This window comes from Rhea pennata, chromosome 5 (assembly GCF_028389875.1).
Source record: "Rhea pennata isolate bPtePen1 chromosome 5, bPtePen1.pri, whole genome shotgun sequence".
NCBI lineage: Eukaryota > Metazoa > Chordata > Aves > Rheiformes > Rheidae > Rhea > Rhea pennata.
The window spans coordinates 35,242,914-35,469,814 of record NC_084667.1 but is presented as its reverse complement, the minus strand read 5'-3'; the positions used below and the strand labels follow the sequence as shown (position 1 = coordinate 35,469,814).

Genomic DNA, 226,901 nt, shown 5'->3' with positions numbered 1-226,901 from the left:
AAAAAGAATATACAATAATTTAACTTGAATAACTAGAATCTCTTGTACTGTACATAACAGAAGAGTTTTCATTTGTTTTAAACAAAACAATTTCAATATTTGGATGCAAAATTAATCTTCTTTTTGGCTGTCTTGATTTATGGAGAAGAGTTGCTTTTGTTAGAAATGAAAGCTGGATTTTCAGTTTCATGATAATCTGAAAGAAACAAATCCAGAGTTACAGGTATGTTGATAATGAGTATTACTGATAAAATGAGCAAGTATTTCCAAATTGTTGTGTTTAGTTAGTGCCCTGTGAAGCTAGTTATCTCAGTAGTATATCTGAAAGCTCTTTTCCACAATTTAAATAAGCTACAATTTATTTTTAGCACTTTGTAATGTTGTTACTTGTCCAGTTTTTTTGGAGATGATCACCATAGGTCTGTTACTCATCCAGTAGAACTAAAATTCTACCAACTCCAAAGGCTGCAGATTCTGTGCATTTTGCAACATATTTACCATCTTCATGTCAGTATTCAGCTGCCTACATTTGAACACTTCTTCTTCGCCTGCCAAAGGCCTTGGACCCCACGTTGGTTGGTACAAAGTTGTTCTTGCCAACTCCTCCCGACCGGCTCAGGAAGTCCGCCAGGCGATGGGTTACGCAGGTCGCTGTGTTGCATGCCCTCTTCTGTGCTGTCACGCTGCTTTTCAAGATGAAAGCAAAGGAGTTAATTCCCAAATATCTACTTTGAGCGCAATCAGACTTCAGTAAGGGATGTTACACTAGGAAAGATTTTTCGGTAAGAGAGCAAGCAGGCTTACTGCACTGCCAGCTTCAGCCTGCTCAGCTTACAAGCTCTGAAAGGTGGGTTGGGTTGGGTTGGGTTGGGTTGGGTTGGGGTCCCCCCCCACACACACCCTGCTTTCCCTCCCTGTCAGACACAGTTTGTGAAAGGAGGCTGAGCCCTCCCATTCTTGGGCAATCAGAGTGAAGACTTTAAACCAAACTAGACCTTCAGCAGCACCTGAGCTCTACCCTGCTGCCAGCAAGTAGCTGTGACAAACAGAGGTGCTGAGGAGCTCCAAGCCTGAGGCTTTTAGCCAGTTCCCATTTCCTCTGGAGTTTAGATCTGTGCTTTGTTTGCACTGCTGCTGCTGCTGCAAAGCAGTAACAGTTGTTCTGACTTCTCAGTTCAGCACCTAAATCCCATAACAGCCCCCCCAAAAACATGAAATCCTAGAGTGCTGCCAAAATTCCCATAGTTGTCAGTGAACTTGCAGGGCTGTACCTGCACACCCACTGTTCGTTTGGTCTCTCAGACTTACTTTTCAGAGCTGGACCCCACAAGCATACTTCCACGTACCTAATGGTTGACGCCCTGGTTGAGTGCAGTACTTTAACATGCGAGTTCTGTGCCTACCACTAGAGTGTAACTATTTTGTTAGACAGGGAACCTCAGGACATACATGTTCATACTATCCCTGCTTAGAGTTTTCTGCTATTTTTTCTTCTTGGCAGGGGGAGGGGGAAGAAAGGGATTCTGTTTAAATACACATTACAGAACCGAGCTCATTAACAGTAAGGATATCGCTCATAACATCAAGGCTGTTTTTGGAACAGGCCCCTGATTACAGGAGAGCTGCTGCAAAAGAACAGTAAAGTAATAATCTGCGAGGAACAGCCAAATGAAAACGCCTTTTCTAAATACCAGCTAACATATAATGCAAGTACTGCAAGAAAAATCCGATTTTATCTCCTAGCTTACAGTTCACCCATGTGGTGTTTTTAAGATATTTGGATTTTGAGTATACTAGTGTAAAGTCCTACCATAAAATGAGAAGGAAAAATGGAAAGAGTATTAAGTTCTTACCTGGAAGTGTTCGGTACTCAGTTTTAAACAGGACTATATTTCAAGTTTGTGTGAACAGCTCTCTATGAGCCTCTCCTGATTGCTTTGCTTCTCAAAAGCCTTCCTAGCAGAATTGTATGCAAGCCTGATTACATCAATGCATATGAGTGTGTGCATATGTAATTCCAATTATAAGTTCTCTTTGTGCTTTATTACCTTACTCAACTATTCTAGAATTACCGATATTGTACTGCCTCTCTTGAGCTTTAAGACAACTTGTAAAGTCTTCTAGCCTTATCTAGAAATCTCACGATCTAAAACAAGTAATTAAAACAAAGATCTAATCCTTATAGAAAAATAGGTTTATTGAGTAAGTGCGTGAGCAGGCACGAAAGAAAAAGTCTACTTGTACATTTAGTAGCCAGGAATGAAAAGCCTCATTTAGTTTTTTTTAAGTGAATGTCTTTAGAAAAAAAAATCATTTGAAATCTCAAGGCAATGCTGTTCATTCTTATTTATTTTTTCCCCTAGCCTGATATGAGTGTTATGTACTCTGTCTTCCTAACATTTGGTCCACCTCAAACATTCTCTGTCGAAAACAGAATCAAAAGAACACAGCAAAGTTAGCAATCAAAGTTAGATCCACATGCATCAAGTTAAAAAAAGGGCAGAAGGGCAGAATTAAGCACGTCTAGTTGTCTCCCAGGGGCTCCCCATAGTTTGCATAGCGTTCACGGTCCAGGTCACTCAGCACACTCCGTTTCTTGCCAGGAGTTCCAGCCCCGACGTCAGTGCGAGGGTAAGTTTGCAATTTGTGCAACTCTTGAGACAGTTTGCCCAGCACACAAGTACTCAGACTGGCACAGCGTTTGGAAATAGGTCTATCCAGGCTGCAGGGGGAAAGAAAACATGCCCAAAAGAAGAGTAGTCTCAAACATGCATGTTCATGCATTCCTTCTCTAGACAGATAACTACAGTTAAGAGGTAAACAAAAAGTTGAAAGAAAACAACCCCTTCACATCACATTCCATGCAAGGAAGGTCCATACAAATGCAGTCAGAAGGAATACACAATTCTTCAGTCAATTCAATAAAATTTCAGTTCAAAAAGCAGGTTGATAAGCCTTTTGGATGCTGGTAGTTAGGGAACAGGGATTTTTTACTTTCAATATACTCAGCATGCTATTCAGTCCCTCATTCATCATCATCATGCTTCGCAGTACAAGACCTGCTAGGGTAACACAAATGCTGTGGCATGCCTTTGCCCTACGGGAAAAGGGGCGCTGCGTGCATTGGGACGAGTACCTTGCTCCTGCTGGTGGCTTTCCATGCCCAATAACAGCATGCACTTGCACGACAGAGAATCCAAGAGTGACTGAATGGCCCCTAGCGCTCCCACTAGGGAAACATACCTTTCGCTGCCATATTTTAACACAACCCCCTCATTCACATTCAAATCGCCTACCATTTTCAGTTGCGAGAGATGGATAGAAGCAGGTTAACGGGTGGAAACCTTTCTCCCAATAGCAACATGGGAGACATCTCTGCAGCATCATACTTTTCCAAGTCAGTGAACAGTTAGCCGTAACCCCAGAGAAGGGGAAGTCTTAGCCTACAGAGGGTCTGCTCAGGTGGCTCTTGGTGGAGAGCAGACTCATGGTCCCCCCCACCCTCCTCCCAGCCCCAGACCACAGTCCTTACCTATTCCCCTCAGAGGTTTGCTCCAGCTCTTCTGCTGTCATCTGTATGAACTCTTTCACCAGTGCATTTAATAATCTCCGAGCTTCATAATCACTTAGTGTCACTCGATCTGTTATGGACTCTAAGCCAGGTCTAGGCAGAGGCAAGCAAAACAGGGTGAACATAACCTGGAGCACTACAGAGGACTGGAGACGAGAGGTGTTGGGTCATGCATGCTGTTGACAGTATCTTTCACGGGTGTGAATACACACGTCATGCTCATGCACAGCACTAGGTGTTATGTCATTTAGGAAAAAAAACACATCACAAGTAATATTAGAAGAACTCAGCTTTCTCATTTACTATTGTCTGTTTTCTTGTATCTCTTCAGAATATTAAGTGTTCTCATAGCATTCAGATGAAGTGCTCAGCAACAGGACCAGCTCTTTGCTTCTTACCTGACTGGGACTGCCTGGAAGCTGTCCATCTGGCACACAACCAAGGCATAGACAGCAAGGAAAGATGAAATCTTCAGCATAACCATGATTCCTCTCTACAACAAAGAGGTACATCAAGCAATTACCATTTACCAACCCTCTCAATCCTATAAGATCTGCTAGAGAGGTCATCTTTTCTGACACACAAGCAGCACAAATGCTAACAGCCTTTTCTTGTATTACCTTTTAATTTCTTTTGATCCTGCTATTTTACTTTGATTTCTTCAGAATTTTAAAATAACTTAGAACTGTTATAGGTGATTTAAAAAAAAAAAAGCAGCTTTTTAGAGCTGCCCTTCTGTAGTACTTTTTCAACTTAACACAGAATTACCCTCAGACTGATACAAAAGACATTCCTCCGACTCTGCATACAATATCAAATTCACCGTGTCAAACAAACAGGCACAGTTACAGGGATAGTCACACAAGAAAGCGGTGCTCAGTATTTTTAAGAATTAAGCACTGTTGTTAGCACTTTACCTGAAGCCACTTGTTTCTTGGCACCGTTAGCACACTATTATCCCATCTCAAACTACACTATAAAAATTAAGTAAGTTCTGTTTCAAAAAAAGGCATCCTACTCTGCGACCAGAAAAGGGTGAGTGCAAAAGATTAATTCAAGGACGGACAGAGTTCCCGAAGACCAGCACCGAACAGTTTTGCCTCGATGCGCACCCTGCTCCTCTCCGCATCAGCGGTGCGAGCGCACCCTGCGCGCCACCGGCCCCGCAACCTCCGCGGGCGCTCGAGTCCCCGCGCCGCCGCAAACTTCCCTGGCCCCTCTCCGCTCCCTTTCTTGCGGGGCCTCCCCGCACGCACGGGCGAGGGGAACGGCGCCCCGCAGAGCAGAAAGGAGCCCAGCGCGGAACAGCGTCCCGCTGCGGCGATGCTCCGGGGCCGGAGAGGTCAGGAGCGCGGTGCTTACCGGGGTGCGGTGCGGTGCGGTGCGGTGCGGTGCGGTGCAGGAGGCCCGTGCGCGCCGCCGAGCCGCGGTGCCGCGCGCTGCCGCCGGCTCCGCTTTATACCTGCCGCCGGGGCAGCGCGCGTGGGCGCCCGCGCGGCCTTCGCCAGCCAATGGGGAGCTCCGCCGCCCGCCGGGACCCCCCCGCTATTGGGCCCCGACCCCCAGCTCCGCGGTTACGTCATCGCCCATCCCGTGAGCGCCCCATTCACAAAACCCGGCCGAGACCGGGCCGGGCGCGGCGGCCCATTTGCATTGAGATCACCGCGCGGGGGGGCCGGGCCGGGCCGGGCCGCGCCGCCGCGCCCGCGCGAAGCGGCACCTGCTGCAGAAGCTCCCGCGCTGCCGAGGGCGCGGGCCGGCGCCCGGATGCTCCCGCTGCGGGGCCACCGGCGGCTCCGGCAACGCTGCTGAAGAGGCGGGGAGCGGCTTCAGCGGTCCCCTCGCACAGTCTAGTAATGCCGGTCAGGGTTTCCTGCGGAGACCCCCGGCCCCGCTCCGCCGGCTCCCCGCTCCGGCGCCCTCCCGTTACTAATCGCACTTGCCCGCCGCTTGCAGAAGCCCAGAGGCTGAGGAAGCGCCTTGCGCTTCGGGGGAGCTGCCCGGGGCGGCCCGGAGCCTGCTGGCGCAAACGCTCCGTCCCCTCCGTGCGGCCGCGCTTTGCCCGGCGGCAGCTCTCGGGCGGCCGCAGCGCCCTGCCCTCGGGGGCACGTCCCCGGGAAGCGCTCGGGCGGGCAACGAAAGCGATGCAAGTGCCGTGCGGGGCGGCTGCGGCGTGTTTGCGCCGCGCACCGGAGGCGCGGGGCGGATCCCCAGCCTCAGCGCCGAGGCGCCGCGCTGCCCGCCCCGGGGCGGTGCTGCCCCCGGCGGCTGCCCGCGCCCCCCGCGCCGGGCCGCCGCCGCCCGGGAAGGAGAGCTGCCGCGGGGCTGCTCCCCGTCCCGGCGGCGGCCCGGCGCTGCACCCGGGGCGGCGCGACGGCTCAAACGCTTCCCGGTTGCCGTGGGACCGGCGCTGAACGCAGCTCTCCTGAAATCCAGAACTCTCGTTTGGTTGCCTACAACGGACGGGCGAGTTTTCCTACTGACTTCGGGGCTTTTCTTCGTTTATTTTTTTACAGAGCTGAAGATATGGCTAACTCCTGATGGTAAAAATAGTGTATTTCAGCTGGAGGTGAATGAAGTTCCAGAAAAGCGCAGAACAGGTATTCTTTTGTTAATGCGATTTTAGCTTTTAAATGCATAAAGAGGAACACAAACATGCTGAAAATACGGGCAATTCACTGATTATCCGAGGAAGGTTTCTGCTTTTCGCTGCTGCCCTCGGGGCTCCTGGAGCCCTCTGAGCGAACAGCCCCCCTCGCTCCTCGGGGGCCGGCGGCACGACGCGCTCCGGCCACTCCAACAGCGCCTGCCCGTCCGCTTTTTGCACAAGTATGACTGCAAAAATGCCAAGTAATTCTTTTTTTCGCTTTAAGTTTTCCTGCGTTACGGTCCCCGGTGGAGGGGGGGATCTTTGCGCTCTGCATCCTGCTGCCGCGTCGCTCCGCTCCGCTCACCTGCAGCCGGCAGCGGCGAGAGCGAAACCAGCGCGGAGCTGCGCCGGGGCGGTGGTTCAGCGCAAGCTGCTCGCGTTACGCTGACGCGAGCGAGCTCGGTGCTACGCGCGGTACCTGGTGGCTCCCCCGCGCCCGCGGAGCCCCGCGCGGCCCCTCCGCTTGCTGCAGCCGCAGACTCGCGGCAGAGGCTCGCCTGGTCTCCGCGCATCTTGAGTCCTCGTTTCAAGTAAGGGGTCTGCTGCGCTCCCTCCCGCGAGGAAACCTTTAAAGCTCCTGGAAGAGGGAGTTGAAGTGTTTGATTTTCGCTTTTCCGTGAATCCTGTGCCGCTTTTTAAGCTAGTATTTCAGAGGCTGCAGTTTATTCCTTAGGTTATGAACATTTAACGTCCCAAAGCAGCATCTAAAGAAACGATTCGGCATTACTGTCACTGCTTCAGACACCACTATTCTTTTCCCCTTCCTCTGTTAACAGTTAATCACTCATGTTTCTTTGGGGAATTTACACCTTGTCTGCACAGAACATTCCTGTTTTAACCTTAAAAACTGCAGACGATTCTGTTAGAACAGTTCCATGGGGGGGGGGGTCTGTCTCCTTTCGTCTCGTAGCTGACTCCAGTTGATGCAAGTACTTTTCTTGCCAGTGCAGCTCAGTCTCAGACTGGAGCCTCCAGGCTGCGGTGATTACAAGATTTCAGATGCCAGCATTTCCACTTTCACAGGAAGAAACGTAAATTTAAAGCAACAGGTATTAAAGCCAATAGATAGATAGACTTCTGTGCACATAGGCATATACAGATGAAATAGTACTTGGAGGCTGGCAAGCGCTCTGGCTGCTTCTTGCCAGAGCTAATGCAGGGACTCCCAGCTGGAGTGCTTATCCTTTTGCCTCTCAACTATGTGTCTGTTAGTCTCACCAAGCACATTTTCGCCTTGCAAATCTCTCTTCTCTTGTACGTAAGGTGGAGAAGAAAGTATACCAATTACAAAGAACTCTAAAGTCTGGTTTGTGTATATTCAGAAGTTGTGAAGCAGATACAATAAAGGGATGTCACAGGATTATGGTCTCCTGTTGCTAGATAAACCCAAAACTAAAGGTTAAGCATTCATGGAAAAACTAGCACAGAGGGGTATTTATGAGCACTCCACGAGAAAAGCATGACACTTCCTAAAACAACCTGTTTCAAGGAACTTATATATCAGGTAAAATAACCAAAGGGTATGAGTTCAAAGTAGATGAACTTGAAGAGTTACAGAAAGACTGCATTTTTTAAAAAGAAATCAGATTATATGAACAATGTTCAGCTTCAACTATAAGGAATCCCCATTCAAAAAAATCAGTTTAAGTTTCTAGGAAGGAAGAAATAGCTGTCCTATTTTAAAATAACTTTCCTTCTCTGCACTGGATACAACTCCTGCTTAAATCATGTCAAACAGTAGAATGTTTTAACAAACACATTTTAATAAGGGCAACCTTCTTCTCCTACTTTAAACATTCCCATTATATCAACAAGCTGTAGACACTGCAGTGAGGTTCTTAACTGTTACCAGCTGACATGATGTTAAACAAAAATATTGTATCTACAGGGTATGGTGAGATTTTCATTCAACAATAAAATGCAGTTCTTCAAGACAGACAAGACTGAGCTGCACAGACACAATTTCCATTCCCAGTAATCGCTGCGTATCTGACCACAGAGGACCGTGAAAGGATAGACAGGGACAGTGCTGCAATCCAGAGATACAGCAAGTTCCTCATGATGGAGGTGACCATGATTCATGTCTCTGCTCTCTCTGAGCTTGATCTTCCTAGTACCCAATGAAGCCTTTTACAGATGAGGACATTTCATGACAAAACCAGCTGTAGAAATCAAAAATCCTGCTTCTACAAAGAGAAGCCTGAGAATTACTTTTCTGTGTTTTGGACAGACCCATCAGCTCCTCGGCATCCTGTCTCCAACAACGGCCAGAAAGCTGTTCCACAGGAGGGGACCGTGCAGAGCACCCCCGGGACAGGCGAGCGCCCATAAGCCCTGGGAAAGCACCATTCTAAGCTGGGTGCAATCAGCTCTATGGAAAGCGATGTACGTTGAGCCAGAGATAACAATGCCATGCTGCTGGAAAAGCAAGTTATGTGTTAACATGTTTAAGACATAAGAGGTAATCCTGACGCTCTACTTGTCATTGATGAGATCCCAGTTGGTTGCTCTGTTCAGTATATAGCATGCCATACCTCAACACAGGTGTGAACAAGTGGGAGAAACTCAGGAAAAATACCAGTAAGAATTATCAGAGATTCCATAACATGATTTAGGAGAAAATAAGATGGAAGAATGGGGGAGCATTTAGCTAAGAAAAGAAGAGAGAATGGAGAAACATGATAATAGCTTTAAAAATATAAATATTTGCCATAAAAAGCAGTAATAATCTGCACTCTGTTACTATGTTAAAAAGTGAGCATAGTAACATATAGGCTTAAAAATCAAGAACAGATATGCCACACATTAGAACGAGCTTTATAAAATTATGAATAGTGACATATAAGAACAGGTTGCATTGTAGTTACAGCATATATATTGCTGGAGGATTTTATGCTGCAGTAGTCTAACATCTGTCAGGAATGACACACATATAGTTGATCCTGCTTTGAGGAAGGAACATGGTTTACTAGATACACTCTCACTCTCTTTTGCTTTTCCATTTTCTGTGATACTATAATCTTAATAATTTAAACTCTGAAATATAACATCATATATATTATCCAAACTTATTAGCATTAGCTTGAGCAAAGCTTGCATCCTTAAAATGTCTACTCCCTTGTTTTATTCTGTTTCTATACTCTCCTCAAAGGTCATATTTAGATTCTGAATAAGTAGGCTTCAAGCTTACTCACCCAAATAACATTTCACACATTCTCCTTGTAGTTTGGTTTAAATCTGGCCAACGATAAGAGCCTGCTTTTATAAAATGTAGTTGTTTCCTGAGAACCACAATACTGATCTAGATCTCAACACTGCAGGTTCCCTTTTTAACACAGATCAGATCTGGATTTAGGTTGCTTCAGTGAGGGCTACCATCTCAAGTGTGGAACTGCTATTGGAATTAATTACTGAAAAATCCATGAATCAGTCTGGAATCAGGCTAAGTTCTTCCAAAATGCCTTTAAAAAGCTTCTAGGCTGACCATCAAAAGACATTTTCAATGCATTTTCAAAAGACAAGTTCAATGCTAGATTGCTTTAATTTCATGGAAGCATTCCTACTGAACTTTCGTTTTGCAGAAGTTTTACTGTATATGTTCAAAATCTGGTGCAGAATGGTCACATTCTGTCTTGCATGGAGGTTTGCTTGGCCAGGGAAAAGGGACAGGCTGTAGGAAGCCGTCTGTGGCTGTCTCCTCTTCCATCCTGCATGACCATATCTCAGCTTCAGAATCGTGTAGCAGAGGCTCCAGCCCTAACTCCTGTCACCTGGCAGTACTCTCCACTCCTTGAGAACTGGCAAAACTCGGCAGCGCTTCAGCAAGACCCGCTTTGGTCTCGGGCTGTCGCTCTGCTACGCTGATGAGGGGAGCTTGCAGCTCACCAGACACAGCTAGCATCAGCTTTGCAGCATACCCAGGGGAATGCAACACAGACTGACTGCGGAGAAAAATCATTTTGTTTCAAGTTCAGTACCTATTTCTACTTCAGTTTTATACATTCTCCAGTTAAGATAAGAGACGAACAAACTCCTTATCTGGTAATGACCTCAGAACACAAAACTAACCTTGTGAAGCAATAGCTTGGTTATAATCCTTGATTTGATTGTCAGCAAAATATGGTAAGAGATATATGCTAAATCCTCAAGTTAATCTAAAGTTTCTTCTTGACAGGACATAAGGATGGTGGAAGATCTCATGTCATCATTTTATTCTTGGTCTTGAGAGTGAGTGAACAGTGAGGTCTGATTAGAGTGACAGGGTAACTTACTATTTTTATCAGTCCTCTCCAGGACCATTCAGTTGCTCCAGCATTACAAGACCGTACAGCTGTACATCCCTGCTGGTTCCAGTAATGCCATCTGCATGAGGAGGACCGGGCACGGTTATTTCTCAGCTGACTGTTCAGTTGTTGATCACTTGACAAAAGGAACTTGTGCAAGGGCAACAACATAGACTGCACCCTTCACTACATGAGAGAGTGAGAAAGATCTCTCTCCTTACAGAGCTGATAAATAGTACATAAAGGCAAAGGCTACTATGATCATATTTGCTGATCTACTTACAGCACAGTTTCTGGGAACCAATAGTCCTAGGAGGCTATCAATTAAAAAGATAAATTCCTAAGTGAATGCTTGGAATTGACCTAAGGATACCCTGAAAGCTCAGAAACCAAGCAGCAACTAAAATATGCCAGAAACATTTTTGAAATTATAATCTTGAAGTCAGTGTCATCATTTTCTGAGTTTGTTTGACAATGTTAAATGTTTAGGCACAGTAGAACTGTGATTAAGGAAATGTTTATTTTCAGCAAGAGAACAAACTCTCAAAGGAAAACTGGGCTTTTCTGTTTTAGCAAATCTATAAAGCTCCATCATCATTATAGGCTTATCTAAAGACATGTCGTAATTCAGAGCCTGATAATTTGTTATGATGATACAGGTGTGTTAAAAAGAGCTATGTAATTGTAATAGATAAAATCTGCCCGTGACTCTAAGCTTCTCAATGGGCTTATGAAATGAATTTCTTCAGGGTGTTCAATGCATGTGTATTTTACACGCGTCTAAACAGATCTCTTTCTCTCTCTTCCCTCCTCCCCACCCAAGAAAAAGAGCAAAATCTTTACATACCGGTCTACAAAGAAGTTGTTTTCTTGTATGATATTTTATAAATAATGGTGTGACTTAACTGGACAGAGAAGTCACTGTAGGAAGAAAAAGAACTTTAGCTTGATAAATGTTTAGCTTATTTTTTTTCCCTAGAAGTACAGTAAAAAATATCAGTGTAAAGAAAGCAAAAGCCTGTTCAGAGAGTAGTAAGTATTGTGGCTGTAATACAAGTTGGTGAGCTATTTAATGGACCTTGGACACTATTTCACTTTTTTTTTCCAAGAGTGTAAAAGAAGCATCATCAGGATCTTAATATTGTTATTAAAAAAATAGTCACGTGTATCAGTATATTTCTTCAAATTCCCTTGAAGTACAAAGCTGCCCAGAGCTGTGTAGTCACTTCCTGTCAATGGATCACTTTCTGCTTTTCTTGATGAGACTTAGGAGCACAGCCATTTCCTGTTACTTGATTGTCTCCAACTTCTCCTTATAGAATTTATAATGCAAAGTAATTGTGAATCTTGATGACTAGACTGTTTTAGAAGAATTTAATAAAGATACATATTTTATTCAGTTTCTTTATTCAGCCATCATTTTTATAGTTAAGAAAACCTATTACTCATCCTATTAGTTTGCTCAGTTGATCATCAATGATTAAGATGAGTAAAACCTTCCAAAAGCAGCAATTCAGCACAAACTGCTTCACCTCCCTCCAGCAAAGGAAAAAAAAAAGAGAAAGAAAAAAAAGGAACAGTCAGAGAGTAGCAAGGAATCCTGCCCTTGGGTAGCCCACTGGAGGTTGTCTGGCAGCCCAAAATCCATATTCGTAAGTGATTTCAGCTGTTCACAAGGATTTTTATATCACTTATTTCTGATGCAATTTCAATTGCATTTATCCATGCTAGTCCTTTCTCCTCTCTGTTTAATCACATATCCGTTAGAGGTTTTCAGATCTTTAATCTTGGCTGATTGACTGGTTCTTCGCGTTTGGCTTAGCCAAAACTGACTTCGCTGTTCTGCAGTAGCACTCTCCATTTCTTCATCCTGTGTTGCAGTGAGTAATACCACCATCTCTTCTGCATCGCCAAAGCTCAAATGCTGTTTAAGGGCAGTTTTGATTGTTCTCTCTCCTGTTTAAGGATAATAATCAAAGCTTGTCTCCTTTCCTTTCCATAAAAGTCTATTCCTTCCTTTATAGTCAAACATTCACATTTTTCTTCTGTATCTTATTTTCCTCTTCTTGGATCTTTCCTGTGCTGGTTTTGTTTGTGGCTTTCTCTTCAAAATGCTCGCTGCCAAAATTGTCAATCTCCTTTCCTTTCTTTTCTTATACAGATGCAGTAGAACACATGATTATTAAAACTTCGGGTGCATATTAAATATTACATATTTAAATAACAAGAGTATTGAAGATAAAATGTAAAAAGCAACAGTACTTCTTCCTGTGTTTCCACAGGCATTTTGAAAACTATTCAAGTATCATCTTATCTATAGGAATCAAGCAGGAAAAAAAGTATCAGCCCCTTTTTGCTTTCCCCAAAGACAGAGGCTTATATATGTAAGTGGTTTACATCTGTATAACCGACACTGCTGTAACACCATATAATTATACACCAGATAATTGCACGATGTATCTGTGACATAAATGTTCTTCCTCCCATTATAATCAACAGTAGTATCATTATGCAAGTTAATCCTATGTAATTGTCTCTAGGCTGTAAATCAGTCTTTCTCACGCTGTTCTGAGGTGTTTTCTGACCAGCCAGGCAGTGTGCCTCGATTCACCTGCATATGCTGAGCTGAAATGTTGGACCCCCTTCTTTGTTTAAATATGTGTAAATACTTAGGTTCAATTCAATCCATTTGATCTCGCATGCTACAGCACAACTACTCAAGCACACTGCACACCTCGTTTGTCCTGACTCTTTTGCCCTCTTGTGAGAAATCTTAGGGCACTGACATCGAAATGCTGACGTTTTTGCAGATACAGTTTAGTAACATCAGAGTCAAGATGGTAGGCACTGTCACATTGAAAGAAAGCATGAATAAATAACTTAGAAGAAGTAAACGATGAGAAACGCACCCCCAGCAGTGCTCAAGACACCTTTCCACATCCTGACAAACTGGGTGGGATTTGGTATGGGATGTTTACACTGACATACACTTTACAGGCATTTTGCACCTCGGACAAAGAAGGTGCTGAGGCCTGTACAACTAGCCACTCCTTGCATGAAGCTTGCCGGACAGTCAGCAGGCTGCACCTGCCCTGGCCCTGGGAAACCAGTGTGGACCCTGGCCCAGCACCCAGCCAGCCTTCAGTGCGGGACAACACAGGGTACCAACAACTGGCCGAGAAAAGTGGCCGGTATTGTATTGTTGCACTTGCTTTTGTTAAAGGCTAGTTACTGGTGTATCATGCTGTAATACAGACATGACATTTTATCTTTTCTCCTCAATCTGCCCATCCTGGGCAAATATGAGCTAGCTCAGCCAGTCTGATTGCCCTGCAGCCTCGCAGCTGACTTGCTGCCAAATTGCCAGCCAAAAAGCTATACCTTGTCATTTCCCAGCTCCCCGCCCTGTTCTCTGTTCCAGCCACAGCTCTTACCTCTTCTCTGAGCTCTGATGGCCTTCACTGCCTTTGGTTTCTCCATCACCTGCCTCCTGAGCAACATCTGGTGTCCTCCTCAACTTGTGTGCTGTGTACCCTCAGCTCAGTATCACCATATTCAAAGCTGAATATCCCATCACAGAACTGTGCTGAGAATTAAGTATTCAGTAGTTAGATACTCAAATAATGTAGTCCCTTTTAATCAGTTGAGTTATTAATGATACTTATCAGTGTAAGTTCGTTACATGTTCAAATTCTAGCAACCTGTTTACCGGCCTGTATAAAGATGCTAAGAATAATTCAACAGAAACCTCCAGCAGAAAACACATGATCTTAATAGGGCAAGGATGCTTCTATTACGCCTAAAAATCTTTGTAAAATAGCAGTAATGGAATAGAAAAACAGCATAAGCAGAAGCAAAGGAGCATGTTTACGCTCTTTTCGTAAGGCGATACGCTGCAGAGCGGGATTGCTCTCCCCGTGGCTCTGTCAGTAAGCGACCGCGTCCCTAGAGCTGCTCAAGTCCTCTTTCCGGAGGCTTCACGCCGCTGCTGCGGCAGCGCCTGCCCTGCGGTCTCCCCGCTGCTCGCAGAGGCGGCGGCGGCGCGGGGGGCAGAGGCGCCCCGGGCGAGGCCGGGGCCGGGTGGCCGCCGGGGCGCTCGGCCGCGGGCAGGGCTGCCGCCGCCGGGCGGCCCCCGCGGGCCCCCGCGCCGCCCGCGGGCGGGAGCGCCTCTGCCGCGCCCCGCGCCGCGGCGGGGCGGGGCGGCGCCGCCCGCGGCCAATGAGCGCGCGGCCCGTGCGGCCACCGCCCAATGAGCGCGGGGGCTGGGCCGGGCCGGCGCGGCGCGGCGGAGTGGGGCGGCAGGAGGAAGCGGCGCGGCCGCGGCTCGGGGCCATGCGGCCGGCGGCGGCGGGCGGCCCGGCCGCGGCGGCGGCGGGGGGCGGCGGCACCTGCCTCCTGCTGCTGCTGCCGCCGCTGCTGCTGCTGCTGCTGGCGGCGCTGGTGGTGCGGCAGCTGCTGAAGCAGCGGCGGCCGCCCGGCTTTCCCCCCGGCCCCGCGGGGCTGCCGCTCATCGGCAACATCCACGCCCTGGGCGCGGAGCAGCCGCACGTCTACATGCGGCGGCAGAGCCAGATCCACGGGCAGGTAGCGGCGGCTGCGGGCCGGGCCGGGCCGGGGCGGCCGCGGGGGGCAGGCGCGGGGCGGTGCCGGCGGCGGTTTCGGCTCCGCGGCGGCGGCGCCCCGCCGGGCGGGCCCGGCCGCGCCGGGGGAACCCGCCCCGCCGGCGCCGCGCTCGCATCCTGCTGCCGCCGGCGCGACTTTCCCCCAGGAGGCAAAAAGGCCTCGGCGTTAGCACAACGGGCACGGCAGGAACGAACGGGGGCGCTTGAACGGTGCAGTAGCCCGGGATACTCATAAACAGTGAATTGGCATCTGTCCCTGAAAAGGGATTTTTTCCATTTTTTCCATTTCATACTTCCTCATACACCAGACATTTCTTTTCTTACAGTTACTTTTGGTCTCTGTTAGAGAAAAGACTTAAGCAATGATGCTGTCTGTGAACCTCCCCAAATATCTTCTGAATTCCTCAGTCAGCTTCAAGCATCAGATATATCCTTACGAGTTTCATGAGAGCTGAACCCAAACTGGATCTCCCAGCAGGAGAAAGGCAGGCAGGTTTCAGCACTTGTGAGTGTGTACGTAGGTGTACCCACACTTCTTGGTGGCAGCTGGCCAGGCAGCCCACGTGTCTTCAGCATGCCGGTACGGGTGCATCTCCAGATTATTTACAACCCCCTGCGCAGTGGTTTTACTTGGAAGGATTCTCACTGGGGGTCCAGTCCACGAAAGAGTGAACTTGGCGTCCCGCAAAAAAAGTTTGTCAAGAAAACCATGTCTTTCAGACCGCTAGAGTCACTCAACTATGACACCTAACAAGCAAAAAGACAGTTGGTGGAACAAATCTTTCAAAAAGTTTTGTCCAGATCATTTATGAAAGCTACAAAAAGAGTAATCTTAGTTTTGTCATGAATGGGAAGCAAAGCGTATGACTTAAAAGCATGCTAAATAGGGGAAATAAAAGGATAGGGTTATCTTTTAATTCATTTCCTTTTGTTTTTGCAATAGAAAAAAGTGTTTCAAGCAAAATATTAGGATGTATAGTACAGAAATAGGACGAAAAATATATCATCAAATAAATTAAGTTTCCTACTTGCCTGGAATGCTGTGAGCAGTTCTGTCCATCTCCTGGCAGAAAGGAGCCTGCAGAGGTTCAGGAAACTTGAAGAAGGCCGATCTGGATATTAGGGGCTCTGGAAAAATACAACAAAGAGATTTTCAAAAAGAGTATTAAATAATATAGGAAGAAAGAGAAATAAGCTAGATCAAAGTATACAAAAATCACAAATAGTCTGGAGAAATATCAGGAGTTTATTCTTGTCACACAATAAAAGGAACAGAACAATGATAATAGTGAAAAAAACTTGCTGAAAGGAAATAGTTTTCACAGAATGCAAAATTAGAAAAAAAAATTCTTCACATAGTGGAGATAAACTGCTCTGAGAACAAGAAAATTTGTAATTTGTATAAATAAAAATATCAACATTATAATGTTAAAAAAATATGAGAAGGATATAGAATTTCAGTCCTCAGAGTTTAGGATAATTTTTAATTTTTAGAACTTAGGATAGTATTTTCATTTTGTTTATCCTGTATGTGCCTTCTGCAGGATTTATTGGATCTTTCTCCAAAGCATCTAATGCTGGCCACTTTTGGAAATAGGAGGTGGGACTAGTGGGGCTCTGCTAGCATTTGGTGGCTGTCACCACAGCTCTCATGTCTGTCTGGTGATTCTGTCCGGTTTCAGAGATCAGAGGGACTCGATGGAGCTTGTTTTCACAACTGACACCACTTCTGTGTCTGCCATTACTACATGACATTTTAGAACTCTTCATGATATGAACGTGTGGCTTCAGTCATGCTGCCCTTAACCACATGAAGCCATTGGAATTTACATTTAATAAGGAAGAGAGGAGGAGCAGATATGGCAGTGAAACTTTCCTTCCCCCTGTAGAGACGGTCCCAGCAAATTAGAAAAGTAGACAATTAAAGCATTTTATTTCTAGCTCTATATATTAAAAAGAAAACAGTATAGCATATCTATTAATGTTAGGGGAAAATGCATTTTTCTGATATAGGTGCATTGTGGTAGCAAATCACATTTTTTTAGTGATATATGAAAGCATCCTCATTCCTTATTTTGGAGAGCTGGCCACTGTAGTTGCATTGCAAAACACAGAACGTAGTGTGGGCTAATTTACTACCTCTTTTGACAAATTATATTTGACAAATTTTGATAAATTATCTCACAATAGACTCTATGATGCCACAGTTAGATTACTAGTGGAACCTCTAGTTATCTGTATGCTGTACTGAAGTTTATTAAAATCTGTATTTTGCATGAATGTTTAGTGTTGTTCCACCTTTTCGTTACTTGTTTTCATTATTTGGTCTTGAGATTTACTTGTCATAACACTTTACAATCCTCATTATTTGTTTTTCCCCCCACAAAGATTTTCAGTCTTGATCTTGGAGGTATATCTGCTATCGTACTGAATGGATACGATGCAGTAAAAGAATGCCTTGTCCATCAAAGTGAAATTTTTGCAGATAGGCCATCTCTTCCTTTGTTTAAGAAGCTGACAAACATGGGAGGTAAGTGCTACTGTCTTAAATACAAAAATGTATTTTTTGCCCCATAGATGGGTTTATGATCACATGAAACACTTGCTTTATATATTTTCTCTACTTCCTTATGTCCTTGCATAAAATATTTGATGCTTCTTTAAAGATATTAAAAGATTCTTCTGAATTCTGAAAAGAATTGTCACACTTGGACTGCTGTCCATAGCAAGAGATGTGTAATTCTTTGCCTCAAAATTCCCCCCCACAGACACAAATTAGTGGGAATTGATGGGCCTCTCTGTTCCTGGTGATCAATTAACTTTGAAGCATCTGTTAGTTATTTTTTTGGCTGTGATCAGTGAAAGCATCTTCTGAAATAGCTACACTTAATCACCTCTTACTAGATTATTCCAATTGTTCAGTGTAAACTTCGAGTAACATTTTCTTTTGCATCTAGTCTTGCCTTCTGTATAGATTCAGTCCTCATGAGTTGCCAGATTTGCTTTCTGTAGCCTTCTTATTAAAAAGATCTGCATTGGATGAGCCTTTAACTTCCAAAATCGTTTGGATGGGGAATTTCATGAATTGGAGGAATTTCAGGGCTTACAGCTCAAACTAAATTTTTGTAGTTCAATAGTTCAGTATTCCTCCATGGTTACTTTTGCTCTTTGTTTTCTACCTTTTATGCTTGGCATTGTAGCATCTCTGTTGCGCTACCTGTTTTACTTTGTGCTATAAAGCTTTCAGCCGAAACTCCAAAGTTGCACCTGTCTCCAGTTTGGAACGCATATTGTAACAGAGCTTTCCTTTGTATGTTCAATATCCATCCATTTACTTTTCTTAAACTGCTTAATTAATTTAGCTATCTTTATCCTGGACTAATTCTTGAATTCAAGTTTAATAGGTCATTTTATATTACAGAAGATTTCATTCCTTAACTTGTGTTTATCAGATGTATTTTTGAGTAATCACTACGTAAGAACAGTGAAGAAAGGGAAACATGAGCTTCAGCACATGGTAACAGCCACAGTATACACTTTGTGTCCTAGAGACACAAAGAGAGATTTGAGGAGAGATTGAGTTTTGATTACTAAAATGCTTTCATTTCTTTACGGATACACAATACTCTTGATGTACCTGCTCATGTTACAGTCATGCTGCATGTAGTTGTGTGGAGGTATCCTTAGCGACTGTTCTATCTTGGATCCAATTTTCATCTAGATGAAATGAGTCCAAATTGATCTGATTTGTCTTTACACAAAGGTACAGAATCTATTACTCTACTAGGACAGGTTAGGCAAATGTATGTCAGGAGTAGTATAGGTAAACAATTCAGCTTTGAGACAGAAAGATCATTTATATAATCAATCACTTAGTGGTTCTTCCAGGCATCATGCTATCATTTGTAATTTATAATTTACCTTTAGAGTGGACTGATACCTTAAATAGTTTTATTTTCTTATGAGAGAAAAATAGAGTTGCATAAAATACTGTGTCAAAATATTTTTTCAGGCTTACTGAACAGTAAATATGGCAGAGGATGGACAGAACATCGCAAATTAGCCGTAAATACCTTTCGAATTTTTGGATATGGTCAAAGGTCCTTTGAACACAAAATTTCAGAAGAATCTATGTTTTTTCTTGATGCCATTGATACATACAAAGGCAAGCCATTTGATCTCAAGCACTTGATAACAAATGCCGTTTCAAATATTACTAACTTGATTATTTTCGGAGAACGTTTTACATATGAAGATACTGAATTTCAGCACATGATTGAGATCTTTAGTGAAAATGTTGAATTAGCTGCTAGTGCTTCTGTATTTTTATATAATGCTTTTCCTTGGATTGGTTTCTTGCCATTTGGGAAACACCAGCAGCTGTTTAAAAATGCAGCAGAAGTCTATGACTTTCTTCGTGATCTTATTGAACGTGTCTCTGAAAATAGGAAGCCTCGATCACCTCGACATTTTGTAGATGCATATTTAGATGAGATGGATTGCAATGAAAATGATCCAGAATCTACATATTCAACAGAAAACTTAATTTTCTCTGTTGGGGAACTCATCATAGCTGGGACAGAAACCACAACAAATGTTTTAAGATGGGCAGTGTTATTTATGGCTCTATATCCAAACATTCAAGGTAAGGTTTTTGACATTCTGAGGAACTGATACACTTTCCTATTGCAAATTTAAAGTGCTTTTTCAAAACAGTAATTTGGAGTGCTTATCTATAGTCCTAACCAAAAAGAAAGGTTTGTACATATTAATCCATTTTCTAAATATATTATGGGCATAAGTGAAAAGTTTATTTTATCTGCAGATGAAGGAGATACTAAGTATAAACACAATATTTTAGTATATTGTTTTGTGAATAAATTTTTATGAAGCTTTAAAAGTTTTTCAAAATAAAGAATTTATCCTAAAATATGTAAGTTTAGTGGTACGATGCATACTATTGTTGGCAGACACACAAATCATCAGCAAAAGTTACGTAAATCAAGTTTCGGCTAAGTTGCTTGGGTAAAATTTCTCTTTATCCTTAAGAGCCTAAATTCACAATAGACCTATAGAGATTTTTATACTTTTGGAAAATAGCATTTAAAAATTAAAAGATGTGTTAGACTCATTCCAAAGTGAGGTAGCCATATGGATGCCAGCCCAGACATTTAATGCAAAAATTTGGAATTTAGAGGCAGACAGTCATGCTTTTTGTTTCACTGCCCACACTTTGCTTTTCTCATCAAAATCTTATCACTGCTTAGCTCAACTAAGGATTTTCAGTTTTTGGAGAAAAACAAACTAACTCAAACATTAAGGCTTGGAAAATTGTTGTTTAACCAAATAATGGTGCTCTAGTATCAGTTTCGTCATCTGTAGAATGGGGATTACAACACTACCCACGGCTATAATGCTCTTGAGATCAAGTGCTGCATGAGAAGCAGATATTACATATGACTCATTACATTTTCTTCTTATGGTAATAAGTGTATGCCTTTGTGCCTTCTAATTTTCTCAGTTAGAAAAATTTTTAATTTAAAATGGATGGGTAATAAACAGTTACTCTTTTAAAATTCAAGGTCAATTTTTGTATTAACACTTTAGTTAAATACAGCTTTAAAAAATAAAGATTGAAAATTAAAATATGTGATGCTAATTACATATGTTAAGACCTGACACACTAGGAGCAATACAAATCATTTGGATTAAATAAAAAAAATTGATGAGGATTTTTTTTTTAATCACTTATTTTAAGTCCACCAAACTGGTTCAAATACTGGTTAAAATATTTGGCTGAGCAAGTAGAGCCAAAGTTTGCTCAAATATCTTCTGATAGCCCTAACTTCTCACATATTTTTTTATTTCATCTTTTCCAGTTAGATGATTAATTCATTCAACAGAATGAAACTAATTAGAGATTAAAAAACAGAAAAACTTTCTTCTTCTGGCCTACAATTAAAAGCAAGTCTAACAGGATTTTATATGACAGGATTTTAAATGTTAGTTCTAGAAATGTTGAAGAACATATGAAAGAAGTAACTAGCTTCAGTTCGCTAAGTACAACTGATCATTTTTTGTGGAAGCTTAAAACTGCTTTTGCTATTTTTAACCAGTCAGCACATTTAAGATGGGTTACAACAAATGGATTTTTAAAAAATTAAATACTTCTGAGCTTCACTGATTCATCTATATGCTTAACACAATATAATAAGCTATCAAAAAAGAAAAATTTAATGTAATAAAATGAAAAATTTAGAATCTGATTACTTAAGCTTCAGGATGCATATATACATGCTCCATATTTTTGTTAATGCATCTCCTTGTTAAGTGCCATAATTAGTTAAAAGGGTATATGTCTTCTTTACATACGTATAAGAAACTTAAATGCAAAAAAGTTCAGTTAAATCAAAGTTTCTGACCTGCTGATCTAAATCAGTCTGTCATGCCTCACAAACAACATTCAGATCTTAAAACAAGAACATCCTTACTCCTTTTCTATTCTGACCACGATAGTATTTTTGAATGGAGATCAAGAAAACTCTAGTTTTGTATCTCTTAAACATTGGCCAGTTTCACAAAGATCCACTCACCTAAAATCATCTTCCAATCTCAGATTTTGCAGCGTAACTTTCTGAATCAGGATTCAAAATCAGTTCATCTGGGTAAAAATAAAAATTACCAATATGTTTCATTTATTTAGACTTTCTTCATCCAAGTATCGTAATATACACTGATACATGACTAAATTACAAAACATACTTTCACTAAGCTGCTTCTTGTCTCTTTATTCTGATACAAAATACATTAACTTCAAATTAAAGAACCTGGTGATTCTGCTATAATTTCTCTGTCATTGCCCAGCTTTTCATTATTGAACCCACAGGAAGTATAAAAATCTAACCTTATATTAATTAAAGGCTGTTTGACAGTTTCAACAAAGTGTATCAGAAGAAAAGAAAGAGGTTTGAATCCATATGAGATTATTTAAATAGCCTGTGAAATTATTTAAAAAAAACCTTAAAGAATATTTTAATATTATATTTTGTTCTTTTACAGTTAAAATTTAGATGCTAACTACTGCTGTCCCTCTTACCCTCTTTATTGTTACCAGATATTTCAGTTTAAGAATGCATGATTTTATACTGTAAAATTCTAAAGAATCCTGGCAGAATTAAACAAGGGAATGTTTAAGTGACTTATTTCAGAATTATCTATGCCCACTTACATATTTGATGTACTTTGTCTTTGCAGTCTCATGCTTGCTCTCTTAGTTTTGAAGAGTTCCAGAAAAAAAAAAAGTAAAGTATATTAAGGCATCATATTGAAAATAATTAAATTTGAAATGAAGATAACTGGTGTATATGCTAGTAGGAATTCCTAGTAGCAGGATGAGGAAAACAGAATCTGAATTTAAGAGTTTATAAGGTACTATATTGTTGTATAAGATATTTCATGTTGTATAAGATATTTCATGTTTCAGTATTCTTTTAAAAGTATATATTTTATATCTCTTTTTTTTTTAGTTAAACTATTATACAATAAACAGATGTTTTTCTTCCTTTTCCTAACAGGACAAGTTCAAAAAGAAATCGATTTAGTCATCGGTCCACACAAAATGCCTACTTTAGAAGAGAAATGCAAAATGCCATACACTGAGGCAGTTCTACATGAAGTTCTAAGATTCTGTAATATAGTTCCACTAGGTATTTTTCATGCAACTTCTAAAGATACTGTTGTGCGTGGTTATTCTATTCCTGAAGGCACTACAGTCATTACAAACCTTTACTCTGTTCATTTTGATGAAAAATACTGGAGCAACCCAGAAGTGTTTTTTCCTGAGAGGTTTTTGGACAGCAGTGGGCAGTTTATCAAGAAAGATGCATTTGTTCCTTTTTCACTAGGTAAGAGTGATTCCTTCCATTATTCTTTGTCAGAAATCTAGAAATGTACAACATGTAAGTGATGGCAATAGATCAGGAATGGACAGCACGATATGTAATATCCACAGTTCTAATAGCTGTTTTAAAACTATATTCAATATAAAGCTTAATATTATCTTTTATATAGATGAGGATTTTGTTATGTAAAATAATAAAAAAGACAACACTATCTCTTTATCTAAGGGTTTTAGACATTTCATATTATTGTGGTAAATAAGTGATATTTGTTTTGTAATTAATATGCATAGTCCTTTCTGCTGAAGTTACTATGTACACATGATTTACATAACAAGTTTTCAAATTTCAGTACTCAGATCAGCACCAGAAATTGCAGATATTATTCAGAACTAGCTTCAGAGTTAGTATATAGCACTGCCTTGACTTGAGGAAGTATTCTGATGGTCCTAAATCATCTTTATGGATCTGTATTTGGATGCTTATAAGGGATGGGAATCTATTTCATGTATTTTTAGTTACCTAAACATTAGGTTTTGGGCTACCTCTACAATCAGTGGAAAGACATAGCCTTGTCTACAGGATGACTTAGTTAACCTATCAGGGATACTCTTTCTCCAAATTTTAAGAGGAGCCAAAACAATTCCGTTAGACTAGATGCATAACTTCTAAATTAGGATGTGATTCCATGTATTCACACGTGATTCCATGTATTTTTATTAAGCTGCTTTTTACCTTACCTGTTCCAGATTTTGTTATCCATTAATCTGTTTCTTCCACAAACACCTTTACCCCCCGCAACTGGTCATGCATGAAGTGAGAACAAACATTTCAAGGCATTATCCAGACCTGTTTCATATCTTTCTACTTATTATGTCAAGTAATAGTGATTGGCAGCAGGTATAATTAAGAAGATAGTAGAGGACAAAGACAGAAATTCAGTATCATTTGTTTAAAACATTTTCTCTCTAGAGTGGCACTTCAAGACAGGATAAAATGGTAAATAGCTTATCTAAATACATTTGACAGGATTACCTTCAACAGTATTCATGTAGTGAAAACTACCAATTTTCTGAAATGCATTTCTTGCCATAAAGTGCCATCTATCCTTTCTTACAGGATACCAAAATCAAATTCAAAGAGTTCCTCTTAGAACAGAAATGACTATTTTCATTCATAATATGAGTGAAAATCTAATTAAATAATTTTAAAACCATCTTTTCAAATACTTTTTTTCAATCCAGGAAGACGACACTGTCTTGGAGAACAACTAGCCCGAATGGAAATGTTTTTGTTTTTCACTTCATTACTTCAACAGTTTCACCTGCGTTTTCCTCATGGTTTGATTCCAGATCTCAAACCAAAATTAGGTATGACATTACAACCACAGCCATACCTGATCTGTGCTGAAAGACGGTGAAGAGAAGGGTCTAGATTGTGAGGTGGTGTAAAATGCTTGAAGTTGTAGCCACGGAGGATCGACATTGATTTCTATTTTTAGATGTTTTCTTGTCAGAACAGCAAGAATTCTAAGGGCTTGCAGATAAATTCTGTCTATTTGTGCCTAAGTTTGTGGGTTTTATTTACTTGGCTTTCACCAAAAAAAAAAAACAAAAAAACAAAAAAAACCTCACACTTCAACTAAAAATGTAAAACATGTCCTATGTTTAAAGTTGATGTTTTCACTCCTTCAGTCTTTTCTGAATCTAATGTCTGATTCTGGTTTTAAACATGTACTTAGCAAGCCATTTTTACTTTGGAAGCATATTTTTATAAATAGAGAGAATATGGCTCAGAATTTTTATACTTGGACTCATCTGTGAAAATCCCACATAAATTATTTCAGCTAAGCTGTTCTTTATATCCATTGAATATACATAAGTAAAAAAGTTTTAAAGATACCTATTTAAATTTCTGTAACTAAGAATTACCTAACTGTATCTTTTCCAGTCTTGACAAATGATTTCTCAATTCAAGCCTTGTCTTGCCTCATCTTTCCAGTTGGTCTTCATTTTTTTTCATTTTTCTTTCCAAGTTGGTTTTTCATTTTCTTCAACTTACCAGTTCATCTTTTCATTTTTCCAGTTGGTCATTTTCATTTTCACCAGAAACTCTGAAAATGGTATGCAAGTCCCTACTGTATGGAGAAAAGTGGGACCTCAGAACAAGGTTCAGAACAAAACCTGCGCTGAGCAAACAGTTACTTAAGGACAGGGCCAAATATCAGGCCTTGCTGTTTACACAGCGTATGCTTAGACTTGGAGCTGCAAACAGAAAATCTTCAACCACTCTGGGCCTGGAACCTTTTTCTGAAGGCAGAAATGTGACATTTTCTGCTGACACTGAGCAGAAATATTTCCTTTGTTTTGAAACTGCAAAAGAGAAGGATCAAGTGAAGCTAATATCATTCCACATAATAACCTAATGACAGAACAAAGCCGCAAGTCCAGTTTAAATTATTTTCTCTGTCTGGTGGTAGTCAGACTTGCATGTCCCACAGAGCATCTCAAACCCCTATTTCTGGCTGCTCTGAAGGAGATATGCTGCCTACTGCTCTTGCTGAAGAACTGCTTTCTGGTAACAAAACAGACAAAATTCAAAAAGGAGAGGAGAGGAAGGATACAACGATGATAGCTGTGCATTGGGCACTCCATGAAAAGTTGTGAATGAACCACTCCTAAGAGTGTGGCAGACAGTGGGGTGCAGGAGTGAGACAGCTGCTGAGATTCTCGGTGCTGTCAGGATTGCAACTCTGCTGGCTATCTGCATGAGCACATGTCGGGGGCTTGAGGAATATTAATGTAAAAATTGTGGAATCTGCAGAAATTAGGTACATAATTCAGCATACACTTCTTCCCATATCCCACCTACTCTTAGATTGGACAGCCAGGACTTTGTAAGTATCTAAGTTTGCCCCCTGGGTAACAAGAAGTCTAGGATATCCTTAATTTAAGACATTTTGAAATAAATCTCAATTAAAGGAAAGAAAAAAATAGAGCAAGAGAACGTGCACGTGCACCAAGAACCCAAGAACCTATTCTTGTAGTGCTAAGCACAAAACACACCTGACTAGTGATAATTCCATTTTGCTGATGTATATTGAGATATAACTCTTCCCAATCTTTAATTCATTTAATGAGAACTATATTGATTTTGTCATTCTAGTTTCTAAATCAAAATGCCTTATAAAAGCCTTAGAATATCAATTCAAACTTTTGCCATTATATGCCAGCTTACACTCTCATTAAGCAAATACACTTGACAACTGTCTTTCCTATAAGCCTATATCAACTTGTTATACTACACAAGTTTCATTCTGTATCAGTTTTCCTCATTATTTTTCCTAAGATATGACTGACATAGAATTATACTAATGATCCAGTTAAACCATTTAAAATATTGACATATTAGCTGTTTCCAGTCCTCTGGAATTTCTCCATCATATCAGGGTTTTTTAGTAATAACTTCGGTAGCCTACAGACCTCATCAGCCAGCCAGTTCTTCAGAATTTCCCAGTGAAAATTTTCTAAATCTGAAATATCTAGCATAAATGGCTGCTATTTAACATCCTTTTGTGACTAAAGTATTCATTGTGTGATAGAAATTCACTGGTTGGATTTTTGCCCAAATACAGAATAAGCATGCATTGAATAGTTCATCTTTTCAGCATTTTTGCTGGTGTTATTGCATTCTAAAAATCTCTGTGAATCCCATTAAAGAATGGATTGGTATCATTGAAAGGGGTTTCTTTGTGCTGCATTTTTGTTGGTTTGTTATTTTCGTAGTATGCTTAAATGTTTGTATGCTTTAATAACTCCTTATCTTTCAACTCTGCTAACCATAGATTTTGTTTGTCACTTTTATTCCACTGTTAGTTTGCTGTATTTCATAGCTCAAAGTTTAAATTCATTACTATTCTATCTTTCCCTCTATTTGTTATATATAGCATAGCTGCTTATGCTTCCCTGCAAAGCTAGATTGGTTTATTAGTCAGTCATAGCTTTTTCTTGTCATAGAACTTAAAGATGAAAAAGACATTAAGTAATGTAGTTAATACCTGCATCAAGGTCAAATTGTTCCTGTTTGCAGGAGTATTGGACTAAGACAATACATCCAGATACTGATGGAAAGATTTCTTTAAGTTGTAACCTCTCATTTTTTCCTAGTAATGACATGTATTGGGCTCATGGTTTGACAACTTTCCTAAATTTCACTTCCCTAGCATTTATAGACTTCTCATTTTTGCATAATTAGCTCTTTGAATTCATGATGATAACCAAAAAGAAGAAACTCTCAGATACCTTCTCTGTAACTCTGCTGATGCACCCAAATGCAGGAAAGGGCTTCTTTGCTGTCAGTTTAGCTAGGAATATGTATTCAGTTCACCTGAGCTGCTCTCAACCCCTGTGTTAATCCATGACTCCATGGCAATCTTCCTTTTTTTTTTTTTTTTTTCCCCAGCTTGTTCACTTCAGCTTATTTCTGTTTCTGTAAGATTACTGTAGTCTTCTTTGTGTTATTTTTCTATCTTGTTCAGTGTTTGTAAATGCTGACTAGATTGTGCAGTCTGCTCACAGGAATATGAATTTTAGGATTAAGACCTGAATTTATATTCTTTACTTAGTTAATTCTTTTAATTTGTCCTTGAGTTATAACTAGTTGTCTTTTCTGAGGGCAATTACAGACATTGTTAGTTAGAGAGTTTATACACAACTCACCATTCCATTAGTTTATTCCCTTCTATTTACCATTCAAAGATCTCCACAGCCAACTATAGTTAGTACCAGTAGGCAATTATAAGCTGCTGTAACACAGCTAGCTAGTTTATATGAAGCACTGTTTAGTTTTATTTCATTCTTTTCCTACTTAATGCTATATAAATGTATAATCAATTTGGGAAATGATGTGAGGTTTTAGTATTGATAGATATGTAAACCCCTGTTAGTTTATTTTCTGTGCATTCCTCAATATAGTTTACTGTTTCTCTTGCATCCATTTTTTCCATCTTGGTTATGGTTTTGTACATCTGCTTTAAACTAGGTACTTCAGAAATGGTCCTGCTCTTTTGTGCCATTTCTGTCCCATAAGAAAGTTTCCTGCTCTGTTTCTCAGACACAAAGTCTGAGAAATTACCTATACTCAATGCCAGGTTTAAGGCCTAGGGCAAAACATCTTGCATCTGCTGGGAGATTCCTTTCCTAACTCTGGTGCAAGAACTGCAGCAGGTACCAAAGTGTCTCAGTCCTCCTCTCCAAAACTATCCTTAAACTGAAGCGTTGGGTTAACAGTCTTGGCCAAGGAAGTCAGCCTTCCCAAAAACTGAAAAGAGAACACTAGAACCCCACCATGGCCAACACTTAAAGAATGCCGAAGAAATTCTAATTCTCTGTTTCCTGAACTTCCACTAGTTTCTGTGATATTGGTGAATATAAGCTTACTGTGAATCTAATAAATTCAGGAACCTTCCTGAATTTTTGTCTTCAGAAATTAACTCTATGGACTGAGATTTCACAAAAGTTCGACAAGCATTACTGTTTCTCTGAAAATAATTCAATTTAATCCACTGAGATGGAATCTTCATATATATCCATAATGTGTAATGAGAGAATGACCTAGGGGATCATAATAATGCTTATTTGTTAGTTTGCGAATACACACTACAAATAGTTCAGCTAACTCAGACTGTATGCCAGGACATATCTACATAGCTTTTCAGTGAACAATCTCTTAAGTCATAGTTCTCAATTTCTCTTAATAAGGGAATGATGAAATAGAAACTGGGGAAGGTGAGAACATTATAGCTACTTATTAAAATGTAATATCTATTTTAACTCTCACGTGAGTAATGTTTTAACTGGAAGCTAACAACTGTCTAGAGGTTCAGTCATATAATCTGGAAAATGAAAATTAAAAAAAGGAAATAGAGAAGAATGTAAGAGACTAAAAGCAAATACCCAGTATGTTCTAATTTTCACAACTATTTACAAAACATTCTGAAGTGTTAGTAAGTGGTTTATCTGAAAAAATAATTACAGTTTTTTGGATGATGTTTCTGGATTGAATCAACAGAATTTTTCAAACTAAGTACCAAGTGAGCCATTGGTAAAAATCACTGTATCTATAGCAGACAAGGTGCTATTTTGGATTGCAATTTAGAGTCTACTTATTTCACTCTTAAAGTAAATATATCATAGAATTACGGTAATTTTTAATTCTGTACAGAATCGGGGATGGAAAGGAGCAAAATTTGCTCCATTTTTAGGTCAGTAGTTACATATGAGCTAAAAATAAGACTGGAAGGTGTTATCTCCTTAGTCCATGGATTGAGTAGCATTGCAGGAAATATGAACTGGACCTGCAAGACAATTTTCCTTTTAACCAGAAAGTGTCTAATACTGCTGTGCAGGTATGTCATTGTATAGTATGGGTAAAGAGAAATACTGTATCCAGGAGCCCTAGAAATCTTTTAAAGAGAATAAAATGAATATATTTTCTATAGACACAAAAGGATTTAGGTCATGCAAGACCAAAGTCTGGCATTAGTTCAAAGACCTTGCTTAAATGCTTCTGCAGCTCCATGGCAATGCCATCTTTAGCCTGCTGGCCACTGGCAAATAGCTGGTAAATCATTAATTTTGATGTTGAGGATAGCTGCCAAAAACAGGAACAGAAATATCTCCTCTATATAATTTCTGTGGATGCTGAGAAAACAGGCATGGCTTACTCAATAATGTGCTACTGGCAAGTCCAAACCTCCGAAGTTACTCACCATGCCAAGGACAAACTAGGAAACTTTCTATGTAGATGCTTAAGATGAGCTCATTTCTTTGTAAAACATTTTCCACAAGGACTGTTGAAACAAAAGCTCTCCAGAGGATATCACATCAGCTCCTGGTAGTGTCTAAAGCAAACTTTTGATGTTAGCTTTAGATACACATGCTGTTGCAGAATGATTCAGATTAGACAGCAAGGGAAGAAAAGGCTAATGGTACCTGCTGTATAGTGAGCACACTAATAGAGCTTCTCTGCTTATTAACCCAGTCTACCCTTAACCAGTGCTCTGGCTTACCTGAAACACGAATGCTTGTAGCCTAGTTCACGTTTTTTTTTCCTACCGACATGAGTATCTGCTGGAGCTAAATTACTGAACAGATCTGCACATCTTCCTTTTCCCGATACCAGGTTTTCTCTTGCAAAGGAAACTTTGATGTATTCCGAGTGGGAGAGTATTTCACCATCTACAATGTAGGTAATGTGGATAACTGGTATTACAGAACTGCACAGGATGATCTGATGTGCACTGACTTTAAACTGTAGAAGTTTAGTGTATTCAGTGGGATTTGGTGTCTCTCTCCAAATGTTCTTTGCCCCTGACTGGACTCAAGCAGAACACTTAAATGTGGATCTTTCTGTATCTGCTTTGGTGATACCTCTTTAGACACCATCATGGTGCAGGCAAGTTTCCTGTAGAAGATCATTCTGTCTTCTAGTAATGTTGCAGAAGTTGTAGATTGTAATCCTGGGAAGAATTCACTTCATTACATTTATTTCATACACTTACATTACAGTCACCCTCTGTGAGATGGATAGACTTCTTGTTAGCCAGGTCCATTACATAGAAGAAAGGTCTCCCTCTTCTGGACTCTAGCCTTTTTGGATGTATTCAAATATAAATTCAGATGTCTGCAAGCAAATAACAGAATACAGGCATAGGATGAGGGAAGTCAATTCAAAAAAAGCAGGTAATTCTTAAAAGGGCTCGGGATTCATGGTGGATAGTTAGTTAAACATGAGCTTTAGTTCAATTGTGCAGCCAAAAGAGCTCATCTTGACAGACTACTGAGTGAGGATTCAGAAACTACATCTGTATTTGGTGCTAGCACAAGCATTTCTTGAATACCATATACTGTTGTCTATAATTAAAGGAACATTTGAAAAATGAGTAGCATTCTGATAAAGCCATGAGAATGGCTAAGAATATGTTTATGCTACATATCCTGGGTAGCTGCCACATACTCCTACTGATTAGTGAACTGACCAAATAGTATGGGATCATATCAAAGCCAGACCAAGTCCAGACTAATATGCTTCCATTTCAGAATGATTTACTATTTCAGATTTGATGATAACACTAGCACTATTGAACAGCTTTTGGGTAGACTGAAGGCTCAAGCCTCTGACCAGAATATACACCACAGAAATGTACTGTAGAACATACTGGGTAGTGACACATTTAAAAGACTTCATTTGCTTTGTTTACCAAACACATGAGTAAGCACTTTGATTACAATCTACAGCTATCTATTATAGACAACAGAAAGTTAATAAAAGAGATCTCTGCAGTTAGTAGACAAGAACATAAGTAGGAGTCAAGATAAAATATCTTTAAACAAGGAAACAGGTGAATGGTTTGGACTACTTTAGACTAGGAATCAGGTGTATAACTAGCAGTAAGGAAAGCTATCCATGACAGAAATTTTAAAATCACATTATCAGATATTTCTCTTGTGCTCTAGTTCTAACTTGCATTGCCTTCAGTGTAAGAAGTAAACTAGGTCATAGTAGTCTCTCCTGTCTCAATTATCAGTTTAAATAATGAACTGATCTCCCTCAAACCCAAACTTCCACAAGCTATTCACGTGTTAAAGGTGTCTGAGCTTTCACAGCAAGCAGGCCTTTCTTGATACATTTTCTTGCTAACTAATTAGATTCTGATAGTTTGCAAATGATGAAAATTTTAGGCTAATAATATGCATATTATTAGCCTAAATTGAGCCTAAAGGTTTGTACAAGTACTAGTGAGTAAATGAGACAGATTATGTTGTCATTAACATACCACATTCACTTGAAAAAGTAGCAATATCAGAAAAAAAAACAATAAAAAACAGTCAAGCCACCTGAAAAAGTGGTGGAAAAGGATGATGTAAATTTTGTCACAACACATTGAATAGGAAAACATAAGGACTAGGGATAAATAGAAAATAAATCATAATAGTGAAGATTTCAGATCAGAATTTATCTTTGAATAAGATAGATGGAATGATGAAAACATAAGATAACAGCTAAGTGCAGTGGACTATTAAATAAAAGTTTGGAAAGATGAATTCTCAGTATAAATCAGAGAATGATGGATGTTTTTTCAGGTCAGAGCTGCTAGATGTTTGAGGGTTTTTTTGGTTTGTTTTCGTTTTTAGCTAGGCCTCATAATTCAAATCCTTATCAAGATCAAATTAAACTTTTGTTCTAGAAATATTACACCTTATTCTATTCTTCATGCAATACAGCTTGAACAGTCAACAGCTTCTTTCATTTCTAGATCACCTCAGATATTTTTGAAGTCATGTCAACTTTCTTGATGTCGATGGCATTATAATAAAGCAGAGCACAAACTCAAAGTGGTCACCTTTTAGGCAGACTGCCAGGCTTCTGGAGACATTATGCTTGTGACATTCTTCTGAACAGTAACATTCCAAATAGATTAAATCCATTAAAATAATGGAGCAAACCAGGGATGTGCAATCTAATCCAATAGTTTGGTATGACTGCAGCAAAGCAGATGGCTGCTTGCCCAAAATTTTGCATGCGATATATAACAGCCCATGGCAGTATTCCAGAAAACATAATAAACTTACTTACTTCTTTGCTGTTTTCAAATGCTGGCTTCCTTGACTTGGCTAGTAATAAAAATCTTAAAAGAAATGTTCGTTATTTTATATATTATGACATATCAAAAGGGATGAAAAGTAATTGCATACGACAAAGAAGCTTTTTACATTACAGTTGATTTGTCAGGATACTTAACAATATTAATCCCACTGTTTGTTTAGACAACAGCATACATGTGTTATGTCCCATGGACACACTTAGGCCCTCATTAAAATAAGAGGATAAGGAATAGTGAAGACTCAGTTGTTGCTCATGTCCTTCATTAATATAGGGAATCCAGTTAGGGGTTTCATGCCAGGAAGGACTGAAAGTTAGGTAATGGAATCAATATGGACAAAACATCTTAGAGAAGTCCAGATGCTATAAGATAATTAAAGTTTCCTTTCCCTACATTCACCCCACTTTAAAGAGGCGTCCAAATACCCTTTGGTTGTCTGCAGCTTACACGATAAGCTCAATTAAGATAAAAGTGCTGATAAGCATGCACCATAGAAGAACTTTATCAGCCTGATTTTTCCAGGAAAAACATAGGTACTTACGACCCTTCTTGTGCCTACATAAATTTGGCAGTTCATGCAATTGCATTTTTAGATGCCTAAATTCCACAAAACTTACTTTTTAGGTTCATTCAAGGCATCTTCAGATCTTGTGCTGTTGTATTTTATGCTGTATAAAGACATACTAGTTTTGTCCCAAAGACTGAACAGCCTAAACAACGTTAATGTGAGAAGGCAGAGGGAAATGCAACATACCTTAATATCCCATTTATACCATCATGAGTGGCAAACAGTCTATACAAAATTCAAGTTTTTTATATCTGAAAAGACCATTATATGTTTGAAAAGAGACCATAAGAACAGTTTAATTCATTGTCTATTGCAACAAAACTCAGTGCTAAAGGTTAAAATTTACCTAAAAATCCCTGGTTATTTAAACTATTAATCACTCAGCATATAAATTACAAGATTTCCAAAAGCATTCAACACCTCTCAAGGACTTCAGTATGCACTTGTTTTAAATCAAGAGAGAAACATATTGCTTGACAAATAATAAAATATAATAAGCTTTAGCAAATTAACATTCAACAATCATTTTTAACATCTTGACTACTGCATTACCGTTTATTCACAAGCTGACAACCAGACAGAATCTTAAATATGGCTGAGCTTCAACCATTGTTGGTTTTTTTCAGTAAGAATTCTAGATCTCTGCCTCAGCAAATAAAAAGACCATTTCTGGGGAGATGCATCTGACACACTCAGTAAATAATAAACTATATGTATAGACTGAAACTGTTGCAGCTGACACATCTGATTCGTGCTGAATATTATCTGAATATTATCTACCATTGTATGTGTTTTCTTACTAGATATTTAAAGTGATCCATATAGGATCTCATCTCCAGTTGAAGTATTTTCAAAAATAGGCCCCAAAAAGATCTCAGTAAGTTCACTCATCTGATCCAACAATACCAATTTCTGAAAGTTGTTTGTCAAACTAGTTTTAAAAGACTCCAGGGCAATATACTCCAGGGAGTCACAACCCTCTAAAACCTTGAACAGTTTGCAATGTTTAGCCTGCATCTTCCTTCCTGTAATCTAAATCTGCTACTTCCAGTCTTCCTGGACACTGAAAACATTATTCTGATTACTTCACTTAAGTATTTAAAGCTTTAGAGTATCTCACTTGAGACTCATCTTCTCTAGACTCAGAAAAATCCACTTGAAATAACTTAATCTTTCTCCTTCTCTTTAGGCCATGTCTTCTGTATTTCTGATCAGTCTCACTGACCTGTACTGGAATTCTGCAATCTGTCTTATTGGCAGATATTTTTCCTTGAGTGTAACATCTGAAACTAGAAACAGTACCTTGCTAATGCCTTACTTATGCTGAATAGAACAATATGATTAAAAACCCATTCTCAAAAATAAATAAGACTGCTTCTTAGTTCACTTATCTGACAGAGAGGAAGCTGAGTTAATGTACACATCAGATAGATGTGCAATACCACAGAAATTAGTCAGTAGCAGTAAGATCACTGTCATAATAAAGCAGAGCAGCATACTAGGCCCATTTGAATGACCACATATAGGAGCAACTTTTCATGTCTAACTGGCATGTTTGACAGAAGTCAGAAAGCAATCTGCTCCCCCTATGTAATATGTAATGTCAAGCTTACCTTTTTGAATTTTTGGTATAACATATACGTATTAACTCAAACATTAATCTTTGTTTCATAAAGAAGTGAAATTGGTAGACTTTGATCTCATCCAAGGTGCAAAGGATTCTGCTGATCTGGAGAAATGAGTCAGAAGTGAATCATTATCTGGTTTTTTTTTTTGGCAAAATATTCAGAACATGGACAAACCACAAGGTGAATAGTAGGAATCTTTTGAAACACTATACTATGGTACTGTTATTTAAAGGCTCTATTTGCTTAATGTTATACATTTCTACTTTTCTAAAACGTCACATAAAAAGCACACAACAGAAGGTTTCTGCTCTTTACGCATTTTTTACTCTCTTAAGTTTCACAGATGGTAATGTTCTGCCAGGCAATACAACCCACATCATAGTGGAGACTGTCATAGGCACTAGTTGCTCTGACCTGCGATCTCTTGCAGCACAGAATCAAAAGACGACTCACAGTGTGCAGATTCTAGAAGAAATGCTGCTGTCAAAACTTTCCAGTTGTGTTGTACCCTTTTTAAAGGGCATCTCTAGTGTCACTTAGAACCAAATAAGCGTCAATCACACAAATACATTAAGCATCTATTATTCAGTGTTCTGAATATATTACAACATAGTGTTTAAAGCCAGCTAATTTCTGGTCAGACATTTTAATCTCTGCACCAAAGAAAAACACTTTGTTCTTTACTGGAACCATTTTCTTTGGCTTACTGCTATTACCAAGAAAACAAACAACTGCCAGTTATGCTAGAGTATTAGAGACAACAGAAGTGAGACTAACCAGAAATTAGTATAAACCCAAGACAGAAAGGTTTTGCAGAAATGAGAGCAACAATGGAGAACAAAAACATTGAGAGAGATTCCTCAGCTACAGCTCTGTACCCATTAGTTGGATTCATAAGGATGTGGGAGACCTGCATTATGCCAAAAGGGTCACTGCCAATTAGGAATTCAAGAACACTGGAATATTTATGCTGAAGCAGTTTAGTCCACAAGCTTTCTCTCCTGTCTTCTTTGAAATACAAGCCATTGTTCTTTCTCATTTAGTAGAAGACATGAGACGACTAATTGTCCATGGCCCTATTAAATTAAGATTAGATAGGAAACAGACAACAGCTGTGTTATTTTGCCAGGTTCATCTCTATGATTATTACAACAAAGTAAAGGTTCACTTCAGGAGATGTCGAAAGGAAAATTCTTCATTGCAAAAATGAAAGTAATTGATTACCTCATTTGCCTTTACACAAACAAGAAGAAACAAGTTGTTCAGGAACATAATTCTGAGGAAAGCTGGAGGAAAAAACAAAACACTGCTTTGATCATGCTGTTTATACCTCATTTAATCAACTTCACGTATTTATTTTCTCTACATTTTATAACCACATGAACATCTAACTTTTACTGGCCACACAGATCAATTTTCTCAAACTTGCACTAGAACTTGTCACTACCATTGCGTCATCATTACCTGTAAAACTTAATTATCTAAAAACATCCATGAAACATGTTTGACAGAAGCAGATAAAGAATTTATAAATTTGATGAGAATTAATCAATATAATTCAAACTTGAAGGCATTAACTGGGCAGCCTTTCAGATTTTTTTTTTCAGAAAAAATTATCTTGTGGTTTAGAATTGCTTATATTTTCCATTATTTCTGTACTTTAAAGCATGGATTAATGCAACCAGTTTAAGGTTCCTTTAATTTTACTTACTATGCAGTATGTCTTCTTATTCATCTTAACAAGTTGGATTGTAGTCAAGAACTGTAGCTGGCAATAGTGACAGCCACTCTGTCGTGGTGCACAAAAATGCATATACCATGCTTACTTCTCCTTTCCCATTTCTCATCTGCTAAACTGAAATTCCTTCCTCTTACCCTCAAGCTATTCTATCCTTTAACTGCAAATCCTCCCTCAAAGGAATCTTTGAAATTCCCGGCTTCAGACTCGCCAGCATAAGATACACCTCTGGCTCCATACCTCTCTATCTTCTCAGATGTTTTTGGCCAAGAGGGTTAGTTTTGCCCTGCAAGTTTTAGTGCCAGGCTGGATTACCTCAAATTCTGCATATGCTTGCAAAGGAATCTGGAGCCGGGTGCTCATCATGGCTGCCCAGGAGTGACTGGAACTAGAAGTGAGCTTTGGAATTCTGCTGACTCCTTTTATTGATTCACCTGCTGTAGAGGGTGTGCGCACCACTGTTTGACTGTCACATGTCCGTCAGTCGCAATGCCTGTGAGAAAGCACTCGTTCCTTTTCTTTTGAGGAGAGAAAGGAGTTTGAAAAAGAGTGAAGAACTTCTTTCTCAGAATTGGTTATTTTTGTCACCTGATAGAACTCTCCTCCACAGATAGTGATTCCTTTATAGCCCTTTTGTTAGAAGACTGAAAATTCAATGCAAGAATTAGAGAGAAGAAATGGTTCTATACATATAGCAAATCATATCTTACTGAAACTTTGTTAATTTGGACTTCCTTAAGTAATGTTGCATCAGTTCTTTCATTTTTAACCTTAGACTCATCACCTGACTTTGTTGAGGAGGAAGAACTCAGGGGAAGAAGATCCAAGTAACTTCTTTTGACAACGTATGTGAGTACCGTAACATCCAGAGGTCTCCAGAACGCATATAAGGAATTGGGCCCTTACAGAAACTGAACTTTGTAGTCTAGTTCTGTATCCATTGTATGCATGGGAGCAACTAATCTGTCCAACATTGTAAAGGAAGGCAATGAGGAGATGGGGGACTGTCATTTATAGGAAGGGTGCTGAAGACATCACTTCAGACTGAGAATAAAGGCCTAAAAGACGTCTGCTGTAGCAGCACAAACTTTAGCGGAGACTAATTTAGCCTGCTTCTTGACAAAATGATTGGCAAGCATGGCTTTAGGGAGTATTTTAAAGGTGTTCTTCAATGTGCTTTTCCATAGCATCTCTCGGTAGCTGTGAATCAACGTGTGATCGCAGATTTAAATTTAATGTAATTTCTTGACGGCCTATTATCAGAAGTGGATTGTGAGCATACTGATGGAATAAGAACAATATGCCTTACCTGGGTATATATTATTGTTGACAACAGCTCAGTCAACCTTACAATGATCTTCCTTCACCATTTTTGAATGATTGACACCTTCAGTTTCAGTTGCCTCCGCTTCTGCAAAAATGTCCTGATCTTTGATGACGTTTATACCTTCTTTTCCCCCTTGCTCTAAGAATAACAATTAGTCACATATTACGTATACATAAACAACAAACATTTTAAGATAGATTTTGGACTGATTCACAATTAAACATATCTTTAAAGCAAGCTATAACTTGAAAATATCTAACTGGAATTATATACTAGTAGTATAGTTTAACAAACACTTAGGTTTGTTCCTTGTTTTTTTCATTTAAAAACTTCATCCAATTTTAAAGAACATAAGGGACACTTGAGATAAGAAAGTTGCTGGCAATGCTGTCACCAGATTCAAATGCTGCCAATGCTTTAGTAAAAGATAAAATATTATTTATACCTTTTATTCTCTTTTTATAATACTTTTAAATAACTATTTCTTTAAATGAGGAAGAATGGAACATCATGTAAAATACTATCACATACTAAAAGCATTTGCATCCTTTTGTCAGTCAAAGGAAGAATGAAACTAACTAGGATTAAAAGTGTGTTTTTACACATAGATATGTAGGCTAAACATGAAATGCTGAGAATATAGCATATTCAAACAAGCATAATTTCTGTTGTCTTCAAGTGATCTATCAGGGAAATACATGGAAAAAAACAGATGCAAAGTACAAGTGAATGACTGGTAAGTGCCAGCTTCAGTAGTGCAGTATTTTATTATTGACAGAAATGTCTGGTTTTAACACTTGTGTTACAAAAAAATGCAGTGATAGCAATAATGGCAGCAAAAGGGGATTTTTCACTGATTGTATACAACAGCAAAGTATGTCTCAGTGGTCTTCTAAATTGATCCAAGAATAGCTTATTAGTGGAAAAATAAAAAAGGAATTCCTTTTCAGTTATTTAAATTAGCCAGTCACGAGAAGAATAAAAATTCAATGGTGTAAAACAGTGCAATACAATATGCACAAAGTTATCCTCGGCATGTCACCTCTTTTTCAAGTCAACTGACATAAATGTAAACATAAATATGCTAACATACATTTTCCAACTTGCACATGTGTGCATTTGTTTTTATTTAGTTCAACTCCACAGCATATAAATGTTTACTGTTAAAAAATATACTTTTTAAAACAGCTTTATTTATGAACTGTGGCTTGTATAAGGTGATTACATACTTCTAGCCTAATTTATGGACTTTTTTTTCTCTCCTCCCTCCAATTAGGACTACTGTGGTAATGTTCCTAAAATACATTTTTGTGGATTGTCAAAGTTTCTTATTTAAAAACTCAACAATCTATAAAAGTAATATACTACAGTGGTGTTTATCCTCATGTTAGGCCTTACATGAAATTGTCACATTCTGCTCTCTATATGTATGTTTTAGCATGTATATCTAACTTGAAGGCACTATAAGCTATGTCTGTGATGGAAGAAAAGATGTGGGACACAATAAAATACACTAATCATTTTGAAACAGTAATTTGTCTCTTTGTTAAAAAGAAAAAATCTTTAATTCTCCTAAAGTTTTACATACAAAGAAAAATGAAATATAAGATCATATTTCCTCAAAATTTAACAACTAAAATTTATGCAAGGTAAGATGTGGTTGACTTGCTTTTGAACAGTAACCTGAGTAAGGGCAAGAAATATAGCATTAAGAGTAATGGAATAAAATCTCTTATTTTAAGTAGCTGAACCAATTTTTAATGTTATACCACAGAACAGCAAGGCAATAGGTGACAACAGCCTTGTATTCAACGATTTATGATAAACACCCACTGCAAACCTGAATATTTTCTGCAAAAACAAAACATCAGATTATGCGCAATAATAAAAAGCATCAGAATAGATGCACCTGGACTTTTTCTTTTTTTAAAACATACCAGAATTCAGCATTTATGTCACAGTCCTTGAACAGTTGCTCAGAGATGACTACATTAAGCACATTGCTGCACTAAGTAGACACCCCACAACAAGCGTGCACTGCAACAGTAACAAGGTTTCATATATGCACAGACTTGTTCTTATTCATGTTCAAAAACAACATGAAATACACAACTCAAAGCATTATTAAGAGGCATCCAACATTTCCTTGTTAGCAAAGAGTTCTTGCTACTTTGGTAACTGAAGTCGCTGTATGTTTTTAAAAATTGCAGGTACCTCAAGGAAAGTAAGAGTTCCATACTCGGCAAGGCAGCATTATACAGGATATTTTATACCAACTAAGGCATAAAGAACTTTGCATCATGGTGTACAATACTCAACCTTTGAATAAAGTTTCATATTCTATGTGGTGAAAGTGCATAGGAGGGGGATTCCACTAAAATAGAGAGAATCCTCTCACAGTATTAAGGCCTTTCAACTGTATGCAAACTGTCAGTCCAAAGTCAGCACAGTGAAAAAAAAAGAGTATAGACTTTCTAACATCATACTGAACACCACTCTGAAGTTTTCTCAACCTGTCTTTTCTTCTCCTAATTGTCGCTCTTCTTCTTCATCTGCTTCCTCAATAACCTGAATTTCATCTGCTTGAGGTAAGGATGTGATCTCAGTCAGCAGTTTAGCTCCTTCAGCATTATCTTTTTCCTCTTCTTCAATCACTTTCTTCCATATTTTGTGATTTTCACTTAGATGGTGCATTAGTTGGCAAAATATTTGTCGTCTGCCCTTTTTCCTTTCTGCTTCTGTAAAATTGTAAATGTTATATTTGATAGTTTGAAATGCAAAACAGAACAATTGTATTTTACACATACAAAAGACAGTGTTACTTTGTGAAACAGACACAGCTTTGAGTGAAGAACAGCCAATAAGACAGATACTCAGTCACAATATTTAAACATTGACAGGATAAAGTACAAATTTATACTTCAAATTGCAAATCTATAATTAACAAAAATTTTGTAAGTGTACAATTTGTTCATGAAGCATAATCTTAAAACATACAATATTTAAAGTGTACATTTTCAATCGTCATTGCGATGTATGGATCTGTTAAAGCAAACCCATATGTGCCAACTTAAAAATAGACTCTTACTTAAAATGAGATCTTCCATTTCTTCATCATCACTCTCTGGCTGTGGTCCATCATCATCCTCAGCACTTCCAGGATCATCCTCTTCATCGACCCATTGGCCTGGAAGCAACCCAGCTGCATTGTAAGAATTACAAAGGGGGCCAACTATGTGAGTAATGAAGGATTCTTGCAGTTTTGCAAGTTGTGGAGAAGAACGATCCATGAAGGGACTTATAGGCAATCCAAGACTTGCTTCTTCATCCCCCTGCAACAGGGAAAAAATAAAATACAGAACCTCCCACAATATTAACTTTAAAATTTAATTTAGAAATTAAATTAAATTTAAATTAATTTAATTTAGAAGACCACATTAATATCACATAGATTATATCTTTTTAACAGAGGCAATAATAGTATAGATGAAACAAATGAAGATGCAAATAAGACAATTTTGTAAGAGACACTTTATGTGTCAGTCTTGCTCAGCTCATAGTTCTTTCTTCAGCTTTGCTGTAAGATACCCTTATGCACTGAGATCTAGTTTTACTGGGGCTGCTACTCCTCTGCCTTTACAGGATAGCTTCAGGGTAAGCGGAGATTTTACTTCAGTTGTCAAGTCAATGAACCAAGTGTGAAAGTAATCAGCTAGAATAAGGCATGGTGGTAAATAGCTTCTCCCAAAAGCATGGGGTAGAAGGAAAGGAATCTTAATCTTAAGGAATCTTAACATCTAGAATAAATTAATTATTTTTATTTTATAAACTGGAGAACAGTAATTTGGACAGTAGCTAATACACATTTCTGAGCTATAAATACTTCTCCTGACACTTCTGTGGGACCTATACTGTTTTATGAACAAGCTTTGCCTAAAGGAACCACTTAGAATACTAAGAGCTTGCACTTCAGATTATTTCTCCTGTTTAAATCTCCCAAGCATTTTTGTAGTTTGCCTGTGTTTGCTAAGTTTAAAAACATTTTTCAGTCCCTCGTTGCCTCAAGCAGTTAGCTCCTCAGAAATTTGATCAAACACACAAAAATAAGCCAGATAGTAAAAATGTTCTGGAATATATTACAGATATTGTAGATGTAAAGAAGGACAACAATTCTTCAGATTTTTTTTTTTTTTTTTTTTTTTTGCATTAATGATGACGGAGAGGATTATTTATCAAAGTTCTACTGTAAAATCTTTTTTACATTTGAATGTATTTTTAAAATTTATTTTTGAAAATTTGATATACCCTTTGCACTAAGAGTTAGTTAAGTATATGTTCCCAGTCTTGTGGTTTCCATATACATTCTTTGACCTAGAAAGATTCTAGTGAATCTATCTTCCCAAAGTAGGAGTTGTTTTTCTTTACCAGTATTATCTCAAGCAGGGAAGAAAAAAAATAAACTAATATCTGAAAAATGAACAACCTTGGTAGTGAGATTTTTTTTCAAACTTCTAACACAGCTAACAGGGAGTAAAGGACTGTTAGCATGATACCTGTAAAAAAATAACTTGTCAGTATTCAGTAAAAGAAGACAGAAATGCTTTACCTGAAGATAAAACAGAAGGAATAAAACTGAAATATTTAGTTACACATTTGGTCATGGAAAGAATTGATCATCTGCCTTTCAATAAGAAAAACAAGAGCAAACTACACTTCATACCTACCTGCTCATAAAATTCATTGACAATGCCTTCTGTCCATTTCAGATGCAGCGCTCTAACTTTTGCTGGACCATTAATATCTGCCAGTTTGATGCATATTTGACAGACCAGTAGGCGATCATTTTCATTGCTCCATTCTATACCATGACTGTTGATATCATTGGCCTGGTTTGAGCACATATATTTAAAAAAAATTATTAAAGCTATTCATCAAAGTTTTTTTTTCAGGCTTTGCACAACAGACATTGCATTATTTTTTCATATAATTTGCTGCTTTATATAATTCAAAAAGCCATTTTCTATCTTTCAGAGTATGGCAATGTGATATATTATCAAGGTCAGATAATCTCATTGCAATTTTTAAAGATCTAAGGAAACTGACATTTATAGAAAAGGAAATGAGCAACTTTCCCCTCTATACAGAAGTATATACTACAGTTTCCTGTGCATAAATACTGCACTAGCTTATGAACAAAAAGGTACATCTCATTTGAATCTTTAAATACTACTTCTCAGTTACAATGGTTTTCATACTTATTGCCAAGTTTTAAAGGTTAGAATACCCTGCATTTGTACATTTTTTAAATATTTAGGCCAAAATTCTGTTATGATGTAATGCCGTAGTGGCTGGTCTGGCTCAGCTGCTGCTTCAGAAGAAAGTCTCCTGTATATCCTGCGTCGTATCTGCCAGCCCCATGAGATTATTTATGTTTCGGCAACTGAATTCAACTGATAAAAGTAGGACCACAAATATTTTTGAAGACTTTTTCAAAAAATTAACTATGTTAAAATAAAAGGCACTGAGAATCAGGATCAAAATCTATGCTAGTACTTTAGAATACATTAAGTAGTTTAATTACCTTGCACAAATAAAATACTCTACTTGTGGGTTTTGGGGGGGATCAGTTAATGTAAATTCAAATAACGTAAAACTTCAAATGCAAGTTACAACAACCACTGAGTAGCAATACTAATGTCAATATATTATGACCAACTCCGTGCAGAAGCTAAAATATAACAAACCTTGGCATTAAATTCAGCAAGAAAATCAAAATGCTTCTTGAGATCTGTGGCAAGGATTGCTTCAATCACTAGAAAACGGAATCGCTTGAATTCTACATGATTAAGATTTGATAAAAAGTTGTATTCTGGTCGTGATAAGAAAAGATTCCAGGCAGAAGCAGCATGATGATTTTCTAAGACTGATCTGTCATTGTAGAGAACAGCCTACAAAAGGAAAGAATCATAAATGTCAGAGTTAAGCTTTAAAACTGTAATTAAATATTCCGAAGCATAACAGCTAGTCAGTAATATGACTTTTATTTATTTATTTTAATGAAACTACACCAGCAATGATGTTTCGTCTTCTCATTTTAAGGGCTACAATGAACCAAAAATGACCAAAAATGGTACATAAGAGAAGGAAATAGTCTTAAAAAAGAAAAAAGTAGCAAGTGTTTTTTTTCTTAAACGTAATTTCTTGTAAAATATCCATACATTAGCCATTTAGATAGTCCTAGAGCCAGCTCTCCATAAAATAATCATTTAACAGCATTGATTTACATTATTGTTTTCAATTTTGTAAACTGAAAATTATTTCTACAACCAATACACACAAAACACTTCAGAATTTATCAGGACAAAAAGTGTTATACAAGTAAATACAAATTACTTTCCCCATGTCTTAAATTGGGCAAATGTTCCCTAAGCAAGCAACAGCAGGGATATCAGAAGAAATCTGATTTTAGATAGAGACAATTTTCTGGTTAACAGAATTTCTTACCTGAGGTGCATTTGTAGCCACTAGAAAAGCATTTGTACGACCAGGGTGATCATAATCATGCATGGCAGCTGCTACGTATAAAGCCATCAATTCCAAGGCAGGAATGCTTGATGTCAGGCACCCATAGCTGTCATCAGCAATAGAGCAGCTTTTTGAAGAAACATAGCTGACTCGAACTGGGGAAATACTACTAGCTTCATCTAAGAAAATTGGAAGTAAAAAAAAAGATATATAAAACATTTCTTTCATTTATATTTTAAACATATTTAAAATGACTCAGCTAGATACTATTGCCAACATAATCTTAATATAGTTACCATTGTAGTGGTGAAGCTACTCATTTTCAAAGACATTCTTTTAAAAAAGTCATACTATTGCTTATACTTAAACCAGCAATTTAGAAGAAAAGTTGATAATGCTAAAAAGTAATAAATTCACCATGACCACCCAGGTTTTCAAAAAGGGTAGATGCACTGCAAAAATATAACAAGCTCTGGTTGTTTCATGATGTAACACAAGGAGGGCAGAAAATTTCCTACAGAACATCCTGGAGTCTTTAAATCGTGTCACTAAGCTGGAAAGCAGTACACTCCTTTTATAAAACCAATTATTTACCTATATATATATATATATGTATATAAAATATACCTCAGTTACCTTTTTATGAGACAAGATCTCACATTACAATGCTAAGAGATAGCTATCATTCACATAGCAAATAAAGCAGATTTTCAGAAAAGTTGGGAGCATAATCAGAAAGTTTTTAATTCACCACAGCCAAAACTCACTCTTCTTGCCATGTAATTTTAGAAGATGGTAATTAGATGCTTATGAAAACAGTATCAAAATATTAGAGATCTCTGTATTTACACACTATACATAGCTTTAGGGCACTAGTGTTGTCTCAGTATCAACAGCTGCAATTTGGTAAATCTTACGGTAGAAGCTATACTTTTCCATACAGAACAAATTACAAGTGACCAAAAAGGAATGTGGCTATACCAATTGCATCATCTGTGATAACACTCTGATACTTATGTGCTCAAATCATATACAGGAAACACTGTGTGTACGGGAAAGTAATTATTAGAAATGCTTCATACTGCAAGATATGTTCAGGAGGTAATTTAGTATTTTTGCAAATGTTTCTTTTACTTCGCCTTTATAAATGTATGTTTCATTTAGCATGAGCTCTCTTCTATAAACAGTATGTTTGAGGGGATAAAATGTTGAAAATCACAATAATAAATCTTTCCCCAAAAGGAGTTTAATTCTAAGGGCAAAATGTTATTAAACCAGCTAATGCAAAGACTGCTATCAAAACCAAGCTTACAACTGTTAGATCAAAAGATACTACAGATTTTTTTCAACAACAAAAAGGCTACTAAATATTTGTTCATTTAACAGGAGTTTGGCAACAGTAAGGTGGAAACTTCTACATAAGAAACATGTCAGTACAGAATAAAAACTATTTATGGAAGGAGCTTACAGTCTTTCAATTAGTACTTATAACAAAGAGTACATCATCTCTTGTATGTTCTGGAAGTGCTTTTGTGGTAGAAGGTAAAAGCACAGAGAACTGCAACATCCACATCCACTTTTAGAGTGGATAGGAAGAGATCCCCCAATCCAAAAAGCAGCATCTTAAAAAAAAAAAACAACACTCCTCGATTTGGAGCCAATCTCCTTAAATCTCAACAATACTGAAACTATAATTTTGTGATCATTATCCTATAAGTCTGCTTTTCATACATAAGTAGTAAAAACAAATTTAAGATAAATAAAAACTTTAAATATACAGTCTAGAGCTTATGTACAAAAATTACACACAAAAATCTATTACAACATGAAAAGAACATTTTTAAAATTGAAATATGAGATGTAAATAAAGCAGTGCTACACCATAACACAAGTCATATCCATCTGCTGAATATGTATCTAAAATTATTAAAAGTTTCAGATTCTGGTCCGAACTCAGCAATTTGCTGACAACACATCTAAAGAATTGTCCTCTAGGACAAAATATCAAATTTGTTTTGTCAATATTTCATGCATAGAGAGCAAAACAATAAGGAAAACTGCTATTTGAATAGATTTCTTCAATATTTTCTAAATACTATGTGTTTTGACAACCATTAACATCAGTCATTAACTGCAATCATTTAAGAACACTAAAATATAATTTTGATACTTTTTTCCAATAATCTTAAAAAGAACTCACAGTATACTGAATATAACTTTCTCTCCCTTGGAACTTAGCCTATTTTTTAGCAGCATAATAATTGTATGAATGCACACTACACAGTAAATAAGAATATTGCTGATATTTCCTCTTTTAAAACTGTTTAAATGGTTTTACTTTCCACCTCTAATAATTTTTCATATATTGACATCAAGTTACTGCTATTGTCACTTTTTAAAAAAAAGTCATATATTTAGTGTGCTTATATCAGCATGCAAAAAACACAGTGCTGTTGATTAGGTGATTTTGAAAATATAAAGTATCAAAACTACTACAACTGATAAAAACTTTGCAACCCTGGACTAGACAGAAAGGGTGAGATGTCTAGCACCAACAAGAAAAAGATTCAGTAATCCAGAAAGGAAGTCAGACTTAAGGTCTGACAAGTGATCTTGTGACTCTAGTGACACTGAAACCAGGATCACCAATATAAATTCTAACAGCTAAAAGGGTAAGTTATAAATTCTGGTTGTTTCATTTGAAAGTTACTCTTCTCAAGGATCAAAGAGCAATCTGATACATCTCCTTCTCAACTAACTGCCTTTTTTTTCCCCCATAATACCTTACTCACCTAAGAGGGGTTGACACAACTGCTAATATCTTACAAAAAGCTCTTGGTGAAGTAGAAAGATCAAATGGAATGATTGTACTGGTAGAGGTAACTGGCTGAAATCACACCAACATGTTCAACCATAGTTCAACTGTAGTTTCAGGCTGTGTGATCGTTCTCCTACTCTCTGGCATAAAATCCACTGTAAAATCCCTTGCACCTATACTACACTGGAAATGTCTCTACAGTGGGCCAATAGTTCCCAATAAAAACTTGTTTGGGCAGACTCCTGTGAGAAGATTCCCTGAAAAGAAAACCAAGGTAGGGAGGAAGGACAGGGAAGAGAAACGCTCACAGTAGAGTGGAGAAGCAAGCTGGTCTCAAGTCTGATATCCAGGTATTTTGTTTTTACCATTCTGTGTATCTGACTGCAAAGTAGAGGGCAAATAAAAAAAGAAAAGAAAAAGAAAAGAAAAAAGAGAAAAAAGACAGACACAAGAAATGGAATAGGGAGCAGAAAGTAGACCATAGTGCTTGGCCTTCCTTCAGGACTGCTGCTCAAAGAATACTTGCTAATTGGAGGAGATAGAGTTGAATGACATTATTCAATATGCATGGCATCTAAAAATAACTGAGAAAGGTGGAAAAGGTGCTACTTTTGGCCACTGTAAAAAGATTTTAGAATTGAAGAGATTCCTTCTAACATGCAGAGATGAAAAATGTTCAAGAATCAGAGAATTATCCACCAATATTTAGAGCAATGTAGGATATTCACATGTATTGAGCAGAAGAGGCTCAAAGAGCCTTAAAGAAACTTTTATGTCATTTGATACTTGAGCTATGCAACAAGGATGACATAACATTAAGACACTGAGGCTTTATGCTGTATTCCAAAACCACATCCTAGGTATGCTTGACCTGTCAAAGCACAGATTAAAAGTTCTACCTACTATAAGAGGAGAGACTTGAGCAACAAATTTAGTAGCTTCCAGAATGACTTAATTTATGGGCCATGACACCAAAGGCAGGGGTGGCATGCAGAAGTTGTCAACCAATAGATAATCACACACAATTTCCTCACTCAAGAAGTGTACAAAGATATTATTACCCACTTCAGCAGTTCCCGAAGTGACTGCTGATCATCATCATAAACTGAGGCAAACTTTTCTGCCATCTAGAATGATCAGGACTCTCCCACAGCAGAACAGTCCTAGTCACAGTAAGAGTTGCATAATAAGGGCCAGAACAGCTTATCTCTTCTGTAAAGTGTTACTGAACTTTAGTTGTTGGGGAACAAGAACCATCCAAAATTGATATCTGTAGAATAAGAAGATAAAAGCAGTAAGTGAGATCACAGATTAAGATGATTCTGCCACATACTAATTCCAACACTAACATGACATATTGCATGTCCCTGTAAGAGTACTGTATCCATACTTATTGCCCTCATCTGAGAGGAGAAGGAAGAAGAGATTTGCTTTGGTACTTGAAACCATACAGTGCCTCAGAAGCCACAAAAAGCAAGAACTCCTCTTTTTGCAGTTACAGATCACATGTGCCGAAAATGTCTGGTTCAGAGAAATGTTTCAGTAAGCAGAGGAGGCAATCTAGTGGAATAAGGCAACGTTGTTTGGCCATCCAGTCTTGTCTCTTGATATCTGATTGCAGCAGCTGTCATTAAGGTAAGAAAGCAACCATAATAATCTAAGCTTTTAATTACTGAAATGTACTGGTACGTATGCGTTCCATAGGAGTGAAGGCAGAGAAGGAGGGAGACCAGCAAAAAGATATGTCTCGGAGTCCAAACTATAGACTTTAGAAAATCCACAGAAATACCAATGGTTACTTATTACCTTTATTGTCTCTGTCACTTCTGCTTTGCCTTCCCCTTACTGTCATGTTGCTAAAGTCCTCCAGCTGTTATGCAGACTTGGAATTTCATTCCCTTCTTAAAACGACAGCACCAAAAAGAACACGTTAGCTTCACTCTAACCTCAACAAGACCGAGAAAGGATGAATCGGTGTCTTCCTTAGTATGCCTATAATCTGCTACTTCTTGAAATTGCAGACCTATAGACAAAGCTCAGTGGACAATACTGCAAAAGGAACCGACTCCATTAGTTGAAAATATTTTCAAGATAAGGAGAGAGACAATATTGTTATTCTCTTTTCTCTGGGTAAAACCACCACTTTTAAAAAAATGCAATAGTATGCATTTCATCGCTGCTTAATAAAAAGGGGCTCTTTTGCCTTGCTAAATTCAAGGAGGATTAAAAATCATACTAACTTTGACACTGGAAAAGCTTCAAAGCAATAAGACTATAATTTTTTATTTTTAATTTTACTTTTGAGAGCGCGAAGAAGAAAAAAGGGATTTTTATCATTTTTAATTCCACCAGTAAGTCTCCAGCACCATCCCTCTTAATTCTCATAAGAAGAAAATGCAACAGCCTATAACCAGTGAATGTCAATAAACTTGGAGAAAAAAAGAGAAAGGCAGTAGGAGAGGTGAAAAGAAATTAGGAAGAAAAATATTACGGAAGAAATAACATATATGGTATGATACACTACACAGTTCCCAAACTACTTCAAAAAAATTACAGCTTTCTAAAAGCCCCATGACTTGCATCTTGTCTTTCTTTCTGTATAGATGAAACAATGTCAGAGTTCAAGAGTGCTGAATTTCACCCACTGTTTTTTTAAATTATTTTAGCATAAAAGTTTATATTTAGTTTATATTTAGAAGTGTATTTTACATATAACATATACATATATATACATACATATATACAAATATGTATGTAAAAACTACGAAGAATTAATTCCATAAAGTCACAGACAACACAAAAGTAAATTGAAACAGAAGTAAAATCATTCAAGTTTTGAATTTAAATAGTCTTTTATTTCTTTTTTAGGGATTATATTTTTCAGTTGTAATTGGTAGAGTAATTGCATCAATACCTGAATGTCTATATGTAATTTCTAATATAGGATTCTCAGATACTCATTTTTACACTAAAACCATTAAGTCAAACTTGAGTTAAGTGAAATACTTTACTTTGGGTGATTTAATTCCTTAATTAAATTAAGAAATATTAGTCTAATGTATTTCAAATGCTGAAAACATGCTGACTTTACTAGTATACAAAGGCTTCACTCAGCAAATAAAACTTAAGTGAAACAATATCCCTGGCTAATAAACCATGCACTACCACAATTATTCATCTAATAATTATTTTAAAATCAACTGATACTTATGAATGGTGTGTGCTAATACTGTCTTATCTCTCACTGTCTTATTTTAAAATATTAAAAATATTTGAATGATACAAATAATGGGAGGTTTTTTTCCTGAGTAATTTTCAATCCATTCATTTTACCTAGTGTAGTTTCATTAAAATATTCTTACAAGAAAAAGAATAACCTATGTGGATACATACCCACATTACTTTCTATTATATGCTTATTATGAATTTGCTGAAATCCAGGAATAGGCCGTGTTGTTAGATACCATACTGCATGAAGAACATCTGTAGCATGTATACGATTGTGATCTGAAAATAATCAAAATACATGAGTTACTTTCTTTACACTCTTTTGCTCCAGATTTTGTATTTAAATTCCTTAATCAATTCTATAGTAAACTTTTATATTTTTTTTCCTTAAAAAAATACTTATACTTGCAATATTTTTCAAATTTGGCCCAAACATAATACTTCAGATTTGCCTTTTGCCTCTTATGACATTTTATTTGAGATTATATAACTCTTATCCTTTCTTTTTTCATATTTGTTTTGTAAAACTTGCTAAGAAAATTGTTAAGTATTTCCACAAGGAAATGTCATCTAACACACATGCATATTAATTGTATATGTATCTTTTAAAACAAGAAAGTTAATGTTAAAATGTAGTAAATCATAAAATATCAAAACTATGGTCTATGTTTGACTTATATTAATGGTGTAGAGAAACAGGACCAGAAAAATGAAGCAAAAGACAGACAGAAACAATAGAACTAACATATCAGTTTGACTTTGTGGTTTATACTGTACTTCACATGAAGTTAACTTTATTCATCTAAAAATCATGCTTCTTGCTCTAATTTATTTAACATGTAATTATCTGGTTTTGAGTGCTCTGTTTCTGTAGAAATACCAGAGCAACAAATAGTATAGAAAAATCAGTAAAATGATTAGTAAGTTATTTCCAAATTAGTAAGAATTCCAAGTTAATTGAACTTGTCCATATATAATCCAAAAGAGTTAAAATAAAAACAGTTAAAACTATATTTCTAACAGGATCTAATGGAATAATATTGTAAGCATTTTTCCTTAGAAACAAAATAAACTTTTGTGAGACATAAGCATGCATACAGAAATTGAAAGTCCATATGAAACAATAAAAATTGAGTGTGAAAAGATGCATATGTTTGTGCCATACAAGAATGACCAACCTCATTAGGACTTCACATATTAAAAATTAATTGGAATGAGAATAAGGCTGGGAAGACCAAAGCATCCCAGCAGAGACAGTAAGTTTAATCATTTGTCAAGTATGCATAGGAAAATTCTTTACTTTTATGAAGTCTTCTCTTGTGCTGAAAAACTCATTAATAGAGTGGTTAAGTTAAAACTAGTTTGCTTTATTGGTCAGCATATTTGAATATGGGTGGATTGGCATAGAATGCTTTCATGAATAAATTCCACACAAATCTGCCCAAACTTTTTTCTTTTTTTGTTTGTTTTCAATGTAAGCCAACTGTTCATATATATTGAGTTTTCAGTATGTGTAGAATCCAACCTTCAAAATCTTGTGTGTTGCTAGTGGGTGAAAAAATTCTGATATTTGGACAAATTAAGCAGTTATCCATACCAGAAGCAGGAAGAAAATGATATGTGCATGAGGGAGGCAGGCAGGCAGTGAGGGGATTATTCATTTTCTGTTTGTTGTCTTGTTATTGAGCTCCAAAAAAGTAAAATGGTAATGTGTTGAAAATATGAAATCAACTACTACAGGTTTACCCCAAGGAGAATTCTGAGTCTATAAGACACTAGCCAGGATGCTGGTCTTGATTTGCACAGAATGGGAATTTCATGTCTCTTCTGAAAAAGCTTTGAATGGGAATTTTTACAAGTGAGAGATATTTACTTACAGATAAGTGGGGTGTGAAAGAAAGTTTATCCATCTATGAAACAGTTAGAAAAAAAAGAATTTAATTGACTAGTAGTAAATATATTTTGAAAGACAGAAGTAATATACGAAAGATCTTACTGATTTGGAACAATCCAAATTCAACTACAGAACAGTCAATAAAGACAGCAGAAAAGTGCTGCTCTTGGGGACATCAAACAAATGAATACAAACTGGATAATAACTGACCAAGAAATAGTATGCCGCAGAAAGGATTAGGGAGATGGATCACAGACAGACTATAAAACTAGGTATGCTATTAAAAGATGTCAAGCGTGCAAACCTGAAAGTAATTATTCTGGCATTTGTGAATACGGTAAAGCCAGAGAAGAAATGGAAAAATGCTAAGTATAAAACACAACTACTTATGAAGAAAAATTAAAAGAAATGATTCATTTAGAAAGAAGGACTTTGCAGAAACATCAAGAAAACTTCAAAATAGAAGAAAATTCATTAAAAAGTTTGGACAACTGTTCTGTCTATCCATCACAGAAGATGGAAAGAAAAAAAAAATCTAAAAGGGCAAATATTCTGTAAGGGAAACTTGGATTGAATATAATGGAAAAAATGAATTTAAATTGGGAGTAGAGGTTATAACACTGAATGCTTTCAAGAAACAAGTTTGATAAATATCAAACATCTGCTAGGCATACTTCATCATATCTGAGAGTCAGGAATGATTTAAGTGATCTTTTTTAAGTCAGTGATGGTGAGCTGCTAACACTGCGAGTGATCTGGCACCTATAGGACCCTGGCTTGGCACAAACATCTGAGTTGTCTTTTTTTTCTCTTCTCTTTTTTTTTTCCCTAATAAATCTGTCTGCCCTAAACAGAAAGATGAATTATTACTGCCAAAATTCTTATTTTCCTATTATTTTATCAGAGACCTAATCCAAAATTCTGTTAAATCAACAAATATTCTCCCATTGACTTCAGTAGGCTTGACTTAATTTGTTAATGTATAGGTTCAACATAATCTTACAGAATTTGAATGAATAGTTAAGTTTTTGTGTCCATCAATTTTTCTGTAGTACATCAAATCTTTTCAAAATCCTGAAAAATATATGAATTTAAAATATATTTAAGCTCAAATATCATCTACATCCATATTAAACATTAAACTAAAACACATACTAAAAGACATATACTAGTATAAAAGAAAAAATATTTAATTGGACGTTACTTACAGGGAATATCTCGGTAGCCATTTTCAAGTGCACAGAAGTAATTCATGAATTCTTGAGTTGGGATTTTGAAAATTTCAAACAAACCAGTATCTTGAAACAAGGTATAAGTTACCTAAATACATATTAAAATGAACTTTAGTCTGGAAAGTCACAACATCTAAGCCTACTCTCCTTTTCAACTTTAAAAATATTTCTGTTTTTAAAATTTTGCTTGCTAATATAGCTGGAAATTACTGAAATTTCATTAAAGATTACTTGAAAGCTAATATCATACACATATAAGGTTAAATTTTTGGTGTTAAAAACATCATTATTTTTTATTATTCTCTCAAATACAGAATAATAAAGTTTTTATTTCTCTACTGATAAAAGTAACGAGTTGTACATAGGTTTTAATAATATTCTCCAAAACTTTTTCTTAATATGTTAGAGAATTCATGCTTTGTTCCATTATTGATCTAAAAAGAAATCTAAATTCTTATTTATATTATTCAAAATTCAGATTACCCTACCACAGAAACTAAAGAAAAATGAATTTTCTGTCTATTTTTCAGATGTCGATAAAGAAATACAATATTTTATTCACTATTACTTATCTTAACCTTTAATAAAGCTAATTGGCAAATCATTTTCAAAATGTATGCAGACCATACATGTGCAGATACTGAGCAAACATATTTTGGTTTGCAAGTGAACTTAGTGACTGCAAAAAGACCTTAAATAAAAAATCTCCCAAAAACTAAACAAAAAAGATTGCAAAAATTAAGAAAGCCCTTCAAAACAAGACATCGTTTCTCATTTTGTCATCTTTTTCTCACACTTGAGAGAAAGAATATGTTCTGAAGTACAGGAAGTCTCAAAGGTTCACAAGAACAAAACGAAGGGACATTCTTCCTTCCACCTGTCCTGGTCATTCCCTTTACACAATTTGAGAGCCAGAAATAAAAATGTTCCCTTCTGAGTGCATACAGTGGATAATGGTGAAATATACTTTTTCTTCAGCTTTTAACTGAGATATGTATCAGATGCCTTAAGTATAATAGATAAAAGGACAGGGGGAGGAAGAGGAGAACATTAGGAAGAACTGTGCTGGTAGAGATAAGTAGAAACCTGCACATTTAGGCTCTTACAGGTTTGCACTATTCCCTAGATTGCACACCTACTAAATGCAAGCTAATATAGGTCATAGAGCACTAGTACACAACTGCAGAAACACCTCTCAAAAATGGATTGTGGCATCCTGAACTGCACTAACAGTCAGCAACAGAGGTGACAAAAGACCTGGAATGAACAGACAAGATTTACTTAGGAATCAAAGAACTGTGACAAAATATTGTCAGCTTATGGGCAAACAAGACTAACTGAACATTTAAAACAATACCCAGAATATCTTGTATTATGAGTGGGCAGTGGGTGGGAACCAGTGTCCAATGACAAAAATGATGACAAAAATGAAATTACCTGCATTTCTTTTTCTTCTCTTCATGACAGGCACAGGTCTACATTTTGCCCTGCACTTGAGTGTTTCTATTTTCTTTCTTTCTCTTTTATTTTTTTTTTTTTTTTGAGTGCAACTGTTTTTTGCTCTCATCTCCCTTGAACTGGCAGCAATGTGTTCTAATTCTGGACACAAAACTAAATTTCTAGCAAGAAAAATATTTTGTCATGAGACCAGAATCTAATCTAATTCATACTATAGACCTATGATTGTTAGATCCAGTGCAAGGAAAGAGGTAGAAACTTCCCGAGAGCATTGATGGGTGGGAGATGCTGGAGGACAGCAGACAGGATCACCAAAGAGAGCTTTGTAGTAAGTCAGAAAGAGATAAAAGGAATACTACATGCAGAAAGCAGCATGGGGGAAAAAATTGTTTGTAAAATCAAGAGGCTGCCTAAAAGATCACTTCTCTTCCCTCACAGGTGTAGCTCTGGAAGGAATATTTTACTGAAATATATGATGAACAAGGTAGCAATTCTAAAAGCAGGAGACAATTTTTCATAGGAAATGGAACATTATTACAAAACCTATTCCAGTAAGAATGAGTCTAATCCACTTGACAGGGAGAATAAAATGCAGAGGATTTAGTGCAAGTTGTTTATAAACAAGATATTTTTCATGGTTTACAATGAGATGGAATACACGAGGAATGGTATTTCTACTTTTCAAGCTAACATTAATATAGACTTGACTGCCAAACTTCTGTAGAGTTTAAATAAAGTATATAAGCATGACACCTTTGTACAGCCTCCCTCATACAACAGAAGATATCAACAAACCTGGCTAAGGATCCTTCCAGACTGGTCTCCCAATTTTTGCACAAGGTCAAAAATTTGGAAATTCCAATTGCTCATCTTCTCCATTAGTGAATCATGTTCTATTAACATCATTTCTAATGAAGGATCCCACTCCATCTGTATGAGAGTAAGACACTTTAACATCTCTAAAGTAAGTGTAAAAACTAATCTCTGAATTACATTGACCAAAAAAACTACGAAAATGACAAAATATTATTGAATTTACTGTATGCTGCTGTAATTGTGGCTATAAGAAATTCCTAAATCAATGATACAAATAGCACAGTTAGAAGTTGAACTTTTCACACTCTTGGGCAGCAGATTCCAGGCTTTCTGCAGATGGTGCCAGATTTTCACTCTTTCCCTTTTTAAAACAAAGTTAATAGAGCAAAGCAAAATTTTGTGCAGGCTAACAAAACTTATTTACTGTGCTCTGACAGTTCATTAGTTGAAATAGCTTTAAAAAAAAGTGATACCTAAACCCAAAATGTTCGTATAGCTTATTACACAATTTGTCTTCCCTTACTTTCAACATAGTGCATCGTATGAACATTCAGTTGACAGTCTCACTGAATCTGCCACATTTTTTGGTAAACTTCCAAGAGAAAATACTAGCCAATTGGTGTTTGAGCATACTTAAACACATTAAATGTGCACAAATTAATTTTACTTAACAAAAATTTAATACAAATTGCTGTCTTTTCACTTGCTGGTGAAATTTATGCAAGGTAGAAGTAGACAATTACTAAATGAAATTTTGAATTCTAACAATGCACCATTTTCCTTCAGACATTACAATTCTTCACAATGCAGGGACCTCTTTACAGTATATTAGAAATGATAAAGAAATACTGTATTGATTACAATTACTGCCGATACTTTTGCAATTACATGCTTACAAGTTTACTGTTTGGCGTTTGTTGAATCTTTTCCTTCCTTTCCTCTTGTTTCTTCTTTGTACAGTGGAAAGATTCTTTTGAAATATGGATGTTTCCAATTTCACCTTAAAGCAAATATGTCTATAAACACTATCAAAAATTTGTAAATTACTGCAATACAACAAATCTTAAACTAAATACAACAGATTAACAGTTTGTTTCAAAACCATTTTACTTAAGAATTTAACAACGGAAGTTCATAGAAGAAAAATCTGTCAGACAAAAACCTATTTAAGGTTTTAGGAAAGCTAAAAATATCACTAGTACTTATTTTTTCAGTATTTAGTTTAACAGAGGTGGTAGAGAACTTGTGTGACATATGGAGTATGGGACTATAAAGCCATGAGTGGGAGACTATTATAAAATTCTAATTCTGAAACAGGCAATATTTCATATCATTTCACTTATTCTAAATAGCAAACTGTAAGATTTTATATATTTATTTATACATACATAAATTATTTGAAAATATTTTAAAAATCACGTAGAAATAAAAAAAATATAATTGGTTATTAAGAAAATTTAGTAAACATTTGCATATTTTGAAATCCTACCTGGTTTTCTGCTTTTGTATTCTGCAGATTCTGATTCTGGTGTTGGAACAGGCTTGAGTACCTGACATCCACAGCTTACAGAATATGTGAGAAATAGTTAAAACATTCAGTAATTTTCTTCTTTTGCTACCACTGTGGTGAACTGAAAAATATCTGCAAATTGCTTTCTTTTCTTTAAATTAAGTTTAAGGTTCTTACGCAAAGTGACCTTGATATTTTCTCATGAACTATGCACATATGGGTTTACTCTGTGCTTATAAAACAATCATCCATCACCTCCCCCAGACTCACTGTCACGAATTAATACAGTAGAAGTAATTAGTAAGTTTTTAAATAGAAAGAATTAAATTCCTAAGCAGGAAGTCTTCCTCCTCTACGGTCTAGAAAATATTGCTACCCCACAATGACTGCTGCATTTCATATCAAGGTTGAACTATTTCAAAGTAATGGCATACATAAAGCATTCTGTCCCTGGATAAAACAGTTAGATTAGGAGGAGATGACATCCCTTATTTTCAATACTATTAGATACAGGTGTTACTATGTATTTTCATTTGAAACATATGAAGTTACTAAAATTATACCCGAAGCTTTACAGTACCTGTTACACATAAAACCTGCAGGTGTTTTAACTTCCTGCTGAAAATCTGGAGAATTAAATGTGTGTCCCAAAGGCTTATGCACATTAATGCTTGGTTTTGTAAGAAAATCAGCAGTATCAGGAAATTCTACAGGAGACCAACTGACAAGGGACCCACTGGAGACAGATCCATGAGCAGATGAACCCACAGGATTCAGGCCAGGAGAAACACCTTCCAAAACAAAAATTACATCTGGTTCAGATTACATTAAGACCTTTATATTTTAATAGGTCAATGTGCAATTTTTCAAAATATTGTATGTATCTCATGCTGTCAAACATATTAAGTAGCAAGACCGATTCTAAATTTTGAAATCTACAAATATGAAGCACAGTACAGGCCACACATCTGAGTGGCAGACTATGTAATATGTTATAACATCTGTCTTTCAAAGGTGTATGTGGAGGGTGTTGTGTTTTTTTTTTTTTTTAATAAAAAAACAAAACTTTGGCATCATAACCAGTTAAGTTGAAACTTCCCACATTCTTTGTTTGATTCAGGATTTCAATTATTTCCAGAAAATTTCATAAAAAAATAATTCAGCATTGATAACTAACTTAAAAATATTTTAGCTTATTGCTTTGCAATTGAAGAAAAATATGCTTGAGGCATTAAAAAAATTAAAAAGTTGTAATTTTTGAATTGTATTTTTGTATTTACAATATATAATATATACAATATTGTTGTATTTTTGAAGCAACAGATTAAAGTGGGCAGGTCCTGGCCTTTTTGACAGTCATGTGCCTTTTTGTTATTATTGTGATAATTTGCCTAAATTATGCTAAAATGGATAGGCAGAACTGTCAGAAAAAGGTCAGTTTGCCCATTTTCACTCTATATAGGAGAACAGATCAATGATAACCTCTGAAAACTAGTATACATATTATATCAGCACTTTTATTATAATCTCTACTATCTTTAAACATCAACAATGTAAGAATAAAATTTACTCTCACTCCTTCTCCTAAAATGTTATTAAATACTTATCTCAGGTTTCTATCAGAAATTTTAGGTGCATCTAAATTACACCATTCCAATGCAAAAAAACAGCAGTACTAAGAAGGTCATACGTTATGGTAAGTGCAATTTTAATTAAGTATCAGCCACTGAATATAACATTTTGCAGATACACAGGATGAGGAAGATAGTTAAGATTTGTACAAAGTCGACAGTGTTAATTATAATTTTGATTTAAAATAATCAAATCCTTTTAAAATATGTGCTACATGTTGATGTTATATTAGTGTCACATTTATATAAAAAGAAATAATTCTAATACATGACATATTGTCAGTAGTTTGAATTAAATCTTCATATGTTTCAGTCTTGACATCCTGCCACTAAACTATACAAATTACAACATCTTACCTACTCGTCTGGGACCTATATGATGAGTCAATGTCATAGAAGATGATCTTTGTTTTGGTACAGCCAGCAGGTTTGCACTAAAAGATCCATTTGAATTAGATCCTTGGCTAAAAATAAAACAATAAAATATTTTTCTTCACTGTCTTTATTTCATTTTTGTCAAATAAAATGCTTGTAAAATAGCTAGATTGTTCTTATATAGTTCCACCACTATTCAAGAAAAACAGAGCACTACAATGAAGTCAAGTTCAAGATGAGCTAGACAATATGTGAATTATATTGAATAGAAAGCAACAGACCCTATGCAGTTCTAAAAAGATGTAATAAATGTCTTCATATTACTTGCCATAGTTTCCACTTTCTAAAATAGCTTTTACTTTTCCCGAATGTTGCCTAGAAAGCATACAGTATCTTTCTGAGTAATCTGAGTAATTGTTTATTTACTAGCTAGACCTTTTCACAGAGCATTAAACGATTTCTTGTTAATGTTTTTAAAGGAATGTTATGGAAAGACAGATTTTAAAGATAATGAAAGTAATTAAAATTTGCTGAATTGTGTGTTTTGCTGAAGTTTTGTTTTTCAACTGCTAAGTATTACACAGCACTATATGAATTTATTCTTTAGTGATAATATTAAATACTCTAGTTATGTTTTAACAGAAGAGACTATTTTCTAACAAGTTTGAGAACACTTAAAAGCTTGTTATGGTATTTCCAATTTAACCAACCTTTCATAGCTATAGCTTTATTTTCAAATAATTCTTTCATGTTTAATCAACCATTTTATTTATTATCTCAAAACTCAAATAATTTTTGACATTAATGAAGTTATAATATACTTCAGTAGCCACAGTGTAGCTACCTCAATTGTTAAGTTATGCCATCTGCTGTTGCAGGCATGAAATTGCATTCCAAAATTTCATTTCTTTTTGTAAACACAAATGTGATATGTAACCAAAAATAACTGTGCAGATGTACTTGAAAGGGAAATACTAAAATGAAATAATTACTTTTACATGAAGTATGGGGAAAAAACTGTATTTATCCACATAGATTTCACCTTTTTAAAATCAGATTTCAAACACGGGCTATCAAACCAATAAATACTTGACCTACCATCATCTGCTTAAATATACAAATATAAAAAACGCTAGCTAAATTCAAATGTGTGAGCTAAAGAATAAAGACGGACGTATTATTTGGAAGTCTGACATTCACACGTTAAGCAACTTTGATGAACTAAATCTTTCTACTTGCATTTTCTTTAGCTATCCTAACTTGGATGTACTCATTTAAAACACAGAAAAATTCTACACTGGCATTAAGTGAGGCCAGTTCACCTCAAACTGATGCTTGAATGACAAACCAAACCAGGAGTTTGCAGGTAATTAAAGACAAGCTCTTTAGCATTGCATCTAAAACCTGTCCAGATAGACAGAAAATCTTCTGGAACATTAAACCAGTTTTTGTAGCAATATTTATTTATTATACCACTAGGTAATGTCCTATCTTCCTCTACTCAGCTAGGATTCAGTTGAAAAGAAGTCATTTATGTAAATAAATAAAATTAAATAAAAAAGATCTTTGACAAGCTTTCCTACCAGGGAACAGTTTTCTGTTCTGAGAATGGAGGTTCCACTCTCCGTTTTTACGATCTGTGTGTTCCTCCCTGCTTCTCCTCTGACACTTGTTCGGTCCCTCAGCAAGCAGGCTCATCTCCCCACTGCAGGAAAAACTATGCATTTTCTTTTGCTGAATTACATTCTGACAAGTTAAGGGGCTGACTCACAAACCAAAGCCAATGGCACAAAAGGGCCAGGTATGCATTCTAGAGTAAAGGACTACCACTTTTGGCAGCAGGAACAGGTATGCCATTTTGACTATCTCACTCAGCCATATTTGTAATGCAAGTGAATGATCATAGGGAATTTTGAGATGATCAGAGTATATTATAGGTAAAAGGAAACTTGAAAAGAATGATCACTGGAAGATGCCAGGGGACTGGGACAGTATAAGATTTGGCAAGAACCCTGAAGGGAAGAAGGTAAACCGCAAGAAAGGACCCAATATTCTAGGTCTGTAAGGGTTGAGGTCTTAGTCTCCTGAGAGGGGAGCTGAGGGAGTTAACAGGACTGGTGCAATGCTGAGACTGAGGAGGGGACATCCTGGGGGGTGACCAGGTATGAGGGCTAGTCACCAGGGTTGAGGGATAATTTAACAATAATTGACTAAGAATGAGAGTGTTTTCTGCACTGCTGCTTTTAATCAAGTATGTTTGAGCAGGGTCTTTGGTCTGTAGACCCTCCTTCTCTCATAAACCTATAAAGTGTCTGCACCAGAAGTGAAAAACCTCAAACTGAAGTCCCACAGTTTGCAAGTTTAAGGTCTGTTCTCTCGTAATTTCCACTGGATGTAACAGTGGAGACTCAAACACTGAATAACCATATCAGCACAAAAATACAACCTTTAAACTACAGTAATAATTGGCTAATAAGAATTTGTGATACACATTCAGCCTGATTTCATGAGAACAACAGAATCCTGCTGCTGACATGACAGTGACAGCTACAGAAAGTTATCTATAACAATTTATTTACAATTTAATAGCTTAAATTATATTTTATACCTAAGCCACAATTGAGTTTTATTATGTAAAAACTTGAATAGTCTATTTTATTCAAAGGAAAAAGTGTCCCTGATAACTAAAAAATGATTTGAAATAGTTAAAGCAAAATGATTTGCTTTAAAATTAAATAAAATCTTGATAAATTAATTCGTGGACACTTGTTGCACATAAACTTTCATCTGCTCCTAGTACTTATCAAATATCAGTGTAACTCATATTTTCTTTAAAAAAATGTAAAAAATTGTGATGTTTTAGGAGCTATCAGATATGGAGAAAAGAAAAACACACAAAATTTTACTGATTTAAACTACAACAAAATTTCAAACGTTATCTTTTTTACTTTTCTTACAAGACATTATGCAAAAACATACAAATTTAAATAAAGTGTGTGAATTTTCAATCTGAAAGACAACACTGAACACAACAAAAAAAGGTATGTTAATTTTAATCCTAACTCAAGATATAATCTTAATTACGGAAATAAAAGTTTTGTTTACATCGCACTGACTGACAAGAAGAGAGGAGATAACTTTCTTAATCTACCTTATTACTTACTTGATAACTGTACTAGTAAGTGTTGCAACACACAGTAGTTAGCTAGCAAATGGAAAAGAATATATAATCTTCTTTAATTAGAAAAAATTATTGGATATGTGGAAGCTTAGAAGTGATATATATTTAAACAAAAAGAAGGAAGAGGAAGTCAATAATGGTTTAGAGGCTACACGATTGCAAAACAAACTAGCTTATGTTGGATATTTTTCTCATTTCCCATTAAAACTGATAGGCAAGCACTACTTATTATGATGGAGCATGACATTCAACCTCAGAATGACCTGACTTCTAGTTCAGATCAAGCACAGCTACAGAAGTATAGTATATTATTAACCTGAAGTGTTTTCTAATTTATGCTGGCAGAATTCAACAACAAGATTTAGCATTATGTACTTCCCCTGCCAAGTTCCAACATCATAGGCATGAACATTTTAGAAAGACTACACTTATTATTCTACCATTAAAAACTAGTTAGGTAGTTACCTTGATGTGTTATATTCCTGATGAGATCTCTTGTTGTTACTCCGTTCCCATCTAGACGATGGCGTTTCTATAGCTGGAATGCCAGAAACTCCTGAAGCTCTTCTCAGCTGTGGTGTTGGCATGCTACTCCTGCTATGTAGTCCCTGTTGAGTGGTTTAATTATGGTTAAAATTTACATAACTGAAAACAGATACTGAAATTTTATTTATTGGTTCTGAAGATAGGCTATGAATCTATTAACCGCTTACAATGAAACATAAAGGATGGTATCTTAGGTTGACTCTTATAATTTAAGAAAATTTAAAAGATGTATTTAAAAATATTTTGCTTATTAGGATAATTATCCAGTTGCACATCTTTTTTTCTTTCCCATATTTAAAATACGTAAATTTGAAATCCATATTGTCCCACTATTATTTTTCATAGCTTTTAAAATTGGAGATCTTTTAGATATGGTCAGTCACTATAGGCTTATGGATCATTTTTCTACCCCTCTCAGTCATATGACTCCAATCACGTCTCCAGCATCCAGGATAGCCTGAGATTTTGATAACTTGGATACTAAATAATGACAGCAAGTATAGTGGAACTTGTGGGCAAGTCAGCTGCGATTTTTCAGGGCTCGCTTTCTGCTTCTCCTTGTCATCCCACAGCACCTAGGGTGGGGTTCCCAGAGCTCCTCACCACTTCCAAACTGGGAAGCTTTGCAAGTTAGACACGTTGCAGTCCAGATACAAGGAATCATATTGGACATGAACGTGAAGCCTTCCACAATGCAGGGCAATGGAACTCAAATGATTCTGTGTGAACAGAAACACATGGTACTTCTTACCCAGCTCTACCAGAAAGGGAACCAGGAGACTGTATTCTGCCAAATTATATGAAACAGCTTCAATAATGCTGCACTAATGAAGCAAAAAAAAAAAAAAAAAAAAAAAAAATCTTCAGACAGAAGGCAATGAAGATGTCGACTAAGCCAAGTACTCTCAAAGAGTAATTTGTTACACAGGAATTAAGTAATTAAAATCAAAGATCTGAAATCAGTCAAGTACAAAGTGGTATGCAGGAAGCAGCTTAGTAGGTACCAAAGGCAAGCCGTACCCATAAATTATCTGACAGAGATTATTTGGATTGACGACTTGAGACAACTTCCAGGGAAAGAGAGGAAACAGAGAGCTATAAATGTAAAGTTAGGCTCCAACTCCTTCAGTCCAAGCATTTAGGAAAAAAAAAATGCTGGATGACTATGCTTCCTGCTGAACTGATTTCTGCAAATATCCATGTGAGATTCATCCTCTGTATCACTTCCACAGATTAATCTGTGGATACTGATCTTTTTCACCAGAAACATTTGTCTTGACAATGATGGACAACAGACATTTCACCAATTGAATCCTGCTCATGGGGCAGTCTTATCTTCCCCCAAAATAGAGAGCCAACAAGTTGACCACTTTTGTCCAACCAGCCAACTGTTTGGAAATGGAAGCAACTACAGTGCGGCAACTTCCCAGCTAGGCTTCTTGCATGCTTGAAAACAGGAAAAGACTCCCCTGCCTTGGGTAGTTAACAGGTTCCCTGGGGCTGCAAAGGGAACAGCACCTAGGAGAAGCTTCTGTCTCCCCCAGCAGACAGAAGCAAAGCCAGTGCCTGCCAGTCCCTGTGACTGTGTGCACCAGTTACCTATTTGTCTGGGTACCTGTTTTTGTAATGGCTGAGAGCAAGCAGATGGTGCCTGAACTAATAAGTTTCCTTGAGTGCTAGGAAAGGTACAGAGCACAGATAGCTGCAAAAGCCAGCTTCGAGCTGTCAACACCACACTACCCTAGACTTATAAGCACGGATGCATTGCAGCTGAGTTTGTAGATATTTTTGCATTGCATTCCATAATGTGTCTTGCTTACAGTTACTTACTCCAGAAAACAGGGAGCGGTGACAGTAGATATACACATTGGTCCCACAATGTTATGTGCTGCATAGGCAGAAGACATTATTTTTACTTTTAAATATATAACTTGTTTACAATAGTAAAAAAAACAAATGAAAAAGCCACACCAACAATAACTGCTAGACCAAGACTGTAGGAATATCAAGAGCCCTGTTCCTGTCAAACCATGAATATATAACGCTTTGATTTTACACTACTTTCTTTTTTTGCTTGTTTATTGTAATCCTGTGCTTATTTTGAGGAATTTTCTGTTTATTTTTAGAGTGTAGACCAGTGCCCTTCACCTGTCTCTCCTTCAAACATTTCAATTTGTAATTTTGGTACCTACATACTCTTCATTCAGTGTTTTTTCACAGCTTTTTTCTTTTGATCTTAACAGCAGTTCAGTATTCAGTAGAGAAACTACTATCCATACAAAGAACATTCTCTCCAGAAGAATTTTCTTTGACAAATTGCTCAGAAATGGCAACACACTTGTAAATTACAATTATAGTTGTTTGACCTTGAGTAATTTTCGTTCTCCTTTTTCGGCAGGGTCCTCTATTTCAGGACAGGGGAAGAAACCAGGAAATGGTGTAAACGGATTAGCCTTTGGTTTGCATGTGCCTGAGAAAGCACCCATCAAACTATTAATGCTTCGAAGGGAAGAAATCACTTGTGGTGGAAGGGAGGGGTCAGTCAGGAGGTCTGTTAGCATGGTCCGAGCCTCATTTAGCACTGAAAGATCAACTCCATTTCCATTGCCAGTATTCTAGAACAGATAGAAATATTACAAACAATCAAAATTTTTAAACATTTTACTTAGATATGTTTTAAATGAGCATCTTATCCATCACCAAAAAATACAATGCAGTTGATTTTTCTTCTGAAGAAAAAGTACAGGTATATACATACTCACATACTATATAGAACAAAATTTTATGTTCTGAGAATTTTTATAAATAATCTCATCAAAACTAGACCCCCAAATTCTATGTATTTTCAAAACTGAGTCTATAAACAAAATTACCACATTTTTTTACATCAAATATCTTTTTAGTAATGATTATAAGGGTTTTTTTTTTTTTTTTTTTTTTTTTTAAACACACATTAGATGAGTCACTTAGATGAGGGAAGAAAAAAAAGAACAGGGCTAACTAATTTCTGCAAAGTATTTCTTATGCAATAAAAATATATTCCAGAATTCAACACTAGCTATCAGTTTATTCTTGTCCTTCTAAAATAAAGATCTAGGGTCAATTTTTCTTATCTCAATTTTTATTACTTTGTCTTAGAATTAAGCTCAGTGTTCTATCTCCTCCAATAAAATCAACAGAAATTTGAGTGCCAAACTGTTACAAACCCCTTATAAAGGTACAATTTCCACAGCAGTTTAAACCTAAGTTACAGTTGATTCAGTTTCACTGTCTTTATTATCCTTGATTCTGTGCAAATAGATCCTAAAAATTCTGTCAAAAAGTGATCAGATTTTATTTGGCACAACTTCCTGAACAGAAACAGCATTGGCTGATTAGACACCAGTACTGACACAGGAAAGAGAGGGACAAACAAGCAGTCAGAAAAAAAGTGAGATCCTGGTAGCCCTGAGTTTTGCAACTCAGGGAAATCATTCACTGACATTATGCTAAGGGATATTTCAGTCAGCACTCCCTTCTTAGCTGGATTGGAGACCGTTCTCATGTATACTAAGAAAGTACATTCCTGTCAATTTGGTCAGAATTGCTGAATTTCAAGTCTCTGCTACACAGAATTAGAGTGTACTTATGACAACCCAGGTAACCAAGAATTCTCAACAGAAAAAAAAAAAGAAATTTGACAGTTCACAGTGAACTCTCTACTTTGATTACATTTTATTAGAGAATTCATAATAGACTGACCTGGTAATAGGGTTTGTACCATTGCTTCAAATCCCAGTCCCAAAGAATCATCTGTAAAAAATGAAGAGTAATACAGTAGTAGGTTAGTGCTGTTAACACTGAAAAAAACAACAGTGGAATAAATCTTAATCAGGTGATGTAATATAAAATACTTCTCCCTTCATCTTTTGACAGGATGAAGCTTATGTCATTGTCTCAGTTATCACTACCACAGCAAAATCCCTCAAAAGTGCTGAATCTGCATGGAACAGAGATCGCTTGATGACAAAATAATTATACGGCCTTACTCTAATATTTCTGGATCATTGATAAATCATCTAATGTACACTAAATTAGCTGGTGGCAGTGCTTTTCTACTTCTATTCATCCACACTTATAAAAGCAAACCTATCTTAATCTCCAGTATCTTCTATAAAAAGAGCTAAATTGTCAAAAAAACTAGCATTTAGTTAACAGATTCATAACAAAAGAAAAAACAATACAAAATTGTTCTCCATAACTATAAAACATGCCTCAAAATTACTAAGAGATGCTTAATAGTATGTCCTGAAGGTAAATGCACACGGGCTATATCAGGCTTGATAAATCTCATACCAGAACTTCCTACCTGAATTACAGAAGTGTAGAGCAAAAAACTTCATAGAATAGGTGCATCTCAGAATATTAAAGTGGATTTACAGGTAAAAATTTACAGCTAATGCGATAAACACGCAATAAAGTCACAACAGAAAAGCACATAAGTGACAGAATATATCTTGCATTAGCTAATTTTTTAATCCATTTTAAGAACAGCTTAAAAACTAGTATTCTATTTTAATTTAGTCTCAGAATAATGAAACCTAATCACAGAAATCCACTACAACCATTGTTTTAGGAAAATGCCATGCATTAGGACAGAATTCAAACTTTAAAAACAATTTTATGTTTTAGAATCTTAAAAATTTGATATTTTGATTAATCTTACAAGGTTTGTTTTCATAACATTGAAGACAGTTTGTGGATTAAAAAAGGATAAGAAAAGGGAAAAATAATGTTCTCACAAGAATTTCTGGGTTTTCAAAATATCGTTAAAAAAATTGTGAATTTTGCAAATGTTTCTACATATTACTGAAATATAAAGCTCTGTAGGATTGAACCTACAATTTTTATTTATGTTCCCTTATTACCTGAATGCTAGAATCATTATATAGTATCTTTTAGTATCTTTGGGCAAGGATGAATGAATACACTGGAACAAGAACCCTACAAGAGCTGATGCAATTATCCTGTTCTGTAGTGAAACGCATCTTAAGAAAACGTTGCTAAGGAAACAAAACATGTACGGTCAAGCAATCAGGCTCTCTCTTCTTCATAACATTTTGAAGCTACTGACCAGTCTCCATCAAATTTGGGAGACAAACAGAACTCAAAGAATATCCCTTTCCTGTACAATTTGTGGAAGTGAGTGACTGCGACAAGAGAAGGAACCAAACTCATTTTTCCTCTGAGGGAAAAACTAACCAGAGCTCAATATTTACTTGTTTCATTTAGCTTACAAACTAATCAATCACACTCTGACCATAAGCCATTTCTGTCTTAGCTAAGAGTTATAAAATATTGAAGGAAAGAAGACATACTTAGGAATATTTTGGTGTAAAAAAGAAGGACAAATTAAATATTGAAGGTAAAGAAGTTGGAGTACTTTGGCACAGATATAGGATGAAAGGTGGATAAGAAGATTTAGAAACCAGAATATTATTATTTCTGCTGCCCACAGAACAAAAATTTTTTTTTTGAGAGGACAAACCTGGACAATTCATTGTTTTCTTTAACTCCTAAGCAGAAAGGAGTCAAATATGCATAAATATGGATGGGTCCATAGACAGGAAGGAAGTACTGCATATAGCTATTTATGTTAGCTTCTCTGTTAGTACCACTGAAGTTGGCCACTCAAAAGTAATATAACACTGCCACGCTAAACTGTAAAATGAGTGGTAATTGGCAAATAAATGTTCTTCAGTGGAGAAAGCTATGAATCTTTGCCATGTTGCTCAAATACTTTCCCAATATGCAACCCTTGTTATTGAAACAGTCTCGAGCCATCTTTTTATATGCCTTTACATCTTCATCACTAATTAAGATATAAAACGGGTGTTAAATATAACAGTCGAGGCCAAGAAATACTTCCATTGACTGTACTTGTCAGTACATACACTTCCCACATATATTTTTCATATGTACATACAGACCTTGATAAAATTAGCATTGTGAATGATACTGACTTTAAACTGATTTTTATGAGTATCTTTGTTTTTTCCTAAAACACAAAGGCTATTTTTTTGGTAAAAATCTAATACACTGTATCAACTGTTCACCATTCAGAACAGTTGCAGTTCACCATTGCAGGAACTCCATGAAAAAAAGCATGTTATACATATCCAGCATCATTAATCACATTAAGTAACAGACAACCTATTAACTATACACAATCAGGTTACATGCAACTATTATTCTTCCCAGCTCTGTCAGTTCAATGAAATATAGTGTTTATAGTATCAAGGACTAAAAGCTATGTAAATTTCATGGCTTTCTGTAGGAAATCTAAACAAAAAAAAATAGAAATTTTTAATTCATTGATTTGTATCTAATTTAATTATTGTTACTGCATGAACTTTAGAGACTTGTAGTCCTTTATAATAGCCGCATGAATATTCCCCCTCTTAAAAATAAGATAGAGGATGCAATTTAAAATGTTTTTTTCATTTCTGTTTCCAAATTATTCTACGTTATTTTCCAGAGCCAAACAGTAGCAGTACTCTAATATGGCATAGAAAGTACCTACATTGACATAATTAAAATAAATAGGCAAAAAACCTCCCCAATACCTTAGGTTAAAGATCTGTTATACTTTTAAAAGCATTTTCTTGCAGAAGTATTTTTTTAGTTTGTTTGAATATGGTTACAAATCTACATGTCCTCTATAACTTCACAAAAACCACCAGACCCACAGAAGAACGTCAGCAACACAGTCTGAAGATACTATCAGCTTCAAATACGTCAACTATGCTCACTTAATGCTTCTTCTACACTAACCAAAAATAAAAATGTACAAAAAAAAAAAAAGAAAGAAATTCACATATCTGAAGTGGTCAGTGTTTGTGACATTTTGTCAGCCACTAAAAAATACCATAATTGACAAAATTCAACTTTTTCTGTTAAAATGTATGTTATGAAAATGACTGCATTCACACATTAAATATGATCTTACAGCTACAGAGCACAGATAAGATACCCATACCTCTCCTCGGTGCATCATATTCTACAGTCTTTAAAGCCATTCTGCTTATTTTAATCTGGGAAAGTTATATTTGCTTCTGTTCCTGTATGTCTAACACCTCTTTTGGGGAGAAAATAAATGTTCCATACAAAATATGGAACTTGTCCAGCAGGACGCATTGAAAGCGTAACAGGCTGACTTGTTATCTGTACCCAGGCAAGGGTAACATTGGAAGGGTAACATTTTCTCTTCTGTTTTTGTCAAACAGACACCATAAAACAGTGTGTTTAAAGTTAACAGTTGTAACATCCAACTGTTATGAAAACTTGAGAGTTCTAACCATTAAGCACACACATAACCTGGGAGTAACTTATGCTATAGCAGAGGTCACGTTAAATAAAGCAAGATCTAAATGTAAGAATTAAGAATTTAAGAATTTGTATTTTTTAAGGTGATGAACTACCTTCTCCTTATACATCAAAGCTTTTTTATTATTATTTTTTTTTTTTACTTAACGATATTAGGTGAAGGTTAGTATGTCAGTAACAAGAATTAGGATAATGACCAATAGAATCTATCTGGCCAAATCCATGTTGCATGAAGCATTTGGTTTTAGCACAGTCATTGTAAAGATGAAAGCTTTATCCTCCATAACAGCAACTAAAATGAATTGTTCATTTTAATGATTTTGAAATCCAGGCAGTTTTATTAAAAAAACAGCTCTTCTTTATTTCCAAATTTCCCTTTCCAGATTGACAGTTATTTACTGCACCAAAGAGGTAACTCTTTTGGTTTCTCTCTGTCCTCCAAAGCACAGACATGAAGACTGCATTAATCTGCTTCATTGACTATTGACTCAACTAGCAACAAAGATCAGACATACACGAGTCTAACAGTTTTGTTAGCTGTAAGAACAACCTTTGGCACAATGGTCCTCAACCACCATTGAGGAACATGGAAGAGGTTTCTCTTCTTCCAGTTCTTTTAGCATTTTTTTTTCTTTAAACCTGTGGTGCATTAGCTGATTTTATTTATTTGCTGTAAAGAGATCTTAAGAAAGTACTCATGCACTTGCAAACTCCAGAACTTTTCTGAAGCAAATCTGTAACTGCGGATACTTTCAATAGTGCAACTTCTTTTATTCAGCACACACACACAGATGCACATAGTCTATACTGTTATAATTTTGGGGGTCAATCTATAAGACTAACAAATTTCAATCCTAGACTCCTGAGTGACCTCATCTACATTAGAGAAATAGGCTTCAAGTTGCAGAGAGAAAAAAATACTCATTGGTAAGTGTTATGAGTTGATAAAAGCTGTTGGCTCAAAGTAACAATCTCTTCTATTTGGCACAAAATGTAGATCACTACGTAGTGAATATTTCTCCACCGTAAAGACAAGTTAGTAAATCTCTTCAGTAATTATGTCCTTACAGGGTAATAATTGAAGGGGGTTTATTACATTTTCTTGGATGCTTATACTAGACCACAAGATGGCATTCAAATCCAGAAAGCCTCCCCACCACCTCCCAAACAAACAATCACTTCTCACTATGAAAGAAACAGAAACCAGCATCATATTCCTTAATACATCTACTGCAGAATAGGACTGGTCTGAGGGGTAGGTGACTGTTTTAAAGGTCTCAGCTGATAAATTGTGCTTCTTTACAGAAACATTTCTCTTTCAAGAATGTACTCCTTAACATGTGATTCTACTCAGAAACTACCTCTAAAGAAACTGCACTTTGTTTCTCAGTACCTACTAGACTTAGCTTAATTAGCTTAACTGCATGCCTTTTAACTTCACTCTGAAACATTTAAAAAATAGTATTTCTGGCATTATTCTTTTGTGAGACAGAGATGTAATTAATTACTGTGGATCATCAATAAAAGTTACAAAATATTCCCAAAGCTGCACTTATCCTACAGCAACACAGGAGTAAAAAGGAATATAGATTATTTTAGTTTAAAGTGAACAGAGAGATTCATCTTAAAATAGGTCTTAGGCAAAGCCTCAGCAGTCTTTGATTTTGAAACCCTAAGATGTGTTGCAGAAAGACCTGTACTCGGCAACAGCAGGATTTTGTAACACACTTGCACATAACATTCTTCCTCACCGTCTCCAAAAAGAAACACCTGATCAAGGAGTGACAGGTCTCAAAAGTTCCAAGCTACAAGCTTCTGCTCAAACTGTTGCTCAGCAGCTCACACACTCAGTAGCTCCTGAGCATCAGCTTCCAGTGCCAACATCTCAGCGATCATACAAGTGGGAGCTCATTTGGAAATGAAGCTGCAATGAGCTCTGATATTGCAGATGAACTGAGGTGAGGAATCCAGCCTTCCCCCGTAAACATTATACTGAATTACCAGTAGGCATAGAGAAGTTCTCATATGAGCCTGACTCTAATTGTAGAGTTTCCCAGTTCAATTCACTGTGAGTCATCCAAAGAGCAATGAACACAATTTCCTATTTTTAAAAAATTGCCTGACAAGCTGCCTTGGGTTTTGAACACAGTTGTATGCCTTGTTCATCAACAGTCAGGGACTGCATAATATTTAAGCTTAGGAATTGAACCTATTTTGCATAAGAAATAAATATCAACACAGTTAAGATGAGCCACTTTACAAAAACTCCTGAAGTACAAGATTAAAACGCAACAATTTTCCCATGGCCATAATTCAGAAGAATGATATATTCTATACTATATATATGCTATATTCAGTTCAATATATATTTTATATATATAATACATGTGAAAATACATATTTTCAGTTCAAAATATAAATATATGTATATATTTTTCAGATATATACTATATTCAGTTCAACAGATGTTTAGTCAAACCTAATTTTACAAAATTTCAGCATGCTTCATTTGGAAAGCATATACTGTTAGTAATATCAGAGACACTTGTTAAATACACATGCATTTGTCTGCAGTAATATAGACCTCTCCTAATATGGTTTACGGTTCAGTCAAGGGGTACAAGCAATATTATTGCAAAGAAAAAGTAAGGAAATAAGCCCTCCTCTGACTAGCTTGTAGTCTAAATAAACTAAAAACAGATGAAAAATGGGAGAAAATAGTCAATGAAAAAAAAGTAAACAGCATAACTCTGGAAAAAAAATATTTTTCTATGTAAAAAAAAGTTATCCTGGTACAGTGAGGGCCTGTGATAAAACTGTATCTGAGAAGAGTGCTAGTGATGGAGAAAGTGGAGTTCCTTTGCATCTTCTTTGCACAGGTGTCATAACTCCATTTGGCTCAAGCTGTGTTCAAACTTCTGGAAGTTTAAGCACATTAAAAGCCTATGGATTTTACTCTTCTCAAGAGCACTGAAATTACTGTAGAAGTATACTAAGCATTTTAATTTCCTTTAAAAACCTTTTTAAAAGCTTGACAGAATATATTTGGACAGATAATTACATAAGAATATTTTCAAAAGAATTTAACTTAAGGTAAAATAAAAAAACATAATATCTTAACTACTCAAGAATCACTCACTTCTGTACATTTGAAAGCCTAACATTTCCAAAATTATACTAAGGATAATATTCATATTTATGCAGATACTCAAAATACATGGCCAAAAGATTGTTTCATAGGTTATGATTCTAAAAAGAAATTTCTGAACTAAAATAAAACTAATAAATAAGCTACACATCTTAAGCTGAAATGTGTAATCCATACGAAGGCATACACAACATTATGATTAGTAACATGATTGTTAGATTACCTAAACTAGGTAACTGAAAAGTTTCAATGGCTGTACTATTTAGGAAATTCAGCATGCTTTTTAATGTGTTCTTTAAGAAAATAAAACTTGATCTATTTGGCATCATCCACTAGCATTCCATCACTCAAAATATTAATGAAGAAAAAATGAATACATAAAATGAGTTTCTACTTTTGATGAAGTCCTTCATTGGTCAAATAGAAAACATTCCTAGCTGCTAGTAGCATCTGTTCGACGCTGTTAGGCATTAGCTCCGTAAATAAGTACTTCCATAGCAACCAAGCATAGAATTAACTAAACAATGAAACCAATGCCATAGCAACTCGATTCAGAAATCAATTCTGTAAAAAATCACCTAATTCAAAAGCAAAAGTCTACAACCAGATGTGAAACTAATTTCTTTTAAAATATGAAAAGGGTTACAATACACATCAATTTCTTTTCATTATTGTCTTTCAGCCAAGACTAATGCTAGATTAATTGCTTTTAAATTAGTCTGTTGGAACAGTTTACAATCAGTTAGCTTCTTCAGTTTCTAATTTAATAATACAAAATCAAATGCTAAAGCATAACCTACAAGTCCTATTTCAATATTTTTAAAAGATCTCTCTCCCCCTCTGTGTAGAAGACAGATTTTGAAAAGGGTGCTGTTAAGCATGTCTGTTACATTCAGTGTGATGCTAAAGGTGATGCAACTAAAGTTTGACTTTGTCAAAGTAGAAGTAGCATTATCTAAATAGGTTCAGCTGTGAAACCTTGTGGGCCAAAGCAGCAGCCATTTGAGTAGATAGATTATCATAATCAAAACATGATACTAAGGAAATATTGAATATGGTATTTAAGGCATTTAGAATCAAGATGATACTTCACCACCCACTAAAGCTTCTCATAAAAATAAATGGTACTGGAGAAAAAACTGGCATACTTTTAAAATTCTAACACTTACCAGTTCTAGACTCTGTACAATTTCCTTATGCAAGGTGGTAAAATGACCAGGAGGTTGTGAAAAATGCAGATAGACAGTCTTTTGTGCTTGTGAAGTCCGAGTACTCTCTAATGAAATTAAACATTTATCTTCCCTATCACGGGCTCATTCATTGACTGTTAAACTCTTCCATAGAAGGCATTGTCCTCACATAAAATGAAGTGCTCACCTTTGTAAGAAGTTTAAAATCTTCCCGCAATGGAAAACACTTGCTTCTCCTTAACTGCTTTAGTAAATACCTATTCTAAACATTAAATAGTACCTGCAGTATCTTTGTTTGGATATTTAAAAACTACAGGTAAACATACAGGTGTCTAGCCACTACAATACTTTCACCAGATTTCACAGTAACCTGAGTTTCCATCTAAACAGACATCTTCCAGAGCTGCAGCTAAGAAAATTCTAATGAGTCATCTTTAGAGTCTAAAGATGTTTAAGTATTGTTTTCAATAAGTTTGTCCACAGTATAATCACAAAGACAGAGCAAAAACACTCCGCTGTTGTACTAAAGACTCAAATAAGTCTTCAGTATGCTTATTCTTAAAGTCAGTATTAATCCCTGCAAGAAGAAAAACAGTATTTTTAGAAGGCATTTTCCTTCTGCTTTTAAAAACAGGAGAATCAGCAGGTCAGCTTCCACTTTGTCTGCCTTAGAAAATTTTCCGTGTTCTTATTGCTTGTTATGTTTGCTTGGACCTCCCTTTTCTATTTTATGAGATCTTCCAACATTTCTAAAAGGTTATAAAAGGTATTTTGTCTATCAAGGGAAAGTAGGTTTTTCTTAGGCAGGTAATGAAAAAAACCTGGCGAAAACCACACTTAGGTCATTTCCTGTTCCTTCTAGGTTTTGTCAGATTCATACTTCAGAGTAAAGGCCAACAGTAATTTACAGCAGCTAGGGGAGAGAGAGTGGAAGAAAAAAGTCTGCTATGTGCAGATCTTTTAATTGCCCATTATAAGCCTTTTCCTTCGGTGCATATGGTTCTAATCACCATTAAAGCAAAGAAATAGTGTTAGGTGGATTACTGCTCCAACCCAGTAGAGTTGCTCTGGTGTTCCTGTATTCTGCACTCATCTTACTGTCATCTGAAAACTAAAACCTTTTTATAAAGTTGTGTTATTTTGAAAAAAAAAAAAAAAAAAAGCAAAATCTAGAAATTGTTTCTAAACCATCATTTTCACATTTACCGTTTGATATTATTTTAAAACAATATATAATAAAAGCTAGAGCATTTACTGGAGTGTTGACGCCAATAATCTACCACGCAGGAATAAAATAGAGCAACCTTAAATTTCACCTTTCTGAAGTAGATGGTTATGCAAAGATCTTACCTACTTTTAGCATTTTTTTATTGTATGCTGAAATATTCTTAATGCAGCAACATATTAGAGTATAGCTAGAATAACTAAAAACTCCTTAGGGATGAACTGATTTCCTCTATTTGCATAAATTTTTAACAGAGTATTTTCCCACATATTACACTAGAGATATCAGGAGTAAATTAATCTCAGATTTTTTTTCTTTGTAGAAAAGTAATAATCTAAGAGGAATCATTTCATACAAGCACTAGCTTTATTTAGTACTGAGCAGAAGAAAAGGAGATACTGAATTTTTCATAAAAGGTTTATCACAATTTTTTCTGCAGAAGTCTCCTAAAAACACTAACATTTCACCTCTCTTGTCAACTCTCCCTCTAAAATAAGCAGCAGAAAGTCAAGCCATATAGCTCTCAGCTAAAAATTAACACAGAACACGAAATGGCCCAGGCCAAACAAATCCAAGCAAATGACCATCTAAGTCCAGTATCTTGCCACTGATAATAGCAGTTCAATAAAAGAATATTCTTAAATAAATGGTTCTACTTCCCAGAAGATTCTTTCAGTCTCAGCAATATGGTTCAAGGAGCCATGTGTTGGATGTCTTTGTATTTTACAATGTCCAATAGATTTTTCATCTTTGAATTTGTCTGATCACTTTCTCAGCATCCATTGTAAACATTTGACAATTATAATATCATATGCAAGGGGGCTTCACAACTTAATTATAAATTATGCAAGGTTCCTTTTAACTTGGAATCTGACAACCTGCTTCATTCAATGCCCCCAAATACCAGTAGTGAAAATGTAAACAATTAGCACAACTTTCCTGCAGTCTACCCACTGAAGGATTTTTTTTGTTTTGCCAGAAAACTCTGGCTAACTCAGGCACAAAATACAGCATTCTTTTGGACTAAGAGATTGTACTTCCAAATCCCCCAGCAATGACTTGCTCTTGATTAGGTCATTCAAAGACACAGCGCTTTCAGAGGTCTAGAACTTCTAATTCGCTAAACACTTCCACTTTTTAAATGATTGTATTAACTGTGTCTTAACTATTTTTATTTGCAGAATTGACACAAGGTGCAAGCTTTACGCAAATCTGTTTGTTTTTAAATAATTCATCCTATTAAGGAAGATGATGACCCAATGAGTGACATTACGGCGATTCCAGTAAGGGAAGTAAGCTGGAAGAAAACGATCAAGGAGCCTAAAAAGAAGATACTATGCCATGAAGGAAAATAAACATTGTTGCAGTGCTGTAGTTGGAAGTTATACACAAGAATTTAACTAACTACATTCTCAATTGCTCAAGCTAACGAATTAAAAGCAATAATTTCAAAGCAGATGAAAGACTAATTATGAGTCTGATTACAAGAGTAATTGCATTAGCACAAGTTAAATCAATATTAAAAAATATTTTAATGGACAAGTTTCTGGACGAAGTGCCAGGAAGCTCAGAAAAAGGTACCTCTTTCAGTGGAAAAAGAAATACATATTGAAATTCTAAAGAATGTACTACAGATAGATTGCTGTCAGAAACAGAGAAGAATATCAGAAGTTTCAGTGAACTCAAAGACACCTAGGTTAACAAAAATAGTTTTTTCATTTTGGTAGCATGACTTAGATGAAGAAATTAGCACCAAAGGAGGAGGCCACAAAGAGTCCAAATACCTTCTGGTGATTGTACTGTAATAAGAATGACTCTCCAGCCTTTTTCACCAAGTAGAGAAGTATTGGGATGTTCTTTTAAACTCCAAAACTCTTTCACAAAAATGTCAACACAGTGAAAATTACAGAAATATCCGCAGACTACATTTGTACCAGGGACATCATTTGCCACTTGGGGCAAGTAATATTTCAAACGAAATTTCAGAGTAGCATAGTCAAAAATTTATCAAACATTGAAAACAAATGCAGAATAACTTTTCCCCAGTGAATACTATTAGTTCTTTCCCTCCTCAGTTTGTTTCTAACATCCTTTTATGTCTGCTATGAAGTCTCTATCAAACTATATTTTCTAAAATAGCTATTAATAAGACTAACCTGACAAAAAGTCTACGCTCATCTGTGACTTCTGCATTCTTACCAAATTCAACTCTCAACTATCTTTTCCTATAATTTATATATTAATTTACAAAATGCTTTGATCTTTTTCTATTTTAAAGCAGAAGAGGGGAACATCCCTAGAATTTAAAAACAACACTCAGTATAGAACATCCAGGGGATGCCAAGATTCCCAGCAATTTTTGACCAGAAAAATACTATCCCAATGAGAAATGAAGAAAAATTTCAAAAAAAGAAATATCTATCAGACCATTTCATTTTGCTATTCCACTATAAAAAAGACTCATTATCTTCATGTAAAATGCAAATAGTTGTGTAGCTACTCTTTTTTTTTTTTTTTTTTTGATTGAAAGCTATATACCTTATGCTCTAAAAGGACCATTTTTTCTTATTATAGAAGAAACAAGTTTAATTCTAAAATTAATACCTATAACAGATATCTTCTACAGCATCTTAATTACACTCTTCGCTCTGAAATGTGCCATTTAGAATTTTTTTCTCTGTGACAGGATATTAAAGGTATCAGTTAACTTATGACATTCAAAACGTGTATGTTAATCAAATACCCTTGTAAAGCACACATAAACTAAACGAGTAGGAAGACTGGCCAAAATAAATAATCAAATATTTACTCAATCCTGATTCAACACATGCAAGATAAGATTTTATTCTAGTAACCTTCAAAGGAATAAAACCTATATAATGTGTTATAACCAATCATAAGCTTAATTTTGTACCACAGGAACAGAAAGTAGCAACTATAATGTGAACTTTGAAGAGATCCAGAAGAACATGGGGAAACTGTTTGAGGGAATTAACAAAAACTATGAGAAAAATTTTATAAATGCACCATTTAAATGAAACAGTGACAAAAATCAACAAGACTTTTGTACACAGATATCATGTTCCACAAATCTGTTGGACTCTCCAAAACAGACTGTGAACACAGATAAAAATGAAACAGTTAACTGACGTACTTTGATTTCCAACACATTTTGACAAGGTCTCCCATGAATGCTCTTGGGAAAAAAAAAATCACATTTGCATGGGATGAAAGGGATGGTTTCTTCTGAATTTGGAATCTGTTAAAACAAAGAAACTGAAGAATAACAGCAAATAGTTCACACAAAGGCAAAAATTCACTAGTACAATCCTTCTCAGAGATTCAGGGCTGGGATCTATACAAATCAACCCATCCATAAAATGATCTGAAGAGGCAATAGAAGACTGAAATGACAACATTCACTGATAACATAAAATTTATGAGTATAGTCAAAAGTAAAGGTGATTGTTTTATTGCCTATTTACTTATTAAGAACCTTTGGTTTTTTTCACATCAATAAAATTCAGTCTTAACTAACATGTAAATGCTGAGAACAAAATAAATCTTAATTATACAGAAAGTTGGACTCTTATTTCATCAGTATCATCAAAGAGAGAGATCCTGACGAAATCATTTGTCCTCAGAAACTTCAGTCCAATCCTCAAAGATGTTAAATTAGAAAAGAAACATCAAATAATACATTGTATTTGCATATATATTGCATATATGCAATAACATTGTAATTGCATAAATTCACTCTACATCCCCAGTCTGAATGCTGCATATAGACAGAGAAGCATAGAACAATTTAAAAAATGTACAAGCTAATGAGAGAAATCAAAGACACAGAGTAGCTTCTAATGAGAGGAGCTACACAGACTGGGGCCCTTCAAGTGTGAAAAAAGTAAAGGATATGACAACAGTCTGTAACAGTCTATGAAGTTATCAATCTAATGCAGAAGGTAAATAAGGAACAGTTATTCAGTACTGTTCATAAGCACAAGAATGAAGGCCATGTAATTAGATCATCAGGCAGCAAACTTAAAACTAGCCAAAGAAGGTGTTTCTCATATACTACATAATTAAATTGTTGCGCTTATTGCTGAAGTATGTAATAGAACCCAAATATAACCAAAGATGATAAAAAATTCACAGACGGATAAAGCCATAGATACTGACCATACTCTGAACACCTAGGTAAGGATGGCCCAAACTATAAACTGCCAGAACTCAGCCGGGAAATTCAGTGTGTGGGGGGGAGAGGGAATCCACTTCTGAAATTTATACTACTACTGACTATTATCAAAGATAAAAGACCTGGGCTGGCTGGACCAGTTGATATCATCTCCAAATAATGTAAAATAAATAATTATAAAAATGGATGAGGACTCCTGAAAAACAGAAGCTCAATATCGAACTCACTTATTGAATTTGTAAAATCATACAGACAGCTCAGAATATCTGAGTCAGCGAAAGTTTCCTTTGCAAGGAAAGCTGGCTAGTCTTCCTATGGCATATACTGAAAAAGTATACCAATTAGTCTCATTTTCTATAAAATGACAAAATGTAATATGACAAAACACTGCATCAGCCAGAGCTTTGAGGTTCCTTCCCCATCATATTTTTAAAAAACCTTTTTGAAACAAGAGACAAATTCTCCTAGAACATGGATGAGCAAGGAGCTCCTGGCAAAACTCAGACAGAAGAAGAAAGCACACAGAATGTGGAAGAGGGGACAGGCTACTTGAGAGAATTATAGGAATGCAGCCAGAGTATGTAGAGATGCTGCGAGGAAGGCTAAGGCCCAGCTGGAATTGAGTCTGGCAAGGGATGTCAAGGACAACAGGAAGGACTTCTTCCAATACATCCGTAGCAAGAGGAAGACTAGGGAAAATGTGGGCCCGCTACTGAATGGGGCGGGGGCCCTGGTGACGAAGGGTACAGAGAAGGCAGAGTTATACTGAATGCCTTCCTTGCTTCAGTCTTCACTGCTAAGGGCAGCCCTCAGGAACCCCAGAGCCTGGACATGAGGGAGAAAGTCTGGAGAAGGGAAGACTTTCCTTTGGTTGAGGGGGACAGGATACCTTCTGGGCAAGCTTGACGTTCACAAATCCATGGGCCTGGATGGGATGCACCCACGGGTACTGAGGGAGCTGGCGGATGTTGTTGCCAGGCTGCTCTCCATCATCTTGGAAAGGTCCTGGAGGACTGGAGAGGTGCCCGAGGACTGGAAGAAAGACAATGTCACTCCAGTCTTCAAAAAGGGCAAGAAGGAGGACCCAGGGAACTACAGGCTGGTCAGCCTCACCTCCATCCCTGGAAAGAGGATGGAACAGCTCATTCTGGATGTCATCTCCAGGCATATGGAGGAAGAGAAGATGATCTGGAGTAGTGAGCATGGATTCACCAAGGGGAAATCCTGCTTAACCAACCTGATAGCCTTCTATGATGGAATGACTGGCTGGGTAGATGACGGGAGAGCAGTGGATGCTGTGTACCTTGACTTCAGCAAGGCTTTTGACACTGTCTCCCATAACATCCTTCTAGAGAAGCTCAGGAAGTGTGGGTTAGGCGAGTGGACAGTGAGGTGGATTGAGAACTGGCTGAAAGGCAGAGCTCAGAGGGCCGTCATCAGTGGGGCAGAGTCTAGCTGGAAGCCTGTGGCTAGCGGAGTTCCCCAGGGCTCAGACCTGGGTCCCATCCTGTTCAACTTCTGTATCCATGACCTGGATGAGGGGACGGAGTGCCTCCTCAGCAAGTTTGCTGATGATACCAAGCTGGGAGGAGTGGCTGATCCACTCAAGGGCTGTGCTGCCATTCCGAGAGACCTGGACAGACTGGAGAGTTGCGTGGAGAGGAACCTCCTGGGACTGACCCTCTGGAAAGCAGCTCTGCAGAGAAAGACCTGGGAGTGCTGGTGAATGACAAGTTGACCATGAGGCAGCAATGTGCCCTTGTGGCCAGGAAGGCCAATGGTATCCTGGGGTGCATTGGGAAGAGTGTTGCCAGGAGGTCGAGGGAGGTGATCCTGCCCCTCTCCTCAGCCCTGGGGAGGCCTCATCTCAAGCACTGTGTCCAGTTCTGGGCTCCCCACTACAAGAGAGACATGGAGCTACTGGAGAGAGTCCAGCGCAGCGCTACGAAGATGCTCAGAGGGCTGGAGCACCTGCCTATGAGGAACGGCTGTGAGAGCTGGGCCGGTTTAGCCTGGGAAAGAGAAGACTGAGGGGGGATCTTATCAATGTCTGTATGTACCTGAAGGGAGGGTGTCAAGGGGATGGGGCCAACTGAACTCTTTTCAGTGGTGCCATGCAAAAGGACAAGAGGCAATGGGCAGAAATTGAAGCACAGGAAGTTCCGCCTGAGCGTGAGGAGGAATTTCTTCCCTGTGAGAGTGACAGGGCCCTGGAACAGGTTGCCCAGAGAGGTGGTGGAGTCTCCCTCTCTGGAGATATTCAAGGCCTGCCTGGATGCAATCCTGTCCAACATGCTCTAGGTGACCCTGCTTGAGCAGAGGGGTTGGCCTAGACGATCTCCAGAGGTCCTTTCCAACCTTACCCATTCTGTGATTCTGTGTAACCAGCACAATTGGTATCTTAATTCCCATAAAAAGTAGTGGTGACCACCCATTTTTTCTTCAGAGCCTATTCTGATTTCCTATCTTCTAAATACTTTCATTGTGATACACAGCTGCCAAGACAAGCAAGGAGTGGCTGTAAAATGTATTTGCATTTAGCAGTGATTTGTACTCACTTTGCCTTGATGCACAACACTAGGATCTGAAACTTGGTGTTTTTTTTTAAATAATGTTCTTTCTGTTAGATACTCGAGAAACACTTTCATGTATCAACATTACTGTTTTCCCTAAATATATGTATTTGTTAAAAGCTTCAGGAATACTGATATAATTTTTTTTCTTTTTTTAAAAAACATGAGCCATTAAAAATTAGATATAGAACACTACTCCAACTAAATTGTTGGAGTATGCCAACCTGTATTCAATAAGGAAGGAAAAAAGAAGTTGTATTTATGCTATTTAAATTCTCCAATTTAAAATTGGAGACTAGAATTGGAACTAGAAAGAAAAGCATTGACATACAAGCTTATATATCACAGATACAGTTCAAAATAAAGATAAATTACAGATAATGTCTCAAACAAAAAAACAGAATTAAAATTGGGCAGTCAAACTCAGAAATGCTAAAATGGGTTGACAGAATCTTGTCTGAAGTATATAAAATGAGAGAATCATTTCTCTACGTTACCTTTTCTTGCCCCTCCTGTTATTTTTTTCTTTTCATTCTGTCTGTTCATACTATTCAAATTTCTAGTAATTGTTTCTACTAAGGAAAGTTAGATGCCCTATGAGGGCAATAAGACATAGGCTAAATGCTGTAAGTACTACCGAAGACTTTGACCTAGAAATTAATCAGGAGGGAAATAAATGGCAGGGAAAAAAAAGAAAAACAAAACAAACAAACAAACAAAAAAACTCTCTATCAAACTTTGGAGGAGACAGTCTTGCATAAAACTGAGAAGTCCTAACAGCTTTTGCTGTTAAGTTTCTTTTTTTCTGCCTTCACATTTTTAACTCTCCTACACAGAGTTTTGACTTCTGTTTTTCCAAGTCTACTTCATTGCAGAGGTTCTTTCCTGCTCAGAGAAGAAAGCTATGGCGGTATCAGCCATTAATGGTAACACTTATTAAAATTCTATTACTAACTCCAGCTAAACATACACAGGGAAGATTCTCTTTTTCTTATTTTGGAGCTCTGTGATGATAAAGTTTCCTCTGCTTCAATTGTGCCACTAATGGCTGAAAGTTTCTTTTAACAGTGAAGAAGGAAGAACAGTCAGGTTAAGGCTAAGCTTTAAAGGTAGAAGATAAAAAGGGAGGCTGACTCAAAGACATAGAACATCAGGTCCAAAGGGACCTTTTTAATTCTTTATTTACATATGACATAAAATCTAATGTAATAACTTCTGCACCCAGCCCTTAACTACTGATTGGTCTACTCTAGTGCCTATTTCTTCTAGAAAAAAATTTCTGAGGATTTTCACAGAAGGTAATTTTAGTTGAAAGAGAGTATTTATATGTAAATGAATGTTTTAGCTATTTTCTCTTGATTATGTCATATGCAGCCAAACTCAAGTACTCTAAATCATCTCATCTCTATAGACTACAGAGGAAGTACAGAAAAATCCATCTGCCCCAAATTAATGTTAATAGGAAAAAAAAACAAAAAAAAACAAAAAAACCCACTTATTTCAACACTCACAACAAGAGATAGCTCATATCTATCTTCAGATTCTGATCTCCTCTCCCTGAGGAGAATATGCATATACCCACAGTATCTTTTACACATACAAAGAGGAAATACATAATGAGTTTAACAGAGCAGGAAGACCATCATTACTTTTGAACATTTCTTCTCAACTACTAAAATGAGCAAATCTGGCTTTTGGAGAAAGTTAAATTGTAAAAAATAAACTAACAGAAAAAAAAAAAATCAACAGATGTCTCTCATCTAGCTCACAAAAGCTAAACCATTTATTAACAACTAGAAATAAATTTATAAAAAATAACATGATATAGACCGATAGACTTGGGTTCTGTGGCCAATTTGTGAAAATTCAGAGATGTTCCCAAGGACTTCTTCACAGTGAGAATGGAAGGCAAAAAAGCACAGAGATGTATTAATTGTCCAAGTGTTAAGACAGCTCGGACCAATATTGCAGGAGACGTGCAGCTCTGACACACCTCTATTGAACAGGTTTATTTCCCCAGGAAAGAAGGGAAAACTATCTTCTCTGTGTTATATTTGGTTAGAGATCAATTCTTTGTCAGAGCTTATTTTTCTGTCCCTTAGTAATGCGAGCCCTATCCGGGCCTAAGCTAGACTTAGAAACCTTTCCAAATACTTTACAAACTTGTCATCAAGTCTGAAAACTTAGGACTTCCACAAGAGGAAGTTATTGATGTTTCCTCTAGTAATCCTAGAGTGTGAATTCAATTCAGATATTATATTTCTCAAATGCGCACAAATATACACTTAGAGATATGAATTTCAGAAACAGTCTTTATGGTAAACTTAGCTCTTGAAACCCACTGGAGGAGTAGAAGGCATGGTTAACAGTAAGGGAGAATCCCTGAAGCACAAACTGGAAAAGGCAAAGTAATTTGCTTTAAAAAAATACAATAATACAGAACAGGAGAAGAAAGAGATATCAAAAGAAACAAAATGCTGTGGTTTAAAACTGCTATGCAGTCTTAAGTAACAAAGATTAAAGGGTAAAATTTTTGACTTCTGCTGGTGTGGAAGGCAGGATTTGTGTATGTGTCTACAGATCCTGCTAATGCAAGAAATTTTCCAGCCTCCAGAGCAGTGGCGTATGCACACCTACAGAGAGAACATATAGCTGGATAAGCATTCTAATAGAAATTACAACTGCTAGGAAATTGCATACTGCTGCTTAGGAATAGCTCTCCAGAAGTCTAGCTATTAAAGTTCTACATAGGAATTGTAGATATGAAGTCCAGAACATAAACATTATTTTAAATACATGTCTCAAATTCTTGAGCAGATCATTAAAATTTTATTAACATGCACTATTGCATTTCCTCTCTAGTTGCTATCCTTAAAAAATACTTTTACTCTCAAAAAGGCTCTCTCCCCTCTTTCGGATACTCAATCTTATTTTCAGAACTTTCTTTCATATACCTATCAATAGTTCTTAATATAACTGAACATTTTCATGCTGACTTTACTATAGTGTTTAAACTTCTCTAGAATTATTTTTTAAAAATATTACTATAAAATGTATTATTTCAATATAAAGTTTAGTAGAGAAAGAAAAGAAAACATTTCAAAATGTCATCTCATCAGGTTCTCTCTCTCAAAATGATTTAAGAAAAGTAGCAATGCCATAATTTACGGGTGCCTCTCTTACAAGCCATCTGCCTCAAGCAAAACAGCTGCCAGTGATGCAAGCTGGGAAAGTAGCCAATCTGGCTCACATGCAATGATACACCCAGGAGAGCAATAAGTCACAAAACAGTACCCAATTATGCAAGCATTTTTGAATCTTGGGGCTCAAAACAGGGCTGAGGCAGTATGACACAGTCTGCAGGAACTCTCGGTACTCCCATACAGTGTATGAATGCTGCTACACCACCTGATCATTCCATCTTACCAGCTTTAATATAAGAACAAAGTGGTAAATTCAATTTTACCTAAAAGCTAACAAGATTTCTTAAAAACACAGTAACCAAATTATAATATATAACTTGCAGAAAGATAGCTTAAGTAACTGCTTAAATCCCAAGACTCATGCAATAATACTTTTCATTCAAAAAGCATGAGGTACTTAATCATTCAAGAAAATATAGTCAATAAATATTTAGACAACTGACATTATTTTGCCCCACATATGAGATAGAATTAAACCAAACATTATTCCCTATTGTTATCTTTCAAATATTACCATTTGAATTTCACATGTTTTGTTCTTAAAAAAAAAAAATAATTTAAGAATGTGATAAAGAAATCCTCTCCAGTCAAACTGAAAGACTAGGGTGGGACTTGAATTTTTTTTTTCCCCTCCTGGCAGTTAGCCAGTCAGAGTCAAGCTGAGCACATTGAGTAAATTTTGACAGTTGTAACATATCAATTTTTTCAATGCTCTTTTGTTTGTAACAAGGTTTTCGCTAATTGCCAGAATATATGAAAACTAAAGTCTGCACATGTTTCAGTCTCCAGGGACCTTCTCTTCTCTAGGAAAACGTAGACTATGGTAGAGCTAAAATATTAATCTACACAGAACACTTTACATTTTGACATATTAACTGGAAGAATTGACAGTTAGTAGACAATTTCAAATAATAATCCTAATTCACATGCATAAAGGAAAAAAAATTCAAAACAGCACCATTATTAACCATGCAAATACATCTTATTTGGAGGTGCTGCCTTCTGTTTTGTTTCCTAACATAACAGGAATAGTTTTTTGCCCCCAAATTACTACAGTTTCACTGCTTGATAACCCTTATAACAGTAAAAGATATTCTAAAATTAAGAAAACAGCTATACCTCTACTATAAGCCCCTCCTTAATTGATTCCCTCCCCACGCAAGGTGGATTAAAAAGTCAAATTTTGGTTTCAAAGCCAATAAATTTGAAGAGATCTCTAAATCAGTCATCTTTTTACCTCCCTACTTTTTCTCTCCTCCTTCAAAATAGAGAATTAATTATTCATAAAAGCCTTCTAATTTGTTGGTGCAAATTAATTCCAAGAGGTTCATTATGAAATATTTTATACAGTATAGTAGTTTTTATTTTATGAAAACTATTTGATAAAGTTTGATTCCAAAAAAAGTGAATACCTCTACAGAGGTTTGTACCTGTCCTACACCCACAGAAACAAATTCTTTAGTTCAGCAAAATACGTATAGAATAGATGAGGTGCAGTTGCGGTAGAACAGAACCTTAAGGAATTCCACATCCTTAGAAACATTAGCAGACCAAGGGAAAAGAGAAATTTGTGCTTGCAATGTAGTTAAAGACTTACAGAAAGGAACTCTGCTGCTCATAATTTTAACAAAACTTTTAGAAAAAGCTCAACTATTAAAGTGGTAAAATGAAAAAATAAACTTAGGATAAAAGCCCAGAAAATTCATTTCATAAAACATTTACTGATAAAAAATAAAGCAAAAACACATACCTGAAAGTGGGAAGAACATTCCATTACACAAAATAGCAAAAGCCCAATGCAAGATAATCTTGTAGCAGCAGTTATATTATTCATGATAGTGGAAGAATGACTTTATCATTGCATGAAAAAATGTTACTTCCTCAATATGCAAACCTTTATGAAAAAGGCAAACAAATAAACCTTCATTCTTTTTCACAAGAATCCCCCCTAATTCATTAATCATTTTGAACTGCTGAATACCATGTCCCTGAATTGCCATTTGCAAATATTTCAAACTTCTGGGCAACAATATTAAAATCCTGTTGCTAGATTTGCTTAAATTAAGTGATACCCACTTTGTGAAGAAATTAGTAGGAAAACACAGGACAAGTGACACAATGTCACATATAGAATTTAATTAATATAAACATACATATAAATCAAAGATCAATATCCACCACCACTACTCAAACTTTGCAGATTTTTTCACTTTTTCACTTTTTCAGTTTGACGAAAAATACACCTTACAGGGTCAAGACTTCTCACCATACACTAGACAAACATAACTGAGGATATAATCCCTACATAAATGTTTACAGTACTTCAAAGTAGTAAAATGTACAGAAAAAAATAACTGCAAAACAAGAAAAGCAGTACAACGCTGATATCAGGGCATAGCGCTGAAGATTCTGAACTATGACAAATACCTCTTTTCGATTGCAAAACAAAAATTAATAAATACAATCAGTAAATTAGATCTTGCACCACAAATATAACAATATGGAGAACAATGAGGAAATATTTCAATTTTTTCACAACTGCAGAGTGAGAAATCATGCAAAGGTAATAAGGGGAAGGGTCTTTTTTATACTTGAAATTAATTTAGACTGAAAGAGGGCATAAATTTCAGAAGAGCTCCCATTTAAAAATCCAAACAGGCAGCTCTGTTTTACTCAGATCTATCGATCCAAGTAAAAATGTAACATTTCGTTCAATATAATGCAACCAACCAGCTTAAACAATGGCAAGGAAAACTCTTCGCTCTTGGTACAAACTGTTTGCAGGAACTCCTTACGGATCCAATTTCTCAGTAAGAAAATGCATAGATATGTATACACTGCAACAAATGGCCATTGCTTTCCTATGGGTTTGTTTCTTCTGTTCAACAGTGGTGTCTAAATGAAGTTCTCATACTAAAACAGTTGTGTTGTAAGGTCTTTATCCCATAGGTGATCTTTATCAAGTAGTGTAGCTTGCACAGAAGCCTACAAAGAACATCTACAATCACGAAACTTAAAGGAACTGGATTGCTACCAGATCTGTCTGAAATGATGCAACAGGCTCCAAAGCTAGTAGAAAAAGAGAAGCCAGACATACAGGCAATTACACAACACGAACACTCTCCTGCACCTTCCTCCTCACACAGCAGAATCACATAAGCCTCCCTTACTTTGGAAACTGAGCTAAAAAAATACCCTTTACCTCAGATAGTGTTTATTGAATAAAATCTATTCCTCTACTAGAATCATACTTTCTGCTCTATTAATTTCTAAAAACTGAAATATAAGAATCTAAATGCATCTGTTGCATGAACCTTGAATGTTAAAATTGTGAATGGTGTAATGAAGTGTCAGGCAACCTTCCAGGAATGTTTAAGGGAATAAGGAAGTTGTAGTCTCTCCCCTGCCAGTGCATGATGTTGGCATTCCTGTATTACATGGAAGTGATGAGGCCATGCATTTACCCCTCACATTCAGATCAGGATGATAGCTATCCCTGACCTCAACTACAGTATAATTTTGTTACTTCTACTTTAAACTTAGCTTTGCAAGTTTTTAATACATTTTGACACAAGGGGCACTGTCAGTAATTAGAAACACATTTGCCACCTTTAAATAATGAAAACAAAACAAACAAATCAGAACATTTAAACACATCATCTACATGGATAATAAGCCTTTAAACTTATGACACAAGATTTACCCACCTATTAATTGGCTTAAAAAAATTGTCTATAGACTTATTATTATTTTGTTATTTATACAGTTAGTCACATGAACATTTGAAATATCCAGGAATGGCAAACATTAAACTGATTATTGAACCTAGCAGGACACAGAAATATATACACTGAGATGTGCCATTTCCTTAACAAAGTAATACTGATAACAGAATCATGAAGCATAAGCTGAGGAGTGAACATTTTAGACCCTCTAGCAAAAGATAAGCCATGTGTGTCAGACACTAAGACATTACAAATGCTGAAGAGCTTGAAGAACTTTTCCAGTCAGTGTTACTGGCCTCACAGATATGGGCTTTCCCTTGCCCTTTGCAGTACTTCCGTTAAACACATTGTCCAAAATTATCAGCAATCTAAGTACATAAATACTAATTCTATATAATAATCACACAAAAGAAAATGTGCATTTTGTGCACTATAAAAGCATTCTGTATGTTTTGCGAAAACGTAACATTTTGACAGTTTTGTAATGATGTCCGTTTGAGCAAGGATCCTACAGTGTAATGAAGTTTCACTTAAGGAAAAGAAAGTTACAGGATTCAAATATAACTGTATGAAATAAATAAAATATACCTTACTAATATTTCTCATCTATAATAATGCCAAGCTCCTTTTTGATCAACGTTTCCCCCTGTTCCCACCACCTCCTTTGATGGGTACTTGTATATTTAAAGGAGTTAAAACAATGACAAACATATTTGCAGGAAAATTAAAGTGCTACAAACTGAGGAAAGTCAGAAGTATTGCATCAGAAATGAACTTTATTCCACAATGGCACATTTAAGCCTTAGTGTGACATTTCAATAGAAAAGCTGAATAAATTTTATCAGTTTTTCAATGTAATTGCTAATATATCAAGAAAATGCTTTAAGTTTTGCTCTATCTTTTCTATAGTTTAAGTTGCACAATATTCCTAAAATACAACTACAAAAGTTGTTTTAATATCTCTTAAAATAAAGACTGAAAATATTTAGTAATTCTACTAGCTTTTCTAGCTATGTTTGATCTTCTTAAGAAGTCATGAGTAGAATAAAATCTACTATAGAAAACTCCACAACAAAAATGTGTTATATTTTCCAGATTAAAAAAAAAAAGTTCACTTTAAGCAACCGCACAATTAACATTAGTGCACATGTCTGTAGTCCCAGATTACACAAAAATGCTTTTTTTGTTTTTTGTTTTAATAAGCTTTGGGCAAGTTCCCTTTTTTTTGCTTCATCATATCACTTTGTGGAAAAGTTATAATAATGTGTGGAAATGCAGATTTAACACACACACCTGAACGTGCTGAATATCTTTAGAATTAAAATGGAACTTATTTTCTTGAGTTATGATATTCTGGAAGGACAGTAACACCACCACTTAAGAGGTCACATCATGACATACAGTCATCACTTGATTAGTAGCTTATATCTTGTTTTAGATGTTTTTTTGACGGTTTTGCTTGTTTTTAGGAGAGGCATTATATTATGCAATAAAAAGGGAATAAATAAATACTGACTATTAAACACAAAACAAATGAAATCAAATATTTCCAATGGTATAAAAATATACAGAGCACGCCTACAGGCCAATTTTTCCATCATCATTAATAAAAATTCCCATACCTTCTCCCATCATTCTTCTTCCACTACTAGTTGAATGGATCCAAAATAGTTTTCAAAAAAATACTTGATGTTTCATAGCTATAAGATCCACATCGTTCACATTACAGCTTTTCATCATTAAATAAACTTTCTTGGAAAGAGGCTATCAATGCCCTTCCCAAGCAAGTTCCTGAAAAACTTCCCTCTTAAAATGATGACAGCTTCTAACATTACTGAGATTAGTGCCATGCTGAGATATCCATGCTAGTCATAACCATATACACAACTACTGACTTAAATTCAAATAGAGTTATCACTGGAAACTAAAAATGGCCTAAGGATGTATTTTATACCATTACGAAAAACTATTTTAGGTACTAAAAAATCAAGTAACTAATAAAGTACCTTAATGTTCTTTTGGGGCTAATGAGTAATTTAGTAAAGCCAAATACTGTTCCTGCCTCCACTTCATCTCAGATAACAGAGCAGATTATGAACCAATCCTTCTCCGCTGCAGCAGAAGCTGGACAAGTTTCAGTCTTTTTACCATAAATCTATCATGCTTAGTCATATATCAGCATGCCCATTATCCTTCTAATTGACAAAAATTCATCTGAGTCAGATGCATAACTTCTACAGAAAGATAAATGTAGCTTATCAAAAGGTAATTTAAAAGTAATTTTTAAAATTTCCCAAGTTTATATCTCAATACAGTTTTAGACTGAACTGCAACATAAAAAGTCTTGAATTTGTAAGTGGGTAAGTACTATACTCAAAATCGGTGATGTTCCAGGGGCAAGGGGACAAAAGGCTTGATTTAACATCAGCTGTGATAGCTAATGTTCTATAATTTCGATATTCAAGCATATATTCAGCAACTCCACTTTATGATGTTATTCTAGGCCGAGTATGTATAATGACTGTCAAAAATAAAATACTTGTTCAGTGAATTACAAGATTGATCAGTAATAATTGAAAAAGTTTACGTACTCCATCAGTTTAACATGCTGAATATGGAAGGAAAATTACTGTTATATGCAAGAGAAGGGAACTACTGTGTTCCTTCAGAAAGTGCTCACTACCATGTTCTTTGGCTGGGGTGTTCTTTGGGGCAATAAGAAATAGTTGTGTCATTTTGAGTTGCTAACTTACTATTATTTTTATTTTAAAGACAGACTATTCTTTTTCCCTGAAGAGATTACATTCAAGACTGTTTGCTTGAAGTCTAGCACTAACCTAAGAAAAGAATTACATAAAGCACTATCCTTTTTGAAGACTATAGACACGTATTTTTCATTCAGATGCAATGTTTTGCATATTATAAAATTATGATGACAATGACTACCTGAGATTGACAGAAAAGATAAAACATTTTTTTTTTCAGAAGACACTAGGCAGTGTCTTAGACAACACCAAAGCCACTGCCAGGCATAAACAAGTTTAGAGATCAAGAACAAGTGCCAGTAGCACTACCTTGAAAAATTATCACCCAGCCAAAGAATGCTTCTGCTGATACACTAATATTACTTCTGCAAAGGGGAAAAATACAGACAGAACCTCATAAAATTGTCAGATGTCCTGTATAATTAAGATGTCATATTTTAACGGTCATATCTGTGCCTTATGAAGAGTATGTAGGATATGGCTTTTCCTGTATTTCTGTGGTAACGTTTTTTTTTTTTTCCCAAACAGAAATCAAAGTCATGGGGCATTCAGAAAGGTGATTATTATGCTGATAAACTGTACTTTCCATGCACAGTTAATCAATGTATGCACAATTTAGCTCTCTGCCGTTGTTCCAGATTTTAGCATCTAAACTCTGGCAACTCTCAAACACTGCCAAAATCCTACACACAAAGAGCGAGCTTGTTTCAGTTCCAGACGTGATTCTCACTAGGGAGCTACTTCTGACTTTCCACCCTTCTCCTGCCGATCTTGGCAAAACACTTGTAAAATGGGATTATTTATAAGTTGCCTTCTCATAAGTAGTTCATTACTGCATCATCAATCTACATAGAAAACAATTACTGGTGGATTACTGATGGTAAAAGATGCACATTTGACTTTCTTCTTTTTTATAATGTTAACATGTAAATGCCTGAATTAGACTGCGAGAAGCTGGTGGGAAAGGAAAAGAAGTTAGACTGTTGAGAAATCAGCATACTATATAGTAAGCAGACAAAATACATCATTCTATATGGCATATTTATATAGACACAGACAATGAAGAGTCAGAAGACCTGTCTTTCCCCAAAATTTAGAAAAACTTGAAAGCTGCAGGAACAAATAATAGAAATTGCATGCTGCTCCCCAGTTAGTGATTACTTGGACTTCAGCAATTTTCACTTTTCAGAATATATTTAAAATGGTGAAATCTTCTGAAGAAAAGAAAACAGCTACAGAGCTATTCATCATCAGTTTAAAACTGTTTGTTAGCATGTCAAACTAATGGGTCAAATCAAGTGGACAGATACTATGTTAACTGAACCTGTACTCAAATCAAAAATAGATGCTGAGATTCCTAATATTAATTTTGTGATCCATTTAAGTAAACCCACTTAACAAGACCAGTGCTTACCCTAAACAAACAGTTTTCAAAAGCTTCTTATAATGCAGCTAACTATGTATTTGACTTGTGCTTTGATGAATATTCATAAAATCCTTTTCTAAGAAATCTGACAAATTAGGAACATCTACTTTGGACACATGGCCATTGCTTCATTAATCTCTTGCTGAGACAATCTCCTACCTTTAAAAGTTTGGAAGTAGCTTTAGAATAGCAATGAATTGTCTTCTATCCCAAACCTTTTCCACTCCTGAGACCTACACCAAGTTACAACATAAATCAGCTATTTTGCACTACTGCAGAGAAGTGTCCTTCTAGCAGACAACTGCCATATTCTCAGCAATATTCTGATTTTTTCTTTTCTGAAATAAAAATATGAGTCTTTCTAAATATTTAGGACTTGGAGGTAAAAATTGGAGAATGAATGGAAGAAGAACAAATGAAAGGAGAATAAATATCTACTCTCCTCTATAGGAAAGAAAAAGGTGAAAATGAACAAGGTGAGTTTAGCAAATGTGCCGAGTTTGTAATTTCCATTTTGGAGAAGGGAGGCAACGAGAAGTTAAATTATGATTTAGAAATCAAGTTACCAGTCCATTTTGGCTAAGACAGACATGACAAAATTTTGCCTTCATGTCAGAACCCTACATCTAACCAAACAAAAGTTTCCCTTCTATTTGCAGAATTAAAACCAAATCATATCTTTTTAGACTTAAATATTCAATTCAGGTTTTGCATTTTTTTTTTATTTAGTACTATATACTGTGAAAGGAATTTTAGGTATTTGAGCTCCTCAAAACAGGCTCCATGCACTTATATTTACAAAAATAGATGAAATAAAAATAACTCCTGCATCAATCATCAATACTTCCTGGAGTACTGTCACACAAATTAGATGCCCCAGCCTTTGGCATCCCAGTCAGAATAGATTCTTGTAAGTCCTTAAGCTCTCAATAACTGATATTTGGGGACATAAAATCAAAGATGCACAATCAGTATGAATACTGAGAATCAATTCTAAGAACTCCGATTGGAAGAAGGTAACTTTTGTTTTTTCCTTAAAAGTTTCTGTCATGGAAAGATTATACACCAATAAAGACAAAAGAAAACCATGATGAAATAACAAGGGAGGAAACATTCAACAAAATTAAAAATTAGCTCTCAAACTTTGATGTAGAGCATAGTATTTTGTACAAGTACTAATAGAGTTCTTGCAAGTTTACAGTAACAGAGAATTATGTATGTCTGTAGTATAATTTTGAATTCACTTTGGTTCTGAGAGAGCAGCTAGTAACTATTAGGGATAAAAGTCAAAAGATTATTTATATTTATGTTAAAATAAGGTAAGTTTGTAATAAGAATTTAGTTATCATGTTCATTTATGTAACTTCAAAAATATAATTGAAGTCTAACAACATCAAAATCTCTGATTAAGCAAAAAATACTGGGTAACATGTTTTTACAATTTTAAATTTACCTTTAATTTGTTTCCTCCTCTTCTGTATACAATTGCAAACAAGGATATTCAGTTAAATTATAAAAGAAATAAAAAACATTCTCCTACTGGTTTGTATAAGAACGTAAATCAGCTACACTGAGTCAGACTGAATATCTCCCTATCTTTGTGTCCTGTCTTTGACAGGTTAATAGAAGACTCCTATATGGAAATATGAAATCTGTTCTGAACACACCCAGTACCCAGCAGTCTGCAGTTCAAGTGCATCCTGAAGCAAAAGTGGCTTTGTATTGTAGTTCTCAGTGGATTCTTCTTCCTTAAATTTCTGGCCTCTGCATCATCTCATGGTTCCTTACCTTAAAACACGCACAATCTAAAGAAGGCTCAAATGTCTGATGCCCCTAGGCCAGAAAAGAAATGGCTTTCTCTGTCATTCATGGTTTTACAGACTATCATATCCTCCTCAGCTATCTTCTTCCACATTGCAGAGCCACAAGCCATAAATGTTTCATTGTATGAAAGCGATCCCAATAGCTTTGATCAGCCCTGTTACCTTTCTTCTATTACCTTTACTAGTTCTGCTTTTCAGAAGTCCAAGCAGACTATCAGATGGATCTCTTACCTACAGATTTATTCCTTTGAAGAATTCATGCAAGTTTGTGAGGTATGACTTTCATTAACAAAAGCAGGGTTGACTTTGCCCCCAAATACTATATTTTTCTGAAACCAGGCATTCTGATATTTATTATGACATCTATCAATTGCCTGCTACAAAGATCACGATTACTGGTCAGCAGTTCTTCAGAGATCTCCTGTGAACCTTTAAAATGTGACGTGACATCAGGCAACTTCCATTCTGCTGGTACCTAATCAATTTTAAGTGAAGAGTTGCACATCACACTTAACAATTTGGTTATTTCATCCTTAAGGTTCTCAAGAACTTTGAGCATACGCTATCTAGCCTTGACATTTTGCTGTTTTTCATTTTATCTTTTTTTTTTTTTTTTTTTTTTTTTTTTTTTTTTTTTACACAACACTTCAATTCTAATTAAAACCTCTGAAGCACTGCCTGTAAAATAAGCTCCCAGTATGGGAATTTTCCCTAGGTCCTCCCACAGTTAATTTATATATATATATATATATATATATATATATATATATATAAAAATTTCTTTCTCTTCCTGCAATAGCCTTATCTTATATGGGCACTCCTGTATCTTGAGAACTTACTGGTCCTACAGACACTCTGTTAGGCTTCAATCTTCTAATGTATTTAAAAAGAAATTATTACTGATTTTTATACTTAAAAGTTGCTCTTCAGATTCTTTTTTGATCTGCTTTGGGCTTCTATATTTAATCCATCTATTCCAGACTCAAGTTCAACTTTTCAAGAATGTCTTCTTGTTTCTATGAGGACTCCTTTACAATTTTGTTTAACTATAGCATCTTTCTTTTTACCTTTATCTCTTCTGTTGGTAAATGGCACGCATTTGCCTCAAGTTTCCAGTATGATGTCTCTGAACAAGTGTAGAGATTTTACTCACTTCTCCTTTCAGTTTAACAAACTTTCTAACTGATTCAATTGTCATTTAAGCACAAATGCAATGCATCTTTTGGTTACCATTGCTTCAGTATGAATGCTGAAAGCAAGTACCTTGCAATCATTGTTACAGAAATGCTCTTTGATTGCTATTTTGATGCAAATCCTAAACACTCATCAGGAAGAAGCTGATAACTGTTTCTCCTCTTCTGGATTCCCAGATTGGCTGCTTCTAGATACCATCAATGATTGTTGATTGAGTCTAAGCATCCCACACTCACATAAAATATAACCAATTTACATAAAGATATGTTTCATTAATGTAGTTTCAGAATTAATAAAGTGCCATAAAACACATGATCTCTAATTGGAGAACTGGTTTCTTGTTGAAACTTAAAAAAAAAAAAAAAAAAGAAAAAAAAAAGCTATTTCACAAGAAAAGTGATGGTAGGGGAACAGACAAGTGGCTAGAAAATTTACTTCTGGTAAAACAATCTAAGCATAATGCAATTTGAGCAAACTGTGTTTGCTGAAGATTAAATCTAATTGCAGCACATCACAATAGAGTAGGACTAAGAGTTTCCATAATTATCCATATATGTATTCCATTGAAGACGTATTCATATTATCTGTAAAAAACAGTTACTGTTTTAACTCAGAAGCAGTCTACTTCAATATTCAGTAGTAACTTTTGATGGTATCTACATTGCATAATAGTTTCATGAAGAGATATTCATTCTAGCTTCCAATATTTTTATATTTTTACTAGTATTAAATGTAAATCAGTCTACACATAACTCAGTCTTTATCTAACAGTTAAAATTATACCAGATCTTACTATGGTACCAAACGTCTTACAGCCAATCTTCCAGATTCCTTAAACCCATAAATTTTTCACTAATCTTAAATGCACAGATATCAACTTGTAGAAATAACAATATTATTCTTTCCTTTGTTCAGATTATATTATATTAAGCAGAAGTCCTGCCAAAATTTAATGAAGCATTTCTTTATTGAATGGTTTCGAAGACAGTTTTTATAGAGTTTGTAACTGCTTTATCTCTACTCATAACGCTACTATTAATTTGTAACTTTCTTGACAAAGCCTGTTACAAGGCATTACCCAATTTTACCCTACGATACTAGCTAACATCTAGTATACTACTGATGCTATGGGAAATTTCTGTAGATCTTAGGAGCACTTTTTTCTTTTAAAAATGTTTAGTAATGCATTTCTTGTGGTTTAGTCCACGAAACTATTGCTTCAACACATTTAATAGTTACTGAAATTATCAGCAAACTTTTTTTTAAAAGTCTGAAAAGAGACCAGCTCCTCGAACCAAGAGAAGAGAGTGACTTCTAGCAATAGACTAATTCTAGCAAGTGATTTCTATCCTGCCAGATATTAACCTGTTTAAGCACTGAGAACTCAGCTTGTTGTGTGATCTAGCACTTTTCCTGTTCCAGTTTCTTCTGCTGCATGGTTCTTTACTCTCAAAAAACAAGATTTACTAGTTAATAAGGAAAACATGCATCTCATCTTTCTTCAGCAACAAGTCTACAGAGTACTAAGGCATGAGAATCTCCACAGTCATCTGTAAGTTTACATCCCAATAAAAGATGGGACAAGTAATTGGCCAATGGTCATTTTATACTAGCACAGAAGAGCTGTGCTAATTCTGTGGTACTGTGATGTTTCTAGTTCATTCATATAAGGTAGCAAGTAGCATGTTAGAAAACCCTTAGCAAACTTCAGGCTGGCTAACTTAGGTAGTACTAGCTCAGTAGCCACAGTGGCTAGAGTTCTGCATTGACTCTGTACTTCAGTATTTGCTCAGCTCCTTGCCCAGGATCTACAGCCTGGGCAGAATTCTGTATTATTACAAATACATCTTTAGCAGTACCTCAACTAGTTAGCTATGTCTACACAAAATTGCATACCAAGAAGTACAAAGTCTCACAGAATAATTCAGTTTGGAAGGCACCTCAGGAGGTCATATAATCATAACATGCCAATAGTAGATGTTTTTCTATGGAAAAATAAATATCCTCCATCTCCACCCTTACCTATATTCCAAAACTACTAGTTGCAGATTTTATTTCCCATCTTGTGATAGTTTCCATTTTAAGCCACATTTCTGTAAGGTTTACAACTCCAGCAGTTAAGTCTCATGTCAGGTATAGAATCCCCTTGGAACTGCTGTAACACAAATAGGGATAGCAACTTTTAGTCATCACAATTAGTTTGGGAACCATTGCTCTACAGCAAGCAAGAGACTCAAATGTTTGATCAAAATAACTGCTCAGTTTCTTAAATAAGGCAATGAAGCAAAGCTATCGAGGGCAGAAAGAGAATGATTAGGGTTCTTTAAATATGCTATGCTATTTATTCTAGGTACAAAATGTTAAAGTGATTGTGGTCGACAACGAACAACTCAAAAGGAAGTCACAATATAAAGCCAAACTACCTCTGAAGACTACTATACTTCATCTAAAACTAATTCTTTCAGACATCATGCCTCATTTATTCACAAACCTTTCCTTTTTTGGTAGCCATACGTGAACTAGCCCTCATGTAGGTGTTTATTGTGACCTATAAAGACAAAAAATATCTTCAGCGTCTGCATCCAAGCATATTTGATTTGTAACTTTATAAAAGCATCTTATCAGTCAACACTCCTGTTAATTTTATTACAATATTTTAGTACAATACACATTAATAAAAATGAAGCTATATCTATTAAAAAATCCTTTCCTTCCAGAACATTTCTGAAGACATTAGTTTCATGTTTGTTTAACTGTACATCTAGAATAAAAGCAAAAGTCACAGGAGAAGTGGGGAGGAGAAATTTACACGATCGACATTAAAGTTGTAGTTTCATAATCTTTATATAAACAATGGGCAAAACAACAAAAGCCTACTGTCAGCCAATCATCAACCCAGTATTACTCTCTAGTATATCACATTTCTTCCCAATTTATTCCAGGTCATTACTAAAATTTCTTATGCAACTCAGCAAAATAATTCTGAATATTTCTGTTGCCTGTACACTGCTTTTCAAAATTTCACCATTGTGGTCACCAGTTTAAAATCTATTGAAAACCTATGAAAAAACCCTAGATAATAAAATAATGAAGTATTAATGTTAGAATGCTACACTGAAAACATCATTTTTTGAAAAATAACACTGGACAGTTAATAATAATCCAGGAAATAACATACTAAAAATTTAAAAAGAATTAGCATTTGTATTGCTGTTCCAGTGAGCAATTTTTCTCAGATTTTCTAATAAAAATTTACTGAGACATGCTTTTGCATTTGAGCCATGCTATAGTTTCACAGACTGACAGAACATAAATGATGGTAACAAAGGAACCTGATATCAGAACAGTTACTGTTCATTGTACTGCAGATTTTCTCTTGGTGTTGTGCTCCTGGAAACAGTGACATAATAGGTAGATGCAAAGGGTAGATCCAACAAGTTCTAATATGTTTTACAATCCCAGAAATCCATTTAACATGGCGTCTTCAAGTCAAGGATGTAACAGATACTTAGTTGATAAGAACAGATGTTGAGCTCCATCTCAATCAGTGTTCTATTAGAAACAGAATATTAAGGATCTTGGTCTGAACCATTTTTACGCTTTTATACAAATGAAATTCACAAGTAACTTCACCATTTGTTGAAGAATAATTCACTGAATTAGATACCATTTCCTAACTCTTCCCTTTTTATCTTTAATATTGAAAGCAGAAAAAAAGATTTTTTAAATAAGAAAATATGGTTAAAAGGAATGAAAATTCAATAAAAAAACTAGAAAGAATTAAAGGCAAATCAGTCATAGCACCTGCAGCCATTTAACTCTTTTACCAACCAGAATTCAAGTCTGCTATGTTCTTCTGAATAATAAAAGTATTGCTTTGCAAAACATGTTTGCAGATGACACCAACGGGGAGGGGGGGGGAGAGAACAGGACCAGCTGATACACTGGAGAGCAGGGCTGCCACCCAGGGGGACCTAGGCAGGCTGTAAGAATGGGTCAGTAGGTCTCTGATGAAATTCAGCAAAGACAAATGCAGAGCCCTGCATCTGGGAAGGAAGAGTTCCCTGCAACGATACAGGCGGGGAACAACTGGCTGAAAAGGACCACAGATTGCTAGACAGCAAGCTGAACGGGAGTTGGCAGTGTGCCCTGGCAGCAAAGAAGTCCAGTAGCCTCCAGGGCCATTTTAACAGAAGCATGGCCAGTACACCACAGGAACTGATTATTGCTTGCTACTCAGCACTTATGAGACCAAACCTGAAGTACTGCAACCAGTTTTGGGAGCCCTGATGCAGAAAAGATATCAATAAGCTGCAGCTCAGCAAAGGGCCACTAAGATGGTGGGGGCCGGCGCACCTGCCCTGTGAGAAGAGGCTGAGGGAGCTGAGCTTATTCAGCCTACAGAAATGGCAGGTTCAGGGGTGACCTAAAACCAGCCTGCCAATCTCTGCAAGGATGTCATCAAAGGACAAGAGACAATATTGAAACAAGAAAGCTTCAAAATGGATATCAGGAAAAACTTTTTAATCAGGAGGACAGTTAAGAAGTGAAACAAGATAGAGCAAAGTGCCCAGAGATGTTGTGCAGCCTCCATCCTTGGAAGTTTTCAAGATCAAACTGGATAACATGAGATACCAGTACAGAATATGTAGAAAGATTGAAATTAACTTTGAGACAAGTGAGACCATCACATCAACCACATTCAATGCAGACCTTATTCAGCCTGATCTCTTCATCTTTATACCTGCTAATATTCTCCTACAATACATAGCAGAGTTGCAATTTTTTCACATTGTCTAGTTTATGTTAAATTGGAGCAGTTACTCTCAACTTTTATTTAGTTCTGAAAGTTGTTGCTTCTACTCCTCAAGTTGAAGAAGAGTTTCTATGCCCCAAAAATTGTTTTTGGCAACTGTGCCTTAAAAATCATCCAATGCTACTACCCCCTATAAACTTGCTTGTGTCTCTCTTTGAACCACCGTGATTACAATCCCACTACTAATTCTCTAACATTCATACAAAGATCTTTTTTTCCTTAAAGGCAATTTTTTATTCAGTGTGGATGTGTTGCAAGTATAATCAAATTAAAAAAAATTATAAAGGTTATTAAATCAGCTACACTCAAATTTTAATTAAACAAAAACATACAGCAATTAGAATATTCTGAGTTCACCATTCCAAATTTTCTACACGTATGTGCTTAAAAAACTCTTAAGTAAACCACATTTCACTTTATTTGGAAATTGTATGCCTGTTTTCATATCTGGTAGTCCTATTTCTAACCTTCAAATCTTATTAGGTACGTAAAAGCTCTAGATTTTGACATTTATGTTCCTTTTGTATAGTGTACTTAGTATGATAATTTGAAAGAGGAAAAAGACTACCTCTCTAAAGCAATAGTGGAGAGAATATACACCCTTCTGTATGGTCTCTTGCAAACCAGACTCTGGCATATGCAATAGATACAACTGCTAATCAAAATAAAATTGAAAAAAAAGTATGATATTGCAAACAGTATGCATGCTCATTTAAAGAACCAATGTCTTTGGCCTAATCTAACTAAATACTTTCATCTTTTCTAGTAGTCTGCCCAGAACAGATAAACACACAAACCTTCTTGTACTGCACCAGCTGACGTCAGCAGTCGCTTAGAAACAGTGTTTGGTGCAAAAGTGGTAGTACCGAAACTATATTTACAATTGAAAAAGAATGACAGTATGCAGGGTTCACCGTAGCTTCAGGAAAAGGCTTACAAAATTAAACAAAAACCACAAAACATCTTATATAAAATCTTTTCATTTGGATTTTCAAATAAATGTTGATATGCTTAAATACCTTGCAGCGATTGCCCTACCATGAGTCATACTAATTTATTTTTCCATATTTTTAATGGTACAGTTTCCCCCATTCCCCCCCCCCCCCCACACACACACACCAAAGTCATCAGTTTTGGAATGCAAACTTAGAGCTTCTTTTGCTTCTGTTTAATCTGTAAACAGAAATTCAAATCCAGTAACAACTTCATTGGGAAACTGTTTACAAAGACAAAGCCCTGTTGTTCCCACAGCAGGAAACAAAAGATCTCACAAAACAACCTGCAGCAGTTACTAATATTTCCTGATATTAATTTTAAACAGTCAAATGTTTAACATGTCTACCATATAAGGAACTTAATGTTTTAGCTGAAGTAACTCAGGACAAAAATTACTTTGATTAACTTCAAAAATAAGCAACTTAAAAGTGCAGAGCTACAAAGCTGTTTCCCAGTTTATCAAATAAATGTTTGATTTTACCACTAGAGGATTTTGATTTTTACCGCCAGAAAAACATTTTATAAAGTTTATAGCCATTTCCAAATTATAAAACACTTAAATTTAAAATTTCCAAAACAGATGCCAGCTGTTCTCCTTACTTTTAATTTCTGTGAAAAGTTCAGCTATTCTTTAGATTAATTTTAAAGGAAATACATTTCACTTGTATTGAAATTACATATAGTATGTTATGGCAATATGCTTTGGCACAAACTCTTGAAAACTGAGAGCAAGGCACAGGTTTGTTACACATGGCAATCTATTGAAATTGAAAAAAACTTTGCATATTTTATACATGTTAAAAATTGTTGTTAAAGTTGAATGGCAGATTTAAATATTACACTTGTAGTGGAAGTTCTCCACCTTCAGGCTATAGAAATAAACAGTTTTCCTTAAAGCTGAACCTAATAGGGACCCCTGTGCGCTGTAACGTTAACAATTGCAACAGAGTCCGTACCTCCTGCGCTCACTGCTTTCTCCCACTGGCTCTAAGAAAACATTAATAAAAAAGCTAGAACTAGAATGGCCTAGAAAAGGCCACTGCAGAGAAAACAACTGAAGAATACGAGTCAATATTACCCCTCCTCCTCCCCACCAAAAAAAGAATGTTTATTTTCATATTCTTTTGATATTTTTCTGAGATGAAACCTTATATTTGACAATACTCACTTTCAGTCCTTAGCTTTAGTTTCTCTGACACAGAAAGTCATATATATATTTATTACAGGTTTCTTTGCTATATCCAGCACCAATTCAAAAATTGCACAGGCAGGGATTGCTCAATCTCCCTCTTCCTTTAGGCCAACATAAAAATTACTATAAATTTCAAAAGGATTGCTGGCACACATACTATATAAAGTGGAAGCAATCACAGTCAGAAACAGACACACAGCCCCTTACCCCTCTCTCCCCAATATCCACCATTCATATGTAAAACAGAAAAACCACCTGAAAAACAGTAACCAGGTATAATCCACACTTTCACATACCTGGAATTCAATATTTGAAACAGTCTTACACAGTTCATTCCCAGCTCTCTAAAACTGAAACAGCAGCAAGTAACATCAAGTTGATATGAAGCAGATAATAGATGGTTTCATTCATCTCATAGTATTTTCCTGCTACTGGGAATGGGACAAAGCCACTCCTATGATTCCAACGTATCTCTGTGGAAAATTGTCTCTGGACTACATCCAGAAGTCATTTGCGGCAAGAATAGCCATTTGATCCAAAACTGAAAAATTCTGAGAGCAGTCAAAGGTCTTAACCCAAGTAGTTTATCTGGAAGTTGAGCAGAGAGATCTGAAGAAAGAAGTGGCTTTATTGAATTTGTCAGAGCCACTCTTGTTGATTCTGTTATAGTTCAGAAATTGCTTCAGCTTGCTTTCTGACTTATATCCCTGCACCTGGACAATGCATGTCAATAGATTGTTTTCCAGGATTCTGAATTTTCTTCCCATCACACCTCCCACCATGACAACTGAGAACTGATTTGCCAGATTTCTGATACCACTGGGAAATAAAACATCAATTTTCTGCTATTGTAGCTGGAAATAACCAAGGTGCTGTAGAGAACAACTGCCTTCCAACTGTTCTATACTTGGACAATTTTTGAGGGGATGGAAAAGGAGTTCAACAGTGCTTCGATGGGCAGCACCATCAGAAGATTCTATTGTCCAAGGATAAATCTCCCTGTGCAACTGGTAAACCTCCTATGCAAAGACATTGAGAAGCCACTTGGATATCTTTTAAATGTAATCTGTGATAAGAAGTAGAGATCCAGAAGCAAATACCCGAATTCTGCCTTTACACAGACTGACAGAGAATCTATCAGTCAATACACTAAGCATACACTTGCAGACTCCTAAGTTAGAATCATGCTTCTACAGTACCAACTTGATACCTTATAAGGAAGTAAGACTTACTGAGAAACTGAGGTGAGCAGCTATTCATTTTTTTTAATTGTTGTTCTGATATCTGGTCTTGGGAAACAGCAGAGTTTTGAATAAGTGCCTTCTTCAAAAAAGTTAACTAATTACGTTAAAAAAGAAACTCGCTGCTGAAATACCTAACACTCAAAATCTAAGCATATATGCCACATCACCTGCTAGCAAAATAAGAACTTTAAGATACAATGACAAACATACATCATTCACACATAAGTTACTTTTCTTAAGAGGAAAAAAATACCTTGGAATATCAGAAAAAGTCTGTGGAAAAAGTGGGCATCATACTTTTATTAATAAAACTTTCCTCTCTGGCCATTCTGAGAAAAGAAATTCAGTAAATTTGCATCCTTTCCCTAGGAAGCAACTTTCTTTGCTACATCCTTATCTTTGATCTCCATTTTACTATTTAGGGCTCCAAAAAATAGGTTGTGACCTACTCTTCTAATTCTTGATACATACAACATAAAATAAAAATGACACCGCTTGCTTTTATGTCCAGCAACAGCAGTGAAGCATGCTAAGTCAAAAATTGTTCAAAGGCCGCCTCGAAACAATGGCCATTGCCCATCTTAATCAGTAGACTAATTTGGTTACAAACAAGAAGTTGCAGTCTACTGCAAGAGCTCATAGCATAAACAAGCTGGCCAATAAGAGAGACAGTATTTCATTTATCTTGGAATCATCAACACTAACTGGTTAAAGACTGAAGAACAGTAAACTAAGTCTTATAAAATGATAGGAAATACACTGTCACTTTGCACTGTATAGAAACTCATCTTTCTAAAACATTAAGAAAGTATCTCAGTGGCGAATATCAGAAAAGCAAATGTGCTTTTTTAGAAAAAGGGGTAAACAGTTCTTTGAAAAGCACAATTGAGGAAATCCTTGTAACTTGTGTCTTATGACTAGATTCCCTAGCAACTTAGAGGTGCAAGCTGTAAATGGCCCATTTTCCTACTTAGGTACTCATTCCCTCTTCTTGTGTGGCTTCTTCTGCCTTTCTCTTAATGAGGGTACTAGAATGCTCTCCTCTTCCTGACTTCAGATTTTCATGAAATTTACAGGAAATTTATTATTCAAGATCACTATTCTCTGTCAAAGTTCACTGAAATAGTGCAAAAGATAGAGGGATGATTACCCGACAAAAAGGTACCCTGAAACAAACAGTATATGTGATAGTGTGCACCTATACACATGCAGGCATGCTCATATATCAGTATGTATATAATTTAGTAGTGACAAAACTCTCACAAAGGTATTTATGAATATTTACAAAATGTTAGGCCATAAGTTAATAGAGCATTATACTGTCAGTAAACCTCTAGAGGTATCTCCAGTTCAAAAAGATAGAATAGCCACCTTAAGTCACAAGGAAAAACCTAGATTTCTGTGTTAAGGGTATAAAAATTGCTTTAAAATTAAAAACATTTGACAAATGAGATGATGTCTTTTATTAGTACTTAACAGGAAGATAAAATAGAAGATAGAAAATGACCTCTTACAAGCTTTTTGTCTTGTCAGGTAGTCATTTACATAGCTAACAGATACTTTATCTTCTTGAAATGACTGTACTTCCAAGATGTAGTCCAAATTCAGCTCTGAAGATTAAAGAAAAAACAAATATCTAAAGAAAACTCAGTCTTGAGCTTCTAAAATGAGCTGATTAAGACCAGAAAAAGCTACTTAGAAAAAAAGGCTCGCTCATTTACAGAATGGAAGAGTTGAAATAAATTGATTTACTCTTCAATCAACAATAATTCATATCAATGCTCCAAAAAGTAAGCGAGACTAAAACATATTATAAACACTGTAAGACTGACTCACGCTATTAAGATTCTAACTCTCACTATCACACTTGCACAGTCCTAATTGCCTCAGGATACAGAAAATAAGCTCCTACGTTTGCAAACCAGAAAATGCAGTTTCTCAGTATGTATAAATGGTTATTAAAAATGGCTACAACTGATTAAACAACGGAGCATACATACACTTTAAACAGATCATAAAACTAATCAGAATACTATGCAACGTTTTAAATGTTAAATGATAAAAGCTGTAAGTTAAGAAATTAAGCTGTACATTTCAAAGGTTTTGGCAGGTATTTTTAACACTAATGATAGTTTTGCTAATTTTAAAAATGTTCTGTAGCTAGTTTGAAGTTATAAGATTTCAGTGTGAACATACACGCCATTTTACAATATTTAAATGCACCATAACAAGTCAGTGATTAGATCCACAAATCCAAGAATGGAGTGGACAAATACAAACATCTTACGGACATTTTACATCTTACTCTTGAGTGAAACACTTGAGAGACTATGAAATCACTTCTGCTTCATGTATGTTTGGGACCCACAGATAGCAAGGTAATCTTTACATTTCCAACCCCCCACAAGACTGTAACTGAGCAAAAAAATGAATACAAATCAGTGCACAGTACATTTGCATGGGGAACAAAAGCTTTTAACATATAAGGAAGAGAATTTTTTGACTGGAGACTGCTAGATAATGCTGCGTACAGAGGAAAGCAGGAAAGCTCAGATTAAAATTACTTAGTCTGGGCTTGATTTGATTCTTTGCCTTAATGCATTTAAAGAAAACCACATTTCACAGAACACTTCTGACAGTTCACCAGCCACAACAGAGTTTTGGCAAGTATTTAGGTATCATAGGCTACTTCTCCAACAGTTTAATTAATCTAAAAAATTAATGGCAGAACAAAAATCAACAAAAACTATCCAGTCATATTCACCCAATTTTATGAGTGAATTGCACAGTATGCTACAAGCTGTCTCAGTTACAGTGTCAGCAGTATTAGATATAGCTGTTTTAAAACTATAGTCACTACATCGCTTTTCTGAAAATGACAGAGTCATTACACCTTTCTGCAGTCATTATAATGGATGACTGCTAAGGACACTAAGGCTCTTAAAAAGTGGCTCCCCAAATTTCTTGATCAATTAATAATTGCCCTCTACCATTTCTAATATTTTCAATTAAAAAAATTTTGTTCTAACCAGAACAAATTTTCTAGTACATTTCTGACAGCAAGCTTTATTTATTTAAGCTTTACAGGCAAAAGGTTAGAAACGACAGCCACAGGAGGACCCTGCACATTCTTCATAATTCACACAGAACTGTGAAGAATAGCTTATCTTGAACTTTGTTATGTGTTATCTATTTGTCAGCAACAAATAGATAAAGCCTTAAGCATTTCTAAACTCTCATTTTGACATTATCAGAAAAAGCCTTTTGACACCATCTTCTGGCTAGGCATAATTGGTATGGAAGATTGAAAAAAAAATTATTGATTACTTTAGCCTGTTTATTCAACTTATACTACATCAAAATTGATTCACCTGAAATAACACTTCAGTGTTACTAAGCAAGCTTAAAGCTTGCTTTTTGTTATCCAGGCTTGTTTCTTCGTTATGTAATTAAAGCTCTCTCTCAAGTTTATCATTCTTTTCAATTTCCTCCAACATCTCCTGTGTTTTAGAGTTTAATCTGACACATTCATAAAGTAAGTACTTTTGTTAATATTTTGATTTAAAAAATGCAAACTTAATCAAGGGCAGATTTCTGCTTCATCTTCTTGAACATTATGTAAAAAAAAATTTAAATCAAATTAGGTGATCATAAACTCTCCTTTGTAGCAGAAAATCATTAATAGTTGCACAATAAAGGATTCGATATTTCAGATTCCATGAAAGAGTAAAGAAAAAAAAGGAAATTTCAAAGTGGCAGGACTGCAAGTGTTTTTACAAGATTTCATCTCTGAGCACAAACATCTAGCATAAGGCAAGACAACACTCAAAGTTTGCAGTAGAAGCAGATATCTGAAGTCATTTGTGTGTATTTATCAATAAATGAATTATTTTAAAGCTGAAATAGGAAGAAAGGTGCATCTGCCTCCATCTCTCCATGAAGAAATTATCTCTCCAGGAAAGAACATGCAAGTAAACACCTCTACACAGTAAACCTGCCACAGACTGACTATAAAAGGAATAAGTGACTCGTGATTGGACTGCACAATTCCAAATTATAGACTATTATAAACCTGATAGGTCCCATGACTTTGTTCCTGCCAGCTTCTATTTGTCTCAAAGTTCATTCCAAGCTTGAACCATTAATATGAAACAGTGTTTTGGTCACATTTTCCTTTTTCTTTCTGCCATATACCTGAATTTTGGCAACAAGGAAATTAAGAGCCAAGGAGGATTACTGCAAGCAGTTAGACTGAAGTTTCCTTACTCTAACAATTTACTTTATTGGAAGCTTCAACTATCTGCAAAATGGGCCGAAACATAATCAAAATACCTAAAAGCATCAATGATGGACTGCTGTCCTTCCTGACTCACTGTAAGAGGGCCTCTTCTTCAACATTCTAGGATAATAGCTTTTTTCCATTACCATGTTACTGTAGATTGAAGTACAATGGATAGTCGAAAGTAGAGGACTCACAATAATATTGTTACAATTTTACAATGTTTTCATTTTATTTTACTCTCTTTGAAAATAATTAAGAATTTTCAAATGTAACAGTATTTCACTGCTTTAGCACTGTTTTAATTGAAAACCCAATATTCAGGAAGTATCTGATTTGCATGTGTTCTTTACCAGTTCATTCTGGACCCACACATGTATATAGTATGATTCTTTTACCATATAATCTTAAATTAATATTCAAAAGATCTCTCTGCCCTATTTACTGTGCAAGTCTTTACCTCAAACATCTAAAGTAGACCTTTCAATTGAAGGACTTTGTGAAAACATTGTATATAATATTAGACACTGCACATTTGGTATCCAGCTGACTGAAATTTGTTGAACTGCTTAATATTTTATATTTTTAAGTACCTGCTTGCCATATTGCAGCTAACCAATATTGAAGTATTCTGTTCTTCTTTCTTTTCACAGAATCATAGAATCAGTAGGGTTGGAAGGAACCTCTGGAAATCATCTAGTCCAACCTCCCTGCTCCAGCCGGGTCACCTAGAGCATGTTGGACAGGATTGCATCCAGGCAGGCCTTGAATATCTCCAGAGAGGGAGACTCCACCACCTCTCTGGGCAACCTGTTCCAGGGCCCTGTCACTCTCACAGGGAAGAAATTCCTCCTCACGCTCAGGCGGAACTTCCTGTGCTTCAATTTCTGCCCATTGCCTCTTGTCCTTTTGCATGGCATCACCCAGCTCTCACAGCCGTTCCTCATAGGCAGGTGCTCCAGCCCTCTGAGCATCTTCGTAGCGCTGCGCTGGACTCTCTCCAGTAGCTCCATGTCTCTCTTGTAGTGGGGAGCCCAGAACTGGACACAGTGCTTGAGATGAGGCCTCCCCAGGGCTGAGGAGAGGGGCAGGATCACCTCCCTCGACCTCCTGGCAACACTCTTCCCAATGCACCCCAGGATACCATTGGCCTTCCTGGCCACAAGGGCACATTGCTGCCTCATGGTCAACTTGTCATTCACCAGCACTCCCAGGTCTTTCTCTGCAGAGCTGCTTTCCAGAGGGTCAGTCCCAGGAGGTTCCTCTCCACGCAACTCTCCAGTCTGTCCAGGTCTCTCGGAATGGCAGCACAGCCCTTGAATGGATCAGCCACTCCTCCCAGCTTGGTATCATCAGCAAACTTGCTGAGGAGGCACTCCGTCCCCTCATCCAGGTCATGGATACAGAAGTTGAACAGGATGGGACCCAGGTCTGAGCCCTGGGGAACTCCGCTAGCCACAGGCTTCCAGCTAGACTCTGCCCCACTGATGACGGCCCTCTGAGCTCTGCCTTTCAGCCAGTTCTCAATCCACCTCACTGTCCACTCGCCTAACCCACACTTCCTGAGCTTCTCTAGAAGGATGTTATGGGAGACAGTGTCAAAAGCCTTGCTGAAGTCAAGGTACACAGCATCCACTGCTCTCCCGTCATCTACCCAGCCAGTCATTCCATCATAGAAGGCTATCAGGTTGGTTAAGCAGGATTTCCCCTTGGTGAATCCATGCTCACTACTCCAGATCATCTTCTCTTCCTCCATATGCCTGGAGATGACATCCAGAATGAGCTGTTCCATCCTCTTTCCAGGGATGGAGGTGAGGCTGACCAGCCTGTAGTTCCCTGGGTCCTCCTTCTTGCCCTTTTTGAAGACTGGAGTGACATTGTCTTTCTTCCAGTCCTCGGGCACCTCTCCAGTCCTCCAGGACCTTTCCAAGATGATGGAGAGCAGCCTGGCAACAACATCCGCCAGCTCCCTCAGTACCCGTGGGTGCATCCCATCCAGGCCCATGGATTTGTGAACGTCAAGCTTGCTCAGAAGGTATCCTGTCCCCCTCAACCAAAGGAAAGTCTTCCTTTCTCCAGACTTTCTCCCTCATGTCCAGGCTCTGGGGTTCCTGAGGGCTGCCCTTAGCAGTGAAGACTGAAGCAAGGAAGGCATTCAGTACAACTCTGCCTTCTCTGTACCCTTCGTCACCAGGGCCCCCGCCCCATTCAGTAGCGGGCCCACATTTTCCCTAGTCTTCCTCTTGCTACGGATGTATTGGAAGAAGTCCTTCCTGTTGTCCTTGACATCCCTTGCCAGACTCAATTCCAGCTGGGCCTTAGCCTTCCTTGCAGCATCTCTACATACTCTGGCTGCATTCCTATAATTCTCTCAAGTAGCCTGTCCCCTCTTTCCACATTCTGTGTGCTTTCTTCTTCTGTCTGAGTTTTGCCAGGAGCTCCTTGCTCATCCATGCAGGTCTTCTGCCCCCTTTGCTGGACTTCCTCCAAGCTCAAGAGCCATGCCTTCCAAGGAGAAGGAAATGATGCTTGAATACTCACCAGCTCTCCTGGACCCTCCTTCCTTCTAGGGCCTTAACCCACGAGATTCCACCAATTAGGTCTCTGAAGAGCCCAAAGTCCACTCTCCTGAAGTCCAGGGTTGCAATCCTGCTTATTGCCTTACTTCTTTCCTGCAGGATCCTGAACTCCACTATCTCATGGTCACTGCAGCCAACGCTGCCCCCAACCTTCACATCTCCAACCAGTCCTCCTTTGTTGATTAGGACAAGGTCCAGCAGGACACCCTTCCTCGTAGGCTCCTCCACCATTTGTGACAAGAAGTTATCACTGATGCACTGCAGGAGCCTCCTGGACTGTCTGTGCCTTGCTGTGCTGTCTTTCCAGCAGGTATCAGGGTGGCTGAAGTCTCCCATGAGAACCATGGCCTGTGATCGTGAGGCTACCTCCAGCTGTCTGTAGAAGGTCTCATTGACTTCCTCTTCCTGGTCAGGTGGCCTGTAGTAGACACCCACAACAGTGTCCACAGTGTTAGCCTGCCCTTTGATCTTCACCCATCAGCTCTCAGCTGCCTCCTCCTCCTCCGTCCCTAGGCAGAGCTCGATGCATTCCAGTTGCTCTCTCACATGAAGAGCAACTCCACTGCCTCGCCTTCCTGGCCTGTCTTTCCTAAAAAGCACATAGTCATCCATGACAGCATTCCAGTCATGCGAGCTATCCCAAACATTGAATATGTCTCAGGTTACCTGTAGGTATTGCCCTACATAAATGGCAAATTACTGGACATAGACTCATGAAATCACTTGATCTGATAACACCACAATCTCCATTTTACTGCTAGGAATTAAAAGGATAAAGATTAAAGACAAAATTCACACTGATTTCAGATTTCCACATCCTATTTTTCAACACTTAGGTTACCTGTTTATCAGCCTTATAAATTTAAATTTCAAAGTCATCAACTTCAATACTAAGACTTCATAAATTGCAATTGAGCTAAACATGAATGCACATCAAATAAAGCACATACCAAATGGTGGACACACGTGATGACATATATTAGTGAGGCTAGACAAATCAAACATATTTATTTATTACCATCACCAGATACGGTTGTTCTTTCTTTAGAATGGCATCCAAGCGCTTTAGCCATAAAAAACAAACAAACAAAAACAAAAAATCCACAAAACCCCAAACCCAATCCTTCATGAAAAGATTAGTAAGAATCCTGCAGAAATATCTCAGGCTGGGTAGGCAGTGATTACAATTTGGAATGCAGTCTGAGTTACCAGCTAACCATAGATGATAGTCTAGGACAACATGAAAAATGCTCCCTAAAATACAAGATGTTAAATGCCACAGCCAAGTTAATCTATCATAAATGTGCAGAAACCTAGAATACCAAGTGCAATCTTTCCAAAGCTTGTATTCACTTTTTTTAATAGCTTTGCATATAAATTTCAGATACTGACACAACTCTAGCTTTTGATTTGATTTTTTTTAACAAGAAAACATGATTTGAAATGGAAAAAATCCAAATTAATCTGATAATCCCAATCTTAATTAAAATATTTCAAAAATCCTAACTTTTTAAGCTTCACACAGGAATATGCATGTATTTTGTATTTACCTTGACACTTCAAAAAGTTTAGCTTGTAACTATGCACTATAAAAGTAAACTGCTAAGCTCTAAGTTTATTCATCTCTTTGACTGTATTAGATACTTTTATTTTTTTAAAGTAAAAATGCAACGACAAATATACTTGGTTTAATCTATTGGTCACTGTATAATTTTTTCCTAAAAAAATAATTTAGCTAGCTATAAGCTCTTTTACAATGTATTAAACCAGTTACTGTAAATTTGTTTATAGTTTTGAAATTAAATGTAGAATAAATCATTATTTTCTGAGATAAAACACATAACTGCTTTCAACATGACCTAGTTTATATTAGTGGCTAGGTAACCACTGGATGTTACTGAATTTTAATCATATATATGAAAGTCTTCAGAAAAAGATCTGTTATTTTGGAGGTTACACCTCAATATTCATTTTGAAAACCATGTTTTAATAAATAACACTTTAGAATACACACAAATACTTCAACATAATTGCTAAAAAGGTGGTAATGTATGAAGTGATGGTGAAACTTACACAGAACTTTATTCTGATAAATAGGGTGAGCATTTTTGCATAGATAAGAAAAATTCTGTTGTACATCTTTCAGAATCAAGCACAATTACCAAATTCTTTGTAAAGGTAGGCTGGAGAGTTTAAATACTTCCAGTTTAGAAAAAGTAATATTTTGCAAATTCTCATGATCACTGTAGCCACAGCCACAACATAATAGTTTGAGAAGCAGCCAGACTCTTCCTTTGTAACAGTCAAGTTCAGCTTGCAACACTATCAAAAATAAAAGAACTGTAAGCTAATTGCTAGCAAGTATGACGCAAGCGGTTTCCTTGGTAACGGCCCAAGTTGCTGAAGTGCCTGATCCAGCATTTCCTCATCTGTTTGCACTCACACCAGCAGTCTGACAATGTAGTCACTGCATCCTGTTTCACTCAACAGCCAGCGAAACATACTACAGTTAACCCTTGACTAACATCTTTACAGTTAACTTATCATATCTACAAATCAACACTTATAGCAATATTGTATGTAGGTATTTTTAATTTTATTACATATTTGCAATAACTGTGTATGGCAGTCTTTTTAATCAAAAAGAAAAGGATGCATAAGAGCACTTAGAATACAAAACCCATATATTCCAAAACATAATCAAAACAAAAATCCATGTAAACTATAAAGTATCTGCCATAAATAAAACTTTAGACATCTTCAGATTCTATATAAAACAGCTGAATAGCAGTACCTTTGTACTTTATAATTCCAGATTTTTTCTGATCTTACACAGTACTAAAATTGATTAGATACAAACATCAAGAGGATTTATGAAACTACTTCTCATTCACATAAAATAGATGTGTTCATAAATAAATCAAGAACATATCTTAAGAAGTTATAACAAAAAAGTTACTGTATCTACCGAGACCACATTTTTAACCTAAAAAAAGAACAGAAAGAGTGTGGCTCTCATCATCAGTGAATTATCTTTCACAGGAAGTTCTGATTCTAGAGAACAGTATTGGCAACTAAATCACACATGTTAATCAAAATATGTATGTGCTGATCTTTCTTATAATACGTTATACAAAAAGCTTTAGATGATTTGGGGGCATGGGGGGGATGTTATTGTTAAATGTTAATTTGATTTTAGCCATTTCAGGACATGAATAAAAATGAAAAACTTTTTCCAGTACAGACTTTTTGCATTCTGACATCAATGCTCATCCAATGCAAACATAACTGCTTTCTGTAGTATGGACTAATCATGGGGCATAAACAAGCAAAAAGGCAAGATTAAAAAGTCTGATACTTAACATAAAAACTCTGGGTAAGGCTTCACCAAGGAAAAATACACATGCAGTTTAGTGATGAAAATGTCTCCCATCTAGCTGATCTCTACAGAGCAATTTTAAGTGGGAAATCCCCAAACATTCTAGAGCAGACAAAGTGACAGCCAGCCATACAGACTTGTCATAGCAGTTTCCTGACCACTAAAGGGAAGGAGATATTGAAAAGGTGAACATGCAGGAAGGAGATCAATTGGTGACTTATTTTTACTATTTCTTTCACAAAGTCTTACTCATTCAGGAAACTTACGTTCATATCAAGTTTGAACTGCTCTAAAAGGAGCTCTAAAACAGTCCTGATATTCTTTCAAATACATCATGGATTCTCCAGTTTCTTGAGACCTTCATGCTGAAATTTAGTATCTTAATTTATCCATGGTCTAAAAAACAAAATACCAATTGTCAATCCAAAACACTCAAGGGTACAAATGAGTAGTGTGAAATAAAACCCCAAAGAACAGCACGCAAGTATGCACTGGCAGCTATACTTACCTAGTAAACAAGAAACAAAAAAGGATACTATGTTTACATGATATAATCAATGCTCTAGTTTAGTTAGCAATTAACTACTTGTTAGCATTTCGGTGATTTTTTTTCCTCTAAATGGAGGCGTTTCAATCAGTAGACTTTTCTACTCTGTTAGTATAGTTTTCCACTGCATTGCTTTTTGGATTCTTCCCAAATACCCTCAGTCCCCTCTGTTCCACTTTTGCAGTATAGTATGGCAGGCAGGAATGGCAACCAAGGCAGAAGGAAACTTGCAGCAACAGGGAGAAAGTGTCTATTGGTGAAGAAAAATTTCCTCAGTTGAACAGAAAAACAGCTAGAAAAAATACATAGGAAGTAGTCTGGCACCTGATTATTGAAATTCCAAGGAGATCAAAGAGTTGCAGGAAAGAAGAGACAATGATAGGTAGGAAAGCTGTGATGATACAAAGTATGCTGAGTAACTTGTGTGGGAGGAAAGCAGTCCAGCAGAGACCAGTGAGACTTAGGTTGTTGGGTTACTCTGGGATCCAAATACTTCCCGTCCCAACTCTACTCAACTATGGATCAGGGAGTCCTGAGAAAACCTCTTCTCCAATCTGTGAATTGTTGATAGCAATTTCCTTCTCTTTGTTCTCTAACATGGTTTTTGTGGTGCTTTGCCATGTGATGACTTCTGGTATGCAGATCAAGGCTCAGACAGATTATCCAAAACTAGAATAGACAATGGTTGCTAAGGAGGTCTTTGATAAAATTATTTTTTATATATCTGGACTAGAACCAAGAAGTGGATGAACGTCCACAGACAAGTTCTATTAGAAAGCATTAAAAATGCTCACATCTAAATATGAACATACGCATCAAATGACCTAACATTTTAATTATTTAACTGAGGTATAGCAAGACCATCTTATATAGAGGGATAGCCTCTACGCAAGGCTTGAAAGTCTATCCAAATATCAATGATTAAATGTCCTTTCCCAACAGTCAGAATTGCTGTCTGCTTTATTAAAAAAAAAAAAATCTACTAAGGAATCTGCTAGTTACTCACTTCTTCTCCAGCTCTACCTCTTGGTATACTCTGACTGGCATACAAAGAAGAAATTTAGCTCTGTGGACAGAGCTAAATGAACTCCCAAGTGACATGCATGTAAAGACACAGGCAAAAAACCACACTCTCCTTTTTGTCTAGGGCTTTTCTTGGCTTACTCCTCTTCATGAAATCTGCAAGGCCACCACTGCAGAACATATAAAGAAGCACAGCAGAGCTGATAAGAAGGAAATACTGACCTAGCACGTCTGTTAGCTTCCCAGCTGTGTCCTGAGTCAAAGCCTTACTCAAATGGGAAATAAAGTTCAGATTCTTCCTCAGAAGTTCTGCAAAAGTCTATTTGCCCTGTGTAGGCAAATAAAGCTCAAGACAAGATGCTGTAAGCAGAATGAAATATTTCAATTAAATTCATATGAACTTCAGTAATACAAAGATCAGGCAAAGGGTTTTTTTTTACACGACTAATATTCCAGAAAGATACTTTTCAGGATACAAATTCTTCAGTGTTTTCCCATTGCTTTAAGTATGAGGGAGAAATGGAGCAAGACATTTCATATTTATTTTTGATGCACAGTTTATTCCCCATAATCATTAGCCAGCTATCTACTCTTGTTAATAAATACAGCACTGGAACTAGTAATCTCCCTTCCCAGTTGTTTACAATCAGAAAGTAATACCCCCAAAAAGCAAGATGGCTAAAGGCCTTAGTCTTCTTCAAGCAAAATAAAATAAAATGTAACTAGAAGACCTTTGCCCCCCTCCATCCAAGAAACAAACAGAATTTTTCTAAGCTTTTATAGTCTCTGTAGGTAGCAAAGAATAGGCTCCTAGCTACAAAAGAACCCAGACCTTACAAATAAATTTGCACAGATAACAGTTACATGCTTACGGAGAACAAAGCAGGTGAGCAAATGCCTTGCATCTAATATACAGAACTAAAAGAACAAAATGGAAAAAAAACAGAATTATAGTAATATATATACACACCAAGATAAATAATGAGATTTGTATGAGTATGTCAACAAGAAACGTACATATCTTTTCAAATGCAGTCTAGTTGTGTGTCTTTTTTCAGTAATGGACATTTATTTGGTATTCAAGCATGAGATACTAGAGACATTTTTGTTGTAAATGCTAAAGAAATATTTATTTTTTCCACTTTATAAATTGTAAAAATATTCTACAGAAGTAAGTTTTTAAAAACAGCAGCTTGGTTGATATGCTTCCAAAAAAGCAAAATATCACTTTTTCAGAGCATTTTTATATCTTTGGTGAAAGTTACTCATAATTTTGAATCCAATTATGTTACTGATCCTAATGCATAGAATGATAAAGATTACACTGTCAAGAAGAGATGTCAAAATTATTTTAAAATTAGAAACACCTAAGGATAGGAAAGGAGAAAGAAAAATGACATTTCAAAAGAGAAAGACAAGCAAGAAAGCAATTTACTATTTAATACTAACCTTCTGGAAATTTCTCTATCTTGCATTTTGAAGGCCCAAATAATTAAAGATGTGCCTAATAAGGCACCAATCCTGTCTGCCACTAGCTATGGTGGAAGGAACATAGCTTTAAGAATGTATTGCTTTGAGACTGTTAACACCTGCTCTAGAGACCTAAGGTTAAAAATTACATTAAGCTCTGACTTTTTGACAAGTGGAACTATAATCTCATTCATTAAACACTGTAAAACACATGTTCTTTTCCACTTGAAAGGTAAAATGCTGTGCTGACTCTTAAGTAGATTCCTACCAGGATACATGTTAAGGCAAGTACAGAAGACAAACTTCAGCAATGAGATTTTAACAGCATCTAGTCTTATATAAGGAAAATGACATTAACTATATACATTTACTACTTAAAGGAAAAGTCTTATAGGCCCACTGTTATACTGAATTTGCAGTTAATGTCAAGGTTATATCTCTATTTCTGTGATTCTATGATTTTATATGAAACATGGCATAAAATTTTACCAAAGTTGTAAGCTACTTTCTAAAACATAAAACAAAAACAAGCTGCTAGTTTAATATGTACAGATATAACATCAATTTCTATTTAAATTTGTCCTGAAGTTTTATCTTTAGCAATCTTAATAATGGGTTGCACAAATTTCATATGTAAGCATAGAGTTTTATTCAGTTTTAACAAGACTTGAGTTTGAAGTTTAGGATCTTCTAAATGGTTTCTGATTTCACTCTTCATAAGAATTTTTTTCCTTCACACAGGGACTGAAATACTACTTTCATCTTGAGAACATTTCACATAAGACTCTGAAATAACTGCCATTGTCTCAGAGGGCCCAGAAAAATAGGCTACTCTTAAAAGCAATAGCCAGCATTTATTTTTCATCTACACATCTAACACGACCTCTGTTCATCTACTCATGCTTTCTTACCTCTATCTTGACATCAAAGAAGGTCACCTGACAATCAATTTTTTTCAAGTTTCTCTAAAAATTTATTCTTCAGCACTGAATAAATATCTTCCAGTTATGAAAAATAAATAAGCCCACAATAAAAAGACAGGTCATTAACACAAAGGCTGTTTCAAAACCTTCTTTTTTAGACAAACTTTGAATTTCAACCAAAAGTTCCAATGGAAAAGTTAGATTTTCAAAATTACAATGAGCATGAAAAGGATCTTCCTATGGAAATTAAAGAAAAAAAAACTAATTAAAGGGTTTGTATCAGTACACATAACAAATTTACAGATGCTTGTAATTAAAATATTTCAACTGTGCTGTGTGAAAAAGACAAGTGAATGCCTAGACAAACATCTATGTTCTTAGTCAATTGAAATTCTCTCAATGCAAAGTTCATGCGAAACTTCCTCTGCAAGTATGTTTCAATGATCCGAAATAGATACTATTCCCCCTCAAAATGCAGGGTTGTTTAAAACAAGAACAGGAAGAGAATACACATGGGGTGGACAACAAAGATTTGTTTGTGTTTTCTTGCAGCGTATTTCATATCCTAACTCCGTCCTACACCGACATGTCAGGAAGAATAAGAGCCCTTCACGTAAATAATCTATGTATTTATCTAACCCAGGCTATAAGCAACAATGCATATTACATAAGCCTGTGTGGTTCAACGCATTTTTGCACAGATTCTCTCAATGGAAGCAGCATAACCCAGATCAACAGAGATCACTACCTAGGCAAAGTAAAGCCTGCTTCACAGACAGGCCTATTAGTCAAGTGGAAATATGTACTAATGTGGCTTTACTTCTTCCAATCTGAGCTGATTCATTCAGCGCCAGAGAAGACGGCACTTCACAGACAGAGCAGGATTTAAACGTTTTCAGTGTCCTAATCACACCTTCACGTTTGAACACAGATTTCTCTACTACTCACACGTAAGACCTCAGCTGCATGTATCTAAAAATATGGCTTAAATCAACTGAAATTGATGTGCAAATTACACAGGGAGTGTAATTCTAAGGGACTGAAAATGTATAAGACACTGTGGAATTGCAAGAATGTACATCAAAGAATCTGTTAGTGCATTTACACATTAGGCTGTATAGATGGCAAACCGAATGCAATTGAGGCTAGTACAGATATTAATGAAGAAAATAATCACTTAAGACTTCTCACAAATGCATTTTCTTTTTTAAGTTAGTATAATTAAAGCATAAGTATGACATCAAATTTTATTAAGTGTTGATGATGATCTATAAATACAAAGATCAATCCCTGCCCCAGAGAATGTTCACAGAAAGTCCTTTCTTGTCTATCCTTCCAAAAGTTAAAAGCTTAGCTTCCAAGATGATATCCACTTTTGTAGCACATACACACCATATGGTTCCTTGGCTACCATGCACCTTTCACATAAAAGATGACCACTGATCCTCAGATATCTCATCATCAACAATCAAACGCTGAAAAACAGTAACTGTATCAGCGATTTGCCTGAAAGGAAAGAAGTTGTTCTAAAGAGTCAAAAGTACTAGAAAAACTCACTGATACCCATTCTTAGAACCGTATTTCTTATCTAATATTTGTAACTTAGAGTACTCAGAAATATAGAATTCCTTTAAGAAAATCTGCCAGGCAGAAAGATAAAACTATATTCCTGAAGTAGCAAATAGCTATCACCTAACATTGTTTAGGAAATGAAACTGATCAGAAAATAATCTGTGACTGAATCTGTAACATTAAACTGACTTTCAAAAAAAAAAAAACAAAAAAGAAAAGACCTTTAGAGACACTAAAACTAAATGTAGGCCTTTAATTCTAGGCCACATTGGAACAGAAATCATGCTAAAGACGCAGCAAGTGTAGTATAACTATGGAGTCTAGTTTAAGAATGCCCTTTTAACACAATGGGAGCTAAACTAAAGGCTAAAAAGTGTTTAACCACATTAAAAGAAAATAGAACATGGCCAATAATTAAGTTAAAAGATGCATTCTAATACAAGGATCATACTGTCTATGCAGGGAGTCATAGCTAAACTGTTGTCTCAGTAAACTAATAAAATTTTCCTCTGCAAACCTTAAGTCTCACTCATTTCCAGAAGACTTTAGTCTATATTATGAACTCCTGCTGATAAAGCTATACTGACTTTAAATATAAATAGGCAGGTGTGACATAGGCTTGCTAGCAGAAGCACCTAACATTGGCACAATTGCTCCAGAGACAGAGAGGGGAGGAGAAGGGAGGTGGGAGGGAGGGGAAAAAGCACTGAGGCGGTTTTGCCATAATGAAAGTACTCACTTGAAATTAAACCACATATATTTTTCAGTTACTGTTAGCAGCATGAATATAGCTACACCAATGTACCTATACTGCTAATTCATACCAAAACTGCCTGGAACATTCCTCACAGAAGAAGCATGATCTCTCAAAAAAAGTATCAAGATCCAGAGCATCCAGATACAGTTTTATGTGGTATATTTCCTACCGTGTCTTAAGTATCTTACAAAAAAAGGAAATAATCTAAGGAAAGGATAATTTACATATTCCATAAAATAAGTTTTTATTTTTGTTTATCAAGGGAACAACAAATGGAACATCTGCTCCAAATATGCCTTTAACCTAATGAAGATATTTAAGTTTGCACAAAGGAGCGTTAAGGCTGGCAACCCAATACCGGGGAACAAAATTTAACAGAGTTACCATTCAATTAGTCATTCAGTTGGAAGTAACGGTCAGCTTTTTCCATTTCTCTTGTACGAAGTGAGATTAGCACTGGTAGTCAAAAAGATTGGGCAGTGCAGCATCAGACTTCATAAATAATGCAGTACCAAATAAACAGAGGCATATACAAAGATTAAACACCTGTGCCCTCTTCTGTCCCTCCCCCAGTAATTTTATGCTTGTTTCAAAGGAGCATGCTAAATTAAAAACTATGAAAACGTAGGGATGGCCCATGAGAAAAAGAGCACATCAAAGCACAGCCCAGGTCAACAGCTGCCTTTATTTTTTTATGAATTATGTCCTTTTCCAAAGTTGTATGATCCATTTTCAAGCATAAGACTGCTTCTGGAAACTATATTTTTAGTTTAACAGTCATTTAGTCATGCAGTCTCTTGCATTCCTGAAACACCTCATTTTCTTCACACTCATCAAAAACAGCCATGAAGTTAATTAGGTCTTTCTTAAGGACAAATCTCTGATCTGCTTTTTTCATACTTCCCCTTCCTAAACACCACCATCCATTAGCATAGGTCATGCTATCATGTGACTTCTCAGTATTGGTGATTCCTGTCTGTTTGGAAGACAAATTTTCTTTTGGCTCCACTGGATCCTTAAAGTTATTGACTCTTTTTATGCTTTGCTAGCATTCCCTAACACATTACAAAATCTGAACTGTCCAATCCAGGTCATTATCCTTTAATCTTTCATTCTTGCTCTTGGGGTGCGGAAAAGTCTCCTTTTTTATTAAAATATATTCTGTTGCATCTTTCTATCTTGCTAAGCATTTTTACTTTTTTCTCCAGTAAAAAGTCACATTGGAACTCAACTTCTTTTCCCCTTGACTCTCACCTAAAACTGTTTGTTCAGTTCTCTCTTTTCATAGTTTTATCCTAGAGAACATGGGTGATATCCCAACAAATTACTTTATAATCTTGGCCTCCTGTGGTTTGCTCTCCCTTCTCTTTCATAAACCAGAAGCTTCTCACCTGTTTTTCTCCACAAGTTTTTCTGTCTGTGATGGGAAAGACTACATTTTCCAATTTCCCTCTCTCTTATCCTTTTCTTTGCATAAAAGCATAAGATTTTTCCATCTTCAGCAAGTATTTTATGAGCACCAGACCCAATAGCTTCAAATGACTATACTATGTGATTGGCTTGAATGATAGTAAGGCTGCATAAAATTTTCACTTGTTAGGGGTCAGAAAACCAAAATAGGAGAGAAAAAAAAACTTTTAAAAATTCACTTCCTAACAAGCCAAATAAGGCACAGGCTTTAAGAGAAATTTTTTCACTTAGTTCTGTTATTTACTTATGGTATGAAATACTCGATTCCCAGGGTTCAGCTCATACTGCAGACTTGACCTCTATACAGACATCCTCTCCAGGGTTCCCCTTATGTTTCTACCATTTTTTTCATAAAATGCTAGAATTTGATGTCTTTGAAATTTCCCCCATAAGTCCATAATCGCTCATATTCAACTGGTTCAGCCAGTCAAGTTCAATTATTAAGATACTACCGGCAGGCATATACATACACACACATGGATTATGCTGGCAGATGACACTTTTCCTACCTGATCCCTTGTAACTTTTCTTTCCTATTTAACCTCACAGAACATACTGTTCACAAACCAGAGTCTGGACATATTCTCTTCCACTGTCCTTCTAGATACTTTCCTGTGAACTTTTTGTTCCTAATCTCTAAAATTTTCTTGCAGAAGTTTAAATGTCAGTCAAAGCTGAAAATTAGTACTTTATCTTGTTAGTTCCATTTGACACAGTTAACTATGCTGTCCTTGGAACCTTCTCCTCCATCAGCTTCTTCACTCCTATCCTACTGTTGCTCCTGTAATAAAATATTCTCAATCTCCCACCAGATTTCTCCAGCATTTCCACACAGTTGCTTATGATGTCCTTCATTTCTCCCTCTACATCTTATCTCCAGGTTGACCACACCTAGAGACACATTTAACCCCTTTGCTACACTGATAACTTACAAACATTTATTTTTGACCTATTTCTGTCCAAAACAAAACAAAAAATCAAGTTGTAGATATCTAAAAATCAGGTTAAGCTAAACTTAGCTAACAGAATTCCTAATTGTGTTCAGCCTCCCTAATAACATCCTTTGTCATCTTCTGTGAACTGCAGACGTTGTAAAAATACGTAACAACAGGCAGCTTCTGCACTAAAAAGCTTACAGCCAGAGTACTTAAGAATGCTGAAACACAGTTTGTTTCACAAATAGGAAGCAGGAACAGATATAGATTGTCTAAGCAAATTAAGAATTGCATTAATTTTGAGTTACATAAATATTTTAGAGTAATTGAGGCCTGATATGTCTAAGGTAATTCACAAAAGGTATAAAATAGCAAGGAATTGAAGTTGGGGAGATCTGGGGTTAATCTAATAGCTTAATCACATGACAATTCTTCCTATAATTAAGAGAGTGCAACATGAAAGTGTTATCCATGAAATATGTCAGCATTTCTACACATTTGAACAGTAAGTAAGTACAGTAGCTAGGAAAAACAAAAGGCTGCTATGTTTGCAGACTATTTGGGACACATACAAAAATCAGAAAGGCCTATTCTTTCTGCAAGGAAAAATAAGTATTTTAGAAAATTTTTTTTGACTCATCTAAGTTCCTGTGTACGATTTCCTACATATATTCTATCTCAGATACCTGTTGACCTATATGTTAAAGAAAAAAAAGTTTACTACATTATTTCTCAGGACATGGATTACTTACAAGAGCTGCAACATTGGCTAGAACCTTTTAGATTCCCATTCCTGAATTGGCTTCCACGGAGAAAAAGAAAAAGAAATAAAAATAGAGAGCTAATGGCCAATAAAGACAGATTCTTTCATACCAGTAGCAGATTAACATCCAGTTAACACATGTAATTAAAACTCTGTTTTATACAAAATTTGTGATACCAATCAATAAATACTGCAAGTATACTACTAATATGCAGCATCTCCCTAGGCCCAAGAGGAACACTGCAATAAGAACGCAAAAAGCATGTTCATGGCTGAAATTGTACAAATTTCAGTACGAAATGTAATACAGTAGAATTCAGAAAAGAAATAGCACTTCCTTGTAATTCTTAGTTTTAATTTTAGCCATATCACATTCTGATCTAGACACATTAGATATTTTCACAGTGGTGTTTAGATATACCTACATAAAAATGTAAACTTATAATACACTTTTCCCTCTCAGATTACACTGTTAACGATATGTACTGCAGAAAAAGCATAGATAGCAAGAAGCTGTAGACTGATGGCTAAAGCAGTGTGGATATCATACAACAGGTAAGAACAAAGGTAATTCAATTTACTAACTTTTCAGCATTATAGTTGCCATATCTGTCCAACTAAAGAAAGAGATGATTCAAGTGTTTAGCATACAGATTGCTCAAATCAGAAAGCATTTACAGGATCATGCTCATAGGGCCCATTTCTATCTCTACCCCAGACAACAGTGACATCTAATTCCAGTATGTGCACTACTGGTTCATATACATGGAAAAAAGCCAACCCAATATAATTATTCCCTCGTCGTATTTAACTAGACAGTCAGACATAATTTCAAATCAACAAGTAACTAAAAATTCATGGTCAATTCCCCTATTTTCCCCCGAGATTAACTCAAAGCTGTATCTATCTTTCTGTTTTCACTTGCTCCTGCTTGTAGAGGTTCAATTCACATTAACAACCACATAAAATACATCAAATATAATCACTATAGTAACTTAGCTCTCGTTTACCAAAATATCCATGCCCTACTGGACTTATAGCACATTCCCCGTATTGCACTGTATTCATTAACCTTGCTATGTCTAAACATTAATATTGAAAAAAAAAACCCTACATTTTTCTATGAAGATCTGCAAGACATGCAATCAATTTCTAAAGAAAATTAACATAATAAATGCTCCCTGAGGAGCAGTAAGTGCATACATTCCTTCTGTTTCAGGGAAACAATACAGAAAGATTTAATGTTTATTCAAATAAAGTTGCACACCAGATGTTTATTTCTCTCCTCATACACAAACAATTGACTTCTTACCAGCTCTACAATGTCTGATCTCTCTCCAAGACAGACAAGAAATCAAACAATTTAAACTGTATTATCCTTACAAAATTGCCCACAAACTATTGTATACAACATACATCTATGAAGCCCATTTAAACTTTAATAAAGTACAAGTATTTACTGTAAAGCACAATAGACTGCTAGGAAAATAGAGAACTTAAATCTCTTTCTTGTTTCTATTTACTTCTAGTGATAACGAAGATATCAAATACTGGATGTCTACCAAACAGTTGCATTTTATTATGAACATGTAAGATTTAAGTACACTCAGTAAAATCCATGTATTTACTTATGGTTGACATTTACGGTATTTCTTAAAGAACAGGCAATGCCTTAACTTGAAATATACACATGCTTTTAGGAAGTGAGATGACTATCAAAAGAAGCAGTCAGTAACTTGCATAAGAACAAATACCTTTTATCATCTAGAAAGGTTAATGAAAGCAGTTATCAAATTTGTTGATTTTTTTTTTATATCGCAGATGACTGCGAGACAAAAAGAGAGCATTTACTACCTAGAAGGGAGTAGAGAAAATAAGTTGTTATTATTATAATAGTCCTAAAATATCTCAATTAGTATTATAATATTTTGATAATTGTTTCTAGTATTAAATAATTTAAAAATTTATTGAATTAATTGTTTCAGCATATTTGCACTTTAATGTTTCAGGTTAAAAAAAAAATTACTGGTGGATTACTCTGAATTATAAATGCCGGGGAAGAAATGCTCGAGAACTACTCCACCGTTTCAGATTCACCTCATATTTCCTCAGAGCTATTTCATGGCCATCGTAAGAGGTGTATTACGGAATAAATGTTAACGCAGAACTAGAGAATTTCATTTAGAAACCATGAACGTCAACCACAACAGAAGGGGGATTCTGCAGAAATAAACGTGCAAGTGAACAGTTTCTGTGAAGTGATTATTAAAAACACTCCTCTTGTTCTCCCTCCTATAACGGGCTGATTATCCACTTCCAGCAGCCTCGGGCCAATTCCATCGGCAATACAAATTGGTGTTCCTGGAGTTCACGTGTAATTTCCCAAATATAAACAAACTCCACCCCACATGGGGGTTTGCACAACAAAAGCCAAGACTCATTGAAAAGTTTTCCACGAGGTAAAACCCAACAAAGTTCCATTCAAGAAAACTGAATGTTTCGGGCAACTTTCCAGACTCTACTGAACAGTTCTCTCTTCAGTAAGTAGAAGTTTCTTAAATCAAATCAACCGAAACTTAATGTTAACTTATTTAGAGTGAGGAAAAGAAGGATATACGGGAAAGAGAGAAAAAAAGAGACAGTAATCTGCAAGGTAGAAGGACAATCACCACTCAAACATCGCCAAAAATCGGTAAACAATATCCCTCAAAACTTAGTTTTTCTTTAGCACTTGGCAATCATTTTGTCGATAGAAAGTGGGAAGAAACAGAAGTGCCGTGCAGTTAGAGAGCTGAGGTTTCTTTCTCTTGTACAGTCTGCCAGAAGCGGAGGAGGTGGGCTTTGGAAAAGAAACAACCAAAATATAAAGTAGCTGATAGCCGAAGTGTTTTTTTTTTTTTTTTTTTTTTTTTTTTTTTTTTTTTTTAATGACTAAGACAACTTTAAAATTTTTAAGATCGTACGAATAGCGAGCTAGCACTCTGTCCTACTGCAAACGTATTATTACGACTTAGCTCCTATACAAAGTATAATACAGATTCCGCAGAACCAAGTTGAGGAACTAAAACACGTTAAGGAACTACCATATTCCTCTATTTCTTTAACGGGAGTTTGACAGTTAGCAGACATCCAGCACATATATATATATACAGAAGTTAGGAAAAGCAAGTCGCGCTTATTATTCCTCAGAAAATGTTTCTCCCTCCAGTTTTGGAGAAACCTACCTGCTCTCTGGAAATGCAAGGCAACGAAGGTCTCCTATACATTTTGCAGCTGCCATAATAGCTGGCCGAACTTTCCCCTAAGGATACGCAGCTAGATCTCCTTCTGGGTCTGATCACAGGCACTTTTTCCTCCACGCTGGGGAGCCGTGGGTGATGATGCTCGTGGTGCGCTCCTCGGCTCTGAGCCGAGAAGATGCCGCGCTCCCAGCCGCAGAGTGCCAAGAGGCAGCCTGCCACCCCGACCAAGCCGGCCAACAGCGGTCTGAACGCTGGGGGGAGAGAGTTAAGGCTGGTGAACGATACCAGCCAGACCAGGCTAGAGAAAACGAAAATCAGGAGACTCCGGCTCAGCTTCACGGATCTCTGCAGTAGGGTCAGCGCTGTCACCGAGCCCAGCATAGTCAAGAGCCTGCCTGCAACCGCCTGCAGCTCGGCGGGGTCCTGCGACTCCTCTTCGCGTCCCTCCGCAGGCAACAGCCACTGCAGCACCACGAAATCCCCCGAGAAACAGCAAACGGGTAGCGCCAGCAGCCACCAGCGAGTCGTGCCGCCGCCGTGTTCCCCGCGCTTGTCCCGGGCCAGGTGGCAGGTGAGGAAGAAGAAGGCACATGCGATGCTGAAGAGGGGGCTGAGGCAGCGGGACAGGCACAGCAGGGCGCGCAGCAGCCGGGGGCTTCGCCAGCTGCTCCCGTCTTGCTGGCCCCCGGGGCTGCCCCTGCCGTGAAAGGCCAGCAGCGAGAGGACGACTGCAACCAGGGCGCCCAGGCTGAGGAGAGTCCGCCAGGAGGAGGAGGCAGCGGCGGCGGGCAGCAGCAACAGAGAGAAGAAGCTTTTCGGGGGATCCTGCTTCAGGGGGGGCGCGCAGCTCTTCACGTAGCCGTTCCGCAGGTTATCCGGGCCGCTGCCTCCTCCGGGGAGAGCCAGAGGGGCAGCCGCCGCGCCGTCCGGCTGCTGGTAGTGCTGCGGGAGCTTGCTAGGTCCGTGGTGGGAGGCGGCCGCGGTGGCGGCTTCTCTCTCTTCCCTCATGGTGGTCGGGGAAGCACGAAGGGGGAGGACGGGGGAAAGGAGCGGGTGGCGCTAGCTCTCGCCCCGCCGTGTCTCTCTCATCTCCTCAGGAGAAAGGCACCAGGCTGAGCCGCGACTTCTGCCTCCTGGGGCGGCAGCGTCCAGAGCATGACGGGGAAAGAGGAAAAAAAGGTAAAAGTCTGTCTTTCTTTCTCTGTCTCGCTCCCCCCGCAAGCGGATCTAACGAGAGGGACTCGCTATCGCCTCCCAGCGCTCACCAGCGGCAATAGCTGCTGGCAAAACCCCGGCGGGGGTGGGAGCGCAGCGACGAACAGCCCTCAGTCAGGCCGTCCGCCCGCGCGCCCGCCCTGTCCTCGCGCAGCTGCGCACGGCGCGCGCCTGGGGAACGGTTGCGCGCTAACGGCCGCTCGCTAACGGTCGCTCCCTCCCAGCGCGTGAGGGGGTGGGGGAGCGAGGGGGAAGGGCGGGGCGGGCGCGTTCCTGCCGGGCGCACGCCGCCCTCGCGCGGGGCTCCCCAACGGCTGCGGGAGGGGGCGGGGGTGGAGGGGGAACGAGGCGTGAGGCGTCAGCCCCGGTGCTGCGCCGGCTCCTTCCCGCGCGCCACGCGCCTCCTCTGGCCCCGCCCCGCTCCCGAGGGCGGCCGTTAGAGGAGGGCCCCCCCGCAGCCCCGCCCGTTTAACGGCTCGCGCCGCGCCCCGGGGGAGCGGAGAAATGCTGGGCAGTGAGCAGCTTCGTATGTGTGTGAATATATTTATATAGAGAGGCTTAAAAAAAAAAAAAAAAAAAAAATGCTGGAGACCTGCGTGCTGGTGGCCGCCCCCGCGTTTGCGTCCTGTGAGCCCTGAGAGGCTGGAGCGCTCCTGAGCACTTCCCTGGCCGGCGCCGAACTTAGAGCAGCAGCATCTGAGCAGGAAAGCCGGGCCTTAAGGGGGCTTCCCCCCCAACACACCTTGGTCTTTGTTTTTTGTTTTGAGATACAACGGAAAAGTTGCTAATGTGTGCTTGAAGCAGCACATACGAAGGATCTCAAGGTATTTTCACTTTAAGGACCATCTCTCTGGGGTTATTTGTGTGTTTTTTGTTTGTTTTTTAAGCAAATGAAAAGCAAGTAGGATTAGAGCAGTTTTCTACACTTTCAGTCTTAGTTAACTATGTTTACAGATTAGACCGTATTGCTACACCATGATTGATTATTTGTATGGCTAATCCCGTTGGAATGGATCAAAATAATCATTTTGCGCCACACTATTAAAAGTGGTTTGACTGTTGTGAGTGAAAGTAGGCAACTAATGGGATTCTGAAAAAAATGCCTATGCTCATTCATGCTGTTTTTTTCTGTAATTGCTTAACACTTCCAAAATTCTGATTATACCTCTATTTGTATCTGAAGGCATCTCATTATCTAAAGAAATGTTCTTTGAGTCTTGTTTTCACTTAATATTGCACTGTTTTAGGGTTTAGAAATCAGATTAGGTACATCACTGATTACACTTTTTGTTTGGTGTATTGAAATAAAGAATTCTTGAGCTGACCTAGTAGCGTCCTTACCTGTGATTTGCTACGCTTAAAAATAGCAGTTGGGTAGCACTTTCTTTGAGGAAATTACAGTGTAACAGGAAGCAGTGTTGCAGCATATGGGCCTAAAAGTTGGTGATATGCAGAACTTACCTAGCATCAATACTGACACAGAATACAATATGGAGTGACAAACCAAATTACTTCTATGCGCAAGAGATTGGAAATAAGTAATGATTTTTTTTTTTTCAAAAGACAAATCCAACTGATGGAGTTTCGATGTTGTTAAACACTTTCCTCTGTTAGAGATAACCCTGGGGCTCTCTTCTACTGCTCCAACTCCCCCCTTACAGAAAAGAAATTCTGCTATGGCTTACTGCTGTATACTTGTATGGAATCAAGTTACTCTTCAAAAAAGTAAATGTGTTTTTTTTCCAACATTTGCTTTCAAAATTGTATTCTCACGTTTACTTTTATTCACATGACATTATTAACAGTATTGGGTCCACAATATATATGCAGAGGTTTACATGTCTGGGATGTATCTCGCTGTTACGTGTAGCTCCTTCGTTTTGGATTCTGTTGAATTCAGCTGTAGTGTAATCCTCATAGAAATATTGTAGTGTATGTCTGCAGCAGTGGACAATAGAGAGTACCTAAGGAAGATCATAAGGATAAGGCATCAAAAAGACCTTGAACACTGCATAACATGAATGCAGCTGTCTATGGGTTTAGCGCTTTCTGAATCAGAAATGGTGCCTTATTCTTAACAGCCCACAGTAGATTTTTATTCCATAAATTTCCTCAATCTTTTTTTAATCCATATAGGCTTTTGGCATCTTCAATGCATTAGGGGAAGAGGTTCCACTACTTTATTGTGCATTGTGTGAAACAGTCGTTTTTGTGAGCTTGTTATCTGTTTAATTTGATGCTCTTCTTATATTGGAAGAAATAATCAACAGTTGCTCCTTAGTCACCTTTTCTCTTTAGTTCATGGCTCTTTCCACAGTTGTGTCTTTCCCAAGCTGAGGAGTTTTAGTCCATTTAATTATTCTCATGTGTACTCCTCATCTTTTCTGTACTTTTTAGCACCACTATGTCCTTTTGGAGATCAGAAGATCAGGAGTTACACAGTTGTCAGGATATTACGAGCAGATGGATTTATGCTGGGTCAAAATAATGTTTTCTGTTTCATTATCAAGTTTTATCAAATTTTTTTCCTGATAATTCTTGTCATCTGTTTGTTCTATTTGATTTTGTTAGAGGAGCACAGAAGCAGGTAAACACTGTTGCTTATATATAGCTCCCAACTCTCTCTCCTGAGTGTTAACAGGTATGTCCACTAGATAGATAAGTAAAGGATTTTTTCCACATGTACCTTATGGTTAACTACATTAGATTTCATCTTCCTTTTTACTGCCTGTACTCTCAGAATTGTGAGGCTGTGTAAGCTCTTCTCAGCCAGCTTTATTTTTACTACTCTGGATGACTTAGTAATATCAGCATACTTCACTACCTCCCTATTTATTTGCTTACAGATCATTTGTCATGAAATAACTAGCTTTTGTTTCAGTAGTATGTCTGTGCAAGAAACACTCTGAAGAAATGTAATCATAATTAATTCCAAAATTTTATGTTTCTGTAGTAGCGCTCTTGTTCCCTAATGACACTGTCTCTAGCATATTCCGTTATAAAAGGATATAACTATGAATAGGACTCCCCTGTCCTGAGGACTTTACAATCTAGTCATGAACAGTTTCAGTAAAAATGAAAACTTGGTTTGAGTAGGACAGCATTTTAAATTACAAGAACATTAACTAAATAATCTTATCAGCTAATTTTAAGAATAAAGAAATTCGCTGTCAATTACCATGGGTAGGTCAATAGTCCTTAAATACAGAAAATATTGTAATAAATAATAAGAGGTATTTAATTTAAACTAGAATGAAGGAATGCAGCTTTTTTTTTGGGGGGGGGGGGGTCATCTTCCGGTTTCATTAATGCAAGAAAATAGGTTGTTTAGCGATTTTTTGTTTGTTTGTTTGCTTGTTAAGGTATCATCTGATATAATGCCCCTGCATCTGTATGACAATGGCTATGAATGCTATTGCAGGTATGCACTAATAAATGACTCCAGTTGCTATTTGGTAAGTTTCTAAAGAAGAATTGGGCTATAATAGTTCAAAATGTAAAGTTAGTTTTCGTTGTCTGTTCTCTATTCCAAAACATAGTAATTAGAAAGAATAGACGGTATAACCGTGACTTTTTTCACCAAGACTGTAATCTTGGCATCTCCTTTGGCTCGTTTCTCTCTTCTGACTCACACATCCAGAGCCTGTGTAAATCTTACCACATCCACTTGCATATTTATAAGTTTTAATTGTGATCAGTTTCTCACCATGGGACAGCTTGTGCATCTGTTTCTCTAATAATGTTGGATATGGTTGTCCAAATCCTCACTTCTTCAGGAAGCCATTTTGTGGTTTCTCTTGTATTAGCATACAAAGCTTAATCAAGTTCTATGAAGTCCTCTTTCAAGATTTTTTTAAAGCCTTCCATATTGTATCTGGCAAAGTAGTAACAGTTAGATCTAATTTTGTGTATTTGTATGCTAGGAACATAATCTTTGGGTTTTTTTACATGGGGAAAAACATGAACATTTTGGTGCCTAACCTGGAAGTGAGAGGACCTCTAGGTCCTTTCACAATGTAATTTGTTTCAGCAAATAGTGGGAGAAACCAGTACTTTCCAGCTTCTGCTTTTTGTGTATTTCTGTGATAGAAGTGTCTCAAGATATGGTTAATAGCTTTCCTGAGGTCTGAACTTTTGTGTTGGCCAAGCTGCATCTGTTAGAGCTGTGCTTTAGTTTTAATAATAGACTTAGATGCGTGATTTTTTTTAATAAAGTGTCCTCTGCAATTGGAAATAAGACATTTAAACCATGTGTATGATTAGAAAACTAAGCTATTTAAATCAAAAGTTATTTGCTTAGAAATTCTATATAATTGAAGAACTGTTAAATTAATACATTGTTCTCAGAACAGGGACTACTGGTACAGTGTAGAGTATGGATAAAAGGGTGGGAACATAGAACGTATTTTGTGTTGAACGTAGTAAGTCATTGCATATGTTTTTTTGTTTGTATCAATCCATACGAAAGTTAATGTCTATAGGCAGTAATAGTCAGAGAGGTGGATCAGACTGTTGCCTGCATTTTGTCAAATGCTTGTAAACAATACATTTGGATGAATTCCTACTGTACTGTAAATATAGTTTTCAAAAGCTTTGTGAAAATGTAAATACATCATTAAGATGTTTCATTATTTTGTTTTTAAATATTATGGTCCCTTTGAGAAATTAAGTAGTAGATTAATATAAAGACAGTTAAGGTTGCACAGGCAGTAACAGCGTATGTATAGCTCTTGTGATTTTGATACCAGTTTTACATCAGTTGTTTAAATAAATAAATTGCACTATTATAACTATAATCATTTAGTGAAGAAAACCGGAGAAATAGGTATACAAACAAACACACATAGGTAGATGCAAGTGTGGTTCACTCAGGGAAAACAGAAGGCTTAACTAAACTTGAATGAATACTTAGAGAAATGCCAGCATTATATATTACCAGTATACATTTGTACTGAGGCAAATGCAGATGCTCTGTTTGGCAAACTCCAGAAAGACATGCCCCAGCTTACTGAGCTTTTGGAACTAGAGGCTCAGGCATACCTAAATACAAGAATGTGTTCAGTTTGTGCTAATTTACCTCTCCATGGTCTATCAGTTGCCTAGGTGATATTCATACTGTAATTGGTGCTGTCTAGATGATCCCAAATTCATCTGTGTTTAATATGCTGTTCTTTTAAAGCAGGAAGATCCTAGAATATCTCTTATGGAGCTGATACCACTACTAGGATATTTATGTCTTGAGAGAGAGAGATCTGCAGACGTTCACAAGCAATGAGACATAATGGAAGCAAGTGAGTTTAGGATACTGAGATGTATCTATTAAATGAACACCTCTGCCCCAGAAAATACAAGGAGAAGAGGCTTCGTGTGGAAGTGTATTTACTATGCATGATGTCACTACCCCTGCAGGAGGAGATGTTGATATATTTGGCATGTTTAAGGGTGGAAAAGAGAGAGAGATCCAACTGAATTCCTTAGTAAGCAAAGCACTTCGTTTCAAAGGTAGGTAACAAATAGTAAGTCAAAAATGACTTTATGTGACAGAAAGTACCAAGTCACTGCAAATTACATCTCTTCACTTGATTTGCCAAAAGAGGCGCATGACACAGAAAACTAGAAGGAAAACAATAGTAAAAAAAGAATGTTTCTTGTATGGTAAGATCTCTTTAGGGGATATAGCACTTGTCAGTTTAAAAAGCATGGATGAGAGCACTAGAAATCTGGAGATGGTGCGATGTACCACTATTAGATGAGATTTCACACTTCTTGAGTCAGAAAATAGCAGAGAGAACATAAATGCAAAGACAGATTCCGAGGTCAGTATTGACAAAGTCAGTGTGTAGCAGAAATATTTTTAAATCTAATTAAACTCTCTAACTCTTAAGAAACTAGAAGGACACAAAGCTTTATCTAGCCTCAAAAGTTTTTTCTAATGCCTGTATTTTTGATTTTATTAAGAGAAGAAGCAAGCTTACTTCTGGTACTGCATCCAAATTTTTTTTGAATACTACTTTCTCTTGTAAATCTCAGCAACCCACCCCCTAAATCTGAGCAAATTTGAACAATTCTCGAATTGATCAACATATGCATCCTGAAATAACCATATAATGATGTGCACCGCTACAGCTGAAATATACTTTGGTCATACCCCTGCTCCCAGGTTAAAGGTGAAATTTCAAAAAATGATTTGTAACATTTTATGGGCAGAATCCATTGATGCTGATGCCCTGACAACACAGTCAAGCCCTGTATAACTCATATTCCTTCAAATGACATTAGCAGTCTAATACTTCATATTAACCTTATGAAAAGGCTTAATGGAATTGCATAACTTTTTAAAACATCATTTCTTTACAATATGTAATGTATAGCTTACATAATTATTTTTTTAGGGTTTTTTTTTTCAGAAGTTGTTCAGAAGATTTAAATCAATAGAAGTTGTTGGCTGATTTCCCCCCTCACCGAGCTACCAGTGGATTTGGATACTCATTTTGTAAATAAAAATAATGAGAATGGGATATTAACGTTGAACAAACAGCTATCAAAATTCTGTCTTCAAGATACTAGAGAACTGAATAATTATATATGATGCTGCTTTTTTACATGAGCTCATCTGGAGAACAGTGGGATAGCATAATGTTTTGACAGTAAACATACAGTAATTTGTCAGCTATGAAATTTTTGCCAAATATGACTTCTTAAAAACTGATTAATCAAGTACAGTGTCATCTTATGATATGTGCAAAATTGAAGAGTAATAAAAAAACCTCAAAATAGATGACTTTCTTGATACCATCTTTCTATAAAAAAATTATGTTATGCTGAATCATCTTTTATTATAAAAACCTACCATTCCAGTGAAATAGCTAGTGAAACCTAGGAATGCATAGTAATATTTCTGTGGTAATTCATTCCTTAATTTGTTAATTGAAATTTCTGTCTTGAATTTAAATAGAGGCATATTATGGACTCTACTCATTAATAGTGCTAAATATTAAATCTAACTAGCTAGCTGGGTCAGTTTTCCAAAGTAGCTTGACTTAACACATGAGTATCAGATTCATAAATATATTCTCATACAGATCAATATCAATCCAAGTCAGGTCATTTATTGGAGGGAGAGAGAAAAAAAAAAGTGAGTGGAATGTTTCAATCAGTTTCTCTTGTTTCCTTTGTCTTTCAGATACCCATTTTATTCACCCTAAATTATGATGACAGGTCCTTATTAATTAATATTAATTTGAATTCAGTTAAGTACCTAAAATTGTGTTAGTTTGTCAGCAGGCATAAACCAAGTTAGTAAAGAAACTGTGCCAAGTTACGTGTCTCGGTCTGGCCTGTGTTTCAGCATGTGCTTGACTATACACTGAACTATTTTGTTTGGTCATATTATTTCATTCAGCTAAGTGTATAAAACCCTTATAGTCATTAATATATTAATAGTCTCATCATACACTATACTTACTGTAAGAGAACATTAAGTAAAAGCTTGGGGCTGAAATAAAATTGTGAACATACTCACTATTTTGTTCACAATTAAATAAAAACATAATCTTTCACTTGAAGTATCAGGCTGCAGATATCTGGATCATAGTGACCTGATAGTTACTCTGTGGAAATATATACAGTATCTTATGTCTTGAATACTAAAAATGATATCTGGATTGCTAACATTCACAGATTAGCATAAATTTTCTTATGTCATCTTGAATTCTTAAATATTTCAAAATTAATTTGACTTTAGTATTCAAAATAATGTTAGTCTTGTAGAAGAATCTCTGTAAATGAATATCTGGAAATAACATAGAAATGCAACATTTTTCTTGTAAAAGAAGGAGAAATGTAATAGAATCTTGTAAGGATGACTTAGTAACTTATTTTTTGGATATTGAACATGAGATTAAAAAATAGTCAGATTATGCAATTAAGCAAACTGATTTATTTATGTAGAAGTCTTTTGTCCTTCTAACCATAGAAGGTTAGAAGGTTTTGCTGTGTAAAAACCAGACAGGAATAAATTGTTTGTTGGAGACAGAAAATGTCTGGTTGAAAAAGATAAATTTATGTGCTTAATGTCTGTATTCTGAAACCTAAGCACTGCGCCAGCATTTCTGAGATTAATCTTTTTTTTAATATTTGTAAAGACCAAAATGTTCATCATATATGTAATCTGGGCCTTACAAATTGTCCATAAAGTTATGACTTGCAGTGAAAGCATTATGATTTCTCAGTAACCTTGCCTATTTGTTTTAAAATATACATATTTAGCTGAAAGTTACTTCTCTTCTTCTGTAATCCAGTAGAAATGTTTTAGCATTTATGATCAGTACTGTGTACAACTGTGATAATTTATTAACCTGCTCGTAGGACTTTAACTGAAGCTCCCACTCCCATTCATCATTCACAGCTTATTGAAAGTAGCATATGCCTTGCTTAGTTGGGCTTAATGTACTTAGGGCCTGAATTTGCCATATCAGAAACTGCACACTGAATAAAAAATGTAAGTGCTTTTTTTCACTGTAATGGGTTGTGCTGTTTTTGTCTACTCTTGTCTTATAATATTACAGCATGATTATTTCCAAATACTGGAGATTTATTTGCCTTTGACAACTAGATACAAAGTAGGTAAAAGAAATGAAAATGTACTTAAATATTTCTAGGATGTTCATTTTTCACAGGTGACACTCTTTATGACTAAGAGTAAATAGGAGCCTTTAGAAAATACAGCTAATCACTTTGAGGCTTACCTAAACAACAAAGATTAGTCAATCATAAAAAGCTTTCCCTCCTCCATTTTTAAAAACATGTCTTAATTGGCTATGTAAGCAAAAATGAAGAGTACATTATGGAAATTTTAGAAACTCTGAGTCTGTAGGTAATGTAAGAATATTATCTGTGGTTGACCAATTTTTGTGTGCTTATTTACAGCTAAAATGTGCCCAACATACTTAGGTACAAAGTAATGAGGTAGGAGCAATCAAACAGGTGCACCTATTTGATATTTCTTGTAATGAAAGAATAGTAACTAACCAGTAAACACAAAGGGAATGCATTTAGTAGTGTTCTTATGTTGCTTTGGAGGTTTTGTGTTTGAATTAACAAACTACAACCTGAGGAAAGGTCCTGGAAGGAGAATTGGATACAGCAATAGGTTTTACCAGAGTTGGTCACTGAAACCAGGAAGTTTCCTTTATAATATCTCTGCACTTACGCTCAATTAGTGTGAACTAGGTAGCAATGACAGATGCTTAATATATCTAGCTCAAACATTCTATCAGAGAAAAGCTTTAAGATTTCGTCATTAAGATTTCTTATTGCATCATGTACTTTCGGTGTCGTTTATACTCTTCCATATTGATTACTTTTGTGATTGTTTAACCTACATAAGAGTCTGGAGAGGTGTGAAAATATCTGGAAGGTGTTTTGAGACCTGAAAATCTGTTATGATCAAATTTTATTTGGGCAGGAAAATAACAGTTATATTCAGTTCCACGTTGGAGAAAAAGCACTTATTTTATCATAACTACTAGCATAACATTGACCATGATCTGAGCTGGGTTTTTTTATTATTATGTTTTTTATTTACTGAGCATTCAAATAACTCTTTGTCTGGAGTGCATCCATTCTGCCTGAACAATCTCCTATATCTTATCCTCTGATTCCTGAGCAAGACCCTGGGAGTAGACCAGCTCCATGACCATTGTGGCAATTGGAGAGGCTGGTCATACCTGCAGGATCATGCTGCCTGCTCTCCAGAGAGGCCCAACAGACTGTTGCAGTTCTGGCTTTGTCTTCTGTTGACATTGCTGGTAGTTCTGAGAGCCTTGCTGTGTGTTCATGTCCTTCAGGAATTGGTCTCCCTGTGGTCTTGATTTTATCTTGACAACGCATTTGTGCCTCATCAGTACCTTCCAAGGCTTTCATTTTTTTTTTAAGGATTCCTAAGCTACTTGTGCTCCATAAAAAACTTGACCTTTCTGCCTCAGTTCAATTCTACATTTGGATCTTCTTAGTGTTCTTCTCAAACTATATTCACAAGATCTTTGACCATCTGGTGACCTTTATCAGATTACTGCCTCAAGGTTTTTGCCAGAAGCTTGACACTCATACTAACTGGAGTTATATGTCATTTAGAGTGATCCTGCAAGCTTCATTTGACGCAGTAGAGACGGCGGCCTGTTTATTCACCTCCTCCTTATTTCTTAGGCAATTTTCTTGGCTCCTTTGTTCCCAGAGTAAAACAATTGTAAAGGACAAAATTCTTTAGCATCTGTTCCGAACAGACATTATACATTAAAAAAGGGATGTGAGCTGGAACATCATAAATGCAAGCTTGAAAATTCAGTACATGCCAAGTGATAGGGAATAGTTTATTGTTCCACAGGTTCTTCAGTGAAGTTTCACCCTGAGAAGTACTGACACTTTTTGTGGCTGAGTCTGGGCAATATTTGTATTGAACATTTCTTCTAATTACCCATTCTCTAAGGTCTTGGTTGCAGATGTTTGCTTTCCTAGCTAGAAGTTGTTCTCGGGTGACTTGAGACTCTTGGAGCTATGCTGTCCTCCTGAGCAATGTAGTGTATCAGGCATCAGATACTTCTGCAACCTGTCTGCCCAGGTTCTTGAACCTGTTAGAAAACAGATTAAGTCATTTCAAGCATAATATCACAAGCAGGAAATTCAGGACAATGTTCTAGAGGGACTTTTTAAAGAATGTGGTCAAGCAAGACTGACTTTTCCCTTAGATGTTAATAGGAAATGCTACCCTTTTTTACTGGTGCTAAACCAGACTTTATTCTGGTCTAGAAGTCCAGAATGTCTTCCAGATCTCTTCTCTATCAACTGTTAAGGGAACTGTTAAGGGAAACAGATGCATTCTTTTCAACCATGCATGTGTTCTCTTCTAATCTTCAGAGCAGTTTGGAAGATAAAACAAGATCATTATTACCATCTTGATAGCTCAAGTTGGCTGATTCAGGTAGCACTGGTGTTGGAATCTATTGGGCCTTTCAGCACAGCACCCTGTCATGTCAAGATCTCTTAATGACTACAAGGCAAATTTGACATAAAGATTTCAACTCCTCTATCCCACATTATTAAAGTCCATGTATTATGAAAGTCTCTCTCTTTTTTTTTTTTTTTTTTTTTTTAATGCCCAGAGAACATTTATTTGCCCTTCAGAGAAATAGTCTGGTTAATAGAAGAAAAAATGAAAGGCAAATTTCTTTGGCCATCTAGACTTACTTTGTCACATGATTCACAGAAAAATCAAAAATTTTTTCCTTGGTGTCGTCGTTTGGCATTTTAAACAATTTCCTGTATGGATCTGGGTTCCTTTATCAGCTGGATCTATTTGGACAGTTTCAGCTCGAAACTTCCAGGCTGGTGGTTACTTTGGTTTTGCTGACACTACAGTAATTGTATCTTGATGAATTTGGTAATATTTTTCATCTCCTTGACAAACTAGTTTTTCAGTACTACTGCTGTATTCAGTAGTAGTAGTTTCCTCTATCTGAACACTTTTGAGACCCTAGCTATGTGAATCTTGTTTTAATTCTCAGTAAAAGCAGACTTTCTAATTGAATTCCTTAAAGCTAAAGTAGCTCTAAGCACTCATCCCAAATTGCTTCTTACAGTGAATGCAGGGCTTTACTTTGGCCAGGGTATTATCTTGCTAGTATATGTACTTGTCCAAACAGCATGTTTTCAGGACTGAAACATTGCACATACCCTGAATGTCAGAATATAAAATTTATTTTACTTTGTTCAGACGAGGTGGTTCAAGAGAACCTTCCCCCAGTGCCCCTCTGACTATTTGTATTGACAACAGGTAAAAGGGACAAGCAGTTTTGATTTAAGGTTGTTTTGCTGGCTAGGGTGTTAAAGCTTGTTATAAACTGAAAAGGTGGCTATATCTACCAAAGCTTATTTTACTCAGTCTCAAGAAATATTAGTGTTTTTTCCTGTAGAACACTTTTGTCACTGAGGTCTACAAATCTCTGTCTAGGTTTCTACCCACAATTTTACAAATCATTAAGTATTGTAAAAGTTTTGAAACATACTGCTGTCTGTGGAAGAGTTGTTCCTCAGTCTTTAGTCAAACAGAGACTCAGATAGATGTCCTTCTTCAATCTCTTTTTTATTAGTTGTTCATTTATTGTTGGAAGTCAGGTATAATGTGAATGTAAACACATCTAGAGAGAAAAGTCACTCACTTGTAAAAACTTTCTTCAAGATATGTTATCTGTACATAGATGTCTACTCATCTCGGGAATTCCCCGACTGTAAGGTAGGAGTGAATGCTGCTCTTTTTTGCCACTATGTGGGGAGGAAGAGTTTGTGTGTGCCATCATGAATACTGCTGAGGAAAAAAACTATCCAGCCTGGTGACAAATACACCATAAACAAGCCATAACAAACACCATAAACTCAACATACAAAAGCAAAGCAATTTCAGCTAAATATCCTCTCCTTTCCTATAATCCTAATAATTTCAATGTGACTGTTTAGAGATGAGAATTTGATTAAAGAATAGCTCTGTAATTCTCAGGCTTTATTTTTTTTAGTTGCTTATAAAAATATTTTGTGCAGTTAAGGCACTCTGTGCCTGAACATGTACTCTGGGCACAGAGATGCTCATTTGTGTGGTCAGAAGTGGTACTTAGACTTTAACATGCTTGTGAATGGCCCTTCACAACTTAAGCTAAAGGGATCTTGAAGAGAAGTATAGATTCAGAAAGCAGAAGTGTGAAAGAAAAATACAGGCAAAACTAGACATATATTAAAACTGTTAGTAGCTATTTAAAAAAATAGATTGTAAAATGGTGATATGTCGATTTGCAGCAATGCAACTTAACAAATGGCAATTCCTGTTCTGAGAAACTTTCTGTAAAATTCACATTCACCTCGCTTTGTAGAAGTGATACTATAATGAGTTCATCCCTGGCTGGAAACCTGAAAAAATTGGCCAATCTGGTATCAATGCTCAGAAGTCTTTTGTAGGAGAGTTAAATCACTCATAAGCAATGAAGTACTGGTGTCATTTTACCATATTTATTTGTATACTACACTTGTACTTTTTGTAGTTTAAGGCATGTTGTAAAAATACAAATGTGCATAACAAACCTGTTATTCTGTCAAGTCCTGTTATTTGGTGTCTTGTCTTCGTCGCTTATCAGGCTTCAGCTAAAACCAGAAGATGATGCACATGTGTTGCTGCAGACTGACAGCCAGTATCTAGATTAATCATTTAAATTCACAGGTAATTGCTATGATGTGAAATGTAGGGATACACATACCCACCAGTTTTCAATAAAAACAGAAATGAACTATATTTTGTTTACTATTTTCCTTTTATTTAAATCTAGGAATATAAACACTGAAAATACTAGTAAAACTGTGGCTACATTGAAGACAGCGAAAAAAAATTCATTGATAATTATCTCAAGAGTTTGACTTAGAGACCCAACTTTAAAACTCAGGGTCAATATATATTGAAAAAATGTATAATGAGGCTGAATAAAAATACATTTTGCTGTCACTTCAGTAGTAAGCTATGTTAGGAAAGCAAAAGCTGTACACCTAAATGAGGACTGGTAATTTTTGATAAGGAAGCAGTATCAAGGCATGCTTTGTATGCTGTATTATTAAATGTGTTTTATTCTATGTATTACTTTATGTAAGCGGCTTTTGGATAGGATCTTAAACATAATAACATGACAACTTTGGCTGAAACTAATCTAAATAACACGCTTGTTGAGCCTTGTATAAAGTTAGTAGTGAAGTAGATACTTCAGTAAAAGGAACTTCTGTTTGTCATTAATGTATTTTGCAATTTTCACCCATGTGATTTTGTGCAATACTAAAAATAAATACAAAAGCATTCATATTGGCTGTTCACTATGATACAAGTAGCTGCAGAGGACTTTCTGAAAGTTTTATCACCTTAGTGGATTTTAAGGTGTGTAACCAGAAACTGATATCCTCTGTCATAAGTCACTTTTCAAAATGTTAGGATACATACTCAATTTCCAATGTGCAAAATAATGTATATATTCCTGTTTTTATTAATTACTATAAGATAGTGAAAAAGGCCTATGTAAATGCAAAGGTATGGTTGTTTTTCCTGATTTTTTTTTCTTTTTAATTATTTCCCCTATTCCTATTCCCCTATATTTTAATTATTCCCCTATCTTCCAATCTGATTGTACCTTTTGTCTGAAGATATATTGTTCCTGTTCATTTAATGACATGGTAAACAAAGTTAAAACATATTGGTGACACAGACTCTGTTGTGAATGAGACTAATAATCTACATATGTATTCACAAATTTATTTGATATGTACTTCTTAAAATTAAAAACAGCTGTGCAGATGTGTTGACTATGTAGTGATATGCTAGTAAGTGTTGCAGACATTTTTAGATACTCACTGATTAGTTTCAAGGCAAGGTTATTTCAGGGCTGTCTGGAATTAATTTAGAGTCCTTCAAGCCCTTTACTGAATCCTTCCATGGACTAGTCTTAAAAGCCAAGGCCTGTGCCAAATACTCTGGATTTGGAAATATCCTTACATCAATGGAATTTGTTCATAATTGAAGCATTTATGATGCACTGTCTGCGCTCAGTGATCTGTCAGAACAATTGCAGACAATGGGCATTACAGTGCCGGAAGCTATCTTAATGTTTGTCAGGACAGCCTCGGGTTTCTGCTTCCGTTGCTGTTAGTCTTGGAATATATGCAACAAAGATGGCAGTACCAAATAAAATGTGTACTATGAAAATGGGGATGTGCATGACAGCAAAGCTGTTAAAATCCATGTAGCAAAATTAGGAGCTTGGCAAGCACTAGCAAAAATTGGCTGATGACAGCAAGCCTTTTTTTAAGACTAAAGCTTACTCAACCAAATATTTTCTTCTCTGCATATTAGTTCTGTATTGATATCTTTCCCAATCAGAAACTGAATACGTGCTAAAAATGGGCTGAGCTGCACTTTGAAAAGTGTGGGCCAAAAGTACCAGGATTATTGCCTAAATAGTAAGTGATCATTACAAGTTTAATACTCCTACAGCACTTGAAAATGTTTGTAAAGAGAAGTGCCACAGAAATTCTTAGTGTCTTGCCATGAATGTTAAGTCATTCCTAGGGTCCCTCTTCCTTTAAAAAAGTGTTTGTACTTAGCTTAATAGAATGTAGCAAATTTGTGTATGTGAATGTATCTCCATTTTTCAGGCAGAAATTTTGGCAATAGTAGAAGGGTGGAAAACACATAGTGAACCTTTTATTGTGTGATCCATGTATAAGTACTCATTGTAAAATATTTATGGACTATAAATGCATAAATAAGAAGGTAATACTTTGTCTAGCCATCACTTTAATATGGCAGTAATGTCTGTGTCATAAGGAAAAAGGATCCATTAATGGTCTCATGGATTACAAAGACTTTTCTTACAAAGGACTTAAAAAGACTCTATCTCCATATTACACTAACAGTGACTTTCAACCTTTGCTGGCAGTTACAGTTAATTCTTCCAGAGGTAGAAATTTCTAAAAATTTCGTCACTAATATAACTGGTATAGCATTCATTCATGATCTCATGTATCATTCATAGACATCTGTCTCTCTGTTACATATCATCTGCTGAATGTTTGATGACTTTGGTTTTGATTGTCTGAATTATTTTTACCTCTAATGAGTATAAATCAATTTGAATCACAGCAGCAATTCATATATTTAAAGCAATTTATACAGCTATATGCACACTGAAATGTTATTTTAAGGGTCTGAACATAAAAAAACTAACAGCCATTGTTTTTCATTGAAATGAAAAGCTTAATAGATTTTCATGAAACTCCAATAATATTTTTCATAATACTCCCATAAATGATAGCTCTGCAAGTATCTGATGATTCAGAGACAATACTATCTAAAAGGCTTGATCGTACCTTCTAGGCTAGTATGCAAATTATATCTCAAAATATATTTCTCTTTTACAACCAATGTACAATTAATGTATCTTATACAGAAACACTTCCTAATTCAGAATAAAGAAATAAATTTCAGGACCAAGAAAGAATTAGCTATATATTCATAGCTGTATAAATTTCTCTCTAAATACGTTTTTGATGGTTTATTTGAACAAAAATAAATCAAAATTATTTTAGTGACCAACATGTGCAACAACAGCTTGAATGTTTGAACTTTCTGCCCCTTTTTTTGTTTCAGGGTTGGACAGAAGGAACTAGGCTCCTTTCAGTCCTTCTCTTCCACATGGATTCTTTTAGCCTGTTTTCAGCATTGCCTGATCTTTCCCAGCCAGCTTTGATGATCAGACAAGGTTAGTTGCCCTGAAGGGGCTGCCCTGAAAAGGACTAGTGATGATGTCAGTCTACAAAAGCTATGGACTTCAAAAATAAGGAATAGGCTTGGAAATTTTTTGTAGTTAATATTTCTCATGACAAATATTAGAGTTTTTAATTGGTCAATAATTTTAAAAATGCTTAAAATGTCTTTGGTAAAGTGAATGGATGAGGAAAGAAACGAAATCTGTGCCTTTAATGGGTACTTGCAAAAGAATAGGAAAGGAGTTGGACATCATTTATGGAGACAAGTTATCTTTCCTATTTACAGTGCTAAATACATTTTTTTTTCTTTATGAGAACTTTTAAGAGCATCTTTAAATGATTCTAAGGACAAATATTCATGTACTTGTCAAATCAAATATGATTGATATCCTACACATATGCTTACAATTAAGTATGCTTTACACGTTCTAAAATATCCATTAATAAAAAAGTAAATTTATTACCTGCATTTATGCAAATATAAACTGTTCACATTGTCAGGAGAATGAATTTGTCCAGTTGCTCTTGGAATCCATGTTCCAATGACCACAATATTCTGTTGCAAGGATTTTTCACAGCTCAGTTATGAAATTTGTGAGAAGTACCTCCTTATCTTTGTTTGAACTTGCCATTTTTTTGCTGCCTGTAATGACATCTGATACTGGTACTAGGGGAAAGAGAGAACAATCAGATCCATTCGGCATCACTGTGCTAGTTGTCATTTGATAGATGTTCATCATGCCCTTTGATCTGTTATTTAGACTGAAGACTCCTACTCTTTTAAGTCATTCTTCATATGAAGCTGTTCTGTAATTTTAATCATTCTTCATTTTTCCCAATACTTGCTTCAATATTACCATACGGTTTTAAGGTGGGAGACTAGAATTGCACAGTATTCAAGCCTGAATGGTTGCAGGAGCAACACCGGTTTGTACAGTTCTCTTTCCTAATAATACCTAATATTTGATTTGGCCATTGCTGAGTACTGAACACGTGTTTTCAGAGTTATCAATTGTGTATTCATGTCTCTGAAATAATCCTGATTATTAGGTTGCCAAGTGTGATACTAACAGTGAGAAAATATTTTCTCCTAAAGCAGATCTCTTATAACTAGAAGATTATTTAGATGTGAGAGTAGTTTTAGTTTTACCTTTCTATCTTGTCTTTTGTATTGTGATTTTTTTTCTATGTAATTGCCAAATTCGCCATTCACTTTGTTTCTATTATTAAATTTGTACCTATTCAATCATCTTTTTCTATTCATTTAAATCTTAGGCAGAAGTAAACAAGCATATCTTAGATACCAATGTTTTAACTGTAGTAGTTAACCACAGAAAACTTCTTTGATTTAATTTATTAGTATTATAAAATTAATACTTGTGAAATGGCCAACTGTGATAGATTTGGTGACATTTAACAGTAAATCAGATAGAGAGTGACAAAATCTCTGTGAAGTTGTGTCCCACAATGCCTCATCAATGCATCTTAAAACATGGCAAGCAACAGTTTAATCTTTGTGGTCATTCAATGTGTTTTTTTTCTGATTTGTCTATCAACTGTGCCTGTGTTACTGTTGCCTTTTATGATGTGGGTTTCTATCTACTATGAAGCTGTCTAAAACAATTAGATCATTTCACACATGCCACTTTACATCATTAAATATTTCAAAGGTGAAATTTTCTCAGGTGCAGAGGTATACACAAGGCTTATGCATCATTTAAATTCTACTGACACCCTAATTTAAGGCCTTTGTTCAAATTCTCTAACAACTTTGAGTGACTTAGAAACAAATCCCTTCTAAATAAAGTCTGGACTTATCATTAATATCAACAATTATTTGCCACATTTGGGCAAAACATATGTAAAATGCTTCCTTTCTAATTTAATGCCCCTGATATCTTAAAAGGAACTATTTGGTTTGGCTTTGTTCATTCCTCCTCTTCTCTCATTTTGTATTTAAATACTGTCTTCTAGTTTCAAGCGCATCAATGGAGAATATGCTGGACACTTCTTAAAACGAATTTACTAAGATGTGATATCAGAAGTACAGTGCATAACCATTGGTTTTACCTGCCTATACCTCTGCTCACACTGAGCCTAAAGGACGTATGGGAGCATTCAGAAGGAAGTGAATCACTTCCCTCTACTGAAAGCATGTCTAGTTTCTGGAGATTACCTCCACCTCAAATACTCTCTTGTTTTGCTCTTTTGGGAATAAAGTGAACAGTTACACTATTTGAAGCACTGGAGATTAGCTGAAACTCCATCCACTGTTTGCCTCAACTTACATTTTCTAGCTTGTATGTAAAGGGGACTAAGTAGCTTACATGCAATCCTTTTTGCTGTCATATTACCTGAATCAGTTTGCTTTAGAATAAATTTTCAGAAAAAATATTTTTGGTTTAATTTTGAATGTATTTTCCATCCATGTATAACATAAAATATTACTTAATACTTAACTTGTAATATAATAATCCTATACAGTAGTTCAAATAACTTCAAAATTTTAATTTCTATTGCTTTTATTTAATTTGTACTGTTAGGTTTTAAAAATCCTGCCTTTTTATCACTGATAATGTGGTTCTAAACATTATTTCCTATGCTTTATCAGTATATAAATAGAACAATAGAAAATCTTGGCATAGTTTAGCATTCTGTCAAAACTAATATACTTTTGCTAAAAGAGAGGAAATATCTGTGTCTATTGTTCTGTTAATGTGGGTGGGGTAAATAAACCTTTAGGGAGTCACTTATTGCTGTAGGAAGTTATTACAAAATGGCATTATAACAGAGACTACAGGAGTATTTACTGAAAATTCAGCAAAACTTGAAGCTATTCAGCCCACTTAATAAAATGTTTATATATCCTGTTTCAATGTACATCAAACAGTGTTGAAGAAAGGAAATCATTTCATATCAAATAAATTTTTATTAATCACAAAGCTTAAAAATAACAAGTTAGATCAATTTAAATCAATTTAAATTTCTAGATAATGCTGTAGCCTTCTACAAGACTTATACAAGGGAAAATTCTCCAGTGATAAAATATGTCATCTTTCCTGCAGTAATCAAGAAGAGATGAAATAACTAGTTTGATTTGAATGATTGTGATTTCAGCAGCTGGATACTTGCTTTTTAAAAAAGTGAATATACTATTATTTCATTCTCTTTTGTCATCATACTTAAGTCATAGAATTTTACAAACAAGTTCTCATATTTTTCGACCTACTTTTCAACTATAAATAAAAAATAATTTTAATTTTCCAAAATAAGAGATCTAGTAAGCAATTCTGTTCTCTGTAACAGGCTCTTAGTTTTCTATCTTTATTTTGAGATAAAATAAAGTAAAATAAAATGGGTCTTTAAAAGACCCATTTGGACATTTAATCACATCTTAGCTATAATCAAGAAAGGCACAGCAATACTTTCTAATATAATTCTTAACAGTGCTTCTCATTTAGCTATTATATAATTTCTAAGACTTCCTGTTCCCTTGTTTTCAAGACAGAAATATAAGAGGATTTCCAGTCTGATACATCTGATTAACAGTGGCTGCTGTTTTACTCCTGCCGAACTGTCTTTCTTTGGTTTTTACCCTTAATTACTTCAGCTTTTAGGTTTTGCTAGCTGGGATTTGGGAAACAATGCTTTGTAAAGATAAGATGGGATAAAAGAACCAGAGCTAAAAATACAACTTTAAAACCTGCCTGTAGGGATTTTAGAACAAGCAGGACTGGACTCTTTAGTGTCCTGGAGCAAGATGTGTAATTTGTACACTTGCTGTCTACACAGGATTGATTTTTTTTTTTTTTTTTTGAGTGCCTGAATAATTTGAACTGGAAGCGTACACTCTGTCTTCAGATGTGAAATATTTGGCTCTTCTTTTGTTTCAGTGTCCTGGTACATAGCTCATGTTACTCTGTTTCCCTTCTACCTATAGATCTTTCCCTATTGTTTTTCTTCTGAATTTTGCTCGCCTGAAATCTCTTATCTTGATAAGAAAATTATTATGGTTGGCACATCAATGTCTTATTTCTAATGATAGCAAAGTTAAAAAAAAAAAAAAAAAAAAGAAAGCAAATACTAATGTGAAAGTTGCTAATCAGTTCTGGGGCAGAGACAAGACCTGATTTGGATGTGTTACAAAGCAAATAAAAATAAGGCAGAGACATGTAGTGTCTCAGAAAAGAGGGAATGTTGTCCAATAAAGAAAGTAACACCATTGTTTATTATTTGTAGAGCAATAATACTTAGGGTACAGCCTGAAATCAAGGCCTTTCTTCTCCTACCTTTTCTGTGTAGTAGGTACTAAATATGCTAGCCCTGGAGACAGATGCCTTTCTGAGTAGCAGTTTTTGCCTTAGAGGGAAAAAACTGTAACAGAAAAACAGTGCAGACGTAATGCTGATTGCTGCGTGTGTCTGTACAAACTTAGGATTCGACAAGCAGATTGTCATAGCTGCTTTAGAGGTAGCTTTGGGGGTGTTGGTAGTATTTAATAGATCGAGTCTGCCTGTGTACTGCTACCTGTAGCTAAGGTTCTCCTGTTACTTGTAGACTGTAAGAAACAGCTTGTTCTCATGCTGTCTTCATAGTCTGTGAATACGAAGCACAGATGCTAATGCTGAGTTTTCCCAAAGCTCAGGGAGATGTGACAGGTAAAAACAAGATAATTTGCAGAATATATATTATAATTATGTAATATTTCAGTTCGGTGCCTTTATCTTCAGGATTTTAAAAACTGCTGGGGCTCTTTCAAAGCTGATACAGTTGCAAGCGGCCGCTCCGCATGAAAAGATCTGCGCTGCGCGCCCCGGCTGCAAGCACCGCCGCGCATGCGCCGTCCGGGGGGGGGGGGGGGGGTGGCGGCGGTGGACCGCGCATGCGCCTCGCTCCTCGATCGACGACTCGAGGAGCGACTAGCGACGCCTTAGCCCGCCCAGCCCAGACGCGTCGCTGGCGGAGCACCGTAGCTCGGCGGCCGGGAGCTCGCACCGGGGTCGGCGAGGAAGGATGGTGGGTGAGAGGCGGGGGGCCGCGCCGGGCCGCGCCGCGCCGCGGGGGCCGGCATCGCCCCGCCGCCCTCTTCCGCCTGGCGGCCGCGCGGGGAGCGGAGCGGAGCGGGGCGCGCGGCGCGGCGCGGCGCGGGCGGGCCGTGAGTAAGCACTTCCCGGGACACGCGGGCCGCGCCGCGCCGCGGCGGCTCCGGAGGCGCGAAGCCCCCGCGGCCGCTCGTGGGGTTGAGGCCGCGGGTGAGAACCGCGCGGTCGTGGCAGCAGGCGCTTCCCTGAAAAGGCTCCGCAGAGAAGGTGACCAGGGTGTAACTGAGGAGCGCGCTTTGTGCTCGCGTGTTCGCCGCTGCTGATGGATTTGTTCTGTCCCTTTCTGTGCCTTTCAGTTCCGCAACCAGTATGACAACGACGTCACGGTGTGGAGCCCACAGGTAAAACCTCCTCGAAGCTTGCTGGCTTGGGGTTTTGTGCTTTTTGTTTTTTCCTCCTTTCATTTTTCTAGGTGTGTTTTTGTTTGTTTTTCCCTAGCAGTAGTATCTGAATAGCACAGATTGCATTCAGATGATTAAAAGTTCTAGAAAGCATTAAGCACAAGGACCCAAGTAAAACTTGGACAACTTGACTGTGAGCCTATGAAACTGTTACTTCTGGTGCGTGCACATGGGTGATGCTTTGGTGTATCCTGTTACGCTACAGTTTCTGTTTTTCATAATATTTAAGGGAGCTGTTTTCTGAATATTTCTGTAGTATGCATGTGGGTACATACACTAAGTATTACATATCAGTTTTGTTCACACCAAAATAATAATTTAGATATGGTGAAGCCATTAATGAAAATCAATCACAGGAAAGTTATTCCCAATTGTAGACTAAACTAAATAGCTCTTTTCTAACACTGGTTAGCCTATAAAAGAGAGAATGATTTAGCGGTAGGCTAACATTGGAGAGATTTCAACTCAGTTTTATGTTTTTTGATATATTACTTACAGACCTATAATAACAAATTGGTAAAACGAGATTAGGATCTAATTTCTTACTTAGTGCTTAAAGGAGAGTATGTTTATTTTTGGTAAGTCAAAATAGGAACTGTTTCTCACTTTGTGTGAACAATTACTGCTTTGCAAACCTTCAGCTGAATGATAGTACCTGTACCCACGTGGTAATCCGAAGCCTGATGCCAAAAATACTGATATTTGTGGTATGAAACAGATCAGTTTTATAAAAAAAAAACAAACCTCCCTGTTAAATTTTATATATAAAGCTTTAAAATGTAACATTGAGAGCTAGAATACACAAATGGTTAAATGCTGTATCATTTTGTAATGCAGTATATAGTGTGCTTCAATGATGTAGTCTATAGCAGCTGGGCAGCTCTTTAGCTTTCCATGTTGTGGAATGTCATTGGGCCTTCACAGTATCCGTGTACTTAAGATTATTTTCAAAATTTGCACTGGAATTTGGAATTTACTGCCTGTGAATCACTTTCACATTGTGCATTCTTCTGAAACTAATTCAAAAGCAAGTATCTTGATCAGTTCGGGTGTTTAATAATGTCTCTTCTTTTGATACTGTACTCTTAAGATAGGACACTTGTGGAAAATCAACGTGTCTTGAAAATTAACTCATTTCTAGATTTAGGAAAAATAAAAATAAAATTGTAAGTATAAATAACATTAATATGATGTTAGTATATCATTAGCTTGTGTATCACAAGCTAATGTTTCTAATACAGAAAATGTTTCTCTTACTATTGAAAGTCTTCATCATACAGTATACTGTTTGAAAGATACATTTTCAGTATACTTTGAAACGGAGCATGTTTCATACTTTCCATTATGCATTAAGATCACCTTGAATAATTGAACATTTTTTAGTCATTAGCGTGATAGCTTTAGACAACTGAGCTGCTTTGAGAAATATATCCATTTATTTCAAAAGGATCGTGAAAACTTTGAAGATTTACATTTTAACGTTTAAAAAGATGCTGATGCAGCAACTTTCAATTAATGAGAGATGCTTTTGAAATAGCATAGTACAGACCTTTACTGAGAAATTTCTACGATTCAGTCAACGTTATATGTCAAAATGAATATAAATTAACTTGTGTATGATTTATATATATAACCAATATGTTCAATATATAACTTGGATATTCCTTAGGGCTGTCTGTATTACCCTTTTTATTCCTTACTTTTTGTTGTGTTTTCAAGCTTACTTTGTAGTGATGAGTGTTGCATAATTAAATCTGTATGTGATCAGAGGCCATTCCATATAGGCAGAGATATGAAATACTTTTTTAAAGGATCAGGTGAAGCTGGTGACAGTCTGAGACTGTAAAATGGGAAGTCTGGCAGCTTCTGTTTCTCCTCAGGCATTCCCAAGTCTCTCACATCAGATGTCTAATAAAAATTCTTAAATTTTGTTTCTGCGATACTCAAATATTTTGTAATCTATATTTCTGTCATGCTGTTAAGACATTTCTTTATGTAGCAAAAGTGTGTTCCACTTGGTTGTATTGCATTGCTATGGATACGTCTTACAAATTTTGCTGCTTTTTAAGCTGCTCTTTAATGGATGCAGAAGGAATCTGGATTTGTTGTTCCTTCTAATTCCAGTCATGCACGTTCATCTTTATATAAACTTCAGTGGCATGGATGTGGAACTTGCCAGAGAAGCACAAACATGATGAATGTTATCTTTTCTAGTCATCAGTTTTAGAGTTTGATTTTGAAATTTCTTTTCTAGACAGCAGGTACTTGTTACAGAATTAAAGTGTATTAAAGATTTGCTACTGATGTGTGTTTAACATCTTAAAAATTAGAAGGCAGAACTCAGTATCCAGGAACGGAACCCTGCATCCACATCTCATCCTTTTAAATGATTGTATTTCTCTGGCAAAGGCTGTATCAGAGACTTAAAATTTGAATTTCTTAGCAATCTGCTATAAAAATTACTTTAAAAACTATAAAAGTCTACTGAAACATTTAGTAGTTATTAAAAAGTCATCAGTAGCATTTAATTTATAAACTTTTTTAAAAATTACCTTGAAAATACAAAAAATGCTAATGACTTGTAAAAGACATTTAAAGTTGTTCCTGTGTTGGAATTACTTCTCCACACCTTCCTGTGGATGCAGTATGGTTGGACTGCAGAGGCAGTTACATGGTAACCTAGTAATTCTTCTGGCTTTGTTAACACAGGAGCAAAGAATAATCATATTTTACTGGTGGGTGTTTTTCAGTATGTTTTAAGGAAAAGTAGATGTAAGATTAAAGGCTAAGAAGGGCTTCACATTTTTTTGCAGCCTTGTAAGTCATTCATGAAAGCTGATAAACACATATTGGATAGATGGACAGATCATACAATCTTCTTGGAGAAGAAATATTCAATATTATTGAAATTCCATTATTAGTGCAAAAAATTGAATATAAGGATATGTTAAACATCTAGTGGATTATATATTTCTCCACATAAACCACATCATGCCCCCCCCCCAAAAAAAAAAAATCAATGGAACTAATGCAAGATGATTTCCTGTAGATTATCCCTAGCATGTGCCCACTCTAATAGCTCTAGTTGTGCTCTATATTTCAGTATAACATGGCAATTGGTTTTATTTCTAATAAGCTGGCCAACTATAGTGTAGCAAATGAGCTGTTTTGCCCTTTGAGGTGGCATTAAAAGGATGTCTTTTTCCTGCAAAGCTGCTGACTTTAATAGGACTTGTGGGATCTTAATTGTCTTTGAGACCTCTACGCCTCTTTCAGACTTTACTGCAGTTGACTAATGGATTCAAAAGTTATTAGAGAATGGATGGTGAGATACAGCAATAGCATAATACTTTTTTTTTTTTTTTTAAGGAAACTAGAATAAATATTACAGTCTCACAGCTCTGATAATGCTTGGATTCACTCTTTTCTTCTTAGTTTTCCTGCCTTTCATTGTATACAGTAGCGAGTGGCCTAGAGATAGCCTGAGTTATGTGCGTTAATGGTGAGGAGTTTGTCTGTTGCTTGCTTGTAGGTTTAAACTGTGTTATGTACTCTGTGTATCTGTTTGGCAGGGGACTCAAAAGTCTGTAAATTAAAAATTATTGAAAGTTGATATAGGGGATTAATTTTATACTGATAGTAGATTGATTTTTATCCTGTAGGGGCGAATTCATCAAATAGAATATGCCATGGAAGCTGTGAAACAAGGCTCAGCTACTGTGGGACTGAAATCAAAAACGCATGCTGTTTTGGTTGCTCTAAAGGTAATTTTAAAACTGTGTTCTGGGGACAGCAATGTCAGTAGAGCAGTTTTGGCTTGGCAGATTAGTTTTGTCCAGTCTGAACTTTTGTGCTGTATATAATGTAATATGTAATGCCAGTTTCCTTATGTTTGAACATTAGTGTAAAACTATAAATATTTTTGGCACCTATGCCAAGCATAGGTCTTCACAAATTGGTGAAGTGAAGGAAATCGATGAAAGATTTTTCACTTTAAAAGTTAATTGGTCCCCTATTCTTTAGTTAAGTAATAAAACTATTTCTTTTCTGTCACAAAATTTGAGTAAGTGTTCCTGTCTGTCTGTCTTCTATTGAAGTAAGAGTAGGCTTTTCTTGTTTTCTGTTACAAGTTTATAGCTTTTATTATCGTTTCATGATCATATTCAATTCTTGCCATAAACATTAGTGGATTTCTTCACAGTGACTGGCAGACTGTTCAGACTGTTTTCTTTTAATGCATAGAGAGCACAGTCTGAGCTGGCAGCTCATCAGAAAAAAATCCTGTACGTTGACAACCATATTGGTATCTCCATTGCTGGACTTACTGCTGATGCAAGGCTCTTGTGGTGAGTATCTCAGAGTTCTGCAATAATAATAAAGTGAAAGGTTGGTTGTAGACTATTGCAAATGAAATGTTACGGTCAGCTAAGGATTGTCTTGAGTTACTGCTCTCTTGTACTATGCTAAAGACCTCAGTATGAAATTCTGTGGAGTTTTTTTTTCAAGTCATTGGCAGAAATCTCATTTGCTTGGTCCAAACTTTTGCTCTTTGGTTTTGTTACTACTAAGAGACTCCTCTGTCTGTTTTCCCTAGTGTGGTGGGGTTTCCAAGCAGCTTGAGAAAGCATATCATTTTTTTCCCCTCTAGCAGGTCGTTTTGTGTACATTTAAGACAGTTATAAAAAACATACACTGCTGTATATGTAAGCTTCAGAGGAGTTTACCTTTTATCTGGTGGCTACACAGTCTCAGCAGGTGATGTAAATGCACACTGATGGACAAGAGTTCCTCAGTCCTATAGGAAAGGACAGAGAAAGCACGGAAGAATCTATAAAATGGAATTTAATTGCTGGACTGTTACAAAGAAACATTACTACTTCAATGAGATTTTTTTTTTTAACGGATGACCCTTCTGTAGCCTGCATGAACTTCTACCTTCCCTTCATTTGTATTGCTGAAATAATACAATACTCTCTGAAGCCTGTGGTCAATTTTATGAATAACAATTATAGGTCATGATAAAATGAAATTATGTAGTGTCTTTGGCCCTTTTTCTCAACAAGAACAGCTGAAACAATAATATATTTACCTAAACAGACAAATACTGAAATAAAACCTCATTGCAACTTTCACTATGCATTGGTTTATTCTTTTTTTGTTGTTGTTTTTTTTTCCCCTCTCCTCTCCTCCTTTCTGTGACCTCCCTCACTCAGCAATTTCATGCGTCAGGAGTGCCTGGATTCCAGATTTGTATTTGATAGACCTCTTCCAGTTTCTCGCTTAGTGTCACTAATTGGAAGCAGTATCCTTTTGTTTTGCACTTGTTAAACTTTTGCTGTTTTTTACACTTGTTCATACTTGGTTCTTAAAACGCTTTTTATATATCACAACTTAAAATGACTTAACCTTTTCAGTTTAGTATGAAAGTTAGTTTCTCTTTATTCACGTTCCTTGTTTGTCCTTTTAGCATATACTCAATAACACACTGAATTGGTAAACATCAATAAAATGCTATGCAGCATTTAACATAGCACTGCTTTTTCTGTTACATAGGACTGCCTTTGGAGGTGGGGAAAAGAAAAGAAGACTGAACTATTCAAAACATGATCACTTACTGGATTGCAGCTGCTCAGTCAGTTCTTTTTTTGTGGCAACTTTTGTTGTCCTGGCTTGGAACAGTGGTGCCCTTGTATTTTGTTATCAGGTGCCTACAAAAATTCAAAGGGAAAAGAAATTAAATCAGGCTGTGCAGCATTAAGTGAACCATTTGTGTTACTTGGTTACTTGTTAATTGCTAAATATTCTTTTGGTGAAAAAGAGCTGGTGTTGGTATTCCAAATAAGCCCTGTGATCTATTTCTTTGAACAAATTCGTCAATAATAGCAAAAGCTTTACAAAAGCTGGATGGCAATTTTGGTGCACCTCTGCTTGGCTTAGGAAAATGTTTATGGTAATTAACATGTTTTCTTGAGACTGTTTCCTTAGCTTGCTTAAGAAACCCAGATACCAACGCAGCGTTATGGCAGAAGACCATATGGTGTAGGTCTGCTCATTGCAGGTTATGATGTAAGTACAGTGTGCCAATTACTGATGATCTAAAAGAAAATGTGGTTAATTCAATTATATACAAGTAAATGTTAAGAGAGAGAGATTGAAGGAAGAAGCAAACTTGTCAGAATTCTTTGATTAAGGAATCATTTTCTGTATCTTATCCTAAAACATAACTTTTATAAATATTAATTGGTGGCTAATGCTACTTCCACTTGTAAGGTATACATTTGCAAAAATGTAAAGCTTATTATTTTAAGGTAAAAAATGAGATTCTGTAGTGGAGCATGAGTTTCAGAAGTGTTGGAGTGGGTGATTGCTACATTGAAACCCTATGAAAGAGCTGGATTTTCTGAAATGGAGTTCCAATGATCTTTGTTTTAATGTCATTTTGTGTTTTTTGGGGAAACTACAAAAATTAGACTTGTTCACATTTTCAGGGATCAACATGTTAGTGTTTATAAGCTGATGTGAGTCTTTGGTAACAGTAATTATTTCACTAGTGATTATGAATTTTTACAGACTATTATTTTAAATACTTGTAAGATAAATGGATGTGAAAAGCCTCACTGGACACTTACTTGTTTAGCAAGAACAGTTTGCTTAAAATAGTATACCAATAAAGAGAATCTCTGCCCTGAAAGTATTTCACGTGAAGAAGGTTGAAGGAAATGGCAGCTTGCCTGAAATCTTGCATGGCATGCTTAAATCTACAGCAGGTTTTTACGCTTGTGCAGATCAGACAGCATGTGTGTGAAATATTTTACTGCAAGCTAGGTAAGAAGCATACGTATGCACAGTACAGCTTATGGAACAGAGAAAGATTTTTGGTGCCTGCTATCCTGCCTACATAAAAACTACATTTTAAAGAACAAAGTGTGAAGAAGGATTTTTTTTAGAATATTTTATTTATTTATTTGTAGAATAAGACTTGGAAAAATTGATAATAATAATGATGTGGTAAACAATATAAAATGCATCTCTGCTTGTACAGAAGCTATGTGATGTATGATGAAACAAAATTTTGTTTTAGAAGATGCTATGTATTTGTTTTGCTCCTTTTTGGCAGGATATGGGTCCTCACATCTTCCAGACTTGTCCCTCTGCAAACTATTTTGACTGTAAAGCAATGTCTATTGGTGCTCGTTCACAGTCAGCTCGAACTTACTTGGAGAGGCACATGACTGAGTTTACTGACTGTGAGTAATGAATCTGTCTATCTAATGGTAGTCTTCAGCTTCATTTTTTTTTCTGCTACTGCTCTATTCTTTTGAGTTTAGTAAGATAGGAAGATAAATTTTGGAAGCTAAGTTTAGCATAAATGTAAATCTACATGAAGACAAAAATTTTAAAGAAAAAATTACAAATCTTCATTTCTAACATCTGGATATTTGTTAGATCTAATGAAAAAGAAATTTCTAATCAGAAGTTGAGAAAAAAGTTAAAGATTTCCATCCTGTCTAACTTGGAAAGAACAATTATTTCTATTTCAAAGAGGGGATAATATTTCAGGGTGAGTATTTAGGTTGTGAATTTAAAATTGCAAATCTGTTTTTATATGAAATGGTTATGTGGAGGCTACTGTGTGTCTGGTTGGGAAAAAAATAGTTTAAGTATTAATGTACTGAAGACAATGCAAGTGCCAAAAACATCCATTTTGTCTCAAATGTAAGTAAGGGCTTATTTCTGAAAGTATATTTTGATAACCAACTCTATATTCATACCAGAAATACACAAGGAGTGGAGTTCCTGAAGTCAGAATAGCCACTGAAAATAGGAGGAAGGGCAAAGGAGTCTCTAGAGATAATACTGTATGTTTCATAAATGTCTTTATAATTGCATTTAATTTTTAGGTAATCTAAATGAGCTAGTTAAACATGGACTACGCGCCCTGAGAGAGACTCTTCCTGCTGAACAAGATCTGACCACCAAAGTAAATACTATTTTACTTTTTTAAGAAAAAATTCTACTGCCATTGTTATTAGAAATTACCATGACAAAATTAACGTAAAGTATGGCTGGCATTGAAATTTAGAAACCAAATATTGGTAGGTAATATCACCTCCACTTCATATGTAACCAGTTTACCTACAACTTCAATAATCTGTGGGGTTTTTTTTTTTCCTCCCCTTTGCTATAACAAAATGGTATTTTTTCTGAATAAGACATCATTTGCCTGGTTGCTTGCATAAAATATTCTACTTTAAGCTTTGATCAGTGTCTAAGATGCATTAATTGCAACTAGATCATCACTGTGCTTTGTAAGCAGAATCAGCAATTGGAAAGAACTTGGAAAGTAAGGGGAGAGTTTCCTTTTCAATCAGAGCACAGCTATGCAAACAGTTGATTGAGTATCCAGTACCAAAAGATTGTGGAAACCTCTGGCAGGAAATATGAAATAAGCAGTTCTTGAACAAGAAACTTCTAAGCAGATCTCTTGCCAGAAGCTAGTATTATGTTTGTGGCTGATCTGCCCTTATCTGTGTGTGTGTGTGTGTGTGTTTTTGTTATTCCTTACCCATCTTGTTTTGTTAGAATTTTTACAATAAAGAAAGCGGGGGGAGGAGGGGGATGAAAATTGGGGATTTTTTAAAAAAACAAATGTTTCTTGTTTAAATGAAATGGACAGAAATTGAAATCCTTCAATAGTGGTTTTACTGGTAAGATTTTGAAGCATGATAGCTTCTGTATGGAATAAATCTCCTTCCCACCATCTATCCATTTCCTTTTCTACTACAACTTGCCAAAAAGAGAATCTCTCAGAATTCCTCTCTTCATTAAGTAGACACAAATAGCAAAGTGAATCCCTTTATCACAGGAAGAAACTTGAATCAGTTTCACAAGTGAAAATGGTAAAGCCATTAAGTTATTTGCAGAAGAATGTGTCTCACTTCTTTCAAAATTTTTCTTGACAGAATGTTTCCATTGGAATTGTGGGCAAAGACATGGAGTTTACTATTTATGATGATGATGATGTAGCACCATTCCTAGAAGGTCTTGAGGAGAGACCACAGAGAAAGGTTTGTGTTTTATGTACAAATAAATAGGCTTTGTTGAAAGGCAGCGTTTTGTAATGTATGAGCCAACACCTTTATGACATTTAATTCTCTTACAGTCTACTAGAGTTTTAGGTGTGCAGTATTAAAATTTGACATTACTACCTGAAAACAGGAGGCAACATATAGTCTTTTAGACTAAAGACTGAGACTACATGCTGGAGACTAAACTGCTTATTAAATCAGTTTACAGTGCATTGGTAGAAGGCCTTTCAAATATCTTCATCTTCTTTCCATATCTAGGATTTTTTTCCCACTTCCCTGCAACAGAAGTGGCTACGTATGTTTCTGATGTCTGTTCCAAGATGCTTCCTCAGTCTTCTAATTACTAGTTCTGTCCTTCTCCATGCTTGATTTATATAACATTACTTTTAAACTGTTTGCTTATGTGAGATGTGTTTACCGCTTGCGATGCTACATTCAGTATAAATATATAAAAATCAATACTGCTAGGTATTGTTTTTCGCCCTTCTAAAATATGTTTTTTTTCTTCTCTTTAAGCCTGCTCCACCAGTTGATGAACCTGTGGAAAAGGCAGAGGAGCCTATGGAGCACTAGATGGAAGATGAATCCTCTGTGTGTTAACCTACATGTAATTATACAGGAACATATATATCTTTCTGCTGGTAATCTTTATCTTGACCTATATGTGTCTTCTACTGATGCATCTGAGGGTTACTCTTTTAAAACACCTCACCCACCTATCCTTAAATGGTAGACAGGATGGTTGGATGTATTTTCTTTGACAAGAAAGATGTTACTGTTTTCTAAATAGTGCACAATGCTGTTTTTTTTAATGAAAAGCATATTGCCTTTAACTTGTAAGAACAAGTGGAAATAAATCTTTCTTGGAATTTGCTGGAGATTTTTTTGATATAAACAAATAACTACTCAAATACTTCTTTCATGTCATGAGTGTGATATCAAGATGCAATCATATATTTGACCATTTGTCATATTGAAAGAATAACTGATTGATGAGCATTTACTTGCGTTATATAAATACAGTGCTTATGAAGTATTGCACTGACAGAAATTTAAAGCTCTCTATCTACAAAACAGTTGTAGAGCAAGTAGAATGCAGCAAGTTTCCTCATGTTGTCTTGTGATTGTCTCAATCGTGACTTGGACAAACATTTCTAGTTATGAATGTTTACTAGAATTATTGCAGACTGAATAAGTATGAAGCTGCCAACAAGTTTTTTTCAAGTTCTCTTTTAGTATAACCCAGTCTCTTCAAAATTGAAATGAATCACTTTTCCTTTAGGGCCATCAAACTGTCATCAAGTAGCTAATTTTTTTTTTTGTTTTTTTTTTGTTTTTTTTTTTTTTTTGCTCACTGGTATGTAAGTAATGACGGAAACGTATAAAATTGCCCTTACAAATCCTGAGCTGCCTGGGCTGCGCACTGCTTCTTAATAAATGAATGCTCTTGATTTTGTCCTTCCACTTTGTGCTGTAAAGTTTCCCCGATGTTTGGTGACCACTGGGATTTAAGTTCAATGTCACAGAAATTGAATGATCTTTTTATAGTGCAGTTTTCTGTACTATATTGCTACTACTGATCAGCTTTGATGAAGATTTTTCTTCCAAGTGTTCCATGTCATGTGAACACAGATACTAATGTAAAAGCCCAATTAAAGCGAGAAGAGTAATTTTCAATTTATAACAGTGGCAGCAGTCTTACTAAAAGGAGATTTCTTTAGCGATGTCTCATCGGAAGCCCAGTGAGGCAGTGTTTTATATGCAGAAGCAAAAGACATTTGAATCTACAGTGTGACAAACAAAACTAATTTGGTGTTGGTTTTTTTTTATTTATTTTAAATGTCGGTTACTTCTACCCAGTATCGAGGTTGGGCCAAAGGAGCCCGGCCTGCCACCATGCCACCCTCCCTTGGCTTCGCGGTGGACGTACTTAAACGTGCAACGTCACCCTGTGATGCGTGTGACGTCACGGCTCACGGTGCTACGCAATGGCGAGGGGGCTTCGGGCGGCCGCGCGCTCCCCGCTCCCCCCCGCCCCGGCTTCGGCCCGCGCTTCGTGGTCTGCGCGCAAGAGGGCGGTGACGTCAGAGGAGCAAGGCCCTCCCCGACCCATGACGTGGCGCCCCCCCGGCGGGGTGGAGCCTTGCCGCCGGGCCCGGTCCGCGCTCCCGTGCGAGCAGGAGGCGTGTCCCGCCACGGCCGCCGTAGCATCGATGTGGCCGGGGGAGGGAGCGGTTCCACGTCAGCCATCGGCGGAGCGGGCCGCGCCAGGGCCGGGAGCTGCCGCGGGCCGCGCCGCCTCGCCGCGCCACACCGCGCCGCGCCAGCTGGGTGCGCAGCCCGTGCGGGACAACGCTCGCCGCGTCTCGGGCCCAACGGCCTCGCTGGGCAGGGGTCGCGAGCCGCGCGGCAGCCGTTGGGGGGGAGGGGCGGGCGGCCGTTAGGGCCGTTGCGGTGCCGCGGCCCTTCCCGCTGCTCCGCGGGCCGCGGCCGCCGGCGCGGGGTTGCCTGTGCTGTGTGTCCGTGCGCTGGGTGCGGCCTGCCAGGGAGCTGGGTACGGCTGCCCGGGTGCTTCTCCCCGGGGTTTTCACGGGAGTGGGAAGGGAAAGAATAAAAACTGAACGTTTGGCTTTCACATCGTAGCTGCAGCAAGTGTGCTTGGCTAAGTGTGTCTAGCGAGAACTGCTCAACTGGAAAGTGAGGAGAGAAGCCTGTAAACCTACTTTGGGTTTTTGGGTTTTTTTTTTTTTTTTTTTTTAATGCTCTGTTTTGCAGTTAGTGCAGGAGTAAAACGACGCTTTGTTAGAGCTGCAGTTCGTGAGGTAGATCTTTAACGTCCTGTACAGAGTTCTGGAATCCACAAGTTTCTAACTCTGTTCTGTAAAGCTAAGTGAAAATACATAGCTGAATGCAAAATTCTGCATTCAGGCAGTATTAATAACTAAAATTTCAAATGAATCTCTGCAATTGTGATTCTCCCAGCACCAGAACTGATGTTTCACTTCTGTGGGGGTTCATTTGCTTCTCAAGGATGTGGTAGTGTGAGGGCAAGCCTGTTCTCTTTCTCTTCCTGTATATGTGTTAGAAATTGTGTAGCTTTGAATTTCTGTATACAGGTGTGGGCATTGTCCAGTGTTATTGCTGGGGAAGTGCAGTAGCATCCATCTGCTTTCTTTGTCAGAGGCATTCTTGGTAAGATCAAATTTTGAATGAGGAGACACTGGTTCCAAGGCTTGATGCCTCTTTATAGAGAAGAACTGGTTGTTGTCCTCACTGCCCAGTTTCCCAGCTCTGTATTTTAGGAGTCCCTTCATTGCCAGTTCCCAGAGGCTAAGAGATGGCCCATGTTTTCCTGCTTTAGAGATCTATTTTACTGTGATTTTGGGGGGAGTTTTTGTAGTTGGGATCTTTCTATATGCAAAGATACTTTATCTGCTTTTCTCACAGCTGTAGTTTATTGTTTGTTTGATGGGGTTGATAGAGATGAAGGTGCTAGTTGCAGAGCTTTGAGGCAGGAGCTCTGGCAAGAGGGCAAGAGCTGCTGCTGCTGAAGCAAGAAAATTATTGTTTCTGAAAAACACCAGGATTGATTTATGTAGATATTTGTAGAGAAACAGTGAACTTGAAGGATCTAATCCTTAAAAATTAAAACTTGTAACAGAAAGAAGCTTTTAAAAATAAATGTTTTGTTAGACTTTTTGGGTTTTTTGTAGTAGTAGTGGTAGAATTCGGATACTAGTCTAACTGTTCTTTTCTCATAGCTTGGGAGCAGTGGTGCTTTTTACTCAAATCTGTGAGCTTCTGAGGCACAAAAAAGAGGCCACAGCCAAATTTAGCACAGCTGCTCTGCTCACTGTTTAGGTTGAGGTTCTTCAGCTGGCCATCTGATTAAAAAAAGGGACTTTGAGTCTAGTTAATCAGCTTTTGGAGTTTCTCATCCATTTGTTCAGTCGCCTGACTCCTTGGCCCACTTTTCCCCTCCTCAAAGAGGCAGTGCTTTGAACTGGACTGTTTTTTGTTGCTTATTGTACTGCTTTAAAAGTAAAGTGTGGGTGGTGGATTTACAGGGTTCACATCTCAAGAGTTGCCTCAGCACAAGTAAAGAGGTGATGTGGGGTAGGAACTGGTGTCCCCAGGCAGTAACTTCTTAAACTGTCATACTGGTGAAGGCTTTGTGTCATGGAGCTATGATACTGCTCAAGCTTGTCCAGAGGATTCTGTCAAGTGTTGAAGGTGATGTGCAGTGAAAGTGTAATCTTAAATTGGAAGGCTTAGTGTTTTGATCTGTCAAGAAAATCATGATCAGATATGGGGATGATTTAGTTCACCTGGCTATATTATTATGTAGCAATAATTATATAAAACAAATGTGTATTTTTATATGTATTCTGAGTCATAAGTACTATTGTATTTTAAATTAAAAGTATGTTTTTCTCCATACTTCTGTAGAAAATATAAAGTTGGCTGTGTTATGAAAAGTAATTTTTTTTACCATGCACTTTTATATGATATCGTAGTGAGTGTTAAGTGAGCAAACTCAAACCTGAGCATTTTCAGTTGCTTAGAAATGGAATTATTTTAAAAAAAAAAAAAAAACTCAAAGTGCATTATAAAGGGAAGTTACAAACAAGGATGATAAAGATTAAAGTTAATTGTTCATCTTGTTATCTGAACTGTAAGCCCCACAGCGCCTTTAATGGACTGTAATCCTCTGATTCTTTTTCTCCATACAAATATTTACTTTCATCCTATTAGTGACTAGAGGAGCAGTCGAGAAGAGTTGAGCTTACCTAATGATTTTTTAGCAGGTAACACAGCGATCCTGCTTTTCTCTCTCTCATGTTCTCCCTTCTCCTGTCCTTAGTTTCTGTTCTGTTGGATCTCATGCTCTTCTTCAAAACTTCCTTTATGGGCTGATTTGTCTTGTTAAATGAGAAGAAAGCTCTTCCCTTTTTTCATTGTAGTGTCCTTCAGGTTGGTTTTGCAGATTAAATCAAAGGCTGGGTTTGCACTCTGGTGCCCTGGAGGGCCACAAGTGTGCAAGGAAAACAGTGGGAACATATGGCCAGGATCAGAGGGGTGAGTAGAAGAGGGAAAGGTTGCTGTATCCATTCAGTGGCAGTCAGGTGCCCATGCACTTCAGACATCTCTTATTGTACCGAAGTATTGGAAAGATTTCTTTTGATTTATTTTGTTTTGCCCATTACTTTTGGAAATTTCATATTCTTCTTTGTTTTATATTAACAGGAACATTTAGTGTAATAAAACATTGAGAAGGCTTTTGAATGTAATTTTTTTGGAGAAACCCAGCGATTCCTTGAAATCATAAAATGGCAAAATGTTTTTGTGCTGCTTGTTAATAAAATCTGTTAACTTTGGGGTGATTTTGTTTGCTTGTTTTTAGATTGTGGTACATTTGTGTCAAAATAACTCTTCTCTTGAGAAAACATTTGTAACCAAGAACAATGACTGCTGCAGAGAACGTGTGTTACACGTTAATCAACGTTCCAATGGATTCAGAGCCACCTTCTGAAATCAGCTTAAAAAATGACCTAGGCAAGTAATGAACTATGTCTTACCAGAATTACACTATTTTTTCCCCATTATACCTCTCCTAGAATACTGTTTATATTTTGTAAGCTCTAGCAAGTCAATTTGATTTTTATTTTGTTGACTTCTGAAATGTATGAATTTCTCTCTTTGCTGTGCTTTGAGAAACACATTGTGATGTTTATCTACTTAATGCTAGTTTTTTTTTTCTCCTTGGTCTGTGCAAAAATTTGAAATCTGTTTCTGTCTTTCTGTTTGAAATATGCTCAGGTAGATCTATGTAATGCAGTGATACAAATCTTTTCATCACTTGTTGTTCAGTGGAATACTGTATCTTGTTTGCAGAAGTGCCAGTGTTGTTGTTTAGTATGTCTCTAACATCACAATGTGTCATAGCATCTGGTATAAAATGCTGCTTAGTGGCAAAATATGTTGCTGCTCGAATATGTTCAAATATGTTGATCTGCAATTAAATCTGGACTCCAGGCTTATTCTTTAGTATCTCCTGCTACCCCTTTATTTTTTCAGAGCTAAGGGGATGAATTCTACCGATACGGCGTATTGCACTCCTGAGGGTGTTTGTATCTTCTTTCATCCAAGATTAATATTCTGTTAGATTTAAAAACTCTTATCTTTCTGATTTCCTAGTTACTCTGACTTGTATTCACTGAATTGAATTTTTTCATCCTTTCTAGAAAAAGGAGATGTCAAGTTGAAGACAGAAGCTTTGAAGAAAGTAATCATTATGATTCTCAATGGTGAAAAACTACCTGGACTTCTTATGACCATTATACGTTTTGTACTGCCTCTCCAAGATCATACCATCAAAAAACTGCTTCTGGTCTTTTGGGAGATAGTTCCAAAGACCACTCTGGATGGCAGGCTTTTGCAAGAAATGATCCTTGTATGCGATGCATATAGAAAGGTAACCTGATGTTTATTGCTTATGGTCACATGCTGGGTCTTTATATAAAGTATATCATTTTACATTAATTTTAAATATATATCTATAAATGGTATATGCCCTGTGTTTGCTTCCTGACCACTTCGTCTCAATGTTTCTGAGCTGTAAAACTTTTAAATAACTAAAAAACCTGCTACCAAGGAATTTTTGTGCTCATTTTCTATTATTACTAAAGACAGATTTAGTACTCTTAGTTTCCAAGTTAGTAAACCTCAAAGATGAAGGGTGATTGCTGTTCACAGGATCTTGGGATAAGTCTTGGGTCATAAAAAGAAACACGTTACTTTTGGAATAACTTCATTGTAGTCTATTTGTGACATTGCTTCACAAAGATGATAAGGTTCCACAAGTTCTGTGGGAATTGATGTGAAGCAGCTGTTCATTGTATTCACTAGAGGTTAGTATCGATTGTGCAGGAATGCCTGCAGCATGAGCTTCCACAGCTTGAGTCAGCAGAGAAAACATACACAATGCAACACCCTCTCCCACTCCCCAATTTTGTAAAGTTTAGTATACAGAAATACTTTTTTCCCCTTCTTTTTAAAGATTGTGACACAACAATGTTTTAAGAAGGTATTTCATGAGAAGACAGAGAGGTGTCCTTGTTGATAGTTGGGATTTGTATCATGGAAAGAATTGGTGTGGGAAAAGGCTAGCAAGTATGTTCAGCTGAACTTAACTAGGTTACAGAGACTGGCATTTCAGATATGCTTCCTGTTTGTTTTAGGATCTTCAGCACCCAAATGAATTTATCCGAGGCTCTACTCTTCGTTTTCTTTGTAAGCTGAAAGAAGCAGAATTGTTGGAGCCTTTGATGCCAGCCATTCGTGCATGTTTAGAACATCGTCACAGCTACGTGCGCAGAAATGCAGTTCTTGCAATTTACACTATTTATAGGTAAATGCCAGAAAGTATTTACATTACAGCTTTGGTGGCAGAAAAGCAAGGCTAACTTTGACCTAGGTAGTTTTGGAGGTCTCATAAATGTCTAACAAGGACAGCAATATAAGCTGCTGTGAATTGGGGGTGGGAAGGGGAAGAAGAAGAGGAAGGGAAGGGAGGACTTTTTTTTTGCCCCTCCTCCTCCTCCATTTCCCTCCCCTTCTCTATCTGATGGACTACTTTAGAAAAGCGAAAGGTATTGCTGTTGTTTTTTGAAGTATGACTTAGGTCTTCATGCTGCAGGTTAATTTGTATGGGAAAATACCTTTCTTAATGATATAAACGTTAAAAGCGGTGATTGTTCACTACTATAAATACAGAAGAATCTTTTCAGAAATATGGATATGTTGTTTATTTGAAGTGAGACATTCTTCATGTAATAGTTTACTCAGTTATGTTGAAGCATTATTGTAGTTGTTTACCTAACTAAACAGGGTTAATGTTACCATTAAACCTAAACCACTGGTGGAATAATAGTGTAGATGTCATGATAGCAAACAGTTTTTTTTTTTAGCTCCTTGTATCTGTTCGCAGTTTCAAATAACTGCACAAAAGCTACATCTCATGATCTATTGTATGCTCTTCGCATTTTTTTTTAAACGCTTGTTTGGAAGATATGCAAGTAAGCCTTAGGCTCTGCCCTTTGATAATTGTCCTTTTAATTATGTTTGGGTTTTTTTTTGTTAGAAATTTTGAACATCTTATACCTGATGCTCCTGAATTGATCCATGATTTCTTGGTAAACGAGAAGGATGCAAGCTGCAAGAGAAATGCGTTTATGATGCTAATTCATGCAGATCAGGTAAGGATACTTGTCCTTTAACTGATTTGTTTTAAATACTTGGAAACCTACTTGTTGGCAACCTAAGGTAATACTAAGTAAACACAGTTTAACTAATTGTCTATTAAAACTATGAACAAAAAAAAAAATAAATTTCAAGTAAGAATCAGAGTAGTACTGATATTTGAAGTTGAAAAAGATCTTGGAGTGGAAGCTCTTAAAACCTACTGCAGTGCATAGTGGCATCAGCACACCTGTGGTGTATTTGGTAACTGAGTATGTTAACATAGGTCTTCAGTACTGTCTTTTTTTAAAATAGTTCAGTTGCTGTGTTTGGAAAAGACACACATTGGTGCTGAAAACTAGGTAATTTTGCCAAATGAGCACTGCTTTGTAAGTTTTGTAGTCACATGAGAAAAAAAAATGTGTTTATTGTTTGGGATTATTTGTTATACAGGCAATTGTCTTTTGTGTCTGGTTTGCATTAGGTTCATGATTTGTATTTTTCTTATGTCTCTCTGTCTTTTCCTCTGTCCATTTAAAAAAAAGGATTATTTTGCTCTTAAGATCTGCCATTTTACTTTGATGTATTATTGTGTAGGTTGTTTTAAATTGCAAGTTGAGGAGTTGAATATGCTCTGGTTTGCGTTTTGATTCAAAAAAATGAATATTTTAAAATACAGCTGAGTGAGAAAAGTCATCTAAATAATTTAGAATAACTTATTTTTATTTGTATAGGATCGAGCTTTGGATTATTTGAGTACCTGCATTGACCAAGTCCAGACATTTGGTGACATATTACAGTTGGTTATTGTTGAACTAATTTATAAGGTAAAAGGAAAACATTATGGCATATTTAGAATAAATGTGCTTTTTAACTTATATTAGGCTGCCCTTTAGAAGGGATAGGACACCACTGGAAAAGGAATTTTAGCTAGCGCTTGACCCATGTTGGGGATGTGCCGTTGCTCTAGTAGAACTGAGTATAACTTGTCTTTTACTAAACCGCTTATGTGTGCAGAGCAATATGTCTCATCTGATTTGCCATGTCATGAACTGCATATTATCAAACTGTTTTTCTTTGTTTATCTGTGCAGGACATCTGTTAAAAAAGCTAGTTGAGAATACATATGCTCTTCCTTTTGAATAGAAGTTTTGAGACCTTCAAGCATTGCACAGAATGAATACTTTTTTAGTAGTTTTTGTAAATTGCTTTTTGCTACTGTGAATGACACTTCTTATCCCCCAAAGTTTGTCACCATTTGCTTTATTTTCTTCTGGTAGTAAGGTGGTTAAACAGTTACACTATGTGGTTGCTATTTTTTTCTGTATGGAAACTTTTGTTTGTTTGTTTTAACTTAGGTCTGTCATGCAAATCCATCAGAGAGAGCTCGGTTTATTCGATGCATTTACAATTTATTGCAGTCATCAAGTCCTGCAGTAAAATATGAAGCTGCAGGAACGCTAGTTACACTCTCCAGTGCACCAACAGCAATCAAGGTATATGACAAATGTTTTTAGATGTTTTGATGGTATTTACTGCACTGGAATACTGTATGCCGTGCATTGAGACTTTGAAAGACTAAAGACATTTGTAATATGAGATGTTTGACACACTACATGTGAATCACTGTTTTGTAATATCTCTTATCTATATTGGTCAACAAAAACAATGAGTATATTTTGCAGGCCTGTGCCTAGTGGACTTCGTATTATTTAGTAGTGAGCAAGTCTGAACACTGCAAACTGTCATAATAGCTAATGACAGCCTGCATTCTTCCTGGCATACTTAGCCAAGCAGACCAATGCTGAAGATACAGAAATTGGATGACTTACGTTACTTATAAATGTGATCCTTTTTAGACCAGAATGAAAATATAAAGCAGAGAAAGTTTACATTTGGATTACTATTTGACCCTTGTGTGCCTACGTTTATGTTTATACAGCTGTTTATTTGAGACTACATAGAGATTTTAAACTTATTTAAAAAAAAGAAACTTCAAAAATAGACTATACCATTTAGATTGACATCAAAAGTATTATAAATAGATCAGAAGGAGAATTAATTCTTACGTTCTTGCTTTAATGTAGTTGTATTTGTTGAATGGGAATGTTGCATCTAGAGTCTATCATTAAAACCGTATCTGGATACGCTAACGCTGGCTACTGCTTTGAATTAGTTTTTGTGTCTACTTATGTACTTAGCTCACCCAAAGCACCCCAGAAAATTGTAATTTCCCTTGAACTGGATATCAGGTATGTGTATTGTAAGCAGATACTGTTGTGAACTTTTCTGTGCCTTTTTTGTCATAAACTGGTGGAGTCACGTTTACAATTGACCAGAAAGCTTTAAAGACAGTTTTTCTGGTTCATTTCTCTTCCCAGTTCTTGAGTAGTTACTTTACATTGTTATTAAAGCATCTTTTCTGAATTTCTCTCGGTAATCACCATTTTCTTTGTTATTTAAAATATTATTCATTTATTTTATTTTAGGCAGCTGCCCAATGCTACATAGATTTAATTATTAAAGAGAGTGATAATAATGTGAAACTGATTGTTTTGGATCGATTGATTGAACTAAAGGAGCATCCCTCCCATGAACGAGTATTACAAGTATGTTATCTCTCTATTTTCCTGCAAGCTTATTGAAAGCTATCTTTCCAAAAAAAAAAACCCTCTGCTTTCAGATGTTGTTGTCTAGGGAAAATACACTTCTGAAGTTTAAACCTTCTGTTGGTAGGTTGTTAAAAACAGCTGGATGGTATTTTACATTTAGACTTGTTACTTTTATTTTCCTGCATAAGCACTAACAATGTCAAATACTGTCTTGATTGCAAGATTTAATAGTATAGCTTACACAACAGACTTTATGTAAATATTATAATGTATTTAATGAGCAGAGTAAAAACTTTTAATACGTATTTAGGTTATCTTGCTTGTTATCTATCAGTAGCTTATGTATTAAGCATTCAGAAAGTCACTTAAAGCAACAAAGTAGTTAGTATTTCATTATTTTTTCAGGATCTGGTTATGGACATCCTCAGAGTGCTGAGTACCCCAGATCTAGAAGTGCGCAAAAAAACCCTTCAACTAGCTCTGGATCTTGTCTCTTCAAGAAATGTGGAGGAGGTGAAATATGTATTACTTATGTTTCATTACATTTCTAGTCTTTGGAAAAATATATGGCTTGTTTCAATTTTATTTGATCTTTTCTATAGCTGGTGATTGTTCTGAAGAAAGAAGTGATTAAAACTAATAACGTGACAGAACATGAAGACACGGACAAATACAGACAGCTGCTTGTTCGTACATTGCATTCCTGTAGTGTTCGATTTCCAGATATGGCTGCAAATGTTATTCCAGTGGTATGCAAATATTTTAATTAAATTTTCATTAAGTATGTTTTAGCTGTACTAGAATCCTTGCTAACCTCCACCACAAAAGAATAGCTGAAGCTATGTTTCTAGCAGTGAGTTTATACTATATTATGCTAATTTTAATGCCCTGAAGAAGTGTAGGACTTTTGATGTTGTAGTTATTCATCATCCATGACTTCTACTTTTAAATATTCTTAAAGAACATGAGCTGAAAAGTACCTCTACCTAAAAGCACAATAATATTTGTTTAAAAAAGTGTTGGGATTTTGGTAATTGGTTGGAATATACAAGACTTTTTTTCATAATTTATTTGATTTTAGCTTTGATTAATAAGATTTGTACATTTTTTTTCTGAATGTAGAAAGAAAATATTACTATATGAATGTAATATTATTTTGAGACTAAATTTAAATTAGGTAAGTCTGTTCTCTTATTCTTTCCTGTTCTTCTTGTCTGTGTTCATCTATTGGATACTGTAACTTCTGTGAAGCATGTGATCTCTTGCAAATTATGTGACTGGGTTGCTGATTGTGCTCATGTTCACTCTCTTGTGCTAGCTGATGGAGTTTCTTAGTGATAATAACGAAGCAGCAGCTGCTGATGTTTTGGAATTTGTGCGTGAAGCAATCCAGCGGTTTGATAACCTCAGACCTCTTATTGTTGAGAAGATGCTTGAAGTCTTTCACGCTATTAAATCTGTCAAGTAAGTCCAAAATATGATCTTAGTCCGAAATTGAAGCACTATATTGAAGGTATATGGTCGTTACATGTATTATAGCTCTTCCAAAATCCCTGCTACCAAGCCACACAAAAGAATAACTGAAGCTGAGATATCCTAGGGGATGGATGATTTCTAGGTGTACAGCCTTCCCTATTTATACAAAACATATATTGGGGGCTTATTGCACTGAATGAAGAAAATTGACTCAAATTTCATTTTTATGATACAGTTGTTAATTTTGTTTCCGTTTGCTGGAGAGCATAGCTGTTGATGAAGGCAAACCTAAAAGTGATATATTTGTTAAAATGAAGTTATGAAAGGATTATTGCATTTGCAGCAGGAATTTGCATTTGAAGGAACCTGGAAATGCTTACTGTGCATTTGTCAGCAAACCCAGTCTTAACATAAATAATCTGCAAAGCATCTTTAGTATCTTTTAGCACACTAGAAACTTGATTTTCTGATGCATTTACATAGATTCAGCCTAAGGAGAACTATTCTGTATTAAGATAGCACTTCACTGTTTTTCCAATACATGGCATGCTCTGAATCCCAGCTTCATCATGCTCTTGTTAAGTGGCAAAAAACGAACGGTGGTATTTTCCTTAATCTTCATTTATTTTGTTGTTCATTGTCCTACAAGATGGAAAAGTTGATCTGTCTTAGTTGATTGGAAAAGTTGTATTTGGCCTTATCCTGTTAAAATAGTTACTTCTAATGCTTGTAATAGATTTGATTTTTATGAATATCAAGATCAGCAGAGGAATAAATTCATAGCAGAGAATATAACTTATTTGATAAACTTCTTCATCAGTTTAGTAAGACCAAAAGGATGAATGTGTTTGATCAAACTTGCTACATTTTACTTAATATACTGCAAGCAGAATATTTTTTCTATTCTGTCACTTGTATCCTTTTGAATTTATTGAGGCTGGCATTTACCACCTGACTGTAAATAATTTCCTTTCATGCTAGTGTCAGTGCATCATGAAAACATTACTAAGTTACTCTTCTTATCTTAGGATTTATCGAGGAGCTTTATGGATCCTTGGAGAATATTGCAGTACAAAGGAAGATATACAAAGTGTAATGACAGAAGTTCGCAGATCGCTAGGAGAGGTGTGTTTGTTTTATTTGTTAGACTATTTTTTTGTCGTTTTACTTAATATATGCAATGTGTTATATAAGAAAAAGACTAAAAATCAGATGAAAGGCAATTTTGAGCACTTGCGAAGGTAATTCTGTGTGCAAGAATTCTAAAGCAAAAATTAAATAGAGTTTTGCATTCAAGTGGAATGTCTGTAGTCAGCATATACTCAGAATAAGTGGTAGCTGATTACTGCATATTTAGGAGAAGAGATGAGAAATTTCTTATTTCAGAAAATTATGGCAGATTTAAGATACAATTTAACTGATTATATCCAATATATCCATCCTTCACAAATGAGAGTGCTTTAAGTCTGGGAAGTTCTGAGAGGTATCTAAGACATTTTGTACAATGCTGTGATTGAACTTTTTTCATGGGAAGAAGGCTTCTGTATATACTTCGACATCTGCATATCTCCTTATATTCTCTCAAATTGTTGCACTGTAATTGACCTTACAATACAGACAGTTTTTATGAAAACCTCTGCAGAACAAAAATGTTTTTTTTTTAATTACAATAATTGTTTCTTGTTGGTCTTAGATTCCGATAGTAGAATCTGAAATCAAGAAAGAAGCTGGTGAGCTAAAACCTGAAGAAGAGGTGACTGTGGGTCCAGCCCAAAAATTGGTGACAGAAATGGGCACTTATGCAACACAGAGTGCTCTCAGTAGTTCCCGACCTGCAAAAAAGGAAGAAGACAGGTATATAAGATTTCATATTAGACCAGCAGTGATTCAATTAATTTTAAAAGTGGTATTCTCTCTCATACAGTGTTTAGTGGTTGAGACAGCCTCCTGTTTTTAAGGTATTATCTGAAGTGGATAATATCTGATGAGAAGTTGCATAATTGCTTGGAAGTTGTAATCAACACTTATTATATGTCAAAAAAGATGTTATGATATCGTAAATTCCAACTGATTCTTTGTTCTTTGTGCATCGAATCTATTTACATTTTTAATTGTATATGGAAATATTGCCATTAGATAAGAGTTTTTTCCTTAATATTGCTTTGCATTGTTTAATATCTGCTGTATTTTACTTCATTAGTAGCTAAAACAATTATTATGTTTTCTTAATGACTGCAAGTGAGTTACTTTGGATTAATCATTATCATGTCAAAGTTGCAAAGAAGTATTACGAGTAGAAATTATCCCTTAAACTTTTCACTTGACTTTCTATTCTATGTGGAGTTGGCTGTGTGACTTATAAATACCTTTATATGTGGAAAAATTACTTCTGGAGTAAAAGACCTTCTTCTGAGACCTTTCAAGCTTGTTTTGTTTGTACAATATTGGGTGCTAAGATATGAATATAATATATATGTTAAAAAGTATCATAACAAGTCTCATAATGATCAACTTCCTTTGCAGACCTCCATTAAGAGGATTTCTTCTTGATGGAGATTTCTTTGTTGCAGCTTCTCTTGCCACAACTTTAACTAAGATTGCTTTACGATATGTGTCACTAGTTCAGGAAAAGAAGAAACAAAATGTAAGTCATTGACTGTATTTTCCCTGTAGTTACAAAGAAGAGCTAGCTGTTGCTGTTGAGTATGTGAATTGTTAAGTATGCGTTTTGGGGGGTTGGTTTGTCTTTAAACAGGTTTGAGGTAGATTAAGTTCAAAATTAAGTGCCAGTTACATAATTGGGTAGTAACGATGTTTGGGTTGCAAAATGAGCTACTGTTCTCCAGCCACTGTTTCTAGACAATGTCTGAATCATGCTGCTTGTTTTCTGCACAAGTACGAACAAAAAGATACCTTTTTTTTGGATATTTTATGAATCTGATGAATTTTCATCTTCTTTTGAAATAAATCAGAAACAAATATTTCTGTAAAATCTATGTAAAATGTAATAACCTCTTTCCATTCTCTTTGCTTTTTCTCCCCTTTTCTCAGTCCTTTATTGCTGAAGCTATGTTGCTGATGGCCACTATTCTCCATTTGGGAAAATCCTCTCTTCCCAAGAAGCCAATCACAGATGATGATGTGGATCGTATTTCTTTGTGTCTGAAAGTTTTGTCAGAGTGTTCTCCACTCATGAATGATATTTTCAACAAGGAATGCAGACAGTCCCTCTCTCATATGCTGTCAGCCAAGCTAGAAGAGGAAAAACTTTCCCAAAAGGTGAGATGTGATAAGTTTGTAATCATAGATACCTGGATTTTATTTTAAACTGATGTTCACATACAAGCTGGTCACAGAAACTGCATGAATTTCACTATTTGATTGTAAGTCAGTAAGTCATTATTTGACTGTGCATTGAGAATAGAATTCATCGTGAGTTCTTGAATATTTCCTTGTCTGTCTTTTAGAAAGAATCAGAGAAGAGGAATGTGACAGTTCAGCCAGATGATCCCATTTCCTTCATGCAACTTACTGCTAAAAATGAAATGAACTCAAAAGAAGACCAGTTTCAGCTGAGCCTTCTTGCAGCAATGGGACACACACAGAGGAAGGAGGCTGCTGATCCTCTGGCATCCAAACTTAATAAGGTAATATAGAAGTTGGAAATCAGTTGATGCTTATGCACTACTGGAGGTGCAGGCTGGAACTGATGAACCTGATTATGCTGATTGATTGGAAAGGCACATGTGTTTGACTGAGATAAGGAGGAGAAAGGGAAAAGCCCTTCTTCTTGTTCACGTGAGAGGGAAAGAAAAAGAAGGCTCTGGAATGCAGAGAAGAAATAAGATTGTTTGGTGGTTGAGGAGCTCAGTAAGGCTCACTATAAGGAGAGAAGGGAGGTTGTAGGTGGTTAAGAATCACTTTTTGTGGCTGCCATACACTACTGCCAAGTGCTGTGGTTTTGTTTTTCCGTTGTTTGACTTCAGTTCAGTGTTTTCAACATGTTTATGAGGAAAAATATCTTCAATTCTTTTCTTTGACAGGTTACTCAGCTGACAGGTTTCTCAGACCCTGTCTATGCAGAAGCATATGTACACGTCAATCAGTATGACATTGTATTGGATGTGCTTGTAGTAAACCAGACCAGTGACACTCTGCAGAACTGCACACTAGAACTTGCCACACTAGGTAAGGAGTATAGGTGGAAACAAAGCAACTTTTAGGCAGCTGTGAGATCCTGGGTGTTGGCACTGAGCTGGAAGACTTTTAATTACTCAAAACTTTCTGCTAGCTGGTTGACATTTTTAAAGGATATTTTCAAAAGCCTTTGAAGATATTTTTGGCACTAACAGTACTATCATGTTACAATAATCAGATTTTGAACTTCTTGCTTTTTCAGTAGAAAAATAGCATACTAGTCTATTTTCTGTTCTCCTCTTTCTCAAATACAGACAATTTTCTCTGGTATACTTATTCCCTGCTGTGCTGTTACTGTAGAGAAAGAGGACAAATTCTAGATCAGTATGAAGGAAATCTCAGCCAGTGGAAAGCCATCTGCTCTAGGTGGTTCCTGCACTCAACCTGAAGTACTAAATATTGCATTTACTCAGCTGAAACCATTCCTTCTGCCAACAGCTGTAGGAGGAGCATGTTTGAACAACACTGAGGCTTCGTTAACTTCCTTTAGGGGCAGGATTGGAGCAGATAGTATAAGAACACTAACCGGTTTCCTATTAGTTATCTTATTGTTTGTCAGGCAAGTGTAGAAGAGTATTTACAACAATACTAGGAGAACACGTTGTGTATATTTTTAATTGGTGTAACCGTGACTGAGAGATGTAAACTTCCTCCTCATGGTGAACAGAATGAGTATATTACTTTAGTTTCTGTGTGCATCTGTCCTTTCAGCAGTTCAGTAAGGCAGAATTGTATAGTTTATAACTAATACCTTATAAAAACTGTGACTTACTGAATCACTTGTGTGTGTATATCTGAAGCATTCGTGCTGTATTGTCAAAGTGCACAGCCTAAATACTCTCATAGAACTAAGGTATCTGATTATTTCCTTGTAGCAATTACACTTAAAATCGTGATACTTTGACCTGTCTGTAAATAGCTTAGTGCATATAATACTGAACATTGAACTCTGCATTTTTGAGGCATTTGGCAATGGGATTAGACATTACAGTGTTATTAGTGTTTGGAACACAACAGGTAGAACTAACCATTTCCTGCTTGTTAAAAATTTGTACTAGACTCAATCCAAAGCACATTTAAGACAGTATTTTCATTTCTTTTCTGTGGATTTTGAATAAGCACACTGATATTCTAATTAATTTTTTTTAAGTTAAATTTATTTTGTTTTTCAGCTAGCAAATTTTAAAGAAAGAAAATAAAGCAACCCAATACCTTTAGCGGTTTAGTGCACTTGATAGACATTACAATTAAATGACAGGAAAATTAAGGATAGTGACCCAAAAGCTAAAGCCATTGTGCACTAGTAACTTCAATTTCTTCGAACAGGTGACTTGAAACTTGTGGAAAAACCATCTCCACTGACACTTGCTCCACATGATTTTGCAAACATTAAAGCTAATGTCAAGGTTGCTTCAACAGAAAATGGAATCATTTTTGGTAATATTGGTAAGTAAAGAGTTTTATGTGCAATATTAACATTAATGGGTAGCATTTCTTAGATGCTTAATAAGCTCAGAAATAAATACCTAAAGCACTTCATGCTAGAAAAGGAAATTAAATGGTCTGTAATATATTATTATTTTTGTAATGATTTTATTTTAAAAATCACTTTAAGTAAAAGTCATGATAGAACATGTTATCTTTAGAATGATTATCAGCCTGATGTTTGATCGAACTGATATTTGATCAAAGCCTCTGACTTTAAAACACAAGCTAAGCAGCCTTGCCTGCTATCTTAACTCAAAAGCTCTACCACACTGGTAGTGCTCTAGAAGGGAATAGAGACCAAACAGAAGACCTGAGCTGAACAAATGTTGACTGTTGTTAACTGGCAAATGGTAATTGAGTACTTTTGTTTATTGCAAACTCATGTTTTTAAGCATTAGGTTGTTTGTGTTTTATATTGCAGTGTATGATGTCTCTGGAGCAGCCAGCGATAGAAACTGTGTTGTTCTCAGTGATATTCACATTGACATTATGGATTACATCCAGCCAGCGTCATGCACGGATGCAGAGTTCCGACAGATGTGGGCAGAATTTGAGTGGGAAAACAAAGTTAGTTTTCTGTTTGTGTTATTTTGAGGTTCTTTTGGATGAGGTGTAATTCTGTTTTTTTTAATCTACATCAACACATAACAGCATCTTTTCTTTTATAAGCATCTTTCTATAAGCATCATTCACATGCTTATGTAACACAAGTGATTGTATTGTGTTTAAGATTAGACAATTTAGCTGTATCTGTGTCTGCACATTGTCTGTGCAGAAGTAAGTAGCATCATCTTCTAAATATAGATAGTGGCTTTAGTATTTGAAAGAATCCATAAAGTCTATAAAATGCCTTGGCTATTGATCGCTAACTCATTCTTACTGACATCTTCTCTGTCTCACAGGCTTAGAGAAGCAATATTTTGCACTTTTTAAATAAAAGTAGTATGTATGTTGAGCCTCTTGTCTAGAGGTGATCCAGATTGCTCAGTGGTTGCTGTGTACTTCAGCTCAAAGGATAGATAATAATATGTGTAAGTTCTTGCTGAGACTGAAGAATTATACTGCTTGGCCTCTCCATTTCAAAATAGAAGTGATGTGCTGCACTTCAGAATTTTCTGTGGATTCCAAGCAGAATAACTTTAATTTTAAAATGCAACTGTGTGCACTTATGGATGTTACATAAAAAAACACGTAAATGTCAGGTACACTTAAGGTTAGAGGATGCCCAAGCTGTTAATAACAAATGACTTAATAAAAGGGTTATTTGGAGGGGGAATGTTCTCATACAACAGAGCAACATAATTAAAGAACAGAATAGCAATGATTAAAAAAAAAAAGAAAGAAAACGCAGTTGTTTTACAGAAACTGTACCCTTGTTTGCTGTATGTATTTACATGTATAACCTGGGATGAATTTAAGCCTTCTAAAGGGAACTTGTGAACACTAGTTTTTATCCTACAGTGTATGGATCCTTAGCAATTCATAAACTCTCCCAGAAAGGTGTTAAAGAGCAATTAAATTAAGACCCACAGTCTTCAGAATAAGAAAACCAGGGCAGCCAAGAGATAACAGCAAAAGATAAAAAACCAAAAATACTACTTTTATGTGCTACACCCTGGCCCATGCAGCCCTTCTCAGCTGCAGTAACATGATTTTGAAGCTACTCTATCCGATTTAAATAGCTCTGGGCCAACTTGCTGAGTCCTCCTAAATAAATAAATAAATAAAGTTATGACTCTCCTACTTTTTCCAGGGCAGAGAAGGAGCTTTAGGCACTTTGGCCCATCGAAGTTTCATAGGACTTCGAAGTAAAATTACGGTTTCCTTCCCCCCCAATATTTTAATTACGGTTTTATTTCGGATAGATACAGTATTCTTTGTTATCCTTAGCTATGGGAGGTAACTACTGTAGTTTCGTGAAACAACTTCCCTTTACTTGAAGGAGACTGTTCTTCGGTGAAGGATGAAGTCATTCCTAGCATCAGTCATTGAGAATAAGCTTTTGGAGTAGCTATCGCTTTTGTTCAGGCAATGTATAAACTTAAACTGTATTCATATGAGAAACACACTACTTGAAAGAGAAGATGTACATGTTCAGCAGAGTATCATGTTCACTTAATACATTTTAGGAGATGTGGTAGTAAAAAGGAATTCCCACCCCTTTTAACTAGTGGATTACAGGAGGTGAAGACTTCATATGCTGCAACCACATAGGATATGCAAGCAACTTTCCAAATGTGATGTTTTCCAAGAGAAATGTGGTGATAATCTCTTTTTGGAGCCCTGAAGCAGAGGGTGATTTCAGATATGTCTGATGTGCTATTTAAAGTAATACCAATTTTTCCCCTTTTTGAAGGTTACAGTGAACACAAATATCATTGATCTAAATGAATACTTACAGCATATACTGAAGTCAACCAATATGAAATGCCTGACTCCAGAGAAGGTGAGCTATTTGCTTAAGGGCTTTTAGAGACCCTTTTTAGTTTGTAAGTTTTATTGTTTTAACATTTTTTATGGAAGTTATTAGAGCTGTTTGTTTACATTATGAAACTATATATATTTCAAAGTTTTGAAATGAGTGCTCTGAAAAGAATGAAGAAATTAATGTTATCAAAATTCTATGCCTTTTTCCTTATGTTCATATTTTTTTGTAGCTGGATAAAAAATAGTTAATGCTTTTTTTAGTTTGTAGTAGATGTACTGTAATATGTATTTGATAGGACCGTGTGTTTTTACACAATTTTTTTCAGTATCTCAAAGTTTCTTTTCTGTCAAAGTTTATCTTTACTTGCTGTTTAGCCTTTTTGCTGTAAAGCAATATGTATATAATATGTACATTAATATATAAGATAATAGCTATTAGTTACTATATGTATAGTAGTTACTTGCTATTTAGCTTCTTTAATCTTTTTGATATCCATACCCATTACTCTTGTTTCAATGACTAATACAGATTACATCTCTTCCGATATTAATTTTAAAAATTTAGAATTAATTCAGAAAAATGTCACCACTATTTCCCACTGTGTGATTTGCTCATCTTCCAAAATGCTGTATATGAAGGCAGAGGTTTAAATATTAAACACGAATATCTGCTTGGCTATACCTATGATGAATCAAATGTGTTTAGAGGATTTTGATCATCCTAAAGAGTTTGAATGTCCCTTCTATAGGCACTTTCTGGTTACTGTGGCTTTATGGCTGCCAATCTATATGCACGTTCCATATTTGGAGAAGATGCACTTGCCAATGTCAGCATTGAAAAGCCAATTCATCTTGGACCAGATGCTCCTGTCACTGGCCACATACGAATCCGTGCAAAGAGTCAGGTAACTGTGCTTTCTATTGAAAGCTTTATTTTTTATCATTGTTTTTTTAGAAAACGTACAGCGAACTAAACTTAGTTCCTAATATTAGGTAAATGTAAAATTTTTGGTGGTGATGACCATAGTTTTTAAACTAAGGCTGAAGTTCCTATCTCGTTTACATTTTGTGTATTTCGTTAAGGAAGAATGGCTTTCTAGTTACATGTATTCATACTCAAAAACCATGTGATAGATCTCTTCTGCCGGTCTATTTTATTAAAATAGACCTTTGGGCCAAAATTTCCTTATTTTATCCATGGCACTGCAAATAAGATTTTACATTTGATTTGCTTTTGAATAAAGGCTAGATGCCCCCTAGGGTTCTATGATCTGTTTCTTAATGAATTAAACATTTAAAAAATATAATTAAATAGAATTATTTTCTAAAATTACTCCAGTAGAACTTCTTTGAATTTTAGAACTTACACTTTTGGACTAAAAAAATACATATTTGGAACTCTGTTTAATGAAAGAGGTAATGTACCAATAAAAGTATCTTAAATGGCATACAGTAAAGGGTTCCCTCAGAGTTTTAGGATCAAATAAATTCAGTTTGTGATGTCATTGATTATGTTTACAGTGACTTTTTTATAACATTGCCTTAATTAAATATTCTGGCCTAAATATGCCAGCTCTAAATATATCAGTCTCATCTTGAGATCGTTCTGCTATTGATGAGGTAGATTTGTTCAGTTTCTTTTGAGATCTCTTCCATTTCTATTCAATGTTAATATGATTTTGTGATGCAATTACTTTTTGTAGCCTTTTTGTATCAACTGTTTGTATCAGCACTAAGTCTCTCAACTCTTTCAGTATTTGGATTGACAGCTGTAGCTTATTTAGTAGCAGCATGCTTTGAATTGATGAAGGATCCAATGGCTGAAAATTCTTTACTCTTCTGCCTATAGTATTGATATCAGAGCTTTAGTAATGGCAGGCTCATTTAAGTTTCATTGATTCAATATTAATAATAATATCTAGATCTTGCCTTTACCTAATGTTAAAAGGATTTGACCTGTAATTTTTATAAATACATGAACCGCTAGAAATACTTTAATTTCCATGCCTCTAGCTTTATAGATTTCTTGATGATATATATGATACAGTGATTATAAAGTGTCAACATCATGAATGCCTTCTTTCTTTTCCTTACAGGGGATGGCTCTGAGTCTTGGAGATAAAATCAATCTGTCTCAGAAGAAAACAAGTTTATAAATTTTACATAATGTCTTGTTGGGTCTTTTACAATTTAACTTTAGGTATGTGGCTTTTGGGATCCAGAACATCTTATATTCTCCATGTTCTGTAACTGTAGAAGCCAAGCTTTTGAGCTGAATGCATTCCAGCAGATAATTTATAGGTTCTCCATGATTGATACAGAGCAAAACTTTAAATCTCCATTTTTTTTCTTTGTGTCCTGGAATTTGTCATCTTTGTCTCTCATATATACTGATGCTCACAGTACAATAAACAAATCTATGCCAGTGCAGTTTTGTTTTTAAATTAAAAATTCTGTATTATTTGGTTACTACTGAACATCTGGCAGGGTTATTTTGACACTCCAAGGGGTGAGAATATTTAATTGCTTGAAGTGTTTACAAGAATGGCTAGTCCTGAACTGTGTGAATTTGTGACCATGACTCTTAAAATACTCGTGTATCTAGGAGAAATGAGAGACCTAAATCAAAGGCTGCATCTTCTAGATAGTTGGTTTAATAATGTAATCCCTTAGCACAGACAAAGCAGTAATGTTAAAATTGTATAGTTTAGCATGTAAAGGGAGGCTGTCAACATTCAGCTCTTTCTAGCAAGTAGTAAAATCTTAAACTTTGTTAGATTCTGAAATACTTTCAGAATAGCATTATTGTCATGAGTAACACACAACATTCTTGATGTTTTTATTTTTTTAGTTGAATACAAAAAAAGACAGCGAAGTGCAACATTGAAGTTATAGCAGTGTAAGCAATATTTTCAGTGGCTGCAGCCATTAGCCACATATGTAAGCTCAGGAAGGAAGGATTCAGACTGATTATGATCTCACACTGAAAATGAGTGCTTTGAGCCGTGTTGAGGAAGTCTTGGAAAAGGAAGAATTATGGTTGCAGTTCAGGTCAGGATGTGGAAGTGAGTTAACACCATTTTAGTAGTAGATTAAAACATATAGCCATTAGACTGAAAATATATTTAGTTGAATGTTAAGCATTAATTCTGAATTTGTTAAGTTGTTGCAAGCAGTGAATTCTACAGAAGCTTTCCTTGGAGCCAACAGTACTCTTTCAGTTGGCAGAAGATTCTGCTGAAAGAAGTTGAACAGCTGTGGTCCTGCTCTAGTAGGACAGAAGAGAACTCATATCCTCAGTAGCTGATTCCTAAACCATTTGAGGCCTCAGTGGTGAAAGTGGTGAATTTTACACTCTTGAAATAAGCATAGGCACACATGTTTAATTTGAATAGCATACATGTAAAGTTTGAAATGAAAGACTCCAGGCTGATGAGTTCTGTCTAGCTAAAGGATCATCCTAAAAATATGTTGCAAAAATTGAACTGATGAGTGAGATTCATATAAACGTTTTATGTTCATTCCAAAATTCCTTTTTGTTATCTAGCTTTGGTGTGGTTTTTGCAAGTGTTAAGTTCAGTTTAGTCCTTTTTCATTCCAATCCTGTTCTTAAGCTTCGATTCTAGAAAATAGCTTGCCCGTAGTTCTTGTTTTGTTTTATTTGCTTGTTTTTAAAGGGATGGATGTAGATCTTTCAACATCAGAAACTTCACACTGGATGCACCATTCTGAATTTTCAGCAAGTAAAAATTGTAAAGTCAGTAAAAGATGGCTGACACTAGTAAACATTTTTTTAACCGTTAGCTGTGGGAGCTGTACCGTACTTAATGCACAGTCAGTGCATTAGTGTACCGTAACTTTGCATTAGTGTACCACAGTGTACAGATCCCTATTAGAGATAAACTTATACATCTGCTATGGCATATATTAAATGCTGTGGATTCAAAATACGTGACTTTCAGAAACTTTTGTACATTTACTTTATTTTTTTCGTAAGAACATCTCAGGCTTATGTACAGTAAGAAAAAGATCTTGGTTAAGCAAACCTGTTGACTTAGTATGTCTGAGCAGAGATGCTACTTGAAAGTAGCTTTCAAAGGCCTCTCATTGCCTTGTGCAGTTTAGTGAGCATCAAATATGCTTACAAAATGTACAGTTATGTTACAGGTATAAACAGTAGATAGGTACTGTTGACATTAAGCATTATGATGAAGTAGTTTTAAAGCCTTTATCTGCCATAGTGCGTGGTATCCAGCTCCTGTACCCAGTAAATTTAAGAGAGGGTAGAACAATGAGGTAGCGCAGCATGGTTTTGCTGAGTAACCTGGTTATGCTTTGCACGTCTCAATCTCTTTTTGGTTCTGTTCCACATCATTTTGTGTTCTAATGAAAGCTCTGACTCACACATCACATGATACCAGCAAGAGCAAAGGTCCTGGATATGACGATCTGCCTTGATAATGAGGTTGTATGTCTATATGATCTCACAGCAGTGGAAATTCAGAGCAGTTGTATTGTCCTGTGTGAAGCTGTGCCAAATTCACAATAATGTAGTAGAGATGATCAGAATGTGACCGTAGTTGCTTATTACTGCGTAATTCAGAGAGGGTAAGAAAAGCATGTAAGTATGTTATGTGTACTGTCCTGTGAAATTCAGCGTATATTGGTATGCTGCTTTTGTTGGGGAGGAGAGATTTTATTCTAGTAATTTTTATCCAAATCAAGAGAATGAGAAGAAAATCCTGGGACTTGTGTGATTGGTTTCATCTCTGCAAAGCATTGTGATTAGCAGGACTAATAGAGAATGAGTCATAGCTGCACGTATAATGATTTGAAAGAGATGGATTTGCTGACCACGACCAAGGAAGCATGTTTTTGGAGGAAGGTGGCAACTTTCGGTACCTGTTATCCAAGCCCTATTGCAGCTGCAATCTGCAATCCTGAAGTTGGAGAACAGGAAAAGATTCTGGCATGGGTAGATCTTGGTATTTTATGCAACTCATTAATCAGCTGCTAAGGACACATAATTTATCTTGGTTTAGGGTATCTTTTGCTATCAGGACTTCATTTATGCAAGGACATGAAAATACCTGTTCAGCACAAGCTGCCGTGCATTTAGGATTCGTTGCTCCTCTTATGTCCTGCTTTCTAATAGCTCTCCTCCTGAATTCCTGTTGCACAGAAGTTTTTATTGGTGATGTGTGTTTTTTCAGTAGCGTGGACACTGACAAAGAATGTTAAATGCATGTTTTATACCCATACTTCATGTATGAAATTCTATCCTTTTACATCTATGCTATTGTATTTGGCTAAGGTGTTCATCAGTGACTCAAATTATAGTCTGGTTTTGGTTCAGGGCACCCCTTGTCCAGAATGGATTTGGAGGTGTTTTCTGTGTCTGCCTGAGTGCAAAGGTAGAATTTTCAAACTATGTCATTTGGTGGCTCACCTCCTGCAGGAGGTAGTCCACTGGACTCCAGCCACTCCTGGTCAGGCCCGTGTGGGTCAGTTTACTTGTCACTGCTTAAAAAAGCTATACTTGTGACACCCACTGTAGCCTCTTAGAGAGGGGAAACAGGAGGAAAGTTAATGTATTTCATGGTGGTTTTGTGAGGATTAGCAGCTATAAGTGGATAGGAGAGCCAGGTGCATGGAAACAACAGATGCATCATCAGTCAATTTAAAAACTCTTACCTAAGGAGAACAAGGACTTCTAAGTTGTTAAAATGTAGATCAACATTAATGGGGTGCAAAACATTTCTCAAGGAATTAGAGAACTGTGTCCCTGAGCAATAGCAGTAGCACTGCATGTCACTGTAGAAGGGAGTATCTCATGCAGACCAGTTTGCATTGCAGGCCACTTCCAGCTTTTGTGTTGCAGCAGAAATAAGCGAAAGCTGGTGTGTGACAGCAGCTCTACTGTGTTGCCAGAACTTTGTACCAAGAGGTACTGTCATTGCAACAACGGTATGGCATATACTACACGTGGGTAAGGTAGTGGTACTCTGGTTTCAGAAACTGGGGCAGGTTTATGTAGCTGTCAGAAAAGCGAGGCTGCATGTAAGGGATGTGTACGTCATGGCACAGAGCTGGAGCTGGAGTATTGAGGAAAGACACAGACAGTTAATCCACAGTTTGGGTAATCCACATAGTGATACATATCAATTAGCTGTGCTCAGTTGCAAATAAATGTGTTTTATAAAATTTTCCTGTGTTGCTACACCAGAGGGTGCTGTCTCACAACTAAAAAATTTTGATTTAGAGCATTTTTTTTAAAAAGGCATTAGTAAGGAGGAGGAAGGGAAAGGAGGTGCAGTAGGCTTTGCCATAAAATGGATACCAGATTGTTTTGTCCCATGCTCAAGGTTGTTTTCAATTGTTTTTTTGTGTGTATGAGTGTATTTTCAGGTTGCCTAGCTATGTGTAACGAGCATACAGCAGTCCTGATAGCTCTACTTACTATTATACTGCATCTGTTTCAATGCTAACTTCTCTCTAGAGATTTTATTTTTCAGAAGCGTAATGAGATAGGTTTGGCTGTATGCATCTGGCCTAGGAAGGGTCTTCTGTGTGGAAGACTTGATAATGAATTCATTAAGGGAGGATATAAATGAAATGTAAGAAATCCTAAGCATTTCTTTCTGTGTATATTTGTAGCACCAATCTAGGCAATTTTTTGTTTGAAGCCACAAATAACTATCTTCACTGGATATTTATCTTGATATTTCTGTTTCCATTTTTAGAAGTGTCTTGCACAGTTTGTCATTTTAACCTCTTTGAGACTCGGTGTGTTTTTTTTACTTGTTTGCATCAATGCAGTATATTTTGTCAGTTTCCAAGAATAGAGTTGGCAGTGAAAAATGTTATGTTTTTAATATTCTAAAAGATCAGCATAATTGTAATAATTACAGGGTTTTAGACTTTTTTGTAATTGAGCACTGTGAATTTAAATGTTATCATAAACATTTCCATGCACAGTTTCTGTGACTTCAAAGTCCCTTTTGTGCTGTTTTTTTTCCCCTTTCATTTCATTTAGGGGAAGCAAAAAAGACTAAGCCTGTTGTTATCGCAGCCCCAATACAACAGTATTGGTAGTAGCTCTCAGTGTTCCTGCATCTTATTAATGCTGTCTGCCAGCGTTTGAAGTTCACTGACTTCAGTATTTCGAAAGGTCAGGAAAACATTTTTTCCTATACAGAAACTGTCATTTGAATTTTGAAATGTAATAAGGATGTTTTATTCTGATCTATTAGAATAACTCTGCTGTCATTCATCTTATTTCAGATACAAGAACAAAGAATTATTCCCACTGAATTGTCTTTAAACTACACACTTAATACATAAGAATACATAAATATTTTAATCGCGTGTAGAAACTTTACTCTAGATGGGATTGCCGTGGACCTTCACATAGTCTGAACTTTTCCTTTCTTGCTTTAATGTTACTAAAAAGTGTCAATCTCTTGTACTGTCCAAAAATAACATGGCATGTTGCACAGGCATTCATATCTCTGCTCTTAATTGTTTTTCAAATTAAATCTGTTATTTTTCCTCAGTGTTCACTGAGTTCAGTGGTGGCAGTCCAGTTTCTTCTTTGAGCTATGGCCAATGTAATAGTTCTTATGCAGAAGCAGTGTGTACATTTAACAGTAAATTCTTTCCTGAGGTCAGAAATAATTGATGAGTGGCACAAAGATATGTGCCAGTCCTTTCAACATCTGCAGGGTAGCACTGTGACTTTAGAGGTCTCAGAGCTTGTTGCAGAATACTCTGTTTTGCATTTTGCCTGTGGAATGGTAGAATGTAGGACCTGCGGGTACAATAGGAACCCCATTGGGTACATCTGTGTAAATAATGTAGTACAAATCTGCCTTGCATCTATAGCTGGAGTCTTATGGTATGCACTTAAGGTGATTTTCCTCCTGGTGGGACCCATGTTGAAATTGTGAACCAGGACCCTCTTTGGGATGCCCTCTTGTGAGGTGACTGCAAATCCTCCAGCAGTTAGCTCCGTATGCGTGTGGTATGCAGCTGAAACCAGGACCTGATACTGGCCTTTTCTAAGGACTCACTTTTCCCTTAGGAAAAAAATACATGTGAATATGGATCCCATGGTAAGGCACTGATGAATGCAATCACATTCCATATGGCAAGCATATCAGCTATACTAGCCAAATAGATCAGAACACTTGCCTTCCAGGCTGGTATCTGATCTTGCAGCCAAGCTTGGTGCATAACACAAAACAAACTATGCGGACTGTTTCAAATACTAGTTTTCAGATATTCTTATGTTTTGTAAGCAAGCAAAGATGTTGCTTAAGACCTAATGTCCACTTGCCAGTAAAATCCCTGTTGTAAGATTTTTCTTCTTTTCAATTAGTCCAACATAGCCTTGATTAAGGTTGTCTCAGAGAAGCAATTTTACCGTAGATATAACAACTGGCTCGCTGTGTTGTACTGTACTGCCCCGATACAAGTGGCTATATCTCTCATAGCTTCATGATATATAAAGATCGATGAAATAATTGGCAAAGCTGAAACTGTTCCCTGTGGTTTGCCTATAGAGTGTAAATATTCATGCTTCCATCACGACTCAGTCAATGGAAAGCAGACTCATCTTTTACTCCAGTTAGCAAGAATTACATTGAGTTCCTCTGTGAGATTTCTGTTATGTCATACCAAATTTTTTTAAAAGGTACAAGAAGATAAGCTGCTTGAAATCTTAAGATGTTTGACCTGTCAATTTCCTTCATGCTCGTATTTTGAAGCACGTAATGGGTATGCTTAGGCTATATTAGTAGATGTAATTATTCCAGGGTTTGTATGCCTGTTCCATAAGAGCAGGTGTTTGTTTATTTTTTTTTTTTTCCTATGCCTGTTCTCACTTACAGTTCAGGCATACAAGTTCAGCAATGATACTATATCTGGCCTTAATAAATGTGAGTGTTGCCGTAGAAACACTGTCACTTTGAGAGAGGTATGGAACGTTAAAGAAACCTGTTCTCTCAGCATGCAGATGCTAAAAGCAGATGAAGACATTTATCAGTAAATCAGTTAAGCCTATTATTTATGGAAAATATGGATCACGTGAGCCATATTTGCACTATGGAATTAAGTGAAAAATCAAGAATTGTCTTTGTTCCAACTAATTCCTCATGTGTTATTGTATAGCATGACGATACAAGTTGTAGCGAATACTTGCTTATAAATTTCCAAGTTCGATATACTGAAGCATAAATACTGTGGCTTGCAGAAGACTGAAAATTTTATTCAGCTTTATAAATGCATTTTTGTATTACAGATTTGCTTGGGAGTTACTGGAATATGTAAGCCATGCTTTTAAAAACTTGCAACTGATTTTTGTAATAGTGTCTGATGGATGGTACATGGGACTAGGTCTTCAGAATGAAACAGATTTCTGCCATTTGTTTTTCATATAGTTGAGAAATCACCATAGGACAGCTATTTCCATAACTGTAAAATGGAGATAGGCTGCTTTTATTGTAAAGTGATCTGTGATCTGTTGGTGAAAAGTTCTGTACAGAAGCTTAGTTACTGTTTTGCTTTTGAAATCCTAGTCAACAGTCCCGATTGTCCTCCTAGTCAATAGGCGGTTAACTGAGCTTAGCCAGGTTTCAGGGAAAGAAAGCACTGAGCAAATGCAACAGGACAGAACTGGGAACTGGACTGCCATGCAGACGTTGCTGGGGAATGCTGGGGAGCGGCCATCTTTCAGAAGGACAGACTTCACTGTCTCTATTCTGTAACTTATTCTTTGTCGTAGTTTAATATGGATACAGTAAATTCTCAACAAATGAAGACTAGTTTTTGACATTCTGAAAGCTAATACACAGTTGGGTGCCTGAAGTGATGTGAAGCAGCAGCAGGACCACACCACAAGAGGGACAGCCTGATGTGATCCAGATGACCTTTTCAGTGAGCCAAGGAAAGGCAATCAGTAAATAATTCAAAGCTGGGATTGACAGGCTTGTCTTGCTGCTCCCATGTGGCCTTTAATGAAAAAGTTGTTTGAATATGCAAAATCTTGTTCATTGTAGTGAAAACATATTTTCTGTCTCTAGTCTGTTTTCTAGCATCTAGAAAATACTTTAGCAGGCATAAACGCAGCTAGTTTTGGAGGAGAAACGTGATAGTCCTGCTGTCTTCCACTAGGCAGTAGCTTTTGGAAGTTCTTTTCCAAGTAAAATGACTTATGTTAAATCGTATGCCCTCCCCTGGATACATAGGGCTAAATGCACTTGCCTGGAGCTGCATGAAGTGCCTCTCCCAATTGCTTTGAAGGGCTTTAATATTTCATTAGCACTTTATGGAGCAAAATGTTGGAGTTTTAAAAACATTTTTAAAAAATGATGAACAGTAATAAAAAACCAGAATGTGTGGCTCTTCAGGGTTACCTTATGTCTGCTGAACCTGTTCTCGTCTTCCACTGTGTGCCACATTTCCTTTTATTTATAACAACCTATGCCTTAATACATAGTTGGCAAAAGGTCTGCTTTTCCAGAAAGTACTTTAAAATTTTGATGCTGATTATTACAAATAAGAATTTGCTGCTTATCAGTATTCTGCTTGTTCTTATCTTCTCTTTCAGCATGGTCTTCAAGTATTGCCCTACTTCAGGCTAGGAAAAGATGTTTCTCATAGTTTTTTTCCTTCAACCTGATGGCACTACACTGAGCCACACATTTGTGTCAGACATGAATATCCTGTCTACTTAGTAATTTTTAAAATGGATGATATTTGCCTTATGGGGATAAGAACAAAATATGGTTCAGAAATTCCATTAGTTAGAGACAACTGTCTCTGTTGGTACCAGTCATGTTAGACTGTGAGTTCTGGTGTAAATCAGAAGACTTTCAATTTTTAGTAGACAAAAAGGTTTTCTTGCTTAAACGATGATGATGATGAACACAAAGCTACAAAAGGGAAGAGATGTGGTAAGATAAGCCTTGACAAGGGTTGAGGGGGAGACAGGGAAGCAGTAGGACCTAACCTTTATGATTGCAGGTAAGAAAAATTGACTTCCAAAGGTGGTCTGAGCTATAAATTTGATCAGACCTATTAGTTCAAAGCAGCTGTAAGTTCTTGAAGTTTGCATTCCTTCTGTTGTTGGAAACTTGCTTGTTAACCTAGTTTTCCGCTCTATTGTGCACTGAAATGCTAATGATTATTTATGAGTGAGGTTAAGGAAGTCCAAATACCCTCCAGTGTTCCAACATGTCAAATTTTTTCACATAGAGATTGGATAATGGGATTATTTTTAATTACAGGTGACAGATGTTGAGAATTGTGTGAATGTATAAATAACATAAAAATGCAAAGCTCTCAGACAACTAATTGTTTTTCCCATGAGTGCAAGCAGTTTAGATGAATTTTTGTTTAATCTAAAATCATATTTTCCAGTATGGTATTAAAACTCTTACTAGTAAGTGCAGGAAGTACTCTGAAGCGTGTTTGAATCAATTAAATTACTGACATTAATACAGTTTTATTTGGCCTACAGAAATGGGAGGACTGTAAGTAGCTGATTGCCCAGACCTCAGTCTTAAATAAGGTTATACTGAACCTATACTGTTGTCGAGCCTCATTTAATTCAGATTTCAAAAAGCGAGCTGATATAGAGAATTCTAAAGAACTAGATCCTGCTGTTATAAGAAGAATCTGCAAATTGACATATGTTTTGCCCAAGTGAAGACAAAGGAGGGGCCATAACCATAGAAAAAGAAGAGCAGTGGAATTGAATCTTCCACAATAAACTCTTAAATTAACTGTTGAAAATATTTAGCTAATCCTTCTTGATTAGATGCTAACAGGCCCTTTGGGGGAGTTAATTTCTTTGCCTTTGTGTGCTGGCTGTAGGAGAAACATGCATGCAGTGGGGCTGAGGATTTCCTGCCCCTGCAGCTGCTCTCTACTTCACCTATGCTTACTTGTGCTTGATGTCCCTCTATCTATTCTGACTTCTCCAATTCAGGTGTTTCTGTAAAGATTGTGTCCATAGAGCATAAGGAAGGACATGATAGGACTTCCAAATGATTTCTCCTGTAGCGAATTCTTTATAATATCTTCAGGCTACGTATCACCTCTGATTGAGTAGCACTCGTTGCTAGCTGTGTTGTAGCCAGGGTATCTGTTGATATCCTTAGGACCAGCCTTTGGTACTGTTTGCAGATTTACTAAAGAGAATTAATGCAGGGTTGAATTTCAAATGGACGTGTGTTGGGTTTGTTTTAGGATTGTTTGAGATGGGTATGGTAGATAGTTTGGTTCTGAAAAGCCTATTTCTAGATGTATTGCATCAGAGCCCTCATCAAAGGCTCTGCTGAGAACTATGCTGGATTTTGAAATACAAAGACTGTCTATTTACTTAAATATTCAGCTGTATGTAATGTAGCCATGTATAAACAAGAGAAGGGTTTCCCTTGATTCTCCTACACCAGTAAACACACAGGTATATGCACTTACCCATGCACACAGAGATGCACAAACTCTGTATCTGAAGCTTCTTAAAAGGACCTATTTTTTCTAAATTCATTAAACTTGCTGAAAATTAAAAATCTATTTTCTCCATTTCTGTTAAGCCAGTAATCTTATGAAAGTGGTTTTTGTGCTTTAAGTCAAGGATCCTGACAGGAGACAAATGCAGTCATTTATTCTGGCATACTCATTCTCTGCCTGACCTCACCCCAATGGCATTTTGGAAGTGTGAGTTTGTTATTTTGTTCAGGTGAATCATTCAAAATTACCGTTCATCTGAAAGAGTTTATCAAAATACTAATGGAATTGGGGGAGAGGGGGAAAAAAAAGCAATTTTTCATCTAGCAGATTGATGAGAAAAGAAATGAGTGTCTGAGATGTTTATTAACTTCTGTTGGTAGCTCTGAATATAAGAAAGGAATGTGCCTTAAAATTAACTAAAGGAACTGTGTTATGCTCCTTAATTATTAGTGAAAAATTTTAATGCACAATGAAAACAATAATCATCCAGATGTTTTCTGCTCATGATAATGTTCATAACTATCAGAAGACTACTTTTATTTAAAATTTTGAATTTTTCTTTTAAACACAAAGACTTACTAGTCTTTGTTTTCTGTATAAATCTAATTTTCTAACAATTTAGAACACTAATAGCTGTCTAGTTCCAATGAGTAAGGGGAAGTGTTTCTCAGGTAGTTGCTCAGTGGTGGACTTTGAAGAAAATGACAACAATGATACTCACCTTTCTCTCAACTTGTATCAACCATCAAATATAGATTACCAAATGAAATTATTCACGGGAAGCAAGTGTATATTTAATCCTCAAAGGCAAGAGTGTTAAGTAGGCAGGATAGAGTTGATACATGTGGAATATTACATTCTGCAGTGATGCTGGAGCAGGCTAAAACTTACTCCCTAATTCTGTATCCAAACATCCAAGTGGTGAACACAAATCAAAACCTTCGTGGGTGCAGATCATTCCCAGGTTCAAATACCCAAATTTACAAGCACAATTTAATTAGTGCAAACTATACTGGAGAAGGGAAACCTACCTTTACCAAAATGTACCCCTCATTCTTCATTAGCCAGAACAATGTTTTAACTGGATGAATTTTTTCTCTCCATAAAGTTGTGTTTTGAATCTTATCTTTAGATTATTAAATTTTATAGAGAGAGTGATGGTATGTATCTAACATGCGCTAGACATGCTAGTGCCATGTTTTGGTGGTCCATTTCAGCTGGAATACCTGAGTGATACAATATAAGCTTTAAATAGTATTTGTTTCTCTTTACGTAATGTCATGTTACGTATCTTATCCCCTGAGGAGTAAAGGATTGTGAGAAAGAAACCAGGGAAGATCCTGCCTAGGAATGGAAATTCCTAACAGATAAAAGGAAAAGGACAGTGGTGACGGTGGTTAAGCACTGGAGCAGGCTGCTCAGAGATGCTCTGGAATCTCCATCCTTGGAGATGGTCAAAATTGAGCTGGGCAATGCCTTGAGCAATCTGATCCAACTTTGAAGTTAGCCCTGCTTTGAGTGGGAGGCTGGGCAAGATGACCTCCAGAGACTCTCCTAAAACTTTTCTGTAATTCTGTGATTCTGCACAGTCACCTGTTGTCTTAGTGACTGGCTTGCCTTTTTTTTGCCCCCCCCCCCTTTTTTTAAGCACTCATTAGACCCAGAGGAGTAGCAGATGGAAAGAGGAGAATACAGTATTGTTGAAAGATTATTTTGATTTTGATGGTCAACAGAGAGACATCAGTTCAGCAGTGCAAGGGAGAAACAGATGGAAGACAACTTTAAAATCAGATGAGGTTAAGATTAGTTTTTAGCAGAATGTTTCATGTCTAATAGCTAATAACATATCTTTATATTTTGAAGGCAGAGTTAAAATAGTTTTCTGTTCAGTATTCTGCTGATGGAGAGTTTGGGGATTTTTCAGAATGATGATTGGGGATCCAGAAGATGATTGTCTCTGATGAAGTATTTTATGGCTAAGACCATTGCTGGAATTAAAACCATTGGTGAATTCTGTCTGTAGAATGTAAATATGTAAAATGCAGATAAAATCTAAATTTTGTCTACACTCATTAACTCTAGCTTCCTCCTTTCTTACTGATCTTACTCATTAATGAATACTATGGGTTCTTTTATTGCATCTTCTCCATGCTAGATCATTACAAGGTCACTAAATGTAATTCTTCCCTGTGGACACATGCTACCTGTTCTTGCTCATTTTACAACATGGTAATTATGAAGAAACCAGAGGCTGCAAATTATGAAAACAATTTAGCTGACACTGAATCTAAATTAAACTATAGGAGGAAAATCCATTTATGCATCCACATTGTTAGCTTTATTTTTGGCTTGTTTTTTAATATAAAGAGACTCAGTCTTATTTAACCAATGCTTTATACAAAGTATGAGTCCTGTGACTGTTTTTATCTTAGTTTCAACTGACTGTGAGAGAGTTGCATTTTAAATCAAATTATTCTTTCTTCATCAGGTAAATATTTACACCTGAGCAGCTGCAACTCTCACTGGAGTCTGAGGGTGTGATACATGGTCAGTTCTTGTGGGGACTGTTGTGCCTGCAATTGTACTAGCTGTATATTTGAAAGAAAGGGAGACCACTGCTGTTGGGGGACTTCAGTGCTGTTTGGATTTTTTCCTATTTTGTGCTTCTTTGGGCTGGACTAGGGCACAGTGTAGGACTGGCTACTACTAAAAAAATTTTGTTTTTCTCTTTTGCCATGTGAGCTGCCACTGGAAGCAGAAGCTTTGTAAAGAAGGCAACTGATTCCTCTCTTTTTTTTGAATAGCTGATTCTTTTCTAATCAAACTGACAAGGAATTGGTTTCCCGGCAATGGCAGCTAAGAGCAGACTGCCCACGTTTTGTTTCTAACAATGTCCAAGGACATTCCGCCTTACTTGACATACACACTGTCCATTCCAGCATGTGTCCTTGCGCTGTTTATGCAAGTCTGGATGTCCCTGGGAATACGTATTTGTGCTCTTTAAAGAGAGCTAATGGATACAGATACATTGCCTGATTCTGAGAGAGAGGAAGAGGAAATATATATCTCTTACTGATCAGATCTAGTAGTCCATATTGGTTTAACGTTACATTATTTTCACTGGTGTAGCTGGCATTTAAACCCAAAGATAGCAAGAAATTCATAGTACTTCTGATAACAGACACAAAACAAGTACTGAGTGCAGGTTTCCACATAGCACTGCTGTTGAACCTCAATTATTCCTGCCTACAGCACATCCATTATTTTGATCCTTAGACTCTGATCATCAGGAAACTGCTGCTTTGCAGGTGTTGTCATAAGAGCAAATCCCTGAAGTGTCTGAGGACCATAAACCCATTTCACCTCTGTTGATGCATCAAATATGAACTTGTGTCTCCAGTGACTAAACTTTCTGCACCACCAGCCTTGAGGCCTCTTGTAATGCTCTTATTTCTGCCTGGGTCACAGGGGAGTCTCCCAGGCTTTTAATCTATTACTTATTGTTTAAAGATTTATTTGTTTTGTGAGGTTGCTGCCAATACTGATCATAAGCTGGCACTAGTGGAAGGAAACTGTAAAATTGGAAAGGTGTCCACTTGTTCTGCAAATGGGTGTCTTATCTGTGATAAGACTGTTGTGAAGGATTGAGGTCATTTGCAAATGTCATATTAAAACTGCAGATGCTTCATTTTTCTTGTTTACAGTGGAAGTGCATGAGCGAGAAAATGAGGTGTAACTAGCAAGTCCCTTGATGTTGCAGAAGAGCTTCCCCCCCCCTCCCCAGAAAGTGCCTTGTTTCCATGGCTACCCTTTGTTAAGATTCCTGCTGTTGGGCTCAACTTTAATTTTGCAAGTACCATGGGATTCCCAGAGGTGGGACATCTTGGTCCCAGAAAGGGGGAGGGGATGTGATATTCACACACTACTCCCTTCACAGACCAGCAGCACTGGCTTTTTGTGATGTGCTAACCCCTCCTTCTCCCCCGGTTTAAGGAAGGCAATCTCACTTTCCTCTGCCTTCTTCACCCTCCAGCAGGTTTTCCACTTCAGGGACTCACTGCCATAACAGGAAAATTAATTAAGCCCAGAAAATGTAAAGAAAATGCTGATTTCTCTCCCCTTGCCAAATCAAGACAGTATAGTCAAGGGGGCCTCCAAAATCTGGTCCCAACCCCTCTGCTAGCCCAGCTATCAGCTTGCATTCTATTGAAAATAAATAAATAGTTCTCTTTCTTGCTGTTAATTTCAATTTGAGATATTACTGTTAGATATTTCTTTCTCAGATTTTTCCTGTAAGTTGATTCTCTCTTCCTTGTGCTGACAGCAGGAAGTTGATACAAGTCAGAGTTACTTTTAGGGCATTAGTATGGCAATAATTGGATGCCAAAAACTGGAGGTGTTGGGTGGTATACAAAGTTTTCTGCTTACCCACAGATACACCTATAACAATAGGAAAAAGCTCCTAAAAGTCTAATGGTTGTTTGATAACTTCTTTCACACTAAGTGTCTCATACAGATAATTTGATTCTTCTCTCCTGTCTGTGTTGAAATTGCATGTTCTTGTCAATGATGCGTGTCCAGAGGCGATAGACTTCAAAACTATTCATGGGTATTCCTAATTTCTCATTATCTTTTTCCCTTTGGAATTGATTTCATATATCTTGGGCTTTTTCTCTTGTCACAAAAAAGAGCAATGTTGCTTGCAGCCTTTTCAGCTTCTTATATACTTCTGTAGCCATGAGGTACAAGAGAAATCTCAGCTTCTATTTTCTTCAATTTTCTGCTAAATTTCCTTTGAAAGTTATCTTTCCTGGAGGCTTTAACTGATCCATTTTCTTCTCATTTAATTTCTTTTTTTTTTCCCCCTTTTTTTTTGGGGGGGGGGGGAGGGGGAACGGGGGCAATGCATAATGTGTTTGTGTAAGGTAGAAGAAAGGAAAAGAGAAGGAAGTATACTCTTCTGTTGACATAAAAGCGATTTGGTTCTTACTCTGCTTCTGGGCTTTCAACTTCAATATTCTGAATACAGCTACACTTCTCTTCTGTGCTATAAAAGGAGATGCTACTGTGAAGAATGACTATGTGAAATAGCATTTCTTATGGACTTTATATCAGCCCCTTTCATAACAGATCTATTCTCTATATGTATTCATTTAATGATAGCTCTTTGCTTTAGTGATTTTAAATGGGTGGGCTTTTTCCTTGTTCTCAAGTCATCCAGAGCCATGGCTAGAACATACTTACCCTACTTTGGAGGGATGTGAAGATTGTGTGTACTCCAAACAATGCCACCTTCTGCTCCTTTACTCTTGTGTGGGGGCTCTCAATGCTCTTGTGAAGAGTCTCTGGTACAACAAAGAGGCAAGTGAAAAACAGAACTGTTCTGGGAGTGAGAGCTGCACACGTGTGTGCACAACTGCATTGTGTGTGTTCTTACCTCTCCTGACTACTACACAAAGTGAGGATGTTGGTGTGCCAGTAGTTTTTCCTAGAGCCTCTGGCTCTTACCATACTGCAACCGTGGCATCAGTAAACTCTTCCCTCCAGGCTTTTTTCAGAAAGTACATGCGTGGGCAGGGACTTTGGTTTGCATGTTGACATTTTGAAGGAACCAGGTCCAAGTTGTTTGAATGGCTGTTTCTTTCCCTATATCCCAGCAAGACAGTAAAGTTCTGTTTTTTGCCTTATTCTCTCTCCTGATGGGACTCATCTAGAGAAGATTAGGGGCCTTCCTGATGCAGAGAACTCATTTATGGCATCTCTTACTGAGTATGTTATGCCATCAACTTTTACTTATGTCTTTAAGACTTCATGCAGAGCTCTCTTGTCAAATAAATTCATCTTTTGACATCTTTGACTCCACTTTCTCACTCAACTTTGACTCCACTTTCTCACCAACTCTTCTGGGCTATTTTAATACTCACTGTTTCTGGATGTGTCTGTGAGCTATCTGGTAATTTGATTAGTATTTAAAAATATTTATTGACATGTTTAATGTTCACAGCATGTGAAAATAAACAAATTGATGTTGGGTAAGTTCCAAACTTCTACATTGTATCTACCTCAGAGTTAATGAGGGGAGACTATTACATTACTCTCCAAATAAAAATCTCTTGTGTCTGAAAAGTCTACCTTAAGCATATTTAAAAAACATAAAGCTGTTTATGTGTTAGAGGAAGACCGGCCATGGTGACCTGCAAATCAGCCCTGCTCCTATCATACCCTTTCTCCTTCTCTTGGGAGGACTGTAGGATGGCTGGCACCAAGCAGTGCCACCATAAAATCTTTAAGGAAAGCAAATTTTCTGTTCACAGTAGAGTAGTGATGTAACTTTCCTCTGTGTGTGTGTGTGTGTTCTATGGCCCCAGCACATCCTCATTTCTGAACTGCTTTTCCTTCTTTTACAGGACTTCCTAACTTCCTAGTTGCACTGGCAGCTGATTTAGAGCTATGAATGTGCTGACTGGCAGGTCAGTATTGATGTGCTTGTTAGCCAACTGGCTGTTTCTCCTGGGTGGATGCTGGGTTGTATCCATTTTTCCTCGCTGCTTGGCTACTTGTTTCTATCCTCCATCCTGCTGAATTTCATTGAAGAAAGAATTATCATCTCAGATAGTCTGTCAAATTTGGCTGAAATTAGTGTTGGACTCAAAAGTCACTGGAATACCCCAACGGAAGTCTGGGAAGACAGTATGAATATGGCCAGAAGTATCAGTTTGATTCTTATGCTCAGAAACTTCAGTGTGCTCCTATTTGATCCCAGGTCACTTTAAATTTAGATTAAAAGATTTGCCTACTGGCCTTAAAATAATTAACCCTTCATTTTATTTTTTTCCTGTGGAATTTTCTTTATTCATGGAGGAGCAGTCTGGTAGAATACATAGCACATAGACCTTCGGTTATATTAGTTTAGTAGAAGATTATTTTGCTGAAGGTTAGTAAAATTATTTGACTGTGTTGCATTTCATCTTTATTCATTGTATGAGCACTGTTGATATGTGCAGTACACTGATACAGATTGTACTGTTTCATCCGAGTACACACAGTCTTATTCTCCCTATTTTTTTTGCATTTGAACTGAAGCACTTGTAGTTGTGAATGATGTGATTTATTTCATTATAGTATCTTTGCTGCTGGCTATAGCATGGAGTCTCTTTGTCCTGATGAAGTCTTTTTTTATGACAATAGTGATGTATGACTGTTTGTTTCAGTAACAAGGAGGCAACTGTGTTATGCTTGTATTTATTTTTTTCGTGTTGAGTTCTTTGGCCATTCCAAAAATAGACGAAATAGGCTGAAGCATGTGTAAAGGTCCTTATTTTAACTTATCTAATAGCACATTATTTTTAACTGGAGACGTAGCTCAAGGAAATCAGTGTATTCATTAAGCATATCCTTAGGTTTAATTGAAATCAGTCATTTCAAATAGAGTTTAACAGTCTTAGCTTATTAAATTTTTAAAGTTAATTAGAACTGTGTCTCTCCATGCTTCTGGACTGTGTTAGGTCATAACATAAAGAAGCGCAAGGACTAGAGCTGGGTTTACTAGTTGGAAGAATCAATATTATCTCCTGTTTCAGCTGCTGCAAGGATTAGAATGTGATTGCATAGGCTGGACTCTCTCCAGCGTATCAGGAAAACATACTCACAGAAAAGTGGTCTTGTGCTTTTACCAAGCACAAGTCACCAGAGCTTCGTTTCAGAGTCCCATATAAGAAATGGCAACTTTGCCAAAGTGACGCCTTCCACACCTTGTTAAAGGTGCTGGCTTAGCTCTGAATCCAGAGCAGGAGTTGGGTTCTCATCAGAATCACTTCCTGCACACATTGATATGACTTGGAGATCTTCCACTGCAAATATTGATCCAGCTAACACTGCTTAGGTTATTAGATCTGAGGAGATGAAAGTATTTGGCCTTATGATTGCAAGCTATTACAAATGATTACCATGTGAATCAGATCCTCCACCTACCTGCAGAGCACTGAGTTTAGGATTCTTTTTCATCCCCTACCCACACAGTTGTTGCTGTCTTTATCCTAAAGACTGCTATTTCTGTAGAGAAATGTGCTGTTGAATGAATCAGGCTGGCAGAGAGCCTTCTGGTTTGTGTTCCTCTGTCTCAAACTCATCATCTTTTCCTGTGTGTTATATGCTTATGGTATGTCATTGGGCGTAATAAAAATGTTTGGATATCTGGAAGGGGCCCCTTTTGGCTCCAGCCATGTAACTGCATATTCAGCTCAGTGTCATGATTCACAGGTCTGGATTCTTTGCACTGAATCAGTCATTAAAGATGTTGAAGGTCTGTTAGGTCATCTAGCCCATCCTTTTGATGACTGTTCCTTTCATGGTGTAAGTCTAGTTTTTGTTCTGTTAGGAGATGAGGTAGTAGAATTTCATTCTTTTTTTTGAAGGTCTGGAGCGCCATGTGAATGGTGATTCTTCATTCTTTTGTGTTCGTGGAGAGTTTCCGATATTTATAGATTCCGAAAATCAGTGTTGTTTCTTTCTGACTCACCATTAGTGAGTTCAAGCAGCAAAGGCAGAATAAAAGTCACAGTACAGAAGATAATGAAAGGAGAAAACTCTTTTGTGCGTTTTAAGGATTTATGCCACATGTCTTTTGCTGTCCCTGAGTGATGAATGTAGCACATATATCTTTTCTGGCTTTTTTGTTGTAACATTTCCCTTTCTGCTACATCAATATACAGTGTTAATATTGAAACTTCTTTGATGTGCATGTCTAACCCCCCCCCCCCAAAAAAAAAAAAAAAAAAAAGGATCTCCTCTGTTTCACTTAGGAGAAGCTGGTGAAAGAGATGGATGTTGCTGGGAGAATACCTTGTTTATTTGAAAAATTAGCTGCCTTTTCCTGTGTACAGGAGAATCAAGCAGAACAGAAGTGGTCACCCCATGCTCTTACAGCCAACACCCTCCTTTGCATGCGTGCTCTCTTTCTCTCTCTTTTTTTTTTTATTATTTTTAAATGATTACACTATCATGCTTGTTCAGAGGTTCAGAGTGAGCTTCCTTCTCTCTGCTCTGTGCCCATCATTTGCCTATCTATGTGTGCCCGCAGACACACCAGCCTACCCAAGGCAGAACCGAGACCAATACCTCCTGCCGCATCCACATTCTTAGGTGGACTTGTATTTCTGTTTGGGTTTGGACAGAACTCATGTTTATGATATATTTCGGAGGTTATTGTTTCTAGTGGCTATTCACAGAAAAAAAAAAACAGTGATTTCTTGTAGCCATTTTATATGCAACTCAGTGCTTATGATCAGTTGTTTCAGTAAGGTATGTCCCCTGCTACAACCAAACTAGCTGATTTCTTGTGTTTCAGTAGTGCCTGGATGGAAGTTCATCCTGCCGGGTTCTATACGTACACAGTGTGAGACAGCTCCTGTGCCAAGGGATTCTTTTTGAGGAGACATTACAGCAAAGGCTAAACAGAAACAGAGGAATAGGAATGCAACTAGGAAGCAAATCAAGTAGAGAGCCTGGCTTAGAACTTGTCTTTCTCAGGTGCTGATTTATGGCCTAATCTACTTCACCCCAGAACTCTCCAGGTACTCTGTTGCATAACTTACAAAACATTGAAATTGGTGGGAAATCTGATGGCTTTGTTAGGTCCATAATGCAGGATGATCATGTCACTTCATTTTTTACTGAGAAGACTTACTGAATGAAAGGTGAAGATTTATCCAACTTGACACAGGAGCCTTTCTTTCCAGTGGAAAAAGGAGCTAATGCCAGCTTGTTTTGATAACATCAGTTCACAAAGCCTTTGTCCTGTAGCGTGCTTTAACTCCCAGCAATTTAAAGTTCACTGACTGGTTTGTGAAAGACAGAACGACAATATAGGTTTCTAAGAACTCAGTATGTTACTCACTGGCAGTAGACCAGCAGTGCTATCTGGTGCTGCCTGGCAGTAGAGCAGTCACACCCTGGACTTTCTCTGCACAACTCTGATGGACAATTCCTCAATGAAGGAATTCCTTTCACAAAAGAAACAGATGTACACTGGAAGCAACCGGATTGGGGTAAATATATATTTGACTTTCTGGATAGCAAAATGAAAAAGGTAACTGAGGGCCCTTCCTCATTTTCCTAAGCACTCCTTGTAACTTGTCTTAAAGGGCTGGTATCTTATCCTATCCTATCCTATCCTAGAAAAGAAGACCTCTTAATCTTGCTGATTGGGAAAGGAAGCTGTGATTTCGAACTGTCTCTGCTTGCTGCTAGACTCCAAAATAGCATAATGAGGCTTGTGATGCACAAAAGTGCTTGTAGTACTGCAGTTTCTGCAGCAGCTTAGGGGGATGCAGATTCAGAAATAGAGTAGTCAGGAATTGGCTTGTGACTTGGCAATGTGAATAACAGAAAAATGACTTTTTGTCCTCTTTCTATTGTAGCTCCATGTCCCTCCTCCCTTGTTATGAGAACGCTTTAGCTCCACCCTCTCTCTCTGAGGAAGTGATGTTTAAAAAAGAAGGGAGGGGTTGGTTTTGTTTTTAGTCAATACCTTTTTAAAATACATATTTGAGAGAGTAAAATTTCATATCTAATTGCTCAGGATAGGTGATCTTGCCAGAATCATTCTAGTCATGCCTTAAGACTACTTGGGAATTTCATATGGTTACTGAAATCCATGGTAAACCTTAAAAAGTTGTAGTTGAGATAGCCTAAAAATAGTTTTTAAAAGTCCAAGAATCTCTTCTAACAGTTTTGATTCTGATTTAAAGAATACTATTAAAAACAAACAAACAAACAAAAAGATCAAAAACAGTTGTTCTTCCAGGTGTTGGTGAGCTGAGTTAGTAGTTATAGGATCCAATGGTCATCCGAAGGGACACTTTTCAGGAAGGTAAATAACCAGTTCCCTCTGGTGATGCTTCTAAAAATTGCACTTACTCTATCTGTAGTATGCATTCAAATGAAAATTTGTTATAATTCCTTACCCCCTCCTTTGTATGTGAGCACACGTGTGCTTTGTTTGTGTGCGTGTGTGTGTGTGTGTGTGTGTGTGGAGGGAGGGATGTGGTAGGGTTTTTTGCATCTTCCTTACTAGTGCCTGTAAAGTAGCCCTAACAGGGTAGTGGAAAGTCATAGAATGTTCCTTACTCCTCAGAGGATAAGCAGGTCCCATTCAGGGAGCATCCTGCATTATACATTTAAGCAAATCTTTCAGGGGAAGTGTAGGGTCCTCAGCAGTTCAGAAAACCATGCCTCAACTTGAGTACACCTAAAATAAGTAGAATAAATAATATTAATCAAAAAAAATGATTTTTTTTTCTGGAAAATATTTGACTTGGAATGCTTAATCTGTTTATTGATGTCTGTCTCTGAAAGGGTGGCTGAATCTCGCATTCCAAGAAGACTACAAATACAGAGCAGTGCAGTCTCATTTACTGATATTATGAAGCTAATTTCAACCTTTCATCTACCTAAACCACCAAGAAAAAAATCACCAGGCTAGAAGAAAAAGTTCCCAGCAGACATCTGAACATGTAAGTTTCCACTCTTCTTTTCATCTTAAATCATAAAAATGGTCTTGAAGCTTTGAAATTAGGAGACCTTTATAGATTCAGGACCTACTGTTGTCTGAAGACAGCTTTATATTTTCCCCGTTAATGTCTCTGTGGTTTGTGATCTCTAGGTATTTAATGATTACTGAGAATTCTCTGCAGTTAAAAGCAATGTCTCCTTAGTTATTAATTAAGAAAAAAAGAGGGGGGGGAATCATTTGAATCTGGCTGGTACTTTTCCGATAAGCAAGTGGTAATACTCTATTCTAGATGTCTCAAGCAATTCATTAAGCCTTTCAGCGGTGTGCAGACCAATAATAGATGCAGAATATTGTTTGAATCTTTACTAAAAGACAATAATCTTTACAGGAAATGGTAAGCCTTTGACAGTATATTCTAGCGAAGGATGGTGAGGATCTACCTGAGAAGGAATTTTGTGGGGCGCTCAATTTATCACCACTCTCTTACGAAATGTTCCAGGAATTTCTTCCGATTCTCTGAGCTTTCCCTCATGTCACCTGACTTTGACTCGGAGCCCAGACTGTAAAATGTAGTTTAGTTTATAACATAAGGTTTTCAATTTCAGCCTTAACAGAATTAAGTATTGACTTGACATTTATACAGATTATGACTCATGGGATGAGTTAACTGATTAAAATGAGGACAAGCAATCTCTCAGAGTATGAGAAAAATGATGAACAGTGAAGAAGTAATGCTTGATAGTAATTAGGGAAGATTATATATTTGTCTGTAGATCTATAGGACCTCATATTATCTTGAATGAATTGCAAAAATGAGATAGAAGACCCTTCGGTAGAAAGCCATAAAATTCTAGTGAACTCTTAAAAATATGAATAACTTGCGAGTTAATTTAGTACAAGTACCTTACTTTGTCAGATGCAGTATTTCAGCTGTGTACAACACACATTTCTGTCTTTCTCCACCAAGAAAGACATAAGGGCAAAGCTCACTTGCAAGTCCATTTATATTTTATAATCTATCATAGTTCTTTTATATCCTTTAATATACTTATAATACTTTGCTCTTGAGTAACTCCCTTGGAATAAAAACAAATTGAGATAATGAAGGGAAAGGACCATACGGCAAACTGTACTCAGTAGTGGTCTCTTATACTGTGGGGATTGTTATCACAGCTTTTAGAAGATACCAGATAGGCAAATAAGGAGTTGTGTCCTTCAAACTCTGCTTTTTTGTTAAATTTCATTAATTTTGTTGTCTGATTTCTTACCTACCCCTCTTGCCTTTGTCCATTTTCTCTTTTACACCAGGTCCTACTCCTACTGTGAGCTTCCACATTGTAACTATCTGAGCTGGGCACAGAATTTGGCTATTGTTTTTTCTCTTCCTAGAAGTGGCAAATGTGTGTTATTCATCTCCGTTTTCTTCAGAAACAGACCCATACTTTCTAGTTGATATTCCTGACTGCTACTTTAATTAAAACAGTAGTCATGCAGTGCAGTTCCCAGTACTCTGGATTGTGTCAGCAGGTGACCTTTCCTCACCTGTATCTTACAAAATGATTTGATCTCCCTCCTGTTGACTTTACAGAAGCAGGTTTGTTGGTTTTTTTTTTTTTTTTTTTTTTCTCTTGATTTGTCATGATCTGCCTGTAGCTCTAGATCACACCAGATTGTTTGCTGGAACTTTAAGGAGGCCAAGTGGGGGATACTACAGCGTCTCTGCAAGATCGGGCCGGTTGGGGGGAAACCTACTTTGTTCCCTAAGGCAAAATAACTGAGAACAGAGAGGAGTATAGTTTACAGTAAGAGCTGATAATACTTTTTCTTTCTATTTTTATCTGTATTTACTAGCTTCTCACTCTGTTTTTTTTCTTAACTTTAAATTTGCTTTAATCTATGACTGTACTTCTCACCTTCCAGTCCTTGCCCCCATTGCTCTTCCTCATCCATTTGACCCTTAGTCATGCTTTCAGGGATATCCTGAATTTTTAAATCTTATTCTCTGTAGCTTTGATAACACTAAAGGAATGATCCTGTTGTGCAGACTGCATAAATAATATTGTACGTGGCAAGCCCTGGAATACTTTCACACTTTTCTGATGTGCAATACCTTCTTCTCCTTTTTTTTTCTTAGGGAAAATGAGATATTATAGGCTTCAAACAATGTTTTCTTATCCCATCATACCTACTGGCTACTCACTTTAGCATATGGGTAATGAGTTCCTATTCTATCCACTTGGTGTTGATGAGTGTCAGTAGAGTTCAGTGCAAAATCTCACCATGTTGGGCAGGCAGATGAGTATGCAATCTAACTTTGATTACTGTCACCTCCACTTTATATTTTATCTCTGGCATCTCCTACAACTCTTGGAATTTCTCAGCAATTACCCCATGGTTATTGTTATTGCTATTTTGGTCTTATAAATATGTCAAACAGATTGAGACCCCATTTTACTAGACACCATACTAGACTGGTAGATGATCTCTGATCCTGGGTATTTACAATCTTACTCCTCCTCCCCCAAATAACTGTAATTCTGTCTCCAAAGTATTTGCCCTAGATCTCATTTATGACATGTTTTAGGTAAAGAAAGAAGATGATGGTGAAGGTAGAATGAAAGATAGAAATGTCAGAGGTGAGATTGCATCTGTTGCTGAAGTTGGCAGACAAACGCAAAGGCAAGAGGTCAGCAAAGGAGTTTTTGAAGGAAGTGAGTGGACTCCAAAACAATGTGAAGAGGAAGTTTTCTTACTATTAGAGCTCTACTGTGGCCAGCCTAGGGCAAAGTGAGGAAGAGCTGAGAGGAGGTTGGAAGACCATGGAGGGAAATCAACACTAACCCTATTGAGTAATGTTTGAGCTTTTGCAATGGATGTCTCTGAGATTTTAACTGAAGAAATGTGTGTTAATGAAGTGATATGTTGAATGCTGTGACTCTTGACTACGGAGAGAATAGCGAGTGGCAGGGAAGACAGGAATAAGAAGTAGATGAAGAGATAAATGCAGAATCTGTTTACTAGGGATCTGTGACAGGTAGGGATGGATTTCTTTTTATTGAATAAATTACTGTCATTGTAAATACAACGCAAGTGAATCCATTCTGCATCTCAGCATGTATATTAGCTCAGCAATGGCAGTCTCTTCCAAGTCTTCAAGTGGAGGTGCAGGGCTGCAATAAACCAGACTGCAGCTCAATGTTCATATTTGTCCAGAGTCATTGTAGGTGCACTGGTTTTGTTCTACGTTTGTTTGTTTGTTTTCATTCTATTTATTTCTGTTTCAGTTGCTGTAGGGGAATTAATATTTATATTGTTGATGTTTGTTATATTTATAATTTAAGGAAGAGTAAAGTCCAAGATCACTGGTAACGAGTGCAAACAGTAGCTTCTGGGCAGGCACTGCCTGGAATTGAAAGACAAGACTTTGCCCTCTAAGGATATTCGTGTGGAATTTTACTGTTTGTGCTTTACTTCTCCTAGACTTGGCCTTTAAAAATGTTTGATAAATATAGATACTGGTTGCTGGACCATACAGTACTTTCTGTCTTGCCACGTTACTGATGTATAAGCTTTTGCCAGAGCCCTGAGTGCCCTAGTGTCAGGGCCTTCATGACCCTGACCAGTCTAAATGTGAGTTAAAGTTTTGCTAGTTATGATTGTATTTTGTCTGGTAACTTTGCAATTAAAGTGAGCTATACAGCTCTGAAATCAGCTCTTGGTCAACTGTGGTTACAAATTTAGTTTAATTGTTTTCATTTGAATCTCTTCTAGAGTACCTGCACTTATCACTATTATATTTTATTATTAGTAAAAATCCAAACATTTCGTGGTGACAGTGAAACACGGATATCACCTCAAAAAGCTCACTCAATCTCTATGGCAGTGTCAAAGAAACCTCCTGGTGTTTCTCTAACAGTGCAGATTCCATTTTTGATGCCTAAGAAAATGCATGGGGATGCCCTGCCTTGAACAAATCTTCTTGCATGTGACCTGCAGCTTGCGGTGTAATAGAAGGCTGTCGCAGAGTAAAGGTGAAAGGGAATTGCCTCTGTTTATCAGTTACTGAGAAGAAACTACTGCTCTTTTTTTGTAAACTTACAGCCTATTTTCAGAAAATACTAATGCATTTAAAGATAAATTTATATCCTATTTTTTATGTGCCCTTCACAGGGATTGCAGGAGGCCTGTCTTCTGTCAGAATTTATAGCTCATGCTGCTGCTTATTAACTCTGCAGTAAAATCCTTGCCGTTTTTCAATCAGTGTTGCACTAAGTCCTTAACAAGGGGTAGATGAATAGCACTCTGAGGGTGAATTGCTGAGTACTTTGCTTACCTTGCTTTGATTTCTAACTTCCTCATTAGCTGTGCTTGCCACTGATCATAGAATCTTAGAATTGGTAAGGTTGGAAGGGACCTCTGGAGATCATCTAGTCTAACCCCTAGATGCATGGCCCATATGGGGATCAAACTCGCGACCTTGGCATTATTAGCACCATGCTCTAGCCAACTGAGGCAACTACTTACAACACTGATACTATTAGGGTTTATGAACCTAGTACCAAGATCAAATCCCATTCATCTTGCTCTAAACAGAATGTGTCGTTAACTGGTATGAATATGTTTATTGTTCAGTAGAGAAAAAATCCGGGAAGCTTTAACTCTTTACTCTTGTTTGCTTCTACAACAAATCTTGTATTTTTTCTTTTAATATGGTAATTACTTAGTAGAAAACTCATTCACTGGTTTTAGTCACACACATACTTTTGTGCATTTCTCTTAAAAGAAAAAAAAAGTTCAGATATATATCCAGAGTTCTTAAGGAGGTAATTGTCTAATTAGGGATTCACTGTCTTCATTTTTGTTATTGAGAAAGCCGATGTGATATAGGACATGCACATGCTGAATGCATTAAGATAATACAAAGGCTTTATGACCCTAATCCTTAATATATAAGTGCTGAGCTGAAACTACTAATTTAGGAAGCTATTTCTGATACTTTTAAGGGAAAAAGGAATGTTGAATGAAGAAGTGGGTAAATTATACATAAAGGCATTGCTGGGACTTCTGAAGTGCAATTTCCATGAAAACATAATTTCAAAAACTAAAGCAGCAGCCCATACTTTTTCAGAATATAGTAGTAGTTCATGTTTGCAAAGGAAACTTTAAAATGAAAATCAAATAGGGAGACTCAAGGCCTGCTGTCCTAATTAATAATTTCTGCTAAAAAAGGAAAGACTGTTAAAGGAAAGAATAGCTACTGTGATACACTAGGGATGCTATAGAGACAGACCAATTACAGTGATTTACATCATATTTTTGCATTTCTGCTTCTCTGTTCTTTTGTACTGTGTTTATCTACTCCAGCATAAAAGCTGCAGCATTCAGTAGTTCCCTCCTTCTCAAGTGCCACATAACACTCCAGCCAAATGCGTGGAAGTTTTGTAGAAGAGTATAAAGTGTGGGGCAGGCATTCAAGGGCTCTTCTCCAGGCTATGCTTGGATGTTCTCATGAGACTCCCAGAATCCTGGAACAGTCTCTTAAGACTCCCAATTAAAATAGTTGAAGGCAGAAATCTATTTGACTTCCCTACAGAGGAGTCCTCTTGTGTCCCCTGGGCTTTCTTCCCCGAAGTCCAGCTTTCTCAGGAGACTTGCTAGCAGTCTTCTTACCACCTGCCCCAAACCATTCCTGTCTTACCTGTAAGATGTGCTGAAGGAAATGGAAGGGTGTGGCTGGGACTGGCAATGTGTGATGTTAGCTTAGCTGCCTGGAAAATACACAGTATGTTGTACTTCCTGAAGCACTGGGCATCAGGGAAGGTAAACTGCCTTTAATGAGGTTCACCATGGTATTTCAAGGAAAAAAGCTCAAATCAAATGCATTCTTACAAAAAAAAAAAAAAAAAAAAAAAAAAAAAAAAAAACAGTGAAACCATTAAACTAAGAAATGCCACATTGTGCTATTTTGGCAGTAATCTGAATCATGACACACCTTCCCCCATTTGTGTGGGAGAGATCTGAAATGGAATGCAACATTAATTATTTTGTGACGGTTGGCTTTTTTTTCCAGGAGATTACCTCTTTACATAGCTATGAGCTGCTGTTGGTAGTTCCTGTCCGTATCCCTAATAAGGCATGGCCCTTTATGACAGAACCAACTGAAAGACAAGTATCAGATAGTTTCAGCTACTGCAATAAATAATACTTGTTACTATATCTCACATAAACTGCTGTGTCTTCTCAGAAACCACTTTGATTTCAGGAATGCTTGATGCAGTCCCTGTAGCCTGCCTTGATGTTATCAGATGACAGATCAGAGACATAAATCTTAATTCTAAATGTTAATTAGTGTCAACTATATACAACAAGAGTGCATATGCTATGTGTGCATTACTTAAAATGGCCTATTATTTCTAGGGCACTTATTTTGTACAGGGAAACTCAAAAATAATAAAATCATGCTGCTTGTAGATGTACTCACTATAACTCTGTACAATCCATCCCCAAGTGGTTGAGATAAGATGGTCTTTGCACTAAGCCTCTCATGTTACGAAATTCAGACTGACATGGAAGAAAGAAGGGGAGTGTATGTATCCCTATTCAGAAGTAGACTACAGTAAAAGGTTAACAAAGTACAAAATCAAAGTTAGTCTACATTAGACATTGTTCCGTGTCTTTGTGGAAAAATGTCTATCTGGCCTCCCTGCTTCCCCGAAAACACTAACATCTCATTGCCCAATTGTCTAGAAAGGTTTTTTAATACTAAGATAAGTAACAAAGGCAAAGAGCCTAAAAAAACTCATAGGGTATGAATGAATGACAAATTTGTTTTTATGACTTCCTACAGTGGAATGAGGAATGACTTCATTTTTCTGAGAGCAGGAATTATGAAGAAGGTTGGTCAAACATGTAGCATGAAATCGATCTTGCTTTCAACAAACTGAGAAGCATTTCAGCAAATGGGAAGGCGTGGCTTGATGAACGTTTTTGGGAGCCAAAGTCTCTTTATAATTTTGAGCATAAATGTAAAAAGCTTAATACAGTACTAACATGAATCTCTATCATCATTACCATCTATCAGTTAAATCAAAACAAAATGAATCAACTGCACCTTTGGGCTGCATCACGTAATGACTACTGGCAATGTGATTCTCATGTCCTGCTTCAGGAATGAGCTGGGCTACTTCCTCCTGCCTTGTGCACAGTGCTGTCTCAGAGCCCCTAGATTTGCAACCCTGGAGGAGGTGGCCTTGTCCTTAGCGAGCCAGTAATCCTCACTGCTGTGGACTGCAGCTGAGGCCACAGACTCACCTCCTCCTGGTCCCTTTAGGGATGGCTAATACTCCTGGCAAGGCCTGATTTGAAATGTACTTGTGATATGATCTGGTGCCAAGTTGCAATTAACAGTCTGCTTTTTCTGTCTAAACTCAGGGCTATACTGCTGTCTTGTCCTTAGTTTGTAATTCCCTGACAGAAATAGCTATGTCTGTCTCTGTTTTGTTGCAATGCTGGCCATTGGCTGAATAGATATTCACAGTTTGGTTTAGGGCACTGGTGTGGCTCAGAAGCAAATCCCTCCAGCTGTCCCTACTTACTGCCCATTAGTTTGAACTGCAGAGCAGTTTTGATGCATGCAGACTAGATTCTTTCTGGAATAAACTAAACCAGTTGCAGATGTGCACCTACTGTGCTCCAATTTCTAGAGTGGTCAAACCAGCTAGCGGGCCACGCCATCATGAAATCCTCCAGCATGGACTGAAGTACATCAGGAGAATCCTCTGACACTACGAAGGTCCATATGTGTCAGACTCTTCATATTTACTGTTGACTGTGAGCCCTTTAGCCTTTGCGACTCAGTTCTTTATCTTCTCCTAAGAATTTCCCTATCTCAAAATCCTTTCCTTGCTTTGCTTGCTCTGCTTTCTGTTGTTATTCCTCCTTGCTGAAGTACCTCTGTTCTCTATTTTTTTGTTTGTTTAGTAATATCAATCCTTTTGGCCTCCCAGAAGAACTAGCAAGGTACGATATGGAGCTCCAATGAAATGACGTTGTAGCAGTATTAGGAGGTTGCCAACTGATAATGAGAAGAGTCACATAAAATTCAAGGTGTCCATGCTCTTCAAGACTTGAGGAACGAACCACATGTGGAGGTAAAGTGGCAGCTGTTCACCATGTTATAACATGGTACAGATGCTTAAGCAAATCTTTTGACTATTTGGCAATTGAGTCAGGCACTCATTTGGACATTCATGCCCTGGACAGACTGTGCCTTTTGCTTCCCATTTCTAGACCCCAGAGTCCCCCTGAGAGGACAAATCCAGGAAGCCTCTCCAGCCTACTCCTTGCTACAGCTTGCATCAGTGAGCCCCTGTGCCAGTACTTCTTGTTCCAGCCTGCATAAGTGTACTGCTTGCCTTTATGAATTTTTTTTTTTTTTTGGATTGATGAGGAGGAGGGCAAGAGTAACAACTCCTGTCAGAAGACTTTCTGATTCCCTCCAGAGCCAATGAATTATGCTACCAAGAAGTGCCTGGTAGGCCAGCTAAAGGAGCATGAGGAAGAGTAAAAAGGTAGGCCCAATTCTGGTTAAAGACCTTCATTAGCACCAATGACTGCTGTGTGTCTCTCTTTTCAGAGACCCTCTTTAGGTGCTTGTGCTAGGCTCGGGGAGGGGACAGAAAATGGCAGGAGGCTCCAGACAACATGGTGCTGTTGGAGCATCTCCTCTCTGCAGCAGAGAGAGGCAGAGTGCCTCTGGGGTGTTGGTGGCCTCTTGTGAGGTTCAGAAGGTACAGTCACTCCATTAATAGTGTTTTGGTCAAAAGCCTAGGTACAGGGCAAATGGCCAGTTTTTCTCTTGAGATAAAAAGGGAGAGGACTGGACAGAATTTCTTGTGTCACTGTGGAAGGGGATGGGAGATGGTAGCCCGGGTGAAAGAATGCCTTTTTGCGTTGCAGGATCTGACTATTGGTTCCACCCCTTGCCTTTCTAGCCTTTATCAAGTTTCACTCCTCCATCCACATGAGCTGCTTACACAGCCTTATTGCATCTTCTCCCTCTCCTGTTCCCCTCCACAGTCTCCCAAGAAGTAAATAGCAAACAGATCTTCTCTCACTTTCCCCTCCTTTCCTGAGCTCTATGGCACAGCCTCTTCTCAACTTCATTTTGCTCCACAAAACACTTAATCCTTGGCCTTTGCGTTTCCTGAGGGTTATGGAGGCAGCAGCTGCAGCCGTGTGACAGAATGCTCAAAAGGTCAGAAAAGACATCAAGAGCTAGGGCATACACAGTCAAAGTAACCATACTTGTGCAAAAGAGGTGTGGATTCAGGTGCCCTGAGGAGGGAGTGGGTAAAGCGGGTAAACCTACTACCTTCTTCCAGCAGGCAAGAAAAGTCATTTACAGTAAATTTCATCCCTTCCTCTCTACAATTTCACCCCATTAATGAAGGCATGGTCAGACATGGGTGCTCATCTGGGTGCTCCAGCTACTCACAAAATGCAGAATACATGCATAAAGCAGCTGAAGAAACCAGTCTTGCTCCTCTGGTCCAGATGGGAAGGCTCAACTATTTCCTTGCAGAAGCTGTGTAGGATAGAGGCATCAGGACTGCACTGGGAACATTTGTGTCTAATCTGTCAGTCAGGACTGATATTGTAGTCAGACGAAAAAGCACATTCTGTTTTTCATAGCATGTGGGAAGGGTGCAGTTAAACGAGGCCTGTCCTCCATCGTTGTTTGGGTATGGTTTCATGGCCCAACAGCACAGAGGGGTTTCAGCCTGTTTCACACCATAGGCAGGCACCTGTATGCTGGAAATGATCCTGCTTGGAAAGAAGGTGTCAGTATTCTCTCTAAGTCCAAGGCTGGAGGAAGGGAAAACACTGACATCTTTAGTCCTCCCAAAGAAGCCTGGCAGGCTTTGACAGCTGGCCTGTGGTGTCCCCTGGAAACAGGCAGGAACCGAACAAGCAGGAGCAGGGGTAAGGCAGGAATATAATCAGAAACCAAAAGCTTGTGCTTGAGAGACCTTACACAGGAGAGGATTGCTGGAGCAGGGATATGCTGCTGTCCTTGCACATGGCAGATAGAAAAACAACTTGCAGCCTCTCTGTAGCTCTGCAGGGAGCCCACAATCAGGAAATCAAAGCTTCAAACCGCTGTCATTAATGTTGAGTGTAGGGGACCAGACTGCATCTTATCCCAAATGGATAGAGCAGCATATATTGTAGTTGTAGAGGCCTCAGCACTTTTGAATTTAATCTACTGATCCACTCCTATTGGACTGCATTTGTGTTAACAGACAGTTCACAAGTGAGAACTTAATATTTTCATTTGTGGGGAGCCAAGTGCCCAAATATTTACTTCTGTCTTGTAAGCTGTTTTGAAGAGGTGCAAATCTCATGCACTACAACTTGGTGCCAGAACCCAGCTAAACTGCAGGTCATTTACTGTGCTTGGGTACTGTTCTCTGCCTCTGTGATAATGTGGGGAAAAAAAAAACAAGTTTCCTATGTGAGTTCTGCCACAGCCAGGGAGGAGGTGAGATATTTTACAGCCAGTCTTATCACCACTGAATGTGCTATTTAACATTGTCTCTGTTGATTTCCATTTTCACCACTTTCTTTTTCCTCCTGTACTTTTTAAATATGGCTGATTAAAATCAGGCCCTTGTTTTTGCATATGCTTTTAGAAAATGTCCACACACAAGTTCTCTCAGAAGAACCAAGAAACTACCTAGTTTTGTAAGAGTTTGCTAGAATATTATTGACTAGCATTCCAATTCAATGAGATAACTAAGGAAATTTCATCATTTTAAGCATATGAGTAACTCTGGTGAATTAAGAGAGTGGTGGATGCCTACATTTTACTACCTTGCTGGTTCATGGTGTAAAACTCCTCAATGCAGCTGTTTATTTTGTGTAACTAACAAAAAGATAAATTTAGGTTTAATGGTAGGTTATTGATTGAATGTTTTCATTTGTTCCATTATTACTTTGTTTGATTATACTGCTTATTATTTTTTGTTGATATCTTTTCCCTTATTAGAAGATTTGATAGTGAACCAAGGCATCTTAAAAATTTTACTTTACTGTCATTGTGAACTTTTAAAAATGAAAGTTGGTGTCACTATTAACACAAAATGCCAGGGATGTATTTGTTCAATTTTCTGAAGGAAAATTTTTAGCAAGTTGAACATTCGTCTTGCACTATCCTTACCAGGAAAGACAGAATTTAAAAAAAAATGCTGAAAAAGATAGCATCTGATTACATACAACATGTTCTGCCAGATATTCTGAGACAGCACCAGAAGGCACTGCATTTCAAGTGGCAGCAGCATGTCATGGAAATATCTGAAAAGTCTCTTTTTTTTTTTTTTTGTAAAATCTGTTTATCTTGCACTCACTGTCAAGCTGGCCTGTTTTTTCCCTTAATTTCCCCACTCTTCCTTCACTAGGTACACTTTCACTTTTTAGATGGATTCTAATTTTCGGTTAACTAATTAATAACTAATTTTAAGTTATTTAAAAAGATCCATCAAAACATAATACAACTTTTAAGATTTTTTTTTGTTTTGAAATATGTTTTTTGAATTAATTCATTCTTACTGCAGCTATATCAATCTCACTGATCTCTGTTGACTTCAGTCCCTAATTCTCAGATACATAAACAGCAAGAACAAAAGAAAATAGCTGCTCCATAGCTCCTTCAGCTCTCCATAGCTGCTTCAGCTGTGGTGCTGCTGATGATAAATTAACAGGCTGATTTAAAGGAAGATACAGAGAGTCTGCAGAAGGAGCAAGTAGAGGGTTTGTGTTGTTTGTTCCCCAGTATGGCTCACGTCACTGATAAAGGCTTCCTGCGTATCCTCAGGGATTTTCCTTAGCTTGTCTGTGCTTGAATGCCTTGTCTGCAAATGGGATAATAATATTTCTTTTGTCTATTCAGTCTGTAACTTCCATGTGACAGGAACTGGGTCTTATGACATGTTTATACAGAATCCACCAGTGTGATCCTCTGATACTGGTTCTGTAGATTGAAAGTAAAAACCAAAGTGGGGATATATGAAAAAATTATGTTATTCCTCAGCTGAAGTCTCAGTACAAATTAACTTCACATTTTTTAACAAGTGTTTTTCTTCTTCTTCGCAATAAGCCTCGCTGGTCAAAATCTATCTCAGACATGATAGATTTGGGGAAGTCTGCCAACATCAGCTTTGAACCAAAAGCATTTCAAGTGTTTCTGAGGTCTAATGGAGAGTATTCTGAATATAGGGTATTCAACTCCAAATACAGAGATTCTTGAGGTACGTGGACAGAGGGGAAGACTAGTAGAAGAGGAATTGCTAAAGGTCTAAAACAACTTATTTTCTGACCTTCAACATTCTTCTTTCACTACTGTTTCCCCATACCTAAATTGGGGCAACACAGAAAAAAAGACTTTCATTTGGGTACTTCTGTCCATTGAGTTCTGGCAAAATACCCTTCCAGGTCTTTAAGCTGGCATTTTGAAGCACCTCTAAATACCCTGTATCCTCAGAAGGAGCTTCTTGGCCTGCTGAAAGTGGGAGGAGGATAGAAAGGGATATGACTTTATTGTTGCTTGTGTGTTGAGATGCACCTGGTAGTGTGATGAGAATGCAGGACTGAAGGGGAGAATCTGAGGACAAGACCACCTGTGGAGGGAACTGGTGGAGAGAGGATTTATCAGACAAGGAATGGGAGTTAAAACAAGATGAATTGTAGTCAGGAGAAAAAGATCATAGAATCAGTAAGGTTGGAAGGGACCTCTGGAGATCATCTAGTCCAACCCCCCTGCTCAGCAGGGTCACCTAGAGCATGGTAGACAGGGTTGCATCCAGGTGGGCCTTGAAGATCTCCAGAGAAAGAGACTCCACAACCTCTCTGGGCAACCTCCAGGGCTCCGTCATTCTCACAGTGAAGAAATTCCCCCTCACGCTCAGGTGGAACTTCCTGTGCTCCAATTTCTGCCCATTGCCTCTTGTCCTGTCACATGGGACAACTGATAAGAGTTTGTCCCCATCCCCTTGACACCCTCCCTTCAGGTACTTGTACACGTTGATAAGATCCCCCTTCAGTCTTCTCTTCCCCAGGCTAAAGAGGCCCAGCTCTTGCAGCTGTTCCTCATAGGGCAGGTGCTCCAGCCCTCTGAGCATCCTTGTAGCCCTACACTGGACTCTCTCCAGTAGCTCCAGGTCTCTCTTGTAGTGGGGAGCCCAGAACTGGACACAATACTTGAGATGAGGCCTCCCCAGGGCTGAGTAGAGGGGCATGATCACCTCCCTCGACCTGCTGGCAACACTCTTCCCAGTGCAGCCAAGGATACCATTGGCCTTCCTGGCCTTAAGGGCACATTGCTGGCTCATGGTCAGCCTGTCATCCACCAGCACTCCCAGGTCCTTCTGGGCAGAGCTGCTTTCCAGCAGGTCAGCCCCCAGCTTGTACTGGTGCCTAGGGTTGTTTCTCCCTAGGTGCAGGACTCTGCACTTGCCCTTGATGAACCTCAGGAGGTTCCTCTCCGCCCAACTCTCCAGCCTGTCCAGGTCTCTCTGAATGGCAGCACAGCCCTCTGGTGTATTGGCCACTCCTCCCAGCTTGGTATCATCAGCAAACTTGCTGAGGAGGCACTCTGTCCCCTCATCCAGGTCACTGATGAAAAGGTTGAACAGGATGGGATCCAGTACTGAGCCCTGGGGAATGCCACTAGCCACAGGCCTCCAACTAGACTCCACGCCACTGATGACCACCCTCTGAGCTCTGCCTTTCAGCCAGTTCTCAATCCGCCTCACTGTCCACTCGCCTAACCCACACTTCCTGAGCTTCTCTAGGAGGATGTTGTGGGAGACAGTGTCAAAAGCCTTGCTGAAGTCAAGGTACACAGCATCCACTGCTCTCCCGTCATCTACCCAGCCAGTCATTCCATCATAGAAGGCTATCAGGTTGGTTAAGCAGGATTTCCCCTTGGTGAATCCATGCTGGCTACTCCTGATCACCTTCTTCTCTTCCATATGCCTGGAGATGACATCCAGAATGAGCTGTTCCATCCTCTTTCCAGGGATGGAGGTGAGGCTGACCAGCTTATAGTTCCCTGGGTCCTCCTTCTTGCTCTTCTTGAAGACTGGAGTGACATTGTCTTTCTTCCAGTCCTCAGGCACCTCTCCAGTTCTCCAGGACCTTTCCAAGATGATGGAGAGCAGCCTGGCAATGACATCCGCCAGCTCCCTCAGTACCTGTGGGTGCATCCCATCTGGGCCCATGGATTTGTGGATGTCTAGCCTGCCCAGAAGGTCTCTGATCCTTTCCTCCTCAACCAAAGGAAAGTATTTCCTTCTCTGGACTTTCTCCCTCTCATCCAGGCTCCGGGATTCTTGAGGGCTGCCCTTAGCAGTGAAGACTGAAGCAAAGAAGGCATTCAGTAGCTCTGCCTTCTCTGTATCCCTTGTCACCAGGCCCCCCCCCCCCCATTCAGTAGCGGGCCCACATTTTCCCTAGTCTTCCTCTTGCTGTTGATGTATTTGAAGAAGCCCTTCCTGTTGTCCTTGACATCTCTTGCCAGACTCAATTCCAACTGGGCCTTAGCCTTCCTCGCAGCATCTCTACATACTGTGGCTGCATTCCTATAATTCTCCCAAGTAGCCTGTCCCCTCTTCCACATTCTGTGTATTTTCTTCTTCTATCTGAGTTTGCCCAAGAGCTCCTTGCTCATCCATGCAGGTCTCCTGCCCCTTTTGCTGCACTTTTAACTCATAGGGATGCACTGCTCTTGAGCTTGGAGGAAATGATGTTTGAATAGTAGCCAGCTTTCCTGGACCCCCCTTCCTTCTCTGGCCTTAACCCATTGGATTCTTCCAGTTAGGTCTCTGATGCATTTTACAGGATTTTTACATTGCTACTCTGTTTCTTATATCCAAAGAAAAATGAACTGCTGAACCCTCTGCTGTTCACCCACCACTAACTCTTGCATAATGAAATGACAGCACTGAGGCAAATTGTTGTAGGCTGAGAAAAGAGTTTCAATAAGCGATAGCAGTGATTTCAGTAAACAGTAGCATTTGAAAACGAGACAGACTACCCTGTCCTTTACTAGCAGTAAATATGCAGTAATGTTTAGCAAGCAGCCATGGCCAGTAAAGTCAACCAAGATAGGAAGGGAAGCTTCAACAGTTTTGGCAACTGTCATTGTAGATCTTAGATCTATAAAGAAATGTGGCATTTTGGTGATAGGATGCACAAAAGAAGACTGGGCACAGGAAAAATATCTGCTTGAAAGAAATTCCTGTCCCCAAGCAACCTCTAGCCAGACAAAGAATAATATATATTTATCTGTGAAGCTATATAGGGACAGAACCTCACTGCACGAAACCCACTACTAACAACACTATTGTTTATAGGCTCCACCTACGTGGAGAATCCTTACTGGCCTATTTTTAACACTGGAGATTTCAAAGATGATACGAGTTTTGAAGGACAGCTCTTTTGACCCAATGGGTTCAATAGTGAACTAGTATTATATGTATTTTCAATTGCTGCCAAAATATTGGAACACAACACCTTGAAGGACAGCCAATGCTAGAGATATTAGCCCCAGCAAACCTCTTCTTAAGGTCCAAGAAAGAAACCTACATTCTGTTTAAACCAGTGGCAAACCTTCCACTGTCCTCTGGATGCACCTACATTGTACATGTGAGTACATGCTATAGAGACAGGATGGGTGAGCTAGTATGGGAACCAAAAGCATGGATTCACATATAAATGTGCTTGGTTAAATTCCAGTATCTGTACCCTATACTGCAATTTTAGTTTTTTAAACAACTCTGAAGCCCTGACTCTCTTAAATCTCATAATTTTGTAGTATCAGACTTCTGGTAAACTCCATCTGTGCTGTGGAACTATGCTATTTCAAGGTCATGCATTTCAGTAAATGATTCCTAATGTATTTTGCTCCTGTGTGGATTTAGAGTTCTCGGAATTAACCAGACGGCGCTCTGCATCCAAGTGAGGTACTAAAATACTATAACAATGAAGTCTACCAAAATCTTATCAGAAAATTGATCCAGAACAATGTGTCAAGAAAGGTAAAGAGAAATATAAATGAGGCTGCAAGTGGATGGCCTTATAAAAGCGAGTTTATAAGAAAAAGAAGAGTTTGCAGTTTGCTGAAGAAGTGCAATGTAGCACAAGCACACACCATCTTAGTGCAAAAGGAGGACAGGAATTTTAGTAAGACCACCGTGCCTGAATCACTAGCTCTTCTTTGATCTTAGTGTGAAAAATGAGATATAGGTCATCATACTGAGATTTTGTACTAAAACGATAATGCAGGCATTTAGGGTGGAAGTAACATTGTAGCTAGCAAGAGAAAATGTAAGAAAGAGAAGTTCTGAAAGTATATTGGTAAAAAGAGGAAGTTCAAGGTAGGTTTTGTACGATACCAAGCAGGGAGGAAAAGCAATCGAGTCAGCACTCGGGGAAGGTAAATTAAATTTTATTTGTTTTACTTTAGTTTTTTTTTTTATATAATCTGGTTAACTGCAGTCAAGTAGCTAACGCACTCTTACATTTGTAACCTGCATGTCTTGTTACTGAATTACAATCATCTATAATTCAGACAGATGTCTTTTTAGAACTTTTCTTCAATTTTTTGTAATGATTTAGAATTCTCACCTTGTCCCCCAGCAGGCAGCCTATCTTTGCTTGATGTTGTCTGAAGATGGAGGAAGTGTGCTTTCTTGTTTCATCATCCAGGTTTTTATTAAGATATTTAATGATTTTACATCAGGTCATGTCTTCTGGATTGTCACGTGATACTTTCCTGAGTTTTGACAATGAACTACTGAAAACCACTAAGTCCGCTATTTCCACTGGTTTTGTTCCCACTTTTTAGTATTGCTGTCTAATATAACCCAGGGAACTAGGTTGTTTATGAGAACATCATGTAAAACAGTATCAAAAACCTTACTAAAATCAAGATATAGAACACCTACTGCTTCCTCCTACTCAAAGGCCTGTTACTGAATCATAGAAGAAAAATATTTTGATTTGACACAATTTATTCACAGAGAATAATGTATTGGTTGTCAGTTATCTCCCTGTTTTTTTCCAGATATTTACAAATAGTTTAATTATTCATTTTAATATTTCTTCCAGAAAATGAATGAAGCTGATCCATAATTCCCTATCTTTCCTTTTCTCCCTTCTTAATATATTTACTCTTTTCAGTCTCCCAGACTTCTCACTCAGCTTTTATAAATCATTAAAGGTAGCCACCAAGCCGCTGAGATTGCATGTCCTGTGCTTTTACGATGAATTTTATCAGGCCAGCTGATTTAGTCCAGCTTACATAAGTAATTTTTCACCTTTTCTTTCTCTATTCAAGCTTAAATATAATCACAGTTAAGTGAATCCAGATGAACAGTATTGCTTTGGGAACTTTGTACGAGTGGTGGAAATGTGGCTTTGTGATAGCTAATTTCATGGCAACGCTATCTTACTGACTCTAGGAAGGCCAAAGAAATAGAGAATAACTAAGATATGCCCACAAACGTCTCAGGCTTTTTACAAACTTAGTGGCAGAGGTTTCTTTAGGTACATGATAGAAGCTAACTCTCTCCTTCTGTTTTGAGGTAGCAGGATCATGCATACAATCACCAAAAAGTGTGCAAAGATGTGGCTGTTCCCAAACTTGAGATTCAGAGGCTGATTTGGATATCCAAGCATTTTCTGTCTCACAAACCATCTTTTTGTTATTCTGCCTCTCCCTCGTTGCTCTGTGGATGGTCATAGATGAGAGAAAGCAAATAGGCTTATGAGGGTTAGGGGAAATTAAGGAGCTTTTTTACATCCTTTTTGAGGGGAAAGGAAACCAGAGGTATTTTGTCTTCTGATGGGAAAGAAAAAAAAGCCAATATCTTTGTCTTGTGTGGCGGAGAGACTCCAGTCTTGCTGTGGTACACGAAGTGGCTGCACGCATTAAGGTAGCTCATTTCCTAGCCATGAAAATCCAGCTATGGTTTGTGGGACTGTGTTTTGCTGCCCCTGAGATGCACGCATGTACAGGGACAACACTGCATGCTCCTCTGCTGTCCTAGGATCCCGAGTGCTGGCCATAGCAGTGCTGAGTGGGCATGGCACAGCCAGGATAGCAGCACTCCCATGTGGAGCAGCTCTGTGCCAGAGAGGCCGTGCCGCGTGCAGCCAGCTGGCTGAAGGCATACACCGCCTTTGCTCTAGCGTGGCCCAAGGCATGGCTTGTGTGTGTATGCTCTCTTAGATGTTACTATACAAGCTCAGGAGAGCCAGGTGCATGTGTTGCTTGCCAGGACATAGCCTGGCAGCCTGAGTCCCTGAAAGCTGGTGTCCCCTGGGGAAAGGAATGAAGGCCAGTTCATTCCCATGGACTGCAGCGGATGCAGACGCAGGGAGTTTGGCTGCTGCGCGTAGTCAAGCTGGACGTGTCATGCATGCAGTCTGTGACAGAGCTGCAAAATGCGCAAACGGGAACCAGACAGCTGGTGTGGAGACAGGAGCACGTCCAGCTGTGAATCCCTCATATTACCCTTGCACAGATGGTATGTGGTGCTGTTAGGGATATGCACTGTGACAAATATGGGGACAGGGGATTTGCAGGTGTTTTCTCAGATGTGGGCCATGATCTCACCATCTATGGGTTAACTGCCACAAGTCAGAAGTTGCAAGGCTTTCCAGCACCATAGCAACCTTCTCACTGATGAGCAACTCCCAGTGCTGCGTGGCCTGTGTCTTTCCCTAGGAGAAAACCCTGGATGGTCACCTGCATATGGGAATTGCACAGCTCTATCTGAGGCACGAGGACCACAACAGAAGCTCTTCTGGGGTGCTGAAACACCCCTGCCCAGTAATGCCTGCTCTTGTCCCATCCCTCCAACTAAGAGACTGGTCTCAGAAGATGTCATAGACTGCCCTCACAGCAGCGCAGAGCCCGCTGCCAGTAGCAGCACTCAGCAGTGCCTGCTGAGCTGAGCACCTGCAGGCTTGCCACCTTGTAGCAAGGGCTCTGCTGTAGCCCCATGTCATCACTAGTGTGCGGCTGTGGGGCCTACAGCAGATGCTAAAGGCTTGCGGGGGGAGAGCTCAAAGGTACCGAGTTTCTCTCTGTGTATTATCAGGGTGGATGTGGCCAGGCTGCTCCAGAAGGCCCTGGCTGTGAGCAGTGTAGGAAGGAGCCTGTCCACGCCATCCATCCCAGAGCCAGAGCTTGCTTTCTGGGGCACGTTGCAGAAAATAACTGGAGCTGTAGTTGCACGGCTGATTTGGAAAGAGAGCAGAAAAGGTACAGTTTCCTTCCAGCAGAGCATGGTTCTTTTTGAAAGAAGTAGTTTAAAGATGACCTATGGAAAATTTTTCTTTTTATTGAAGACTTGGGTGTTTTTAGGGGGTCTATAGGGAAAGTCTGAAGGATATTTTTTTCTTTAATTTTGGATTTATTTCCTGCTTATTTTTTATTCAAGCAATATCAAGAAATTCTAAATGTATATATAAAAAATACCAAGATTGGTTACCTTGTTTTGCTAGAGGATTGCCTGAATGTCTCAGTGTGAAAAGCTGACCTGTTCACTAAATGAATAATGCTGCTGCATTCTGTGCAAAAATAAAATTCCCACATGTGAATTGCTCACTGCAGTTATGCAAGTGTTAGCAAAAACATATACCAACAAAATTTAAACAATCTCATCTAAAAATCCTGTTTCTACTCAGTTACTAAGCCAGACTTTCACTCTTTTCTCTTGAGGTGCTATTGTTTTGTGATTGCTATTGGGCATTTTAGAATTGACACATCTGAATTTTTAAATTAATCATAATAAACATTTTCAAGACCAATTTATAAATTATAGCAAAAAAGGGAGACATAATATTTTTCCTCTGTAGATCAGTTTCAAACCTCATTGAAAATGGCGTATTTTGAAAAGTGTCTGTGCATGGGCATGAATATTTACTACAGACCACTTTACTGGAATAGGTAGATACAGAAAAAAAAAAAAAAAAAGAGCATTTATAAAAAGCTGTAACTGCTTGGCCGAAAATAGTTTTGCTTCTGCACAAAAGCAGGGCATAGCAGGCTTATGCTTCTTACTCAGATAGAAACTGATATGTATGTCTGAGGAGAAATATTTTTTTCTTTTAGTTTCTGGGTGCTCGTTGTAAACGTGACAATTCATGTTTTTTATATGCAGCAAAAGTAATTGTACATTTTAATCTGAGTTCAATTTTTATATTCTTATTTCAAGGACAATCAGACTGTTTGTAACTCTTTCCTCAAGCTGCCTGTTTTATGACTCTGAAACCCAGTTCCCTCCCGTGTTCTTACAGCCAACAGTGGAGTTCTTGCTGGGAACTGCAACACATGGAATTCGTTAGGTCACAACATCCACATTGTGTTAAGAATGATCTTTAAGGCCTGTTTGAGCAAGGTAAATAAATAAGTTAAGAACATACATCATACTAAATTAATGGAGTAAGTCAGTATACCTACCATGCTCCCAAAGATTTTGTAATTCTTTTTCTGTGGTAAGCCTATGAACAAGTTTTCTTTTAATTAAGTTATTATGCTCTCACATAGTACTTTTTAGCTTTTAGTATGTCGCTTACCATATACATGTCTTGTACCTTCTAAGCTCACATCTTTGCCAGACTGCTAATATAAAACAAAGTTCTGGATCATTTCCCCAAGCTCTCCCTGAAACCTTTTTTTTTCGTGTCACTATATAAAGCACTATGGTACTCTGTCTTTTAAGCTTGCCATCTGGATGTCATTCTTGATTTTGTCTCTCTCTTTAAATATGTTTATTCAGGCTGGATCTGAAAGGATGGAGCTTCTTTCTTTGTAACAGTTCTTAAAAACTATGCTTTCTTTCCGTTGACTTCATCAAAACTTTGGCCATGTCTTCTTCCTCTCATGTCTTGATAGTGCAAGTTCATTCCCTCTAGTATGAAACACTGCAGTTTCTACCTGCCTAGGGATGTGCAAGCTGCCGCTGCAAAATTATTTTCCAGTCTGCATGGACCATACAAGACCCATTTTGAATCGTCTTTCCCTACCACCTTGTATCAGTCACAAGTTTCTTGTCTTTACTTTTAAGTTCCTGACTACTCAGCCTTTCCTAGGTTAGCTGATGTCAGAATTAATCATGACATCAGTTGCTGCTTCCTCTTTTCGTACTTCAGTCATATACTTCACGGTCCTGTCTATATTCCCTGTGAGAGGAGAAAATCTCTGTGTAAAGATCTGCGCAATTACTAATTTCCTCATTCCCCCCTTCTTTTAGCTCAGTTTTGCCTTTTTCCTTATTTCTTGAAACCAGGGCTGAAGGGGCGCTGGTGCGGAGAGAGGCAATGCTTAGTCTCTCGAGGCTCTGGGTGCAGAAGGTGGAGGGGTTATTAGCACTTGCAGGGGCTGCCTCTGCCCCCCACTGCTCTCATGCACCTCTGGAGAGCTCAGTTTCTCTCCAGGCATTGCCTAGGGGCTGTAAGACAACTGTTTCTGTATAGAAAATTACTGTTACACATCGGTGTTTGAACACCCAAGATTTTAGGCTGTAACCTCTTTGTGCTAAGGACTTCCTCTGTCTTTACCTATGTTTTTCCAACACCCAACACAAAGACAACACAATTCTTATTGGGATCTTTGGATAAACTACAGTAAAATGCTGCTTGGTTATTGCTGTCCATGTCTTGCTGTTTTGTGATCACTGTCTTATGTTTTGCAAGAATATTGCTTTATTTGTGAAACTGGATTTCATTACCAAAACAACAAGCACAGAGAACTGTAACGGTAATAAGGCTGTTTTAAAGATCAGTGTTTTTAGTAAAGTCAACATTGTTAAAAACAAGATTTTCTTGTAGAATTCACAAGGTTGAGTGGCCACATCTGCAAAAATAGCTATTTAAAAGGATGTACAATAAAATTGAAACATTAAAGAAAAAAAGGAAGATACAAATGTTTGTTTTCTGTATATCTTTAAACTAAAGAAATCAAGTATCCTATTGCAATAGTTTTTGTAGAGATCCATATATTATTAGAAATATAGTAGATATGAATATG

The 226,901-nt window shown here is 37.1% G+C and overlaps 5 protein-coding genes across 7 annotated transcripts; 3 read left to right on the top strand and 2 right to left on the bottom strand.

Moving 5' to 3' along the window:
• Window positions 1-523: 523 nt before the first annotated feature.
• CALCB (calcitonin related polypeptide beta) lies at window positions 524-4,055 on the bottom strand. Of its 3 annotated transcripts, none has more exons than XM_062577450.1 (3): window positions 3,970-4,055; window positions 3,533-3,664; window positions 524-686 (listed from the first exon to the last, which is right to left on the bottom strand). In XM_062577450.1, exons 1-3 carry the CDS (start codon window positions 4,053-4,055, stop codon window positions 524-526), a joined length of 381 nt encoding a protein of 126 aa, XP_062433434.1. The 3 variants fall into 3 exon arrangements, with proteins under 3 accessions (XP_062433434.1, XP_062433435.1, XP_062433433.1); XM_062577451.1 differs by having other exon boundaries at window positions 524-683; XM_062577449.1 differs by lacking the exon at window positions 524-686 and adding an exon at window positions 2,418-2,722.
• A 10,937-nt stretch (window positions 4,056-14,992) lies between these two features.
• Window positions 14,993-39,457, top strand: LOC134141388 (vitamin D 25-hydroxylase). Its single transcript, XM_062577609.1, has 6 exons — window positions 14,993-15,088; window positions 17,515-17,656; window positions 19,139-19,771; window positions 22,701-23,030; window positions 24,269-24,394; window positions 37,398-39,457. Exons 1-6 carry the CDS (start codon window positions 15,059-15,061, stop codon window positions 37,451-37,453), a joined length of 1,317 nt encoding a protein of 438 aa, XP_062433593.1. The 5' UTR covers window positions 14,993-15,058; the 3' UTR covers window positions 37,454-39,457.
• Window positions 39,458-39,599: 142 nt separating this feature from the next.
• Window positions 39,600-129,426, bottom strand: PDE3B (phosphodiesterase 3B). The gene is made up of 16 exons (XM_062577793.1): window positions 128,165-129,426; window positions 66,905-66,955; window positions 65,530-65,778; window positions 63,083-63,225; window positions 59,419-59,525; window positions 58,011-58,221; window positions 57,410-57,483; window positions 56,817-56,920; window positions 55,900-56,034; window positions 53,623-53,734; window positions 50,686-50,799; window positions 44,454-44,653; window positions 43,694-43,897; window positions 42,674-42,835; window positions 41,038-41,281; window positions 39,600-40,687 (listed from the first exon to the last, which is right to left on the bottom strand). Exons 1-16 carry the CDS (start codon window positions 129,188-129,190, stop codon window positions 40,458-40,460), a joined length of 3,366 nt encoding a protein of 1,121 aa, XP_062433777.1. The 5' UTR covers window positions 129,191-129,426; the 3' UTR covers window positions 39,600-40,457.
• A 21,250-nt stretch (window positions 129,427-150,676) lies between these two features.
• Window positions 150,677-161,202, top strand: PSMA1 (proteasome 20S subunit alpha 1). Its single transcript, XM_062576228.1, has 10 exons — window positions 150,677-150,757; window positions 151,140-151,184; window positions 154,907-155,008; window positions 155,487-155,590; window positions 156,458-156,546; window positions 157,240-157,310; window positions 158,362-158,491; window positions 159,146-159,225; window positions 160,208-160,312; window positions 160,850-161,202. The coding sequence occupies exons 1-10, from the start codon at window positions 150,755-150,757 to the stop codon at window positions 160,904-160,906; spliced, it is 786 nt and encodes a 261-aa protein (XP_062432212.1). The 5' UTR covers window positions 150,677-150,754; the 3' UTR covers window positions 160,907-161,202.
• Window positions 161,203-162,584: 1,382 nt separating this feature from the next.
• On the top strand, window positions 162,585-183,204 carry COPB1 (COPI coat complex subunit beta 1). The gene is made up of 22 exons (XM_062576948.1): window positions 162,585-162,664; window positions 165,738-165,889; window positions 166,579-166,808; window positions 167,575-167,744; window positions 168,477-168,591; window positions 169,309-169,401; window positions 169,933-170,070; window positions 171,064-171,183; window positions 171,592-171,699; window positions 171,789-171,935; window positions 172,505-172,650; window positions 173,691-173,787; window positions 174,356-174,516; window positions 175,186-175,306; window positions 175,714-175,941; window positions 176,130-176,309; window positions 176,706-176,850; window positions 178,186-178,305; window positions 178,769-178,914; window positions 180,704-180,793; window positions 181,524-181,679; window positions 182,871-183,204. The coding sequence occupies exons 2-22, from the start codon at window positions 165,799-165,801 to the stop codon at window positions 182,928-182,930; spliced, it is 2,862 nt and encodes a 953-aa protein (XP_062432932.1). The 5' UTR covers window positions 162,585-162,664; window positions 165,738-165,798; the 3' UTR covers window positions 182,931-183,204.
• Window positions 183,205-226,901: the final 43,697 nt, after the last annotated feature.

What these genes read in the sequence shown, in the direction of transcription:
- CALCB (XM_062577449.1), bottom strand. Translation starts at nt 4,055, where the DNA reads ATGGTTATGCTGAAGATTTCATCTTTCCTTGCTGTCTATGCCTTGGTT. An exon ending in TTCCAGGCAGTCCCAGTCAG is followed by an intron (nt 3,665 to 3,969) that starts GTAAGAAGCAAA and finishes GCCTCTGCCTAG; the next exon opens with ACCTGGCTTAGAGTCCATAA. An exon ending in CAAACCTCTGAGGGGAATAG is followed by an intron (nt 2,723 to 3,532) that starts GTAAGGACTGTG and finishes TTCCCCCTGCAG; the next exon opens with CCTGGATAGACCTATTTCCA.
- LOC134141388 (XM_062577609.1), top strand. Translation starts at nt 15,059, where the DNA reads ATGCGGCGGCAGAGCCAGATCCACGGGCAG. An exon ending in AGAGCCAGATCCACGGGCAG is followed by an intron (nt 15,089 to 17,514) that starts GTAGCGGCGGCT and finishes CCCCCCACAAAG; the next exon opens with ATTTTCAGTCTTGATCTTGG. An exon ending in AGATCTCAAACCAAAATTAG is followed by an intron (nt 24,395 to 37,397) that starts GTATGACATTAC and finishes TTTTAACCTTAG; the next exon opens with ACTCATCACCTGACTTTGTT.
- PDE3B (XM_062577793.1), bottom strand. Translation starts at nt 129,190, where the DNA reads ATGAGGGAAGAGAGAGAAGCCGCCACCGCGGCCGCCTCCCACCACGGA. An exon ending in GAGAACGAAAATTACTCAAG is followed by an intron (nt 63,226 to 65,529) that starts GTCAAACAACTA and finishes ACCACTCAACAG; the next exon opens with GGACTACATAGCAGGAGTAG. An exon ending in TATAATAGAAAGTAATGTGG is followed by an intron (nt 44,654 to 50,685) that starts GTATGTATCCAC and finishes CAATTTTCTTAG; the next exon opens with ATGAAGCTAGTAGTATTTCC.
- PSMA1 (XM_062576228.1), top strand. An exon ending in TCACGGTGTGGAGCCCACAG is followed by an intron (nt 151,185 to 154,906) that starts GTAAAACCTCCT and finishes TTTATCCTGTAG; the next exon opens with GGGCGAATTCATCAAATAGA. An exon ending in TGCTCATTGCAGGTTATGAT is followed by an intron (nt 157,311 to 158,361) that starts GTAAGTACAGTG and finishes CCTTTTTGGCAG; the next exon opens with GATATGGGTCCTCACATCTT.
- COPB1 (XM_062576948.1), top strand. Translation starts at nt 165,799, where the DNA reads ATGACTGCTGCAGAGAACGTGTGTTACACGTTAATCAACGTTCCAATG. An exon ending in AGGAAAAGAAGAAACAAAAT is followed by an intron (nt 175,307 to 175,713) that starts GTAAGTCATTGA and finishes CCCTTTTCTCAG; the next exon opens with TCCTTTATTGCTGAAGCTAT. An exon ending in AATCATTTTTGGTAATATTG is followed by an intron (nt 178,306 to 178,768) that starts GTAAGTAAAGAG and finishes TTTATATTGCAG; the next exon opens with TGTATGATGTCTCTGGAGCA.